This window comes from Rhopalosiphum maidis, chromosome 1, assembly GCF_003676215.2.
Source record: "Rhopalosiphum maidis isolate BTI-1 chromosome 1, ASM367621v3, whole genome shotgun sequence".
In the NCBI taxonomy this organism is placed as follows: domain Eukaryota; kingdom Metazoa; phylum Arthropoda; class Insecta; order Hemiptera; family Aphididae; genus Rhopalosiphum; species Rhopalosiphum maidis.
This window is the reverse complement of record NC_040877.1, coordinates 30,691,280-30,964,160: the sequence shown is the minus strand read 5'-3', so window position 1 is coordinate 30,964,160 and position 272,881 is coordinate 30,691,280. Positions and strand designations below refer to the sequence as shown.

Below are 272,881 nucleotides of genomic sequence, written 5' to 3'. Positions count from 1 at the left end.
AACGTATTTTAGCCTAAGCACTTTTTATTTGTTTACTATTTATTTTACCTTATTTGCAAATATACTTTTATGGAAACGCCTTGTTTGTCAATAAATCGGAATTCAACAGTGAACGTTTTTTACATACACATATCATGTATGATAAAATATACATATTACATTTAAATATATATATCCTATGTAAAACCGCGCGATGAGTGGCTATGGCGTTAGGTAGCGAATATATAATATAATATATAAGTTGGCCGCGTTCCCACAGAAGGCTGTCACGACATATCCAGTAAATCCTGCCGCCGGCATTTGCTACCGTGGGAGTCGGTCTGCATCGGTGGCCGGTGGGTATATGTATATATATAGTATATATCTACATTATACATTTATACCTATTTCAAATATATATATAATATGTATATGCACATGTATTACGTGTGTATGAAAATCGTGTATATCGTCTGAACATTGTATATATATATATTATTATATATACGCGCACGCTGCAGTAACACAGGGGTCGCTTTGCTATTATTATGTTGTTACACACGGAATCTACTTATATAATATACTAAGAACAATACTATAGAGATAGGTTAATATATGTATAATATAATTTTTATCATACACCACTCACTATTCGACTATTCGTATAAATCAACTATCAAGATTGACGTCGATTACAAGTAGTTATAAAAGAAAATTTAGTATAATAATATATATTAGGTATATACAGCAATTTTAAATTAAAATCATATACTTCCCTCTTATACCTTATATAACAGTAATATTAATATAGGTACCCACAAATTGTTAGTTGTTATACAATATATATTATACTATTAATACTAGATGCGTATTACCCGACTTTTCCAGGTTAAAATTAATCTATCTCTATATAATTTTCCGTTTTGCTTTATAAGGACGAATTTAAAATGTATAAGTCGTCCCCTCTCTTGTTTATCCCTAAAAAAAAGTTAGTCGTGCTTTATCGTGCTTAGAAATCGTGCAAGATAATTTGGCACGGTGATAAACTTTGAAATAATGAAACAGCTAAATTTCGCGGATGTTAGCCATATGATTTAAACTTTTGTGGATAATTGAGAACGGTTAAACTTATAAATTTCCCGTTTGTGTTTTCATAAACTTACAAATGACTTACAAGTTTTTGACAAAATTTGAATCAAAAATTTCGCTTTAACTTCATGAAGCTTAGTTTTAGAGTTATTATTAAATATTTTGTATATAAATATATGAGTATCTATTAATTATACTAAAGATATTATATTATATATTTTATATTATTTTTTATATAGACCAATAACAGACAGATAATTATCCTTATAGTATATATACATACTACAAAAAGTTCAATAACTCAGGAACTATCCATTAAAATTTCGATTTAAATTTTAAATGCAACAACATTTTAAATAAATATTCTGCTCAATAATTTAAGTTAAAAATGGTGGTTCTCGTTTGGAAAAAAATAAATTAATAGGTATCACCTCAGTGGCGAGTACATACACGTTAAATGACATAAAAATCGGAGTATCTTAAAATATTGTCTTTAAATGTATTATTTAATAAATGTAATACCTACTAAAGAAAAAAATCAACGATTGCGTCGATCTTAAAAAACGTTTAAATTATATTATAATGTACTTTAATATGCATATACAATATGTGGGAATATACATATAGTTATGATATTTTACGTAGTATAATATCGAAATGCAATAACAATAGTATTGTAGGTACCTATATATATGGCTATATCCTATATAATATAATATACGTGTATACGAATACGGTGCTATCTGTATTATTTTTATACGCGTGTGTTTTAAGAGGTGTATTGTTGTGTTTGTGTGTTCACTATAACTATGTGTTGCAGACAAAAAGTCTAAAATGCGGTCCAGGAATGCGCGTTTTGGAATTTCGTCGCGAGACTATTATACACGGCGGCACGTGATGTGCGGCGACGGCGGCGGCTCGGCAGTCGGCTGTTCGGTACGGTCATCAGGTGCAGCGGCGCGCGTTCGGTCACGAAGCAGAAACCTGTGTGGTGGTGCCGGGCCGGCGTCTGTTCATCCGTACGTGTCTAAGACAGTCGGCAGACCCGAATGTGCGCGCGCCCGCGGTACATACATATTATATTAGTATGTATAAATACACACGCACACACACACACATATATATATATATAATATCTGGAGGCGCACGCGTGGATGTGTAATATATACTAATACGTGTATGCGCGTGTGGTGTGTACGTGCAGTATATGTATAATATACTATGTATTATAAGGTATATTATGTGTCATTATGATGATATTGTATGGCGTTTATTATGCGGCCCCAAAGACAATGGGACGAGAGTTAGATAAACACAGAATACTGGCTGTAAATATAATAGACTAAATATTACAGAAAAGTGATAGGTATATTTTGTTGCGGTCGATTAGATTTTTATTTCAACCGCGTCCGTTTCGTGCGTTTTTTTCACCAGCCACATTTATACAAAATATATACTCGTGCCAAGTTTCGCGAAAGCTTTCGGACACGCGTTTTGGCAACCACGAAACTCCTAACTGTCGCCGACACATTACAGCCACGCGACGATACGAAAATAACAACTTTTACATATTATGTTTATTTATATGTTTATTGTATAAACATATATACAACTGTATAATATGGCGTGTATGCACCTATAATATACTGCAATTATTGGTGCATGCAATGATTTCTTTTTTAATGTGATACAAAAAACTCGTTCATACACTCCATTTTACGGTCATTTTCAGTGTTTTTTTTTATATAGGTAATATATATTTATACAATTTGAAATATGAATTATTAATAGAATAAGTCGAATAAAAATGTTCTAACTTTAAACTTATATATGTATATATACTAATATACTATTGAGTATTGATTTAAAATGCATAAGACCTGGAAACAAAACCTAATATATTAGCAATAAAACCTTTGAAAATCAGTACTGGCTACCAATAAAAACTAAAAATAAATTTGATTTTAAAAATGATGTATACCTATTGTAGTATGTTTTTCACCTTTGTATTATGATTAAAAATGTTAAGTTTAGTTTTCTCATAAATATTATTATTAACAAATAAAATTATATCAATCAATTTTGCTCATTAATATAATATACGATATACTCAATTATGGAGACATAGAATTACTCAATTACGTATATGCCAATTAATGATGTACGAATCCCATACACAGTAAAGTGAGTAAAGGCTATAAATAAATATAATATAATCAATTTATTATCCCAATCACCATCAAATTAGCTTGAATTTTAATAGAAAGTATGTTGGCATTATTGACTCGTAGTCATAGAGTCAAAGTGTCAAACGATTGAGTTTCAAAAAATCATTATTTTATATTTTATATACATATACATATTCAAAACTTTACCAAAAGGGTATAGGTGAAACTATTACGAATTTAATATGATCTGTTCACTATTGGTACAATTTTCTATTCATTTCGTTAATAGTATATTACAATTGATATTATTAGTCATTACTTATTACTAGAGATGTACATGAATTTTGTATTTTTCTCCTTCAAACATACTATCCTATATTCCTATAGGACCTATACAATTATTATCTTAGCTAAAGATATTTAAAATTACTGTACAGATATCTTTGGACTTGTGTTTTTAAAATAAATATTTAATTCATTTTTAGGTCTCCAGCACTTATCTCCAGTCATTAGGTAGGTACTCAGTTACTCATTTATTTGCGCCTGATTCTCGTCAATGTTTAATTTTCAAACCGTTTTTGCGTCACCGCCTGCAAGTGAATATTTAACTGTGCACTGTGCAGTAAGCAATTCGATGACATTTTGAAAAAATAAGGCTTAAAGCACAAGATTCATTACACATTTATTGATTTAAATGCATCGTTCATCGGCTTTAAAGATAAAGCAATTAAAGCATACGTATCAAGAATTTACGATGTACACAATATAGTCATATAGGTAGTACTACATAGTAGTCATTTGTATAGTTGTATCTTGTATAGTATTTTCTCATGGTCCTATTCTCCTATGATAGGAAAACATGGTTACTCAAATAGCTATATAGCTATATAATATCTATGGTTCCTGCTTAGAATTTTTTTGTATTTACATATTATAATATGCACTATACCTATATTATGCTTTATATTACAATAATATATTATGTATAAGCTTGTAAAATCTAAGTAAAACCTCGGTAAAATTATCTCTTGACGTAACGTATTTTTAATTTTATTAATTTTATCGTTATTTCGTGTTTTTTTTTTATATATATTCTATACATACACCATAATATTTATGTAAGTATGATAGAGTTATATAGTGATATTATACCTGTAATATTGTAACCTGAGTGTGGCGACGAATGTTTGGTTTTTTCTTTGGCATCAATCGTTGTGTATATTCGTGACTCGTGACATTAGTTTAGCGGTGTATTGGAGGTTATACGCGTATAATCTAAAAAAAAATCTTAATCTATTTTTCGTGATAGCCTCTATAATTAGACACAATTAGGGGTGACTTAGAGCTATTAGCACTCCCAATTTTAAAATTAGCACCCTTGTTTGTGTTTATGTATCAAAACCTTTACTTACAAAAATAAATAACCTAAAACAGCTTGTCATCAGAAATCAGACTAATAGAGTATAAATCTTGTTTAAAAGGTACCTATATAAATTGTAATTATATTGTATGAATCAGATTTATTATGAAACATTTCCTAAATTTTTCCACGATCCATTGACCCAAGCATGACCTATGATAATATAATATTGTAGTATTGTATAATTGACGTATCCGAAATACGTGTATACTATATACCTACCACACATATACAACACACATTATACTAATTATAATACATATTTTTTAATTTAAAATATAGGTCACCCATTTTCGGATCAATCAAAATATAAAATAAAATATAATATTATTATATTTAAAATTGTTAATAAATAATTATTTAACTTTTTTTTAAAGATAATATAATGAATTAGTCGAGTAATACCAATATTTATCTACTATTATTACACCTTAATCAAAACGTTGTCGTAAATGGTTTTTGGCAAGTATAATATTGTTCGTTATAAATATTATCTAAATAGTATATTTTATTATTTTTTCTTCCGTTTCACAGTTGTTATACGATATTCTTCGGTGTTCACAGCAAATCTTTGGTCTTGTTTTTATTATAAATATGTTTCCTAAATGTGGAATGGACTATAATAATATAATATAGCTTATCTGAGCTGTTCTAAGTACGAATAATGTTTAAGTACCGAGTACCAAACTAAATTTTTAACATAAATATTATAACTAATAATTGGTAACTAAGATAACCTTATATAATATATATTATATACCCAGCCTATGTAACCTGGACTTAGTAATGCATTACTATACTTAAAATATAAATAAAATTAATACATAACTTCTCAATAAAGAAGTACTGTACAGTAAAATCAAAAATCTTTTTATTTTTTACATATTATTATTAACCATGTCACATCATCTATGGAACACATAACAATTTTGTAATATTACGGTCTTCACGGATGCCACTTGTATTCGTAAACGATTTGTGTAATTAACCGGAAATGGGAAACTCTTGGAGAAAATATATGAATACGCGTACCGTGTAGAAGAAATATTGTAAATTTGATCACAAGAGTTTTTGAGGAGAACGTTGCCGCACCTAACTGGCAGTAGTCGTCGTATAAATAGAACATAAATAATATCAAATCGAAGAGGTCGTCGCGACACGACCTTGTCACACAAGAAAAAAATTGCGCATTCGACATCCCGGTTGGCTCCGTCCCTCTCTCTCTCTCTACGATTATATTATATTCGCGTATAGCTGTGATGGTGTTCGGATTTTACGACGACGCGACGGTAGGTACATTATATATTGTTTATCGTGCATCATATTTAAAAAACGAATTTTATTATTATTATTATGCGACAATAATCCGTGAGCGCGGGAGTGACTGGCGAGCGGGGTGGTGGCCAGGGAGGCGTCGCAGACTGCATTCCTCAGGTAGCTCGGGTGCGCGCACACACACACACACACACACACACGTCGTCAAAACGTAATGGAACGTATTTATTTATATATATATGTATGTATTTGTTGTATATATATATATATTACACATGTGGAACGCGATTCAGGTATAGAGCGTATTGTGCGCACGTATTCTTCTGTATGGGTCCGGCCGGCGCCAACACGAACCCTGTTCCATTAACGGCGCGCACAGGTGTATTAAAAATACATATATGTATATGTATATATATATATACATCACACGACGTACAATAATAATAATATTATTATCATTATTTTCGAACGCTTATGGGTTCGTACTCGGTTGTGTCGTTGTGCGTGTATGTGTGTGTGTGAACAAGGATAGTTTATATTGAACACATATATATGTGTCGTTGCCGCCGCGCCCGTCCTTTCACCACCGCCTCCGCCATTGCCGACCCGCAATACAATACATGCGTGACACCTGTACAGGTGAGCACCTGTGTGTGTGTGTGTGTGTGTGTGTGTGTGTGTGTGTGTGTACGAGAACGTACGAGAAGAGTCTAGACGTACTCATGGCGCCTACGTATACGTATATACGGCCCCCTTTCTCTCTCTTGCACACCTCGCGACGGCAGTGGCGGCGGCGGCAGGTTCCACTCACATAACTCTCCCGAAGACCACTGCCGCCGCTGCCGTCACGGCCAATAATATTCACGTGCGCCCGACGCATATAATACCATAATAGTTCCTATACAACATTATACAGGGCACCCCGAATAACCGGGAATATTACGCCGACCGCACAAAAGCTTAAAATACGTTTCGCTCCTTCGCGACAAATGGGACTAAAACATCACCGAACACGTGTTTCGTGGACTTTTGCGCTCACCACGAAAGCCCAACGGTCGTCACATTATACCAAAACCGCCCATTCGAGTATTTTTGAATGCCCTGTATACAACACGCACAGAGAAAAACCCCCGGTGAACCTGTTACCTACCAGGTGGCCGATTAAACTGAATACATTCTTCGTGTTAGGCGCATACCCGACCCATTATATTAGTATTATATTGTATACCTATACATACGCGCGAGTGTGTGTGTGTGTGTGTGTGTGTACGCATTCGGTATCTCTTGCATTTTGGACGAACGAATCATAAGAAAAGAAAAATCATTTATATTATACAAGTGTTTATGTGTGTGAGCTGTGTGACTGTGTGAGTCACACAAAAGAAGGTAGCCACCGCGTGACGCCTGGTTTACCTATCGAAATAGAACTGTTTATCGTGTTCAAGAGTATATGGCCCGACTGCCCGAGTGATGCAGTTGATAAATCATATACACAAGGGTCGACGAACTCGCGATAATCGATCGTAAATTGATTCCAGATGTCCCTTTTTTATTCGTTATCGTTAAAATAGTATAATAAATACAAGACTTCCCATTGTGAAAGGACAATATGCGTCTTCGCCCTTTCGGTGGTAAGTTCATTGTGAATACCTGCAGGTATAATGTTACACCTCAAAATTGAACAAGGATTACTGTATGATGATTTATGGTACGCACATCAATATAAACTAAATTTTCGGACTAAAATTCAACCACCAAAGAAAACACATAACTAAAAAATATTGTTATTTTACTATATTATAATACATATTATATAACTTTAATGCGTATAACAAATACGAGTAACAATAATTACTTTTTGTTTTAGTGAAACTTAGGCCAACATTTATTTATTTTTTAGAGTACAATGATTGCCGATTGGTATAAAACAAGAAAGCAATATTATAATTTATTATTAACTTTATGTAAAGTTGAGTAATTAGAGGTCAATGTGATGAGAGCGAAGCTGTACCTTAGTTTTCAAATACACATTCTGATACTTATAAAGTTATAAATATCGCTCTTTATTAAAAAAATAATAGTAATAATTTGAGTGTACATGGTGAACTTGATTGTTATACAAAGAAACAGAAATTAAATTATTTTTGTTTTTTAAGATAAACATAATATATCTGACATATGTATATCAAAATCTAATCAACATGAAAAAAATATATTGCTTTTTAAATAACTTATACAATTCATATAGTTACCATTTGTTTTAAATGTTTTATAAAAAATTATGAATTTATGGATTCTGCACAAATTATTCAGTTGGCACATTATTTTCTTAAAAAATAAATAAATAATATGGAAATGAAATGTTAGTATGTTACATCCCTTCCTCCAAAGGTATACATTATCTATTACATCTTATCTGTTTATTTAAGTAATTAAAATAATTTTATTAAAAATTAAACTTATTAGTTAGTTATTATAGTTCTATAAGTCTGACTTTTTTTTATTTTAGTAAAATTCAAAATAATATATATTTTTAAGAATAGTTAAAACAAAATAAATCATAATAATACAGAGTATAAAAGTATATGAATCGAAATCATATTTCCATATGAAATAATTTTATTTAAATATTTTACGTAAAATACATTTTTACAATAATATATAAACAATATTTTTATATATTATTCATATTAGGTATATTATTTTTATTATATATTTTATAGAATCCAAGGTTATAATAATTTAAATTTACTATAGTATGAAAATAAAGCTTAATAATAATACATAGGTAAATAAGACCAGTATTTAAATTACATTTTTTTACCTACATAAAATCAAATTCTATATTCTTTTTAATACATAAAATCCCCAGATTTTATGTTTGATTTATCATTATCATTTACGAATTCGTCTCATATTTACCCGTAAGAAATAGATAAATAATGCACTTGCTTATACAATTATTCAGGGTTGTAAATTTTATTAAGTGTATTATCAAACCTTTAATATTTTTTTCATCAGTTATTGTGTAATTATAATTATTTATATTTATTCATGGCATACTGAATATTTTTTTCTCAATATTAATCATTTCATGGCTATCATGTTTTTTCTTTCAAAGTATAAAAAGTAAACATTATTGTTAACCACACTTTAACAGTATAGGTATTAAATTAATTACATTTTAAAATAAAATAATATAATTCATATTTTGGTTCTATGTGTGTTATATAATATAATGATTTAAGTAAAATATTTGAACCTGTATTTAAAAAATATTAAAAAATCAATATTCAACTATTGCTAATATTATGTGTATTTATTTAATATATCTATTGCATATAATGTATTATAACATGTTTAATATCGCGGAAAGTATGTTAAGTATACAGCATGTTGCTATTATTTTAGGTTAAATATAATATATCGATACATTATAATAATAATTATCCGCGAAAATATCGTATAGCTATAAAATGCTTTTTATTGATTATAATATTATAATGATAGTTTTTGTTTTCACTGTTGGCTGCTGCACAGTATTTAATATTATACCCACCGTTTACTTCCAGTAAAATATAAAATAATCAATTGGAATTTTCACAAGAAAAATAATTTATGTATAGGCATTCAATTATGTAATTGTGGAGGTTATAGTTATCTTCTTGAATCGAGGTAGTTTATTTTGTCGAGTTGGAAGAGTAAACCTACCCACATGGTCGCCACATATGTATAGATGAAAGTCCTTGTGCATTAAAATTCTCCCAACAATTCATCCACAACGTTGCGTGTTTAAAGTCGCACAACGTGATCATTTTACAAATCTAAAATAATTCAATTTTATCTCACAAGATTTTCCAAACACACATAACCATTTTTTTGGTTTCATTTCATTATTTTTAATTATAAACTAGTTGTAAATATAATACTTAAATGATTATTATATATAATACATGATAGTCACGCATAAATGTATAAATTATACATTATTTTTATTATTGATAGTCAGTTATATTTTTTTAATTTATAAAATATCTTTAGTCATCTCGTAAAAGGATTATTAAAGTAAATATATAAATAAAATATCTATCTTTAATCAAATGAATAACGCTCATTTGATACATTTAAAATTTATAAGTAATACATTTTATTTTTACATTTTATAGTTTTTAGTAAATATTTCTGCCACCTGTCATTTGTGTGTGTTGTATATCGATCAATTTTACCTATATACAAAACTTAGATGATATATAGATCATAAGATACATAACTATGACATTACACTACTTAAACCTAAAACGGATATTGTATTTTTTTTTTATCAATATCAATTTTAATATAATTATTAATACAATATAATCGTTTGACTTAAAACTATACTAAAATGTATATATTATATAGATGTACTCACTATATGATAATATTTTAACAAGTGTATATGGTTTTCATTATTGCATTATTGTCATTTTGCCTTTTAGATGTAACAGTGTAAATATTAAATACGTCAAATATATTTTATGATAAAAAAAGTATGTGGTAATTAAATGAAAACAAAATTACTCAGGATCAACTTATACAGGGTGATTCATTATGATTTTTGAATTTTTTAAGTAGATATACTTAGACTGTATTTTAAAACACCTACTTAAAATTTGTATGTCAATTAAATATCTCTAATAGTTCTTACAATAATAAAATATATCTATAATACTTAGACTATAGTCTATACTATATATACTTGTTAATTACTATATAGATATTCAGACAACTTCGCAAACTATAATTGTTAATAGATGAATATAAATGATATCATTTTTAAATTTACACGACCCTTGTATTTTTTAAATCTAAACTATAGACAAATAAGATAAATCTTATTAGTATACATAAAATAACATATTATAGTTAAATAACTCAAAAACTTTATGCATTTGTAAAGTCGTTTACATTTTGATTTACATACTAAAAGATAAATAATAGATACATCAACATATTATTAAAAAATCGTCTGCTTTTTGGCAGACAACAATTCTACATATTTCCTGCTTAATAAAATAATAACATACTATAAATAAATCATGGTTGTTAATTAAAAAAAGATAAATAAGTAAAAATAAGGACACGCTTTAAATGTTAAAATTAGAAAATAATATATTGGTGCTTAACTGTTAAAAATTGAAGTCTGTATTATTATTTTATAATAAGTTAAAGAACAATTTAGGGTGATCATGCTCCCAGGTAAATTGCTTGTTTAAATTATAATTATCGTACAAAATATTAATATACCCATGTATGTAAGAATGAAAATGATGGAAAATGAAAAAAATATGTTTATAAAGTTCATCTTAAAAATATTTTATTATTAAAAAAGAAAAGGTTTATGATTCATTTTATTCAAATTATTTGATTTAGGTCTCAATATTATTCATAAATTCTTGGTAAATCATGTTTTGTATCATTGAATAAACTTAGAAACCATCAGGTAATATTATGTCCTGCTTAACTTTTTCACATAATACCAATACTAATATATATATTTTAATTGGTAAAAGGCTTCAACTTACTATATTATAGGTTTATAGCCTAGGTTAATTAATTAATATATTTTACCTTCATATAATGAACAGTAATACATTGATGAGCATCAATTATCCATTTATTAAAGCGATGATAAAACTATGATAACAATATGATATAATATCTCAATTTTGATTTCAAAATCATTAAAATTAGTGGGTATTATTGTATCCATCGGATGTCTGTCTGTCTGCTATATTTACTGTTAATTGCTACACTATCGTTTTAATACAATAGCATATAGTATTACGATAATACGTATAATAACTGCAGGAATTTTCACTATCTTAAATCAGAATGGGAAATTACCTACATATTACACTGAGATTATCACGTTTCTTGTATATCTACACAAGCTGTGAAATCAATAAATGGATCATTTATTTCTCGAAACAGAGTCCCTCCCACAAACCACCTCAGATAATTGTTATTACTACCAAGTAGTACCTCCGTCTATACCGACCGAACTCTGTGCGGTACCCGTAATATTATATTACATTGAATTTGTATTTTTTTATTTTTCATAAAACGACAATGGGACTATAATATTATACTATATTGCTAACCGTGCCACAATGGTAATAATAATAATAATAATAATGATAATGAAAATAATGGTTATAATAAAAACCGAATGATGCTGAATATAATATATTGTGTACGATATATTAGTACGTATTATGTTATCCCGACATCACACCCGTGATCTACGGGGTTCGTTTGCTGCAGCGACTTTAATATTATTACATGCTGTACAGTGTACAGTCGTCGTCGTCATCGTCGTCGTCACCCGCCGCCACCGACGCGTTTTCTGGGAATTCGTTTCCCTTGTAATGTGTTTTTACGACGGGACGGTGCGCCGCGCGACGACGGTCCTTTTGTCGGCCGAAACCGATTGGCGCCTGCGGTGGCGGCGGCGTCGACAGTGTCGGCCGCCCGCGGAGGTCCCTTATTCGCAGCAACTCCGCACCAGATGTGTATGTGTGTGTGTGTGTGTGTGTGTGTGTGTGTGTCGGACGTCGGTCATATGTATAATACGTCAGCGCTCGTGGGCGTGTGCAGTATTTGATTTTTATATAGGTATATACGCTACACCTATACCAATTTATAAATTATGTATATGGTGAGAACGAACACTATATATAATATGACGGCACCCTTTGCAGTCCTTGTGACTATCACAATATCGTTATGTTATTATATTGTTATAATAACGACGAGAGTTTAAAATACTTATATATAATACAATAAAGTGCGTTAATATTTCTGCCGTGAGAAATCGTGATGATTCTACTTACGCATTCCATTCGGTCTGTCGCCACCGTCGCGTCGAGACGTTTCTACCACCCATGCCGACTGACCGTGTAACACATCTTCTACATTTGCTTAAAAATTACTAAGAAAATTCCAAAGTCTGAGAGATAAAATTCTCATTTTTGTAACAAATATAGGGTTTTTTGCGCCCTACATAAAGAGTCGCTAAAGTATCAACATTGTCTTGGCCCGACTGTGTTATAAATTATAACAATAAATACTAAAAACTTATTACCTTTGATAAACAATTGAAAGCTTAGTGAAGTATATGTATAGAGGTCCGAGGTCCAAAGCCATCATTATGCTACGCAAAAATTGCATGCACTCTTTGTTGAACTGGCATGTAAAGTGTAAATTGCTGGTAGTATACCTACTACTGGCACTACTGCAAATTCACATATTGTGATACGCTTTTGGTTACGCGACTTACACATAACGCATTATTATGTAATTAATAAATATTGAATTGAAAATTCCTATCTCTAATATTGTCAAACTATTTATCACTGAAATAATATCGTTTTGTAGTTACAGCACGGGCCATATATATGTATAAAAAAAATGAGTGTTTTGAATTGGTAGCGAGAAAACTATGCGCGTGTATCTTACGGAATGCGTTATAATAATTTGTTGGCGAAAAATCGTTTAACGAAACCTCCTCACCGCTGACCACGATGCTCACGAAACCACTCACCGCATAATATTATAATATGCATATTATACTACCGGACGTACGCATCACGCGGGACGCGGTGCGGTACACCCGAGTCGTCGTGACCTCAGCGGCGGCGCTTACACCCGCGATAATTGTTGCAGCCGCCCACCCCCTCGAGCCGGTATACACGTCGCATACATTTATAATAACATGTATACGTTCGACCGGCAGGTCCGTGGGAATGTTAACGCAGCGCGATGCTTTCGTCGCCGACCGCGGGCGTCGTCAGACGGACTAGGTTGTTTTTATTTTTTTTCCACGATAAGTACTCATTTCGACCTCCACGGCCACCAAAGACGGTGCTTTGCTTGCGTGCGTCGCCTTTATCACGCAGTTATATAATACACTTGTACAGGCGTGTGTATGTGTGTGTATCTTATCACCACCACGAGTGAGACGAAAAAATGTCTTTCCTATTTTGACCGATACAAATAAAAATAAAAGATAGAGGAGGCGATCCGAGAAATACATTGTTTTTTAAATGATTTATGATAAATCTAAAAATGTGACAGAAAAAATATTGTCATTTCAGAAGTAAACGTAAATATACCGATGATTTAGTTATTTTAAACGAAAGAATTTTAAGAATTTCAACTATAAGGAAAATAAGTGTACGATTTAATTTGAACTATGTTCTTATCACGTCGATGTTTATCATGCATTTATACATTTAGTATTCTCGATATTATAATTCTATTTTTTGTATCGACATACATAAACATATATTTAAGTTTTTATAACAGCGTTAGTTGGTAAATACTTAAATATTTTTGTGAACGTTTTTGTTTCTCACAGAAATGTTGAAAATAATATCTACCTCACCACTATGTGTGCAGTGTGTGAACTGCTGCAGGTAACATACACATGTATGCGATAGGCGGCGTATACTCAACCTCTCGGTAGTTATTTTACTATTATAAATACGACGACGACGACTGCAGCAACGACTATTAATACCTTACTAATATTGTCTATCCCGAGGGATTGTATACACGGAAAAGACCTTAAAATAGTTCCACTATCCATCCTTGAAAGACGCAATACCTACTAGTAACAAGCGCGTTCTGAACCGCACTCGCCGCAGGACATCTCCTCCCGAATGACATAATTATTGGTCGTTCAAATGACGTTTAATTAATGACCGCTACCGAAAATATACGTTATTACCAAAACATTTTATAATAATAATTTTTGAATCACGTTCTCGCGATCAAAACATATTTTTTAAGCAAATAATTATTAGCTACCTATACTTCACTGCTTATTAAATGTAACGCATACGGTTTTTTTGAGCAAGATCTGATATGCATATACATATCTGTTATAATAGTTAGATACTGAATATTATATAAATACAATTAATATAAAATTACGATTTCAATCGGTGTTCGAAGGCTATATAAAATATAAAATGTTTCAAACAATAAACTTTTAAAATACTGGTACCGGTATTACATAGTATATACATAATATTATAACAAAGTATTAAGTAGACATATTGAAACAAATATAGACAGTAGCCACATAGTCAGTGGACCATCTTGAGAATTTCATAGTAGGTAATACAATTATCCATTTCAACTTTTAATATTATTCCAGTCAGAGTAAACTTTTGAAAAAAAGATTTCGGTAAAAGAAAAAGAAGAGTTATAGAATAATATGATTATTGTGTACCTTCATAAATGTATCTTTCACTCAGACGGAGTCAATGAAATCCCATTATCCCAATGATTGGTCGTATTCGTGTGCGTATTTAAAATGAATAAATATAAGTATTAATAAAAAAAAATATAAAGTACCTTATTTGCTAGAACATAACATTTAAGATATAATCATAATACAATATTATTTAAAATAACTCACTTGCATAAGTAAATCGAAGACATTTTAATTTAATATTATACAAAATATACCACTATACCTACAACAGTTATGTTAAAAAAAGTCTTGGATTTAAAATAATTTGTTTACAATAAAAAATGTGTATCTACTTTGTTATTATACTATGTTTGCTATGCATATCGGCATATGTGTATGTTGTATGTGACAACGTTATTATCGATCTATCATTATTACTCTATTGTTATCTATATAGAATACTTTAGTTTGTTATTTTAAACAATAGGTACACATGAGAACACAGTGAGTCAAATAAACAAGCAAATGGTTTATTTCTTACGCGTGTGTAAACGAGTACTGTGTAAAATTGAATAAGCTTGTATGTTTTTGTAAAACTGTTTGTGTTAGTAATTTAATTTCAATGATGTATATTTCTGGACAACACAAAGCGGATCTATATAAACAATGAAAACACACCTCTATTCATCCCTAAACCGATAGATTTATTATAATAGCATTGTTACTATGTTACTTTTTTCCCAGTGGTTAACAAAATTCAAATTGTGCCTTACACTAAAAAGTAAAAATTATAACTTTAGTATCGAGAATGTATGTATTCAATAACTATACTACAGTTATACAGTATAAGTATATAGAATATAGATACACTAAATAATAAATACATAAGAATATAACGTTAGATAGGTTTAGTTCTAGATGAAATGAAATTCTGAAAAATTCAAAATGTTGATACATATAATGACGTTTATTACAGCTTTTTTAATTTTTAACTTTGAAAGTAAGTCTCACATGATTCGTAAAGATTTACATAGATAACACTGTAGAATATAATTAAAATAAATGTAGGTACAATATTTGTTTCAAATAATATACATATATAAAGGATACAATTTACAAATTTCTTTGAATATATAATTATATAAGTAATATATTATAATTAATTAATTTGCAATAGATATATGTATGTATTTTTAGAGTTATTGGTTAGATTAATCTTGGTTTTGTTTTTAATTAAATACCTATTTTGTGTCTATCGTTTAAAATATAACGTCCATATACTAAAATTGAACCCACAAAACTAATTTTCTGTTGACATTCTTGTTTGATTTTATACTAAAGTTTAATACAGTATATTATAATACACTAGATTGTATGGATATTACAATTTATAGGTAACTTTTAATAAAAAAAAAACTAATAATTCAATATATTTTATTGATAAACTAATAGTGTATATGTTTGATATCAAATTGCTATAATTTAATATTTAAGTTTATCAAAATATATTTACAGTGAAACTAGTTGCATTTTAATTATCACCTGGTGTATAAAAAATAGAACTACCTATATTTATGTAATTATTTATTGAAAAATTAAAAATTAAAATTTTGAAATTAACCCATTATTATTTATTATTATGTTAATGTTAGCTTAAGCTTTTATGCACTAAAAGTTAAATTTGATAACTACTTATTGATGTTACTGGAATACTGGATATTCTCTTTATTTTTAATAATAATTAAATATAAAGTACTACGGCATTGTGTATCGTTGAGTCAGGTGGCATGAAAATTATTTTTCCCCGGAGCGTTGTTTTTTCTTTTCTTCCACTTAATGTAATAAAATTATAATAATTATTCGGTTGTAGACTTTTAATAATTTAATATACATAATTATATGTATATAATATAGAACACCCCATCGTATAGGGATAGTATATGCTATCTCTGGAACTCCGGAGACTCATCTGTGAGTTATAGACATAAAACTGGTCCATATTTCAAAACAAAAATTCCACGCATACCCATCAATTAACCAAATATATAATATCATGGAGCTGATCACAATTTATAATCTGTATAGTGTGCAAAAATACGTCGTCGAAATATTATGTTTATATTTTTTCAATCTCCCGTGCACTCTGAGACATCTAATTACGCATATCAAACCTATTATATTTTATACCTATTATATATACAATAGTTATAAAATATATGTATCTGTATCATAATAATAATATATGTATTACACCTGTAGGATGTTTTTTTAGCATCCACATCTGCCCGTGAGTGCCAAATGGTCAACACACCTGCACGTGGGATGATGTATATACAGTAATTATCCGGGAATAAAAGGTATAAACTTACAGAAAAACACACCCTGACGGCGTAAATAAACGATTTCCTGGGTTAATTAGACCGCGCGCACACATAAAGTGATGGAGAATCGTGATAAAAAAAAAAAACTGGTCCCTGCGACTTCGCAATTGGGATATTATTATTTCCTTCGAATCGGAGTCGACGTTTCATTTATATACCTACTACACACACATACGAGTACAGTATAGTCGTATACACCATGATGAAACATTTACACGTCTATATACCAAGCAAGACGCCTACAACTCTTAATTTTTTTGTTTTGTGGTGGGAGGAGGGTCATACGGGCTATGAGGGTTTGTATTATAAATTCAAGGATGTCACCGATTACTGATAGGATGTATTATAATATAGTGTATTCACATTACACAGTACACACAGAAGGTAACACCGCGCTTACACGCGTACAGCCAGGTGTATAAAAAGGGGGAAGTTGTACCGTCGCACGTGCCGTCCCGGCGATACGCACCTGGATAATATGTGTGTACTTGCGTTTAGTTACACGAATATATATATATATATATATATATATACACCTTATATTATAGTAAGTAATTGCAATCAGCTGCGACGAAACGATGATATTACATATACATAAAATAGTTGTAGGGAATCCTCAATTTTTAACGGTGTCCTGGGATCTATTATACTCATAAATTATAACATATTAACACGCCACTCTACAGTAATATATATTATAATACATAACTACATTTAGTATAATATGATAGTGCTTATGTCAACTTTTTGACAAAATTTAAAATATTACACGCGTTATGCGAGTTTTATAGGTATTTATCTAATACAGTGATATTTATTACAAATGTATAATGTATTGCAAACTTTCTATAGGCACACTGTATGAAGTCTGTTGTCTGTACCTATACATGTAAATTAATACATTTGGTGCCTAAATTTAAGGGGCGCTTGTTCTGTTCACATGACATCGTGGACTGCCGCTACTGTAGTATAATATTATATAGAAATACGAATATCCCCAATTATATTCGGTTAGGCACCGAATACATTTTTCCAAAGGACGAAATTTATACGAACGCGTGACACCCGGTTATCTGTCCTATACATAGCTGCATAAGTATTTATAACATATAGTGTAATGCGCCGACGACAGCAGTTGTTGTAAATTATAAAAATAACAATATTATAATTTAGTGTCGTTACGGTATTGTTTCTTCGGTTGAAAGCGAAATGTGGTAACCAATATTATATAATATATATATATATATAACTATTATACATAATAAGTATGTGTATCCCGCGCATGTGGACACCACACATCGAGCTGTCCGTTACCGATGAGATCCGGTCGTTTTCTTTCACGGTCAATTTGTTCATAGAGCTCGTTATAATGTATTTATGGGTTACGCGACTATCGTTTTTCGAACGCACTCGCGTGTATAACTTTCCCGCATCCGCCGCGAGGAACCGCCCCCGCGTGGCCACGCTTGTGCAATTATTAAGAGGGTTTGAATTATATGTATAAGTATAATGAGTACGTCAAATACGTTATATATATATAATGTACATAGTGTGAGACCAACGGTTGTAAAATACACTTAATACAGTTTCATTTCAAAAATAAAATACTTTTGAGTCCTAAATTAATTTTGAACTATTACATAAACGAGCCAAGAACTCATAGCTAACCGGCTTATTATATACACTAGTATTATATAAAGCGTTTAAATTTTAGTGGCAGAATGGAGCCTGTAAGAGGATAGCAATAAATTACATTTTATGATAGTTTAATCTATAGTTAATAATATTAATCTTCCTACATATTTTAGATGAAAAAACTATTATTAAATGCGTAAAAAGTTGCTTAAGTGTTCTTGTTTAGGTATAAGTACAGTCTTTATGGTAGTTAGAGGTGTTTTTGTCATTTAAAAAATTGATCCATTTCATTTGTGATATTAAAATTTATGAGGTAGATACGTTGAACAAAATTTATAATTTTTTGTATCTACAACAAAGATTCAACACGCATACAATTCTAAATTCAAATTAATTAATTATTTTTAAATTTAAATGGACACTGTCTAAATGCAGCGACGATATTAGACTCCTCTTAGATTCAGCGTAATTATATTATTAAATATCTACTTAAAAAATTGCTTAGGGACCGTATAAACTCCCCTCTATTCATCCCTGCTGATAAAAAAAAGGTTGTAAATAATAACACTATCCGGTCACACAGACGCTGTGTACACACGTACGACCGTCCAAACACATGCGTTTGTAAAATGCTGCAAAGGAAAAATTATAAGCGCCTCGTTATTGTATTCATAAATGGTGTATTGTGTATTTTTGTTTAACGTATACATATTATTTATATATGAGTTTGAATTATATTAGAATACATATATTATGAATGCGTGTTATTATTAATACTCAGGGCGACAGTGTTTGTGCAGTCCATTAAAATAAACGTGACCCCGAAACCATCTGGGCTACCCCAGACCCACGTGCTCTTCGTTTCGGTGTAGTTTCAGTGTAAAAAAAAAACCGCCAAGATAATAAATATCCACGTCCTTAATTAGAGTCCGTTTGTCAAATGTCCGGTGTGTGTATGTGTGTGTATATACTAACATATATTTATAAAGAGCGAACACGTTTAAACGTTTTTTGCAACGCCTTATTGGTCCCATGCCGCCTGCATAGGGAGATGACCCGCACTGTCGCAAAACAGGAAATGACCCTCTCACGGTACTTTTTCTTCTTCACTGAATACGTTTTAAGACACTTCACAATTGCATATATAATATATTATGTATACATTACACCACCAATAATTTTTTCCTCGACCATAATTTCGAGTTTTATATTCAGTGTCTATAGTTAGATAATTAATTCAAAATATCTAAGCGATATGTTAAATAATATATAAATCTTAATTAAATCATAATACAACGTCAATAATGTTGGCAATCCTAGTATTAATTTTTTATTTATATTATAACACGATGCAGTATAGATATAGCTTAAGAACTAATATAGTAGCATAAATTATGTACTATATAGTTACTATAAAATGATTAATATGTATTAGTGAAAAGACAACTTTAATAAGAGTTTTATGAATTTATACATTATAATATGTAAATATAATATATATATTTTTTTTTTTCTATATACATTATGTATTTTATTTTATACACAAATTTATTAAATTACTATTGTATAGTTTTAAATTTAACAAAGTAAAAGCTTCATTTCTTTTTATAATTTCACCACTTTAAAATATTTAAACTGCAGGTAAATTGGTACACCAAAAGTTTCATGTAGGTACTATATAAAAAATATAGGTATACTTCATTATGTTGAAAATGTTAAAATAATAGTTTACTATAAGAATATAAGTATCTAATTATACATTATACAAAGTAATATGTAGTTTGAATTTTTATATTGATAATTTAACACTGATAAATAATACTTTTAATTTTTTAGTATTATAATATACTTTGGTATTAAAAAATTGATTTATCAAGTAAAATAACCTGTATTCATATAAGACAATTTTTTTATTTACTTGGTTTGAAATTTTGAGAATAGAAACTACAATTGATTTTTAAGTTGACATTATGATTAAAACGGAGTTATAATATATTTCCAAAAATTAAAGTAATTTTAAAGCTATATAAGATTGTTTCTAAAACAAAATTCCGCAGTTATAACGTGTTTAAAAAAAAAATATGTTATTATTCTAAAAGGTAGAACTTGTCATTTTTATAAATGTGTCGACATTTTTTTATTTTTTACTTTTTACACAAATATAAAAATATTCAAATCTTTGTTGAAATATTTTCTGTCAACTCGTTGTCAAGCAGATTTTAAGCATAGATATAGGTAAATGTACTAAGTATATGTTTTTGGCAACAGTAGAACTACGTTGAGATTAAATCAATGGTACAGTTATATATTTACAACGGTACCTCTATATTTATAATAATGATATAGCATTGCGTTAAATATAATAAATTAATAACAAAATAGTAATTTTTTAAATAATGTACTAATTAATTAATGGAATATTATAACGTTGGAAAATATATCCTTAGGAATATAGTCTGACAGTTCATCTTCGCTTAGAAACCTTCTTCGTATGTAATATGATTTATCATTGAATTTAAATTTAACACATCAATTACAGTAATCAATGACGAGTTATTACACACTTGACATCTATAGGTACTTTATAGTTATGAGACTTTCCGGATTTTCACTTATTAAATTGTTGTAGAATGTCATTTTTTTTTTTTAATTTCATTTCTGGCATTGTTGGAATTTTAGATTTTACATATCACTTTTACTATTGAAACATAGTAGAATACCACCAAGAGATATAAATATTAACGGAGTATGATTTATAAGAATAAATAACAAATTATAAACAAAATAATACTGATGAATGATGATGATGTACGATGTACTTGTATTAATATACCTACACGTGAATTGACGACATAAGTAATAGGTACTAAATTCGGTGCATAAGATATTTAATATGGGTACTATAACGTCTATAGATATAGGTACACAAAATATATTTTAAAAGTTGACTTAGATATCAATGATATATACAATTTTAAATAGGTAATGTATTGTTATTCAATCTCTGAACTTAAACTAAAAGAGCTCACCATACAAAATCCAATTGACAGCCTTGTGATCATTGTCGATGTGACCTACCTAATACAATGTACCTATTTATTACAATATATAGTAGGTACATTATACTACAACATATACTCGTACTCTCCTTATTTATGTTTTATTGAAATTTGAAAGATTAAAAACATAATACCTACCTAAATTATTAAACTAAAAATATGAGAATACTATTTATACGAAAATGGGATACAATATAGATAGAATATGATTCAGCACCTATACAGCAGCTATTGTCGATTCTAATCAAAGGTTAGGTTAGAAACTTGCAAAAACTATCTTATGCTACAGAAGCCATAAGGTAAATAAATATTTCATGATAAATATAAGTATTTAAATGCTAAAATGATAGTTGTTTTAATTTTAATTAATACACTTTATCAACAATAATGAGATATTGATACGTTTTAAGATTCGTAATAATCATTGATAAATTGCATGTAATATTATATTATGCTTATAGAAACTTAATAATAAAATAAAATATTAGAATGCAAATGGAAATACGAAATAATTGTATGTATATAAAAATTCATATTTACATTACTTACCTAAACTATAAACAAGCTATTTATTATAACCAGTACCTATGCCTATTTTAACTATTATAAGACGAATATTTCTTATGATGGCTTTTCTCTATTATCCGATATACTGAAGTTACTGAAAAAATATAATTATTAGTTATTGCCAGTATATTATTCAATACTCAATATTAACATCACCTATGATAAATAATTATGTCAAATTGTCAACGGACAACAAAATATTAAATAAGTAAATAAGATGTATAGTCCTTTATTAATGTTTTTAATTTTTTATATGATATAAGTCGACTGTAATTTCTAGGGAAGGCCGAGGTACACTATCACCCCCACTCTATAGCCTATTTACGCCACTGGTATATACGATCGTATAGTGCCTATGTACATATTTTGTGTCAATTGATGTACAGACAATGAGACAACATTAGTGTTGATAAACGATATCAAAATATTGTATACACACATGTTTTTGTGTAACATACGTTTGTATGCACTATTTTGTTTATATCAATATATTATGTAGTTTGTGTATGTTTCAGTGTTTGTAATGTGTATGTGTGCATTTTATTATGTGTGCTCGCGCGGGACGGGACGGGGACCACATGTTCAAACCGAACAATGCGGCGGAGACCCGAAGACTACCGCAGTACCGCGCGCTGCTGACCAGTCACCAGTACTGGTCTAGAAGACAACGCGTTCGGTTGACGGTTTGTCCAATAAACATTTTTTCCTCGTATTGGGTATTATTAATATTGTTCTCTAAGTGCGAGTGTATACAAATATTTTATAAGTTATTCGATCAATAAATTTGTGCTTTGACTATATTTAGTTTTATTGTAATACGTGTATAATGGTGACTTCACGCATAGCATTAGAAGGGCTTTTGCAAAATCGACTGACTACAGACATTTGCAAAAACACGTTAAGGATGCAAGGAAACACAGCGGAATTGTTCCATTTATGTAAGTTATAAACGATTATGTCTGTATATATTGATGTTAATTGTTAATTATAGAGATACCGACCACAGGCCAATATCCGAATATACTATAATTGACTATTTAGTACTAATATGTTATTGATTATGTACATTTTATGTTACACAATACACTTGTTCACAATAATAATTAATAATGAATTGAATATTCTTATTTTTATTTTCATCATTTACTTGCAAATATAATATTATTTAACTATAGATAAATATTTCCATTACGACATTAAGAAACGCTATAACAGCAATTTTAATTTGACATAATTTATACTTCAATTTATCTCTACATATCGCATTAAACCACGTTTTGCTTTTATTTATAAGCTTTTTTTTTTAAAATGGAATTTTTGTTTAACTTAAAGTTTTATAAAACAACATATACATATTTATTTAAATAATAAAATAATATATAAATATAATAAACACCACCTAAATACTAAACTACAATCGTAAATTAAATACTGTATGTACGTGAAAAACCATATTATAAATTATAATATAGACATTGATTTTCAGTCAATAATTAGTACATGCACCATAAAACTCATTGGATGACTTATCACTAAAATGTTTCATTCACGTACCTACATCTAATAGAAAATTAGATTTAGAGCACACCTAGTTCTAAAAAAAATCCAAAACGCCCACACAGGGATTTATAGGGTAATATAATCTTACACCTACGGAGTAATTTTTATGAATGAATCTTCATTTAATACAAAAAATCCTATTGTTGTAAAAAAAAAAGTTAAATAATGCCAACATTGTTTATGTTACATTAAAAATACTATATTGTATTAAATTTGCATACATTGTCAAATACAGGGTGGTAAAGTGCGTAGGTCTAAACTAGAAAAACTTCAGTCTAGATGATAATACGGACTTACAGCTAGTGATATAACTATACGTATATTATTAAATATAAAATATTTTACACATTAAATTATTATGTCGTGGAAACATATTATGATGATATACGAACAGTGTACGTAATTTAATTTTATATTTACTACATAATATAGTGTGGGAATAGGTATAGTGGTGCACTTGAGTCTTGAAGTACTTAAATAATACTTAATTAATAACGAAGGATCAATATTTCTATTAACTTTTCGTGTTAAAATAATATAATAAAATTACAGCTGTATAAATTAATTATAATAAACAATTGACACTGGTTAAATGTCAATATATTATAAGTTTTAAAGGTAAAGTAAGTAATTGATGAACAAAAAACTGATGACATTTTTTTTTTTTTTGGTTTAAACGTTTGATAAATAATTTTACCATTTATTTTATTCATAAACTATAATACGACTTACCTATTTAAAATCTAATGTTTAAATTATTTTATATACAATACAATTTTTATTTCATGTTGTAAACGTATATAATAATAAACTATTAAAAATAAAGTATTTTAAATGTTTAAATAAATTCAAATTATCAAAAACCTACAACAATAAATTTACAGTAGCGTAATTTCCTAGGTTCATATTATTTATTTATGTTTTGAACCCACTTATAAAAATACACCACTAATGTTATGACATATGATACTACATGACTTATTTAATTATTACACATACAAAATTGTTATGAAATCGGTTAGTCTTAAATAGCATTTTATTTTCATAACGTTTATAAAAGAGCATCAAATTATTAGACTTTTTATTCTTCATAAAAATAGTTGTAACTTGTAAGATTATTACATTTGAAGTAGTATCAATCGATCACCTTCTATCGTGCTAACATTATTATTGCACATAATTAATCAATTGCTTATTGTATTATGTATACAGTTTGTACATTTTCTATATTATTTAAATAAAATGAAAGAAAAGATTATTTTAAATTGCGTGACTTCGATTTAGAACAACTATATTGCTTGTTAATAAAAATCTATATTAAGATAAATTAATTTTCATTCATTGTTCATTTTTAATACAAATATTTATTTTATTCGTATTTTTCATTAAACTTAATCTGTTTTTGCTTTCTTAGCAGCATATTATCATTTTTCATACCTATACATAGCAACAATAGATGTAGACAGACAAACAACTAAACAACTATAAATTTACGTATAAAATTGAAGGACACTGTTATCAGTCTTAACCAATTTCAATAGTGTTTGCCAAATGTATTCACCAATCCGAGACAAATTCGTAGAATCAATCATAAAATTACCTATTTGAATATAAAGGTTTATAGTTAATATTTGAATGTACCTTGTAAAAAACATAGACTGATGCAAACCGGCTGTAACTCTGCATTGCGTTTATTACGTGTTTTATCAACAATAATTGTTATGATTTAAAAATGTACACATAACGTATGACAATAATTTATTAAATCAAAATAAAACAAAACCATTATTTAATGTAATTGAATATTTATACGCACTATTATTCCAAATTTAACGCAGTCCGTGAATAAATATGTTTGGAGACATCTGCAGCAGCGCCAAATGAGCTAAAATTGAACCAAACCTATATCACGTTATAGGTACCTTATACTCGTCTGGATGTGGCTGCTGCAAAAGTGGAAAATAATATTATAATTTATAATATTTAAATGAGGTCCAAAATCTGGGACAATATCTCTACTCATATCCGCCAGTCCACCATAATTCCCCTTGGGTGACTGACAGTGATGTTATCTTATTGATATGTATACCCCTGTGTGCGCACTACGCATGCACAAATTAAACTTATATGTTTTTAAATCATATCACATTTTTAATACCAAACTAAAATAGCCCCAACTTTGATGAATAAGCTTATTTTCTATCTTAATGGTCGAATGACTTATAGAAATTTAAAGTCATTTATTGAAGGTTTGTAAAGTACCAAGAGAAATTCGACTTTAGTTTTAAATATGAATAAAAAACAATATTTCTAAAAATAATGAAAAATAATAAAATAAAACCGTCTGATGACAAAGGCACTTGAAAAAAATAATTAAATAATAATATCTGTCGACTGACAACTTATACGAGTATACCAGGTGTTCAATAAGTTTAGAAACTCTTAATTACCGTATGCATACTTTAATATCTGCATGGACCAATAAAAGTAGCACTTCTGTACATTTATAATGTAAAATATAATCACATTAATTATATTATAATATTATCGCTTATCGTTTCATTTAGTCTAATGACCATTTCCAAACTTATCGAACACCCTGTATAATACAAGCAAGGTGTGTTTCAAAAATGTTATCAGATATTTAATTTATATAATTTATATAATGTAGATTTTTAACGTTTTACAGACGCGGGAAAACATCACGCAGACGACACGTCGTCGTCGTCGTGCGGCGCAGAGACGATGACCACCGTGACAATCAAACGGGAAGCGCATACACCGACCACCGACCAGAGCGAAGATTCCGGCGTGGACGTGTCGGCGGCGGCTGATGGCCACGACAGTCACGCGCCGTTCAAACGAAAACTGTTGGACGATTCCGATGACGGAGATGGGTGTCCAACGGCAGCCAAGTTCAGCAGGACGGCCGACGCCACCGCGGCCAGCGTGCTGCGGTCGATCAACATAGACGCCTGTCCCCCGTTCCGGCCGTGGAGCTGCAACGAGGAGTCGTCGTCGGAAGTGGGCCTCCGGCTGTTCCACGACATACGCAACGTGGACAGGATACTGACGCTGACGCAACAACGCCGCGGCGAACAGTCCCCGCTGCCGCCCCCGCCGGAACCGCAACCCTTGGATCTGACCAAAGCGGGCCATCGCGCTGGGGCGAGGCCAGTGGACTCCGCGGACGCAACCGCGAACGCGACCCCCGTAGACGCCGATAATGCCGCCAGGTACGCGGCACCGTCGACGGCGGCGTCGTTCCCCTGTGCGGTCGCGGAGACCGCGGCGGCCACCGGCGCATCGACCACCGCGACCACGACCAGGTACAGCAAAAACATGTCCCGGGCTCGGCGGATCGAGGCCAACGCCCGAGAGAGGTCTCGGGTGCACACCATCAGCGCGGCATTCGACACGCTCAGAGCCACCATACCGTCGTACTCTCGAAATCAGAAGTTGTCCAAACTGTCGACGATCCGAATTGCCAGTGCTTACATACTGACGCTGTCCCGACTACTGGACATGGACTACAGCGCGGAGCACGACAGCCCGTCCGTGGCCGAGTGCGTGGACAATGTCACCGGAATCATACACATGGAGGGCAAGACGAGAAAGAGAAAAGATGATCAGTAATAACTATATTATAACAATAATAACGACGAGGCTAATATTACCGCGTAATCGTAAATCATATATTTTCATAAACATTATTATAAGTAATAAATATTATATGTTATATATTTTTTTACCGTGGTCGATTAAGATGATGTTATTTAAGATGACGGTCGCCGAGTTCATCGTACGTAAACCGTTTCCGTTTACTGACAAATCAAAAACAAACGAAGTTTTCGATTAGTACCTAATGTATACGATATTATATTTTAATATTATCGTTTTGGAAATGTTACTTTTACATGATAAAATCTCGTAACCATTTTCGACCGCCCAACTCTGCAAGTATTGTTGGCGTATACCATCGTTCGGTCACAGACCGTATAATACATTGTTTTGAGTTCGAAAGCGTTGACGAGAAGAGTTGTAATAATCACAACTTCTAGTCAAAGCACACAGCGTGAAGACTTCTTAACGAGAAAAAGAAAGAGAGAGAGGGGAAACGTATAATTTAAATCCCTATCGTTTAATATTGTTTTATCATGCATTATATATATTATATTTAATATTATAATCGCGTTGAAGCGAAATTTGGAAACAATTCTAAGGCAGCGATGACAGATCACTCCTAACCCCCTGGATACGGTGAACGTCGCTCCAGTACACACAGCGCACCTTTTTCACCCTCGAAGATCATACAAGCCAGACTCTCGTGATCCACATGTTAAAACACATGGCCAGCACTTGTCGCGTAAATACAAGACTGTAATATATTATATTGTTATTACGGCGACGAGTACGTAGCGCTTGTGTATTGTATATGCGTTGACCTATAAAAACAATACTTCTACTGTACACAATAATATACAATATATATACACATTAATATATTATTATATGTTGTGTATTCATATTATTATGTATTTATAAATAATCTTTTATTGCACGCACACCGAAACACGACATATTTTTGTAACAGTTAAAATAAGCGTGGTGTACGGATGCATATTACTATATATTATATTGACATATTATTAATCTTATTTATTATTGTATATTTCAATAATATACTATGTAAAGTTTATAATTGTATACACATTCCGTAAAAATTAACTCGCGTATCGTCGTATAAAACATCAACTGTTAAATTATTATAATATTAACGTCGACACGTTGTTGATAACGCATATTATACTAAAATAATTATATATTATGTACGCTAGCTAGGTATTATTTTAAGTATCAATCGTCCGCTTTACTACCCTATTGCCAGCGTTGATCACTGCAGTCGCGGCCACAAAGCGGTATAATCTATAACGTTACTACACCCTGCTAGTGTGCCCACTCACTATTATATTATTATATTATATCCTATTTTTATTTTTTCGTTTTGTTATTTATACATAATCACGTATACTAGTCAATTATTATTTATATCGATGTGTACCTAAATATAATATTTTATATTATATCATTAAAAAATATAAAATATTATTATTTTTTTTTTTAAAAAAAGTCTATGCCTACAATTATTGTATATATATTTTTTTTAATATACATATTAAAATTTTATTTTAATGCTACAATCATCTATACTTCTATTTATTGTGTACTTATGTACCTAATAATTTTTGCCATAACGCTAATCCCTGGATTTCTCTTTATATTAATGACATTATAGTACCTAATACTACCTATGTATAAAGAATACATAACTACTTATATATATATATATAGTTTATTTCATCAGCATTAATTGCAGCTTACATTTTTATTTTTATTAATGAAAATAAAAATTACAATTTACAACCTATAATAGATGTATAAATAAATATACTATAATTATAAATATATATAATATTCTTATATTATGCAGATATACGCAGTTAGTTGAAAGAAATATTAGCCTTGACACATATTATAATATGTAACATATGGTGCTGAATTTTTATAAAAACCCACTTTTCGGAGCATTTGCAAATGTTGATGCTAGACGCTAACATCGAACCTGCTAAAACAAAATCCGAAAACTGCTATTTTGTAGTGAAACGTTGTCCAATTTAAAAAAACAGTACCATTGAATAACACTAAATGTTGTTTCTATAGTAAATTTTAGTACTATCAGTGAGGCAGCTGTTGTAAAAAAATTGATAAGAACACTCATTTTTAAATTGGTACCGTCTAAATAGCACTATAATTGAGCAATAAGCACTAAATATTGGTTCTGACTGCTGATGAAAATCCACTACGCTGAAAATTGTATTCAGGATTTATCATAAGTTGATCTAATTGGAATTAAAATAAAAAAGTTTATTACGTAAAATTACACGAACATCATAATATACAATTAAGGGTGGCAATTGTCGTGATTCGCGTATATATATGTCAGTGTACTGTTATTAATTTATTATAATATGCGGTGGTGTAGGTACATAAAAACTCCGCAAGGGCACCTCGCATCACGATGATAGACATATTTGTGCTCATCAGACTGACCACAATATCCACATTCGTGGACGGTTAGGATATGAATCGGGAATGGAACGGTGAATATTATGATGGTTACCCGCTCACGGGTGAACTGTAGATAATATGCGATGTAACCGTAGTAAATGCATTTTCAAAAATTTACAATTTTGAAATACTTGTATCATAAGTTTATTCAATTAAACTTTTATACTGGACTGCGCAGGGCTCTAGATAATATGCTTAACTTAAAGTTTTGTACTAAATTCACTTTAAATTTATAAATAATAAAGAAAAATTAATTCTGCTAAACGTATAATTTACCATGCTATTTAGGAAGACAGAGAAAATACGGCGAACCCATAATACGGATACGGTGAAATATTCTATGACTATTGTATAGGAAATATTTCCTAAATTAATAATATTATAAATTATGATTTATAAGCATGATTTATTGTTAATTATATATAATTAAATTGTACTATAAATTAATACTATGTAAAATTTTAATCACGATAATTTCTACGTCCCATTGGTTGGTCAGTATTATGCGGAAAACGCAGTCGTCATCGGTCGGTCTATTTCTTCGCGACGTTCGATTCTCGATCAAACCATCTCCGCGTTGCACTTCACGAGTGCATATAAGATATTATACCTACTGCTATAATGTAATAAAAATTCGATAAAACTATAGTCCATAAAAATCCTACATTCATAACTATGGTAATCATATGTATCGATAATCGATTATTCGTAGATCATCATGTAATTATGACAATTCAAAAATCACTATAATCATGCTACCATCAATGCTAAAATGTTGACTTTATTTGGGAACCAAACTTTACAATGTTTAGGTCATGGCCTGCCAGTTTTTTTATTAAAAATATGGACGGAGTCCGTAACCGAATGAATAGATAATATTTATGGTTTGTAATTCATCCCAAAATATATGTATAATTATACTTAATGAAATAAAATAAATAATTATACTTATATTAGTTATATTTATACAGTTTTTAGAACTTAGATAATGTGTATAGTGTGTATACGTTGCATATGTTAGAAGTAGGTACTATAGTATGCCTAAAATATTCATATTACATTACCTACAATAAATATTTAATTCATTGCCTATTAATCTAATTATTTCAATTGCATTGCGTTATTTTCCTTTGGGAGTTAAAAAAAAATTAAACTTTCAGAAATGTTTTTTTCTAAACGCCATAAAAATTTAGACTTGATGAAATGTGGCCAAGTAAGAGGCTTGAAGCCGATGTATTTTCATTTGGCTGGAGTTAATTTCTAAAAGTTTAATGCCACTGATTATCATAATATATATAAGTAAAACAGCTATTTATGCGGGAGGCGAGAAGACAAACAAAATAACATTGGAATGCGATAAATGTTGGTAATTTAAATACGTTTAATTTATAAGAACATTTTTTGAATCACTATACTTAAAAAATCATTGTCCGATGATTAAAATGTTTAATGGCATTTTAATTAATATTGTTTGCATTACCTATTATTGATTACCGAAGGGTTATTGATATAATATATCTATATTTTATAATGTATATGCTACATAACTGTAGCGGTGACAGTACGCTGTGGATGTATAGAGAAGGCTTAACTATAGGATCCCCATAAGTTTGGTATGCCGATACTGTGGATACATTTATAACATTTTAGTTTTATATAGCAACCCCCATTCAAATTATTATAGCTTTCATAAGTGCATTTTTGGCCCATGCAAGATACGTTACTGCTGTACCTTTGTTTAGTTGTTTCACTGTTATTATATTATATCTTAACCAAGACGCGGTATCAGATGAGAAAGACAGTCCTGCAGTGAATTCGTATAAACATTAATTTTTATTTGACTGCTACATTTTTTATATTTTATTTTCAAACATATTAACCTATTAAAGATTAACCTATAACTCATACTTCATTATGCTTAATAATACAATGTTATAGAAATTGTTTAGACATTTTGTTTTAAATTATATATATTTTTAATTGTAGGTAATTATATTAGAACCCGAGGACTCGTAATAATAATATAGATACTTATACATTTAAGGCAATTGAGACACATTTTAGTCTTTACTAGCTGGAAAAAAGCGCAAATGGAAAATGCACAGCTCGGAGTATTTCTTTTTTATAGTATTTATATTTTATTTTATAAATTATGATACTAATTATTATTATTATTTAATTTCTGTTAGAAATCTACAATACTACTATAGAAATAAAATTTACCTATCTATCAATTTATTTTTCGTATGTAATAATATAAATTATGTATAATATATAAGCATAGCACGTATAATCTACGTGTATAATAAGGATAACTTTGGTGTATGTATATATGTAGTTATTATTCGTATGATAATGGTATAATATACGTTGAAATAGGTCGATTTTATGTTGACGATAGGTATAAACTTAGTCGTACATTTTTCGTTAAAAACTATGCTTATTCTACGTTGATCGTAATAATGGACAAATAAAACGTAACACTGTAATTATTCTAAAATATATAAAAAAAAAAATTTAAGTAATGACACAATACTACTAGAAATCGTGATAATTAAATTCGTTAAACAACTTAAACGATTAGTCATAAACAATGACTAAAAAAAAAAAAATAAAGCCATGTGACATTCAGGCCACAATAGCATTGAATATAATAGTAATTGTTTACCGATGAAATGATCTATGGGCTCCGAACATCTGTACGACTACATCGGCACTTGTTAAAAATATTTCTGATATAACAATTAACGAATAGTATAATATTCACACGAATCACTACACGACTATTTATAATTATTTTTCTTTCAAATCGTATTGTGTATAAATATTTACAATTTTTTTTTCTAACTTATGAATATTTAAAGAGTACAACCCCTATGAATAAATAAGTTCTAGAAAACTAGAAATCATCGTATATATATATATATATATGAAGTATAATTGATGTAAGATAATAATACTAATATATAAATAAGTTACTTACCTATATAAAAATATATTATGGGCTGGTTTTGAGTGTTTGGTCGTAATTTACGTTTTGTGTAAGCATGCTTGTTGGACCACTTTTCAAAGTTGTTGGACACCAAAACTTAATACCTTAAAAATACGATTTTTTTAAAAGTAATATCATTTTTAATACTAAAAAATGTAGTGCTAAGGGAAAACGGTGATTTAAAAATAAGTAAAAATTGTTGAAGTGATTTTTCTTCATGTATGATGTGTAAATATGTTTGTTGGGCCACTTTTCAAAATTGTTGGATATCAAGATTCATTATTATAAAAATACAATTTTTTTGATAGAAATATCATTTAAATATGAAAAAACTAAATTACTGAATATTGTATAAATTCAGAAAGTGTTTTTAGTATTTGTCCAACAAAAGTCCAACAACGTTTCAAAATGTTATGTGTATATTTTTAGATCAGTTTTTAGAATGCTGGTTGTGAAGTTGACACTACAAACTTTGAAATTGAATAACTTTTAATATAGCTTCCAACAAATTCCAACAACGTCCAACAAGTCCGAGAAGAGTTTTTTGAAATGGTTTTAAATTGTTATGTTACCTTTGTAGTGCCAGGTTCACGTACGTGGTTCGTTGGTTCGTTGATTGACGAATAACGATTGTTAAGAAATTAGAGTTATCTACGAACTCTTATTTTTATAAATGTAGCGTAGTTACTATTAAATTTATTTATGACAGTCATTGTGCTTCATTGAAGTAAATTATGTTGTTCGGATAAAACGGTCGTGCGTTGTTTCAATGAGACAATGAAAATCTTGAAACACAATTTTTGTGTAAGTGATGGATATATTTTAATGAATTTGAATATGCGTTTAAGTCGTTTAAGAAAAATCATTATGTATCAGAGTTCATGAATAATGATTGAGTGCACTTGAAAGCGACATTAAATGTACTATACCGCTTTAATTAGTTTTCCATACAATCGCATAATTTTGATTTGATATTATAATATTACAGAATGTAAGATGGGTTTTAATCGCTGTTATTCTTTATCACAATTTATCACAACTCTAAGATGTACAAAAGACTTTAAAAATTCAGCAAAAATGTTGCAGTGAAAAACAGGGCTGTATTTTTTTTATTTTTGAAGAAAACTCAATTTTATATAGTTATATTATAAAACATTTTTTTATTATACAATAAAAATGCAATCTGATGTTGTTGTACATTTTATGATAACACAAGTATTCAGTATTTAATATTAGTTATTACTAATATTTTTTACACCTTCTTGAATTAACCGCGGCAGAAAACCACAGAAATAGACAGTAATGTAGCTAAAATGCCTATGTAAAGCGCCGCGTGATCTTAATTGTATTAATTACCAAACCATCAGTGGTAAGGACCTGACGTCAGTATAAAACTATTTCGTACTTTAAAGTGTCTTTAGATCGTCTCGAAATGAGTACTATTGCAGCGACTAAGTTGATACTTTGACTTTGCATGAAATTTGTTCGTGCAGATTATTCGTTATCGTCAAAATTCTCGTGTCTTGCATATAATTATTTAGGTATTTAGTAGTACTCTGAAATTGTTTTCAATAACATTTATATATCATACTGATATTAACTATAGTTTTTCTTTTTCATTAAATACACTTATTGTTATTAAATTGTAATAATTACGTACGTGTTTACGTTTTAAATCTTTAAATGTATTTGCACGCAGACGAATTCAGAATCTTGGTTAAGCGTTATTACAAAATCTGTCCGAATGAAAGAGTGGGAAAAACAAAATAGATACCTGATACAAATTTAAATAATGATAAAAATTAAAATTAAAATTTCCAGGCGTTTAAATGAGTCTGTTATTTCTGTTTGTTTAAATAGTGCTATACAGTTAATTAGTATCAGGGTTTGGGTTTTTGTTTTGTTAATTTATCACTTTTCTCATGTGCAGTTTAACTATCGCGTAAAATATTCCCTATTGTATTTATTTTTGGAAATTTTCGTTGCGTGTACTGAATCTCATTTAATAAAAAATAATGCAATCAAATAGAATCGTTTGTACTATAAATAATCTATTTTATAAATAACAAATAATTTGCGATTAACATTAAAGTGTTATATACCAGAGGTGGCCAAACCGCGGCTCGCGTCATAGAGTTTTGCGGCTCGTATCTTATCGTAATATTTTTACAAAAACAATTTTTTTAATATGAATTTATGTATATTTATATTAATGTATGACTTTTTTTTTTGTTATTGACATTTTGCCTCTTCCATATATATTAATATATTTGGTGGTTGCGAGTCTCTTCTCGCTGGCCATCCCTATTATATACTATATTATAGTAGTGCCAAGACACTTACTTAAATGTTTTATTTTGTGTTAAATTTTAATTATTATATGTTTTGGATTGGATTTTTATCATTAAATTATTATACCGGTGTTTATAAACTCTTAAAAGTGATATAATTGACAAATAATTTAGCCGCAATTATATTCAGTTTATTGATGGAATATATGTTTTACTTTAGATTCTATTTATGAAATGGAGCAAATATAACATATAAACTAATTTATGAAAGTTTACATGAAATAGGTAATAAATTATTCAATAATGCATTTTATCAAAATATCAAATACAAATTCATATTTATTTTTTTTACTATTGTCCATCCTTGCGAGTAATAATTAATTTACATAAATTTCTATGCCTAATTATTTACAGCATATATTATTATAAATAAATGACAACAAAGATCTAAATAAATATTTAATTAAAAATAAAAAAAAATATGGGCAAGTGGATATCGCTCTGCTGTATAGTAGAGATGAAGAGTAAGTCACTATAATGGATGTATTAAATTTGAATGCAGTTACAGGTATCATCGTATATGAAAAGCGATTCTGGACGAAGATGATTTGTCAGTCAAGGATATATTATATTATTATCTATATGGCTATATTTAAATTGTAATATATCGCTATTTTACTCAATTTCGTAAAAAAATAATTTCATACGCTCATAATTTTTTTTCTTTATTGACGCTAGAATTTTTTTTACAGTTGCTTGAAGGAAAACTTATAGATAAACCTTGTATTGGGTTTTCTAACCTTAGGTATAAATCACAAAACTTTTACGAATTTTCAACTTCAAAATGTCTTGCAAATTTTCGCGATTTTGATTATATTACGTAAACATTTGAACTTTAAATGCTTATACACAAAAATTATGACTAACGATTTTTGATTTTTTTTACTACGATAAGTATAACTTAAAATAAACCTTGTATTAAGTTTTAAAGATTTTTTGGATAGCCAATTTTATTTTATAGTTATTTCAAAAAAAAAAAAATTTAGAAAATTTCATTTGTCTGTAAATAGCTTTAGAAAGGTCAAAATATTTTGAAAATTTAATCGTAATTAGATAACGCTAATATTAACATTTTGTGAAAATTTCAAGTATTTACAATGGTTCATTTTTGAGTTACAGCAAAATAAAAAAAACTGATTATGCATAAAAATTCCCGTTTTTTCGTTACTTTTTTTGAATTTTTTCTGACGCATTTGAAAACTATTGGATGACTATCAACTAGATGAATTTTGCTTTTCAAAGAGGGGCTGAAGTCAAAAATCAAAGCATCATTTCTACTCCAAAACGTGATGACAGAATGACACACAAAAATAAAAAATAAAACATACATCATTGTAAAATCAATACATTCAGTGGTGTAGTCGTAAATATTTTTTGGGTATACACCTAAATTGAGAAATATGTAATACGTGGGGGCTCTGCTCCCCACACACCCCATATACTAATTGACTTAAATTTATCTATTATTATAAATATATTTAAATACATAATAATATATAATTTCATTATAGAAAATGTATTTATTTATAATTTAAAAAATGTTCTACTTTGTTTTTCTAATGGCTCCACTTTTCTTGAACAGTTATCATGGGCCGATCTGTGCTGCAACAGCCAGCTTATAATTCCAACATATTTAGTTGGGTTTCATATACTAAAAGGTATCCCATTTATATTGATAAACATAAGATTTGTTATATTTTTTATTGTCAATTTAGATCTTAGATCTGAACATATTATGTTCATTAGACATTAAACTAAATCCTCGTTCACATTCTGCTGTATAGTAACTAGCAATGTTTTTATAAGTATATTTAATTCCTGTATTTCTTCATTCATTGTATTATTATGAATAAAGTTTCTCATTCCTTGTACTAGTACAGATGTATATTTAATAAAAATCTACGGCCCAATTGTTGTATTTCATTTTTCTCGTGTCTTATACCTATATACCATATTGCCGTCGTCATAACTCATAACATTGATTTAATTTTAAATATTTGTTTTGACGTTTGGACAATTTTAAATTTTCCTATTTCTTATCATTTTATAATTAATTATTCTAGTACACCAATTCTCTTGGAGTTGTGAGAATAAAAAAAAAAAAAATTACAAATGTTCAAATTATAAGTATATCAAGCTACGACCGTATACCCGAGTATTTGTTTTATTTTCTTTCCTATACGCATTTAAGAATTTTAGCGTTTTAGGTATACGCCGTATATCCGTGTATACCCTCCACTACACCACTGAATACATTCCTCACTTCGTTCAGAATCTAAAATGATAAAAAACTCTTAGAGAAATGGTACTTTTAATAATTATTATTATTGATATCCGTACATTTGTAATACATTTATGATTATGGTATACTACATTATATAGTTTTTAAGTAGTTCGTCAACATACCATGTAACTATGTATTTTTTATATTTTTTTCTTTTGTATATTTGGAATTGTAAAATTTTGAGAAGTCAGTGTTGTCTGCCTGTAAATTGTAATTATTGTAACCATTATTACACTTTTACTAGCAAAAACATTAATAAAAATTACTCATTTTAGTAATAATATTATTATGTATTTCAAATGATACTTTCAACTGATATTCATATTCTTAATATTAATATTAGACCCATTAAATTAAAAAAAATTAATTATTTTTATATAGTTATTCTTATTTCAATTTTATTTTTCTCTAGTTCTATCTAATCATTATGTTAATACCAACAATGCCAAAATATTCACCAGTTTTTAATTTTACCTAGGTATTTGCCATGCGAGAAACTAAACCATTAGTATCTGTTCTGATACATAATATAGTTTTATCAAAGACACGGTTGACGGTTCACTGCTGAGACCATCAATAGTAATAATGTAAAATCGGAACAGTTGTAACTTTATGAATTTTATGAATTAAAATAAACATCAAGTATTAATGACTTCCTGGGTAAAATTGTTTAATGTTCATCATATATTTTGAAATACAACAGTACTTGACAAGAAAAATAAAAACTTCTAAAAATACGATAATATAGTAATGTAATTGCGTTTTATTGTGCGACATATTAATTCTGTTATTTTTTGGCATTTAGGCCATACGCTTTTACTAATATTATTGTTGTAAACTTATAGTACCTAATAACTTTTCATACCTATTCAACTTATTTTTATTTCATTTTTCTCTACAAAAATATTTGGAGGACATTCTCCAGGAAGAATCAATTTTTAGATTTTGATATTTATAATCATTTAGTTCTAAAGAATATGATTGAAGAATTGCATACTCTAGTATTTATTATTGAATTGTTGTAAAATAAAAATTCAGAGATCAATCCGTAATTATCTCTTTGTCTTACGGATAGCTCACCACTATTTCCTAAAGACAATTCAATTCGAATAAAATGATTGAAAGAAGGGTGATGTTTTTCTGCATACAATCTATCAGCAGCTCGAGAATTACGCTTGCAATCTCCATAAACTAAAATCATGTCAGCTTTTTCATTGTTACTCGGCATTTTAAAATTGTTAAATTAATTAAAATTGTAATGACATGTATCACATACGAGTTATTAACTTGTTATGAATTTTAATAACCACATTTAATCGAATGTTATATTATATTATTCTTAAATTTTTCTGAAATAACTTATTAATGATATAATTATTAATAAAAAACACATAAATTTTATTTTTAACATAAGATAGTCGATAAGTAAAATTTTGTTTATTTAACAAAACTAAAATAAAATAACTTTTAGAGATTACAAGTAAATAGTAATTTAGTTATTATTTCATTCATTTAATTTTATTTTGAACGTTACTTAATTGATATTATTTACCAAATAATACAACGTTATAACTTGTGTTTAAAAATATATTATGAATGAAAAAAATACCCGGAATCGCGCGGAAATTTGCAAAAACATAGGAAAATCATCGAAAAATTCAATGATTTAAATTAAAACATTTACTCGTTGTCATTCAGTCAATTTTAATTTTATAGAGTCATGATTAAGAAATTAAAATTACTTAAAAAATTCGGTCTATCCGAATTTGGTGTTAAAAACACCTGTTGCTATTTAAAAATGCAAATTATATTTCGCATGCGCGCACTAAGACATAATAATTTGAAAATTATCAAAAAAATGTGTATTTAGGTATTCTCTATCTCCTCCCAAAAAACCCATATCATCTGAGATCATTGAAGTGAAATATTTTGTGTTACCTTTAAAAGGAAACACACTATTAGTAGTGATTACTATTTTTTAAGAAATAGCCTTAGAACCACACACAAATCAAAAGTGAAAATTCTGTATTTATAAATTTTTATCACACAAATATTTGCACTGCATATTTTTGTTTATAAAAATATCATATTATTATACTTCGGTTTGTGTGTAAAATCTAATTACTGAATAAACATTTTTCTATCAATAATTAGGTGTTTGCATTGATTGGGATTGAGATTGGCTATCATCAGGGCTAGGATTTATATGCAACAGCATGTTTTTTTTCAACTTCTGATTATTGATTTTGTCAGTAATGTCCATGAATCATCTTAAGATGAGATAAATTGTGGTGTTTTTATTTTGCATGTTTTTGCATAATTTGAATAAAATGCAAATTATTGCATATTTCGATTAAAAATAATACAAAAAATGCATGTTTTATAGTATATTTCGTGATTAATGTTTCTTATTTAATTATAGCCTTGCGCTGATTATTTTATTTCTTGATTATACTATATTAAGACAAACAGCCAATCACTGATGTATTTCAATAAATAAATAGTTTTTTTGTAATTATATTTTTGTTTTTATCTTATAAAAATTTAAATGCATATTTTTGTATATTTTGGTAAATAAAATGCACATTTTACAATTTTTTATTGCATACAAATCCTAGCCCTGGTTATCATTATAGGTAAGAATTTTGAATATGGCATACGGCTCATTGCTTTTCTAGTAAATTTCACACCACTCCTGTACTTATACTTGTGTACTGATTTTTATTTTTATAATAATCAGTTGTTAATGATTTTTGACAGATACACATAAGATATAAATAAAAGAATATAGACTTCACAAACCTAACAGCTAATTGAGCTAGTAATAATTTAATAATTTATTTATAATAAAATTTTCTTTTATAGAGTAAAAAAAATATGAATATAACTTGATAATTATACTATATACAAAAACAATTTAATTGAAAAAACAACATATCAATACAAATAAAAACACAATAATAACAATATATAGTAATAGGTTGAATATTTTTAAACAGGTAATGAATTTGACACTTTATTTCTCACCATAGATGAACATATACGTCCAAAAAATGATAAACCTTTTTGACCAAATGGTATGGAGTTTAATAAAAACCAAAAAATAAGTATTAGATGAACAGTTAATGATAGTAAAGTAAATGGAGTACTTTTCATCCACAGTGAAAAATATATTGTACTCAAAAGAGTCGTCATGTAGCCAAACATGAAAGGAAGCTTCTCTTTAGACGTCACATACTTGTAGTGATTCAATGGACCCGTTAAGAATGACACACTAAATTAAAAAAAAAATTAAATATTGATGAATTTATTAATTTATTTAATGTATGTTATCGGCATATGCCTTTAACTATACAAAAATACTATGTACACATTTAGATTTCATATTAAAAATTTAAAAATATTATAACTTTAAGTATAAATACAAATTGGTTTTAATAAAAATAACTAAATAACTTTTTAAGAAAATTTTTTATTCTATAAACAATTTTAAAATAATTTAGTTTAAAACATTATTTAAAATTTGTTAATTATTTATCATTTTATTTGTCTGTACCTTAGACTACTGTTCCTGGCTCATCAAACTTTTTGAACTAATCCCCACCAATCTGACTAATGTTTTGATTTTGAACTCAAAACTATATTTCAGTTTTATAAAATCTGAGATGTTATTGTGAGGAAATATCAGTCCGATATCAGGACAATAAAAAAAATTTGATTTTTTCCCTTTGTAAAAAGATGAAATAAAATAATAAAACGGTAATGTTGTAATAAAACAATATTTCTCTCTCTTTTCAATTTCATTTAATCTCAACACTATCCCAAATAATTTCGTGATCTCAAAATCTATTGATTTCAATTCGGATTACCATTAAAAAAAAAGTTAGAAACCCCTGCTCTAGACTAATTGCATTAATAAACTATAAACGTCATGTTTTAAAGAGACATAATTAACTAAAAATTAAATATTAATTGTAAATTCCTATGAAAAATTAATTGATATAAAGACAATAGACATTATTAAGGACATCTAAAGATAAAAAAAAAACTTGTAAATGAAAAACAATACAAGTGTCATACATTACCTGGCAAAAGCAAAAATGCTTCCAGAAGCATATAAAATTGCAAACTTTCTAGCTTTTATTAGAAGAACGGGTAAGTATAATGCTGATAGAGAAAACATCAAACAACTGATTGACACACAAACAACAAATCCCATTATTCTTTGAGTTTTACTCTGTAAAATCAAATTACAATAATTGTAAATATTCAATAAAGCAATAATTAAAATTAAAATGTAATTCAAAGCTAACAAAATTGTATATTATAATAAATCTTACTATTTGTGGAAAATTAAAATAAGTTGTCTGTGTTGAATCCAACAGGTTTTCTGTTTGTTCTCCCGATTCGCTGTTGAGGAGTTTCTTAAACACCTTGGGGATGTGTACATGGTGCCCATTATAGGCTTTATTTTTTTGACCTTTGTTAAGATACTCATCGAGTTCCAGTTTTAAATTGGACATTATGAAGTTATATTAACCAATGGCATTATTTTAACCAAGGTTTCGGAAAAAAAACTGTACATAAACTTACAAACGAACACAATATAATTTCGTAAACCGTTGACTACAAATTTCACTGTTGTAGTCAATGGTTTGACGTACACAGAATCAACATCGTTACCGTAAAATAAGAATATAATCGTAACTAATCTTGAACGGACAGCCCAAAACGTGACTTATCTTAATTTTAAAGCTGATAAGTATTATTATATTAATATTTATTTAATGGTATAACACGCTAATAAAATAAACACATTACTCATTAATCATCGCAGTTTTAGTCATTCAAGATTCAACGACTACATTACTATTTACTATTTACCATGACTATTTACTACAATATTCGATAACACAGAAGACCGAAGCACAGAAGTAGATAAGAATATTCTTCATCACGACGAATCTGTAGTCCTAAAAGACTCCGATAATAATATTGTTATCACTACTGATAAACACGAATTTAGATAGCATTTATTAAGATAGGTATAATAATTATAATATGAAAATCAAGGTGGATTGATCCATCTTGAATCTTGATGAAAATAGAACATAAAATAATACATTATATTATTATCTAATATAAGCTGTACAAGGTATATGGGTTATAGCTACAGCAATACCTACTGTCTGTAGTGGTATTTGTGTTCAGCAAAATCCATTTAATCTATTAGTTTTAATATTAGAATCAACTTTTTTTTTTAAACTTTATGACTTGATTTTGAATATATTACAATCCAGGACTTATTCTAAAGCGCACTTGATAATTCATTTTAATGTAATTGATTTTTTACAATTTATTGTTATATTATTAAGATTAACAATGTAAATCTGTTTCTACGTAGAAACGTAAATTGAATCTTTTTATTCATTTTAACATGCCTGCTCTTCAAAATTGGGATCCAAGACTAGCAATATAAATATGATTAAACCTAAATAAATTCCGCATCAAAGACTCATCTGCTAAAGTCAAGAATGGTTTAATGGGATTTTTATGTTGTTTTATTACCTATTTAAGTTTCAAAAAGAAAATACGAAGATGAATAAAATCAAACTGAAAAAAATATTTAAAAAGAACTTTCTAACATTCTATTGTGTTCTGTAAACTACGAAAAATGTAGTGAACATTAATTAAAATAAATTATTTTAAACGCAAATATGTTTATTATTTTATTTCTTATTAATAGGTTAAATTTTATATACTTGATATTATATGCCGATTGCCGAGATCATAATTATATTTTTTTAATAGGCTTATTTATATTAAATGCGTACTTAATTACAATTTTTAGAATAAATCCTGTTACAATCTATACATATGTGTACAATAATTTATTATAAAACTTAAAAGTAATAAATAATAATATTATCTAAAACATCACAATACAAAATGTAGACTTTTATTAATATTTTCATTTTAAAATCGTAATATTTTACACAGCTTAATAGCTATAAACCTATAACTGAATAACTCACTTTCAAATTAAAATATCAATAAAAGCTTATAATATGCCATAGATAATATTCGTACCTTCAAGTTATATAATAGATAAATTTTTAATTTAGCTTAAAAGTTAAAATAGATTTTGCAGAACGCAAATTTGTAGATGTAGGCGGAAACAATATGTATGTCGTCCTCTTAAGAGCTAAGATCGATGGTATTATCGAATTTATCGCTTGAACTTATCTAATAGTCTAATACTTGTCAAACAAAAGGTTAGATTAGGTGTCTAACAAGGTGGATTGATCAAACCACCTAGGTACCAATTATTTTAGTTTTTTTCTTCTATCTACACTCAACCAATCTCCCCCCCCCCAGACAAGTGGCATAATTAAAGGAGATGCGGCGGAAAGATCCTCCCCCCCAGAGCCTTATTTTTCAATGTTTATAATTTAATAGTGATCCAACTATAATATTATAAATAATTGTGTCCTTAATGGAGTTTAAGATAGGTTTTTTTTTTTTGGTGATATAACTATAACAGTTGTCTACTAAAAAAAATGTAATATCTAATTACACCACTGTCCTAGGCCAAAAAACAGTCCTTCCTATAGCCCCCATAGGTAGATTATATCCAGTCCTAGATGGTTTAGGGGCTGAGGCTCCCAACCGACACACAGTGGTAGGAAATGAAATCAAGCTTGCCTAAATTAATATCTTCAAAGAAAATCAATATTTTCAAGTTTGATTATTTTTACAATAATTTGTATATAGAGGTCAATTTGAAAATAAAATAAAAAATTTTTATGGAATTTAATTTTTGAAAATTTTTGAATAATTAGTGATTTTATTATTTTTTTCTTTAAGATTTTTATTTTTTTTTTTGTGGGGGGGGGAGTATTCAGCTACTAGGACCATCCTGGTCATGAGATGTCTCACAGCCAATTACCTAACCATCTCTATTCATTTCCATATCATTTTATTATCTTATTTTTTTATTAGTTAATTAAAAAAATATATATATTCAAATTACAAAAAATTTTATCAGTTTACAGCAAGTATAATATTTCAAAATAGTACTTCCCAATTACAATAATAAAGTATATTGCTTAGTATTATTTAATTAATTATCAGATTCAGATTCATAATAGTTTGTATCATTTAAATTTAAATCATTTATTTTTAATAACATTCTTGCTTCGTTTTAAAATTTTGAATTATTTTTCGTTTTAATTTTTCGGAGACTTGATATAACTGGGTCAGATGATATAAGAAGTAAATGCAACAGATCTTTATTTGTGTTTAATCGAGAATTTCCATCTACCTGTAATCTGACCTTTTTTTGTGTGTGTATTTTATCAGCGTGTAGATATGAATTGTTCCGTGACTATATTATCACAGCATAGATTAAATTATATTATTTATGAGTTGTATAGAAAACACTGACTAGCTCAATTGTACAAATTACGTATATTAATTTTACTTTACAGCGATTTCGGGGTATTATCCCAGAAAATTTGTGCACAGTTGTAACCACATTAATATCAAAAATTTATCCAGATATTGCTCACAGCCTATGAAATGGTTGTGTGAACGTGCTATACTCACTCCAAAAATGACCAAGCGGCGGCTATCAATGATACACTGCTGATGTCTTTTGAAGGGGAAGAAAAAGTATATACTTCGATAGATACGGTGGTCAACATAGACGATGCCGGTTGAATTTCTAAATTCATTGAAACCACCGGGTATGCTATATCATAAGCTTATTCTGCGTGTGGACACACCTATGTTATTGCGAAATTTGAAACCACCTAAACTGTGCAATGGGAGCGGGCTTAAAGTCAAAGCTTTACATCGCAATATAATAGAAGCCACAATTTTAACTGGATATGCGAAAGGGGAAACTGTGTTTGTACCACGAATCCCTTTAATTCCGAATGATCTTCCGTACGAATTTAAACGATTACAGTTTCCCCTCAAAGTCTGTTTTGCATTGACTTTAAACAAGTCCCAAGGCCAAACTCTCAAATTTGCAGGAATAGATTTGCGAGATAACTGCTCTTCACATGGGCGGTTCTACGTAGCTTGCTCACGCGTAAGCTCATCCAGTAGCTTGTTGATTTTGTCGCCTACTAATAGATCAGCGAAGAACATTGTCTACAAAGAAGTTTTGTAGATAATACTTTGAAAAACTATAAGTAAAACATTTATTTTGAACCTGCACTGCTAAAATTTATCGTGAACAAAGCTACGGCCACCAAAAGTTATAACTTATAGAATAGGTTATGATAATAATTATTAACTTAAAAACTAAAATAATATGTATAAAATATTATTTCAACAATCTTAATTAATTTAAATTTCAATAGATTAAACAAAATTAAATCTTGCCAGGTTACATATATTTATATACTTAAACCCGGAAACGACGGGTAATTCAGCTATTTCCCTATAAATGTGTGTTATCATTTCCCCTACACTGGCTACAGTCCACTACTAAATTTGTAAATTTGTAAATGGTTTGCAGTTTGTAATAAATAGACAATAAATATGTTGTCATAATTATTATCAAAGTGAAACTCATGTCAGTATTTACATGAAAGTTTAAGTTTTGCTAAAAAATGATAGGTAGTATGGAATTCATTATTAACAAATCTATTCAAATTCTGAGTATTGGAATTTTTAAATATATTAAAAACCGTATAATCTATTACTATAATCTATATAGTAATAATATAAGTAATATATTACTATATTACTTATAATCTACTAACTAATTTTATGACTTACTCAAAAATATACTTTTCATGACATAGTATCCAAAATATATAGAGGGTTTGGGTTTGGAGGAACAGATCCTTTCACCTAGTTGGACCTATATGGTTTGATTCCATATAATCACATTTTACACTCGAATACAATACATGACCAATTTATAAATATATATATATATTATCTATATATGACATTTCTGTCATTAAAAATTTGTAATACTCAGTATATTGGTGGCTTTCTGTAAAAAATTATAGGCTTGGCAAACCTGTCTCTTTGCCAACATAATATAAATGTTGCAAAAAACTAATATATAATCATATAAACAACATTAATTCATTAGTTTTTGATTTAGGTTCAAACTAAGTTTACAAATATGAATTGAATAAAATATTGAAAAAATAATTGAACTTAATTCATGCAAATTGTTTTACGTACCATTATAATGCACACTAATATTGATATAATACATTTGACAGTCTAGTATTTATAATACATTTTTATGTATGCAACGTAATGACTATTCTGAACCAATTTAAATCATTTTATAATTAATCATTAAGTTAAGCTATCTAATAATAACTAAATAGTAAATACTTATATGTATTTATAAAAACTGATAATAGAAATGATTATGAAGTGCTAAATTTATAGATTTTTTTTCACACATACATGTATATTGTAGATAAAATATAATACAAGACTAAAGAACACAATAATGTTCACAATTAAGTAAAATATTTACTGAATTGGGAGGCATTATTTAGTTGATGATGCAAAATAAAAATTAAGCAACTTTTTAATATAAATTGGTGGTATATGTGATACATAAATTAACTATAATTTTATTGTTCAAGTTATAAGTTTTTGTAAAACTAATTATTAACTTTTATGTAAATAAAAAAAAAACATTTAATTTAGACAAGAGTTATACTATTGTTTAAAGCTTTATTACAATATTTTATAATATAATTTTATCATTTGAAAAATAAAATAATCATGAGATCAACTATTTTATACAATGAATACAAGTCGGCTTTTGACAGCTGAAAATATTATTTAAATATTACAATAATTCGCTACTTAACACCAGGTTAGGTTTTTAATATTTTTCTAAGCTTAAAAAGAAAAATATATAATAAAGAATAATGTTTTTTTCATAAATAAAAAAAAAATTGAAACTGTAACTTAAATCTAAATAAATGTTATTAAAATACAATACATTTATAATCAAACTAAAAATTAAAAGCTATTACTTATTTAATGAAGTCAATGAAATGTTTATTAACATATAAATAAAATATATTTAAATATGTAAAACTATTGAACACATTTTAAATACAACATTCACATGTTGTTCACAAAAAAAAAAAAAAATGCACAGCTAAAATCAGTACTAGGTGACGAGGACAAGAAGTCTCGCCTTAGTTTATGGCAGTGATAAGTTGTTTTACTCAAATGTAGCTAAAAATTAAATTACTATCGAATTGAACTAAACACATTTTTTGACTAAATTTGAAAAAAATATACTAATTAACACAATAATAGTTTTAAATTAATTCAAAAAACAAAATTAATGTCCAAAAATATTTTTTTTCTAAAAAAAAAATTAAACAAGGAACCCAAAAATTGACCAGATGAAAATAATAAAATTAATATAATGAAAAAAATCATAAATATATTTATATATAAAGAGGAAATGGACCATACATTTTACTTAATATAATATATTATTTTTGAATTTTTATTTGGATTATTTAAATTTAGAAAAAAAGAATCAAGAAACAAAATATAATTATACATATTAATATTATTTAAAATATTTTAACCTAATACTTAAATAGGTTTATAAACCTATTGTAAATATGGTTGTTAAATAAAATGTACTTATAAACAGTAGTTTATTCAATATTTTAAAAAAAATACAATGGTATACATATAATGTTTTTTGGACCTCATAATATGTATGTAACTCCAGCTTTAAAATGTAAGGCTCATTGTTTTGTACTACTGGATAAGTAATAACTAATAATGATGAAGATAATAAATCAAAATTCAATATTCTTATGAGTGTATAGTATTTTGAATAAAAAAAAAAAAACATACAATTTTGTACTTTGTAAAAGTAATTTCAGAATAAAGGCACAGAAAATAATAATCAGATAAAAATAAAACAATAATTTGATTTTTCAGTATAAAAATATCATGTTAATAGAACATTTAGGTAAAAAAAAATGTTGAGATCTGAAAAATTCTAGAAAGGTGTGTAGCTATTACAACCGAATTTTAATTTACATAGTATATACAATATTTGTCTACTTGTTTCTTATAGTTATTATGCATTTACTATAAATGGCATTAACAGTCCTTTAAATTTTGTACAATTTACGTGAACACATGTGTGCAATGAGCTGCCATAAACTTAAATTCAAAATTTACCACAATAGACAATTGCATGGGAAAATTCTTTATGAAACCAATTTGATACTCAAGAACCGTTTACTATAAACATTTTATGATAAGCAATTTTTTTGGGATATTTAAGCTTTACAAATCTACAATTTAAAAAATTTATGTAGATTTAATTATGTATAAAAATGTAAAAAGTCAAAATATTTATCAAATTAAAAAATTGTATACACATTAGATTCATAAACCAATTATATGATATACACATTTGTAACACATACATATACATAGAAAGTCAGACAATTTACATTTCATTCATTACATATATGTAAGCTACTATGATGTTTAAGCTTCTTATCTTTATATAAAACTTTTAAATATAATAAACGGTTCAAAAATATAATCAATGTTGATATTTTTCACAGTTGAGAATCATTGGTGTTCATCAATAAAATTATAATAATAATCCATAAATATGTTTATGGTTTATTACAATAATTTTAGTATTACCTTTTTCAAAATTAAAGTTATGTAGAAAATATTTTTTAAGAAATTAGGTAAAATACTTAATATTCAAATATTTTAACTACTTGAATACATAAATATACATACACATATACAATAAATATATACATATATATATACAAAGATACATACATATATGTATATATCACATAATAATAATAATAAAATAAAACATTTTTTTATCGCAGTAACTTACGTTAATTGCGCTATAGTATTATTACTAGGTGGCAGTACAGGTGTAGTATGACAATGTAATACAAAACTGTTGTAGATTTCTATTAGTTCAGACATTTTATACTCTTCTAAACAGACAAATCCTTCCAAATTTGGAGATTGTTTTTTTGCACAAATAACACAATAAACACAATGTTTTTTCTCTTGTTCACGGATTAAAAGAATATTGAATACTTCCACCTAAACAAATAAAAGTATTAATTGTATGTCTTTACAGAATAGCATTTTCAATTTATTTTTAATAATTATTATAAGACAGTTTCATCTATCATTAAATGTATATATTAAATATAATTAACATTAACATGATAAATATGGAAAATAAAAGTAACTTACATCACAGTCATGACAATAATGTGAAGCTTCATTTTTGCCTCTTCCATGAAAACGAGTTTGAATTTTTTTAACTTTTATAAATTCCAAGGTTATACCACATTGACGTAAAGAACACATTAAGCACATTCTATTTAAACAAAAACATTTTTTTTCTTTTAATAACATGTTATAAGTTAAATTATGATATAATAACTTACTTAACAAGATCATATAATCTCGGGTCTGATACTTTTATATTCCTTGCCAAATTCCAACTTAAATGAATCATTGGTACAATGCTTTTATAACTTTGCAGTTTATTCCACTCGTAACGTTCTATAGCAAGATGATATTGTCTGGCTGTTAAAGGACCAACATTCCATGCAATGTTATTACACCAACCAACAGCCTGGACCCAATGAACACAACCTAATAACATGAATATTTTAGAAATGTAATTAAACGCAATAATTCTTTTAATAAATATTACCTGAATTTACCCAAACCATGTCACCAGGTCTTTGTAAAAATCTATACAAAGGGACATTTGCTGCAAGTAAATCTTCAACCAATGGCCACCAAGATCCATGTAAGTAATTTAAGCCATACCTTTAATAAAAAATAATAATTAATATTTATTAATTTAATAAAAATGTTGATTTTATTAAGTAACACATTATTTGTTAAACTTACTTTTCACAAAGATTATTAATGACACCCCAGTAAGCATCAGGCGCAGCAAACCATTCACAATCACCAGGACCAATGTTAATATTAATCGAGCAAAAATTGTTATTTTCCTGATGCCCAGGTGTTCGGCTACCAGGAACCTTTTTAAAAATGAAAAAATAAATAAAATACACTTCAAATGTCTCAGTAATTTTTGATATAACTTTAAATAATTCTTACTTTCATGTACAACTGAACAGTATTCATGCCTAATATTGAATGTCCAACATGTGAAAGCATATTAGCGGCAGAGACAACTCGTGCAAATGCTGGTAGCTTAGTAAGTTCTTGAAGCTGTGGACGCCATTTTTTCTCATCAGACAAATCCACATTGGTTCCAAACTTAAGCATTTTACTACCAGCAGGAGGTTTCACACCAGGTAAATTCTTTAAAATTAAAAATTATTATTAAACAGATATTATAAGTTTTGAAATAATAAACAACATACAATATTCTTTTTCCGTTTTTTCTCCATTGTAATCGAATCTTTAGAATCAGAGTCAGATAAATTTGAATTAGGAACTGTATGAGCGCTTGGTATACCATCTTTTTCATCCTAAATTTAAGTCAAGTATAAATTAGTTAAAATTGTATGCAAATAATAATTAACAGATAACATAACATTTTTTTTTTCATTATTGCCATCTACAGTTCATTACTGTTCTTTACTAAATTGTACTTTTTAAGTACACATAAAGCCTAACAATTTATTAATACACTAAAAGACTATCTTGCAGTGATACAAAATTATCTTAACTTAATAAATAATTTTAAATGAATCAATCTATTTGAATGTTTATGGGGGTTCATTCAATTTTAAGTCTTAGTATAATAACAATTATTACACATAATTAAAAAATTCATTAATTGACATAGAAATTCTTTTATTAAAGAATTCTTATTTAAGTCATTTCATCTATTAAGATTTTTAGATTATGTTTTCATTTAATTTGTAGCTACATCAAAAAATAATATCTATATTACTATATTTTAATTTATAAACATTATAATACTTAGAAAATGTTTTATTTTAAAGTTTAGAATAAATACTGTTGTTCAAAAAAGTAAAAATGAAAAAAAAAATTGGTGTGTAATTGGCTTTAAGTTATGTAAAAAAATTATTTCCACAAATATAAATTCCTTTTGAGATAATAAGTGTGTAATTTTAAAATTGATTACCAAGTATATAATAAAAAATATATGTCTTAATTACATTAAAATCATTAAAAAAATACTAACTCTTATTGATTCATGAAAACTGGAAGCTTGGTATTGAGCATATTTAGCAATGGTTGTATGTGATCGGTGGCTAATACAAGCCCATCCTCTTCGATTTTGTTTCACATCCCAGTTATCATCACTGCTCTGCATTACTTGTGTTCGAACTTCAACAGAGTGATCTGGATTAGTTTCTACTAATGTCCGAGTTGAAAACAATCCCAAATCTAAAAATAATAAATAAATGCATTTAAATAATAATACTACAATATTTAAATTAATAGAACAATGTCAATATTTTATTTACCTAATTTAAGGGCACCAGCTAAGCATCGTACAACAGCAATAGGATTTTTTAAACAAAATTCTTGTAATCTTGGACTAAATGCGTCTTTTTTATTTTCAAGCATAACTGATGGAGTAGATGGCAGTAATTGTTCACGTGTTAATTGTTGAGGAGGAGGTTCTGGAGGTGTGGGTGGTGGCCCATTTGGACTCAATACATTTCTATTCCACATACCTGGTCCTGTTTCTTTCCTAAGTATTTAAGCACAAATTAACAAATATACATACTCAAGTTAAGGTATAATTTGTATTGAAAATAATATATTTAATTTTAATTTTAAGTCTTCTGATTACATTATATTAATTTATCTATAAAAATTAGATACATTAAAACAGACTTTGATAGGACTTAATATCAGTTTATAACAGGCAGAGTATATCGTCACTATTTAATTTTCTAGCATAACATAAATAAAAAGTAAAACTAAAAAAAGTGTGTTCTCTATGAAACCCAAATCAAACAATTTTTTCATAAATTAATTAGCAAACCCCAATTTAAATAATATTGATTGAAACTTAAAACTAGTTTTATATAAACATTAGTATATAGATCAAATAATAATCATTGAAGAGTAAATAGCTTTATTAAGCTTATTAAACTTTTGGTGTGTAGTATTAATAACTGAAAAACAAATATTTGATCAAACTGTTTAACAACAGAAAACCAAAGTCTAACAATTAGTCTTTGAATACTACTTTAATAAGATTAAAAAAAAAACTAATACCAAATTTATATATTAAATAAGATAAAAAGTAATACATAGTCAGGTGTTTAAAAACAATGAAGTGCAGGTGTAAGTTAACACAAAGAGCATGAATCACCTGTTGGTTAAATTGAAAAGGATATATTTTCTCCTTAGAATAAGTTAAGTAAGGTTACTCTTTAAATTTATCTCAGATATTTAATACTATATATATTTATGGTAAAATTAAAACTTTAAGAGGCTACAACACCCACATATGTTGTTTCCATCTTGTAAGTACGTAACATAGCAAATGTATGCTCAGCAGATAATGATTAGCTCCGTCAGTTTAAAAATAAGAATGAATCGACTTACTATGAAACTTGATGGTAAGAACATTATCTGTGTTTGTATGTTGGATTTTTACGATTATTAAGTTAATAAGTGAGTTATGAACATTATTAATTTACGCTATGTTATATAAATTGAATTCATGAAGTTCCTTTAATATTATGCTATCATACTTTAAAAACTCATTCTATTAATTATTTATAGTTGAAATAATAAAAGGAAAACTATTTTATGCTGCACTTTCAATTAAATTTGTTTTGATTAAGTAATTACTTACTGGGCAGTTTCCAAAACCTCCTCAGCAGTTAAGTCCAAAGAATAATCAGTGTCCAATGAACTTGAATCTTGATACCTAACTACCTTTTCAGTTGCAGGCTGTTGTATGGTTTTAACTTCTTAAATATTCAAATAAAGTTTGATTTTAGATTCAATCTATTTTATTATAGTATATATAAACAAAATATAATTATTTTAATTTATAATTGTACCTTGAGGTGATGCAGTGGTATTAGTTTCGTTTTTAATATTTAATTCATCTGATGAACCAAACTGTTTGAGCAAATCTTCAGCTAATGAAGTAGTTAATTCCTTATGGGATAGGAGAGCTTGTAATTCTCTATCCAACTCTTGATTTTCACTCGAACCATCAATTAAATCATTGGATTTTGAGTCTCCGCGGCTTTGGTCAGAGAACTGTTTTATCACAGTAGGATTTTGATATTGTCCTTGTTGACTAGGGCTATTTTGTTGTTGTTTTAGCCGCAATTGCTGCTGATGTTGTTGCATCATACGATAGTTATTTTGCAACTGTTGCAGCAAAGCCTAGATAGATTTAAATCAAATAGATAAATTATTGTGTAAAATCAACAAAATGTAATTATATTATTGTAATATACTTGTTGTTGATGTGATAAATTATGAGAATTTTGTTGAAGAACATTCATTGTCTGAATTTGCTGACTATTTAAATAAAATGCAGGTTGAGGATTACTGTTACTGCTAGTTTGAGGCTCAACCTAAAAGTAAAATAATTTTATTTTTAAATTGAAATTAGAAATAATTTATTAAACAACAAACAATTACTTTGATTCGTTTGATGTTATTTTCTAACGGGTTATCTGGTTTAGATGAATTATAAGGAGGAGGTTGCCCATGGGGTGTAGCAATCATATCCTGAGATTTTTGATATGGAGTTTGTGCAGTCTTTTGTTGTTGTTGTTGTTGTTGTTGTTGTTGCTGTTGTTGTTGTTGCTGCTGCTGCTGCTGTTGTCTTGAAGACATTTCTGCTGAAATTGGTAAATTCCAAGCCTCTTCGATTGAAGGTAATTGTCGTCGCCTAAAACATTCATAAAAAATATTAAAGCAAATACACAAATGTAATTTCAATACAAGCATAAAAATAAAACTTACTTGCTAGTAATACTAGGCATTGGTGCATTGCATAAATGAGTTTGTAAAAATTTAATACGCTGACCAAGATTAGGATTCATGTTCGATATTGCAGATGCTGGAACATTTAAGGTCGTTTTTATCAATGTTTCACTTACTACTGCATTACCTTTTGTTGCGTTAACATAACAAGCTAGAGCGTCTTTTGGTTGATTACAACTTTCATATAATATACCTGAAACAAAAATGTTATTAAAATTCTTTTAAGCTTAGTTGGCCAATACAAATGAGACATACCAAGATTAGTCCAAGCTGCACTATGGCCTTTATCTAATTGCACTGCACATATATATGCTTGCAATGCATCCATAGGCTGGTTCTGTTGTTGATAGAGTACTCTATAATACAAATAACAAATAAATAAATAACTATTAATGAAAAATTAAATGATTACTTTTTTTTAAGCAATGCATAGGTTGTTTTAATAAGTCTATTCAAGAAAAAAATAAGCAACATATATTAGGAAATATCAACTATTTTTAAATAAATCATATATTACTCAAAACCTATTTAATTCATTTAATGATTATTTATTGTTTTAAAATGTAATTAAATTTATATTTAAGCTTGAAGTTCTTAATTAAAAAAATATAATATTCAATAAATAATAAAAGATTATAGCATGAAATAAAAATGTTAATTTACCCAATGGAACACCATGTGTCTGCATTTCCTTCAGATTTTTCAACAGAATTTCGATACGCTATAAATGCATCATGAACCTTTCCAACACTTGCATAACAACGTCCTAATAAATAAAGAGACTGACCAGATTTGTTATCAGCTTCAATAGATTTTTGTAAATATTGAATAGCAACTGTTTCACGGTGATTTTTATCCCCTAAACATTCACAACTGTGGTACATCCATCCTGTGGAGATATTTTTATTAAAATATTAAACTAATTTATTAACTTATAAACACCTGATAGTATTTAATATGTAATATTATACTAACCTAACTGTCGACAAATATCGGCACGTAAATGAACAGTAATTTTTGAATCATTTAAGAGTTGTTCATAATGATCTTTGGCTAACTTGTATTTCCCTTGTACTTCATATAAATGTGCTATATGGAAGCTTACTGAAAATAAAAAGAATTAAAGAAATAAAGAAATAAAACAGCTTTAAAAATAATAAAATCATACTTTCAAGTTTTGAAAATGTGCTTAAACTAACATCTGAATAAGCATGTTTTAAATGTTTTAACGCTGTTTCCCACTCATTAAACACTTTGTACATCAAACCCAATCTAAGGTGTACTTCATTGGCTCGTTGGTAATTTGGATCAATATAAAGAAGTTTTTGAAAAAATTGAATAGACCTGAAAATCAATTAATAAATTTATTTAACAATATAGTATACTAGATTTATTTAAAAAATTGAAATTTTAATAATAAGAGTTTAAAATAGCTTTATAATAGCCAATAGGATATATAGAGATGTTTGATGATTTTGACAAACTGCCAAATTGGCAGGATGTACAATGACTAAATGCAATGTTGGTTTATTATTTTTATTTTAACAGTTATTAAATGAAAATTTATACAATTTGTATCTAGGTAATTTAAATTTTACAAAAAGGTCTCAAATATGAGTTAGCTAACAATAAATGACTTAATTAATAACAATTATGCTTATTATACCTACATAGATTATTCATTTATATTCAAAATATTGTTATGATTAAATTAACTAAAACATTAAGATTTAATTATTGAAGTATATTCCTAAATATTTTTGACGAATTATTTAATTTGAATGTTTTAGTAAGTAATTTTAATTTACACAAAATGGTTATTATAAATAAAACAATGTCCGTGTTTTTTTACCATAATGGCATTGTAATAAGATAGGATTAGTATAGAATTCATCTAGGTAAGTGGCATATGACATTTTTCTAACAAAACAAAATTAGAATTAAACAATTAAACAATTAAAAACTATTTATTTTTTACTGTCGTTTGTTCATAAAATTAAAAATATTTGACTACATAAATTTGTACAAGAATTGATATTTATTTTTACATAATAATTCCACAAACAATTATAAATATTATTACATAATATAAATTTATTAATAAATATCTAAATTGATTTATTTTTTAAATTTTGCATTATGAACTATTAATAAAATAAAGTTGTAGAATATTGAATATTAATAATATTAACAATATAATTAATGAAGAACTCTTTTTAAACCAATATTTATGTTATAATAGGTAAATAAAATATATTTTCAATAGGTATTATTGGCTTAAATAGATAAAAGAAATTATTAATTTTATAAACATACTGCCTAAATATGAATACAAATGTTGCCTCCTCAAACATTAAAATAAAGTGTTGATAACACAAATACTTAAAATAGAGAAATATATCTGTTATTTAACATTTGTTTTGTAATAATTATTAACTGGAAGTACATAGTCAATAGCATTGTGACCAACTATTTAGAAAGAATAAAATATTGATAATTTTTTTAAGTAAATAGGTATAGGACCAACTATGCAATTGTTACGACTTGGCTTCCAACACATAATGCATATTAGGTATTCAAAGCTTGGTGTCCTCGAAATAGAAATTCATATCTTTTAGCTCATAAAACATTACAGTTGAACATGATAAAATATACTTAAATTATTATTAAAAAAATAATTGTAAATAAAAATGATTGTACTAAGACATGGCTTGGGTAAACAATTAATTGTTAGATAACATTTTTTTTTAACATTTCATACGTTAATGATTAAAAAGTTATTTTAAAAATTACTCATTAAATAGATATTAAATATCATAAAAAGTAGAGAAAAATTATAAAATATACGTTTTGACGATGAATACTGTTGACCGCACTGTGACCGAAACAGCAAAAATTATAAATGTCACTACTACAATAAAGTATGATACAAAGTATGACACTAAAGTACTTATTATTGTTAACAATAAACTCCAAAATATTCTGACATACTCAATAGCCAATATTATTATTTCATATACTAGACACGATAAGAAGTTAAAAAGTTATACTATACTAACGACAGACGACGAAGACACGCTCGAACAAAAGAAATCAACAGTGGACGAAAACAGTCCGTTGTGTAGATATGAATTGTAGTAGGTATAATACTAGTTGAGAACAGTCTTAAAAACGTGCAACGCTAAAAAACAAAATCGACGACGAAGCGAAGCCACGTTTGAAAAAAAAAATAATAATACAGTAACGAAAAAATCCGAACGAAAACCGACTATAACTACATATTACACGACGACCGCCGGCGACGGTGGCAGCGGGACGGCAAAAGGCCAATGCGCCTAGTGCCTACGTGAGACACGATGGTTCAGCGCGTTGGTGTTTTGTTTACGAACCGCGAGCGACATGGCCGATACTGTGCGCGGTGTGGCGGCGATGATAGCGTAATGTTTATTATCTCAGGGAAAATACTGCGTGAAAAAAAAAATAAAAAAACCACTTAGTGGCGGTATGATTGTAGATCGGTCATCGGTGCAACCGCGCCGATGAATTGAGCGCGCGGAGCGTCTTCGTCGTTGTCGGAAACAAGACAAGACAGGAAAAATTTATAATACCATACCTATAGTAATTATAATAATACTATACAATAATACACACGTATATATATTTATATATATACATACATGTGTCAAAGTTTACCTGAGATAACAGGAGACGGTACGTGCGTGTGCGCAAGCAGCGCGCGTGTGTTTGAGTACGCGCGTGTGGATGTGTGTATGAGTTACAGCGTACGAACACTACGAAACATCGAGTCGCCGAACACTGGAACGACAGCGGTGGCTTACGAACTAATGAACACTGAACGCTACGTGCGAAATTATCAATCGGTATAAGTAAACAACGACCGGAGGCATTTGAAACGGACAAACGGCGATGACTAAAACTAACAAGAAAGAAATAACTAAAACTATAGTCGACCCGCACGGCCGCACAGTGAAAAGAAAACGGAGAAGGAAAAGGATGAGATTTTTAAAAAAAAACGAAATAATATATAATATTATTGTTAAATGTACAGTTGCAGGTCGTGCGGTGTAGAGAACATTGTCGTTGACGGTCGTTGTGAAAAAAAAAAGAGGGTCTTTCGGATGGATGTGCGTGCGTCGGGCGTCTCCCCCCCGAATAGCAGCAGCGGCGGCGGTGGGAGGGAACACGGCGCGAGCGAGAAGGGATGCGCGGCGGGAGGAGACGGGCGCGCGAGAGAGACGGATTAAAAAACGACGAGTGGGAGAAGGGCTGCCCCGCCGCCGAAGCGAATTGCGGGCGGCCACGGTTGTGAGGAAACGTCGGTAGCGGGTCGGAGGGTGGGGCGGAAACCATAATGACGAAGAGGTTATAGGAGAAGAAGGATGCCAAAGAGGCGGCGGCGGCAGCGCATCCCTACTACGGCCTACGGGTGTACGTTCGAAGGCGACTACTAACACGTACACCGTACACGATATACACCGCTGCGCGTACATGCAAACGCTCTAAACGTTGACCTGTGGGACGCTAACCTCGGCGCGTGAGACACTTCAGTGGTTGCCAAACTCACGTCTGTCCGGTTCGTCGCCGAGCCGTATTGTTATTATCGCGCACGCGCGAGTAGTATACAATTGCACTCGGTTCAGTGTCAGGCAGTTACCAAGCTACCGCTGGGCGCTGACCAGCAGCGGAAAAACTGGTGAGTATGCAGCCGCCGGCCACAGTCCACCGTGGTGCGACGGCTGTGTTCTGTCTCTGAGGGACATAGAACAGCGACCGTACACACGTCTTCGTCAAGACTATAATTATTATTTTTATTACTTCACTCTACGTATTCTTTATTGATTATTAATTATTATTATCGTTATGTCATAGACGTTAGAGTCTTACAATCAGCTGCAGCTAAATGGATGGTTTTATGCCGCAGACATTTCACCCGACCGGTTTACTTTATTTCACCATCATTTTATAAATTAAAATAATACAAAATCATCAATATAATGTACGTAGTTATGGAGTAAACTTTATCAAGCTAAAAACGCTTATTTTCTCGATCTACCTTTGGCTTTTTGAAGAAATTACATTTTTATTTCATTTTCACCAACTTATTTTATTTTATATTTTTAATGGATTGATTTTTTTCAAGTTTATATTTGTATGTGTAGTTTGTATTGCTATGGAAATGATATATAAATCATTTTTGTTAATTAAAAAATAAATGTAAATAAATACGCTAATTTCATTTTTTTTTTACTTAAAATCCTGAGATTACTAATGCAAAAATATAAATGTTTATAAAATCAATGGCATTCATATATTGATGTATTTTATTATTTAATAGTATTTATAAATAATAATAATTATACTAAAGAAGGTTATACTTATACATTTTGGTTATTTATTTAAATGGATTTGCTTATTTAATTTAAATAGTTAATAATAAATTATTACAATATATAACAGATATAAATCATCAATATTTTTAAGTATCATACAGGTATTCAAACATATTTTATATTTTGTGTATTTCTGTATTACCTAACCTATACCTATTGGCTCACCCATTTAAATCATAATAAATAAATAATTCTTATTTTGATATATAATAATATAATATACCAATTATATATGTACAATTTATTCGATGAAATTTAAGAAGTATAATTTTATAGTAAAAAGTAATGTTAAATCAAAATACTTATTTAGTAAAAAAAAGGATTTAATACCAAATACTATAAATCTAACAAGTTATTATTTACATATTGTTATTAATGATTTAGATACTCTATTACAAACAAATGATTAAATATAACTTTTAATTGCAACATGTGTAAATTACAATAATTCTTACCATTGATATGAGTTAAAGTGAAAATATACAAGACCAAGACCATACAAAAAATTAGCATCTTTCCAATGATTAGTTTCTGCATCATTGTAATATTTATGGTATGCAGACATTGCTAAAACAAAATAAAATTATACATGTTTATATTTTAAAGTAATATTATTATTATTTAAAACAAAAGTATTAATGAAAACAACTACAATAGAAGTTTAAAAAGCCAATAATGCTAACAAATATTATAAATATTAACTAAAATGATTTTAGTTAATAATACACATACAAATATGAACTTCTCAACTTAAAATCAAAACAAATCTTTATAATTAAATAACAACAATAAAACTTATAATTAATATTATTCCCTGTAATATTAACATGAATTAAAGTGATGTAAGTATATACCATGTAGTAATGTCATATTTTTATGTTATCTAGCATTATTTATTATAATATTAAATATAGCTAATATAATCAATTTGAATAACACCAATATAGGTTTTTACCTTGGATAAATAGTTAGAAATTTTAATTATAAAGAATTACATGTTTTTGATTGGAAGCTACTCATAAAAATATAAATAAAATTTAGTAATATAATAAAAAATATATACTAATTAGTCCCATTCTTAAATAATAATTGAACATTTTGAACATTATAAAATACCTTTAGAATAGTTTTCCAACAATAAATGGAAGTGTCCAAGTTTACAATAAGTTTTAGAATCAATGCTGATTGCTTTTGAGGATTCATCTTCTGTTTTTTCTTTCTGCATTTGCATTAACATCCTTTCAAGGTACTTAATTGCCTAAAGATGACCAATAAATAATTTAGAATAAATTCAAATAATTATATTTTATAAAAAATACTTATAGTTAGTAGTAAATAGTAATTACTGATTAGGTTAAGTATGTGGGATCAAATGTAATTAAATTTATGCTACAACTCAAATTAATAACTCACTTTTAATTAATACTAGTCTGTAATTAAAATAAAATATATAATTCTAACAGTTGTCAATTTTAATTTGTTAATTCATTTTTTCAAAAACCTCTCCCAATAGCATTTGGTAAAAAATTACCCGATTTTATATATTCATATATTTGTATATCAATCTTATGAAGTTGGATTAAATGCTAAGTAAACTAGAAATTTCCTTCAAAGTAATAGAATTTAATATATCCAATTGGTTTGCAATTTTTAATTTCAGTATATACTTGGTTCGAAATAAAAATTGACCTTAGCGGTTGGCTTTTAAACAATGGGTGTGGCATAATACATAGTTGCAACAGATGATTTAGTATAAAAGAAGAAACGATAAACCGCTGCCGAATTAGGTTAGGTATAAATTGATTTTATGTCTGTTAAAAATCAAATTAATTTAAAAACATTATAAATAGGTATATAATTATATTTCTATAGAAAACATTAAGAATATTATAAATGTAAAAATATAATTAATACATAGCCATACACAATAATTAAAAACAATATGTATAATAACTTATGAGCCCTCTTAATTACCTAGCAGAAATGTTTATACTCGTGTCTATGTGATGATAATATGGTTTCCTATCATTATTTAAATTCAAATTGTAACTTCTACATTAGGCAACTTTTAAATAATTTCAGATAAAAGCTTTAAAAGAAAGAAGTATATAATCTGGTTAGTGTTTTATTTTAGAGTTTAAACTTTTAAATAATACAAATTAGTTATTATGTAAATAGTAAATGTGATGTGTATATATACTTTTTTAATCCACATGCTAAGTACCAGCTATTGAGAGATTTTATAGAAATATTATTTTTATTTTTAATTATCAGATTAGTATCAACAAATTTTGAACAATTAAAATTTTACTTTTAAACACTTTATTAAATGTTCTATAGTAGAACAAGACTTATTATGTAAACACATTTCATCTATCTGACATTTTTATTTTATTTTTTTCAGATAAACATATACACTCTGTGACAAAAATGTATGATAACAAATCCTGTGTATAAATTGTGCAATCGTGATAATTTATATAAATAAAAAAATGTTATACTAAATATTTTTTCTAGCAATGTGTCATTATTTAAAAACATTTTTAATGCAACTGTATCAATGTTAACTGTAGACGCATTGCTATATCTCTAGGTGTAAGTTGTAAACTTTACTCAACAGACTTAGAAAATGCTTCAAGTACCAGATACTTGGCTAAGTTAAATTAAATTAACTGTTTTGCTTTGGTCAGTGATAATACAATTTAATGTATATGAAGCAATATGTATTAAAGTTAAACTAAAAATAACCAGATAAATTTTGAGATAAATTATAAATAATTATTTTTAAAAAGTATGATTAATGTTAGAGTAATTTCTGATTGATATTGGAAGATGAAATATTAAAAAAAAATATATCATACCAATGATGATTGTTTTAATTATTTTATTTGTAAGATAATATTCATTATAGTATAAATTTATCATTAATGAAAGAAATATACATACTTTTAAAACTAATGTTTTTTTCTTTTCTTCTTTTGGATCATTTAACTTCAAAAATCCATACATTCGACTAGAATAAAAACATATATTATACAACAAACATAAATATATATATATATATATATATATATATGTGTGTGTGTGTGTGTGTGTGTGTTTAATATTTTTTTTTAATTTAATGATTAATGATTAAAATATAAGAATAATAATATATAAATGTACAATGTCACTATTTTATACAAAATAAAAGTTAATTTATTTACTATAGAATAAAAATAATAATAGTAAATATTATAAATTGTTACTATCATTAAAATCAAAATACGAGTACATTTTAGAATAGTTAATTCTCACTTCTCCAACATAAAGTTTTTTTTTTATTTAATTTGAAGTCACCTCAAAACAATATTATATGTAAAAACCTTAAAAGCTTTTTGAGAAAATTAGAATTTACCTTCAAAAGAATCACATTGTATATTGAAACAACTAGCAAACAGTTAATAAAATCTTATCTTTGCATATTATAAAATAGATTTAATATCAGTACACTTCTATTTGAAGGGACAATTATTAATAAAATATGTCATAACTATATTTCTTTATTGAACAAATATTAGGTTAGGAAATTAATTAAGTAATAAGTGGATACCATAATAATAAATAAATAAAAAAAAATATATAAATTTAATGTCGGTATAGTCAATAGCTATCTTAAAATAATATATTCAACATTTACATATTATATATTTTATTAGATAATTATATAAGTTGGTACTTTCAAAAAGGAATTGAAAAAAATCTGTTTAACCATAAGGAAATTCTTGAGAAAATTCTACTTAAAACTATTAGGTAATTTTTAAATTAGAATATAAAAAAAGTTTTAAGGAGTTAAGTTATCCTGCTGAGTAATATTTTCTAGTACTTCCTAGTTATCTCGACTACCCAAATATTTTCAAAACTACCTCATATAATCATTCTGATTATATTAACTACATCGTATAGGGAATCTGGTAAGAATATAATAGAATTGTCAATCTATTTATAATTTTACATTTTGTGTTTTGTATCATAAATTTAATTTTACAATTTACTATACATGTATCTTGCCATTAGGTCATTAACCATTTATGTCAGTATTTATTTGTCAGTCAGTTGACTGTCATTTATTAGGTACCTTTTATCTATAGTAGTCATCAACTATACCATTAAATAGCACCTATCTAACAAATATTTTTTTAAGAATATAAATTATTTTAATTTACCATCACCATCATCAGAAAAGTAAGCTATCTAACTTCTTCAAGAACACAAAGTGTTGCAAAGTTGAAAATATATTAATTATAAATTATTTTAACCTGATTTTACCTGACCTCTGTAATAGCTTAATTTTAATTAAATGTCAACAATATAATACAAATATCTATATACTATTTTATTTAAATATTATGGTAATGGTGATAACCTAGTTATACACCTAACATAGTCTTAGAAATATTTTGGTAGTCGAGATAACCCAGATGTGTGCTTAAGGTAGTCAAGATAACCTATAATAGTACTTATTTTCTCAAAATTTATTTTTAAATGAAGTGATTAATCATTACTTTTAAATAAAATAATTCACATATTTCATGAATAAATAAACCCACATTGCATGTTTTTAAAAATAATATAAGATTCATTGTTTTTAAATTACCAATCAGTTAAAAATTAATTATCATAAAAAAATCATATATTTTAAATAAATAGGTATACAAATGCATTTTGTTTATCTTAATAAAGCAAATCCCAGTTAAAACCTTAATTAATCGCCAATCTTATGATCAAAACCTACATGTTAAATCACATGTTGTTCTAGTGCAGTAATTTAGTGATCTAATAATCTAGTACAGCTTAGTCAATTTTAGCACACAACTGCGATCAATGCGGGCTACAAAGTATAATTATAGGTAATAGCATTGACTATAAATACTAGTATTTATAATAATCAATGGTAATAGTTAAAACAAACATAATACGGAAAATACAAAATGTAACCCTTTCATGCTCACTGTACATTTTAATAATAATTTTTTAGAACTCTGTTAAAACAATTTACCTATTACTACTCAAGAGAATTAATTTCTAAGAATTTTATAATTATAGAAAAATAGATATTTAGGTACAATAAAATAACATTTTAATAAAAATACATTTTTCTGAGAGTACCAACTAGAATAATCTCCATCTACGTTTTTTGCGTCTGTTTTTATACATTCATCTTTTTTATCAACCTATTTATAATTTAGTTATATGTTAAACATTTTATATTATATCAATCTAATAATGTATATGAGGCATATGTGTAATAATTTAAACTTTAAAGAAATACCTAAATATTATAATATATTTGAAAATTTAAAAAACTGAATCATTCAAAAAAATCAAATTATGTAATTATATAAGTATATCATTGTCGTTCTTTAGTACATTTTATTTACAACAACAACAGGTGTAAAATTACTCTCAAGAGTTTCAATTTACAATTATATATTTTATTACACTAAATTTAAAACAATGTGTAAGAAGTATAAAAATATGGTAAATTTATTAGTCTATGTCTAAGAAATATAAAATTAAGTAATACTAAATATGATATTTTTTTCATAAACTTTAAATGAAAATAAGTATAAAATAAACAAATTTCACATGGCTAATTCTTTATTGATCATATTATATTAATTTTTAAAAATTATTTAATCTCCATTACTAGCTCAAGTGTTTAAAATATATAAATTACAAATGTGTCATGTTTGTAAATAGGTATTTGACAATCAATACTATTTTAAAATTATTAAATTAAATAATCTTAATGAATAACTCAATAATGAATAATATTTATGGGTTATTGTACATAGAGTTAAGTTAATGTGTAAAATCTGACATTTTACCTGTCCAAATCTGACAACATTTGCAACTCTTGATTAGTTAAATTAATTTCCCCGTATTCTTCCATAATAGTAAACGATAAAATAAATATATCTATGCAATTGACCGAACAAGTATAATTACAATAACAGTTAATTAATATAAGTACAAATTATATTATGAATTATAAATAAATTTAATTTTAAAAAACAGACGAATAATAATTAACACAATAGAAAGAAAAATTGCACAAAACTATATTAATAAATGATAATGGTAATACATGTTGAATTAGAAAACAATATACATTTAATGGGTCACGGACCCATTAAAAAATATAGATACCTAGGGTATCGTTAAGTTACAGAACGAAGTACCTCGGCACACACGACGGATTCGAAAATAAAAAAAAGTAGAACATGATTCAATGATCGACTACTACTACATATTAATACAATACATTATATTATATCTAATAATATAATATAATATATTTTAAATAATAATATATAGTATAATCAGTCACACTGAAAATCCGTCGGATATTATCCGGTGGCAACTGGCAAGACGGAAGTTGATAACAGGACGCTAACCTAACCTAACCCGCTTTCGTATGTAGGTATTTGAGGTTACCACAATAACGTGGCTGGTCCAAATAAATATTGTACGGTTACCAAGGTCGACAGTAGATCTTTTGTCGTACTTGCCACCGCCCAATCGGCGGTCAACCGATGACACATACTTGGGGTCGTTCAACTTTTTTCCGGCTTAAAGGTTAATGCACCTATTATTTATAATATATTAAATTAATTATCAAATATGATAATTCTGGCATTCTGTTGATGTTAAAAATAATATGCTTCATAAAGGCTAATACAATTATAATAATAATTTCTTTTATTGGAATTGATCAATATATTTTAGAATTTTTATTTAATTTTATTGTACAATTTAGTAGGTATTTGGTGTTCTACATTTATACAATTATTAATCAAAACAATGGAGTTTAATGTTTAAAATAATAAGTTTAAGCCAATATACCAGACACTACCGCACCGATATAGCAGTATTGCCATTTGCCAGTATTATTATTGTTAATAGATGCATATTAATATATAGTATTGACAGTAATGTATACTTATAAAGGTATTAGGTTTTGTTAATAACTAGGTATACGTTTTTGTTTGCACTATTGAATTAATTTGTTTATTTTACATTTATAATTCCATATTATCAATATTTATATGATTAAAAATAGGTAACGCGTATGGCGTATATTTAAGTACCTACCTATGCAATCATTTGTGAATTTTTAGTGATTCAGACTAAATAAAAGACAGGAGTTGTGACTCGGGGATAGATCGCCAAAGGCGCATTATCTTTACTACAAAAATATTCTAAACAATCCAACTATTGCTATAGTAATATATAATAAATGTTAATATTTACATAAATGTAGATATACACTATAGTAACTATATAGTTAAATCTAATACATATAACTATATGAATGAACTGAGATTGCACCGGACGCCTGGACGTTGGACATAACATGTTAACATGTTATATATTATGTACCCTATGTACCTACGAAATACACAAGTACACATACAGTGTACGGTGTGCCTATATGAAATAAATATTTATTTTTTAAATAAAGGTATTTCAGACTTTTTGTTTAACTGCTTTTTCAAGATTAAATTAATTCTTCTTGAATTTCCAAGAAATTAGAATAGATACACGTGTCTACTAAATCATAAAAACAATTTTAATAAAGTAGAATATATATTTAATATTTTATGGACTGTTGATATTAAATTATTAACTATATAATAATAAAGTATATATTTAACAAACTTGGCCTCCCAAAAAATATTTTTAAAACGGGAATGAATTCCAAGTTACAGCAAGTATATAGGTATAGCAGTAGCGTAACCAGAATTTTTTCAAACGGGGTATCCGCCAGTAGCGTATGCAATAGTTCCCCAATACATTTCTAATTTGTTAGTATACTATAGACAAAAGTTACGGTGCAAGGGGGTGTCTAGACACCCAAAACACCCCCCTTGGTTGCGCCACTGAGCTATAGTATTTACCTACCAGAACCAGATCCTACCTAAGTTGCTATGGATATGAGTATTGACGTGGAAACCATAACAGTAGTAAACGTAGACAAGTTACAATAACTAAAAAATAGTTAATATTTTATAAGAACATATAGATAATGTACTTTAATGATTGCATTACCAAGTTTTAGAATGTAAATATACCCATTTTTCACACAAAATATTTACTAATTATTAATTATAGGAATAGTTTGTAAATACTAGCTATTACCAACACCCACCTCAAATATGGTAAGACCACAAAAAAACATATTTTTCTCTTATTATACTCGGCTATCATTTATTAGTATAATAATACGTACAAGATTTTAAATTGTTGATATTTAATAGATTTACATTATTTTATATTAGTTGACAGTTTATGATATATTTTTTATACAGATCCTATCACGAGTAAAACCAGCGGTAGAACAGCAATTAGAGAAAACTAAACCATTAAATCATAAAATAACCGCTAAGGATTTCATCGAGAAAAGAGACTACATTGGTGCTTTAACCATTTTAAAAGTTAGTATTGATTTTTAATAAATTAATCACTTGAATTATTATAATTTATAAATGCTTTATTAATTTAATATTACAAATATTATTATTATTAAATTTAATATTAAATTATTTTTAATATTTATTACAGTAAAAAAAAATTATCACACATAAAATATTTATAACGTTCACATGATGGCATTAAAACAATTTTAAATACCTATACTATATATTATATATATAGTATAGATAATAGATATATTCGCTGATTTCACTATCTTCCTAATAGTTGAATTATTTTATTAACTAGTAAAAATACAATTATCCAAGGATTTAGAACCATTTTAACGACACCATTTAAACGTAGTATGTAATTATTAATTAAAAATGTTTTTATTCTAGAACCTGAAAGTACAACAATATAAAATAAAATGAATAATTAATAAAAGTAATAACTGTTAACTAATAGGAAAGATTGGACATTAACAGGTTAAAAAGTTAAAGTTAAGTAACTTCTAACTTAACGAGAAAACCCAGAATGACTTTAACATATTATTAACTATATTAAGCAATAAATTCGTCATGTCATCAACAATTATTATTTTTTCATAACACTGTTTGTATTGCTTCCTGTGACCATTCAATTAATTTTACATAAAAAAAAAAGTAACTTATTTTTAACTAAGTTAAGTTACTTTTTTTTCAAATTAACTTTTAACGAGTTAAATAAATATAAAAAAGTAGCTTTTAATTAAACTTTATTTACATTTTACTGTATTAACTTAACGAGTTAAAATAATCAGTTAACTTGTCAGCCTTGCTAATAGACATATATGCAGACATGAAGTATGCAGACATGAAGTATGCAGACATACAGTATTATTATTTAGCATTGAACATAGAATAGACTAATATATTATAGACTATAACCAATGGTATTGGGCATTACCATTAGCTGTTATTATAATATGCATTATACCTAATGTATATATGAACTTACCACAGTATGCACTAGCTACATACATTTATGTGTATATAATATATTATCTTTTATCACTCATTATTTCAAAATCTAATAATGTTTTTAAGACTAAAATGTCATCTTTTATTAAACTTTCAAGAATTTTGTAATGTTTAATTTATTTTTAACTAATTTATTTACTTTTTTTAGTTTGATATAGAAAAATCCAAACAAGATGTGGAATTAGAACTATGGCTAGCATATTGTTATTTTCATTTAGGTGATTATAATAACGCAATGTTAATTTACAAAAGTCATATCAAAAATTCAGGAATAAAACATTTGTTTGTCAATTTGGCTTGTTGCTATTTTTATTTAGGCATGTACCCAGAGGCTGAGGAAGTAATATATTTTAGTACAAATCATACGAATTATTAAAATAATTATTATTGCTCGTCACTTTAAGGTATTAGATAAGTCCAACATCTCCGACGTAAAAATTCGATTGCAATTTCATCTGTCACATAAACAAGGTGACGAAAAAAAGCTTATGGAGTATCATGAACTTTTAGCGGATGTGGTTGAAGATCAATTATCATTAGCAGCTATACATTATCTTAGATCACATTACCAAGAAGCTATTGATATATATAAAAAGTTAATGATCAATAATCGGTAATTATAAATTAAATTAAATTCTATAGTTAATACATAGTAGTTGGTTCATTAGTTGTAGTATTATAATATAATAATATATAAATGTTACGGTTAATGATGTTAACGTGGTAAATGTCGTCATTACTCATTCCTCGGTAAATGACGTCATTTACCTAAAAATTGGTAAATGTTGTAAATGTAGACATTCCCCGGTTATTGACGTCAGTCCCCAGTTTAATTGGAGAATGATGTTTAATACATTTATGAAAAGAATTGTATCGAATTTAAAAAAAATAGTTTTGACTTAAAAAATGTTGAGATTGACTAACGAAAAATTTTTAAAGCTCAAAGTCGGTACAACTGTTCGTGTCCCAATACCAGCTATTGATAGGGCTCGAGGTTCTCCGCGTAATTTACTTGCTGTTATAATTTTGTGTGAAGATGACATGTATAAATTATGTAAGCCAATTTTAATTTGTTAATATTTATTTTATTTAAAATAAAATAAGTACCTGGATGTTTGAACCGGGTACAGAATATGGTATGTTGAAACATAAACATACAAGAGCTCAAATTTCCCCATGTAAAGAAAAATTTCTAGAACTAAATGAAACTATGAAAAAAATTAAAGATAGGGAAATAACATCATCAAAAGGCTTCAATCGATGCAATTGCAAAACTGGTTGTGTCACTAAAAAATGTGCTTACAAGTTACAATGCAGCAAAAATGTTGTGCAGTTCAAAATGTCATAGTAACCAAAACTGTACAAATAAATAATTTGTAATAATATGCACCTATTTTATTCATTTCAGTTAACCAATTAACCTAACCTTTTATTAACTTCATTGAAATAAAAAATGAATTCAAAAATGAATCACCCGCCAACAATAAATCTTTATTTAATAGTATCGATATTAAATCAATCAGTGTATTATTTGAGATTTATCTTCATTTACCACAAGTTTTGGTAAATGACGTCAATGACCGGTGAAAGATGTACATTTGAATTTAAAATATGTGTTTTTACAACGTTTACCTACTTAATTGAATCATTTTGGTTAATGACGTCATTGGCCAGGGAATGACAACATTTACTAATTTTCGTCTTTCACCGTAACATATACATACATCTAATAATACTAATATATTGTACGCGCAACATAATACATTTTCACAAGTCATAACCATAAATAATTTCTATTTATCAATAAATTTCACTCAATTTATTACTAAAAAGTTTATGCTGCTTATTACAAATTAAAATCAAGTATATATGACAATAACACGATGGTCTCTAAGTCTCATAATTATAATCTAAATCCTTTTTACCACCTCTTATATATTATCTATTATCTTATCCTCAAGTCGCAACTTGAAGACAAATATTTTTGTGTAAGACACAGTAGGTAATTTAATGCCAACTTATTTACCTCCACTGATGGTTAAATGATTTGGTCATGGGGGCTGATTTTTTTAAACATATGTACTATCTAATCGTTACAAGTATAACGATTTTTTTTATGAAATTATTAAATCTATTTTCGCATATTTTCGCTAGTTCGTTATTCGTTATTTACTACTTATATTTTTAAGTTATAAGTTCATAATCCAATAAGGTTAGACGGCCATAGCGACTAAGTCATTGAGACGGTTTTAAAATAATACGATATTACACTACAATATATTTACTTTTACCAGGGCAGATGAGTAGGGTATTATTATTGAACAATCATGATTTATGATCATCGAGCGGAGTCATTCTCGTATATTATTTTGAAGACTTAAATATTAATATTAATAATTATAATAGCCCATATCCTAGATATGAGTCTAATAGATAATAATAATACACTATACACAGTGGTCAGCGACACAGTGTTAAGATTAAGAATATATGTTTATAGTCATATACTCAGAGCCCAAAATTTCTTATTATCTAAATTCTAAATTATAAGTGCAGTCTTTTTGCTATATGGATTTTTTATATTCAATTTATTTTATAAAATTATAAATAAATTATACTATAAGTTTATAAGTAATTATTTAATAATGATTAATATAAATAAAACGATGAAATTAAAATTATAAATATAAGTAAAAAAGTGTAGATACAGTTTTTAATTTAAACAAATGTTTACTGATATACATCATGTACATTGTACACAAAGTCAAAGTGGTAATATATTTTTCAACATAGTAAATATAAATAATAAAAAAATGTACATGATTTAGAATTTAAGACAATGGTTTTTTTCTAGATTTTGTTCACTAAACTTTTGAATTAGATTTGAAAAATCATGGGTTACGAAATATAGCAATACAAATTAAGCCGCAACATAATAAAACAACTTTTTTCTCGTTACTCGAAATTATTTCGTAGGGGGGAGAGGGAGTGTATCCGGAGATTGGGCCATAAAAGTATAGCACACAAGTATACTGTTTATAAATAAATAAATAAATAAAATAAAATAAATTATTATTTTTTGTCTAACAAATATAAATACAATTCGTTAAAATGATAAATATTTTTTTTTCAAATACTTCCATTCAGATTTCTAATATATAAAAATATGACTGTAGTAACTAGTAGGTACTATAGATACTACAAATACAATTTTAATAACTTAGTGTTACGCTAATAAAACATCGATTTTACATTCTTATTGCAGTTTAAAGAATACATAATTTTGATTTGATTTCTGTGTGGATTAAGCAATACAAAATCAAACTAGGTAAATGAAACCAAATCAATTCAAGTAAATTTCAATTCAAACCGAAAAAAATGGCCTTTACAACTAAATAATAATTCTTTATTTCCTTATTAAAAAACAAAGAATAAAAATCAAAAAGGCTTACATTGAAAGGTTATACTAAAATAAAATAATGTATTTTAGGTTGTCACCTTCTCCCGATTTTCAAATGCAAATTTAGTCTCCAAAATATAAAATTTTCACGCTGTCAAAGTTACTATTTATCATTTGGTTGTAGTACATCCAAATACTTGATGGCAAATTTATATAGTGCTATACTATCTAATATTTAACCACGGTAGAATTCTAGAAGTATAGAGATGTATAGGTTCTGATATTATTATGTGGTGTATAGTTAGCAGTTGGGTAATAGTTAATAGTTATAGGTTATTAATTGAATATCTAATTAAGTTATACCTGTTATACATATAACTTATATAACTATAGAAGTTAGTTCAAGTAATTTATTATATTTACAGACATTTTTTGGCACTGAATGTTTATATGGCTCTTTGTTATTATAAATTAGACTTTTATGATGTCTCTCAAGAAATTCTAGATGTTTATATGAAAAAATATCCAGATTCTATGATATTAACTAATTTAAAAGCTTGCAATTTGTACAAATTATATGATGGTAAGGCTGCTGAATCAGAATTGAAAAATCTTATTGTGAGTTAAACTATATTGATGAAATCATTTTTTCTTGTTTCTAATTAAGTTATTTTTTACAAAAATAATAAAAGGCGAGAAGATCATCAACATTTAAGTTTTGTGAAGATTTGATTAAACATAACATGGTTGTTTTTCGCGAAGGAGAAGGTGCTTTACAAGTGTTGCCAACTCTTGTTGATATCCTTCCAGAAGCCCGTCTTAATTTGGTAATATATTATTTGAGACAAGGAGAAAATGAAGAAGCCTATGAGTTAATTAAAGATTTGGAGCCAGCTATTCCCCAAGAATATATCTTAAAAGCTATTGTTAATGTAGTTGTTGGTCAAGAAAAAGGAGATGTAAAAAAATAAAATTATCATTAATAAATTATTAAAAAAAATACCTAAGGTAAATTTTTTATTCATATTTTTAGACCAAGCAAATCAATAACGGACAGAGTTTATTCAATATGGTAGGAAGTAGTTCCAGTGAATGTGACACAATACCAGGTCGGCAATGCATGGCTTCCTCTTTATTTTTAGAAGGGCGTTATGATGAAGTTAGCTTATATCTAAGTTCAATAAAAAGCTATTTTTCAAATGACGATAGTTTTAATTTTAATTTTGCTCAGGTATTTGTTTTAGCTATTATCTATGAACTAAATATCTGAATAAGCAATAACAAAATGTAAAATTGTAAAACATTTATATATTATTATAATAATATTTATTATGTATAGGTGAAATTATCGCTAGGTGAGTACAAAGAAGCAGAAGAGATGTATTTACAAGTAAAAAGCAACAAAATACGAGAAAGTTTTATTTACATAAACCATTTAACACATTGTTGTAAGTTTTCAATAAAATATTTTATTACCTATAAGCTATTACAGTATAATATAATATATTATGCGACACATGGATATTTAGTACCTATACGCATATCAGATTATTTTGTAATTGCTCAGTTTATAAACCCGGACTGAAAAATATTTTGTATTCAGTAACCCATCTTGAGCTGATTTTGCATATAAATTACAATTCGAGGGATGTTTTAAATTTAAATCGTCTGTAGTGGATGCCAGATGGGTAACTTAGTTGAGTCCGTAGGGAATGATTAAAGTGGTTTTTACCCCATAATATCTAGTAGGTACGTAACTGAAACTTCATCTTAGGAGAGGCGATTAATGTTTTTAGGAATAGTCCAAATACTTCATAATACATTTGTGCCGGTGTACTCTTATATAAAAAGGATTGCTCATTATACATAATTAATAATAAATATTAATAATTAGGGATGAGAACTGAGAAATAAGACTTGCATATTTTTGTCTATGCTTTCTATTTATAGCTATATGTGATCTATAAATCCGTTTCATAAGCTAGCGAGTTCATTTTTGTTGTTTTTTTGCATATTTTTGCATATTTGGGTACATTTTTAAGAATAGCATATTAAACGTATTTTTGTGCATAAAAATGCAGTTTTAGTTATAATATTATCAAGATTATTATACTTAAATTAAATATTATACTTAAATAAAAATATAATTTACAAAAATATATAAGTTTTTTTAGATATACAGATGTTGAAACAAGAAGTTGTCGATTAGATGCTGACATTTTGACGTTGTTTATAAATTGTATTATACTATATTATTTTTATTTATAATTAAAAATGTTATGTATATTTTCAATTTTTTTTGGCATATTTTCGTTTTTTTGTGCATAATATTTTGACAATTTTTCTTTCTATAATTTCTCATCCCTACTTATAAGTTATAAGATACATACTAAAATTGACAATAATACGGGCTTTTTTTTTGGAGGGAGGACGATTGCCACCATCACCCCCTTCAAACATGTGCCTGATATCTATTCAAAGTGGTTAATTTTTTTTTTTATTTGGAAACGTCTAATGTCTTTATTTCGATGTTTATATTATGTATATATACTATTGAATATTATACTTAGGTATCATAGGACACTATTAGGTATTATAGTTATTTAGTTTTAAATATTATAGTTCGTTTGTAAAATTATAATGGCATATTAGCATTTTTTTTAATTATAGTCATTATGAATAAAAAGTCGCAATCAGCATGGGATTTATATTTGAAAATAGAAAATTCACAAGATTCATTGATAATATTGCAGTCAATCGCAAATGATTGTTATAAAACTAATCAGTTTTGGCAATCAGCAAAAGCATTTGATATGCTCGAAAGGTTAGATTTATTACCTGAATATTGGGAAGGAAAACGAGGTGCTTGTGCCGGCATATTTCAACAAATTGTTCTTGGCAATCAACCACAGTACGTTTAAATTGCTATATTTATTTTGTATTTTTTATAAACCTACTAAATGTACGTTAATACCAGTGGTGAAATTAGGTTAACTATATAATTCTCCTATTCTGGAACCTGGATCCCAGAATTGCACCATTAGTAAAATACTAAAATCGTTATAATATACCTATAATCTATATAAACATTTCAAAATAACTACAACAGTCAACAAGTTAATAATAACATTTTTATTTTAATATAGAGATCAGATAGCTGATGTTATACATTTATTAAGAAATTCAGCAAATTCTCAAGTTGAACAAATGATAAAAATGATGAAGAAATGGGCGAAAAATAACAAAGTAGTTGTTTAGATTTATCCATGATATAACCTAAATAAGTGGGTGCCTAAAAATTATTACACCTTATAACCTTATTGTGGCATATTCTTATTATATATTATGTCTAAAACTTGTAAGTTTTAAATATTAAAATATGTATAGCAACTAGCAAATTATGATTAATAATATACGAGTACCATACACGTCCATGTTATCTATACTATATTTATATGTCAATATAAATTATTAATAGGTATGGTACATAAATGCATTATAATATAATACAACTAATTTTACTAATTATATTATTTCAGATCATTATTGACTACCTATTTAGTATATCAAATCACATTTTCAACTAGGGGACCCAACGGCCATCACCCGGCACCCACCCTCCTGTTCAAAAAAAATATCAGAGGCAAATTCCTCTGAAATTGTCACTAACTATAGTAACTACTAACTAAAACTGTAGGTACTTACCTTTTTTTCAGTTTATAACCGACGACGTATCGGGATCAGCTATCGCATTACTTCCGCGGAAACTGTAGGTACCCAAGGTATCTAACACTTATAGTAAAAACCATTATTCACGGTGAACTAGGACAAGTAGGTCAGTAAGTGTACTAAGAAAATTGCGTCTCCGAAAAAAGCTCACAGTCATCATATAGGTAGGTCGTAGGTATTAGTGTAAGTACTACGTAAATTGTAATACTTATTTTTGAAACGTACGTAAATTGCGTCCCTGCTTATGAAAAAAAAAATGCAGTGATAAATACATATTAGTTTAAAAAAATCAAGGAAAAAAAATAAAAAAGTAGAATAATAATGAAAAAAGATACCTATCTAAATAAATTATGTACAAGAAAAAATTGAAAGAATTGCAAACAAAAATAATATATAATACATAATTATTATTAGTTTACACTTAGTGTGGGAATCATCATACACATCACTCATACACATTTTTATTTATTATCAAATTATTAATTTTTAATAATAAATTTTTTATCATAAACAATATAAACAGCAAAATTAATTTTACTAATACAATTATATTGCCAGTTAAAATTCTAAAAAAAATAAAGATAATTATTAATTTAATATAAAATATTAGAAACCTAGACGTAATTTATGACATTTATATCTGAATAAAATAAATTTAGCCACAAACGGGTAAACGTATGCAAGTATACACTATTAACAGTCGGGCTGCATTTTACATCGACCTATACTACAAAGGTTAGTGATGTGCTTGATAATATAAAGTTTAAGAACTTTATCATAGGTATTATTGATTGATGATGTAGAGAACTAATCCCTATATGAAACTATGAAATATAAATGGACTAAATAGTACCATAAACTCTGGTAGAAAATCTTTAGTACCTAACACATAGTGATCATGTCCCTACTACCTAGTCCCAGTGCCATAATTATAGAAGGACAAATGGAACAATTGAACTGGGCGCACCGACTTCAAACATATACAATTAATTGTATAAGTACCTGTTTATCATACTTTGGGAAAACCTTAAAGCTGAAATCAAATTTGACTTAAAATATTAAAAATTTAGTGTGATATATAAGTGTAAAAAATAATAATGAAATGCTAATTTTTATTTAAATAAAAACGTTGACTTTTTAATTTGTGTACTAACTTAAATAAATATTACATTAATTAGACACATTTGAAGTGTAGTATTCTTGTATATTAAATAATCATATTTTTTACAATAAAATATCATTCTATGATCCAACTGCTCATTTATAAATAGGCAAACAGCTAATTACAATAATTATATATAACATTAATTTAAAAATATATTTTGCATACATTTTATTTAGACATTCGAAAAATAGAAATGAACAATTTGAGGCCCAAAATTGTAAATTGTACTGGGCCCATGAATTGGTAAATCAGTCACTGCATGTAGTAGTCCACCTTGCTATAGTCCAACGAACAATGAACAAACCTACCAAGGTATAAATGTATTTATAATTGTAGACAGTAGTGTGTACTGTGTAGGCATTGATTTTATAATATATTCAATAATAGTGTAATCTATATAGTATTATTATCTATAAAACTTGATGTGTAGGTACTAGCACAAAATAAATGCAATTTTATTTATTTATTTGATTTAATTTATTTTGGGGTACCTACTAAACCCATACAGGCCATATCACAGAACACCGACAGAACAAATAACAAATAACAATACAAAATATAAATTTATTGTGTACTATTTTTATTTATTATTATTACTTTTTTTTTTTTTTGATAAAGAATAATAAAAGATAATAATAATATTATGTGATAGTAGTCATATAATTTTAAATTTACTATCATTTATTAATTATCATTTATCATTATTACAATAAATTATTTCCATAATTTTATTATTACTTATTAGTTAAATATTTGAATTAAAATTAAATCTTTTCCACTATTAGCACAGAATAAATTAAATAAGTAGTAATTTAATAGTAAGTTATTAGTTGATATTTTTATAACACAATATGGATTCTATCATTTCTGAGATGGAAAAATTATTACTATCTGGTAGAGAGGACTGTAATATCCAAGACATTATAGGTAACTAGATATCTTTAAAATTTTTCAATAATTTTACAAACTATCTTAATAATATGAATTACTAAAAAGCTTATTAGCCTGAAATTAAAACTCATATATATATGTGATTTATAATACACATTTTATTCTCCATATTCAACAGATTGCTTTATATCTTTTAAAATTTTTTTAAAGTAGACCTGGAAATTTAAGTTGACGCAGCTCCTCATTTTGTAAATTTTTCTCACTTATTAAAATTTATAAGTAAATCTTTTATTTCTTTTATTGGTAAATCTTTCTGTTTTACCTAAACTTAAAAAAAATGTTTGAACACAAATTAAAACTAACTGAATGACATATCTTGGATAAATTATTTAACGATGCAACAATATATTGATTAGTTCTAAAATAAAAGTGTTTAATGACTTAAATTAACTTGAAAAGCCATCCAATCAATAAAAACATAAATATAAGTGATTATCTGGTGCTTAGTGATTCTAATAAAAAGACAATTTAACTTTATAATACTTTATGTTTACTATAGTAACATACAATTTGGTTGGGTTTATTTTTTTAATTTCAATCAGTGGCATAGTGAACATGTATTAACTATGGTCTATGATGCACAACATATATTTGAGTACCTACAACCTACCCACCCACTCTTTTCTCAATGTCACATATATGAAATTTGTTTGAAAAAAAATTGAAGAAAACTAAATCCTAATGAAGATTTAGTGGGTACCTACCGACTTATATTTTACTAATTCCTATCTGAGAATACTAAATTCTAAGAGTCGTTTCCTTATTTTTTGTTATAACTGACTTAGTTTATTAAAAATAACAATTTACCACTTTTTTCATATTTCTTATCATGATGGCTAGGCATCATTAAACTCTTTTTATCACGCCAATGATTCCAATAAACGGTTTATTCTATAATCTAGTGATAACATTTAGCAGAACTCGCTGTATATAATATCTTATATATTTATATCCACAATCTATTTTAAATTAGATAAATTAGTTTATCGATATTACCAATGCTAAGTAATATCAGTAGTTAAATGTTTCTATCATAGATTCATAAAGGATATAGATTTAACAGTTGTTATTTTTGTATTTTTTCCCCTTAACTTAAATTCATTTTTTAAATTTCATATGACAAATAAAAAAATTATTAACACTCAACATATTTGTGTCAATATCAAAACAAAATATAAAATAGTTAAAATATTAATAACAACAATTAAATAATTATATAAAGATAGCATGCATGCACTTTAATTGTTTGTTATTTTGATACACATACGTCTAAGTGTCTAATGTCTGGATATTTATTGTTTATACTCATTAATAAATGCTAAAACTTATAATTTTATTTGAGCTTTTACTAAGCACGTTATGTATATTAGAATATACAAATTTGATTTTTTTGACTGCGATTGTTTTTTCTTCCTTTACTTTTTGTAATTACATATTATAAATTTTACATGTTAAATAAAATGTACATTTTATATAACTAAAATCCTTATTTTTCATTATTGAATTCAAAACCTCATAAGACCTTTTAATATCAGTCATATTTAAATCAAATTAATCAAAATAATATTAATAAATTAAAAAATTACATAAGTTAATCACAATTTAATACAAACATCATATAAGTGCACAACACATTGCACAAAGCTTAAATAAAATTATAATTTTAAGCGAGTACAAGCAGGAAATCCTAGCAATAATTAGTAAAATCTAGCTTTACTTAATAATTGGGCTTTTATGGTAACACATACACACACACACACACACACACACACACACACACACACACACACACACCCACACACCCACACACCCACACACACACACATATATAAGTAGTAATATTTGTGAGTTACTACCTATTTAATTTTTATTAGATTTCTAAGTTTAATAAATTTATTCAGATTTTAATAAAAAATTAATTATCAAGAATTAATAAAAAGCCTAAAAACTCTAATTTAATAAGGTATGTTTAGTAGATAATAATATAATTTAATAAAAAATAGGTTAATTTAGAGTTCTGAATTGTTCAGCAAATTAAACATTATATCACTTTATTTTTATTTATTTTATATTTTTAATGATTTCAGGAGAATCTGCAGGTAAAAATATTGATGATTTGTTGATTGAAGCTGATAAAATAATTGGTGAAACACTTCCATTCTTCCAAACATATTCAAATACAAAAGTTAAATCATCAAAAGACTCTAAAAGTATACAAAATAATACTAGGATTATATCAGCACAGCCTGAAATTGAAAGGAATAATGCTAAAAAAGTTAATTTTAATTTAAAAAATAATTCTCAAAGTATTTCAACTCCAGAGAAACATTCAAATACAACAGAAAATTATGGTTTGTATTAAGAATATTTTAAGAAATACGATATAAAAGATATAATTAACCATGTTGAGAAATATAATGGTGTTTGGCCTTATCATTATCTATTCTTTTTTTTAAATTTATTTTGATCCTAATTAATTTTTTTGAAACTCATAATTGTTTTAAAGATTCACTATCCATAACTATTTTAAATACATTTTTATTAAATTCAATGTAAAACATATTATATGTTTATTTTTAAATTATTTAGAATATTAACTAGCTAATTTATTTTAATCTATTTTAAATGTAGAATTATTAATTTTTATTAACACATTTTCTGTTGTTAGCTGATACCTAAATTTGAGCTATTTAATAGTTGTCAGGGACATACACAGGGGGGGGAGTGTTTTGGGTGTTCAAACACCCCCTGAAATACTTGGGTTTTTGCATGGTTATTTACTTATTCAATTGTAATGTTAATTTTGTTATATCAATGTTTGTATTTAAAAAAAGTATTTTAAGTATACCTAATTTTCAAAAAAAATTTTTGTATATTTATTAAAAAAATTTTTACTTTTCAATAACTGATTTTCAAAAACACTCCCCAAAACTTTTTTTTGTGTACATCCCTGATAGCTGTACATTCTTTACATATTATTGGTATTCTGTATAGGTTGATTTTGACATCCTTTTCCTATTTTTAAGTACATTTTTATTAAAATAATTTATTGCCAATTTAACATTTGTGAACTATCAATAAATGTAATATAGTCATTGTGTTAAGTTATCATATAAATGTATAAGTTATTAAAATTCAGGTAGAGGATTTGATTAATAGAGAAATAGAAATGTAATATGGACAAATATTACAAGACAACTATTAACTTATGTCTTATTTAGGCCTTAGAGTTTAGAATATTTGTATAATTTAATGAAATCAATCAAGTTTAACTAATAAATTTTAATTATGTTTATAGGAAAATTAACTATAAATAAGTATATTAAAGAAGAGGAAAGAAAAAATCATAATATTCGTTCTCCATCTTTAAAAAAATGTACAACTGAGTTAAAAGTAAGCTAATAATTTTACACATTATTATTATTTTCTGAACTTATTTCATTAGCTAGTGTTGAGACTGCTGCAAATGCTTCTTTTCCAGTAGATAAAATCTCAGATGGTGGTAAAATGAATCCATATTTTCCTGTATCTTTCAATTCTACAGTGTATGAGTATTTAATTTTTGCAACTCCTTTAGCCCAATCATCAGATGCTCCTAAAAAATTTAAAAGTACATGGTATTGTATTTATTAAGACAAATTCTAAATACATACTATGCCTGATATATATATCAGTTAATTAGAAATTTATGTTACTAAAATGGTAGAAATATTATTTGATTCTTATAAAATCTTTACCATTTTTGGGCAAATTTCTAACTAGTAAGGCTTAAATAGAATATTTTTCAATTTTTCATATGTTTGGTGAAAATGGGAATATATTTTTCTATGTTTTTACTATACCATACATAAAATTAAGTAGTTATATATATGGTATACTTGGTATTTACAGAAGTATAATTATTTCACTAGTATCAACATTTAATGGATGATTTAAGTATTAACAAGGTAAATACATTTCTAAAATAAAAATGGGTGTCATGAGTGCCCCTCTTGGCTGTAAATTATGGATGTAAAATAATATCTGTTTTGGATGTACTGGTAGCATCAGTGATATCTGCACTTTGTATATTACTGTTATATTACTAGTACCCTTTATCCAAAAAAAACTACGGCTTGGGTGACACTGGTGTTATAATAATATTTATTAAATTTCATATACCGGCTGCTGGGTATAAAAGTGTTGCACTATTTCCGACAGTGTACTCATTTGATGTAGCCTTTTTAATAGCTGCGGCCATAGCCAGGCCTACACGGTGTACTTCTTTGTGATCAGATGGTACCCGTTTGGCATAGCCCCATGGATATAAGATATATTGTCCATAACTATGGAACGTCAGAAATCCCTAAAAATATATATATATATATTTAGTCTATTAGTTATAAGTTATAATTTAGTTATAACTTATTATTTAAAAATCAAAAATATTTTACATACTTTAAATTTGTTTGGATTTTTCATTATATACTTAACCACTGCTTGGGTTTCACGTTCAGAACTAGCTTTTACTCCTTTATATATTTCTGCACATGAATATTTGCTAGAACCACTTTCGCCCCAGTGATAATCCCAGTTACGATTCAGATCTGCTCCTATACATGAATTTGCTGATTGCTTGTTTCGGTTTTTTCGCCATAGGCGTTCCTTTTCATGAGAATATTTGTAACTAAATAAAAATGGTATATTTATTTTTTGTCAAATTGTATATTTAAATTATTAATACTGACCCATCAGGATTTAAAATTGGTATTATGTGGAATTCAATATTATTCATATGAGATTCCAATGAGTCTCTGTTATATACCAATTCATTTATTAAATATAACACAGAGGAGACTGCAATCCATTCTCGAGCATGTATCCCTCCATCGATCCATATAGCTTTTATATCAGTTGCATTTTTGTCTGGCTTAATTCGTATCACTCTTAATGAGACATTTTCATATGATTTACCAATAGTTTCAATTTCTAATATATCTGGATATTCTTGAGATAAGTAATCAATATATTTATATATATCATGTATCTTATGATAACGTTCAAATGTTAAATTATGTCCTAAAATCATTAAAATAGTAATTAATAAAACTAAAATCAACATGAGTAATACTGTAACCATTTTTAATTTAACTTATTAAATATTTATTTAACTTATATAACACAAATTAATATTATAAATGTATGCAATTTAAGATTTATTCAGCATAATTATTATTTATAAATAAATTTCAACCTTGTCTTCCGGATAATTCTGATTCGTCTTCATTTATTGGAGGATTTTCTACATCAATTGCCCTTTGTATGTCATCAATAAAAACATCAAATAATAATGATCCATTATTCAGTGTGTTTTTTACAATTTCTGAGTTTTCTTTTTTTACCATTATATCTACTGATGTAGAATTGGTAAACCATTTTTCAATCACTAAAAAATGTATTTAAATTAATTTAATATTCATTAATGAAAAATTAAATTTACTTACATCCTTGATTTTCTAGTTCCTTGATTTTTTTCCTTTGCTTAGAGTTAACTGTTTCAACTCTAAATACTTGGTCTCCATTATAAGTTACTTTTTCATCGACATCTCGCTGTTGACCATTATTTTCTAAACATATTGTAAATGTTATTAAAGCTAAAAGTGTAAGCACACAATAAAGCACTCTGGGAGAACCATCCATTTCGAATAACCAAATGAGGATAAACTAAATTAATTCTTGACCACAGGGAACTCTTTAATGTGTACAGAAACCGGTACTGTACTATGATCCCAATCCAAGCCACACCTATTTGATATTTTATTAATACCACTGGTTATTGACCAAAATTTCTACCTTTTGACATAAACATGAATAGAATATTTTATGACTTTTTGTTATAAACTGTTCTTCGCCATTGTATATTTATAACTAAAATAATATAAAATTATGTTTATAATATCTACAATAGATCTTTTCATACTAACAACTATTAATGACAATTGCATATCCTATCTTAATTTAATCATCAAACAATCAATATAATAGCTTGTATTAATTTAAAGAAAAAAAGAATTGTAAATGAAATAATTTCTAATCTTTTATAATTGTAAAGAGAAAATTTTATAATGAACAAAAAAGTAATTAATATTTTTTGAAAAATGTAAACATTTTAGGGTGAATAGTAATGTGTTATTATATTTAAATAATTTTTGTATTTTACATGTTATTAGTATTTAAATTTATTTTATATTAAGAATTAATCGTTTTAAAATACAACATTAAAGTAGTAATTTTTTTTATATGATCAAATTATATGTAAAATAACATGTATTTTACAAATTATTTATATATTGGAATAACAAAAGGTTAAAAATATAATATGTTGACAGTTGACTGTGTCAATAACCCCTACAACCAGTTAATAAACCACATTCCAAGAAACCAGATGTCCACTGTACATACTAATGTTTGTAATTTATCGATTTGGAATATGTTGTATGTAAACTGATGTTTAATAATATATTCATTAATTTTATTATGTAGGTCATTATTAGCCAAGGTGAAGTATAATTTGTAATATTTCGAGGTGAATGTTAACTACTGTCTACTGAATGTATAACTAAGTGTACTACTAAGTGTATTTGAAATTTAAACATGTTTATAAATAGAATTTATATGGCTCATATACTTAAATAATTTTTATCATTGCGAATGTATTGATTTTACTATGATGTGTTATATGTGTAAAAATTCATTAATTTTTAACTTCAATAGAAAAGTAATCCTAGTTCTAGATCTAGTTGGTATTTTTAGGAAGTTAAAATTAAAAATTCCAAAACCTAAAATAAAAAAGGTAAAAAAATTTGAATTTTCATACAAAACTAGTTGTTAATAAAATTGATTTTCTTTTATGGTGTAATTCAAAAACAAATAACTGTAGATACTTGAAATTTTCATTAAATTTTTATATTTATATTTTCTATACATAGTATAATTTTTAAATATTTTAAGCAATTTATAAACTTGACATTTTTTTATTTTTTTTTTTTTATATATTGATAGAAAAATATTTAATCAGTCAATAAGCTTGAATATGTTGTACAAGGTTTCTCATAAGTTGTTATCATAGTTAATTAAAAATATATTAGAAAATGTAGATCTCTCTGCTGTACATTAGGTTGTTGACTAGAACTCATTATTGAGTATCACTATAATAGATTTTATTAAATTTGAATTTAATAATAACACATTGTATATAATGAGAAGCAATGCTGTGCGAAAATTACGGTAACCATAATTACAAAACAATTATTTTAATAATAATAATATTAGATTTGTGTAAAAATTTTCCTAATATTTTGTTTGTTTTTCCTGATTTTAAAAACAGTACTTTACAGAACTTTTAATTTTGACCTCTCTAAAGTTCAAACTAAATCCAATTTGCTATACAAAACCACCCTTAAAATTGAAAATGGAATTTTTTATTATTATTTATCATGTGCACGGGGAAAAAAAACAAACACACATCTTTATAAAATCATTATATTCATCACTCAGCTCAGAATCTAAAATCTACTTGTTCCATATAAATATAATAAAATATACTTATACATACCTAATTAAAGTTTTGATTTGAATAGAAATAACAATGACTGTGTCTTATTGTTAAGTTAGTTGAACAGTGAAACTAGTTACCTATTTTTAAGTATTATAGTTTCCGTAAAGTAAACCTAAAATTAAGAAATGGGAATAAAAACTTAAATTAGATACGTACAAGTATTGTTAGGCTGAAATAAATATTTTATTACTGAAAAGTAAAACAATTAATTTTTCTTAAATTATTATGAATTGACATACAAAATACCGGTTATCAAAAATTTAAAAAAAAAATTTATGTGTATATTGTTTTATATTTTTTTTAAAAATCCAAAAATATTGTCTTTAACTTGATAAATTTTTATTCAATTTTAGTATTATTTATTTTTGAAATGTTTTGTTAATGACTATCTTGAAAATTTAAAAAACTTAATTGCATTAAAAAAATTGAATCTTTTGCCATTCAATCAGAATTTTCATCTTTAATACTGTAAAAAAAAACTGCATTTAAATATATTGAGTTTTTACGGAGATATTAAGGGTAATATGGGACTTTTAAGAAACATTGTATATAAATAATTTTAATAATTATGTATTAATAATACAAATAATGCAATGTTTTTGGCAGGTATTATATGAACCTATAGTTATTCTAGTAGTACAACCTAATAAAGTAAAATCTAAGCATTTTCTAGATATTATATAATTTTTTAAAAGTTTTTTGACCTCTAAAATCGATAAAACTTAATTCATAAAATATATAAATGTATAATATTATAAAACATCATTATATCTGTTATATGTGTACTTTTATTAAACTCATTATTCATTATTTATATGTCTTAGATTCTTGATCCTGAAATAAACTTTATAAAACCTCAATTTAAAGTCAGTTCATCTTTGTTGGAAAATCACAATCGGCTACAAATTATGTGTAACAGACATGATAAATTTGCTAATAATAATAAAACACAGGACCAAATTAATAAATTAAAATTGGAAGAAGAATTAAAATATTATAAAGTAAATGAAACATACATTATAATAAAATATTTATTTATTTTTTATAAATCATCAATTTTTTCCAGTTGAAAAATAATGAGCTTGAAAAAAATCTATTATTCAAAGAACAAGAAATTCACAATTTGGAAAATCGATATCAGCAATTAAGTCAGCATTGTGAATCATTTTTGAAAAAAAATGTAAGTACATAGGTAAATCATTAATGATATTTTATAATTAATAATTAATTAAATGTTATGCTCAAAACTAAATTATCTGAAAAGTAATATTACACTAGACACAGTTTTTTCCAACATGTATCAGTCTTTAAATTTGTTTAGAATAGAACAAATAGGTGAATAGGTCAAATTTTAACGACTTTTTTTAAATATCTATTTGTTTTGCTATGTGTCATACATATTAATTAATAATTATATTTTTTCTTATGATTTTAAGAAATTTTAATTAGGTATAATGTTTTTATATTAAACTATTTTCACATTTTTTTATTTTAGATTTATATATGAAAATAAAATAATATCATATTCATACATAGTTTATTAAATTTGTATGTGCTGTTAATATATTTGTAACTTCTCCATCAACAAAAAAATAGATAATATAGCTATAAAATTGAACATTACTTAACACATAGTTTATATTTTATACTAAATTATAATTGAAACCTATGTTTAAGAAAAAAAACAGCCATTACTATTATTTTTATTTTTTTTCATTTTTTGCATTAGATCGAAGAGACATTAAAGAGTTACGATTTTCAATTGAATGAACTAATTGAACGTAATATGACTAGAGAATCACAGTTACATATTATAATTGGTAATCTTCTTGAAGAAATTGGACAATCGCATTATCAATACAGAATAAAACTATCAGAAAAAAATAAACAAATACGAAATTATCTTGATCAAATAGAAACAATACTTGATAATGTTTACAAATTTAAAAATAATAATACAAAAATATAGCATTTGTAAATTATCAATACCACATTGACATTACAATCATTTAAAAAGAAATTTTAAATTTTGTGTAAACAGATAAGTTGTGAACACATTCATAGATGGAGTATGATCAAGTAAGAAATTATACTTTTAAACTTAATGTCCTTTTATTGCATTTACTATTTAAATACCTAAGCCTGTATACTTATTGATTATAATTTATAATACATTTGATACCTATACATCAGTTGGTAAATATGTAAATATATTTAGTCAAATTTTCTTATTTTACTGGAGAAATTAGTATTTAGTTTTAGCTAAATAATAAATTAAGTTTTTTTTATACAATATAATACCAATAAAATATAGTTGATAATAGGTTCAAACAAAAAAATTAAAACACAAATATAGTTGTTCTGGAAGAAAAATGTAATCATATATTCATTATTTCATTAACATTTTGATAATTTTGTTATAATACTTATACTAAGTGTTCACTAACATGTTCTTGTAAGTAGTAATTCTAATTACTTAATGTTTTTACTATGCATCCCAAAATAGTAAAGTCCAAGAACACCAATTGCTGACTGGACAAAATTTGAGAATGGCCTAAAATATATTTAAGTTTAATTATGACATAATGTTATATGCTAATATTAATGGAAATTACCATGATGACGCCTCATCCTTGTCTTTAATAGCAACCATACCATTCTATAAACATATATATATATATATATATATTTTAATTTATTTATTACATGTGTATGAATATTGAATATTTATGACTTTATGAGTATCTACCTGTCTGGTGTGCGCTGTCCTGCTTCTTTTATCTATATTATCTCGAATTCTTTGCACATCGTATTGTCTATCTCTTACTTCGCGTCTAAAAATTCTTTCATCAGGACGATGTTCCAAAATTCTTCTACCATTCCGTTCTAAAGCTCGTGGGTGTAGATTACCTCTTATGTCAATATCCCTCTCTCTTGCGTTCCGAATTCGTTCGCGACGAATATTAGGCAATGATTCTGATCTTGTCAATCTGCCCTTTCTAATATCGTCAATTCTAACCCAAACTCGCTGCTCTTGTTCTTTCCCGTCCACACTTATTCTATGTCTCTCGGATCGTATGTTCAAATTTTTAGTCCTGTACGTGTCTCTAATGTAATAGTTGTCTATAGGATTAAATTTGCATTGATCTGTCTCATTTGAAGTCGTCACCAATTCTCTGTTTGATATTTTTCGATAAACATTACTGTAAATAAATAACACGGTTATTTATTAATACAAATTTTCTTAGTTGATTTTAATTATATTGTTTCAATTTAAAAATTCTGTTAGTGCGAAGTGCATACTATTTATTTCTCTCTCTAACCCCGTACAATATGGTATATTTAAATATTTGCGTTCATCAGAATATTCAGAACCATCTTATGCTGTTACTGCTGTTAGCTCAAATATTAGATTGAATTTCCCAATATCAAACTTAATATTAGGAATTTAGGAACATTATATTCAGTGTTTCTATGTTGGATAATTATTTTGTTTAAGATATTTACATTTTTTTGCAAATTATGAATATAATATTACAATTTGAATATCTTCATTTATTGCAAAAATATTGAAATATGGTAAAAAATCCATGATACAAATACTAGCCACAGATATTGTTCTTTACTTAATGTTTATTAATAGGTCAATCTACTTTAATATTAAAACTAACAACAGCAGATTGGTTCTGCTGAGAGAATTTACTATTTCGCGTGGTTAATAGAGAAAATAAATAGTTTGATCGTGGACTAAATCTGTATGAATAGGTATGAATCGTTGAGATTTGAAATTTTATCATTTCGCATATATTGTTATTTCTAATTACAGTATACTCTATGAGATTATCAAAGTATCTAGATTATTTTTAAGCTATTTGTACTACGAACCTATGTCCTATTTACATTGCTCACCATTTTACTGTACATCGGTATTAGCTTACAAGTTATATTATGTAAGTATTTATTTTTTTCAGTTTTTCGCAAAAACGCGCCGAGTAAAAAAATATTTAATATTATAAAAATTTTAATAATATAAACATAGTAGAAAATAAATTATCCGGCAGTTACTTACGTATCAACCACTTCATACAAAAATTAATTGGACAACCAGGTCATGCAGCATAAGTATGTATATGTAATGTGTATAAATTATATTTATCGAATTGTCTTGGCTACCAGTTTATTTATACTTGTATATTACTTGTAGACACCACCTGTCTTCTTCGCTAATTATTTATATCATTGAATTGAACTTTAACGCAACCACTCCTTCTGTGAACTACCCGATGACACGGTACATTGGAAACTTAATATATTTACATACGGAAATATCGGCTTACGGCAAAAATTATGGTTCCTAGCTAGTTCTTCTTAAAATATTTATTCAGAAATCTAATAGATTTATTTTTAGTTATAAGTTTTGATAAACAATAAATATTTGTAAAAGTTCAAACAACGTTATTTAGTTAAAATAAAATATGAATATTAACATACAATATGTATTGTATCGTTTTTACGTTGGCAGTAAGAAAAGTAAATAAGTACACCGTATACACCTATAAGTATATTAGTTATAATAGCATTCAATATTTTGTCCAAGGCTTCAAAAATTCTAAATCAGGCACTGTTGACATTATCAAAATATGTAGATTAATTTTAAGATATTCTATTTATAATTTTATATCATGTAAAGTGGTATTAACTTAGGTTTCATAAGTTAATAACAATAATAGTTACATATACATATTATTATGATAAATACTAATAATATAATGAAAATGAATGCAATGTTTTGGGAAAAAAATTATTAAACCTATACCGTAATACCAATAATAAAATAAATTACCTTATTAGCAATATTAATGAACATTTTATAAAACATACTTAGTAATATAAGCTAACAAAACCGTCTCCGTTAAGAATTTGTTTTTCGAATCAATAATTTATCATTAAATTGAATTAAAACAGAGCAATACCCACTTGCCCACTTTTTAATCTTATAATGTTTAGTTTTGTAAAATTCCTGTTCTGATTGTTACTTAATTTTATTCGCATCGTATTAATATTAATTTCGTATGGTAGGTAGGTCGTAGGTAATTTAAATTCTTAAGTTAATACTGCATGTAAATTTGAAATGATTTTATTTTTATAGGATAAACCGATGGATTTCGATTTCAGTGATTAGATAGTAAATATGATCAAGCTTAAATAATAATATAACTGATCAAAAGTTACTTACAAATTATTTTCCGAAATCGTGCAGACGTTTGCATTCGAGTGTGAGCCAAGAAGAGCCAAGAAGAAAACAACGCCAACTACGATTGATAGAATCCTAAAATTATACCAATTGACAGTGTTAATTTAAAGACATTTATTCAAATTATAATTGTGTAATCGTATATGTGTATACAAATAGTAATAATTTGTTCGTATTATTATGATAAGAGCTTAACGAGGTACGATTGTACAAGAAATGTGAAAAAAATACGAATGTGTAAAATATATTTTTTACTTCAAATTCTTGAACTTACGTATTATTCATTTTGTGTAACGACGACAATGTTCTAAGTCACAATATACTCTTGGGGACCTCTACAAGTGCTTTTTATACCAGAATAATAGGTGTACATTTTCCGGTTGCTTTCATATTATGATGATTGTTTTCCAACCCAATGGTTTGTATTTTATTCGTGATGTACTGATGTATAATGTTACCTATTTATTTTCAAATCCTTATCTGAAAGAAACACAAACCGCTTACACGCTCGAAATCATTTTAACCCTACACTTTATCGTAGGTAGTGTAAATTTTTCGAATCATTGCGTTCAGAGATAGCTACACGTGGCTATGTATTAGGGCTTGGTGTAATGTATAAATGCATTACAGTATATTACACTGCTGCTGCTGCACTGATTCATATTATTATACGGGTAGGGGTATTAAAAACGCTTGAATGAACATAGGTTCTGATGACATTTTTGAACATTTATGTCACGAAGTTTGATACACAGCATATTTTATAATCTTCTAGACTTATAGCTGTATTTTATGTATTATGTGTAACCAGTAGCCACTGCGAAATATTGCGTTATTCAACCAGTCAACCTATAAAATGACAAGAAGTTAAAGGTATATTTTGTAATATACCTAGTCAATATAGAATATAAATATATATTACATATATAGCCATATAGGTAACAACTTGTCCATCTTCATAATAACTTGATATTTATTATTTCCCACCTATTTCTAAGTAATTTTGGTTAAATATTGTTATTTTTTAAGGACACGTCATCGGATTTTTTTAAGGTTAATATTGAAATACTGTATTATTAGGTATGTAACATGACTTTAGTAGCAGTGCTGTGAAGTATTTGAGTAAAAGTGTTCAAATGATTTTTTAAGTATTGAATAACTTTTTAAATACTTTCAACATGAAGTATTTTCAATGGTATTTTAAATACCTTTTTTTCTGTATTAAATATACTTATTTGTATTGAATACTTTTGGTTTTTTTTCGTCCATTTTATTTTTATTTGAAATATTTGGTTGGAAAAATATTATTGCCTGTAAGTTGTTACAATAATTGAATAATAGTTTTATTTAGTATTCTATTTAGTAGTATTTCTATTTAATGTGTTAGCCGAAGATAACTATGACATTGCTTTAAACAAAAAAATAGATCAATATTTGGGAACATTACCGACCAAAGATATAAACACTTTAAATTTTTTATCGACAATTAAATTATTTGACATTAACATTTACATATTTAAAATAGGTTTTCATTAAATTTACCGAAAATGCTAGGCAGCGCTTTAGTGGATCGAGTATTTAGTGTGGGTGGAGCGACTATTACCATGAAAATTTTGAAAATACAAATATGTTTTTAAAGTACAATAAACATTTATTTAATAAATGAAAATGATGATAAAATCTAGATTTAATCTACTATATGTTTATATTACTTTAAAAAACCAAAAGTATTTGAGTAGTATTTTATATACTTGAAAATAAATGTATTTTTGTATTTATTCAAATACTTTTTAAAAGTATTCTTTAAAGCACTGCTTAGTAGCTAGTATATACCATAGACCTATTGACCAGTTAATAGGTCAATGGTATATAATATATATAGTACTATTATTATACTATTCTAAGTTAATAAATACCAGTATGCAATCAGTGGCGTAGACATGATTTCTGAAAGGGGGAGAGATCGAAAAAAAAAGCTAAATGGGAGGGGGAAATTGAAAAATCCCCCGTCCTCCCAAAACTTTTTACTTTGGTAGTAAAATATAAGAACAAATGATGAACAATGAAATTTGAATGAATATAATTTAAATTGACTCAAAATTCACATTAAACACTATATGGTAGATTATTCACTCCAATACTCCATAAAGTCAAAATTTCCGTATTATAAAATGCTTGGTACATCATTAAATGTATAAATAAAATAAATAATAATTAAATTAATAAATAGTTTTCTATTTTTTTTTTTTTTTTTGCTAGTTAGTCTATAACTTCTGCTGTAATTAAAACTGGCATAACGCATAAGTGTTTTGCCATTTAGCCGTTCCTGTAACAAATACATTTTTACACATTTTCAACAATCCCGTGAGTGTCTTTTTTTAGATTTCAAATAAATAAATGGTAGGTACGTAGTACGTACTATGTACTAGTGTACTACGTATACGCGGTGAACTAAACTCATAGCGATAATGATCTCATTAGTTATTTCTCATAATGTAATAACAATTAACAACGATAATATCTGATGTCATTTTTAACACAGGCTCATAGTGGAAGCATAGCCCTTTTAGTCGAGCATACTTACATATTATTATATATAAAGTATTTTCTTTATAAATAATAAGATATGCTATAATAAAGTATAAACATAGTCGTTATTGAACATTTCGACTAAATCAACATTACTTTGCTACAAATAAAATAAAATAAAATTATAATGGTATTTAGTATTGAGAAAATTTTCATAATTCAATAGCTCGATCGATCATATCACAAAATATTGCATAATGTAAGCAAAAACAAAAAAAATAATAAAAATCCAATGGGGGAATCTGTCCCCCACGTCACCCCTTTGTATACGCCCCTATATGCAATATGCATTGTGTTAATATATTTTTTTAACATTTTAAGTTTTAAAATATAATTTTAATTTTTATAAAAATTGAAGCATAATAATAATAATATTTATTAACTTTCGAACAAGACGTATATACAAGTATAATATTATAGACGTGTATTTTATAGCTCTTTAAATTTTGTTTTTTGGCAATGAACGATTAAAACTGCAATATTTATATGTACGTATATCTAAATAAAAAACCATTATTTATTTATGCGTGTATCTCAAGTCTTAACTGCATGCTGTATTGCAATACCTGGTAAATGTTAATACTAAATTTTCTACAATAACAAGATTTATATCCTATTTTTTTACAATATTTTTAATCATAGAGAGTATAGAGCGTACGCCAAAGAAATCCAACAACAAATAGTTATAACCATCATACGGGCACGTTTATCTTGGACAAAAGTTATCCAAATACATTTACAACTATAATCAATTCCAGTCCAAAAATATTCTATCTAAATCGTTTTTTATCCAAAAATAATTCGTTCAAACAGTATTATTTAATTAGAAGATATTTCTGATTTCATAAGAATTGTATTTTTCTCGAAAAATATTACATTTTATTTTTAAATATATAAGTATATATTTAGTGTTGCAAAAAGGTAAGACTTATGGTAGGGAATTTATTATTTTTATACTGGCACTTGGCAACACCAGTTTTAAATTTTCTATTGCAATTGCTGAATTGCCCCAAAAATTTTAAATGAAAAGGTAATTTTATGAGGGTGTAAACATTTTTTAATCCAGCGATTCTAAATCTTTTTAGGATCATGATCCAAATTTTCCCTTGAAAATCTATGGCGATTAATGATCATATGCACGAATAGTGTTAGACATTTAGAGGGGTTGAACGCTGAAGCTTAGGTCTATATACTGGATACTCTTTTGATATTTTACGTCATAACAAAACCTCTAAAAAAAATTGTTTGGGTGTGGGTCTATAGCAACAGATGAGACTAAGCTACCGGCCCCTCTTAATTGTGCCTATGATCATGATCCACGTGGTTTTACTTTTATAGGATCAATAAGAAGTTCTAAAAAATCAAAGTTTGTTTATTTACTTATTAGTTATTACTTAACTAATACTTACTATAGTTTATACTATAAATATAGATTTTTCTTATACATATTGATCTTCCTAAAAATACATATTTAAACCAACTTAATTTCTGTCAGAAATAAATGAAAAGATTTTTGTACTACACACAAAAAAAAAAAAATTATTAACAGTATGTAATGTAATTTTTGTAATGAAGATGTAGAATAAGAATAAATTTCAATTAGTTTCCTCATTAACAAAATACTTAACCACTACTGGACATATTAATATATTATAGGTCATCATAAAGCTATAAATTTATCAGCCCCTAAAAGACGACTCAAACTACTCAAATGAAAATGACAAAGACGTGTTCTTAAGTAAAAAAAAAATCAGTTTAAGATTCTAATAGTTATAAACGAACGATTTTCCTACACAAGTCTCTTGTTTCCTTAAAATCTAAATTCTTATTTAACTTTAATTACACATTTGTTAGTACATAATACCTACTTTATGATAGCAAATACTGAAATGCACAATAAATAGTATGCATTATACATAATCTATTTGGTATTTACTTTGGTAAGAAAATATTATAAAATTTTCTTTCAACGCTAATTTGAGAATATGATTAGTAATTAATATCAGTGTTGCCAGGGGGAGGACTGAGGGGGATGCAGCCCCCCCGAAATATCAAGATTTAAAAATATTTTAATTACTTATTAATGGTCTATGGAAATCACTACAAAAATTTTAAATTGTACTTTACAAAAATTGATCAACCAAAAAAAAATCCTGGCTACTCCACTGATTATTATGAATGTCAGATAAAAATGTTACTAGAATACTTTATTAGAATTTAGCAAAGGAATATAAATAGAATATGAAGAAATAACACATTAATATTAGGTAGGTAGGTATATAGTTCACAAAAATCTATAATATTTACATAGGTAGTAATCATGAAAATAAGTAGGTTTATAATAAATTAAAAATTATTATCATGCACCTATAGATAATTTATAAGTAAAAAAAATTGTAAATTTTTAACAGAACAAATCTAATGGCAAGAAAAAAAACAACACATCAAAATAATAAAAATTTTAACATAAAACATTTAAGTTATAAGATCTATTAGTAAATGGTATGGTATCTATTGATAATAATAATTAGGTCCTTATTAACATAAAATATTGAGTACACATCACTCATGCCTATAAATTAAGTATGAAAATATTGAAAATAAACTTAATTTTTGGAACAAATTAAATTAGAAATGCCATAAAAGTAAATTACATAGTTTTTTTTTTTTTAACACTAAGGAACTAGACATTATAGTTGTATAAATAAACAGTCTGTAAAGAAAATATGATAATTTTTTAGTTATTAATTGAAAAATGTACATATGATATTATTAAACATCATGCTTGTATTTTTCATTTATCTATAAACTACTAGCACAAAATTTCAAAATTTTAAATAAAAATCATTAAGTGAAACAAAAGACACCAATTAAATACATATGCTCATTTTTTACCAATCATGGTTTGATTAATTAAATCTGATTCACAAGATGTGTAAAATTATTTTTGACATCAAAAATTACACTAATATTAACATGGTATGTACTATCAATAAACAATTAATTTGTAGCTATACTCTTACTTGTGAATAAATTCAAAACACAACATGAAAATAAATTACATAGAAATTATTTATCCATTATTGTTTAGTTAACAATGATACTAAATAATCATATTATCATAAGAGAATATTACAGCTAATAGTTATATTCAGTAGATATTTTAGTTTATTTTAAGTTACATTCAAATAGAAAATGATCTATTCATTGGTAAGAAAAATAAAATACAATACCTCCAGTATGTAATAAATCTTATTGTAATCTCAATTTTGTTTTTCATTTTTTTTAATATTTGATTATAAATAAAAATAAAAAGCAATGTAATTTTAAAATTTGAACACAATTGTTTTTTTTTTTATAAAATAAATGAATAAATATTTTATATCATTATATCAAAAATTAAGATTTTCAAAATTTGGTAGTATATACAATATTATAATTTGTATATTTTAGTGATATACATACAATATATTATATAGAACACTTCAGAAAATACACAATAATTAGTATAATATAATTTCAATAGACATTTTGTCTTGGAATGATTATAAACATATTACAATATAAAAAAGAAATACAAGTTATTCTAAAATAGTAAAATCATTACATTATTTTTCTAGAAGTTTATATAATTACAAAAAAATTATTTGCCTAATATGATCCTTATCAATATTATTTATTTAAAATCTGATTATACTCAAGAACAAAAGTTTATTCTCTATATTAAAATACACAATTAAATACAATTTATAATACATGTTAAAATAAAATAAATAAATAATAAAACATTTAAATAAACTATGGTTTTGTACGGTTTAAGTTTTCACTATATACATAATATAAACGGACTTAAATTAATATATTGGAACATAGTTTCTCTAGTTACTTGGATACATACTGTATTTATACATTATTTATGAAATATACATTTGTTGAACAATATTTTTGTTTTTTTTGTATTAATAAAAGAGTATGTAAAATCAATAATAAATACTAAGAAAACAATTATAAATATTTTATGGTCACAATGGAAATCAAGAGTTTTAAACCTGGTAAATTACCATCTTCATTTAACAGAAAAAATTGTGTTTATTTATAACAAACAGATTCTTTATCATCCAATTTTATTTTATAAAAATTGTAGTAATGGAAAATAATGATATGATAATTTAATTTTTAGTAAAATTACTAAAACATTAGTTCAAGAAGCCATTATTAAATATATACTTTATTGAGTTTATGTATTTAAAAAATAATGCTCTTAGTTTTCAAAATAAAAATTCACAAACACTTTTAAATAATAATGGTTTTAGGACTTTTGGAGAATTGTGTTATAATAATAACTGTTAGTTAAAATAGTAAAAACTTACTAACTATTGATGTATTTTAACATGAGCATCATAGTTATATTTACGCATAAATATTTTTCCACATATGTCACAGCTATATGATGCTTTTTTAACATAATTATGAACCAACATGTGTAGGTCTAGGTTACTTTTGCTCAAAAATGACTTGTTACACATTGAACAGGTGAATGGTTTATCACCTGTATAAGATACACTCATCTCATGGGTTCTTTTGTGTACAACAAGATATGAATTTAATTTAAAAGTTCGCCCACAAACATCACATGAATGTAATGTCCCATTTTCATGTCCTGATACATGTTCCTTCAGTTTTGACTTATTTGAAAATTTTTTTGTGCAAATTTGACATGTATATGAAATACGACGTCCAGCGTTTTGTTTTTTGTGTGCTGCTATGTGGCTGACAATTTGAGTTCTAAGTTTATACACTTTGCCACAAAGTGAACATTCAAAACGATTATCTGTACCACAGTGTATGGCTATGTGTTTTTCTAGTCGAGTAGCTTGTTCAAATGTTTTATTACAGATGGCACAACGATGTATTTTATGTTCAGTGTGCATTCGCATATGTTGTTTTAATTGTAAAGGTGTTTTCACCTTATAAAGGCAAAGCTGACAAACTATCCATTCAGATTGACCATTCGACTGTGGAGTATCATTATCACAATTAGGAAAACTAGAATTTTTGCACTGGTTGATAGGTGTTTCAGAGCAAGAAGAAGAACTAGAACTGGTACACGAACTACTTGATTCGCCATCAGAATCGGATGATGACGAAGAAGAAGAACCAGAATTGTTTAAATCATCAGCAGGAGGACTTTCAGCAGTCACATCGCCCATCATAACACTGAAAACAATTTGAAATAAATACACCATATAAAAATTAAAAATTAAATATTTTTATCTAACTAATTTTATTTCAAAGATAATTTATATCACATATTCCTGTAAATGCAATTTATTTTAGTAATGTTAGAATTTAAAAGAAAAATAGATGGAATACCGTTGCTAGATGGTCTTTCCACTCGCGCCACACTACTGTCAATTTCAAATCAAATCCTTTTCTGATTATTGTATTAAGAATGTACGGGTTGTTAAATTTCAAAAATGAAATTAAAAATAAGAATAAAAATTAATTAAAAGTAATTCTCCAAAATCTAAGATATACCTACATTTTAAACTGCAGTAGACACTAATAAGATTCTCATGTTATAATTTTTACTTAACCCTTATGAAATAATTTCTTACTGATCTATTAAATAAAAAAAAATCTACTCTTCCAATTTAATTAAGTTCTAAACATATCTAAGCTTGTATTTTTTATACTAGACAATAGTTACTCCAAAAAGTGTTTAATAGTAACAGGTATATTATATATACATTTTTACTAGGCTGTTATTGTTGAATTATAAAATTATTTTTATGTAGGTATCTATTTATAAATATAATTTTCCAAGTATTATAAGAAATTATTTTAAACAAATATTTGGTATCAACTAATGTGATAACTCACAATATCAACTATTATTTACTATTGTTAAAGATGAACAATGAATAATATTCCACAAGTATAATAAAAATGGAGTAATATTTTAAGTTTATAAACATTAACAAAAATATTTTATACATAAAAATAAAGATATAAAGTACCCACTAGATATTTCAGAAAAAGTGCAGTAGAACGATAAAGACATTATTTTAGTTTCAAAGCTTAATAATAAATTATAATTTTGTAAACATTATAGATGGGCAGCTTTTAACTAGATAGATACAAGGTTACCTATTGTAAATTGTAAGAAACTATTAAAATACACATTTGATTAAATCGACTTACCTATATAAACTCAGTGTATTGGTAACTGATCTAATATAATACGTGTAAAACTTATTTAATCACTTAAAAATTAAAAATGTATATGTATTAAATTACAGTATTGGTTTAGTAAACAATGCATTAATTGCGTTTGGAATATATTAAATAAAATATACAATTATTATTATTATTTATTATAAGTATAAGTTGAATAAAATAAAAACTATATAATATTGTTGTTGATATGGGCGAGCCGTCAAAGTTGGGAACGTATATCCCTATCCATTTCAATTGTTTATCTCCATACGATTGGTCGCGTGATAAATGCTATGCGTCGGTACGTCAATACGTGATTCTTAAAGGCTTAAAAGTTAAAATGAGTAATAATTATAAGAAAAAGCCAGTAAGATTTTTAAACCCGTCATAGCGTCTTCCTTAAATTGTTTGAGTAGCAATAACATTTTAAATTTTAAATAAATAAATAATAATATTATCAGCTTTTTAATATGGCGCTTTTACCACTGTATATTCATGTACTACCAAAGTGGTAAGTACCAATGGTGGTAGTTTACCAAAACACCAAAACATCGCATGAAGCGATAAATATTATTATTATTCATTAATGTTGTCAGTGAAATAAACTAATACGTCATGATATTTATATTTTTATATTGTGATTAAAGCAGAATGATGTTATAGTATATTAATATGATATTATGATTTAAGGGTATATTATGTGTGCGCTGCGCTTCGAAGAAGTCCGTTACTACCATCATACAAGTGCCTGCCGCCCACGCAGCCGAGTAACGCAGGGCACAGATCAACATTGCACTGCTGCAACTGTCTGGTGAGACTTCCGCGTATCACTTATTATCAAATTCAAAATTGAAGACGAGTACGAAAGTGCGATTAGTGCGAACTGTTTTCACGTACGTTTACAACTGCAGATGATTGAAGTGATAATAGTCCGCATGACCATATCCTGTTTTAAGCAAGCACTTTCAGTAATTTAGTCATTTGGTCCATAAGTAATTTTCTACAATTCGTATATGGACAGCCGCGATCAGATCGCAGCCAGTTTTTTGAGAGAACGATTCCTCGGCATAATTTCAAAACTAGAAGGCAAGTATTTTTATAAATAAAGATTTAAAGATTATTTAAGATTTTTATATACTGAAATAATCTGAAAAATATTAAGCTTCAGAATATGAATTTAAATATGTATCATTCAAAAGCTTAAAAATGTAATAGATTTTGAAATAATAAGTGTTGTTTGATAAAATAATTGCTCTGTTTAATAAAAACAAATTATTAAACCATGTTTCTTAGGTGTGTTATAGAACTAAAAGTTATTAACTTAGATATAGACCATAAAAATATTCACATAAGATAATAGAATTTTCTGGTATGAATAATTGTATTCTCTACATATTGCATTTTATAGTATTCAATGCTGTTGATAATGATGTGTATTCAGGGGCAAACTGGGTAAACAACAGATCAGTCAGCAATTTTAAAACTTTGGACCATCTTTTGCCAAAAATTAATGAATTTAATAAAATATTTTTTTTAACAAAATACTATTATGTTTTTATATCACAGTATTCCCTTACATGTCTTTTAAAGATAGTATACACATTTTAGGGATCTTACTATACCATGACCTCATATATGACAATGTTAAACGACCACTTTCAGACTACGAATCAGGCAATTTGATTACCTGATATGTTGTTAGAAAAACAAGATTTATACTAAGAATTAAAACTTTATCATACAAAAAATACTTATTTTAAATCTATAAATATTAGTTTTGGTATAATGATTAATCTTAAATAAATAATTACAACAAATAAAAATAAAATATAAGTATATATTTCTTTTTTAGTTGATTTTTGTCTTGATCAATAGCCTTTAATTTTTTTTTGTACATTCCTTTTTTTTGTCCATCCAAAACTATGTTTAAATTTCACTAGATATTTATTACCATCAATATTACCACTACGCTTGTTTCTTTTAAATTTTTGATATGTTACTAATCTAAATACCTAATATTATTGAAATAGTATGTTTATATAATACTGATATTTTGTTTTAATTTATTACAGTTAAATTTAATAAAGGCGTTTCCTTGCTAGTTTTTTTAAGTTTATAATTTGCATTACATTCAATTAAGAACATCACAATTGTATACTATTTAATTTTTAATATATATTATTAATTACAATTTAAAAATGAAATATAAAGATGAATTCAGTTTTTGAAATGTTTGATATTATGTAACAAAATCTGATAATCACGATTAAAGTTTAAAGATAATATTAAGCAGTCCCAAAGAAAAAAATATTTATATTTATTTTATATTTTTCCATTTCTACAACAAATTCATTTTAGTCGTTGCGTAGTCTGACTGTTTAGATCTTGCCCCTTCATACATGATTAACACTGAAAATAATGAAAACCATATAAAAACTATATGTTTAGAAATTTTGAATTGAGTATATCTCTAATTATAAATTCAATCATTTAGAGAAATTAATTTTATATTTTTATCTATCTTTTCTATTAATCTATATTAAATTATGATGAGCAATAACTATATGTATGCCACTACTGAGCTTCTCTAAAATTACTTATGGGTCTTAACTATTAAGTAAAATAAATTAAAATTATAACTAATATAACATGTATACATGGTATGGATAGGTTAGGTAATATTGGTGTATTCTGATAAATGTCTGTTCTATTTTGATGAGTTTAATCCATATCAAATTAACTTAAAGATTTTCATAGCTTTAATAAATACATAATATTAATATACAAAATTTAATGTTTTAGATAAACATTGTACTGCCATCTTATATGATAATTCTAAAGTGAAAGCTACATTTGTTGTAACGACTGGAGCCTACAACCATATTGCTGTTAAAGATTTACATACTCCAATAGGGATTATTTCAAGTGCTCTAATTAGAACAAAAGATATTCAAAGTCTTGTAATAGATACAGGTAAAAATAATTAATATTATTTATTATTATTTTGTTTTAAAATAATATTTTTTTTCAGGTATTGAAAATGTCTGATTTGGATTTGTTTGTGTCTATTGGTCTTTCTGAGGCTAAGGCTAAAGAAACATTAAAAAATAAAAATTTGACTTCCAATTTAAAAAGTATTATCAATGAATTTCCGAAAACAGATCAACCATTAACTAATTATGGTACTTTATTGTACCACCTAGCTTCCAAGTTAAAAAATCAAGATTCTAAGTATGTAGGTCTGATTGATTTATATATATTTGAAAACAAATTGGATACTCCCCAAAGAATTGATTGCTGTTTGGATTACTTACGCTCATTAATATCTGAAAATATAGATTTATTAGAGTTGGATAAAGCATGTGGGGTTGGTATTGTTATTACACTAGACGAAATAAAACAGACAGTTAAAGACATTATATCTCAAAATAAGAATGAATTATTAGAAAAAAGATATAAGTTTAACACAGGTGGTCTAATGCAAGAAGTTAGAAAACAACTGGTGTGGGCTGACGGAAAAGCTATAAAAAATGAAGTTGACTATCAAATTTTAAATATTTTAGGTGCTAAAACTGAAGCTGATTTAGCACCTGTTCAAAAGCAGAAAAAAGTCAAAGAAATCAAATCTATAGAAAAGAAGACTCTTGTTTATAAACCACTGTCCATTGAAGAGATAATGAGTAAAGTGGACTTCCATAAGCCCGGAGAAAATTTTAAAACTGATGGTTATGTTATTACAAAAAATACAGAAACGTTATTAACACAACATTTAAAAGAAACTAGTGGCAAAGTTATCACTAGATTCCCTCCTGAACCTAATGGAATTTTACACATTGGTCATGCCAAGGCTATAAATATAAATTTCGGATTTGCTAAAGCTTCTAGCGGTGAATGTATTCTCAGGTAAAGACATAAAATTTCATATTACTGATAAATAGGGTCTGTATTTTAAAGTAAAATAAAGAATATAAAAAAGGGCAATAAAAAGCATTTTTAACACAATCTTATATCTACCCATCAAAAATACATTTTATTCTAGGTATTATAGTTATTTTGATAAACGCTAAATTAAGTTTACTGAATACTTTATCTGTGCAAATAATAAAAATAATAAAATATACTGATTAAAGATAATTTTAAGCATAACATCAAAAATGTATAGTCTTTGTAAACTTTTATTGATTTGTATTGTAAATATTTATTTAACTATTATGATCAATTTGTAATTAAACAAATAATATAAAAAAGAAAAAAGCAAAAATAATATTTACCCTTAATCTTAGAAATTATATGTAACATATTTTTATATAATAATTAATTTTCTATAATTATTGATAAAAAAAAAGGCATTTATCTTCCAATCTGAACCCTATTAGTAAAATTAACAAAATTAATTAATTTTGTGTACTTCTAGGTATGATGATACAAATCCAGAGAAAGAAGAAGAAAAATATTTTACAGGTATTAAAGAAATGGTAGAATGGTTAGGCTATAAACCTCATAGAATCACCCATTCTTCAGACTATTTTGATCAACTCTATAATTGGGCTATTGCTCTAACAAAAAAAGGATTGGCTTATGTCTGCCATCAAAAACAACAAGACATGCAAGGATTTAATCCACCACCGTCTCCATGGCGAAATCGTCCAGTTGAGGAAAATCTGTCTTTACTTAATGATATGAAAAATGGAATTTTTGACGAAGGAGAAGCTACATTAAGAATGAAAGTCACTCTTGAAGAAGGTAAACAAGATCCAGTTGCTTATCGTATTAAATTTTTGCCACATCATCGTACTAAAGATAAATGGTGTATATACCCTACATATGATTATACCCATTGTCTCTGTGATTCTATTGAAAATATTACACATTCTCTTTGCACTAAAGAATTTCAAAATCGAAGATCTACATATTACTGGCTGTGCAATTCTTTAGATCTTTATTGCCCTGTACAATGGGAATATGGTCGACTTAATATGAACTATACAGTTGTATCCAAAAGAAAAATTGGTAAATTAATTGAAAATAAAATTGTTAATGATTGGGACGACCCTAGATTGTTTACATTATCAGCATTGCGGCGTAGAGGTTTTCCTGCAAAATCTATAAATTCATTTTGTGCCCGTATGGGTGTAACTGGAGCTCAAGCTATTGTTGATCCACAAATGCTCGAATCTGAAGTTCAAGATTACCTGAATCTTACAGCATCTAGAACTATGGTTGCCCTAGAGCCTTTGAAAATAATAATAACCAACTTTGACAAATTAAATAAGGCATATTCATTAAGTGTTCCTGATTTTCCTAGTGATCCAGATAAAGGTTGGCACGATATCAAGTTCTCATCAGTGTTATATATAGAATCTAGTGATTTTAGTCAAAATCCGGATAAAGATTATCGTCGTTTAACCATTGATCAAACTGTTGGTTTAAGATATGCAGGAATTGTAATCAAAGTGATTAAAGTAATAACTGTTGGGACAACTATAGAAGAAATCCACGTTGAAGCAACAGATGTTAAAACTGCACCAAAACCAAAAGCATTTATACATTGGGTTTCAAATCCTATCGAAATTGAAGTCAGATTATATGATCGATTATTTATGCATAAAAATCCAGAAGATACTAATCAAGTGCCAAATGGTTATCTTAGTGATATTAATTCAGATTCATTGAAAATAGTCAATGCTTATGCTGACATACATATATTAAAATCAGCAGTGTTAATGAATTATCAATTTGAAAGATTGGGATATTTTTGTGTGGACTTGGATTCTAATGATACTAAATTAGTGTTTAATAGGACAATTACATTAAAAGATGGTTCTTCAAAATGAAGATTTTATAATAAAAAATGCATATTTATATTTGATTATTTATGTTATGTTTAAATATTCAATAAAATTATGACATATTGTTCTCTTAAAAAATATATATTTTATTTATAGGATGTTTCTACAGCAAAAGAAAATTATAAGAATATAACTGAACTGTGACCCAAGTTATAGTTCCTTTATTCAATACATGGTTTTCTTATGCCATTCTACAATATTTGACCGTATAAACATGCTTTCATAGTTCCCATTTTCCTCAGCCCTTGTTAGTTGTAACAACATGGTTTTTTAACAAGATAATCTTGAGAAGTTCTGCTAAACAACTACGTTCAAGATTTTCAAATCGATTATTATTTGCATTTGAAATTTTTAGAATACTTAAAATAGGTAAAGATATATACCAATTATTTGTGTTTCTATCTTATTTGCTGAATAAATAACAAAATAACAAGCATTTTGTTTTAAAATTTGTGTTTGTCCCTAAACTTATTCTCTTTTAGAAAAACGTAAATGTTATGTAATGTAAATAGTTAGTATAAATACAATTATATCAATGTATAACATTGATAGTATTATATACTTAGACTTAATACATATTTATGTAGTAGTACTGTAGTAGTCAAATAGACTAGTAGCAGTAGTTTAGACTTGTCACTTGTATAATATACCAGTTTATATATATTACCAGTTTTAGTAAAATAGCCAAAATAGGTTATTTATATAATAGGAATTGTTATCATTATATTATTTAAATATTAGGTACCTAAGTTAATTTTTTAGAATAATAATTAATGGCATATTATTCAATAAGACTTATTTCATTGACTATATTTGTATGCATTAACCGAAAAAACTTCACCCGAGTTGCATTATACAATAAACCGTATATAACTATATAAACATATAGCTCCAACTCGAGCATTATACGAATTTTTTTGAGAATACATTATTTGTTTACCTGCTAAATATTTATTAATTATATTAATGAAATGTTCACTCATTGTAGTAACATTCATATTATTAAACTATCAATATTAGTGTCTAAATAAGATATTATTCGGGTTTTGGTTGTTCCGGGATCGAACCCGTATTAAAATGTGTTCATTAATTTTACTTAAAGGAGTCTGGATTACTTCATTACTCTATGTAATTCAACAAAATACAAATCTAAAACTGAATTACATGTTGAAAAAATGTATTTCAAGACTCCAAGTGACCAAGTGAAACCCCATGCGGCTATGCATATAAAATAAAATATTACAAGCCTGTTAGTAGTGAGTACTATAACAATTGCTAATGTTTATCATCTATTGTGTGTTTACTAACCAGTAATTTAAGAAATATCCAAATATGAAAACTAAATATACGTCTTGAACGTTGTTGTTAAAATAAAGTGATAAAAATAATCACATACCTATTTAATTAGAAAGAAGACATGATGGTAATACCATTCATTAAATTAATAAAAATAATAATCTTTCGTCTTTAATAATAGTAAATAATAATTAATAAATAGAAACATTGAATTCGATAATAAGCCCTTGATAAATTTAATATTTATAAAATTAATTTAACGTTTGTATTATGAAAATGTATTACCTATCATACGCCTATACAATACAATAATATATTATATTATTATACCTAGTTTCGTAATTCGTAGTAAACGTAAATATTAATTATAAAAATGAACTTACAAAATCTAAAAAACCTAGTATTTTTAATAACATATTGGCCTAATATTGCCACCCTAAAGCAACTGTAGAACTGCCTACTGGCCTACTTTGCCTGGCTAATTCCACCACTGTAAGTAACAAATATGATAACATGAATAATGAATAAAGTTTAATTTAGAATTTAGTCCAGTAGAAGTTTGAATGTGGGTACTACCTATGTCTATTATAACATTTCTATATAGTATATACAAATGAGGTTAATGGTAATCAAATAATGTGTCGTATGGTGTGGACTCTGGTCTCGTGGTCGACAATCCAATCAGGCAGTTCTGGTAGCAAAATTCGACCGTAAAACCATGCGCTTTCGTACTTCTCATTTTCCTCAGGTCTCGTTAGTCTTAGAAACATGATTTATACACCAAAATAAATTTGAAAAGTTCCTCTAGTCGACCTCGTTTCAGATTTCCGAATGTTTTTTCAAGCAGGAGATATTTGCATTTAAAATTTTCAAAATTTTTAAAAAATTATTTAAATTAGAAAAAAAAATATATCAAAAAAGTGGAACGCAGTCACTAGAGAAACTTCTCAAGTTTATTTTGGTGTATAAATAACGTGACCATATTTTTTTTTTCTTCAAAGCGGGACACCTGTACATTTTAATAAAAAAATCATATTTTGCGAAAAATAACAATTTTTTTCGTCGTAAAGAACGTCAACTAACTCGAGGTACAGTACAGCGCGTGCCAAGGCAACGGAACTACTAAGATAATAATATTATGTGTAGGTATTCGGCCGTATTCCATTTATCGCCGATTCCCGCAGTTGACGCGGTGGCAGCGACAATAACAATAAGATAGTTATTTTTGTACCATTTTTATCTATGGACTATGGGTTTTAGTGTTTTACGTAATACATATATATATATATATATATATATATATATATATATATTACGTAGTTATACTATACGTCTATACGACTATAGAGTATAATAGTATAAATAATGTATGATTGTGATTTGTGATCAATAAATACTTACCACAAGTCGACTTTTCTTAAAGCGGGACATTTTTGGGTTCTTTGGCGACAGCGGGACATTTAGCTCGAAAGCGGGACGTATGGTCACGTTGTGTATAAATCATGTTTCTACGACTAACGAGAGCTGAGGAAAATAGGAAGTACAAACACATGTTTTTGGTTAGAAAAATCATAAATTTATAGTCATGTTCAGCTCTGCTAAAATAGCGGCAGCGTTCGAGGACAATGTTCATACCACCACCCTGCGCGCGACTGCAGATGTACCGCACCATTTTCTAAACTGGTTTTCATATCGCAGTTTATAAAAAAATATTGTGAATACGAAAACAATAATATTGGAGACTGAATAATATTTTTCCATAAAACCGATATCGAATTTTATATTTCATGTATTATTATTCTCACGTCATTATAAAATTATTTTAATTTGTTTAATAAAAGTACAATTTGAAAATTATCTTTTTAAACTTGAAGAGAATTTGATGATTTAGTTAATTTTATTAACGCTGAACCACTTATGAAAAAAAAATTATGAAATTTAAATCAATATAACAAAAAAACACTTTAGCTTTAGGTACCTACATGAAACCTATATGAATAAATAATAGCCTGTTGAATAAGTTACAAACGTAATCAATATACTTTGAATTATGATATAACTCGATAACTTATAGTAGTCCAAATAAGTGATTTAAATCCCTAATTATACTAATTATACTAATTATTTACATAAATGGTCAGACTACACATTTATAAATATAATTATAAATCACCAACAGGGGATAGGCTACTATTTTAAACATTAGTTAGATAACCCCATAATTTAGCTGTACCATGTAAGCTCGAATAAACTAGTCGCTACTGTCTATGCTATTTAACTGTTATATTAAGCTCCTAAACAATTATAAGACATCAGTACATCACTATTAAAAGACCTTTTTTATTAACCAAATTGTTGTGGGATTTATTTAGGTACTTAACATTTAATTTGTAAAAACCAAATTGTAAAATCCAAAATTTCAAAATCCAAATGCATTATAATTATAAATAGGTAACATACTAACATCGCAAACCCAAATACCCAGTATTGTACATATTATATAATATGTAAATTATATATACATATAAAGTACGTTCATCGTCCATTATCAATACAAAAATACAAACTTTTTAAACTTATTTTTATAAACGCAAAATTACACTTTTAACAATATTTTTAGCTCAAAATAAGCTGGGGGTGCTAAGCACCCTCTGGCGCCTCCGTGGACTGCATGTGCAACGATGGCGATGTTATTGTTTTAAAACATACTTTTGAATTTTATACATTTATAATTTATATAGTATATATGTAGGTAGATTATATCTCAATAATTTAAAGTAATGTATAGGTACGTATCGGAGTTGCCCGATTGCGGCCCGAATTTATGTAGTCGTATTTTATCCTAAATATAAGTATCCCGATTGCGTCCAAGCATAAAGTAAATATTTAAAATTTTTAAATACTGTATTGGAGCCATTTGGAGATATTTGTATTATTATTATCATTATCATTTATATAATCGAATATTAAAATAATAAATTGTTTACAATATAAAATACAATTAATTGAGTCCAAAAAATAGACTAAATTTTTATTTTAGCATCTGTTTAGCGTTCTTTCAAAATTTCCAAAAATCATATACTTGGAAAGTGAATTTAATTTCGAATGGAAACTTTCACACAAATCGTTGTCAAATACATACTGCCATACTGGAACTACAAGTAGCCCAAATTTCAGGAGGAAAATCAGAATCATCATTAATATAAGTGTCTATTAAATAATCACAAAATGTTAGTATTTTATCCGTTGTATAGAAGCTAAATATATGGCAGCACCTGGTGGCGAGTATTAGTGATCGTGTGAATCGTGTATAATCGAAAAATATATTAATACCAAAATACGTATCGAACGCGATCCGAATATGTATTTAGTTTTGATAACCACTTAAACTTAAATAGTATTTCCTATCTATAATGTACGGGCCGCAATTAGGATAGGTGAAAAGGTAAAAAGTTTACTTTGGGCCGCAATCGGGCGACGCCCTATTTGTTGTATATAATCGATGAATTGTAGCATTGAACATAGGTTAGATTAGAAGTTAAAATACAATAAGTGGAATGCTCACCACGTACTGTAATTATTGTAGCCTAAGCTAGCATGTTAAAATGAGATGACTTGATGACGAATACATTAGGAGTATTTATTTCTGTTTAACACGCGATGGAAATGAATTATGTATTATTATCGATAGGTATGTGCTAAACTGCCAAGTAATATCTAATTGTATTTATTATTTATGCGGCTTGATAGCTAACTCATAATTGAACTAAGATACATTTATTTATAATATATATTTATATATATATATATTAATTAATTAGTAATTAAATCTCATCTGAGTTCAGAAAATAAACTGCCAGATTCATTGAAAACTAGTTTATATATATTTAGCAATATAAGTAGGTATATTTGTTTCGATATAATATTTAAAATAATATGAATTTAATTAAAATTTTTTTTTTATTCAGCTCTAAGACAGGTATGCTAATAAATAATTATAATAAAAAGATATAAAGTGGTAATGCTCTGCTATACGCCTATACATTTGGTGACGAGTATATCACTTTTATAGGTGTATAGGTGTGTTGAATTTGAATTTAAGTATAATTTTAAGGTGTAATTCGTTTTAAATAGAAAAATATTCTAAGCGGAGCCGGTATATTATGTACGTTCAGTGGCGTATTTATGGAGGGGGGCCGCAAAGGGGGTTACTAAAATTCCTAGCTATGCCACTGTATACGTTTATAAAAATATTGGGAATATACATTTTTTATATTTTTAATGAATAACTTATTAACTTATTAAGAAATTATTAATTCAATTTTCAAGGATTTTAACCAATTAATTAATTTTTGCTATTAAAAAACACTAATAAAGCACACAAATATAATTGTCTATAAAAAGCTCAAAATGAATTACAATTATTTGAAAATTATACCATTTATAGAAAAAATGATAATATAAATACTTAGTAAACATTTTAAATTTTACAGCTATTCGTTTTTGAATTTTTAGAAAATAAAAAATCACTTTTATTGAAAACTAGTTAGTGTAAAAGATTAAGAACATAATGATTCTAGAGGAATTGTAGCCTATGGTTAATAAAATCCAAATGTGTACAATCACATATTCACATGAAAACATTTATATTTTATTATAAGACACAAATACCTACGTAATCAATGCGTCAGTAAATTAGTAAAATATGAAGTTTCAGATTTACATGAAATAAAAATAAAACCATTAATAAAATACACAATAATTAATAAATAAAAATATGTGAAAAATTCAATGTTTTAAGTAAAGTAATAGATACATACAATATTAGGTTATATTGGCAATATTAAACTTGTCGACCCGCTTTTGTTAGTGTCTTTGTAAAATAAGAACTAACTACTTGAAGTCTTTTTATAACAAGTCAAAGAATATTTTTTTTTCAAAACTATTTTATTGTAATACTTTACAAAACGTTAATATTTCTCGTTTCTTGATATAAATAATTATTTAATTGGTATTTAATTAAAAAATGTATGTAAGGTAACTATAAGATAAGAATAACAGTGTTAAGTAATTTTCACACCACCTTTATTATTAAGCGACGTACAATAACATTGTCCGTATTGTTTAATAACTTTATGAGATATTACACGAGGCGCATTTTTTTTATTGTGGTGTCCCCATGTGTGCCTAATCCACATCGTAAGCGAGAACGCATCATATGCAGAGGCGTATTTAGGTAGGGGCTTTGGGTACCGTCACAACAAATGTGTGCCATAGAGGAATAGAATACTATAATATTTATATAACATGGTGTTCTATGGTATTAACAGTTTCACCATTGCGCGGCGTAGAAGTTTTTTAGTTTTTTTTTTACTGGAGGGGGAGGCAGCAAAATATGTGTTACCCTTATTCTAAAATTCCTAAATATGCCACTGATTATATGAATGCATTCAAATAATAAAAAAAAAATATACAACTTAAACTATGTAGATATCAATAATACTATATAATTTATTTCAATAAGGAAACCTAGGAATAAAAATACGATTTTCGCTATTGTACAAGCTACAAAAACAGGTAATGTATATAATATGTGTTGCCGGCCGGCGATAGTCAATGTGTTGAATGAATGGATGAGAGATGAGCGCTAACGCGTAAGGGGATAACTAAATAAAAATTATTATAATATAATATAAAATAAAAAATATATATAAAAAAAAATATATTAAATATTAAATAAAAAGTAATAAAATACTTATATATTATATACTACATCATTAAAACTACATTACATACTAAAAATAATTTAATAAGTCTATGTACTAAGTCCTTATACTTATACTTAGGTATATTTATTATATATACACACAGTCGGCACATTTTCTATCAGCTCAATGACACATTGTTTGTCGGTGAATAGTCTATGATCCAGCCAAATGTTCGGTTCCTATAAAACTTCAACTAATGTGCAGATTAAATGTAATTTAAAGTTACAGAAAAAACAATTTTAATGTTTAAGAAATCTGTTTTGGTATTTTTTTATTTTTGAATTTAAATTAATTTTAAATTTTATATTTATAATTGGTCAGTTAAAAAATTTAAACAAGATTATAGTACAATGCCATTTAACTTTCTGTTCGGTGGCCAATTTAAACATACACAAAGACGTTAGCTATTTGATAAGAAAAAAAATTTATAAAAAGTTGAAATAAAAGAACACATAAAACCGTAGTACAGTATATTATATGAAAAAAACCATAAAAGTTAAATACAACTTAAGTAAATATTCATAATATACTGTACTACTGTTCAAAAAATTATACTATAAAACAAACACATCCTGACCACACTTGATATTAAGATGAGCTTCTTATTAATGCTGCAAATCTTCCTCCGGGTTGAGTTACAGCCAACACATTTCCCATCAGCTTTGTGACAACAAATTCTTCTTCACGAATAAATATTATATATTTATATATAGTATACTGTACTTACTTCGATTCTAAAAATTATAATATAATACAAACAAATCCTTTCGACAGTTGATATAAAGATGAGCTCTTATTGATGCTGCCAATCTTCCTTCGGGTTGAAACGAATATTATTAAAAAATATTATTGAACTGCTTATTATGGTATGGTTTCTCTGCAGCGTCCAGACACCGTGCTGCTGTTCCACTCTTGACACTGCAGTGCAAGGGAACGGTATCTTTATTAGAATTATAACTAGATAAAACTAAAAACTAATTATAATTAATTTAATTTCTTATATTTGTATAAATTGTACTTAGTACAATAAAACCTCTAATTGGCGGACACTTGGTCAATCAAATTTTTTGATATTCGTACACACATGTAGAAACTATATAGTAGTAGAAGCGCGTTTATCTATCGCCGTTTTCACTATTTTTAAATTAAGGTGAAAACAGGTGTTCGCTTTTCGGATATTTTCCTATTGAAAAGTAGTGAAAATGTCTCCTTTTCAAAAAAAAAAATGTCCGGTAGGGAGGTTTCATTGCATTAAAATTCAAAACTAAAATTTTGAAAATATATAGGTACATATAAATTTATACATGATGTTTAATATTCAATTGTATATTTAGTCCAAAATAAGACTGCAGATGTGTCAATCAAAATTCGGTTATGAATTTAAGACAACAATTAAATAACGTAAAATAATATTTGATATTACTAAATATTATACCTTTTATTTAAGGTTAATGACATTAATAAGTGTGTAATATAATTATTAAACGGATACAGACTGGCTTTATTCCTAACCTTATTCAAGATTCAACAAACATTAATATCACTATTCGTCAATTCTTATAAAAGAACATCATGATATTCATTAAAATATGTTTAAAATATTAATATTATTTACGAGTTCTTAACACTGTCTTACTTCATCACACTCGACAGCAATTATGATCAAGCGAATAAAATATTAAGTACTATAAACTTTCATAATACTGAAACTATGGTTTTGTTGAGCGTTAAAGTAACTTTAAATTAGTATTATTTATGTTAAATTATAAATACTTAGGTATTTATAATATTAATTTACAGACAAATATATTCAAAGAAAACTATAAAATATTATACTAATATATTAATATTTCATATAGAAAAAATTCTCACTACTCACCAGTTAAAAATTGATTCGAAGGCTACGCAGAAACGATTTAGAAAAAGTAAGTTATAACTTTAAAATCACTATTTCAGAAAAAAAATAAGCCCGCGAGTATTTAATAATTAGAGGACGACCTCACGAAGTCACTGATGTAAATGAATGACTATTGCCACTAAGTTAGTAAGTTACAAGAAGACAATTTAAGACTGATTATGGCATCAGTGCAGTTCATTACCGAATAAAAATTATTGATTTATTGGATTGTGTTTTCAAAAACTATCGAATAATAATTTTAAAATTTGAATTACACAAACAATTATTTGGACTATCAACATGTTTATATAATTTATTCATAAAAATAAGCTGAACAGAACGGCATATGCGTGTAAAATATTATATATATTAAAGTACGGTTTAACGATTTGTACGTTTAATTTTTTTCTCAGTTAAAATTATTACAACCGTCAATCATATCCGACGAATAGCGAAGAACGAAGTTTGATGATTGCCATAGACAATAGATTAATATGATAGTTCCATATCCATAGATTATACCATATACTGTATTATTATTACTTATTTCTGCAATCAAAACTAAAAACACGTTATAAAACTTGGGACACACATTTGTCATTTAAGGGACTCGCTTTGATTTTGAGGGGACACAGTATTTTAGGCCCTGGTAAACATCAGATTAAATAACATAATTTAAATTAGATTATTATTGTTATATTATTCTGTTATTATTATCTGAATGGAATTTCCCGATTATTATTCTGATACCATAAGTATGTAAAACTCATCCTACCCTACCCCAGAAGGGTATTTTTTTTAAATCTACACCTTAAGATAAAAGTACTATCTATTATGACAAATAGCCAATAGGTATAGGCAATAATAAAATGGCTAAATCAATAATTTAAACAACAGTCACAATAATAATTATTATTTTCAAATCAATGGACTGCAATTCTATTCATACTAACTATATTTTTCTAATGATTAGGTAAATAAAAAATAACATTATTAATATAAAAAAATATCAATAATTTTATATTACCATAAATGGTCATAATCTTAATTTACAAATCTAAAAATATTCAAAAAAATCGAAAAACATAAAATATTGTATTAATAAAAATTAAGTAATCTATAGTAAAAATGAAGACAAATAAATAATTTTATACATTAAAACCTTAAAATTAAATAATAACATTAATAGCACCAGAATATTTTATATAATTAAATAGTAGGTATATTATTTTTATAAACATTTCCAAATTAATTTTTTGTCAAATATTATATAAATAATATTTTCAATTACAACAAAATATGGTATAATTTAAAAACAATAAAAATTGATTCAATTTTAATATAAATTGTTTAATTGTTTAATTACACAATATCACAGTAAAACAAACACTTGTGGCTATAGTTACCTAAAATCATTTATTTTTAAGAAAATAAAAAATAACTGCTAATGGGAGTGTATAATATACGAGTATTCTTCTGGGGTATTTAAAAAAAAAACAATACAAACATTTTTCTTTATCGGTATGCACTTTAGTTCCTAAATTTCACTGTATTATATAAAAAATTATAAATTAATATTTGTTGTTTATTTTAACAATACTACAAAAATCAAATCGAATAATTCATAAAATCATGATAATAATTCGACTAGTATGAATTCCAAGAATGGCAAGATTAGTATTCTATTTATTTAAACAATAATTCAGACTTTCGGGATTACAAACATATTGTAAATTTAAATGAGATCATCGATTATCAACTAAATTCTGAATAATTGATTTATCAACTATTATTTAAATATTGTAATTAATTTGACCGTGTTATACAACAAATATTATAGAAAAATAATATTTGAAATAATAGTATATACAATTCAATTTTATAATTTGTTTACATTAATAATTATATGTTATTAACAAGTTTTTGAAAACATTGATCTAAGATTTTTTCAAATTAGCAATACAAAATATTGTAATGTTACATACATTAAACTGTAAGTACAACATTAATCATTAAGTTAAGAATATTATGATTATGTTCACCTAATAAAATACTTTGTTAAAATTATTTTAATAATCTAATAAATTAATGGTCACTGGGGGTGTAATCTGATTAACTTCATATTCAGCTAACAATAATGCTGCCATCCATCGTAAATGATCTTCTTTAGTAGTACCAGCAATTGACCAACCAAAATTATCTCTTAGTCTAAAAATTATTAGTTTAAAATGCATTATTTGATAAAATACATGATGAATTCCAATTATACTTTACTTACTCTTTAGGTAGGTCATTCTTTAAAATGAATGTTATACACCATCTAAACAAAAAAAGGAGATTAAGTATAAAAAATTATGAAATAATATTTGATAAATAATCATTACAATATTGAAGATAATATATTATTATAGTTCAAACAATTGATAAATTAAAATTAAAAAAAAAAACACTCAAAATATTTACTATATCCTGTTTCAAAAAAAGAGAACAATCAATCGGCCAATCAATTGTTGTCCATTTCTAAGCATCTCCCACCAACGACCCACACTATTGGGTGGTCCCCAAATTAAATATATTAATTTTACTTATTAGGAATATTAATTGTAAATGTTCATACAATGTCTTTGGGAAACATAGGTTAGCAAGGTGGGAGGAAATTTGGCCTTACCACTACAGGAATTGTCAATCGGTATACATGAAAAATAAAAATAGTGATTATTCCCTTTTAAAATAAGATATAAATGGTATAATTCCAAGTCACCAAGAAAAAATTAATGAATTAATCATGATCTCACATTCAAGGAACCATTAGCTAACTATCGATTGATTAATTTTAGTTGATAACTAACAAATTGCTCTCCCCCCCCGTTTAGGATCACTGTAGCCACCATTGATTCAACTGGGTAGGTATATAAATATTTTATTTAATATTAAGATATAGTAAATCTAGTTGAAAAAATGAACACTTGTCTTTGACACTAAGATAATTTATAATGGATAATGCATTTTCTACTGTCCTATAGAAAATTAAATAGACAAGTTTATATTTACCTAGCATGTGGGTTTCTTTTAGGTTCAAATCCAATATACCAAATTAAATCCTTAATAAACCATTCATACAATAATGTTGATCCCTGAAACAAAAATTATAAATAAATCAGAGTACACAAAACATAAAGTTTCATAAAATAAACAATAATTACAGATTTATCTTTGTAGCATATTAATTTTCTATCACTTATTTCAAATAAATAAGACTTAAACGATTTACTCTTTTGTTCTGCAAATTTTAATTCAGCGCAAATAGTTAAATGTTCTTTAGCCTGTAAAGAAAAAAATCATTAATAATCTATAATTGTAGTTTTAAATGTATTGCCTAAATGGTAGTTATATCATACTTATTACTTACAAATGGTACAATTTCAATAAGTAAAGAATTCGGTTGAAGACAAACAATATAATTTTCCTTTCTATACTTTACATCCCAATAAGCCCATAATAGTACTATGTCTAATAACAACTCTGTATGATGAATTGGACGAATCATTGTTCCATTACAAACTACTTCTTGCAAACCAAGTAAATATCCACCACGGGCTCCCATTTTATTTGCAAGTTCATCACATATCATCAATGCGGTTTTACTTGGACTCAACTAAATAAAAAAATAAAAAATATATAAATATAATTATTTAAAAATTATAAATTATATACTTACAGTGACATTGACACAATTTTCACTATCTTTTGAACCAAGATAAATCCAAATTTTTAAATCTCCAGAAGGTTTTGATGGCTGAGGGACATTGCCATTTGATAAATTATATTGTATTAATGCTTCCATTATTCTATCTTCTCGCTTTATTTCATCTTCTTCTACATAAAATAATTTAGGATACAAGAGTATAAGATCATTTACAGCTTCAGATTCTACTTTTGACCAGTTAAGTGAATCATTATCCTAAAATAAATATTAAAAATATGAAAAAAATTATAAATTGTATAATAGTATTATTTAAACATACTTCTATGTGCATTAAGGTTGGACCCCAAATTGATGCTAAATTTTGCACAGTCATCAAGTTTTTTTCATTTTGAAGTTGGATGTAATATAAGTGACTCAAAAGTTTACGAACAGTCACATAATTAATAGCTGGTAGTCGTTCTAATAAACTTCTGTAAAGTATTACTTTTTCATCTTCGGAACAATTACATTTTACCGCATTACAAAAATGCGTGTGGAGTTCAGTTGTAAGCACAGGTTCTGGCAAATCTCTAAAAAATCGCTTCAATACACTTGCCACATCATATACTGAATAATCTTGTTGGCTAAATTGTACAGCCCAAGCATCTTTTCTGAATGCAGATAAAAGTTTAGTAGTATTAGAACAAGAACCACTACGCCTATAGACACCTTCTGTCAAACATCCTGTGTTTTAAAAAAAATTATTTTATTTTAAAATTTTCTAACTGTTAAAATATATATTAATATTTTATACCATGAGCATAAATGAATTTTAAACATTTTTCAACGATAACTGGAACTTGATCTGTACTTAGTTGCTGATCTTTTAAATGTGGACTAGTATTCACAGTTTCAGCTTTTATTATATGTTGCCAATTCAAAATTTCCGAATCTTCATCAAACTTCAAATAAATTGATTTTGTGATATAATCTACAACCAGTATAGTTATTTTTAACTCCTCATCTTCTTGAGTCACTGAAATTGTATTAATTATTATTAATAATGTTAAACATTAACTCAATTTTATAAAATGTATACTGACCTACATTTCTGACTTTTCTTAAATCAACCAATTCTGGCCCACAGGTCTGTTTAGCAAATGTTAATACTCTATTATGTAACAATAACCAGGCTTGTTTCCATTCACCGTTTATGCCTTCCTATAAATATATGATATTGAAAATGAAACTATTACAAATTAATGATTAAAGTAATTAAATTATGCTAATGAACTTACTTTTAATGTTGCATAACCGGCTCTACTAAATTCAGAAGATATTTTAAGTGGAAATAAACCAGTCACTGATCCTAAGAATTTTTGCATCCATACAAGACGTTCTGTAGTACATAGAGCTCCAAACAAAATTGATTGAGGACGTAACAAAAACTTTATTTTAAAACAAAATATATCCTCTCCTTCACTGCAAAAGAAAAATATTTTAAAGTTCCTTATGAAATTAAAATAAATTAACAGATTAAAAATAAATTCACCTTTGTTTAGGTTCATTGATAGTTTGAATACTCAATAATGATGATAATGAGATTGAATTTCCTGTTTGGTTTTTATTAGTTGAGTACTTGAATTGGCCACCCACTATTTGACACCATTTCTTTTCAAAATCTTTATTTTTTTCATCAATGCTAACAAATAAAATACCGCTGTGAAAGATATTGGAAATTTCCACTTCTAAATTATCTTCTTTTTCAATTTTTTCTTCTGGTTTTAGTATTGATTTCATTTTTCTAACTGAACCTGTTGATCCATCAGCTACTTTTTTCAAAGTACGTTTCATACTTAGCCAACTTGTTAAAGAATTTTTTCTCGGTTTTTCTTCAAAAACAGGTTCAACTTGAATATCTTCTTTACAATTAATTTTATTTATATTATCATCTTGTAACACTAATGAATTATTAGGTTCTTCAATTGAATCCAAGCGATCTGGAGGTTCGGGAATAGTATACAAATTTTCATCTAAATCTTCAAGATTTAAGTTTACAACACTTCTAGATTCAACAGTACTGTAATGTGATGAATATAATATTTCATCGATTTCTTGTAGTAATGAGCAATCTTCTTCTTCTTTTTGTTTATCCAATAAATTTATAATTGAATTATGTAAAGGATCAAATTGTAATACAACAGATTTTGTATCATTAGGTATTTTTTTGTTGGTAAATAAAGAGGTTTGATGTAAATTTTCATCATTATCAGATTTATTATGTTTAGTTTCATTATTAATATTACTTGTATCACTTGAGCTATAACTTTTCTCACTTGTTGGATTCCAGTTTTCATAAGCTTGTGATTTTGTTTGTCCAATTAAAATAAGTTCATATATGTTTTCTGTAGAATATGATCCACATTGGCTACTAGAATTACTTGATCTTGGTACCTTATCATACAATACATCTTGAGGTAAAGGAGGTGGTGGAAAATTTGGAGGCTGTGAACTACAAAAATCTGATTCGGAATAATAATTACTGAATGATCGGTCAGAGTTACTGTCTGATGGAATTGGAGAGTCAAAACTTAATGTAGAAAATATGTCATTATCAACTGGAGATTCACTGATGTCTGGTTTAAAATCTTCAGATGTTTGACTTATTGTATGTCGTCGTGTAGGTCTAGGTAAGAGGCTACGAAAAGATTTTTCAATGCAAATACTCATACTTCTAGTATTTTCGATGATAGACTTTTTTCGCTCTAGACCATTTTCAGATTCCATTTTTATTTCTGGTTTGAAATTTTTTTTTGACAAAACATTTGTTTCTTTAAAATTTAAAGAAATTAAACTTGAACCATTTTTCAAATCACTATCATGAACATTTACATTCTTGCGTGGTAATGGTACTGGTGGCTTTTTTTTAGTGCATTTACTAGTAACTTTATTCCTAGGAGGTGGCAATGGACGGTAGTTAGTGTTCTCCATCACTCATCTAAAAATTAAAAACAATTATTAAAATCACGTGTAAAAAAAATTTAAATAATATTTATGATTACTAATATATTTAACTGCTATTATGATGGAATGTTAAGATAAAATTGCAAAAGAAAATTATATTAAAATAACAATAGTACATTCTTTAGCTAGATAAACATTAAAAATGTAATTATAAAATGAAGATTTAAACAAAAATAACTATGAACTATCATTTTTAATAATTATTTCTAATTAAATAGGTATGTTAATAATTGTTCTACGAATTAAAAATCATTGGAATAATATAATATTAAAAACAAAAACAAAATTAAAATATAATAATATAAGACAAAAACAATTAAACCATATAAAATTAAAGGGGAAAGACATCAAATTATGTAGATAGCAATAGAAAACATTTCAATAGATTTTTATCATAAAGAAAGTTAATCAGTTTCATGGTTTTAGTTTAGTTGAATAGTATAATAGACATATTACTAAGAAAAGAATAATTATTTAACAAAATGATTATATACAATATTAGCCATTAAGCACCTATATATAACCTATATACTTTAATAACATTAAAAATACTATTAAAAACCCTTATTATTATTATCCTTTCATTCTAATATTATTTTTTTCAAGGAAAGTATCAACATTTAATGTATTTTAATTATAGCTAAATCATAATTTATTTTGTTAAATAAAATTTAACTTGTTAGTAATATTCTCTTAACAAAATTATGTTTTTCTAAAAATAAAAAATTATGTTTTTCTAAAAATAATAATTTATTAATGAATTTAACTCATTGAGTATCCATGTAGGCAAATAGGTTTACTTGTTTAAGTAAAAACTATATATATATATTGATATATAATTATCATAGCATTATAATATTAGGTACCCTTAGTATAAGGGTTAGAGTAATCATTTAAAATTGAATAAATGAATACTTAACCATTAAACATGCAAAGAGTTTTAAGGCTTAACCTTTAAATATTTTTAAAAAATTGAATTAAGGCAAAACATTTTACAATACAAAATTCATGGAAAATAATCTTCATTTAAAAAAGGCAAACTTAATATGTATACAAAAAATTGTTATTAAATTGAAAATTATTTTAAAAACATATGTTATAAACGTCTACATTATTATAAATTTATCAAGTTATTAAAATATTTAAAAGAAACTCACTTTATTATTTGGAAAACTTATTTTTTATAATATAGGTAGATAGTATTAATGTCTTAATTTTTGTCTATAGTGAGTTTAAAAACAATTATAAGCAAGAAATTTAAAATTTGGTAAAAATGTAAACTAACATATTACTAAAATACAGGTATAACAAACTTACAAACTGTACCGAACCAACTACATTATATTAAACTAGAATGTAAAGTATGTAGGTATAGAAATTAATCTAAAAAATATGCATATGCACACACTGTAAAATGTATAAAATGTACTTGTGCAAAAGTAGTCAGAACTCAAGGCCATTTTAGTATATACACATTTAAATAGGTAAAATGTTCTATTTTAAATACCAATTTAAATTTTAAAACTTTAATAGAATGAAAATAATTTATTTTATCAAAAATTAAAACAATGTTTTTTTTTTCAAAATATTGTGTTTAACTTAATTTTAGGTTTTGGTTATTATAGTACTTACTTATATAATATTAAAGAATGATAAATCATTATTATCCATAAGAATTTGGTAGAATTGTGCAACAATAATTATATATTATAACTTTATTATCTACTTAAACAATGAGCATACTTATTACTTATCATTATTCTTCTATTAAAATAAAAATACAATAATAAATTAAAAGATTTATTAACATAAATACACGAGTAAATTTTTTACATTAAATATTGTTTTACACCCTGGTTAAATTGTCATTAGGATTTAGTCCTTTAATTTGATCTCAAAATTTCTCCATTTATAATAAAGAGTTGGAAATTGCCACCTATGACTAATAAATCCTTTAAGTATATTTAGGAGTTTGTCGGTTTGAAATACAAACTGTTATATTATTTTTTTTACATGTTCTATTGAATGATAACATTGATTTTCCATGATTACTTGTACTAATAGGTATTAAATTAGCTAAGATTTCCACCTCTCTAGATGTCTTTATGTCTACTTATCATTGTTTTTTACAGTTTTCCTCATATTAAAATTTTAGTTTAGTCTTAGAATATATTATTCATGTATCATAACATTTTTTTTTTCTTTTTGGATATGTGTAATAAAATAAAAATAATAAAGAACAGAAGAAATAAAAATATTTTGAAAATAGTAAGATTATAAGACTTATTAGTTATAATGAAAATATATTAAAATAAAAATAAATAAAAATACAAAAATACCTACATAAATAAAACAAAATAAATAATCTTGAACTTTATAGTCATTTGATGACAATACAATTTAAATTTAAGCAATAATTTACATTTAAAATGAAAATTTTGTTTATTCTTAATGTTATTGTTACGAATATTGGTTTTTCAAAACAAAAGTAAAAATAATATTACTAAGACGAGGTTAATTGTAATTAACTTAATTTAATCTTAATGCTTTAAATTATTTAAAAAATGACCTTATGAATTTGATAACTGTTAATACCTACTCTGTAAGACAGTGAATTTTATTTACCAATATTGTTTTATGTGAACCCAAAAAATGATACTTTAGTGTTGTCTGTTTTTGCATGTGGTCTGTTTTTAGGTCAAATGGCTAATTCAGCGTATTCTATTAGGCTATCTATGGTTACTCTTATTTGGTATTTTATAGCTTAATACATTTATATTATTCTATACTGAATACCATATACCTAATAGATATATTATGATAGGGGTCGGTAAGTAATTTCTATTAGACCGAAAGTTTAAAATGATAAATAAATGAGGTCTGGACAAAAAAATATTTATAATAAATTAATAACATAATCTACTTGAGATATTTTGATGGTACAATTTTCTACCCTCAAATCCAGACTGGGGTCCATCAGTTGCTGACCATTGTACCAAGCCCAGATAAGAAATAGTACCTTTAAACTATATCTAATGAGTTCTTAAGAATACATAGTAATTACATAACTATTTTAGTAAAATAGCTTATTCTAATGACTTAATTTATTACCAAATAGATTGACTGTGTAAAAATAATAATAAGACTCAAAACACTATAACGACATTGAAAGATAATTTTCACTAACACTGTACAGTGAACAATTGTAGTTAAACCTGATATCAATTTGTTCAAAAAGATTACATCATGTTTTGTTTTTAAAAATAATCATAACTAATACGCATTACAATAATAATATTATTATTGTTTATTATGCATTGATTAAATAATACTTAACTGTCTAAACTATAGGTACTTTATAACACCAGTAATTTAATCAATGGTTATTTACTTATATCTAATACTATTACATATTTAATACTGTTATAAAATAGTAAAACCTATTTTGTAGTACTATATCAAACTGATTTAATTTTCATAGTGCATCTTTAAATTAAATTGGTTTACCTAAATTATTAAATACAAATGTTGATAAAATATAAATAGCGTCGCTAAGATATGTGTGTATTTTTAAATTTAAATACGCATAGCAATAACTATTATTTACCTCGATTATCCTTTGTAATTTTCTACCGATAACAATGAAAAAATGATTGACGAATTAATGCGAAATTATAGAAAGACTGAAGAGTTAATGTGTAGTAAACACTGTAGCTACAATAGAAAAAAACATTTCTGAATATTGTGAAATGTAAGTTTTTGTTATCATTGCAACAGTAGAACAGATACAGTACCTACTACTACTACTTGTTGAATTCATTGAATAGTGATTAGTTAAGCATTATCGTGATTCACTGATTCCACCATATTATTTCAATTTTATGCTCATATCATGACTATAGATACTAGATAGTGACTCATTATTCTTTGGTATACTAACTGGTATCACATCATATTCTGTAAGGACACAACGTAATAAACTAATAACTTTAGAATATATAAAAATGTGCCATGTGGTAATGACGTGTCAAGCACTAACGTATAATAGTAACGTATGCATAGTCGTTTCAGGTACTATGTCTTACCACCATTATCGCACTTTTAACTACCTATAATTAATTTAAAAAATATATAGATACATATTTAATGTATTAAACAAGGACTTAGATAATATATAAGCTTATGGCATAGTGTATGGCTTATGGTATTAAATAGAAAGTAGCTAGTTATATTACTTATCAGTTACCATTTACCTTTTTTTTTATTATTTATTAATTATTTTACCTATTTATACATATACGTTTTAACAACGATCTATACTGGTTACAGCCTTACAGGCCACCATTTAAAGTTAGTAGTTACTATATCACTACCAGTCTACCAGCAGCTATCTTAGATCAATATTTCTTTTTTTTCTAATAATCTAATTCACTATCTTGACCTATTAGTATATTAGCAACATCTTTGTATTAACAAATAATGCCTTAAAATGTAAATAATATAAGTCAAACTACAAAGTTCCTTAAAAGTCGTTTCTTATTAAAGAAATTAAAAAAAAGGTAGGCTAGTGTCAGTAGTGGATACCGCTCTACTGAACTATAAGTGTCTACTTTGAGAGGGTAAATGGATGACTGTGATGGGTGTGTTAAATTTGAATTCAATATAATAATATATCAATATATCATTGTACCTTTGTACCAAAACGAAAAACGATTCTGAGTAAAAATAGTATATCAGTCTATACCTCTAATTAGAGGTATTCGTATTACCTACATTAATTCATTTTTTACATTATGTTTTTTGATATTACTGTTAAATTAATATAGAAGAAAGAATAATTTTTTGCGAAAACATTGTATTTTAAAATACCATTGTACATTTGTATTTATGTATAAAATATAATAATATAGATATACTTACAAAAAAGTTTCCAAATTTAAACTTAAAATATCCAATTAGTGAGGAATTTTCAAGCTCTATACGACTAAGTAAAAATTTTATAGACATTTGAAAAAATAAAACTAAAATAATAATGAAAATATCAATTAATAACTCAAAAAAACAGTTAAAGTATGTATTTTGAAAATGTATTATGCATAGAAAATTAGCCATATAAAAATTTAGTAAAAATTTCAAGTACTTATATATTTACAGTTAATAGTTTTTTGATTATAACAAAACATCAAAAAACCGTAAAAATTTGAAGTTTATAAACGTTCAAAAAAAAAATAATTTTGTTAGACTTTTTTTTTATAATACATGTTGATAAATTGATATAAAAACTTTTATTGAATTTTCAAATCTAAAAAAAAAATATTCTTATAAATTTTTTATTACAAATAATTTGTAAATTTTTAAGATTATACGCATAATAATAATACAAATTTTATTGGAAATTTAAATTTATACACTTTAAAAAAAAATTTTGTGATACTTTTCGATATTTTTTAATTGGTAATTAATTAATAAGCAACTTATAAGGAATTTTGTACTCATTAAATTTTTAAAAATGTTTACACTGAATAATATTTTCTCGAAACTTATTCAAGATGATTCTTTTATCATAAAACACTTATTATTTCAAAAAGTAGCTATGTTTTTAAAAACATGTTTTTACATAGTTCAAAACAACGTTTTATTAAAAAATTATATTTTTAAATATTTTTATCCTATAGTGGTCCTAAACGGGGGGGGGGGCAATTTATTAGTTATCAACTAAAAAAAGGTCATCATCTATTAAAAAAAAAAACTTCATTGACTTTCTAGATAACGAACAATAACTGTAATAGAGTAATAGACACCATTTTACTGTATATTCATTAATACGCTATATATTTATTTAAAAAAAATTAATTAACCTTAATAAAATGTTAAAATAATAAGTATTTATCTAAAATTTAAAAGATGCTATAGATACTATCTATAGCCGTGGAGCTGTATCAGGAATATCATTATTTTTCTTTATTCCAATATTCCTTCCACAAAATCATTTCCCCTTGCAACTGTCTAATAAAAGCTTTTCTATTTGCAAACGTGTCATTTACGCGAGGAGCGGTAAAACCATTGTACTACGGGATAGTTAATTTAAAAATAGATGAATTGGTGACTAATGTTATAATAAAAACTGCAGTACTATTAGATAATAGTAATACTATAGAAGAATATAAAAGCATACATTTGGACGGGAAAAAAAAATTACAAATGGAATATATGATACATTTTTTGAAACAGGTACCGGAGAATTGTACGTAACCGTCAAATGGGTACAACATTTGTTTGGTGTCGAGTGGGTCAAGTTCATGAACGTTAAATTTGTATCCAATGATGTATCACATCGTATACGAAAAATTATTTTGAACGGAAACAGTCGTCAATCAATAATATAGACTATACATATATTATTACCATATATATTACCAACTTGTAACTTCTAAACACGTTAAATCTTATGTTTTTTTTTTAATTTAATAACTAGTCATTCATTTTACTTTTAATATTGCGGTTAGTTATAAAAATTATCTTCATACATTTTTTTAGATTTTATGGGTTTTTTAATGGTATAAATTACTTATGAAGAATCTTGAATAAAGTTTTCAAAACTTAATACAAAAATAAAAGTTTTGATAATAGTTTGCATATTATGTGATTTTGACGAAATTTGTCAAAATTCTAACTTCAAATGCATATAAAAAAAAAATTGTGCTTATATATTTTTTATTTTTTTTTTTATAAATATAAAAGTAACTTTTGTGGAATTTTGTATTAAATTTTCAACAATTTTGACTCGGCAAATAATTTTTATCGACATTAATAGAAAAAAAAATAAAAAACCAATAAAAAACCAATAAATTTATACCTTAAAAATAGTTTAAAAAAATTGAAAATTTTATCATATGAAAATGATAATGAACAATTCAACTATATATTATTGTTAATTTTTTTTTTGAAATAAAGTCAAATATCAACAATTAATTAAAGAGATATAATGATTTTTTACGAGTAGATGAATATCGAACATCTTTAAAATCAATACTTTTTTCATTCATCACTCCACTCAGAATCTAAAATAATAAAATATTCGTCAAATTTACAAAAATTTCAAAATTTTTTTATAGTTAATTCAAATAACATTCTTATAGATGGTGCTTAGAAATTAAATTCTATGTTCTTTAAAAATTATTCTTTCAATATTTTATTTTAGACATTATTTTTTTTATAGAACAAATTGTTTATGTATGTAGTACGTATATATTTGAAGTTATAATTTTATTATAATTGGATGTTTAAACAAAAAACGACGATTTTAATTAGTTTGTTGCAATAAAATAAAATTATAGCAATGGGAAAACATGTGTTTGTATTGTTTGTCGTTTCGCTATTATCAACAAGTTTAGGGATGCAGTGTGTCTTTATATAAATTTCCAGCATCCCTAGTGTAACTATGGTAACCCTGGATATGCAATAAAAATCAATAATAATATACGTACGTACAATATATTTAACTTTCGTTGAGTACATACTATCTACTTAAGAGTTTTAATAAAATATATTTATATTTTTTTTATAAAATAAAATGTCAAAAACGACATCGTTGGACATCGATGGAATGAGTAAGTTAAAAAAATCATTTTAATTTATAAAATAGGTACAATATTACTTTTAAGTTTTAAGTACTTCAATTTTATTTTAATATATCTAAGTAAATACAATAGAGTTGTAATAATGTTAATAATTTTGAGTGTTTTTCACTTAACGTTTCCAAAAAATTAATATAACGATCCATTAATAGTATGCTTACCTTTTTTTTTAAACGCAGTTATTAAATTTAAATTTTGTATGTTTTTCTAAAACATATTCTAAAATCTTGTCGATAGCTTTTCGACTGTGTCTGTTTTTATCCATTGTCTCCCCCCTCTGTAAATATGTTTTGAATCTATGTCTGCTAAAGTGCTAAGCATAATAGGTTCGCGAATTCACGATAATGAGTTTGGAAGATATGAGGGCTAGACATAGATCTATAAACATTTAGAATTTTTAAAAATGATCGAACTATAATAGGTAGGTAGTACTAGGTATATACTAGATCCAATATATTTTTACAAATGTTTATTATAGAGTTTTACTTAAAATAGATTAGTTTGTTATTAACATACACTTATAACGGCAAAAATACACCTTATATATGTGTGATTCCAAAATTATATTTTTGTTTATTTAATCCTAATGGACCAAATAATGGTAAATATTGTCTATCTCTATAAGGTTGTCTATATCTGATACGGAGTATCAATAATAAATATCAAACAGGGGAATACGAAAAGATTTTAATGTTAAATTTAACAATTTAGTTATTCCGAGTACAATTTAACGTATTCCAAAATTATTTAATAATTTTTTTTCAGAATAATTAAATAATTTAAAACGGTATTCTATTCATATTACATACGAACATTTTAATTATTGGAAACAGTGACATATATATATAATCTACTAGCTATTACACAATACCAGTATGTATCATTATACGTACCTATATACCAAATTAGTAATTGCCACATTGATTTCTATATAAACCAATTGGCAATTTGGTGCATATTAAAATACATCGCGCGTGTAATGACTGTAATGTCAATGTGTATGATTAAGGGTTTATGGAATCTATTAATTGTCTTATTGCTTTTAAATTTAACACGATGTTATACTTGTGGTGATCTTTTTCTTTATTTTCTAAACTTTTCTACTACCCATCCTCACCTCGAAAAAATAAATCCTAGCACTCCTAGCCATATGGTCTTGATATTTTGATCTTCTTCTAGTTTCTACCCTATCGACTATCACTAATTACGCAACTGCAATATACAGTTGTAATGGTCAGCGTTGAAACACTTGAAACTATTAAGATACAAATAGGTACTTACATTATTTATAAATTATACTCTTCTAAGTTATAAGGCAATTATAACGTCCAAAACAATGGCACTAAAACTACATCACTATCATCATTCTCATGTGAATCAAATTTTTTAGATATTAAATATTTTCTTAGTTTACTTATTAATATTTATATTTATAGCACAAATATGGTCAATATTATTTTTGTTTTCAGGCGCTGAGGAGAAAATCGAACAAATTAAAATGATGCGAGATTTGATTCGTCTGAAAGAGAAGTCTGGAGATGGATGTAGTTCTGCGTTTCAAAAGATCGGGAAAAAAAAAAATCTTATCAGTGACACTGTTATGTCAGCTGTATTTGTTACTAGTTTCGTTTTAATTGTAGCAATGGCATTATATTCTTTCCGAACTTTATACCTCGCCATACAGAAAAAATTTCCTTCTCAACACACAGAATTGTAATAACAGATACAAAATAATTAAAAATGTATTATTTAATTTAGATATTTACTTTAACATAATATGAAGATAGTAATTTTAATATAGTTAAATCAATACAGATGATCATACAAAAAAAAAAAAAAATACAATAGGTAATTAAAAAAATATTTGATGATATTGTATATGTTCCGAGACTTTTTAGTTTTAAATTAAATTAACACTTATTTATTTCCAGATTCTATTAGTTTTTTTAAAATTGTCATATTTTCTGATGCCACAGCTTGTCGATAAGAAGTTATCATATCCGTTCTGTTATTATTTACTAAAATAACAAAACAAAATAAAATTGTATTTATAACTTTTAATTTGACTTATAATTATGTTTGACAATATTATAAACATTGTAGTAAAAAGTAATTACTAAATAAATAGACATATAACTTATATTATATAAATAAACATAGATGATAAGAACAACTTTAATATTGTAAAATTGATTCGATATTTTTATATCGATTGCATGAATTCTTGTCTCTTAATTTAATATTCAAAGTTGTACAAGTGCAATCATAACGAAATTCAAGAAACTGAGAATCAGAAAAATATTTAAATTACAAACAGGCTTGTAAGAACCGATGTACCTATTAAAGTATACAATATGTTAACCTAACTTTATTAATAGTATACTTGACATGCATTGTTAATAGTGTTTATACTCAGTACTCGACTTGGCAAAATTAAAGTAGGGGGACTCTGTTAACTTTTAAAAAAAGAGCGTCCCCGTTACTTGTTAAACATTATACCCCTCTTTAAATCATATGAAAAATATTTATAAATAATCAAACTAAAAAAAAATTACTGTAAATATTATATTGTATATTTTAGTTATAGGTAACTAATATTATAACAAACTCAAAACTAATTAAATAAAAAACAATTCATTTTAACTATTTATTTAAATAGTTCCATAATTTATCATAAAACGTATATTCTAAGATGCAATAGTAGTTAGAACAAATATAATATGGAACAAATATTTTGTGGCACAATTTGTAGTGATGATTTAAGATAATTAGTTAAATAATAATAATAAATATCTTAATAATTATTAAATCTATAAGAAAAATTATTATGATGTTGTCGCATGCATTTTGATAAAAATTAAGAATGATGCAGACGATGCAGTGTCCCCTGTGTTCCCTTTAAAAATAAAAGTAGGGGTAGGCTAAAATTTCTGAAAAATTAGTTAGGGTACTCCATCTCCCTGCGTCCCCTTCCAAATCGAACACTGTTTATACTAATAATCAATATAATCATCTATGTATTTTTTTTTAATCAATTATCACTAACCTCTAAGTCGAGAAGCATGTTGTATAATATTATTTATTTTCTTCAGTGTAATTAACAATTGTTCATGATTTTCACATGTAACTTGATGATTTTGAATCATTTGTTTATCGATATGAAATATATCGTTTAGACATTTTTCCATATTAGACCTTAATAAAAAAAACCTCAAACAATTTAAGAAATTAGTTGAATAAAAAACCATCTTTCTTACATGTCGTCTAAAAGCCGAAAGTCTTCTGCTTGAACAATGAGATTTTTCAACAAAGTTGAACTATCGGCTATTGAAGCATTTAATTTAACTGCATTCTGCTGGAGAGTCTTAACACTTTGTATACTTTCCCATAAATCATCGAGAACTTGGGGAAATTCTGCTACAGACTATACTTAGAAATAATTGATAAGCAATAGATATACATATCTATCGTAATATTAATACTAACTTACATCAATTTGATCAAGGTTAAGATATGATGCTAGAGTCTGTACAATATCAGCTGTAAGGCTTATATTTACTGAATATATAAATATCACTTCTTTTTCAAATGCCACACATGTAAGAGAAGAATCTCTTAATGAACTTATTGCTACTTTCCAAAAGTCTTGACTATTGGTTTTAACCGGAGTTTTTTGGGGTACAATAAAATTTTGACTTAGCCATAAATCTAGCTTGTAAAAATAAATTAAAATTATTAGCAATACAAACAAAATTATATATATATATTCTTACTCTTTGAACCCTTTCAACTAAACGAAATTTGACAAAACTTTTGGGTACATCTTCAATTTCTGGATAAGGAACTAATAGATACATAGAAAATTTTGGTAATTGTCGGGTAAGTTCAAAAACGTGAAATTGATCATTATCCACGCTTGATCCAACAAAAGCCTAAAAACAATTAAATTATAATAATAAAATAAAATTGATTAATTTTAATTAATTAAAACAATATTATTTTTTTAATTTACTTATATTGATCTTAAAAAAGTATTAAATACACGCACATAAAAAAAAATAATAATGATCAAATAAAAAACTCATCGTTCTAAAACTAATTCATAGGTACAACGTGCGTTAAGTTAGACCTCTCACTTTATCCTAACCATCTTAAATCTTCTCCAATATTTTGGAACTTATTTGGAACCATTTGGAACCGAGTTTTCTTAATTTGGAACGTTATACTTTTCATGGAAAATATACAAATGTTAAAGTTAAATAAAAATTATTGATTTAACATCATAATTATTAAGTTATGGTTAGTAAGTTTTAACATAATCTATGGATTTTTAATAGTTAAAAAACGGGTTTTATTTACCATAGTCGTTGCGTCGATTGTGCTTATAATAGAAATTGCTATTTTTGCAATTCTAAAAATGTGGATATTTAGCAAGAATTTGCACGACTATTGCCGAAATTCGTATAATAATTAGTAATATTTCAAAGTATTCTTTAACAATTTCTCAAAATGATGTTTCAAATTTCAATATTAATATTTCTAAAAGGAAATTCTCAACTAATATTACAAAAAACAAATGGATTAACGATTGATCAACAATGAACAATCTATGAGTATTTTGTGTAAAATATATTCAAATAGATATTATTAATTTAGGATGACGTGTCACGTGCGTACAGACGCGTAAAATATTTACAAAAGAAAAATAATTCATAAAATGTTGTATGCAAAAAGTTTTAATTTAGAGAATACAATTTAAAAAAAAAATCAACATGAAAATGTTAATATTGAATTAATAATAGTACCTAATTCAAACTATGTTAAAGAAGCTATGTTTTACTGTGTATACTATAAATAATGCGATTTTACATTAATATTTAATAATAATATATTAATATATAATTCCAGTATTTAACATATTTCATAGATTTTTTTAAAATTTTATGACCTGAATTTTGGAGCATTCTAGTTGAAAGTTTATTTTTAAAACTAAAGTAAGGTATTCTGAAGGATTTTTTTTTTTACTAAATACTTTTTAACTATATATAATTTATAAGACGAACTTACTCGAATATGAATGTCCAGAAGTATATCTTTCGGAGGTAATAATGCGATTTTCAATTCAGTTGAAGTACATTGTCTATCAGGATGTATAACATGGGTTTCATCTTCAAAAATACCTTCAGCAAATACTGTGACTGCTTTTAAAATCATTGAATTGTTAGTTGACAACGTAAGTAATACACACGGTTCCTATGCAAAAAAATATCTGATGAGCAATGAGATAATTATATTAAGTATGAAACTATAAGATTAAAAATCAAGATTAACATACGATGGTTTTTTCTGAAACCGATACTTCAGTGATGAGCCGCGTGTCTCCCTTAACAACAATGTCACAATAATAATAATATAAATTAATTTAAATTACTAAATACATAAAATATTATGATAATATATATTTTATACATATTTCATATAAAATTCTATATATCTACAGAATAATAACGTGACAAAAACTCAATCTTACTGGAATTCCCTGACCTTCATTAGATGCCTTAATGTAATTATTTAATTCTGACATGAGTATCTGTCTCTTTTGCATAAGATCATGAATAACATTTGTTTGAACTCCAGATTCTACCTTTAAACTAGTATTATCGTATCCTCGGACTAGAAAACCATGTTAATTAAATATTTAGACTAGGAAAATAAATATAAAATTATAATACATTAAATTATTAAGACTTTAAACATATACCTTCACCAGTGATCGAAACTACTATCAATTGGCATTTACCAGCTCTTATATAATCTCCAACAACTACACCAGCAATGCTATTAGATAACACGTCTCTGAAAATTACTTCTCCAGTTATAGAGTTGCGTGCATCTATTTTTCCATTTGACCATCCAGTTATTAATTCTTCTTTTCCATCTCCATCTAAATCATATTTTTCGAGGAAATTCACTGAACTTTTTGACTAAAAATTATTTTATTTACAATTATTACGATTTTTTTTTTTTAATCATTCCAAATTTACAACTAATTTTATTCATTTTTAGACAAAACTACAAGTCTTCATAGCATATTATTTTATTTATTAATATAAATTATTTGCAAACCGTCAACCATATAATATATAATAATGCCTGTTGTAGTATTGTCTATAAAAAAATATATACAATATGTTAGGTACCTAGACATTAATTATTTTTACCTTTACTCTCCATACACGTCGAAATTTATCGTATACACCAACAGTTCCATTATCTAATGCATATGCAAATCTTCCAATCGAAAAACTAATTAATGAACAAATGGACGAAGTTTCAGATATTTCATTTACAATTATATCATCTTTAAATTCCCTAATTTCATAATCGTCAGAACCTACAAGTAACTGAAACATAACAAATTTATTTATTTTTTAATGTACTGTACATACAAATAATAAATAATCAAGTTTAACTTTGTAAATTGCAATGTTACAAATATAATCAAACTAAATGTCACCCCTTTTTATGATAAAAAAATGTTATAATTTAAAAATTCTTTTACTTACATTTTTAAGTACATTACTTACAGACACGTACACAAAAAAAAAAATGTCGGTGGGGGGTTTACAAAATTTAGCAATACAAATTGTGCTACAACATAATAAAACAATTTTTTTCTTGTTAATATCGAAAATATTTTGGGGAGGAGAGGTTGAACCCCCCCTGTATACGTACCTGATTACTTAAAACCATATTTTAAAAATTCTATTTAGCTTGTTTACACCTGTAATGTTTTGTGGTGATCCAAATTCAATTTATAACAACTAGTCTTTTTTACTATAGTTAGACGCATGATTTTCTTTATGAAAATGTTGATGCGAATATGCGATTAATATTCAAGCGAATAATAGTTTCCGAGTTATTAATAAACGTCACGAACCAAAGATAATAAACCTTATATTTTATAAAAAAAAGATTTGCATCAAAGGCGTCTGCAGAAATATAATCCGGAGATGGGGAAAAGTCAAATGTATAAATACTTAAGCATCTTAAGCTATACGAGTAAGTAATAAAACAATTAATATCTAATATTTAATATTAATTAAAATATTTTGGGGGCATGGCGCGGGAAATAGCTGAAAAAGCTACATTCATAACACTCATAACTATAAGAAACAAATTTTTCACTACATAAAAAGGAGAACTTTGGCTGTGAAATATCGTTTTTATTTTTTCAATATCGGAACTACAAAAAAACAATTATTTAAGTCCAAAAATAATAGATATTGAGACAATAAGAACTTTTTTCGTATAAATGATCAAAAAAGTAAAAACGATATTTCACAAATAAATAAATAATACTTTCAACTACTCATCTATATACTTTGTTCAGCAAGAGAACGCGCCGCAGACCGCAGACCGACCAAAATCAGTTTTTCTGCGCATTTCCCAATGATACCCAGCCATAAGCGAACCAGTTTTGATGGCATGGTGATGCGAGGGTTGCGCAAAATCGGCGCGTACTTTCGCTGAACAGACTATAGATATATATTGTATATCGATTTGAAGTCTTAACTATCACTACAGCCTGACTAGTGTACTATGTGTGGGCTGCTCTATCCTGCGCAAAATAGCTTACAAATTCCGGCCAAATCTTACTTCAATCAAACATTCAAGCATTACCTTTGATAAAAACTATTCATTAGCGAGTGTTCACGTGTACACAAAAAAAGATAATCAGTAATTATAATTAAAAGAAAAAAAAGATGCAATCAATTCGTCGAAATCCGAGCTCTAATAATCACATAATCTCATAATAATATAAAAGTTTACTTCACGTCTATTATTAATTTAAATCTATTATCAAAGTTTACAACTTTACAAGACTCATTATACACAACAATCAATAAATATTTATTAACTTCCACTTCAATATTTTTTAGTTTTATAATTTTATAGTATGGTAGCTAAGTTTGGAATAATCCATAAAAAACAATCTATCATTAAAAGTTCAAACTTTTCAATTCAAAACATTTAGATTTTTACTAATGTACAATATTTAAATATATACATATATATTTCAGATTAAAAAAACCAGTCGCTATCATTTATCACTCAAAAATCACTCTAATCGTTTAAATTAAAACTAGAAGCAAGTATCATTTCCAGTCTTTTCCGCTATACGCTGCCTACCTATATCTATATTAAAATATCCTTGTACCATATTATCTTTAAAACGTTTTCTTCATATATATATAATTTATTATATCAATCCAACTTTTTTTCATGATGACATTAAGTCAACAGTCAAAATTATAATCCCATGTTTGTATCAGTATTATGACTGACTCACTTACGTTTATTGTACATTTTGAATTTTTATATACTATACATAAGTTATATAACTTTATTTACTTTTACTTTTTTGATTTACGAATGATAAGTATTAAAAAATCCCTTGTCTATAATGTACTATTTTCCTAACTTAATCTAATCAAAAAAATTAATTTTGTACCATATGACTATGATAAAATAAAAGAATATTTGGTTTCAAAATATGCAAATTAACTTTCAAATAAACCAATAGTTATAGGTGTCTTTCAGTAAAAAAGAAATATTTGTAAGATGCATCTCAACATTTGCAACAAATGTTTATACAATTCTATACTATATGCTTATTGGATATTAAAGATATATAATTATGGTTTAATAAATATAAGCATAGTAAATATTATAGTAGTATATAGTACATAGTATATATGTTACATTTGTTTTAATATTTAAGTATTTAATCAATATGATCCTAATACAAATTGAAAATATGTTATTATGTTATATTAACCTCGTTCGATCCATCCAAGTCTATATCCATAACAATAATAGATCTGACATTGTCACCAGTTACTGTCCATAATATTTCATTACCTTTGAAATCAAATGCTTGAATCGAACAATTGCCACCGATAACAATTGCTGGATCTTTCATAAAATTAAGCTTGCCAATAGCAATTGCTGTAACACCATCAGGTATCTGGAAATCCATTACATAGTAACATTAAAGTGGTCAATATTATGGTATACCTAATTAAATTATAATGCATAATTACTATATAATTAAGTTCATAAGCGTTAACTGAGGGGATAAGAGGTGCAACTGCCTCCCCCCCCAAAAAAAACTTAAAAATATAATATATAATATAACTTTGAGTTTATATTTTGTTTAAAGTTAATAAAGTTAGTTTTTAAATTAATCAACTCTTATTGTCACTACTTTTAAAAAAATATGTCAACTTGAAACTTCTCTACTATTTCAATATTAATATAGCAGCTACTAGCTCTTTTGGAACTACAATCTCTTCTCAGTAATGAGATAGTTTCGATCAAAATTGAACGGAAACAGTTCAACTAGCTTCCAAAGAATCTATTTCACCACCCATAATTCCAAGAATAAAATCAATACATCAATACCTTCAAGATTAGGCACTGGTGAAACATTAATTTCGAGAAACGTTGCATCATATTTCGAAATTAATATTTATTTTCCTGTGTTAGATATAATTATAAATCATGATTAAAAACAAAATTTCCAGAAAACAATTTAAAAATACTTAACTTTTTTCAAAATTGTTTAAGTACTAAAAACCACAGGGATGAAAATATTTTAGAAGTTAGTAACACCTACAAGACCGTAACTGAAAAAAATTTTAGGGGGTCCAACATTTTTTTTTAATATAGATATTGAAACCCTTTTGAACCCCCCACAGATACGGCCTTGAAATTAATACTATTTGGGAAAAGTGTTCTTCAACTAATATTGCTGAAAATGTTGAAGCCCATAATTTGGCTATTTAGCTTTGTACTTGGAAAAAGATTTGATTGGCTCATTTGACAATATTTACATTATTTATACAATTTTTCTTTCTATTCCAATGAGTTCTGCTTCAAGTGAACGTTTGTTTTCATCTCTTCGTCGCCTTAAAATATTTACAAGAAACACCATTGGCCAAGAAAGACTTTCACAAATTTCGCATTAAAACATATTATATTAAATAATATATTACCTATATAATATACGTAATTTGGTCACGGTAAAATGAGCGTCAAGCATCATATAAGATGTAAGTAATTTGATTACAAGAAATTTAATTACATAAACTAAAAGATACCTTTACACATTTAACAATAAACTTGTTTCATTTTATAAAATGCATTTTTGAGTAAAATCACAAATATTATGTTGGTGAAGGATTTACGATTAATTAACCTTTCAAATTTCAATCACTGTAGGGATTATACATTTTATAGTTTATATAATAATATTAGAATCATTATTCAACTAATAAAGACCTTAACTAACTCAACGGATACTAATTTTATAACCATTGTCATAATTTTCAAAATTATATAAATTAAAATATAGTAAATATTGTATTGTATAAAAACTACATAACAGTTAATTTGCATTATATTAAGTTTTATATTCAACACGCAAGATATAGAAACACTGCAGTGTCACCGACTTATTTATAATAATTATTATATAATAAATGAAAACACTAACCTGCAATTTTTTTGTGAGTATTAATACATAATATAATAGAAATTAATAAATATTTTTTTTTCGCATTTTACAAGTTATCTTTTGATCGTCAATTATTCAAAATTAAATACCAGTTACATTACATAATAATTTGTTTCATAAAATTCCCGATATTCTTATTAAATGTATTATACCCAGTCACTTTAACCAGTAATCGATTGATCAATAAATAAGTTTTAATTTTCAAGTATTTTAATTTTTAGTACTTATGTGTTATACAAACGCAATTGGTATAGGTATTTTTCCTAAACTATAAGGAGCGCAATTGGTACACTGACCTTAAAATATAAGGAGTGTAATTGCCAATTGGTGTACTGACTAAACAAAAATTGTGTTAGGTGCAATTGGTCCATGCCCACCTATGGCGTCAAAGGCTAATATTTTATTGAGAATACTAGGTTTTTTTTAGATTTTGTAATGTAGGCCGTAGGGTAAGATTACTCTGAACGATGGCGAATAAAAATGTTTAATATTTAAACATAACATATTCTTATTAATTTAATTAATATTTCTTTTTAATTTTATAATACACAACAATAAATGTCCAATTTTTTCGATTTAAAATGAAATAACACAAGAAACATAATTCAAACTTCTGCAGAAATATAAGTAAGGCGCAAACAAATGAAACAGCTTTTTTTGCTATAATAATATAATATGTATATATAATAATAATAAGTTCGAATTTTTAAATTTGATTATTTGCTATTGTTTTTTTTTTTAAATAATATGATTTAAATTTGATTGAATACATTAGTTTGTTTAAGGAACCTAATTTATAACTATACAATAATTATATTTAAATATTTAATTGGTATACTATTTTCTTGATTAGAACAGTTAATGAACATAATCGATTACTATTGATAATAATAAAATAAGTACTTAAAAATATGTTTTCTCATTGATAGATTTAATGGGGTTGCAAAATAAAACTTGTCTAGCAGCGGCAATTGTGTAAAATACTAAAATGTAAATCCGTCTGTAAATGATAATGAATGACGAAGCTTAAAGTAATAAATATTTAAAGAAATATTTAATTTATCTTAGATAGTTAGATTATAATTAATTATATAAGTTATTACTTATTGCCTATTTGCCATTTATTTTTTATTGGAAAAAGTTATTAAATTTTTTGCAAAAATGAAAATAATGAAATTATAGTGAAACAATGCCATCTATGAGATAAATTCCCATACACTTTGCAGTGCATTTGTGGATTTAGCCGTCAGCTATATTTTGGACGTTTCGGATTAATCGGAAAATTCTAAATTTTGTTGCGTCCAATGCGTCCCATTTTTACTTTAGCGCTCAGCAGCAAGGGACTCGAGGCTCAGTTTACTGTTTTCGGCTTTCATCAAAGATTTAATAATGTGTTTGCACTTTATTACTTTAAAACACAACGTATGTCTTGATAGATAATTATTTTCATTTTAAAATACGTTTAAAATAGTAAAATTATATCAAAAATATCTCTAAAAAATTATTTTAGTCCTTAGTAACTTAGATGCTTACATTCATTTAAAACAAAAATTATGTTAATTTAAGTATCCTAATATTAAAAATCATTATTAAATAATTGAAAATTTCGTAGCGCATCATCGTATATTATAAATTATAATTTAATCTATACTTTGTATCACTTATGCTTTATCTTTTGATAGTGTTATCTAAAGTCTTAAATGCCAAGGTCTTGTAAGGTATCGTGAAGTGTAACTACCTAATACCTATTGCTATTTGTTTTTAAATCATTGGACCGGTTTTTTTTTCTGCAATCATTATGTATTGATGTGTGTGATGCCTTGACGCTTTTGTGTTTAGGCCTATTGCCTATAGAGAATACACTGGCAGTGTACACTGCTCACTACTCCGTAGTCTATGCAACACGTGTTTGTTTTTCAAGTTGAAATTTTTTTTCAATTAAAAACTGATTTTTAAATTTTTAAGTTGAAACATGGATATCGATCGTCGTTCTATAATTATTAATCTCTATGATATAAACGCATTGAAATTTGGCACATTTAAATTAAAATCAGGTGAATTGTCGAAATATTATTTGGATTTAAGAATCATTGTGTCGTACCCAAAAATTCTAGTAAGTTTAACCAATTTTTGTTTAAGACAACGCTATACACGGATATTGTATTTCTGTCTTATAAACAATCAAGCAAATTTGCATTTAGAAGTAACCAATACCGTGGTTTAGCTATAATATTAAAATTAATAACCAATTGATTAATTAACAAACTTAAATGTACGAACATTATCTGTCTTTGTATTTTGGTACTTATTATATTTCTAATTTTACATGATTTATGAATACATAAAATATTCCAATTTATTAATGCTAATAACAAGCTTAAAAATTAAAATTTAGAAAAATCCGAATAAAAAATATCTGAACATAATCATACCTTTAGATTTAATAATTGGTCATTTCACACCGAAATTAAAATTATTCTTTGTCCACCGAGAGAACATAATGATTCTGCACGTCCTCATGTGCTGCCCTGCTATCATGACCAATTTCACTATGGTAGGGTATCGCTCGAGGATGCACAGAGAAACTAATTTTTGTTAGGTCACAAGATATTTTCTTTCTGAAGAGAATACAACATAAAATTGATTCTGCTATTCTGTTGAATGCAAATTTTGTATTTTACATGTTTGTATCGATGATAATACCATCAGGTAAACTAGTATCTCCTTAGTAATTTTCTACAACATTTTTCTAGAAACAAGTTTGTTCACTAGTATCAACTACTGTTCTCGAAAATAATGCAGACTCTAAAAATCAAGTGCGTCTATGTGGTGTGCCTTATACAGCTTTACCTATAGCTACTGTAGTATCTATAGATACCAATTTACCAATGTTAATTCGCAGAAAAGAACAGAAAACTTATGGTACAAAAAAATTAATTGATGGTGAATATTCTTGTGGTGACGATGTAATTGTCATTGAAGATGTAATTACAAGTGGTGCTAGTATATTAGAAACTGTAATTGTGAGTATTGTAGTCTCTAATTGAAATGTCTTAATTAACATTATATTTTATTTATAGTATTTGTTTGTTATTGCCCTACTACCAACCCATATAAAATTGATCATCCCACCTGCAGGAAACCTTATTTTTAGCAGTCTTTAATGTAAAATCTTAAATTTTGATATTGATGATCGATATTTCTTTATGATATTTTATGTGTAGGTTAGTCTAGTATATTATGATTTATTTATTAGTGAAAGTTAAATACTTATCATAATTTGAAATTGTATTTTATTAATTATGTAAGTTAGTTGTTAGTTTGTCACCAAATTATATTTAATTGTAATTAAAAGATATTACTATATTACATAAGTGAAATCTCGATTATCCGGGGTAATAGTGGGGAGGGAGTCACACAGTTAATTGAGACTTTTTATAATAATGTAATTTTTTTTAAATTATAATTAGAAATACATTGGTACAATTTTATAATAATGAAATTTTGAAATTTTTTATTTAATTATAATTAGAAATATATACAATAATGTTTTACATAATATATCTACAGTCCATACATATTTTTAAATTTTCGGAAAAGTGAGCATGGTTAATCGCGAACACGGATAATCGAGGTTCTACTGTACTTTCTAACATGTTTTATAATATTGATAACAATTTATTTTACTTAGTTATTTCCTGCAACATTTAATACTGGCTTTTATTTTTTTACATCTTATTATTAACTATGTAATTCTTATTATAAACAATTTATTACTATTATTTATTATTATTTGAAAGTTTTGCTACAATATATAAAAAATATAAAAGTACAATTGACAATCACACCCTGATACCCAGTGGCAGATTGAAAAATTTAATTTGGTACAATAGTGATGCAATAACAAAAAGTATCTTATTTATTTTAAGTAATGTACAATTTTAATATTAAATTACATTTATGATATAGTTCACTGTTATTTAATACTTGACACTTAATAAACTAAAATAGTTTTGTATTTTTTTTTTAGGATTTGGAGAAAAGCAATTTAAATGTATCAAATGTTATTGTTTTAGTAGATAGGCAACAAGGAGGAATGCAATGTTTAAGTAAAAGAGGACTAAAGATCAAAAGTTTGTTCAACATTACAGAAGTAAATTTTATATTCTTTTATATATAAAAGAAAAACAGGCACTTTTATGTTCCAATTTTGCAACAACACTATTTAACTTTTTTCGCAGAGGTGTTCGAAATACTCTTCTGAGTGTTACCACATTACCAGATTTTTATTTTTTTTTCTGTGAGAAGGAGAGGGGGTTTATATTTAAACGTTACGGTTTTTAGCATGTTATAACTTAATATATTTTTTTTTTCACAAGGATATACCCCAAATAAGTCTATGAGTAAATCACTCATATTATTTTTAATTTCATTTTATTTGTCATTTTAGTTATAAATATCATAAATTAAATTAAATTATAAAAAATATTATATATTATGTGGCTAGGCTTTAAAAAGTTTAACTATAGTAAAAAAAAAACAATTTATAGACGAATCAATTATTTAACACATGAGAGAAGACTGGTTCAGTTATTTATATATATATTAGTATTACTAATTCATGCTATGATATATTTTGATTAAAGATAAAAACAGATTACTTTAAAATGTTAATTAAAATATTTGAATATTTGAGGTTTGATAGCTTGAATTATATATAACAAAATTTACCTTTAAAATTGTGTAAATAAGTGCATATAAGTAGAAATAAGTTCTTTAAAAAAAATCAATATCTAATAAGTTATAATTTTTAACTTGTTTTTAGATTGTAACAGTACTTAAAGAAGGAGGAAAAATAAGCGATGAAGTATATCAAAGTGTTTTAGATTATGTTATAAATAATCAAATTCAACATGTAAAAGAATGTGGTAATAATTGAATTAATACTTGGAGTTGGACACTGGTTAATATGTTATCTACAAATATTTCTATTTTAAATTCCATGGTTTTTGTATGATAAATATTGAGATTTGGTGGACCTGAATTTTTTGTCTATTATTTGTAATGTATGAATAAAAGATAATAAATAATTATAGGTTTGAATAGTACTATCATACTACTATTTATTAAAACTTAGTATATGAAGAAAAAATAAGACCTTATGTATATATTATATTATATTGAACAATAGTTATTGAAAAAATAATTTATTTTATAAAGTTTGGTTGACTTAGAGGATTTTATATCCACATGTTTTGTCTTGCATCTTACATACATCATAGCAAATTTGTGTTCAATAAAATTGATTTTTGGTTGTTAGCTTCAATATTAAAGTGAATTGTGTAATTGGTCAATTCTCTCTAATATTAAAGCTAACAATGCATAGTTGGTTCTACTGAACTCAAATTTATTATATTGTATGTTTGTAAGACGGATATAATACATGTGAGTGTAGAGTCCTCTTAAACTCGACTACATAAATCTTATATGGTAGACAACTAAAAAAGTACTAAATAATATATTATATATATTGTTACATAGATAACATATTCAACTGATGTGCAATATTTGTTTTTTATTTTATGATAATTTTAACATTAAGCAATGAATTGTTTCATTAATTTATCAAGATAAATTCCAAAAAATTTAGAAACGTTGTTTAATTAAACTTTTTAAAAATCTCTCCTAACCTATTATATTGCTGGTATTTTTAACTTTTCTAATTTTATAGTAATTATTTAACACTTTATTATAATTATATTTTTTTAGAAAAACCATTGAGAATAAAACTAGAATTTAAAGAAAGAGCTAAATTATCAGAAACTTCTAAAATAGCTCAAAAAATCTTTAAGTTAAGCATTGAAAAGAAAAGTAACTTATGTGTAGCTGTTGATGTTGATACTGCTGACAAACTCTTAGACATTGCTGAAAAAATAGCACCGCACATTTGTATTTTAAAAACTCATATTGATGCAATTAGTGGTGTCACAGATGCTACTATCAATACTTTACAACTCTTAGCCAAACAGTACAACTTCCTTATTATGGAAGATAGGTGATTATAATGATAGTTTTAAGTACATAATACAGTAACGTATATAAGTAAAATATTACTATTGAATAATTTTTATGATATTTTACAGAAAAATGGCAGATATTGGTAATACTGTTAAATTGCAATACAAAAAATTAGTACATTGGGCAGATCTAGTAACAGTACATAGTGTTTCTGGTGGAATGATGTTAAAAGGCATTCGTGAAGTGATAAATGAAGATGCAGACTTATTAGATAGCCGAGGTTTGTTTATTGTTGCCGAATTAAGTTGCAATGGAAATTTAATATCAGAACAATACATTAAAGGTAAGTTAATAAGGGTAAATTAGGCACTGGCTTAATGAACTATCAAAAAAATTGTAGTAATATGTAGCTAAAAATATATTATATATATTGTATAAAACACAAATTTACCAGCAGTTAGGTAATTTGTTTCAACTGCTTTAAAGTAGAAATATGAGTGAACCATTCTAGCTGACTCTGGGTTAATAAAGATAATTTAATTTACCAATGAATTTTGATTTTTAAATTATTAACCAATAAACATTTGTAGAGACTGTGAAGATAGCTGAAGAGTATAAAGATATTGTGGCTGGTCTTGTGTGCCAATCATATGATGTTATTTCATCACCTAGTCTACTTCAACTTACACCCGGTGTAAATATTAAAAATTCCAATGATAATCTTGGCCAACAATATCAAAGTCCTAGTGATATAATTTTAACTAAAGGAGCAGATATTGCAGTAGTAGGAAGAGGTATTTATCAAGATGACAATCCTGCTGAAGCAGCCAAAGTATACAAAGAATTATTGTGGAATACTTATTTAGAACGTGTATCAAGTTCTTAATTATTCTATATAACAATTATATCAAGTTTTTAATTGATTAATATCATTAATTTGATTAATTTTTCATAAATGTATACAGCTATTTTTGCTACCCGTATTTTTACAATTCTATATTAGGTATTGATTTGTATTGCTTATAATTTCATTGTTAGCTACTAAAATATTAAATGTTAGTTATGGTATTACATATATGCATATTATTGTTTATTGAATAAATACCTAATCATATTTGCCAAATTGTATTTTTTTAATTATATTAATAACTAACATTTATTTTATGAAGTAATAAATATTATTTATTATTTAATCTAACTTTATTTTTTTATATACCATTTAGAAAATAAGAAATAATACAAACAAGAAAGTTATCAACTCATTGCTTTCAGATTTCATGTGGAACAATGAATGTATTAATTCTACAATGTATTTTTGTGTGTGTATGATGTATACGTAATGCCAAAAGTACAAAACAAATACCAGTAAAACCTAGAATTTTATATCACTGTAGTTAGTTAATGTCCAAAATCCGAACATTTACTGATTGATTTTGGTACAACCTAATAGGTACACAAAATAGCAGTGTAGGGAAAGTTTATATTCATTTAACTTTAAAAATCAGTATTTGACAAAATCAATTTTTTTATTTTGTTGTAAGTTGTAACTCAAAAATGAATATGTAAATACTTGAAAATTTTCATAAAATGTTTGTATTAATGTTGTATATTTACGATTATATTTTCAAAATATTTTGAATTTTTTAAGCAATTAAAATTTTTGATTTTTTGAAATACAAAAAAAAAAATGGCAATCCAAAAAATGTTTAAAATTTAATACAATGTTTATTATAAGTTACACTTATCGTAGTAAAAAAAAAATCAAAAATCGTTAATCACAATTTTTGTTAATAAGCATTTAAATTTCAAATGTTTATGGAATTGTCAAAATCGCGAAAATTTGCAAGGAATTTTGAAGTTGAAAATTCATAACATTTTTTGATTTATAACTAAGGTTAAAAAACCTAGCACAATGTTCTCCATAACTTTTTCTTCAAATAACTGTAATGTATTGCATTCAAATTTAACACATCCATTATATGGACTTACTTTCTACCTCTACTATATAGCAGAGCGATAGCCACTTGCCAATCCTTTTTTTTATACGATTGGAGTGCTTGTCGATGGTATTTTTTTTGTAAACAACTTTTTAACCAGAAATAATCGACTAATTTTTATTTTCAATACTTTTTCTGATAGTAGTTAATTGAACCTAGATTCATCATTGAAGGTATCGGCATTTGAAATTTTCTCACTAACAATAGTTAATAAATACGTAAGGAAAAGCTAACAGAAAGTGGCAGAAACAGGAGTTAAATAGATAAAATAAGTTATGGCCTATAACTTATCGTCAAATTATCATAATAATCAATATAATATTATACATGTATATATATATATATATATATATATATAAGTAAATAAGTTATAGACTATATTTCATAAGGGATAGGTCATAGCAATGATAAATCAATCAATTTTTATAAATTTTATTTATTTCCTATCCTAAAAATTGGAAATGAAGAATTTTGTAGCAATTTATTAATAACTGACGAAGTGATGCCAAATTATCAACACTAAATAATATTATATTTTAAAAAATATTTTTTTTTCATATTTTGAGTGGCGAACATTTTTGTTCGAATTCCTCAAAAATAGAAACTCTTTTCCATTTCTTGTTCCAATATTTGAAAAAAATGCGCTCCTTCCTAACACTGCTAAATAGTTAAATCAAACCTTTTTGTAGTTCGGACTTTTATAAGTACGATTTGATAAATCTTAGGATATAAACAACCAGTGTTGTTAAAAGTCCAAAAATGTTTACCAATTACCTATGTGATAATAAATATTATAATTTATAAGTTTATTAGGTACTTTATTAATTACTACCAAATGCTACTAGTATAATATACTAATATTATTAGAAAGGTACACTCATTTATATTATTATTAATTATTACAATTATTTATTTGTGCAGGCTTGGCTACTGTGGCATCTTGAGTTGCACAATACATTTGGATCGGCTCTTACATCTATTTGCAATACAGTTTTTTAAGCAGTCTTATTTTATCAAGCTGTATTCACCAGTCAATGATAGTTATGATACTGCTTTTTAAATACTAATTATATTGTCATAGTTTAAAAAAATGTTTGCGAGGACTTAAATTTTTTCGTAAATTATTATATATCATACACACAATGACGTTTTCAACAAACTTAATTGTTAATTCCAGTGTTCGAATTAGGGGACTGCACAGAAGGACGGAACTCCTCTTAACTATTTTTTTTTACGTACCCAATCTATATTTTTGCACTGGAACGGAGGGACGGCACAAACTTATGTTCAAAAAATTGTTATTAAAATATGGATTTCAATAAAACTAATTTTACGATTTTTAATATCAAAAACAATAATTATTAATTTTTTCATCTGTTTAATATTAAATTGAATACCTAAATTAATTGGTGCAAAACAATGCATATATTGATTATTATTTTTTTTACTTTCTGTTAACATGTAGGATATGATGGTTATTACTATCAAAATATATTGTACTTGGAATTTAAATATCGGTGTAGGTGAAAAGTGGTGTTTAAAATATAAGTATGGTTGGTAAAGAGCCCCACGGGTCTGTATTAAGTAATTGTGCACTTATTAGAACGTATAGTTTTAAAATTGTTGGATTGAGCATTATTGAGCTCCTCTACTTAATTTTTCCCAATTCGAGCACTGGTTAATTCAATGTTTTGTACAGTCTTGTAAAAGATACTTTTAAAATTGTATTTAAATACAGATACAAATACATCCATTCAGAAAGTATTTAAAATACATTTCAAATACTTTTAAGAAAAAGTATTTAAATACATGTACAATGTACCTCAAATACATCACAAGACTAGTTCTAGTGGTTCTGTATTACTAAAAGTAAAATAAACGACTGATAGCAATATCAAAAACACAACATGAAATATACTTAGTGATATAGGCTATCGCCTATAGAAAATATATTAGAAAATAATTTCTATACCGTTACCTTGGATAGAGGATAGACTATTTCCGCTCAGAATCGTTTTTGTATACCAACATACGATGCAATGTAGTGTTCAATTAAAATTTAATATATCCATCAGTATCATAGTGGCTCACTTGAAACCTACTGTACAGTGGAGCGATACCCCCATTCCTCACATTTTTATAATTGAGAATATAATTATATATAACATTTTTTCACGAGTTATTAATTTCAAGCAAGATTGTTCGCCCAAAAAAAGACCTTTCGCTTTTTGTTCACGTCTCTTTTCGTCCAAATATTTTTAAACTACTTTACTTTATTTTCCAAGAATATTATAGCACTTTATGACTAAATTTTTATAAAGTATGACAAATAAAAAATACAACAATTTAAAACACAAACGATTAGTCGGTTGTCGGTATAAATTTATTAAATCAATAGCATTTAATTATTATGAATATAATTTTTTTTTGAATTTATAATATTTTTAACACAAATCTACGATTTTATTTTTTTTTATTCTTAATACTATATTTATATACCTAAACTAACAAATGAAAAATACTTACAAATGTACAAATATACAATATATTTTGGAGAGTTATAAAAGCCGGTCAAAAATTGCTATAATATTCTTGGGCGAAAGAGTCCCGCTCATCAGTTTAATATTATTATTTATTATAATACTTTGCATCCTGTGCAAGAGCGTCCTCAGAAGAGGGGGGGTCAATGGGGCAATCGCCCCTCCTATAATATCTTCTTTTTCTTCAAATTTATATTACTACCTAGTACCTATGTGGCTATGTCCTATAGTAATTTATGTATATATGGTAAGAAATATATTTTACTAGTATGTTCATTACATATATACAAACAATATTTACTTATATTCTTATATAGTTATAACTTATAAGTTATAATATACCATTAATATTTGTGGCTTTTATGTATTTTAACAGTCCAAGTTAGTAATTGTAAATTAAGCATTTTGTCATTTTGATGCTAAGATTTTTACTCACCTCTTTAAAAAATAAATCACTGTTAAGATCTACATTATAGGCCAATATACTGCCAACTGTTCCTACTATAAGTATATCCTTTTCATCGTTAGGAATTGCTTTTCCTGCCAGTAAGGCTGTAATTTTTTGATTGATGTTTAAATAAGATATGTCCTTTTCTGGCCTGTGTGGACTATGTATTAAAATCTATAACATAATAATTTATTTGTTTGCTATTGCTACTTTTTACTATTTAAAAATATTTATGATATTATATTAACATAGTTAACCTAAGAATTGAATGTGTAAAATTGTATTTAATTACTGACTATTGGGTGTTTGAATTTTTTTTATAAAAATTAAACATATTATATGTTAATCAATAAGTTAAAATGTATAAAAATATAAAGTCCACCTCAAACTACTAGACGTAACGTAAAAATAAAATAGAACTGTAATTATGTGGATACTCATTAGTCTAGGATCAAGGGCGCCTTGCAGACATATTTACCCATTGACACCAAAAACCGCACACTTTTGATAAAATACAGGACTAAATCTCACACTTTTGGTAGGTTAAAACCGCACAGATTTAATAGGTTAAACTCACACAATTTAAATAATTGTTGTATCCAAAAACCATACAGTTATGATTTCGACCCCAAAAAGATCGATAAACAAAAAACGCATATGTATATGTATAATTAATTATTTATTTTCATTATTCTCATATTTGAATATTTCAACAAATTTTTTTCATCGAAAATTTAAAATATTAATTTAAAACAATGTGAAACTAAAAATTTATATAGTCAAAAATGTAAAATATTAATTTAAAAAAAAATAAAAACTTTCTAAGTTTTATTGACTGAAACTGACTGCCGATGTTTTTTAAAAACTTTATACGATGATCCGTCATGTAACATTTTTCCCGAAATTGAAACATATGCTTCTAAAACTAAATTGGCAACTTATTGGCAACTAAAGACTTGTCTATTGTATAGTACTTATCTTATAATCTTATCTTTTCACTATTTTCACTAAAAATAGTGTGCGGTTTTAACGCACTCTAAATGTGCGGTAATTTTTTATAAAATGACCGATAAGCTGGCAGTTTTTGTCTATTGACCTTTTTAGGGTCAAAATCAAAATTGTGCGGTTTATGGCAAACATTTTCATTTCACTATGGGTATATAATGTATATATCTAAATATTTATATATTTAGAAAACTTGCCTTATTTTCAGATGTTGCTGCTGTCAAACAATGATGTGATCCGTCATATTTTCCTATTGTAACCAAATGTGGTATTATACTATGTCTTAACTGTAATGAAAACAAAGGTATAGCCATTTTACATTACAATAAAATACTATAAACAAGTCTTAAATATATATTATAAATATTAATTAAAATAATTTGGAGTTATATTAGGTACGTCTTGTATTTTTGATTTGTATATAAAATTGGAAACCATAGTAACTATAATGACTAACTACTACGAAATAGAGTCATACATAGGTATTACATTACTACATACCACGGTTATTATTGTGTGTAGATAACCGTGCTACATACCTAAAATATGAAAGTACGAAAGTATATTTTTACGGTCGATTTTTCGCTACCATGCGGCCTCTTAATATAGGTAATGAATACAATTTAATTTAATTTAAACATGTTTCAATAAAATATCAGCATCTGATTTACATAATTATAAATTAACATTGTACTCGTATTTGCATTAAGAGCAATTTTTTTAATAAGTGCACTATTTTTTTTTTATCTAATTAACTGTCTTAGAACATGCGAATTTAAGTACTAAATATAGATTAATTTTTTTCGATCAAAATACCATGCAGCATTGTCCATGCTGTTTGATTTATTGACTTTAATTATTCCTTCTTTGTATATTGCCTATTGATATTTATTTACTTGTAAAAAAAAAATATTAGAAAATATTGTAGAATCAATTTTATGTTTAAATGATTCGGGTTAGAAGAAATTTATCAGCATTCAATTAAAAAATATAAGAGCATAAATGCAGTTTAGCAGTTAAGCTATCACGCGATTTTTTTAAATTTTTTTTATCGAAACATAAGTATAGGTATTTCAATGATGAGGGTGTAAAAACGAATTTGCCTAAATCATTATTTTGGAGTTATATCCTTCCAAAATTTGTGATTTTACGCATGCATATACGCGTGCAGTGTCTTTTATGATTTTTTAAATTTTCTTTACATATTTTAATGAATTATGAATGATGATGTGAAATCATAACACGATCGACTGCCTAGATTTATAACAACTGTGACTGGGGATAGTGGTCGTAGGGGGTGACTACTTTTCTTACTTCAAAATTATTTATTAAGCAGCGTAATATATATAACTTTTTATCGTTTTCGACTATTTGTCGTTAGAAAATATTAATGTATAGGCTATAGCTCAATCATTTTAATTTTATTACAAATTTACTATACAAAATTCATACATGAAGCTTAAATGTTCACATAATACATACCTATTGGATATCCTGATTAGGAATTATGTTTTACATTTTATAATTTATACTCTAATAAATAACCATAAATTTATTGAAAAAAATTGAAAAAATGTAGGGGGGCTAAGTCCCCCTCAATTTACGCCTATGGAAGTACAATTTTTGAATATTTTATTTTCTGAAAATATTAGAGAATAGATATCAGATTCTTAGACTTAAAGATGATGGCAATAGTTTGTTCTAACTTTTTAAGAAAAGCTATTGATCAATTAAATCAAAATGGTGATGTCATGTTATATCCCATCACCAATAATGGCAATGTTGATGTTGAATATCATTCAATATTGTAATGTGGGATTTATAAAAACTTTCCTTTAGGATCTCGTGATATTATAGAACATATCTATGATGGCACAGCCATATCTATGATGATATCTCGATCATAGACATATATATATATATGCTATATCTATTTTGCATGTACCTATTAAACTGGTAAAACTGGACATTTTTTGTCATATTTTGAGTAATTTGTAAGCTTTGATAAATGTATATATAATTTTATATTAAAATAGAAAAAAAATATATTTTTATTAATTTAAAACAAATATTTTAAAAAAAAATAGGTAATTTTTTAAGGACATTTTTATGTCACTTGCATTTTTTTAGGTAATTTAAAAAAAAAATTAAGGTCATCAACGTCCGAGCCCTAGACTGATGTACATTACATTTAAATGATCTAGTGTGTAAAGGTGTATAACGGATATCGTTATGCATTTTATGTACAATAAAATAAAAATATATTATTTGAGTTAATACTTGTGTAATGTGATATCGTTCTCATTGGATCTTTGAGATTTGCAAATGCAACATTTTTGTATCATTGTGTTTATTTGTACGAAATAAAAACAGAAAAACGTGGTCAAAAGTACTTGGTGTATAAGTCAAAAAAATTATAAAACGTGGACTACTGGTCGTATTATTATGAGAATTCAGCATAAAAAACAAACCATAATAATAAATAAACAATATGTATTATAATCTTATCTATCGACTATCTGTGTTATCAGCATTATAATGTCTTTGGTAAAACCGCAGTTTTATAAAGTCATGTTCGCCTCATAAATTTCATCATTCCTGGTCTATTCTATTATATGTTTATGATTTCAAGTAATAATGTGATGTGATAAATTGATAATAACATTTATAACTTTAATCATGGTCTTTAGAAGACCGTGATTTTTATCATATTTTTTAATCCTAGTCCATGATTATCAGATAACACAAAATAACAGGTTCTCTGAGTAAATCTATAATCTTTATTCTATTTTGTGCTCTCTGTAGTTAAATCCATAGTCTATAGTTTATGTAATGATCCTGTATTGATAATCAAATATTGTTTAAGACTTTTAAAATACTTAATTTAATACACAAATTGTATTTAACTCTTAGTCATAATTTTTTTTCTAATTCTTAAGTACAAATTTGTTAACTTGTGATAATTTTATTTATTCTTTCAATCATGATTCATAGTTTATTTATTATAAATTCTGCTTGGTAAGTGCTTTGCGTACCTAATGGTTTATATTGAAAAACAAAAATGTATACATAGTTGCTACTATAGTAATGGTTTATTTTCTAGCGATGTTTTTATAGAAAAACACTGGAAAAGTATTATTTCGCGATCAGTTTGTGATTACTTTTTTGACCAGCATCGAAAAGCTATCAATCCAGAAGACATTCCCCCAGTTATAGCTACACCACATCACTATTTGATTAGTATCTATCGATGTGGTCTGTATTTTGTAGCTGTTTGTATGACAGAAGGTTAGTTTCTCAGTTATACAATAATAATATTTTATTTTATATCAATTAATTAGTTGCATTACTTGAATTACAGTTCCACCATTATTTGTCATAGAATTCTTACATAGAGTAGTTGATACGTTTGAGGATTACTTTTCAGAATGTTCTGAAAATATTGTTAAAGACAATTATGTTGTTGTTTATGAAGTAAGTTTCTTATATCATACTATAACACTATTAATTAATCAAATATTAATTTATTATTCTTAGCTTTTAGATGAAATGTTAGACAATGGTTTTCCATTAGCTACCGAGTCAAATATTCTAAAAGAGCTTATTAAACCTCCTAACATTCTTCGAACAATTGCCAATTCTGTCACAGGAAAATCTAAGTAATGATTCCATCTCCAACTATGTTTTTTTATATTAATGTTATGTTAATATTTTAAAATTTAAGTGCCTTTATTTATTAATGTTTTCAGTGTAAGTGCAACATTACCCAGTGGTCAATTATCTAATGTTCCATGGAGAAGATCAGGTGTAAAATATACTAATAATGAAGCTTACTTTGATGTAATAGAAGAAGTAGATGCCATTATTGATAAAGGTGGTTCCACTGTATTTGCTGAAATTCAAGGATATGTAAGATATTTTCATTTTTAAATACATATGAAAATAATTGGTAAAACATTTTTTTTTTTACAATAAATATCTAGAATAATTATTTATATAATATGTTTATTTATAAAAAAAAAGAAAGGTTTAAAATAGATATACAACAAATTGTATTATCTACTTTCATTATAAAAATTCACTAATTTAATTAGAGTAATTGATATAAAACTGTATCACTTCATAAATTTATGAAATAAACTATATTTTTAAATCAATTTTATTGATACAATGTATACAATTTATTTTATATTTTTTTACTAAAACGTTAAATTGAATGACATTTATATTAAAAATATGAAGTTGTTTAAAGAATCTTAAAGGTACTTCTACAAGAAATTATTTTACTTATAATAAAAATACATGTAATATATAATTTAAACATTTAATATGTAAGCTCTTTGGTTTTTTTTTTAAAGATTGATTGCAGCATAAAACTTACCGGGATGCCTGATCTTTCATTATCATTCATGAACCCTCGTCTTTTTGATGATGTGAGCTTTCATCCTTGTGTCCGATTTAAAAGATGGGAGGTAAATCAAAGCTATTATTCATTATAATTTATAATACTTGTATTCATGTCAGTAAAAAAGAATATTTGATATATTTATGTATATTTTTTTTTTATAATAGTCTGAAAGAATTTTATCATTTATACCTCCGGATGGTAATTTCCGATTAATGTCATATCATATTGGTTCACAAGGAATAGTTGCTATTCCAATTTATATACGACATATGCTTGCGTTAAAGGAAACAACTACTGGTAGTGGTCGGCTTGATATAACTGTTGGGCCAAAACAAACACTTGGAAGAACAGTCAGTATAAGTATATTATAATTAAAATATACACATTTTCTTACATTTAATTAAAATTTCTAGATCGAAAATGTCATCATAGAGGTACCTCTGCCTAAAAGTGTGTTAAACTGTACACTTATTCCTAACCAGGGTAAACATTCATTTGATCCTGTTTCTAAAGTTTTGACTTGGGAGGTTGGGCGAATAGAAACTGCTAAACTTCCAAATATAAAAGGAACTGTAAGGATTATTACTAAAATTATTAAATATTATATTAATTTTAATTTTAATTTTAGATTAGTCTGCCTGTAAGCACAGTTGTTACAGATTCAAACCCTGTTATTAATGTACGTATAAATTATACTTCATTTATTATAATCAATTTTAATTTACAAATGTTAAACTCATAGGTGAAATTTACTATCAATCAATTAGCATTATCTGGACTAAAGGTTAACCGTCTCGATATGTATGGTGAAAAATATAAACCATTTAAAGGTGTAAAATATATTACAAAAGCTGGAAAATTTCAAGTGAGGATGTAATATTTACATTAATCTAACAAATTGTAATTTATATATAAAATAAAAATTATTATATAAACATTTTTTATATTTAAAAATTAAATATTTACAAATAATATTATTTTGTCATTCATAATCTGTATAACATAAATATTATTAAATCGTAGTTATATTATTGATATATTTTTATTTTAAACTGTTAAATATTATAAATATTGATTTTTTTTTTTTTGTTTATATCTAATTAGTAAATAGAAAACTATCAAAAATCCATATTAGTATTAAGAAAAAATGTAATCTGTATCATTAGTTTATTTTGTTTAATAAATTATTTTTAAAATATATAATTTTTCCTTATTTAAGCAAATTTAAATTTAAATAATATAATTTCATTTAATTAAGCCATAATGATTATGATATGATTAATTTTCATATGCATATTTAATACTTTAAAAGAGCCAACAATTCCTCATTGAATCATTTGAGGCCCTTGTACAATATTGTTTAAATAAATTACACAAAAAATAAAATAATAATAAAGAATTAACTTTTGTTTTCAACATTATTTATAATAATTATAATGTGTAAAATAGGAGCATATAATATAATATGACTTAGCAGTTGATATTAATAAAATTCTATTAAAAGAATTCATTAACTAGGAAAAAAATCCCCACTATAAAAATTAAACAAATAGTTGTTTAGCTTAAAGCATAACTGTGTAAAAATATTAACAAAAACATTTTTAAACCTGTAATAACTTAAAAATTTCTAACTTTAAATGCATAAAAAAAATTGTTCCTATGTATTTTTAATATACATATTTTTACAGATATAAGAATACATTTTGTGGGATCTTGCATTAAATGTTCAAGAATTTTAACCCATCAAATAATTTTTTATTGAAAAAATAAATAAAAAAAATTCATGCCTATAAATAACTCAAAAAGAGTTTAAAAATATTAAAAATGTGATCATATAATGAAAATGATAATATATTAATATATACATTGGTGAAATTTTCAAAAATTTTTTGACCAATAGTATATCAACAAATGGTGGAATAGAAGTAATTATGTGACGGGTGAATACTGAATGTCGTAAACATTTTAACTTTAAATACTGATAAAAAATTGTTTTGGCTTTTCGTTAAAAGTTTTTTTTTTTCATTTATAAGTTGAAGAACTAATAACGAACCTTGTACTAAAATTTAAAATCTTATGTATAAAAATAATACTTTTTATGAATTTCTAACTATAAAATAATTTACTAATTTTTATGCATTTTATGAAATTTGTCAAATTTCAAAATTTAAACACTTATAAAAAATATATTATGACTATAGAATTTTGATATTTTTTAATTAAGAAATTAACAACTTATAGCTACTATATCTATAGGTTTGTATTAAATTTTCAAACATTTCTACTTTATCTATTTCTCTTAATTTACATTTATATTAAAACAACTTCTTAAGTCTATGAATAGCTCAAAAATAGTAAAAATATTTTGATAATTTTATCGTAAATAAAAAACGGTTAATATTTGGTGAAAGTTTCAAGTACCTATGTAAGGTTATTCCTTTTTGAGTTAAATCAAAAAACAATAATTGATTTTATCGAAAATTGGTTTTATGTAAAACGAATGGTTTTCTTGATGATTTGTTTGTTATTATTTATTATATAAATAAGTGCTAGGAATTTTTAAACTTGACCTCTCAAAAGTACAAACTAGATCCAATTTGATATCCAAAATCACCCCCATTTTTGAAAATCATAGCTTTTATCGACAACTTTTATAAAATCAATACATTCATCACTCTACTCAGAATTTAAAAAACACCAATTATTGTCTATCCGCTTATTATCTAAAAACAAGTATTCAATATATGTATAACTATATAATCTTTTAATCATAATAAAAATAGAAAAAAAGCAAACATTTGTTAAATTCTTATAATAGTTGAAACTGTTCAAAAAATTATTTTATTTAGTGTTGATTTTCTATTCATAGTACAAAAATTATGATTCTTATCGATAGTATGAAAAGCTCATATTATATCTTTAACTTCAGCTACTTCTAAATCTTTTGATGAAAGGTTAAATATGTAATTTATTGTTTATTAACCTAATACTACTAGTACAAGTAGTGTAATCGGCAGATTTGTGTTTATTAGATTTTAAGTATACATACTATAACTTACACCTCTAATAATAATATAATTTACGTCAAAAGCCACATTCACATATAAATTCTTAAAATAATATTAATAACATACCTGAATGTTATTCGAGCGTAAAACGGTACCTATAACAGATGAATTGCAGGTCGATTGTATCGACTGCATGGTGTATCGGTGTTGACAAAGAATAGTAAGCAAAAAAGGGCGATTGAATCTTAATATTGAATTATTGATGTTTTTAAAATAATCAGGCACGGATCCAAAGCAAAGATTTGTGGAGAAGGGCAACAATTTTTTTACAACACAAATACAATTACAATATAATATACTTTATTCTTAATTTAAACATGCCATAACAGTATAGGTAATCAATGCAACAAAACATATTTTAATATATAAAGTAGGTGGTATGAGGGGCACATAATTATTATAATTATTTTCTTATGGCTTATAGTGATACTGCCACCTAGTAAAAAATTCTTAAAATATGCCTTGCTGCAATGTAATAAATAAATTATTGATTATTTTTTTAAATATATAAAGCGACAATGTGAAATTAGATTTTGTTTATTTGTTATTTAATAATATACAATATTTATATATTGAATAACAAAGTCTAAACATCGTTTTACATTGTCGTTTTTTACAAAACGGTTAGTTATTAGGTCAATATTTATTTCAACATCCTTGTGTTAATAATATATTAATTATAGACAATATAGTAATATCAGGATCTGTAGAATTATAAAAAAAAAATTGGAAAAATAATATGTATGTAGGTGGGCTTGTCGCCTAACCTCCCTCCTGAAAATAATAATAATATTATGTAATATAAAGTGTAAACTGAAAACATTTTTATCTACTTTACCTCTATCAAAGTCGGATTAATTGAATTATAATATTACCTAATTTTAATTGAAGTTTTATAGAGTTATTTATTAAAATATGAAAATTCAGACAATTTTAATTTAATAGCTGTATTAAATAATGCATATTTGCTCGAAACTTTTAGATTTTATTAATATATTATAAATATGTTACTAATCGCTATGATACCTTTATTGCAATAAATTATAATTGTATAAAATCTTCTCATATTGTGACTTTCGCTATCTTAATTCGTTAAAACTAAAAAAGAAATACTAGTATACGTTGTGTAAATTTATAACTAAATTCTTTTAGAATCGTCATAATTAGGGCCCCGAAGTTCTTTTTACTGAGTGCATCAAAAAGTTGCTGGACGAGCTAAAAATTTGAATCAAAATTGATTGTTTAAAAATGAAATTTTAGTGTGCATTTTTTCAGGTTTTTAAAAAATATATGCATTTTTTAAAATAAGATTGCATTTTACTGCATTTTATTGCATTTTAATTGTGTTATTTATAATTTTTTTATTATTGTGTATTAATATTTCATGAAAATTTCGGACCAAGTATATTTCAAAATGTTTTAGTTGAAAAATATGTTCTTATAAAAACGTTGCCAATATAAAATAAAAAATTAAAAACATTTAAAATAAAGGTCGTTATTGCTTGGTCGGGCTGATAATCGCCGTTAATTTGTAATTAAAACCTGTCAAAATCTCCAATTGTAATTTTTATTTCTTGAAGTAAATACAACATATCATATTATATTAAAATTGTGTATATTTTCCCCAATATTATAATTATTATTCTTATAGAAAACAAAAAAAACTTAACATAAAAAAAAAATTAAATGCATATTATTTAGCACATATTTTGATAGTTTTTAGTGCATGAATTTCCGGGCCCTAATCATACTCATACTTACTTGTATCATAATAATAATTGTTTTAATTAATTTTAATATCGATTCAAAAATGTTTTTTCTATTTAAACCATTATAATTCATAACATGTAGGGAAATAAAAGTTTTTTATAGGAGTAGGTGCCTACTTGAATTATTGCTGGAAAATGTATGCATAATTTGAGATACCTACCTACTGTCTGAAAAAAATAAAAAGGTCCGTAATATCACTAATATCTAATTAAATTCTACAAAATGATTGAACATAAATACGGTACCTACTAACTTATCAGTTATCTATAGGATTATAGCTATGTGCTTACATAAAATAAAGTAATAAGGACCCTGGATCCAGTAAAATAAAGCTGCATTTGAATTGCATACCATTTCTCATGTTGTCATGTACATAAATACACTGTATAATTTTACTTATCATATTATTTATACAAGTATATTTATATAAGTATGTTATATATTTTAATTTCATATTAAAATTTTAAATGTTTTCATTATAAAATTAGGTATTAAACAATTTTATTATATTTCATTATTTTGGTATTAATATATACTTAGTATAATACATAGAGTAATAATATCGTATTAACTATTTGATATTATTTATTTTTATTTATTTTATTATCGGCAATACCATGTAAGCTAATATTTTATAAATATTATTCTACTAAATTCTTTATTTTTGTAATAGAGTCATTGCCGTACTTATAAATTCCTCTTTGTTTAATATTTTCCGACGTCTATTATTTGAATTTAAACTACGCATTTTTACATATACATATATTATATATATTAGGACTTAAATAATAGTATTTATAATCAATGATTTAAGGTTTCAAAACGAAATCTATTTATCTTTATAATTTATATTCGTAGAAAAAAATCTTATGAATGTTTTAATAAAATATTATACATCATGTAATTCGGGTAGCCCCTCTAAGACATAGGCGAACATTCAGTTGAATTTCTAGGGGGGGGGCTATATAATAATCCAATGTAAAGTGACCCCGCACCCCTTTTCTATACACATCTACATAAGTATTGAAGTATAACATATTATATTCGATTTTTTTTTTAAATACTTGGGGGGCTGAGCCCCCCTATGTCCGTCTATGCTCTAAGAAAAGGCATCCCACTTATATTTATTTTTTAGCATACTGCAATTCGTATGCATGAGGGGCGAGGACCAGGACTCCTATAAGCAGTAAATTGAATGATTATGTACGTATATCCGTCGTACCCACTATGATCAACTATTTATTCAAAATATTATACCGTGATTTATAATCTCTAAGGTTTTATGAATGTTTTATTATAAGAATTAAAGTTCAATATTTTTGTATATATTAATAAATAATTTGTCTATTCAAAGGTGTATAATATGTACACATTGTAAACATTTTAACTGCGAGCTATTTTAAATAGGTAGGCATAGCCGCATAGGTACTTTAATATATTATTGATAAATGATAATGAATTAATGAACAATATTAATAACGAGATCTTTCGTGGATATGCGAAATTAGAAAAATAATTTTTTTTAGAATTTTGAAAACGTCAATGTGTGTGAAAATGGCTATATATTTTGATATATTGACATGGTCGACGAGTGTCACGGTTTTTTATAGTAGTTACTGGTTAGTCTTGTTAGTGTTAGAGCTGTTAGTAGTGAATGGTGAGTGGTGATGATTACTAAGTACTGACTAACAACTGCTGAATGTTGAATAATAAAATGATGTCTGAGGATTAAAGAGTTAAAAGCGTCTACGGCGGTGATTCGTTTGACGGTGTGGCCAGCAGCCGGAAAACGTGTTGGCGACACTGTAATGGAAAGTTTATTTTTAAGCCAATCATATGAGCGTTTCGTTTTGACAATAGCCCATTAGTTTGTTTCTTACTGCCGTCGACCGAAGGTCAGTGGATGTTCGTCCGCACTCCGTAGCAGTATAGATCTGTGTTCTGGTACGCGTTTCGCGATAATTGTTGCTCCCGTGGTGTCCGTCGTTACCGTGTATCCCCCGTTCTGCCGATGACGTCCATTGCAGCCGGTCTCCGACCATTTGCGTTTCACACGCGCCTAAACAGGACCGTCGTTAACGCGTCACGTTAGATCGATATACGGCGTTAAGAGAGCGACCGCCGCCTCAGTACACGGCCGTCGCAGTCGCCGCCACCTCCTTCACCTGTACATGATCATAGCAAAAACTTGTGACAAGGAGCGCACATTGTGTGTGCCGATTATCGGTGAGTAGTACAACGATGTTTTTTGAGGTGCCGTTGGTGTTCTTTTTCCAGATACTTTAAAAGGGGCACACGTATGACGACGGGGCGCCAGTTATTGTCACGTACGTCGTCAACGTCAACGGGTTACAAGTCATAACGAACCGGGCTCAGACGTTAATTCGATGACCCAGTTTATGTTAAAGTTAGGCCCTTTGCGCGAGACGTCAGGGAAATCCAATATTATAGTTCAGTCGTGAGATATTATCATGTCCTAAATACGCTGTATGCGTATTGTGTGTGTGTGTGTGTTTGTGTATGTGTGAGTGTATATAATTGTTATACTATATTACTGGCCCGTGATAACAGTCACGGACAGGAAAGTGAGTGATAACGTGGTATAGGTGGCCCGCCACGGTTGCCGTCGACCGTCGTAGTCGTATACTTACGGCGTATTATTACTAGTTAACGACCCCTTGGCTAGGGTATCCGTTGATTCATGACTACCGAGGTTTATGTTTCTATTCTCACATCTATTTCCGTCTTTCGAACTGTATTTTCATCGGATATCCTGTCTACTCGTACCGTCGTCTCATCGATATAATCGCGCGATTGATATCTTTGAGGAATTGGGTTTCTTCCCTCTCCTTTCCCATACATCCCCTCTGTAATCAATATTTAATATAATATTAGTATAAATAACATAGAAGTGTTGTCAAAAATGTGTGTGTGTGTGTAGGGAGGGGGCATTTAAATTTAACTAAGAACATCAAGTCATGCTACATATTTATAATATTATTATAATAACTTGCTTTTTAATTGCATTTATCATTTTTTTTACATTATCATTTGGTGTGCTTGCCGTTTCTACCAAGTTTATTTTGTCACCTACATGTTTTAAATTAAACTTCTTTAAAATACACCTCTCCTAATGTTTTTCTTCAGTTTTCACATTTTGTAAGATTTTCTTATCACATTAGTAAAAGACTGGCAGCTGTACTAAAATGATATATTTTATAACTGTATATTGTTTCTTTTTATGAACACAAACAGAAATACCCAAAGACCTGCACTCTGTCATTGTAATAGTAAATTGTGTTCGGCTTCAATTTTACTGCTAACAGTGATATGTGCAGACCTTAAACATTTAGATCATCATATTGATTTTGACAATTATGTTTAATATCACTGTGTAATATTTAAATCAGTTTCCATTATGGATATAGGTGCATTAACTCTCTATGCACCTATATTAGGTTTGGACAGTTAAACAAATGATTTTATTTTAAGTAGATTCTGGGGTTTGAGATTACTTTTAAATAAATACTTAATAATATAGGTAGATATTAAATGTTTATATTATAATATTTTGTCAAATTGTACCTATTATTAAAGAAGTTAATATTTCTTATTAGCAGGCGATTTTTAAAGTTTCTAAGGTGTCTGCTATAAGGATATTTTCACTATGTTATTTAACTTATTTTTAATATACTTAAACCTTGATTTAAACTAATAACAAATTCTTAAGTGTACCTAACATTTTATTAGGTATAATATTTATTCATTTATTGATTATTTATTTTTAGGGTTTTGATATTAATATGCTTATTATATTTTATTTTTCAGGAATTTAGCCTCAAATATAGCAGGCCTATTACATCATTTACCTGAATGATTCTCTGCTTGATGGATCAACGAGGTTTTGTGGATTTATTTCCCATAGTTTTGTATGTAAATGGATAATTTTAACATACCATTGCTGAAGGCGAGTGAAATGGATAATAGTAATAATTGTTTTATCAGTGATCCATCTCTATTTTCCCATTTGGAAATAGACCAAGATCATGAATGTCTTAAACAGTTTTTATTGGATCAAGATAAAACAACTCATCATCCACCACTACATGTTCAAAATTTTGATCCACTATCATACAATAACATGTTGCATCCTAATAATAACATGATTCAAGATGTATATCGGAACCGATTAGATTCAAATCAGTTACTGAGTCAGGGTTTTAACAAGGATAATTCAAATTTTATGAATGATTCTTATGGTGGTTATACTGTACTAACACCAAATCCTTCACCTATGGCTTTTAATTACAACCCTCAACCATTAACTTCAAACTTTAATTCAATGGACACAAGTTCTTCGGTCTTACCACTTCCTGGCTTTGATCCTAACACAATGTCAAATCATGTGGATACCTTTATACCTTCAGTTAATACAGGACCACCAACCTTGCCTGATTTTAATAATAGACAAATTAGAACTGATCAGTATTCTCCTGGTATATCTCCAACTATTGCTAGTTTTCCTACACCTGTTAGCGTGTCTGACAGTCCAGGTGCTGGAGCTCTTAGTGCATCACCTATGTGTAATGGAGAAAATTCTAGTTTAAGTGACAGTGTTATTAGTCCTGCTACCACTCAAAGAACTGGTAGTGAACGATCTGTAGAAACAAATCCACGATCAATTGAAAGTGTATCAAGTGATGTATGTTCACCTAGAGTTGATTTAGAATCTTTAATCATACAACCTCAACCTACTCCAATTATTACTAATGGAGAGGTTACTAAGACTTTAATTATTCCACCAACACTTGTACCGAAATCTACAACTATCAAAGGTGTTACATTAACTAAATCTGGAAAACCTCGCAAACGACGTTCAGCTCCCAAAGACAAACCAGTTAAGCCCAAAAAACCACCTGCAGGCTCAATGTATCATAGTGAAATTGCTGAAAATGGTGGTATTAAATTAAAAATATCATTAACTGCTATGCCTCAAAAAAAGAAACGAAAAAGTAGGAAGAAAGTAGATGAAAGTAAAACAATGCAATGTGATGAACCAGCTGAACAAAGTGTATGGGGTTATCAATTACCTGAACCTATACTATTTGAAATTTTTCGTTTAGCAACTAAAGATGAAGGATGCATTCCGTTTCTTGTCAGGTAAAAAAAAATAATTTATTTAAACTTTGGCCAAATTAATCTAAACTTATGATAAATTTCTATTTTTCAGAGTGTCTCAGGTTTGTAGGTTTTGGCGTATAGTTGCATCTGATCCACTACTTTGGACTAATATTGATCTAGCAGGGCGATGGGTTTCAAAAAATCCTATAAGAAATGATATCAATTTTAGATGGCTTTGTGAAAACAGACTTGCCAGAGTACAGGAACTCAATTTAGGTAAATACATTAAATTTAATTAATTATTCTGATTAGTTATAACATTTATTTTAAAATGTTTTAGGTGGTTGGCAATTTACTGGCATTCCTGTAATACTAGATAAAATTAGCACCTCGTGTTTAGATCTACGAGGATTGAGTTTAACAGGTTGGGAAGGTCTTAGTTTGGATAATGTTCGGTTTATCATCACCAATTGTCACAAACTGGAACGAATAGATTTATCAGGAATAAATGTAAGAAATTTAATCATATTTAATTAAAAAAATATGTATACATGTATACATATTTAATTAAAAAAATATGTATACATGTATACATATATAAATGTATGTGTTTTATCCAATAATTATGTTTGATATTTATTTATAAATATTATTTGAAATTAATATGTGTATTTTCTACTTAATGAATCTTTAAAAATTATAATGAAATTTATAATTTTTCTTTTAAGAAAATACACTTGCATGTATTGTTTCTGTAATACAAATGCACATTATAACAAATATTACTTTTACAGTAATCCATTTTTCTATGTTTATTTTAAAATTATGAGTGAAGTGGCCTTTTAAAAATAAAAGGTTTTTTTAGAGATCATTGTTAGATCATCTCAAATGATTTTATTAATGTTTTAATTTTGATGCTAAAAATTTTAAAGTTTACGAACAAATGAATATCTTACAATACTCATAATATGCTTCTTAATTAAAATTTTATGAAATAACTTGAATAATAATCTTACCTTCATATTTTATTATAAGTCAAAATTTACTCTAATTTTAAAACAATAATAAAATGAATCGTAAACACATAATTTTCAATGTAATAAGATAGAGCCAATATATTTGGGTGACCTCTTACATGAAATTAATTTTAGTTCATATTATATTTTAATATCATATTAATTATAATACAATACATATACTCAGTCTAAAAATAGGATAATCAATCGGTCAACCGATGTTTGTCCATTTCTGTGAATTTTCCACTAACAACCCCTACTGTTGGGAAGTCTGTTGTTCTTCATCGAACATTATGGTCACAATATGTTGTAACTGTATGAGTGTACGTTGTGCTTTACGTTAGTCGTAAACGTTTGTATGTTGTCTTTGAGAATCATTGACTAGCAAGGTGAGGGGAAATTTGGCTTTGCTATTGATGGGAACGGCCAGTCAATATGCTCAAAAAATGATTATTCTCTTGTGACACAGAGTATAGAATTAAGAATTTAATTAATGGTTTTTAAATATTTTATAATATTATTAATTAATTTTTTTATTTGTAGTAAAAGGCAAATAATATAATATTAAAAGCAAACATTTTTTTCTTTAAAGTTGAAAATTTTTGGGAGATACCTACAGGTTTTATACATAAACTTGTTAGTTTTATAGTGAGTGTGTGTTTAATTAAAAAATAATAATAATGATGATGTGTTTTTTTTTTATCATTATTCATTATCATTGATATTACAATATATATAATATACACAATTTATAACAGAACATGTATAATTAAATCTAAATTAAAAATATGCATGTGTATCAGTTCAGTATTTCACTCATTGCAAATACAGTAAGAGTATATTATATTAAGTTTTCATGTTTAAATTACCTTATCCGCCCCGCCTCAATAAAAAAAATTATCCATTTTATATATTATTTTTAAAGATTTTTATATTTATATGTATAATATCACTACGTAAACGGATACATTTTATAATCAAAAGATTAAATATATATCTAATTGAAATACAGGGGCGACGTAATGAACTTCCACATTTCAAACAATTATTAATGTGTTAACATATCAATTAATTTAGAGCAGTTTACCTTGTTAGATTAGAAAATTCATAAGGTGTTTAGTCATTACCATGCCGTGGTCCAGTGAGCAATGTGGTTTTGTTGAGACATTTTTCAAAAACATTTTTTATCAATATTTTTTTCTATATTATATTGTTGTTTTTAAATTCAGGGTCCATTCATAAACCCTGTATTTGTGTGTGTGTAAAATATATTTATATAATTAATTTTTAGTTATAGTTAATGGTTCTATAACTACCATAGATTTTTAATTAAACTATGATTTGAATTAATACAAATTAAATATTGTTTTATTTTTAATGTTCTAAGTAGTGTTGTTAGACATGAGTTTAATATATTTTTGAATCTTTTTTAATACATTTATTTAGGCTCAACATAGCAGTGGTAAAAGTGGAGTTTGTTTAAACTCTCTGATGTTCCTGACAAAACATATGGGCCAAAGATTGACACACTTAAATTTGGCCGATAATCGTCTTTCGGGGATAACTCAATTAGTCAATTCTTTAGCTGTAAGTATTTTAAATGTATTTGATTTATAGCTTTTCACAGTTATTTATTTATTTAAACTTACTAGTTTATTGGTCTTCTTAAAGATTAGGTTTGAAAAATTATTAGAAATATTTAATAATATAGTAGTATCTAAGATCTTGTCAAAGACTAATAAATTATATTATTTGAATATTATTCTATGCAATTCTCATAGTCATTATCGTTTTGAATTTGTAATATCATTGATTCCCAAATTTTTTTGATTCATGCATCCCCAAAAATAAATTAATTAATCTTGTTTACTTTGAATAAATGAAACATTTTTTTATTAGTGTACAGTTATACAATATCAATATTTATCTCGCACCTTCCCTGTTAAGTGCTTGCATCTCCCAAGGCTATTTCATAGTTTGAAAACCATTGTTTTTTACAATAAAATTAATTAATTTTTTTTGAATAGCTATAGTTCCAATTTAAAAGTACAAAGCTCTCTTATATTATAAACAATTAAACTCACTAATAAAATTTTTTGTTTACCAACTTTTATTGAATTTTCTTTTTCATATTAATATTGAAAGTTTATACATTTAGTACATGGTTTCTTATTTCAGACCCACTGCCCAAATCTTCAATCGTTGGATTTGACTAAAGTCCGTATGGTTGGTAATACAGGACATCTTCATATTGAACGTTTACAAGAAGGATGTCCTAAATTGCGTGTATTACGAATGTCCACTAGCCAACTATGTCTAAGTAATGTTCCATTAAATGAACAAGCCTTATCTCCGGGTTTTCCACTTCTGGAAGAATTAAGTGTTGCCACAATTTCTAATGATCTAAATGTCTCTGGACAACCATTTATTGATGATCAAGCTCTTGAGAGGATATTAAAAACATCACATAAATTGTATGTGCTTGATGTTAGAGGATGTTCTAAAGTAACAGATTCAAGTCTAGTAAGGATACCTGCATGGGATTTGACTCATCTATATTTATCAGGTAAATTTTTATTCATTTAATTATTTAGCTGTGTTTCTTTCTATTATGTAAATTTTTATTTGTTTTTACTAAGGATCTTATGTTACTCGAGTATCGGATTCTGGTCTTGATCTTATATGTAAAAAGTGGAGTCATAGTCTTGTAGAAATTGATCTCTCATGGTCAATCAACACTTTAATTCTGGACACAGCTGTTTTTGCAATTTCAGAACAAGGAGAAAAATCTATGCTTAGGTACCTTTTATCACTTGTTTTTAAATTGTAAAATATAAATTTATACATGAACATTTATTTATTTTTAGAAAAATGGATCTTACTGGTTCTTCTGTTAGTCTTGATCCAGTAAAAGCTATATTAAATAACTGTCACCGTCTTAGCGCCTTGAACTTAGCATCCTGCCGAGGCTTACCTAGAGGTATCAAACGGCTATACAAAGGTCACTCATTGACTGAATTACGAGCACAGCTTAATAAACCTGATTCATCTCAAGAATCTGAAGATGGAGGCGGCTAGATTTAAAATTAAGGTACCTTCCATTTCTTTTTTTACTGTTTTTATTTATTTATTATTTTTTTTTATTACTTTTTTACATGTTATGTTTAAACAATTGAAAGATTGTTGTTCAATGTGATAGTTATAAATTTACTTTAATATTATTATTATTATTTTTTTTTTTTTTATATTATTATTAATTATTCTGCCCGATATATTAAGTAATAGTACAAATTAAAAAGATAACATTTTTCATATTATTTTTCTCTAAGAAGAAATTTAAACAAAACGTAATATTATCGTATATTGATATCCTTTTTTGTTGATTTGTCCACTGTAATTTTATTTAATGTTATAGATTTTATTTCAAAACCATTAGATGTATTATAATTATAAAGTTGATTACATGTTTTTATATATATTTCTAAAAAAAATAAGTCAATTACAATGTATGGCTTTTGGATGCTATCTAACCTATTTTGTCAAAGAATAAATAAATTTGTTTGTAGATTTGTACTTTGTCTGGTTTTAGAAATCAAGTCCTTTTAAGTGATTATGTGAGTTATCTCAACCATATACAAACAGTATTATTTCTTCATTGTTAAATCAATAGCTAATACTTATTTATATTTGGGTTTACCATAAATATAATAATTGGGGTCGTTCACATAAATATATTACACATTATGTGCCATTCAAATATTGACTTTTTAATAATGATTTTATCATTTGATTTCTATTGTGAAGATAAACTGTTTTTAAACATAAAATTAACTGAATAAATATTTCTTAGAAAAAAATGTTAAACATACATAATTCTTTTAAACTTATTTAAATTAAAAGCTTTTTTTATATTTTTAGATACTACCTATTTTATTTTTATTTTGACAAATTTGCAGAGATGATCCACTGATTGTAAAAACAGTTTTTTAATAAAATTATAATTAAATAAATAAATAATTTTAGTAAATAAGAAATATATTCCAACATTTTATAAAAATTAAATTATTAATTTTGTTGAATATATACTTGGAAATAACTAATAATTTAAAACTAAACAAATTAACTAGAAAGCATGTATCAAGTTGACTTGTGTGTGGCCTACATGCTTGTAAGTTTTTTTTATCAGTGATATCAATGTATGATATATTTAAGGTTTAAGACGGCATTACCATTCCTACATTTTTTAAGACATTTTTTTCTTTTACTATTATTATTTAATGAAAGTTGAGTATAATTAATAATAAATCTTCTAAAATATAATTTTTATTTTTACTTATTAATTCTATATTTTTGTAACTAAACAAAAATGTGTTTTTATAAGCAAAAGCTTTTTTAAGTAATCACAAGTACTTTTAAATGTGCACACAAACCCAGAAACCATAACTATACATTATTTTCTAAGTTGAATAAGTTCTAGTTAATCTAATTCTTTTTGTAAATATTTTCTAATGTTTGTTATAACTGACTAGTTACCTTTACCTTCAATTTTAGTATTTATGTTTTTAAAAGAAATTATTATTTCTAAATTGCTCCCTAAAGCACATTTAAAAGATTTAAATTATTAGGTTATATAATTTGTAATTATATAGCATAAACACATATATTCTATTTGGGAATTAATGTTTTTGTAGAGTAATTTCTCACATTTATTTATCTCTGTTATTATTTTTTATCAAATAGTGGCAAATAAATAAAAAATATATTATCATAAATTCATAACCATGTAAATACCATAAATAGACAGATTTCTTACATTTTGCAGTTATATAATTTAAACATTTTCTTTTTCCCCTCCAAAATAAGTATATAGTTTATGCTTACTAACCTCAACTAATATTTTAACATTTATATATTGTTTAGCCATAGGTGCACATTTTAATTTACAAATATCTTATGATTACACAATTACATATACAATTTAATATTAAATATTATTTAACATAATAAACATAATGTTAAAAATTTAGTAAGTTCCATTTAAAAAACAAAATATTAATTTTGATAAATAAATTAATTAATTCATTAGCTATGAAAGTTTTAAATTTATTTTTTTTATACAATTAAGATTTAAAAAATGTTTATATTATTCAATGTAAAAATTAATTTCCCAGTATTGCAATCATAAATTTATACATGTCTAATTATTTTATATTTCATTCGATTAAATGGACTATATATATATGTACGGATAAACAGTGTTTTTTTTTTTTTTTATTATTCCACAAAAAACATTAACTCTAAATAGAATTCATTAATGATTACAAATTATTGTGTTATTGCTACCAATTACCGATATTTTCTTTAAAATTTTAAATAAGTATCAAACTTATTATAGTCATTATTGTTATTCTTTAACTAATAAATCTCTGTATGAATGGAAATCTTGTGTAATTATTATTCTTCAAAATTCTGTCTTTCGTAAAAAATTAAAAATTAAAATTAGCATCTAATTGAATGTTATTTAAAGGATTATTTGAGATTTTGAGTATTATTTTTCCTTTATTTAAAACATAACTGTAACTACATTTACGTCTGGGGCCAAATCATTTTCACGTCTTCTACTCTAAACTATTATCTGGTAAATAAAAAGCCATTCTTAATTATTTCATTTCTATCTATAATGCCACAAAATTTGTGTAAATTATAATGTTTTATTTGTTTGTTAAGATAGTTGAATTATGTTGTTTTTTATTATTATTATTTTTAATTTAATTTTTTTATAATATAAATATATACATATATCTTATTATTGCTGTACATAACAAAGAATGTTCTAATATAGATTATTATATTTTGTCCATAAAAATGTAAAATATATATTGTTGAGACTGTAAAGACGTATGTAAATGTATTGTTTATACATATAAATAAAAATTTAAAATATACACAAATACTTGGATTTTTAAAATCATTAATTGTGGTGGTTTTACACACATTATCTACAAAATTCCAATTTCTTGCCTACATTATTTGATTTTTATCTGTAGATATAATGTACAGCGGTGTTTTAAAACTTTTATTGGTTGCAGTAATTATTTTAATAAAAATTAATAAATATAATAAAATACTCACTTGAAAGCTTATAATTAAATAATATTTTGTCATAAACTTAACTTTAATTGATGAAATATTATACACCAATTTATATTGCACTGGATGTTATTAATAATTTTCTATGAATTACATTTACATGTACAATTTTTAAATACATTATGATCACACTTTGATCTAATTGTTAAAATAACTACAAATTGATACTATAATTTAAATTAATACAGTGGGCAATAGATTGAATTGGTGTCTTTGTTAGATATAAGTGAAAACCATTATGTTGTATAGATTTTCTAAACCCATGTATTGTATTATTTATTGTTAGGTTGAATATATCATTAGGATTTTTATGTTGTTATATTTTAAAAATCCAACCATTTTGATTTGGCTTATAAAAATTATTATGTTTTTCTTTATGTATAAATAAATAAATTAGCATCATAATAATTTTTCTGCTATGTTAGAATTATTATGAAATTGATTTTGTGAAAAAAAGTCGCTCTCTATTTGAAAAAAATTGTTATTTGGATATAATATAATTATAAAGTATAATTAATAAAGTATTTTGTCAGTTATTTATTTTTATAACCTTAATATACATGTATATATTCCTTGGTTTAATCAATATATATATTCATTAGTTGTTAAACTAAAAAATGAAATAAATATAAGAATAGAAGAAAAATATTCTAATTTAAGATGAATAATTGTATTAATCATCATTTAAATAGATAGTACAATAGTAATATAATTACTTTTCAATATTATTTATGCTAGTATAGTACATTCTGAGGTGTTAGTTTTTATATTATATTCGATCAACATACTATTATGAATATCAAAGTAGTAAACTTGAAATTTGAAAAAAAAGTGTTTGTTAGTTACTATTTTACTAACTAATAATTAATTTTTTACAAATATGAGTAGGATCATTTTTATAATACCCAAATACTAACGCAGATAAGTATTTTATTTATTATATAAGAAAGAATTGGACTGTTGATTGGATAAAAATTAATAATTAGTATTAAGTGTTTTTCAATAATAGATTAGTACATTTCTTATAATATTACTTCCAATCAATCCTTTACATTTTTTGAAATGCACAGTTTAAATTTCAAACCATAGTTTCTCAACCTTTTGATGTTCATGCAATCATGGCCTCTCACTGCTACAAAATTGAAGTATGATTAATATAGATTACATACTTATACATACAAACTATACTTATATGTTATTACTTATGTTGGTTATTTAATGAATTAATTTGTAGGAGAAATATATTTTAAATTTTTATTATCTAGCATTCTAGAAATAAAACTTATGTACAATGTATATACTATTTAGTATATTAGTATATAATTTATATTAATGTTTATAACTCAATAGCATTCTCTAAATTATTAAATATAACATAACTACTTAATGAAGCCAGATCAAATAAATATTATCAAAAATAACATTTTCATGTTTTGTGGCTTTTTTTTTTTAAATGTTCACGTCGAATTCTATTGATTTAAACCATGTGTATAAATTATATAATAATATATAAATATAATTAGTATCTAATTATACATTTTATATATTACTTTTCAATTGAACAAATAGATTTTTAAATTTATATTTTTAACTTCTGTGCAAATTTCTATGAAAAAAATTAATTTAAGACCGAATAATAGGACTACCGACTTGAAACCTTCACTGTTAGATTGCAAATGTTCCTGGCTGCCATCCCTGCTAGTTTCGTGTAAAAATACGAAAAACCCTGTAGGCACCGAGCTGACGGCTGTAAGTTGGCCGTGCACCGTGGAATCACCGGGAACTGTGCAAATTTCTATGAAAAAGATTAATTTAAGACCGAATAATAGGACTACCGACTTGAAACCTTCACTGTTTCATTTCAAATGTACCTGGCTACCATCCCTGCTAGTTTCGTGTAAAAATACTGAAAACCCTGTGTACACTGAACACAGCCAGGAACATTTGCAATGAAACAGTGAAGGTTTCAAGTCGGTAGTCCTATTATTCGGTCTTTAATTAATTTTTGAAATCAAAATTTGCACAACCTCCCGGGTGATTATAGGGCGATCGGCCACACTCCAGCCGTCAGCTCAGTGCATAAAGGGTATTTGATAACAAGGATTCTTAAAACATTTAAATCTACCGTGAAGAGTTTTTCTGTTATCAAACTACAACCATTTTTTAAAAACCCATTAAAAAGTTGTTAACTTACTTATTTTTAATAGTTGAAACTGGTATATGTCAATCAATAATGTAAGTTATACATATGTGCTGTATATTTACTTCTGAATTAATAAATACTTCACAGATTAATAATATTTACTTGTGATGATGGTTCATGAAATATACTATATATATTATTAGGTACGTGTATAACACTGTCACATTGATCATCACTTCATTTTTATTGATATTTATATCAATTATATATTTGTTATTTAGTGTAAGCTACATGTGTCTTGGATCCAGATTTTTAGGTTTTAGGTCATTACTAGTCGTATACATAATACATAGATGAAGCTATGTGAAGGTTTAGCCCCTCATAAATACAGAGTGTATCACAATGATCTGAGTGATCTGATACATTAAAATGTAATTTTAATGTAAAATTGTCATATCTCTATGATACACAGTGTGTATTAAATTAATCACAATAAATATTTTCTTCAATAAAATTGGATAATAGTAGCTGTACTATGAGACTCTTTTAGGTTTTGTTAATACTTAATTTGTTATACCATTTAAAGAATGTCTTGTAGCAATTAATACTCATTATTTTTTTAATGTGAACCAACTATTTTTACTATACATTATTAAGCTAATCGATATTGATAATAAAGTTCTTATGTACATTTCAAAATTACAATAATCAGAGTTTTAATAAATACATTATCAAAGAAATAATAGTGTAATTAAATATAAATATTGATGTAAATTTATATTTATTTTAAGTCATTTTCAAATATACCAATGCCCAACTTAATAGAGGGGTGAAATGGATATATATAATTTTTTTTAATATTAATTTATATTTTAAATACCTAGAAAATAAAAATATGTGGTTGACATAAAAAGGAAAAAATTTTTGTGATTCTTCATATTTTTATACATTTTACAATATAAAACTATGGTTTGTAGGCTCATCGAGTGTAAATTTAGCTATTTGCTTAGTTTTACTACCCCTGTCCTATCATTATCATTTGACTTCAATATAATATTATGGCAACTGATTAAATTAAAAAAAATAAAATCTTTATCCTTATTCTTGTGTAGCTATATAATAGAACAGATCTTTCTATATCTCACATTGCTAACAGCTATTAAAGTTTTTGATTATTTTTTTTAAGCAAAGTTGTTCTAAATACCCTTTTTTATAGTATATCTACTGAGTTTTTTTTTTCATTTATCGCCAGGGGTGTTCCTGAACATATTTAAAGGAAGGGGTGGCTAAAAACTGTTTAAATGTTTAAATTAAATCATTGTAAAATTGATTTTTGTTTTAAGAGGATATCATGTTTTTCTATCTGTACGAGAGTGTTTCAGATGTTGTTTCTATTACATTTTATTAAATTATAATAATATTATGTACAATAATTTATACCTTTAATTACAAGTTACTTTATGTTTGTCTCCAATGTGCCAACAAGCATCTTGATTGACAAGTTATAGGGAGAAGTCAGGATCATCATTTGTTAACAATTAACCAATATACATATAATACATAAAATATATTACTAAATAAATTGTGAAATTTAATATAGTTAGACCAGTATGGTCTCTATAATAACCTTATAATTATAATAATGTTTGTCAGTGAAGGTTGATACAAGAACAACATATTGCTAATAACAAATTCAACATTAATATTGAGCAAATTTAAATTAACGGACTTGGTGTAAATAAATCTGGGTCTTCATCTTTATTTCCTTCTTCAGCATAGATTTCTAAATTTAAATGTTCACAGTCTATACTACGCAATGGTACTACTGCAGGTGATGTTATAATTGTATCCTTATTTTCACTAGGTATTAATGGAAATTCCTAAAAATTAAAACATTATATATTAAGTCAATTGATTTAAAGGTATTTTTCATTGAGTAAAAAGTGAAATTTACAAAAAAGTTTTCCATCATATATCGAATTAATATGTTGGTGAACTTAGGGATTAAGCTTACATTGTTTTAAAATATGATATTTTTATTTTATAATCTTTATACAATTTTCAAAAAAAAAAAAAAAAATCATTCAAAACTGTAATATTAATTTATTTTATGTTGTATTAATAGTGTTGCGGATTTGGAACCCATACACATATTGACATTGATAGAAATCGTTATTATTGATATAGTGATTTGCTGTTATATAAAAGCTAATTTACTAATGGAAAAATACTATAGTTGGTGACTCCTCTATCCAAAGCTAGCTAATGAAAACTTTATTAAAATTAATACAACATTGCACCAACAATTATAGCCATACTATGTTCATTGGACCACAACTAACTATAGTTTTCTTATGAAAATATTTTTTTTTTTTAACAAAAACTTAAATTTATTTATATAAGTTTCAAGCAAGTAGCAGTATCTTATAAATATATATTGATTTCTAAGATTTGATATGTATCATCTATACATATCTTATCATTTTTAGTTTTTACATTAATAAAAAGACTATTTAATTTAAGAAGCACACTCACTTATTACTCTAAAAAAATTCTTAAAAAAACTTTTATCTATTTCTTTTATGTAATATATAAACATTAAAAACCAATTCAATTAATATGTACATACTTCTGTATCCTTTTGAATTTCAATAGAGTTTGTTTCAGTAGTATGAATGTGAATCTGAAATGTACAACTTGTAGGTAAAGGTTTCAAGAGAGAATCACAAACAGTTAATTTTAAACAGAAAGCTCTCAACATTTGTTCTAACTTTACTAAATATGGATCTCTTATATTCCTTATTTTCAAAAAAATAAAAATAAATACATAAATTTAACATTATTATAATAAATATAACATAATAATAAATACTTACGAAAAATCTGATAAATCCAATTCAAGTTCAACATTACGAATGTTAAATACAAATCGTTCAACTATAACTCCAATTTTGTTATAAAAACATACATCCAATTTGCACAATTTTTTTAATTTCAATAGACTTTTTACAGCATTGAGTGTACTATTTATATAGGAATTTAACTCAGGATAAATAGAAACCTTGAAAATGTAATCTTTGATTTTTAATTTAACTAAATAGGTAATAACTTTTATTTCAAAATATTAAATCATATTATGATAAAATATTGAAATAGTATAAATAAATAAAATTAAATATCTTACATGCACAGGCACATTGTATTTTTTCTTTAGTTCAAAAATACCTTCAGGATATATTTTTCTTGCATACAGTATGCAATGAATTGATACTTCTAGAAGTTCTAAAAGTACAGATACACTATCTACAACACAAAAGAAAGTTTTTAAATTTAATATTTGTAATTCAATACATACATATGATAGCTATGGACTTTTTTAAGTCAATAAAAGAACCTGTAATAAGCATGCCATATTAATAATAAAATTATTTATAATATTTTAATTAAGGTAAATCATACCTGAAAACTTTTCTTTACTCATTGCATTTTCTAATATTGTTATCGTATTAAAACATTAATAAAAACAATAAATTACAGAACAATGAAAATAAATGATTTTTCACAATTAATACTTAAAACATTGGCCATGTATAAGTATATATTTTATCAATTAATTAGTAATAATGTGAAAGCACAAAATTTTTAAATTAAATCTTCTTCGATCTTTAACATAATAACAATTAAAAAAATACAGTCTTAAAAAATTAAAGTTAAATACTATACAACAGCAGTTGTTAGTTGTTTGGTGAATCTTGATTTCACACCATAAACATGTTAACAACTATACATAAAGATGTCTTTAATCTTATCTAGAACTTAATCTCAATCTTTTTAAAATATATTAAATTTGTAAATAATATGACCACAACAATATAGATTATAGACTATAAATTAATAATATAGGTACCATGATATAATAAATAAAGTTTATTATATCACGTAATATACGTTTTTAAAGTATAATACTAACTAAATAGTATAAATAAAAAATAAATTAAACTAGTTTATTATCTATGATTGAGACAAATTTTTCATCTTGTGTTTTTTATGTATGATAATATTATCATTATTCTTGTATTATTTTATTTTATTTAAATTAAATGATTTCATTTATTCAATATTAGTATTCCACGAAATCTAAATATTATTCTAAATATTGTAGGGCTAAAATACTCGTCTGTATTTAAATTCTCATAGTATGCTGATTTATTATGGTAATCAACAATTTTGTGATAACACAAGTAGTTTCGAACATACCCATTTCATATTTATCTGGACAAATGGACAATGAACCTGATTATTGATAATATCGTATGTCAATTCCTAATCGAATAATAATTATTGTAAATTGTAATGTGCAAGTCTAACTTTTGACTTTTAAATCTTATTTCAGAAAGATAACACTTACATTTTTCCAGCCTTTATAATTTTAATCATCAAAAATTAAAAACAAAAGTTTAATGATATGAAATATTTTTAATAGTTTATTACTTTAAAGTATTTCTAAGTTATTATTTATTATTCAGTATTATATTTTTAAAATTAAATTTTTTCTATTAATTAATTATGGTATGTATATATATAATTTTTTTTAAGCACTTGGTAGTATTAGATATTTTTTTTAAATCAGCAGGTAGCTTAAATATATTTAATCGGTACTCTAAAATAACTAAAAAACTACTCAAATAATTACTTTTTGATTTTTCAAGTATGAAATTGCGCTCAGAATTCTATATTGATAAAATTCATAAACTTATTAGCCTCATATTTAATATATAAATTAATAAAATTTACAATATGTGCATACAGATTCAGTGGTATCATTGAATCCTATAAATAAAAAAAGCTTTAGTTATATTTTATAATTAACAAATGAATACTTAAGGGGCTGTACAATTTTATACTTATAAATCAATGGTATCTAATATTAGTATTATTAAAATACATTAAATACCTAAAGTGTATTATAAAATACTGTTGTTTTTTCATAACTATAGGAATAGTAAATTAATGTATAGCTAGTGCAACATTATTCTAAATATAGCACATTTATATAAAATAAAATAAATTACATTTTTATATTACATTATTAATTAATTCTGTTTCCTAATTAAATTATTTACTTAGTCATTTAATAGAGTTGAGGAAGAATCATTTAGCACTACTTTTGATATTGGCTCATTACCTAAACATTATGAATTTAATGAATTTATATCAGATGAAGATGCAGAATCAGATAGAGATGATTTACCACGACTTGTACTTATGGGCTTAAGAGGGTAAATTATTGTATACTTTGTTATAAATACTTTAATTAATATTTATCTAACTTTAAAGGAGTGGAAAAACTTCTATACAAAAAGTAGTATTTCAAAAAATGTCACCTAATGAGACTTTGTTTATTGGAAGTAATAATTCAATGCTAAAAGATGTTGTTAATAATTCAGCATTTGTGAATTTCCAAATTTGTGACTTTCCTGGTCACTTTGACTTTGCTGATTCTGAATATGATATACAATCTATACTTCAAGGATGCCAATCACTTGTATTTGTGATTGATGCTCAAGTAAGTATATTTTATAAAATTAATTAACGCAAATCAATATTTTTTATATATTTATTTATTTTAAGGATGCTATAGCTAGTGCACTTAATCGTTTACATTCAGTTGTAACAAAAGCCTACAAAATAAATAAGAATATAAAGTTTGAAGTTTTTATTCATAAAGTAGATGGACTTACAGAAGATACTAAAATGGAAACTCAACGAGAAATTCACCAAAGAGCTAATGATGACCTTGTAGATTCTGGTAGATTTTAGAAAATTAACCATAATTTTATTGTAAAAATTAACAGCAATATTTTTTAAAACATTCTAATTTTAGTGTAATGTTTTATAAATTCTTACCAAACACTGGTTTATTTTGTTTAGGAGATGAACAAAAAATATATATTAGTTTCCATTTGACATCAATATATGATCATAGCATATTTGAAGCATTTAGTAGAGTTGTGCAAAAAATGATTCCACATTATGCAACTCTTGAAAATTTTCTGAACATCATTATTCAGACATCCGGAATTGAAAAAGCCTTTTTATATGATGTAAAAACTAAAATATATGTTGCAACTGATTCATCACCAGTTGATATTCAAAGTTATGAACTTTGTTGTGACATGATTGACGTTGTCATAGACTTATCAAATATTTATGGGTAAATTGTTTAAGAATTATTAGTTATTACTAAAAAGTGTTTTTTTTATGTTAAGAATATTTATAGTTCGGGCGAAAACCCAGGATTAATGAACGATCCAGCTTTCGATGATCAAAGTTCAAGTCTAATTAAATTAAATAATGGTACCATTTTATATTTAAGAGAGGTATGCAGTTTTTTGGCACTTGTTTGCATATTAAGAGAAGATAACTTTGAAAAACAAAGTGAGTTACAAATCGTCAAACATTTTATCCTATTAAATATAAAAAGAAATTTTTTTATTTTTAAATTTCATTTTTTTTTCTAGGAATTATAGATTATAATTTTGTGATTTTACGTAAAGGTATACATAAACTTTTTGAATTAAAAGATAAAGAAAAAGAAAGCATTGAACCTAGAAATCCGCCATCATTTAATTGATCAATAATTTAACTAATTAATGTTTGAATATTATTTATTACTAAAGTTGTACTTTAATTCTAAGATATTATATAAATGTATTTTTAATTGTTTTTAAGTTATTTCAATGGAAAATTTAAAAAAATTAAAATAGTGACAAAGATATAAATTAATAAATCATTATTATACTTTTAAGTTACAGTATGTGTACATTATATTATTTACATCAATCATAATTTCATAAACAAATTTGTTATGTTAAAATAGAATATTTTTCCAGAAACACATTGATTATAAAATTAAATTATGCTTACTATATTGAAATAGTATAATATTATATGAAGGATATTCTTTTTTTTTTTTTTTGAAAAAATACAAATTAATTAAATAAACTTACTTGAACTCTTGCACATGTTTTTTTACTATTTTTATTCATAATCACTATTTGTTTTCAGTACTGGTTTGTTATGGCTCCTCCACTCAGGTTTGTTATCTCCCCACTATCCATAAACATTTTATTAATAATTCAACGTTATATTGATATAATAATTTTATGGAAAAAATGTACCTACCATTTTTATTATTAATCTAATAATTTAAAAGAAAAAACTGTCATAGGCGTGTATTACAAAATATGATCAAATATTCAAACCGATATACCACACAGTTCTAAATAAAAAACTAAATAATAATGACCCTTTTGAAATGATTTTAAAAAATATAGCAGAATTTTGGGAACCACAGAAAGCATAAATATTTTTATACATTTTTTAATTTATTATTAGATTATTAGATTCATAAATATCAATAAATAAACTCATTATTTTGTATTTATATGTCGTGTTTATTATTATTATGGATGGCAGAGAGATAACAAACCTGAGTGATGAGGCTATAACAAACCAGCACTTTGTTTTCATGTATTATTATTGATTGTTCATTTAATCTTGGCCATATTATTTTTGATCTTTCTATTATAGAATATGTGAGTTGATTGTCATTCTAAAATGCTTAAAATTTAAGAAAAATTAATTACTTGGTGACTTGGTATGTGCACTGGTCAGAATAGTTGAATAAAAATGTTACATTCAAATATCTTGAGTAGTATGATTATTGTTGTTAATGGACAGTTTTTTAATATTATGGCTATCAATATTTTTAAAATTAAATATAAGTTGCTTAGGTGCCTGTTTAATATACTTGTCATTAGTTCATCTGCACCTCACCACCAATCTGACCAGAGAAAAAAAATGAGAAATAAGTTATATTGAAAAATATAAATATAATTTAGATTCATAAAAATCACATTTTCACTATTTGGAAATGTCTTAAAATTAATAAAATTTATTGAGATATTATAATTTAATCATTGAAATTATAGTTTGATAATGCAGAATAAAATTATGTATATTCATATTTGTGAGTATATATATTATAAATAAATGACCTAATTTTATACATGGAATTTAATGGAATTTATTTTATTTATTAATTTAAGTAACAATATTTATAGTGAAAAAAATATAAATATACCAATATATTACAATTAATGAGCATTTTTTACAATAAATATTTAAATTAAAAACTCCCAAAACATATTCTAATGGCCTAAAATATTAAATTCATCATATTGTGGTACATTAAATTTATTAATACCATTGTAAAAAAAATTAAAATCATACATTTCACAAATAAATAAATTTGTTATCGTATAGAATTATTAAGTTTAACATCAAAATATAGATTTGTGAGTATTGAATATGAACATATAAAACAAAATATATATATACAAAATCTTTTCCCTGTTGTGCTTGCCAATTTGAAAAATCTAGATATATTTCTTGCCAAATTATGAGAAAACCCCATCATTAACAACACAATCATGTGTATACTATCATGTTGTTCCTTTGATGAATATAATTCAGGTATTGAACTAAGCAAAAATGGCACTACTATTGACTAGAAAAAAATCAAACGCAAAAGTATTAATAATATCATAGAAATATACAGTATCGGGTTTATAAATTGAATTAATTATGTAAACAGAGCCTGAGTCTAGCCGTAATCATATTAATACATCTATCTAATAGTTTGAACTATTACTATAATTTAAAAGCTATCATAATATTTACTTAAAAGACCTACTATGAAAGGAGCTAATTTAAAATTGGTTATTAGCTAGATTGCCTAGATTCAAATATTAAATTCTAATACTAATTTTTACAATAAAATAAGAAAATCTATTTAAATATTCAATTATGCATTACTTACATTGCCAAATAAAAATCCTAAGTCATAGTAGAATAACACTAAAACAATTTGAGATAATACAATATGTAAGATTGTAATAAATGAAAATTTAATTTCATATTTAACATTTTTGGAATGTAATTTTGGATTGAAATGATCAGGTTTATAGTTAAACACTTGTTGGTTTTCAATAACTGTTGGTATCACATTTTCTTTAAAACATTTCTGAACAGAAAAATCGGGCAATTCAGAATTCTGTGAACAATTTTCTGAAAGTAAAAACAACATTCATAATTTTTACAATTGATTAAGGTATATAAATTATAGAGACGACAATAGTAACTTTTGGTTTTCCAACATATGATGTATCCTTCTACTTAAAAAAGAAAAAAATACAGCTACCTTGTTATGTATAATATTCTTAATAATAAAAAAAAAACTAAAAAGAAATATAAAGAACATTTTTAAAATCTAATTATTTATAAATTACATAAAAAATAATATTAATATTAAATAAATAATTATTTATTACCAGGTTTGTCTTTTATAAATTCAGATTGTTCGTTTAATATGTTTTGATTAGAATTTAATGAAGTAATTTTTTTAAGTCTATGTTCTGAATTCTCTAATATTCTTTTGCGCCTCGCTTCACGTCTGTCTTCTATATTCATTTTATAAGTTTTATAAATTGAACATTTAATTGGTTAGTAAACAATCACTTGCAAAAAATAAAATTATTACTCATTTATATACCTAAAGATATAACATATTTTAACTTTATTTTTGTAATTTCAATGTCTTGACTCAAGAATTTGGTTTAGAATCGAAATTTGAAACAATTTAATAGTAAGATAATATTAGGTGTTTGATTTATTTTATTAAAGCTAGGGTTATTACTTATTATGCACAGTATACTCGGTCTTTAAACTACTATGAAGACTTATTGAATATTGGCTATTTGGCATTTATCCTTATTGCCGTACTGGCCGTATTATCATTTATCAGTATTTCAGTAACATTATTTTGCTTTCTTATCCATGATAAAGCTTTATATTATTAACTACTATTAAGTAATAAACGCGTTCTCGTCGAGAGCTAGGCGAGCTAACGATTTACTAAAAATTTGGTAACTGTATCATAAATGATCTAGTCAATCTACCAAAATTTTTGTAATATACCTATTCTGGCTATTTTAAACACGCAAATTAATAATAATATGATTAAATATTAGTAAATACCAAATGTCTAAATAGTAATATTAATATTACATAATGATGTAAAATTTTCGGATATATTGCAAAATTATATTCTTATTCCACTTATTTTACGCTGATTATATACTTGTCTATGCGCTGATTATTGGTGCGTAAACAAAATAAGAGATTATGGCATATTTACAAAACAAAACTGTTCAATTCGAGCATTGACTTATTACTGGGATATTGTGATATTGTATTAATTTGTTTTATTATTATGAAGGATTTATTCACGAAAATAAAACATTATTATTTATCAGTTTTATTGCCTTTTGAAAATCGTTAAATATAATAATCTAAGTATAATCTAATTTTTAAATCAAAACTACTTAGTTTAGATAATCTACACTATTATATAAAATTGTAAGGATTCTTCTACGACCGCGCTAACCCGCTAACCGAGAAAACTACAGAACCGATTTGGCTAAAATTTTTTACTGTTATACCCGACACTCAGCTGAAGGTTTTAGTACCACTTTTGTCAATAGTAAGTTAAAGTTTATAAAAAATTAAAAACAATTGTACCTTTATGTGCGGCGTGGCGGCCCACGGGATTACAACTACCTGCAACTTGACTTTTTTGTTCGTCAAATAGTATTGTGTTTGATATCCGCGTGTAGATATGAATAATATTGTTCAGAAAAGTTTATTGCACGTACACCGACAACATGTATACCCAATATTCGTATTTATCAGTAATCTATACTATTATGTATATATTATTATATTATTATTATGTACGTTGGCGTAGATCTTCGTACAGGGTGCTTTTCACATGGACATTTATGCGTGGGATTTTCTCGAACTAGGGATCCGAATCATCTTATGTTTTTAATTTCAACAGGAATAAAACAAAAAACGTCATATAGTCAGAAGTCTTATAAAATTCTTTATCAACCAAAAATTACTCAGCGTTTCTTTTTTATCTGTATTTATTTTTAATAAAAATATATTTATCATTTATTTCAATCCGTTTTCATTAACCGTTTTTTATATTTACTTGCCGATCACATTAAACAATAATATTTAAATAAAAAGTTCTATATATCATGGTCCGAAGCAGTGACGTGTCTAGAACTTTTTTTGTGAATGGGCCACAAAAGTTAAGTTCAGAATGGTTATACCCCCTCCTTTTATTACAATTTTATCTATTTAACTTTTAGTATTTTTATTCTAAATGATTAATTTTAATATTTTTATGATAAATGGTAGCTTACCTTTTATTAAAACATAAACTATTTAAATATTCAAATCTTACATTTTTATTGAAATACCTAACCTAATCAATACAATTTTTTCTAACTATAAATCATATTTTCTTTTTTCATTGAGCATCGGACTTATACTAGTCTAGTACTTATATAAAAATGTGGGTGGACACTTGCCTACCAGGACCACCCCCTAAACACGCTACTGGTCCGAAGGCAAAATAAACAACCAATCACGGTCGAAGTGCTTCCACTATGAGTCTGTTTTAAATGTTATCAGATATATTATCGTTGTTAGGAGAAATGACTAATGAGATCATTATTACTACGGGTTTAGTTCACCGCATATACATATAGTAACTACTATTCATTTATCTATTGATATATCTATTTATATATTGTTATCATTTATCCTATTTTATATTTGAAATATTTTTTATCTCACTATCTTATACTTTATTTAAAATTATAAAGCAGTGAATTTTACCTGGGATAACAATAATTTTCAATTTTTAGAAACTAATTATTTAAAATTAAAAAACGAATTGAATAGGTAACCTTTATTTTTTAAATACTGTCATACATTTATATAGATACACATTTCTATAAACTATATATTATAGGTAAAGAAATATTTTATGAAAACATGAAATTTTCATTCGAAAACATTTCTAACGAAAAAAATGTCCATTTAATGAATTAATCTTGTGTTACTTTTCTTCGACAAATTTATAAACTATTATTATTATAAAGTACACACTCAGTTCGTGTTTAGACGTCGTACAGTCCACACGTTAATTGTTTCGCGTTCCACTTTTACCAAATCTCGTTAGCCTGTTGTCTTGTACGTCATCGTGTTCAGAGCTTGTCGCGGTACCTGTACCGCCGGTAATGTATAAATTATCTAAATATTCTCCCAAGGCCAACCCAAAATATATTTTATCTACATCATTATGAGTAACCCTCATCATCCATTTACTCCTATCACCAGAAAACCTCAATTAATAATTAATAACAATAAATCTGCAAAGAATTCTATTCCACCGTTAATTATCAGTAATCAGCTATTAAATGACCAAACAGGTGGTAATTCCCCCTCTGACCTCTCTGACAACGAATCTGGCTAGCAAACAGTCTCACCTAGTGATGTATCACTAGGAATATACCCAAGGGGATTCCCAGAAACAGGGAATATTCCTGGAATATTCCCCAACCTCTGGGGAAGTTTCTTTAAAAAAAAAGGAATGTAAACAGAACGACAGTCTATACAACTTAATTAAGTTAAGTTTATTCTTTTGTAATGTTTTTAGATAAAAATATTAGTCATTTGGACCTTTTACCACCATAAGTTTAATTTAACACTGAAACACATGATTAATATTTAAAACTTGTTATACTCCCGGAAAATTCCTGGTGTTGGAAATGTTCCCAGGAATTTCCTCGGGGAAATACCCGAAACTAAATTCCCGGAAATTTGCACAACACTAATCCCACCATTATCTAAACACGTCTGATCTCCAAATAACATATCTTCTCTTGCTAAAAAAACACCTGACAAAAGCATTTTTATTTCCGCAAATCGTTTTTCTCCGATTGCTCCTGCTACTGTTGATGAACCAATAGACTCAACTGTCACAAATGAATTAAATAATGAAAACAAAAATTCAAAACCACCTATTTTTATTCAAGATAAAATAAATTACAACAATTTCTGTGCAAAAATCATCGAATTAACTGATGCTACCGGCTTTGATTGTAAAAAATCTACCACAGGAATCAAACTCCAAACATATAGCCCTGAATCTTACAGAACAATCATTAAATACCTCAACTCTCAAGACTAACAATGTCTCATTTCATTAATTTCAACTAAAAAAGGAAAAAGCATGTCGTGTCGCAATCAGAAACCTGCACTACACTATTGATATCTTTTTTATTAAACAGGAACTTTTTAACAAAGGATTTGACGTCAAAAATCTACCTCCGAAAGCGATCGTTCATCTTACTCATATCTATAATGCAGCTCTTCGGTTATTTTATTTCCCAACCACCTGGAAAGTATCTGTTATTGTTACAGTACTCAAACCGGGAAAGCCTCCAAAAATCCCCTCCTCGTACAGGCCCATCAGTTTACTACCAGTCCTGGGTAAAATCCTTGAAAAAATCATTCTCAAGTGAATCACCACCATAACACAATCAAAAAAAACCATTCCAAACTTCCATTTTGGCTTTCGTGCTCACCATGCCACAACTCATCAACTTTACAGGGTTGCGGACACTATCTCCGCAGCTCTCGAAACCAAAAAATATTGCGCCGGTATCTTTCTGGACGTCGCGAAAGCATTTGATACCGTCTGGCGTGATGGTCTCCTCTTCAAATTAAAAAATTTTTTTCCAGCCCCCTTATACCCAATACTTAAGTCATATCTTGCCAACCGCTCTTTTAATGTCCGCTATAACTTAAAACACTCAAAACAAAATCCTATATTTGCTGGTGTCCCTCAAGACAGCGATATTGCTCCTTTCTTATATACCATATATACGTCGGACCTGCCCACAACTGAAAATACTTTAGTTGGAATATATGATGATGATACTGCCTTATTATCAGTTTCTTCTGACAATATTACAGCATCTCATCAACTACAAACTCACTTAAATACTCTCTCACAGTGGTTTATCAACTGGAAAATAAAAATCAATGAATCCAAGTCCTTTTTTGTGACTTTCTCACTCAGACCTCTAAACTGTCCAGCCGTAACAATCAACAACATCACCATTCCTCACTCGACAGAGGTAAAATATCTTGGTCTTACATTCCACAGACGCCTTGCCTGATCTCCCCATCTTAAAGACAAGCGTAAGTTTCTTAACTCCAGACTTCACCTGCTAAGATCACTGCTTGGTTTGAACCTTACCCTACCCATCAAAATCATTCTCTATAAAACTCTTCTTCAACCAATATGGACATATGGTATACTAATCTGGGATTCTACTAAGAACTCGAACAAGAAAACTATACAAGCTTTCCAAAACATCACTCTTCGTTTAATCACTGATGCACCCTGGTTCGTTTCGAATGAGACCCTAAACTCCGACCTCAAATTACCTTCCATCGACGATACAGCTGCTATCTACTACAAACACTTCCACGCCAAATTTCAAGTTATTCTTAACCAATTAATCAATGAGTTAGCTTCGCTAACACTTCCAGGTAACCCAACCAGACGCCTTAAGAGAAAATGGTGCCATGATTTGATAACTTAAGTTAAAACTTATAAATGTAAGAGGTGTCACAAGTATGTGATTCCCTCCTCATGTGCTTATTCCTGCTTGTCTGTAAATTTATTATTATTACTTATTGTACTATGTATAGATTGTAATTCTTAAAATAAAGTCAAATATATTTAAAAAATAAAAAAAGTACACACTCATCAAGAGTACAGATCGTATGGCTATCATACCAAATGTAATATGCGTCAAAATGATGTGCGGCGAAATGTCGTACGCGTCAACTGTCGTGCGACTAAAAGACCACGGCGAATTGACGCTCGACTAAATTACCTTGACCAAATGACATATATCCCCTCTTGATATATATTATATATTAATTGTATTGAATATTTTTTAATTATATGTATAGGTAGCTGGTAGGTAATAAATAATAATAAATTATTAAAAAAAAATTCAAGTCAATTTTTAAAGTTTTTTTTCACATCATTTCTTTAATGACTTCCGCAAAAATAAATCAGCGTTGAAAAACGTCTTTAAAAAAAAAAATTTTAATTCGCGAGGAGCATGGTAAAACGTGTTTGTTCCAGTTGAATAAACTATTTTTGGTAGTGTTGGGTAAATCACTTAGTTTGCATGCAATGACAAATGTGGTATTATACATCTAGTCATGTAGACTAATATATCTCAATATTATTCTAGATCAGCGTTTCTCAAAGTGTGGATCGCGGCCCACTAGTGGGTCGTCAGTCAATTTTTAGTGGGTCGCGAACAATTTTTTGAATTATGTCAATGCTGTTATTAACCATAACAGAAAACAAGCACACATTTTGCATACACCTTATTATTAAAAATACATTTATAAAAATAAATTGATTATAAACCTATAAAATACTAAATATATATAACAAATTTATACATATTTATATAATACAAATTTTGTTTTTTATAACTTCTTTTTGAAAAGTGAAACCATGTGGGTCGTGAAAGATTTTTCGGTGTAAATTTGGGCCACGGTACTAAAAAGATTGAGAACCACTGTTCTAGATCGTTTACGATGCTAGAAGTGCTACTTCCAGTAAACTACATAAAAGTCAAAACTATTAACTATTAGTTTAGGATAATTAAAATTGTTGACCGTATAAATTATAAACTAATAGACACGGCCTACAGCAAATATACGCGGTGTACTTTCCTTCCTTCTCCAATATGAGGCTAGTCCAAAAAACGAGTGTTAGATATTTAATTCACCTAAATATTGTTATGTAGTACTATATACATTATTATACATATATTTATTTATACCTATGTGTGGTTCATTACAACTCATTCTAAAATTGACTAAAATGATAATTTTTTATCTTCAATTTATAAATGGATACATTGTTTCTCTAATTTTCTATTCTTAAATAATTAAATATAAACCCTTGCACTAAATCAAAGAATTAATATAAATAATACACATAAGGAAATAAGTTATTATTATAGATGGGTGTAAGTAATTGTATCTAACTAAAAACTCTAAGCTTCAAATATGAATAAAAAAAATTTGTACCTATGTATTTTTAATTAGTTATACAAATTTAAAAGAACACTATACCCTCACATATGTTGTGTACGTCTTACAAAAAATACAACATAGTAAATTTGCGTTTAGTTGTGTTTTATTATAGCTTTTATATATTAGAGTGAATTTATACTTATTAGTTATTATCAAAGTAATGAACATTATCTGCGCATAAGAATTGGATTTTTACGATATTTTAATTTTTAAGTAAAATATGAGTTTTGATGTATTATAAATATATTTTTATCAATAATAATTGAAAAAAAAATATCAAAATCTTGTATATATATATATATATAAATAGCTATAAAAAAAAACACAAAATATTTCGAAAATTGCCAACAATTTCTATTTTTTCTTACTGAAAAGTATAGAAAATTTATTATTTTTATCCCCTTCCCCTTAGTACGAATTTGATCCAAAATTTACTAATAGACACCACTCCCAAAGTTGAAATTCATCAAATTAATACATTTATAACGTCCAAAAGGTAATGATAGACTGATAAAAACAAGCATCATTGCATAATTAATATATTATATATCATTCCGTTTAAAATCTAAAATAATAATTTGGAAAAGTCGAGCTTAATTCTAAAGTAAACATAATTATAAAGAAAATGTTTATTCAGCTTATTGTTGGATTACAATAACTACGAGGCATATCCAGAAAGTAAGTGTACTAAGGCTCTCATGACCGCAGGAAATATTTTTTACTATGTTCGCTACACTGCTGTATAGCTTTACTCCTCTCGTTTATAACAAGACCATCACAAGTTCAGTACGTTGAAAACTGTGGTCACAAGAATTTTTCTCGTGAAACATGTCGATCGAGTTTGCCGCCAAGTGCGAAATCCGCGCCGTCATTCATTACCTCTATGGAACGCTATAAACTGGAGGGTGATAATTTTCTCAAGTCTATTGTTACTGGAGATGAAACTTGGGTTGCACACTATATGCCTGAAACCAAGAGACAGTCCGAACACTAGTGTTCACCCTCAACCAAAAAATTCAAAACCGATTTCAATCAAAAAAATCATGGCATCAGTGTTTTGGGATCACAAAGACGTCATATTGATTAAATATTTACCTCAGGGTGAGACCATCAAAGCAGCAAGGTGTTGTGAAACCCTATAAAAATTGAGGAGAGCTATTCAAAATAAAAGGAAAGGTCTGTTAACAAGAGGAGTCTGCCTGCTGCACGACAACTCCAGACCCCACACAGCCAATGTCGTGAAACAATTTTTGGGCTCATTTGGATGAGATGTTTTGAACCGCCCTCCGTATTCCCCGACCTGGCGCCTTCAGATTACCATTTGTTCACTTCTCTGAAGAAGCACACGGGTGGAAAAAAATTGTTTACTGACGAGGAGGAGAAGGGGCGGTCGAGAAGTGGACAAAGGAGGTGGCGGCAGACTCGATCGACATTATTCACAAGAAAAATTTTTGTGACCACAGTTTTCAATGTACTGAACTTGTTATGGCCTTGTTTTAAAGAAGAAGAGTAAAGCTATACAGAAGTGTAGCGAACACAGTCCAAAAATATTTCCTGTGGTCGTGAGAGCCTTAGTACACTTACTTTCTGGATATGCCTCGTACATGTTTTAATGCGGCTTAGACAGTGTTGCAACTAGAATTCTTGGGACTCGGACGACGGACATAGTCAATGTATGGGGTTTACATAAGGTATATGTAAATTATATTTTTTCTAGATTATTTATACAAAAATAAATAATGATGGTGATTTTTTTTTTTTAAAAAAGCCTAAAAAGATAATGTGAAGGTTCACCACGACAGTGACCAGTGTATTGTTATTAAAATATAACTTCTACTTCACTTTAACAAGTGTTCTTTTTTTATTATAAAATAAATATTAATTAACGCTTTTGTAAACATATATGGTTCTAAAAAATATTGCATAAGGCATAACATAAAGATTGCATGTACCTATATTATATTATATTTAAACATATAATTATATAAAATAATCTTTACCATATTTAAAATGATAAAATATGTATCACAAACACAAACATATACAAATAATAATAACTAATAAGATATCAATTGATCAAACTTGTTACTTGATATATTATCTGCAATAGACAAAAAAATCAACAAATTATATAACTGTGCTTTGAATTAGTAAGAACTAATGACACGGGTCATGGGCGGCAATTAGTGATTAGTCTAGCCGTCTAGGGTTAGAATGTTTATGATTTTGCAATTTTCGCATATTTTTTTATGTTGTCCAATAGCTTTTATTATTATATAGAAATGTGTTTCATGATATCTATATTCAAAATTTTATTTTGCATACAATTGCATATTTTACCATTTTTTATTTACAAGTGCATTATTTGTGTTTTTGCTGTTTTTAAGCGCACATTTAACGGTTTTGATGCAAAATTCTGAAAAATATATATTTTATTAACCGAATCTGAAATAAGTTTAATTATCTGTATTTTTAAAAATTATCACTTATTTTATTTTTTATTTTATATTGTTATACTGAGTAAAGGCACCTATTTAAATATATAATACATATTAGCACCAAATAGACGAAGATTTACAACGGAACATTTAAAACAAACAATAATTATTCAATGTAACTCTTTTTAAAATATGTGTTTTTTATATTTAATTTAATTTTATATGGTAAATAAGAAAATTCGAAAATGTAATAGACATAGACAATAGTTAATACAACGAGCATATAAAAATAGTACCGACCTAATTTGTTTATATTCTATTAATAATTAAATTTGTCTCTACATTTGTATTTATTGTATTTTTTTTTTTGTCCACAATTTTTTATTTTTAATGCATATTTTTCAAATTTTTTACGTATTTAGTTATTTTTTAGTGCATAAGTGCTTATATTTTCATAAATTTTAGTGCATAAATATCCTAACCTCGTCTTGGAGCAGATTAACTTGTATTTTAGTATGAGGTTTAATTAACTAGTAGTCAGTAGAGTTGTACATGTACATTAAGATATAGACATTTTTTCAAAAGTTTTTGGTCAAAAGTAATTACTAATTCAGTTTTCTTTATATGATTTGTTGTAGCCGTTGTAGGTACCTAATTGTTGACTGTATAGACTATAGAGTTGAATTATTCATTAAATATTTATATAAGCATTTACCATGTTCTAGACATGATATAATTTTTTTAAATATTTTACTTCTCTTTGTGCTATTTATAAATATTTGAAATTGTCGATTTTATAGTTTCGTTATTTTACATATCATAAAAGGCGGTAATATGAAAATTTAAAAATGAAAAAAAAAACATTGTAATTAATAATTATACTAATTAGTAATTACATAGTCAGTAAAACTACCAAAATTCAAAAAAAAAATATAAATTATTGAAAATTTACCAGAATTTATGAACACAGCAGATATGACATGAGTTTAGAGTTGGAATCGTGTTTCAAATTGTATTTGTTTTTGCTTATGAAAAAAAAAAATATATTCATTGGTTCCTGCCAAAACTATGCAACGTTTTCATTTTTGTGCCAAAGTTATCTTAAAGAATCTTTTCAGCTCCTACATCGTCCAACACCATATCTGTTTAAAAACATTTTAGTCTATTTTAAAAATCGTACGTAGGTATTTTATTTTATGTAGGTAGGTTCCGCAATATAATTAAAGTTTCTATTATTAAAAATATTTTGACATACCTACCTATTATAGAGACATCAATTTATATAAGTACGAGTAAAATATTTTTTTGTCTTTTAATTTTTGTTTAGAATGATGAATGATGAAAAAATTAGTTTAATAGTTATACACATATTATATTGATAAGTTTAGTGACGTTAAATGTTGATGTTGATTACTTAATAAGTCTATTTTTTTTTCTTTTTGCAAAAACCAATTACTGAATATGGGTATATTGGGTATTGTCGGTGCTGATTTAATTTAAAATTAACTTAAACCCTAAGTTTAAGATAAGGTACATTTTTAGCTAGTGACTAGTGAGGTGGAAATGGTGGCATGATTATGGTGACCAAATACCAATTCATGTAAAAGTGGGAGTTGGTATCTTAGAGATTTCAGAATCATTTATAATTTATGAATAATATAACTATGTAATATTATGTATTCTATAAATTTACTATTTAGGTTGTATGGAGAATTAGTCTCCACAACATTAACACGGATAAAATAACAATAATCTAACCTGAGTGAATACTTATTTTTAATAGTTGCTTTATAGAAAAAAAAAAGGTCACGTCGTCATTGCTTTTAACTACACCGAATAATAAATTATAATTACCTGACCAAAATTAAATGATAACTACTTATAAATTGGATTGTTGTAACTTGTAGATAACGCATATTTTAGTGCCTATTTAGAACCAACAACCGCATTTAAACTTGAATGTATATAGTTTATCGTTTCTTTGAAAAATGATCTTTGAACTTAAATGTCGATAATTTAAAAATATGTAAATAATGAATTGAATAATAGGTATATTTATCACTCAAGTAAATTATTACAAAACCATTTGAAATATTACTATGCCGCGTACCTAATATACTTTACCATAGAAAAATAATCGATAGATACTATTACGATCTTAGTAATAGTAAAGTATTATTATTTATATAATATTTTGGATTAAGATTTTTAAGTATAATTAGTTTACTAATTTTTCTTACAATTACATAATATACATAACGATTTACATGTATAGTAGTAATATTATAATCCAATGATTCCAATGATATAATGGTATACAGTGTATGGTAATGGTACCACCATTAATTAAGCGAGAGTAGGTATAGAAAAAAAATGAAGGTAAATGATAAACAAACAACCTATAGGTAGGTATACTGGTATTGCCATGACTGAGCAACCAAATCAAACGGACTAATATAATAAAATATAAATATATTAGTCGGTCAGTCAGTTTAGAGCAGTGGTAGAAGTCGCATCTTTTATTCTTGTATTTTTACTCGCGTAATAGACAAGTGTTTATTATTAATGTTGGCGATTTATACCGTGATTTAACTGGTAAGATTTTGTTGGTAATATTTAATTTTAACTTGATATAGTGTGTGCTTAAATTTAATGCTTAATATTAATTGTAAATTATAAGTGTACATAATATAATATATACATAATGTACAATATATTATATACTCATGTACGATGTATGCTATGCTTGTTATAATATGTTGTTAAACTTAAATCGTCTTCATTATTTAATCGTTTTAATGAATGTTTACTGGTACCTATTATAAATGTTTAAATAGGTATTAGGTAGACACCTACAAACAACTTGTATTTTAAATGCGTTTTATGAAATATTTAGTTTTAATTTTAATACAATTATCATAATTTATAATAATTATACAATATCTAATTAGCTTAAATTAAAAGCATTTGATCACTTGAATAACTCTATAGACTACAATAATCGTAAATTTACTAATAAAGAAATAATTTTTTTAATGGTTTTTTGATTAATTACGTTGTTATTATGTACCTACCCATTGTCAGTAAATAAAAATAAAGGTATAATTTATTATTAATTTGTAAAATATACAAATAAAATGTAGTGGAAGTTTGGTATACATCACACCGTTTGTCATAAATCATCATCATTATTATTATATAATATTTATAACAATTATAGTTAGAAGTTTTTATAGGTAAGTTCAAGTATTAATTATTAACTAATAATATAGATTAAAATGTATTATGTATTTAATATTTATGCTATATATCAATTAGCTACACTAAATTATCAATTTGAAGATATGCACTTAATGAATTAATATTACCAACATTTATAGTAAACTGTTATAAAATTCTTAAAAAATAATATTAATTTAATATTTAATATATAGGTATTAAAATGTTTAATTATAACTTATAAATTATAAGTACTAAGTAGTAATTAAGTAGTACATTTTATTACCTATGTATATTTTATTTAACACTAATAATGAATAGACAGTACATTTGTAGGTACTTGCACTTAATTGTGCTATTTTTAAATACCTATCTAGTATAGACATAGATTAAATATATTCATATTAGTAGTATATTTAATCTATGGTATAGGGTAGTATTTTACTATTTTACTACCATTGAAATATTTAAGAAGTAGCTAATAGTAATGCAATAGTATTGCTAACAATTATACTATATTAAAAAAAAAATGTATATTTTCATAATGATGACAATTTGAAATATTTGATTATTAATATCATAGTTTGACTTTATTTTTTTTTATGGCTGCAAATTGCCAAATGTTACCTAAAACTGTATGTTAACTCTATAGTAGTACCTTTCTATCTATTAGATACTAGCCACTACCCATAAGTACAGATTAAATATAAAACATATAGTTGTATAGGTATTTAAAAAATATAAATATATATTTTGCATTCCAGAATATTATTATAATTTAAATTAAAATAACTATTGTTACAATAGTTTATTTTTATACTATTGTATTTTGACTAAATAAAATCTATAATTCTAGATATATAATTAATAGTTATAAATAAATAAATATACTTAGAGTTTAGGACAGTTATTAATTCATTATTATTTAAAAACATTATAATTTATATATCTACATGTTAATAATTTATTTTATAATTTATGATTACTTATTTGACATTAATAATTTATCAATTATCAAGCCATACTAAAATCCACGTATGATTGTATAAAAGTGTGCCTATATATTTGAAGACCAAAATAGTTAAGTTAAAATGATTAACATGATAAGTTAAACCTTTTAGTAAAGAAATACTTACAGACTTCAGTGATACTGATAACTGATAAACCACTATACAGTTACAAACTTTATAAATAGTAGAAACAGTATAGTATGATATTTATTAAATAAATATGTATGAATATTATTACTAATAAGTAATAAGTAATTAATAATCTTTAGTCTGATTAGCACTTGATTTTTATTTTTTATTGTTTCCATTTTATTACATTAAATGTATAGAGCTTAATATTATTAATAAAATAATATCTATGTGCTACGTTATACATAATATATTATTTTTTACATTAAATACAATAATTAGTTTATTTTGTTGTTTTTAGAGTTCACTAAAAGTGATTACCTACTTAAAAAATAATATCTTGAAGAAGTATGGATTTGTTTTATATTAATTTATGATAAATATAAATGCACATTTTTATATGTTTAGAGTTATTGAATATTATTTAAAACTCAGAATGTTATGAACAATTATTAGAACAATAAACAAAACGTATTATTATATTATGACTGGTAATTAATTTTTTTCAAATGTGAACACAAAAAACAATTTTTGGAAAGTTCTCCAAAATTTTGAAAATAATATTTTGCATTTTATTGATTGTATTAATCTAAAAAAAAAAAAATACAAAATATAGTTTGAAATTACTACTACATTTTAATTTTTTTTTATGTTTCTTATTTTTCTTGATATATAACAATTAATAGTAAATTATTAATGTATATTAATTAAACATACATTTTAATTAATATTCAATGTATGTTGTCATTTATAAAAGTAAAACTCATGAAAGCATACAGTGATAAGAAAGGGGTAAGTTATAACTATTCTATAGAAGGTTTTGAGTATACCTCATCATTGAGGAGTAATTCACTGTAATGTATGTATCAAGTTTGAGTTCAATGATAAATCATTACATATAAAATTTTGACCAGACGATCTGTCAACTTATATTTTTTGATATATTTATTTTGCTAGTAAAGTAATTTATTTTACTAATACTAATATGGTAAGTTGAATTATTTTTTGATGACAAAACATTGTAATTTAAAATGTAATTTTGTATTTAAAATATAGTACTATCAGTGGCGCCGAGGTTCATTTCAAATCATGTTATGAAATTATACATTTTTATATAGACATCCACCATCTAAATTTGTTTTATAGACCCACATTGTATAACATCTTTATATAATTACTAATTATAGCTAGATGGACATAAAACCATCTAAAATTGTTGACCTGTATTGTATGATATTGCTTTAGATTTTGGAGAATTAAGCCATTTATATAATTGTAATGTATTTATGATAGCTTGAATTCAACAAATACTTTATTTGGACAATAGATATTATCTTTAAGTCCGACATTAAAAATAAACCTATGAGGTATGGGAAGCACCATCTACCCAAAACATGTCTTGCGGTCGCAATACTTGGACATAGTGATTGGCGCTATTAAGTATAATAATATACGTTAAAATTTTCAAGTACTTTTAAATAATATTTTTAAATCATAACAAAACAACTTTAATAGTTATTCTTTGTAAAATGTCAAATTTTGTCTAAATTTGAACTTAAAATATCTTTAAAACATGTTGTTTATATATTTTTAATTTTTAATTTTTGGTTACAGTGTAAATTACTTATAAGAACCCTTGTATTAAAATTTTAATCCTTATCTATAACAATTAAACATTTTATAAATTTTTAACTAAAAAATTATTTAAAAATTTTCATGATTTTGATAGATTTCAAATAAACTTTTTAATGCTCATAAATAAAAAATCGTTCCTATAAATCTTTAATATTTTCAATTTTTAAATAGCTACGATAACAATTTATAAGAAATCTTAAATTACATTTTCAAGCTTTTTAGCCCAGAAAAAAATATTTTTGACATTTATAGAAAAAAATTAAAAGTTTATATTGTCTATGAATGGCTAATAAAAATCAGTCAAGTATTTATTTTTAATTTATTCCTTATATTAATACTAATTTTGTGTAAAAATTGTTGTTTTTGCTTAATTTTTTTTTCTTAATTATTTTGAAAATATTAATTTTTATAGAATGAGTTTTTTCACTGTTAAAAGAATTATCATGCACTTAGATTGTAATATTGTATGGATAATTTTTTAAAATACAATTTCTAATATTCATTTTCCAGTTTATGTTTTATAATTACTTTTATGTTTAAAATATTTTTTATTTATAGAAAACTAGCACATTATTTGAAATTTACTCCCTTGGAACGCAAAGAGATCTAGAAGCGATGTTTTTCTGTGTTAGTTTATTACTTATTCGCTCATTTAACCTATTTATTATATTATTCTTATACAATATACACATATTTTTTTTAATCTGTTTATCTGCTAGTTATAACTAAAATCGTTGTTGGAAATGATTATTTTTTTTGAATAATTGCCATTTAATAAAAAAATAAAATAAAAACATGTTATTTAGTTAATAAACAAAAACAATTTTAACTGGTAAATATTTATGTTATAGATTTGTAAACAAATTTGTAGTTTGTCCCATTGTCCCTTCTATTTTTAATATACGTCATAATAATTAGTTTGGAAAATAATTTATACAATAATATTTCTATTATATATTATAATCTGTTTATCTGTTTACTAAAACTAAAATCGTTTTTGGAAATAACCTTGATGTCGCGAAAACATATTTTTGTTATGCGATTGTTATGAACAGCTTACCGAATATCATATAGTAATAAGCCTACAGCTTGTTTTTTGCTTTTATTATACATATATATTATATACATTGACACTATTCGAGGTCAATACTGAACTGTTGTCTCTCTTACCTGTACTACGTCATTTGCGCACATATCAATAAATACGTAAAGGTAAAATAAAATAAATTAATATTATTTATAGGTATACTAGCTGTTTGTCTGTTTATGTCGAAATTTAAAATGTTTATTTAATACTTGAAAAATTAATTAGAAGATACATTATTAAATTGTATATTTGGTCTATTTTTTAAATCATATTTAAATGATGAGTCAAACTGCCTTTCAGTTATTTACTGTGGTTGTTATTGTGTTTAAAGGTCAAAGAATCACTTAAAGTACTTCTGAACTACCTAGTGAAGTGTATATTAAAACAAGATCAATATTTTTTTAAACTTTTACAAATATTTATAATTCTTTAATATTAAGAAATTAAGAACAAATGTAATATGTAAATATGTATTTATTTTATATTACCTAACAGCTGGTCATATAGTAATAATAATGCATGTATAAATAAGTAAATAACTAGTCTGTAATTATATAGATACCATAACATTTTTCTTAAATTATTAATGAACATTTTGCGGATTATTTATGAAATATTTTTTTTTGATTCTGAGCAGTGATTAATGTACTGATTTACAATGATGTATTTTCTTTTTTGTGTATGTATACACGAAAGTAGTTAAAACACGCTTCAATGATCTAGTTTGTACTTTAAACAGGTTAAAAATTAACAGTATTTTTCAAAATAATTGGGAAAAAGAAAAAAAAATTAAGGAAAATTGGAAATTTATACGCTAAACTAGTTTTTAACCACATTGATTTCTTTATTTTGTTATATTTTAAAAACGAATAACTAGAAATTTTAAATTTTTATCAAGTGTAAAAGTGTGAAAATGTAGTAGTGCTTATAATATAAACTTTATTGTAAGAGTTGTGTATGACATAATTTTTAATATCTTTTTTTGAGCTATTTATAGACAATAGAAATTTTTTATTTTTTAAAATTGTTTTGATAAATGCTAAAAATAATTGATTTATAGAAATAACAAACTATTTTCTAGTTCGAAATTGGTAAAAAAAGGTTTAGTTTATACTTAAGATTTGGAAATTTTATACTAAGTCCTTTACAAGTTATTTAACTTAAATAAAAAAAGATCTTCTAGAAAGTCAATATTTTATATTTTTATGACTGTTTGAAATTCAAATTTTTACGACATTAAATGTTCATCAGTATAAAAACTATTCTCTTCAAATGATTTTTGTTTTTTGTTGTAACTTAAAATTATTCGGTGGGTCAAAATTCTCGAACAATTAATATAAGATCACACATAAGTTGTTGTTGTATATTTTTGATAAAATTAAAAATATATTGGCACACTTATTTTATATTCAATTCAAGTTATAAAGTTCAATTTTTATAAAGTTTTAAAATTTTTTGCTAGCATTAAAAAATCTTTAGAATATTCAAACACAATTATTTTTTTACAGATTATGTATATTAACGATGATAATTAGGCACGTACACACTACGTTTTGAATATTTAAACACTACCCGAAATATTTGGGTTTTTGTATGGTTATTTACTTATTCAATTTTAATGTTGATTTTGTTATATCAATGTTTGTATTTATATAAGTATTGCAAGTATACCTAATTTTCATAAAAAAAAATTTTATATTTATTAAAAAAGTTCTACTTTTCAATAACTGATTTTTAAAATCACCCCCTCCCCCCCCAAAAAAAAAAACTATTTTGTTATAATACAATTCTAAAATATTATTCTTGGGAACCTAACGTTTATGAATTCATAAATTTTACTATATTCAATGACATTTTTTAATTGGTTTTAAGATATTATCTAATTATAATATCACACTGTACAATAAGGAGTTGGAATAAATTCGTTATTAAATGGGAAAAAGTTAATATTTTCTTTGCTATACGAATAACATTAGATATTTTAATCATACATATATACGTACGACTATATCCGAGTATTTGTTTTTTCTGTTTTTGATGGTCTCAATTGTAATGTACCTAATAAATATTCTAAAAACAGGTACGATTTATCACGTATTGCAATATCAGTTTTTATAAAATTTTATTTATTTACTTAGTTGCCAATTGCCATTTCAACCTACCTATTAACGATTAATCGTTGTAATTGTAGGTATAGTTTAGCTGTTATGGCAACTGTAACGGTTAGAAAAAATGTATCTAGCCACAAAACAAATATTAAATGTTCTAATATATTAAGATGAGTATGCTTTGTGAAGCATCACCCTGTAAATGTAATATGATTTGTTAATAAATGAGTAATCAGCGTTATTTGCTAGCTTAGTACAACAGTAAAATAGATATAATAGAGCATGTTAAACTACCTATAAATTAATTACTTATGGTTATAACTTTATAAGTTTACTTGTGCGTAATACTTATAATATCAAAGCATACACCCACTATATGTCTATACGACTATACTCAGATAGCAAGATAACATTATATGTTATTAGTTATTAGTATTATAATTTATGATATAAATATAGAAAATAAAAGGTGTTTTAATGTTTTATACAGACTAATTTTATTTAACCTTTTAAGACCCCAGGGTCACTATAGTGTACCTTATTTTAAGACTATAATATCGTCATTAACGGATTTACTTACAGTGGTAAAGACTTAAGAGATATGGATCCCCTTCCCTTATGAACATTAAAAAATATATTGAACAAGCTATTATACTAGTTATATTATTATATTACTATGTCTGTTTAAGGTTTATTTGCTTTGTATAGGAAAATATTATTTTTTATAAGTCATATATTATTTTGATTCTCTTAATATCCAACTTCGCATAGTTCTACGTTCTACTTATTCTTATCCACTTTGACTATTATTAATTATATTTCAAAAATTATAAGTTATATTAAAAATATGGTAAATGGTACATTATATACCTAAATGTCTTACTGCAATAAATCACTCAATCTAACTAGTTGTACATGATCACACAGATATTACGAATTTTTTTAATTATGGAATATTTTAACTATGAAGGTATCAAAAAATCTATGATATATTTAAAGATATAGCCAAGTAAATCTAGTTCAATAGTACTTATTACTTAGGTATGTACATTTTGTACAACATTAAAGATTAATTTTTTAATCAACACAATGTATTATATTCATATATTCTAATTTGTAATACCTTATACTTAATAAGTTTTTTTTGTTCTTTAAAATGACATTGAACGAGACTAGAATTGAAAATAAAAACTATATTATATGATATAATAGATATATACTATTGTGTTCTTCCGGTACGCTTCACAATGTGGTTACTGGTTAGGTAACTAATTCTCAGTATTAAAATATTTTAACTATCAAAACCTATCGTATTATTAAAGCATTTTTATTAGGATTGTAAAATAATCATACTTAGCCTGTCAATATTGTAATGCGTTGTTTTATGTTTTTAACTAAACTAGTAAAAACACTAATATAAATTAATATTATATAAATATTCAAAACAAAATTATACATTCATTAATATGTAGAAAAATTGTTACTTATTTTAATCATTTTTTTTTATTGTATTATATTTTATTAATTAAAATATGATACAAATTTGTACCTAATAACCACATAATAAATTATGCTTTAAGTTTCAGCCATTGGTCTGACGTATAAGGAATTAGTATTATTGTTTTCAGTCAAATATTCTTTTTAAGGGTCAGAGGGTTATAAATTATAATTATAATTTATTACATGCACGGACGCACATAAATTGTGTACCTAGACCGGTAACGTAACTTTTTAAGTTACCTTTTCATTTACAATTAATTTTAAGTGATTCCTATAAAGTTTAATTTTTGTAATTTACATTTTACAATATAACATATTTTTAAAATTAAATATATAATAATAATAGTACATAATATCATATAATAAGTCACATATACACATACATATGCATATGTAAATAAAATATCTAATATGTGTAAAATATAATATCATATTTCATTTCATTTTTTCCATATTTATATTTACATAATCCTTAATTATTATTTCATTAGTATTTAATTATTTTAATTGACTTAAATTTTACTTTCTATAGATAATATTCTTTTTCTTATTGGTTTCCTAGGTGCGTGGACTTTTTAGATTACTTTTTAATATTATAGTATGTGTTTGCACATTTTTTAAAACTTAAAAATGTGTACAGTATGTTTCCTTTTCAAGGTAATACGACATATTTCAATTAATGAACTCAGATTGATATGGAGTTTTCGGGAAGAGATAGAGAATACCTATAAATACACATTTTTTGATGATTTTAAAATTTTGTATCCTTCAATGTACCCTTGCGCAATAAAACTTTAATTTTTTCTAAATAGCAGCAGGTGTTTTCATACCGAATTTTTTTAAAAATAATGTTGACATTGAATTTTTCGACAATTATCCTATGATTTTACAAATTCCCGTGCGATTCTTCGTATTTTTTTTTTTTTTGTTCATAATATGTTTTTAGTCATTTAATAAATTATTTTTAAAAATTTATTTGACTTGAAGTATACATTTACCCCAAGTTTTGTTTTTTGTACTGGGAATAGTGTAAAAAAATTGACACATAATTTATAATTTCTATTATTTATTTAAAAATTGAATTAATACCAATATTTATTTTACAAATTATTCAAAATTTAGCCCATCATTCTCCATGCACGACTACAGATGACGCATTACTTCCATTTGGGTAGTTGCTAAAATGTTTTTGTCTTTAAATTGCACATAAACTTACAATTTTATAATTATTAGTTATAATATTTTAATTATGTGGAATCGCACGAAAATATATGAAATCATAGGAAATCGTCGAAAATTCAATGATTTAAATTAAAACATTTGTTTGTTGTTATTCAGTCAATATTGGTTTTAGAACTATGGTTAAGATATCAAAATGATTTAAAATAATTTGGTCTATCCTTTTATTTGGTATTAAAGACGCGTGTTTCTATTAAAAAAAAAATGCAAGCTCTATTATACGCACATTGAAATTGAATGATCTAAAACATCGAAATTCACACTCAAAAAATATGTATTTGCGTATTCTCTATCTCTTCCCGAAAAGCTCATATCAATCTGAGGTCATTGGACTGAAATATTTTATGTTACCTTCAAAAAGAAATATACTGTATCATATGTTTGGGTGGGGATAATCTGATAATTTCGAATGAAAAGATTGGCAAGCATTGGTGATTCTTTGTAAGCTTGAACATTTTTGTGCCCATAAACTCGGAGGAACTATTGAATCTTTATTGATATATTTATGTCCGATAAATAATCATACTATAAACATAATTTTATCTTTCATAAATTTACTAAATTTACTTATCGATAAGAAATTAAGTATAAAGTCTGCAGTATAGTTTGTAATATTTTTATCAAACATACATAACCACTAAAAATTATATATAAATTATATTTAAAGTATTAAATTTAATATTGTTGACTTAATGTTTTAATATTAATACTAAATAGTTTTATAAAAAGTAATAATATTTTAAATCAGTTTGGAAACCACCGAAAACCACAAAAATAAATATACTTAATTTAATTAGAAGTGTAATTTGTGTTATCTTATTTTAAAATAAGAGTGGAACGAATTTGTGCATACCGATAGGTACAATGTGTTAATAAGGTACATACACTACGACTCATTATAACAATTTTAATTGAATACATATTATTTTACTATTTTACTTCTTTGTATTGGTCTAGGTGCTCTTCTCCTATTACCTCCCTGTATATACGAGTATAACTATCTGTTATAAATTTATAATGGTCTAATAAAACGTTTTTTTATCAAAAATAAGCATATTCCATGTTTACATTGTGTGTAGACAATACCTTCCAATCGGTCAAGGGTTAAACTATTTTATCACCCCCCAACTTTATTGTATTTATACCTAATAATATGTGCTTGATATCTATACGATGAGTTACAATGGTTTATATTTTTTTTACCACTTATTATTTACATAGGTATATTTATTATATACCTATTTTATACCTATTTATGATATATACCTAATACCTATATACATATATACATTGCAGTGTACACTCAATTTCTAATTCAAAACTATTAATTTTATTAATTTTATATTATATTATGATCTATTGCTACTTACTAGTCTATAACGGGGCTCGTAATGCATTGTTTAATTTTAATTTTTAATTGTTTTTTAAAAGTCTACTAATGACATAAACAATTACCGTTCCTATTATAGGAAATATTAAATATTTTGTATACTTATATAGTATATACTAAATAATAAAATTATTCAGTACTCGACAGAATTAATAAAATAAATAGACTTAAGAGGATGCCAGCGTAGTATTTGTTATCTCTATCTAACCCACGCGCAACATAGCAAATTTTACGTTCATAAAAATGACTATAACCATATTAATTTCTCAAATTAGAGTGAAATTACCTATTATAGAATTTAAAGTTAAAAACATTATCTAGGGCATCTCATAAGCGTTTTATTATATTTTTATTTCAAAGCGAGTTTTTAAGATGCATAAACAATTTACAATTTTAAAATACTCATAACTCGCTTTGAAATAAAATATAATAAAACGCTTATGAGATGCCCTAGATAATGTTCTTAACTTTAAATTCTTTAATAGGTCATTTCACTCTAATTAAAAAAATTAATAAGGTTATAGTAATTTTTGTGAACGTAAAATTTGCTATGTTTCGCGTGGGTTAGAAAGAGATAACAAATACTACGCTGGTATCCTCTTTAGTATAAAGAAAATATATATTTCAATATATGATGCGATGAATATTATTATTTATAGTTGCTATAGGTAATATTGTATACATAGCTAAAATGTCCATGTCAGTTCTGTTGATACTTATTTTAAATTTTTAAGAATATTCATTAAATTTATTTACAATCAAAAATGTTGTTAAATATTGCAAATTTTATTTTTTAGAATGCTGTAGTCAATTCTAAGTCCTCTAGCAGACTGCATTAAAACGGTAAGTACTTAATAACAAATATAATATTTGATTACATAAAATATATTTGTATCTTTTTTTCATAGGTAGGTTAAGGTGGTAGGGTAGGGTAGGGTGTATTCTATAAATTTCATATTTGTTAAATCTTAGATTTTAATTTAAAAACAATTGTCATTTGTATATAATATCGTATTTTAATCTTATTACTTATCAGTTATTGGTTTCACTTATCTTCTTCAATGGTGAACACATATATTATACCTACAACGTATAAGGTAACGTATAGACTTATAATACACTATTTGTCTATAGAAAGTCGTATGCCAGAAGAACCTCAGACCACCATTGATAATTAATAGGTCTTTATCAATTGTTACAATATCCTGCATATTTTCTTGCTTATATATTATCTATGAATGAATACTTACCTAATTTACATTTATGTGAATATTTAAAATAAAAATCGAGTAATAATTATAATTAAAAAATATTAATGTTATTACTAATAAATTTTGTTCTTAATGAAAATAGGTCAATTCAAACTATAACTTTTTATGGTGGTGTCTCGTATTTCCATGACAACATTGTATCAAATTCAAATATCGTGTGTAAAGAAGTATAAACTTAAACAGCATAGTGCATCATATGTTATTAGTATTATTATTAATAACTTGTTATACACTTAATAATGTTTATTGTTTATTTATTATCTATGTGTAACCAATTGAAAATCGAAAAGTCGTTTAGTTATATTTTTTTATAATCTTGATAAATAATAATAATCTAATAAATGTTATCCGCCGTTTTTCCGAATCGAAATTTCCGAAAGAACTTTTTCCCGATTGGTATTTTTGTTCGAAAATCCAAAACCTTTTTTCCCGACGGTAATTATTCCCAAAATAAAATTTTTTAAAAATTTAAATTTTGTTATAACTATGAGCTATAGTGGCTAGCTATTATGCATTATAAATATAATTTATCGATTTTAAAATATTTAACGATAACACTGCAGCATTTATTTTGCTATTAATTTGATTAACTAATTTTTATTTTTCATATGAATTATAATTTATCGTTTTTAATATCGATTTGGATAAAAGGTGTTCGGAAAAAGTTCATTCGGTAATTTCTATTCGAGAAAAAAGGTTTCGGATTTTCGGATAAAATACCGTTCGGGAAAAAGTTCATTCGAGAAAAATAGCAGTGACCTTAATAAATATCTAATAAATAATAATTTACACATAATTATAACATATAAGTGTGTTTTACATTTGCTTATTAAATTTTTATTTTTATAATTTACTTTAAAAATTAAATTAGATATGCATGTACCTATATTGGTCATAATATGTTGAATAACTTGAATATATTATTTAGTTATCGATCTATTATTTTTGATTCAATTAAGTTTAAAACAATCATTTTTCATCTATTATATCTATATTTTTAAATTGTGAATTTATTATAATGAAGAAATATAGTGTACCTATAAACTGTATATTAAATTTGAGTACTAAGTACTCAACTGTCGACGTTGTAAAAGTGTTACGAATATCAGCTATATTCAACATATTTTCACAACTTAAATTGTAAACCTGTTATACCAATATGTACTAATTTAAAAACGTACTATGGATTGTTAGTAATATAATTTACAGGATATAGCGCTTATAATTTATACTGGACAATTTTTCTTAACAAACACTTATTATTTCAAAATCTATTGACGTTTTTAAAAAAAATATACCTTATTTTGATTTTTGATATATACAAATCGAAATTTGGACAAGTAGTTTTTTCGGGATATTTATGTACCTCTCCATTCCGCTCAAATAAACTTAAAATATTTATAACTCATGAATTTATTGTCCAAATTTAGATTTTTATGTATCGAAATACTCCGAAAAATATTCTGATTTAAAATATGAATTTTTTTATGTTGTCATTCAAAAAAAAGTTAGGAAATTAAAATTATTAACAATAAAAATATTAAAAAATATAACTAAAAATATATTTAAAAAAATGTCTTAAACATTTATAGTTTTTGAAATAATGATTGTGGTTGCGGATAAAATAGTCACTCTGTATATATTATGCATAGCTACGCAATTTAATTGGATTGCCATATATATCTATATAATCTAAGAGTACCTAAGCAATTTTTATTCTGATTGAAAATATTATGTATACGGTGAAACGATGATGTTATGAATTTACTTAACATACCTACTTTTTATAGGTCTAGGTTAGATATGTTAATATGTATAGTATTACACACGTAGGTACCATGTTCAAGTATATTAATTATAGTCACGGAAGATGTGAAAGTAGGAAATTGTTCGTCAGCAAATCGTCTACATAATTCTACAGATAGTATCCACCGTGTTTATCAATATATCAGTCATCACTCGCCACTCGCCAATAACTTTTTTCCAAACAATATTATTAAAGTTTAATTTGGACAATATTATTACCTATATATATTATATTACATAATCACTGTAATAATGTAATTATTAAAATGCACGATGCTTTTTGTATGTTTGTATGCAACGAAAATTTATCAGTTGATTTTTCATTACTTTAGTTAATTACTCAAATAGTTATAAGTTAATGTACGATGTTTATTAACTTAAGGTCTTAAAAATGCATGCAAACATGGTTAAAAAATTATCAAAATGATTATGCGCTTAGCTTTCAAAACAATCATAAATATAATTTTAAAATGAGTTAAAAATATTAATAGATTTACAATTGTATTAGATTATTAATTATGTTTCATATTTGCGCGTTCACGTGTTGTGACATCAATAATAGTACCTATACCTATAACTTATTGGTACAGCCTACAGGTGTAGGTTTATTTAAAACTATGTAAGCATAATGTATAACATGTATGCTTCAGTTGCGTAAATGAGCACTTGTACGTAAAGTAAATTTAATAATAATAAAAAAAATACTTTGAAAAATGACCTATAGAAAGAATATAGAAAAAAAAATAAACAAAAATAAAATCTAATATAATTTGCTACTTCTGTGTCATATCAAATAGATTTATATTTTGGTCTACAATATGTACTACTAAAGAAAAATATGTTTAAACCATTAATATTATAACCATAAATGTATAACTTATAACGTAGCTTTCATTCAAATGATGCTCGTTATAATTTATGTATTATGATTTTGACTGTTTTCTAGCCGCTTTTGACTATAATATTTTAATTACAGAATTTAGATTTAGATTTACATCTCATTAATAAATATATTTTTATTTAATATCTAAATTAAACTGATCAATATTAACAACATTAAATTCATAGTTTTGTAATTTATATAACAGATTTTTATTTTTATAAAACAATTTTTAGCTTTAAATACAGATGTTTAATGTGATATTTTTTTCTAATTGCCTTATATATATTGAATTGGACATTGGTTGTATAATATAATATCTATATTTTTCCAAAACAATTTTCAAATATTTAATTTAGGTTATAATATATACTTATATATTAAGATATAATATCAAATACTTATACATTGTATATTTTGTTGTTTTATTATCCGTTGCTGTATACCTACCTATATTTCAAGACTACTATATTTTATAATCATATGTAACTATGTTATTACTTCGTACTTTTCGATTTTCTTAGTGAGTAGATAATATATTTGATAATATTATTGTATTATATGTATTATAGTATACATTATACTCGAGTATTATAATAGTGTACGTAGGTAGTAAAGGAGAGATCTATATTCCCTATTATTATAATATTATCGTCACAACTTCACTCATCAAAACTTCATAAGTGCCTAGATATAAAATTCGATTAAGTTTGGTTTATTGTAACCAGTAGCGCAACTAGGATTTTTTCAAGGGGGTATCCGCGATTAGCGTACATTAGTAGTACAGTAATTCCCCAATAAATTTCCAAATTTGTTAGTATGCTATGGACAAAATTTACGAGCCGAGGAGGTGTCCAGATACCCAAAACACCCCCTTGGTTATGCCACCGATTGCAGCCCACGGGTATCATTGTATATAAAAATATAACTTACATATTATTACTTATTTATTATAGGTATTAACATTACTAAATCAAAATCTAAAGTGCAAAAATTAATTAAAACGTAAAGCTTATTTCAATAAGCGTGCTTTCGAATTTCTATATTTATTTAAAAGGAATTTTATTTATGACGACAATTATTTTAATAACTTTTAACCAAAATTACCGTTTTTCACCTTGTCGTTTTTTATCGATTACCGAATATTGAATTGCTACGTTATTATTGTAGTAGATAGTCCATTCTCACTATTGTGGTATAATTTCATCTAGTATAACTCAGTTATCCTGTCTAAGTTTTTATTAAGTATTAATAGTATTTATAATAAATTCAATTAAATACATTTTTTTAATAATCTATCGAGCGTATTGTGTTGATTTGTAATCAATCCATTTAATTCTCATATATTTAATTTGTAATTTATTAATTTATTTTTAATCTGCAACTACGAGACCAATTATTTACCGGCATTTAACAGATATTTATTAGAAGTTATGTTTGAAGAAAAGGTTATTTTTAAATCCAATTAAAAAATTCTGTAATAGGTACCTATATTGATATTTGTTAAAATTATTTATTTTCATTTTTGTTATTATTTAATATTTTATATTTACTACTATAATTATCGACTGTCGTAATTACCTATTACGAAATTATTATAATTTATAATATATTTCGCTCTATAGTTTTATATATGCTTTGCTTATAATATTTTTGCATTTATTCAGAATATAATACAATTTATAGTTAGGTGATTTAAAATTTAAAACTAATTTCCTAATGTTTTCAATATTTACGTGTTTATAGTTAAAAATTATAATAAAATGTTTAATCTAATAAAATAACCGATAATTATTCGAGTACAATATCATTTAAATAGTAAATACAATTTTATTCAATTAATGGCCTACTCAGTTCTTTATATACAATATATACACTATACAACCATACAGGTATATTATATATTTCAATATTTGTTTACTATAATATGTAAGTTAAGAACTATAGATTAATGAGCATTAAGTATGGTAATAAGTATAGTCAGTATAGGTAAGTTGTATAAGTATGTTTAACGTAGTTTATAGATTGTGCAGTCCACAAGTCTTATATAAAGATTACCTAACTATCTATGGTATCAATATGATAATTTTTAAACATGTAAGTGTAGACTAGCATGTTTCGGATCAATAGTTTATTAAATTCAGACATTGAAATATTAATTTAAGAAAATCAATATTAAATACATTTTGTCCTTGAAAAACGTTGATATACTAATATTATCGTAACTCATTTTGACCGCTTAGCCTGCAGTCTGTATTGCCTCTGCTTGCCCAATGACCAACACAGAACATTTGTAAGTTGCGTTTCGACGTTTGATTTCGTATACATATAATTTTCAATGAGTAATCAGTATTGACTATTGACACTAACACAACGCGCGTTGCGTTCGCTCCTCCTTTATGCGCGTCAAGTGCAGAATCAGCTGTTCGGTGAAATCGAAATCATCGGCATTCAGCGCCTTCAAATCATAACACAATAACAACTAAACAACTTACTGTAATCAGCGTAACGCGTGAGCACTAATCGTAATAATTAAAGGCATAGTTCGATTGACGATCGTTGCTTTGTTATTTTTAACTCTCATCCCTATATAGGAATATTTTTAATGTTTAATAAGTATTTAAGTATTTAGTACTAGTTACTATAGATAGTTTATGCACTAATACACCAATAAACCCGTCGCGACCTACGGATACGTGGATTATAATATCGATAAATAAATTTTTAAGTGTGTGCTCAGTATATAGAAACTATGAATTTAATTCTGGATAAATCATTCTATGTTTAATATAATTTTATGTTTTTGTTATGATTTAGTGACTGCCGTTTACATAGCTTGCTCAGAAAAAAGATGAATTATTTAGGGAAATTTATCAGTAATTTTCGGCATGTATATAATGAGATCAATCCAGCCACCTTAACTGGAGCCATTGATATTGTCGTTGTGGAACAGCCGGATGGTACATTTACGTGTTCGCCTTTTCATGTACGCTTTGGAAAAATTGGTGTGCTACGAAGCAGAGAGAAAATAGTAAGTAAAACTTCTTTCATCAGTTTAAATATTGAATGAAATAGTTTCCAACTATAGGGGAGTAGTATAAAAGAAAGGTGAAGTTTAAAATTATGAAATTTTGATAAAATATTAACTATGAAAAAATTAAACTAGATTTTTTCTGTATACATTGGTATAGATTAAATTATATTTATGAAATAATGTTTCTTATTTTTCTTGACTTTATTATAGCTTACGAAATTTAAGTTCAGATTACATTTGTATTTTCTCTTAAAGGTTTTTTAATCATTGTATTGTTACTAATTGATTGAGTGAATAGTTTTTAGAATTTTAAGTTAGTTTTCAATTTAATACTCCTTAGATACTGGTTTAATCTAAATATTATTAATTTTTTTTATTTAAAGTCTAATTATTAAATTAGAACTATGGAAAATGTTTAATGAAAATTAATATGGAAATAAATAAAATAAATTATCACCAAGATATTATAAATTTAAAAATAGTTTGGTTACGACGTGTAATCTATTTTTTGTGTTTTTATCTCATTAATTTATATTTTATACCTAGAGTATCAATTACAATTTTTGTTTATATTTTTTATTTTTTGTGTTATGTATTTTTGAAAGTAATATTTTCAAAACTAATTGATTTTATAAATAAAGAGGTTATTTTAAATAAATTTAATGAGTACCACAGTTGCATAAGTCATACATTTATATGATCTATTTTACTCGCTTACACACTAATCATTTTCTATTGGTAATTCATTATTTAATGTGTTTAATTCTTATTTGCTAAATATGATTGTATTGAGTATTGTGAGACTCACTCTTGTGATTCACTCCCTGCTTAAAGTTATTTAGTATTTTATTGCATACTTTTTTTTTTAATTTTCCAAGTCTAACAATTGGCTGGTAATCATATTATATAACTTGATAATTACTTGGAACTATAACACAGTTATTTATTAGTAATTCCTCTGTTCTGTAATCTATTGAAAACTGAAAGCAAAAATAAATCATTTGTACCTTATTAATTATTATGAATATTTATTATTTATTAAAAATGTTTTTTATGTATTCTTTACGCAATCGTACCATAAGTAGCATAGTAATGCATTTACCATGTTAGATGTTTGTATTTTTAATATTAAATAGGTTTTATAAACTGCCCAACATGTTGATAACTGTTGTTTAGTATAACATGTATTGCCTCTGTTATCTCAAGCTATTTAATAATTATTCAACAAAAATATTTCTGTTATAACTTATGTTAGGCTTTTTTCAATTACAATTTATATGTATATTTTTTATCTTTTTTAACCTTATTAAAAAGTTAGTTTTATATTTTTCATTATTTAAAAAGAATAACCATATTAATAATTAATAGTTATAAGGATGATTATGATTTATTTGTGTATTTATAGCTTTTCAATAACTGACCTTTAAAAAAATCATTGACCCTCTGATTAGTTTTGTTTATTACTGATAATATTATAGTACCTATTACCTAAAGTTTCAATTATATTAGTAGCTAATATGTTATTCAAGTTGTTACCACAATAATATCTATTTATTCAACTCTTAATTATTTTAATTAAATCATAAATATTGGTGCCAATAATTATTAAAAATGTGTAGTGTAGTAATATATAATTAGTACAGAATTGTATTGATTTTAAATATTTTAAAATAAATAATAATTACTTTTAAATAATTTTTTAACTTACATTAATATTGATAAATGTAATAATATGTAAAATATATTCAAATTCGATAACTGAATAACTCAATTATTTATATAGCTTTATAGACTATAAGAATTTTATATCTATTACAAATTATAGTTTATTCTCTGTACATTAAAACAAAGCAGCATATGACTTCAAAGTAGTATAATATATAAAATATAAAATTTAATTTAGTTGAAGTTTAGGAAATCTTCTCCAAGTGCCACAGCTTTATTTTCATAATTATTATGTAATATTGAAAATATAAAAAGCCTTTTGATGTCTAAGCATTGCATATCTTTAGATACCAAAGTTACTCAAAACACAAAATTGCTTAATGTATAATTTAATTAATAATTTATATATTTATATGCAGAATATTGTTTTTAAGTATCAAGAAAGTATCCTCTTACAATCAATATTTATATAATAAGCTATTTAATTAAAAATAATATTGAAGATAATTACTTTCTAAGTACCAGTTTTAAGTAGGTACTAGAACAATACACTTCATGACAAAATAACAATTCTAGTTTAATTTTAATAGTAATAACTATATATTAAAATAATATAGTTAAACTATTATTTGAAGGTATATAAATAAATGTATGACATGAGAAATTTGAACATAATATGTTATGTAACGAGTTGAAAAGGTCATCAAGTGATCTTGGGGTACCAGGTTATTTTATATTTCTTTATAACTTATTAAATTAAAGGTTTATGTTACTGGTTTTATAATTCTGACTAATACATTATACTTATAACAAAATATATTAATTTTTAATTATGTGCTGTTTTTTTGAGCTCATAGAGTTGCAAATTAATTTTAGATTCTGAGTGGAGCAATAAATGTAATGATTTTTCTATCAAAAGATAAGTTTTTTTTTCTGTTATCACCTTTTGAAGTAGTATAAATACTTTATTTTCAACTTTAAAAGTTGTTTCTGGTATTAGATTCTTTTAGTTTTCATAAAATATTTATGTTAAAATTTCCTAAATATAATATCATTTTCTAAATATTTAGAATTTTCAAGCTATTTATAGACACTTAAAATTTTCAATTTTTCTTTTTTTTTAAATGCCTATAAAAGTTTTTTCCTGGATAAAAAAGTTAAAAAATGTAATACAAGGTTTCTCTTAAGTTGTTATTAAAACTATATAAAAATTTAAAAAGGTACTACTTTTTTTTATAAGCATTTAAAGTTCAAATTTGGTTAAAATTACGATAATTTGCAAATACTTAATCAAGTAGTTAAAAATGTATAGAATAATCAATTTTTATAACTTCAGATTAAAAATGTTATACAATAATTCTCAATTAGTTCATATTGTAGCTAAAAAATTGAATTGCATAATAACATTTTTCAAATACAATTTATATATTTTATATCTATATATATATAATATTAAATAGTAATTAAAATATACTTAGTACTTAGGCTGACAAACCGTATTTGCTTAGAATTTTTTTACAATAATTATATAATAATTTATCATTGGACTCAAATTTAACATATTTATTTCAGTGATGTACTCTTCTATAATAAGATTTACTAGACACTACCAATAAGGTAGTTGCATATCTACTCACTTTTTTTTTAATAAAATTTTTATTTCAATATTAATTTTTTTACTACTTATAGGTTGAAATTGAAATTAATGGAGAACCTGTTCAGCTTCATATGAAACTAGGAGAATCTGGAGAAGCATTTTTTGTTGAAGAAATATCAGAAGAAGATGATATTGAAACAATACCACCACATTTAGCATGCTCACCAATACCCGATGATGAAGAGTAAGAATTACCAATAAATAAAAATATTAACATATATTTAAATATTAAAAACATTAATTTATATATTTTATTTTGCAGACGAAAAACTATTGAGTATGCTATTAACTTAGAACAAGTTGTTCCTAAAACATTTTGTGCGGAAACTGTTGATAGTGCAACACAAGATTTTCAACCATTAAAATTTAGACCAATTGAAGACTCTCCACCTCGACCACAAATGCGGAAACGTCGGCGCAAAAAATCTGTGATCAAAAGAAAAGTTAAGGATGAAACAAAGAAACTTGGGAATACATTTGGATCTTGTGATCTTCCAGCTCCTACTTATTTAATAGATAATGAAGACCGTTCCCAAGAACTATATTTGGATAATGATTTACATTTCTTTAGTGATACAGATGCTTCTCCAAGTTCAAAGTAAGATTGTTATTTTAGAAATATTCTAAGTTATTTTTACCTAATTATAAAAATATTATTTTTAGTTGTGGTGAGGTAAAATATAATTGTGCTGCTGTTCAGTCAGATACTGAATATGAACTTCAACAAAGAGCCAGAAATTCAGCTGTTGAAAGTCTTATTGGTATATCTGCAATTAATAAAACAGATTTGAATAATGGCACAAGTGATCATCAATTTTGGCGTTGGGGAGAATTACCTACACCACCTGCACGCCGCAATAGTTTGGATTCTAATGATTCAAAATTAAATTTGCAAGAAGCTTCCAAAAAACAAGAAGCTGCTAATCAGAGGTCTATGTTAGCAAATATGTTGGGTTTTATGAAAAAAACTAAACATATTCGTCATAACTCTTCAGAGAATGGAGGAATATATTTAGCTGATTTGTGTGCAGATCAATTAGATCCTAAGATATTAGAATTGTATTTATATAATCAAACTCCACCAAGACAAGAAGAAGTTAAAGTCAGTGAAGAAGTAGATGATGATGATATAGAATCTGGAAGAGGTGCTTCAATATCTCATTCACCTACAAGTATGGATAGAGAAGGACCAAAATCAATTGATAGTGATTTTGATGAAAAATTCCACCAAAAGTAAGTCAATTATTTAAATTAAAAAGAAAGTATTACAACAAAACATAATTTTACAGTTTACCATGTGAAGTATCAGTTTCTTTATGTGGAGAGTTAGATTCACTGAATGGTAATGATGTTATTGAAGAGAAATTTTCCAAACATCAAATTACTTATGAAGAATTCACTTCTGATTTCAATAATCTTGTGAAGAATCCTAATTTAGTGGTGCGCATAAATAAAAAGTTTTATAATTGTCAGACTGCTTTGCCTCATTTGATCTCAATAGCTGCATATCAAAAATTGTTACCTCAGGTGCCTAAATAATAGCTTTATAATTGTACAATCATTATTTTAATGTAAATTATAAATAATAATAATAAATTACCATTTATAGAATGAATATTCTGAAGCTAAAGTGCAAGCAGAAAATACTAAAGGTCTTAATCGAGGTTATACATCTTGGTTCAATTGGAGTCGTGCCAGTAAAGATACTAAATCCAATACTCCAATAGGTAAATAAATACTTATTCTTATTTTTATAAAACATATAAAATTAAATTTAGAATATATCTGTTGAACAGATTAATAATATCTTTTATGTTTCATTATAAAATATAAAATTATACATATATATATATATATATACATACTTATAAGGACTTAAAACAGGTTTTTGGAAATCGGTTTATAACCAGTCTAGTTTCATTTTCAACATTTTTATACTGTAACTGGAACTTAAATTCCCTACTATACAGTGGTGGTGTTAAAATGTAGCTGGACACAAATTACCCCTGGAATGAAAGAGAATGCATTGTATTGCTACCACTATGTATGTGAATCAAAATCAAAAAACTTTGATAAAAATTGTTTTAAAAAAAACCTATTCATTACAAAACCAAAAGTGTAACTAAAATTAAAAAAAAAAAAACTATTATCCTAACTGCAAAATCATTATACGAGTAGTTAATATCGATTCTAATCAGTTATACTGAATTTAGATAATTGGAGTCTAAAACTGATTTTAATGAATTAAAATTTAAAAATAAACATTATGTATTCTGTTTTTAAAAAAGATTTATAGTTTTTTATACGCATTTTACAGAAGGAAATGTTTTAAAAAGTGATTCCAATAATTTGTCAGAGCAACTTATCAATAGTAATGATATAAATGAATGCCTAAAAACTGAAATTGATGGAAAAATAGACAATGAATTGGTACCATCTAACAATAACTATATGTAAGTAATATTTTTTAATGTTAGGTTTTTAATTTTAATTCTTATAAATGTTTGTATGTAGTCAAAGACAACGGTGCTATAGTTCAACTGATTCTGAGCTTGAGTTGGAAACAACTAAACTGTCATTGAAGTCAAAAGATAAAAGTGATATATGTAGAAAAACTTTGAGATTAACTTCAGAACAAATCGTGAGTATTTATAAAAACTTAATTTTATCATCTTATTTCAATTGAATACAAATATAACAATTAAGTTATAATTAGCAGCTTACTAGAAGCCTATTTTAATGATATTTTAGTTTATGAATCACACTGGAGGGAGGGGAGTGTGTTCATGAATTATTTAAAAGTAGAATATTTTCATTGTAAGCAACTTACAACTAACTACACTAGTCCACTACTATAAGATTTTTATAAGAAATATTACTATTCTTGTTTTTTAAATAAATTTATTTACTTATATTATTCAAATTAAAAACCAAAAAAAAAACATTAAATACTATTACTTTCTAATTAATAGTTTTTATGTTTTAGGCAAAATTAAATTTAAGAGAAGGTTCTAATGAAATTGTATTTAGTGTAACAACAGCTTATCAAGGTACTAGTCATTGCAAATGTTTCTTATTTAAATGGCGGTATGATGATAAAATTGTTATATCTGACATTGATGGAACCATTACTAAGTAAGTGTAAATGTATTTTGATTTTGAATTTATTAAGAAATAACATAATTATTTAATTACAATAGATCTGATGTGTTGGGCCATATACTTCCAATTGTTGGTAAAGATTGGGCTCAAAGTGGTGTCGCAAAATTATTTACTAAAATAAAAGATAATGGCTATAAATTATTATATTTGTCAGCTAGAGCTATTGGCCAATCCAGAGTTACTAGGGATTATTTAAAAAGTATCAAACAGGAAGATTTATCTTTACCAGAAGGACCTGTGCTATTAAATCCAACTAGCTTACTAAATGCATTTCACCGTGAAGTCATAGAAAAAAAACCAGAAGAATTCAAAATCTCTTGTCTCAAAGACATTCAAGCTTTATTTCCATCTGAAAATAAACCATTTTATGCTGGTTATGGAAATAAAATAAATGTTTGTCTTATCTAATTTCTTTTTATAAAAACAAATATTAATTTTCATCTGTATTTAGGATGTATGGTCATATCAAGCTATTGGTATACCAATATCAAGAATATTCACTATAAATCATAGAGGAGAATTGAAACACGAATTAACTCAGACGTTTCAATCTTCGTAAGTACAATGTTACATTTTATTTTTAGCTTTAAATACTTGTTTCCTTTTTTCTATTTATGTGTCTACAATTCTTGTTCAGTTATATTGGGCAGAGTTGTATTGTTAATGATCTTTTTCCGGTTTTGGCGTGCGGCGATGACGTTACAAGCCGTATTGAAGACGATTGTAACGTCATCAGTAGCAGTAGGGATACCATTAGTACCACTTCTTTTGAGTGTGAAACATTTGGTAAGGGTCTGTCATTTTATTTGGGGTATGCATGAGATGCTAAATTTTATGCTATCAGTTGTCATTTTACTAAAATTATTTTTACTGCCAAATGAGTATCTTAATAATATAGTCCCAACAATATAGTAATACATTTAATTAAATAGTTCTGTCATTTTTAAAAGCTATTTGTATCATCATAAGGATATTTTGGGACTTTTAAAAATGCATTATCATAATAATTAACTCATAATTTAAATATTAATACATCAACACCATTAGTACTGATAGAGAGAATATTAATTATTTTTATGTCCAATTGTTTTATTACAATAACTAAATCAACTAAACAGTAAATTAAATATCAAATATACAAACACATTATTTTATAGTTAACGAGATCAAATATTTGTTGATGGTTTCTTGACAAAGCATACTAAATGAATTAATGAAATAAATTGTCTTAGTATATTTTATTGTTTTCCTAATTGTAATATCTTCAAAAATCTTTATTTGTTGAATATTATTATTTTTTAACTATTTGTTAATTGATTAGAAGATAACAGACGTTAAAAAGTAAACCAAACAGATTTGGAAATCCAAAATAAATTTAAAAAATATCTCAAAAGGTTTTATTGAATATAATGTGATTGTGTATCTGTTAAACAAACAAAACAATTATGTTTTAAACTTGAAATTGTAACTAAATTTAATAAACGCTAACAACATACCTAACATTTTTTTTTTAAAGTCAAATAATGTTATATTTTTAGAGAAAAAAATCACAGTCTTCAAAATTAATAACAGATCTAATTATATTATTAATTTATTTTTTAACTTTGTAGTCTTATAGATATATTTAGTATAACACATATTTTATTTTTCAGATATACTTATATGAGTACAATGGTGGATGAAATGTTCCCTGTTTTACCCATGCAAGAGTTGGATTACAATCAGTTTATATATTGGCGTGATCCAGTTCCAGATTTTAATTAGAGGAAATTTACCATTCCTTGAAATTATAAATTTTAAACCATATATATTTAATATTTTACAAATAAGATTGCCATAGTGACTTATTTTTTATTTTATTTTTGTCTAACATAAATTGAATTAATTTAATTTATGGATATATATGTTATAATACTCATTATCATATATACTTTTATAATAAGTAAAAGAAACATGGAAAAAATAATATTTATTCATTGTTTGTGATATATTAAGACATATAATGTAAGAGTCGAATAGCGATAATCATATTTTTTAATGTTATTTTTTTGTGATAATTATTAAATTTGCCATTTTTATTGGACTAGAATATATTTTTAATTTTTTGTAGAATAACCTGGCATATTTCCACTACTATTTTGCATTTTGAAGTATTCTTCATTCAATTCTTGTAAATTTCTTTCAAGACTTGCAACTTCATCAAATCGATAAGCCTCTTTAGCTTGCTTAATGTAGTTCTTTATGATGTTCATCTGTTCCACCACAGGATTGTCAGAATTAATATTGGCATTTGTTACAGGACTCCAACCGTCTTCAAGTCTTAATTTAATTTCCTGTATACATACAACAATATATATAATTTAAAAATTTAAATCTCATGAAAAAAAAAATGTTTTGACCATATTTTTAAATTACATTTTTTTGTTTATTATGTTGTTTAGAAGAAACTGATGGGCTTATTTTAGGCTTATCTATGTTTAAGTCTTGACCATTACGTATACGTGCCTCTGCTGCTTCACTAAAGATTATAATTTTAATATTAATTATTTATAAATAACATCTAAACATAATTATTGTTAATACATTTAATAGTAGTTATGTAAAATATTAAGTAATAGTAAATCATCAACATAAAAAATAGATATAATTGAATTATAAATTTGCTTTGATTGATAAAATTTTTTACCGTTTTATCCGAGCAATTTCTTCAATTTCCTTCATTGAAGGAAGAGCAGGTATTGCAAGTATAGTTGATTGAACACATTGTATCATAGCCAATCTAATATTTTTTGTAGTAACCTTTGATGAATTTGTAGAATTTTCCAGTTTCATTATACGATTACTGTTCAAATGAAGATAATTAAGAAAATTAAATAAAAGTTTCGAATACAATTGTGTTTTAAAAAGTTACCTAAGGGCATCTATTGTCTCGGCAAGTTTAACTATATCATTTCTAATTTTGTTGGCTTCTGTTAAATATGAGGATTCTCCTTCTCTGTTACAATAACAAAAATAAAGATTATGATTTTCATTTAATATATAAAGTGAATAGTAAATATTTTACTTTAATAGATTATATGTTTGATGGAATTTAATTAATAGATCATTTTCTATTTTATTACGACATTCTATGATTTTGTCATAATAATCACACATGAGAGGTTTTTGGTCACGGTATTTGATTTGCTCACGGTTTTCTAACACCTGGCCGCAATGAACACATAAACGAAAACTTGGTAAACTTGGTGATATAGACGTAAATTGGTTTTTACCAGTTTCATTTATTGTTTCATCTATTCAAACAAAAGATATTTTAAAACTGATAGATACGTGGACTGAATTAATTTGTTTCATTAGTTATCCATTATTAATTAATCATTTTTAAAAAATACCAACATGCTTTTGACAGAGGTAAAAAACAGCTACATTCATGACACACAATAGAACCACATAATCTGCAATGATGTTGTCGTCTTGTAATGTTAAATGACTTAGTACAATCTGGACATCGTGTTACATCTGTACCATCTAACCAATGTACTATAGTTTGTTCATGAGCTACATTATAAAATTATAATAGATAAATAATATTTATTATTTCATTTTGAATTTAAAAATTACAATTGGAAAATATACTTTTTCGTTTATTAGGATCTTGAGGTAAGTTGCAAAGTAACTTTTCAAGTCGTACGACTGTTTTATTTGTTTCCATTACAAAGTGTTCAACCCACTTATTACGACAGTGTTTAAAATACTGAATGTGAGATTTGACTTCTCCTGTTTATGAAATATAGTATGAATAATTATAACAAAAATGGGATGATGAATAAATAAAACCAACCTATTTCTTGTGGTTCCCACACATAATGGCGTTCTTCTTTTTTCCCGATGTCATTCTTTAAAATCTTTTCTTTAGCTTTACCAAATAAATCTGTAAAAAAAAATAAATTACCTAATAATAAAAATGCACATTATTACATAGTAGTATTTAGGAAAGATCATACCTTTAAAAGATTTAACTAGATCTTGGTCTTCGCTATGAGCTTCTTGAAAATGTAAAAATAACTTAAGGTCTAAACCAAAGTCAACTTTGCATATAGGACATAAGAATCCTTCTAAAACTATATTTTCTTCAGCGGCTTCAGTCATAATGAGTGTTTCATAAATATCAAAGTATAATATCGAACAAATAACATTTATATTTAATATATATTATTTATCACATTTAATATTTTAATAATTTGTATCAATATTCAGTAAATGTAATGAATGTATTATTGTGGTATTATTTTGTGTTGATAAAATATATTGATAACATAATGGGAGTAATAATTTCCATAGATTAGATCACATTACTACATTAGATATAATCACGGTTAGGTATAGTCCGTACTTTAGACACAGAACGACAGTACACTTTATATATATCGATATAACTTTTAAAAATATTTTTTCCATTTTATTTTTTATTATTTAATATTCATCAATAGTTTTTGCCAAATTTCATAAATTGTATTATTGTGATTCTACCTTAATTTGTGGGCTTATTTTTCTTATCATGGACGTCAGAATATCAAATTCGTCAATTCGTAATTAATTTGTCACCTACAATAGGACTTAATATATCACAGATATAAAACACGTTTTGTTTTTTTTTTGTAAATATTAAACAATACATTTGAAATAAGGTTTAAATTGTATTGAAAGCAAATTATGGTCATTGGACAGCATTTTCAATGATCATTCATCGTGTTGTCGTTTGGCGTACATGAGTATTTCAAATTAGCTCATTACTGATTCCTAAAACTATGCATTTCACACTATTTCTAAATCGTCAAAAAAAATATTTCTTTCACTATTTTAATAACATATAGAATATGACTGTCTGGTTTTTTTTGCGTCACACAATTTTTTAGTGTATAAACATAAGTGTTGTAACATTAAGCGTGTTAAATATTAAAGTCCATGGTGTTAAAGCACTTAAACCCTCTACTAATAATATTAATATTTTTTTTTTATATAATCATTTCATATTTTCAATTGGGTTTGAAAATCTTATTATAAGTATTGAACAAATAAGTCAATTTTATTAAAATTATAGGTTTCTAAAAACTTGTGTGATAATTCAAAAATGATCTGAATATTATGAAATAGTCAGGCAATTGGATTCAAACTGGATACTAGTGAAAAACATTAGGAATACAGGAAGTTATTTGGCTATTCTCATCATATATCATCATTCAAACATAGCTATTATATTGTATGAATTGATTGTTATTAAAAAATAAATATTTAGAAATAGCAGAACCTAGCTCAGTCAATTTAGTTTTAATTTTTTGTTAAATACATTTATATAATATATTTAACAAAAAATTTATGTTATATATATAACTACATAAGATAAATTAACATTTTATGTATGTATATTTATTATTTTATCAATTCTAACTCATAAAGGCTAGAACTTTCAAAGTCCAAACCTTTATATTAATTAATAATATAATTATAAAATTAATTTACATAAATTAAACTTATAATTTACAAGTGTTTTAAAATAAACATACAAAAAATTGCTAAGCTAATATAATTTTACAATAGATAAAAGCATGAATAGTTTTTTCTAATATCTTAATGGTTTGTGAAGACCTAAAAGAGCTGCATCTGCTTCAAGTAGAGTCAAATCTTTTTCAGAACCCAAAAACCGGGTAGCTAATTCTAAGGATTTGATTCTTAATTTTACTTGTGATCCTCGTACAAAAGAACTAAACATACAATAATTAAAATTATTAGTTTTTTCTAGATTTTTCATAGAACACAAAATGTTTAATTTTTAAAATCAAGATGGCTGGTGGTGTAATAAAATATTTTCCTTTATGACTAATTAGGTAGTTGTACTTTTTGGCATTCAACAATTCAACCATCAAAGATAATATATGACAATTGCTTTACAAATAAATCACAATTAATGAGTTGTGTCTCAATGATAAAAGTGGGGTACATGAATTGTGTCACAACTATTTTATAACGTTTTGTACAAATTGTGTGCAGATAAATTCAAATTAATATTTCACACAAGTATAAAATATGTATAAAATGTAAAAAATCGGCATCATTTAAATTTTTGCTTAATATGTAAATATTATTAAAATCATTTATGTAGTTATTTTTACTTTTTATCTATATTAATTAGAAAAAACAACATTGATTATTGTAAGGTTAGGTTAATAGTTTTACCATAATAATATGACTATTTTTTATACAAATTCTAATTTTTCTTAAAGAATTTAATAAATAACATACCTTTAATATTGTAATAAACAAATTTCTTAATGTGAATTAATAAAAATTGTTTTATTTACATTTTTTACCTGTTATGTAATATTATTAAAATTATAGGTGTAATTATTTTTAATTTTAATTTATATTAGTTAGACCAAACTTGTGTGTAACCTGAAAAAAACTGAGTGACACAATTCAGCTAAATAAATTATGATAAAATATTAGTTAACTTAATAGTTAATATTATTATTATATTAATTTATTTTATTTTAACTTTTAATTATTAATTTTTAAAAAATTATAACATATTTAAGCAAATTAGCAAGTATAATATTATAAAGAAAATACAAATTTCTATTATTATAGATTATAAGTTTAAGCAGATAATTATAGGTATATATTCATTATTGTGTAAAAATATTTAGTATTCCAGTGATTAAATTTCTACAACCAAAGAAAAGTTTTTTTAGTATGGAAAATCAAAATTAATTTTGGAGTCCTAAGGGATTGGAAAAATTTAAGTGGTAACTGGTGGTCAATGTGAATCATCAATCATTATCTCTCATGACAATAAATTTTCATGCCATCACTACACTCAATAATATTAACAATACTTACTCTGCATTTTTAATAGGTCTTGTACAAACACAATGGAATTTCCATCCAAAATCAATATATAAATCATTATCAACAATATGAAATATTGTTCCGATCACTTGTTTACCTTCAGGGTCACCAAGCTATAAAAGAAATTCTCATGAGAAATAATGAAAATTATTAAAAGTTGAAATTTACATTTATAAAATTTGAATCTCTCAATAGCACTTCAAAGTCTTGGTCTTCTTTAACAACTTGTTTGTTTTCTTTGGTTTTTTCATAAAACTCAGCAAAAGCACCATGTTTAAGAGTATTGTTATCTTGTTGATCACTTTGACTATAAAGTCGAATAAATTCCTTTGAAGACATTCGTAATTTTGTTGTAATTATCTTTGATAACGACACATTTTTAATGTTCTGACAAAATATTCGGCATACACTTGCCATAGCAGATAAAAAAATAATTCAATAAATTAACTAGAAAAGGTTAATGTATTCTCTTAAAAGTAGAATTGTAAAGAAATATATTATTATTAATTATGACAAAACTGAAAAAAATAATATCTTGAATTATTATTGAAAAAAAATATTAGGTATACTAATAAAAGATATCAAGAATTTCGGGTTATTCAACTTATATTCAATCCGTACCGGTGTAAAATTTTAATGTGCAAACGCTAATACCCAGTAGACACAAGATAGTAATGCAATTCACAATTCATAAATCATAGTATCGAATCTTCAGAAGCAAAATTCAGTGATAACCACGTTGTGTTCAAAAAAAGATAAGGAACAGATAGTTGATAAAATATGCATCGACAAAGAAAGCAACTAGCCCGATTTCTTAGTTCTACGATTATAGCGCTATCTTCCGAATTATTGTGAGAAATCGGCAGAGCCTGGTAACACTATAATATATTTCTGAATTTCTGATAAACCTGTATAGCATACAATACTATAATAATTAATAGACATTAGTATTATAATTTAAAATAAATTATTGTGTATAGACTTTTACTATACTACTATAGTCTATAGTATTGTAGAAGTTTTAGTACATATTTATTTATTAAATAATTAACTACTCAATGTGTTGATTAATACAATATATTTCACATTTAAATTTAAACAGCAAAATTATGTTAGATACATAATGAAAAAAAAAATTAATACAAGCGTTAACTAATACAATATCTGACAAAGATAATAATATGATACTGTATTATAATTTAAAATAAAATGTCAACGCGTCTTTACGTCATCCGGTTAACCGATTAACCTTGACAATAAATATTTCTTTAGTTTTAAACATTCATTTAATTCCCCAAAATAATAATAATAAAAACGTACTCATACATCTATTATTTTTTTCCGGTTAAACAGTTAGGAACCTAGGTGTAGTATAAGTGGAGTGCAAATGACCACCGTCAAATGAAATATTTTCTTTCCAAATTTTACGCAACCTAAGTAGTAGTGGTAAGTAGTAATGGGTGCACATTTGCTGAATTGGGTGCGCAAAATGATTATAAATATATCGATTATACAATTATTATTTTTCTTAAATTGTTTAAATTTTTTAAACATTCTGACAAGAAAAATGAAAATAACCACTCTCCCATCTGTTTCAGAAGTGGGATTAAACTGAATTTTAGATATGAATGTGATTGCTACTGTGTAATTTTTTTTTATTTTACCTATTTGAAAGTGAATTAACAGTCATTAGCTAGTATGTCGAAAAAAAAGAATGTAAATGTCGAAGCTGTGGACCCAAGAATATTGGGCCACATTCACGAATTAAAAAATTCGCGGGCCGGATAAAAATAAAAACTTTTTATTTAATTTTTTGTCTTAAGAGTCCAAGATAATGAGTTTTTATAAGATTGGGGACTATGCTGACTTAAAAATACTTAGTTATTATAGTATTCTATAAACATTAATGAATTGTGAAAATGTTCTAAGTATAATACATATATAATAGGTAGATTGGTAAGTACCTACTATTTCAAAAATAAGGTCCATTTTATATTTTGTAAAACTATTTTTAAGGACTATTATCTTTAATACAAACATTTTAATAACAAAACGTTAACACAGGTAGATTGTAAAATTGTAAAATATAAATTATGGAGTTTTAAATAATATTAGTTGTACTTCAACTATAATGATATATACTTTTATTTTTGAATTAAAATGGTCATTGGTTATGAAAATATGAATTATAAAATTGTACTTAGTAAAATTATATAGGGGTATTAACGTATCGTGGTAATACCGAATACTGTAATAGTTCCTAAATTTAATTATTTTATAAATTTGAAGTAATATTAAATCGTGAAATGTGTTTATTCGTAGCAACCGATTTTCATAGTAACTACATGACAATATAAATTACCGGTGTAATTGAACGTCGTAACTTTCAATGTTAGAAGTAAACACTGCAGCCCATTTTTACAGCCACATTCGGAGTAATTGATATTCGTAGTAATTTATTCGGAGTAGTACTATATTCGGTGAAATGGTAGGTCATGGTGTTATCCCCATTCAGTTTGGGTAGTATCATATTTGTATTATTGCTACCGATATTATGGTAGTTGATAGTTCGATACAATTTTAAAGTCTGTACCGCGTTATTAAAATATAAACACTATTTAATATTTTAATAGCATTATAAGTTATTTCAGAACAATTTAAGTTGAAATACATTGAAACTATTACAGTTCTACTTACTACTCTTCTACTCTTTAGTGTTTCACAATTGTCAACTTTAAACTGTATTACTGTAATGTACTTAATGTCACAATTTCTATAGGTAGTTGGTACTTTATTGTATCATCAATACAATTTTAAGTATAGTGTTCACTGCTCATAAGATAATTCCATTTTTCAAATCATAAACTATTTTTAATGAATTACTAAATGGGTAACGGGCATTACAAATTTACAACAAAATAAAATTAATACAACAATAAGAAAATTATGAAAGTTGACTAATTGAAGATTTTTTTGATTATTCAACATTCATTATGAAAGTGGTAAGTTAAAAAAACAATAATATTTTATAAAAACTAAACAAAGTTTTACAATTTTGATGTATTTATAATGGTATATTTTTGTGCTTTATAAAATACATAGTATTGTTTGAGTGAAGATCCAAACAAACCATGTTTTGTGATAAAGTTAAAGTCAGTCACAATCATGTTGGATTGTGGTCTATCAGCACACAGTGTTTTGAATTTTTTACCTTTATATCCAATACCAGACTGGAAACCAAATAAAGCTGCAGCTTGGATACCTAAAAACTTCTCTGACCCACAAATTGAAGGGGTATGCTATATTTTAATTATAGATTAGATTATCTGTAAATTAAATATTTTATTGTATTAAATAGGAACTTAATGAATGTATGACTAATCAAGTACTTGTAAATTCTGCACCTGAATTCATGACACCACTAACTAAGTTAGTTGACTTTGCTGATATTGATGTTATATTGGTATCCAACTATATGACCATGTTGGCTTTACCTTTTATTACGGAAAATACAGGTTTTAAAGGAGTTGTGTACATGACTGAACCGACTTTGCACATAGGAAAGTAAGACATTAAACATTTTTTAAATAATTATAAATGTATATATTATGTAACATTTTAATTTATTTTTAGATTATTTCTTGAAGAGCTTGTAGATTTTGTTGAACAGTCACCAAAACCTAATGTTGCTAAATACTGGAAGGAAATCTTGCATTTATTGCCACCGCCATTATGTAACAGTTTCAAACCTCATACATGGAAACAATTATATAGCCTTGCACAGGTTAATTCGAGTTTAACACGTGTGCAGATGATCAGTTATGATCAAAAAATTGTATGTATTATAATTTTATTTTACATTGGTTACTCAATTATACATTTTGCCTTAGGAAATTACAGGTGCTTTGACTGTAACAGCTGTTAGTTCTGGTTATTGCTTGGGTAGCAGTAATTGGGTGATATATTTGGAAAGTAAGAAATTGGTTTATGTCAGCAATACTTCAACATTAACAACACATCCAAGGTATTATTATTTTTTATAAATCACAATCAAGTAAAAAGATAATATTTATAATATAGTGATTAATTCAATGTTTGTTTTTTTTTTTTACCAAGACCCATGGATCAAGTTAACTTAAAAAATGCTGATTTAATGCTGTTAAGTAGCCTAACACAAGCACCGGCCGCTAATCCAGATTCAATGCTAGGAGAACTATGTTTATCGGTTGCTGTTACATTGCGAAATAATGGTTCAGTACTTATTCCATGTTATCCTTCAGGTGTTGTGTATGATTTATTTGAATGCTTATCATCTCACTTGGACAGTACAGCTTTAGGTCAAATTCCAATGTATTTTATTTCTCCAGTGGCTCATAGTTCTTTAGAATATTCAAATATTCTTGCAGAATGGTCAGTAAAAATATCATGTTTGTTCTAATAGTAAATCAATTTATCAATTTTTTTTAATAATTAGGCTGTCTCAATCAAAACAAAATAAAGTATACTTTCCAGAAGAGCCATTTCCTCATGCACAATTAGTGAAGTCTGGACGTTTAAAGCATTTTAAACACGTCTATACAGATGATTTATGGAACGATTTAAGACAAGTAAATATAAATGAACCATTTCATGTTAGGTTACCAAATTATAATTATTTTTTAATACTTTTTAAGCCTTGTGTGGTATTTTGCGGTCATCCTAGTTTACGATTTGGCGATGTAGTACACTTTGTGGAATATTGGGGTACAAATCCTCAGAACACAATTATATTCACAGGTAAGTTTATTTTTTGTTAAATAATTTAGTAATAATTACATTTTATATTCTGGTCTAAGTATTAATTGGATACTCTTAAAAAATTGTTTATTTTTTACTAGTTGGAAATTACATCCTTGACTGGAATTTCGAATACATTTTTTTTTTTGTTTATGATTTTAATAACATAATAATTTGATTTGATTTGAACTTAAAATGTCAACAAATACAAATATAAAATATAATAAAAGTATTTAATTATTTATATAATAAATATGCAAATGTTATCCATCTTTTAATTTTAATATATATATACTAAAAATTATATTAAGTTTATATAATATATATTTTAATAATTATGTATTTAAAGAAGGCTGGGCAAGTTAACGATTTTTTTTAACTCGTTAATTTTAACTTTTAATTCGTTAATGCCCAGTCTTGTATTTAAGAATAGAAAATATCAATTTCAAGTTCTTATCAATTAAAAAAATAAATTTAGCTTTTCCATTTTTACATCCAATCAATTGTAAATTTTATCAATATTTGTATTTGTATTATCTCTTATTGGTTTAATTAGAATTAAATGATGATCAATTATTTTTGTGAAGCATTGTCAGAAATAATAACTTCTGCCTAATTATTAATTTTATAGAACCAGAGTTTCCATATTTAGAAGCCTTAGCTCCGTTCCAACCACTATCTATGAAAGCTATGCACTGTCCTATTGATACAAGTATGAATTTCACCCAGGCCAATAAAATGATTAAAGATCTTAAACCAGCCGTGTTAATTCTTCCTGAGCGTTATGCCATTCCACCAGCTGGATTTGGTCATAAAAATGAATTTGTTATTGATCAAGTATATTATAAATTAAATTATTAACAAAACGTTTTAAATAAAATTGACTTACTCATATTATTATTATTGTTTTAGATCGATAGGAAAGTATTAACTATAAAAAGAGGTGAAGTTATATCAGAGAAACTTGATATAAAAACAGTAAATGTACCATTTACAACAGAGATGGTGGTGAGTGTAACATTAAATGAATTACAATCTGGATTAAAAGCATCAAAATTTACAGCTGTTTTAGACACTAAAGATAATAAGTATAAATTAGATGTAAGTTTTATTATTGAAATATTTACTTTTTTAATTATTCTATTTTATCCTAATTGTTTTAAACATTTTTAGATTTTAAGAGATGACTTATTAGCAAATAAAACAACTGAACCTTATTTATTAGAAACATTATTTAAAAAAACTTATGAATGGGGACAACTGGATATTGATAGATTTTTACGTGCATTAACAAATGAAGGTATAAGTGATCCTAAAATTGAACACAATGCACATGGATATACTATACATCTTGTAAGTTAACTATTATTCAAATTTTAGATTCTAAATGGAGCGGCTATTTTTTACATTAATTATTTACTTGCTCTTAGAAATCAGAAGACACATTGATCCAAGTGGACGATAAGTCTACTCATATATTCTGTGAAAAGATGGATAAGAACTGGAGACTCAAACTTAGAAGTATTGTAATGGAGTGCCTTAATTCTTTTTAAATACATTTATTGTTTAAAAGTAATGTACACATCTCAAAGACTGTATTTACATTAACCCTTATAATTGTTGTTAAACAACAATGTACAATGTTCATAATATAACAAATAATAGCTAAAATTAATTGGATACCAATTCAATTTGTTTATATTTTTTTCGAAAATTTGATACTGGGTCTTTGAATAAAATTGGATCAAATCTTACACTTGATTGAAGCAATGGCATATAACCAAATAGCACTACAAAAGTGTTTAAACAAGTTTGTCTTTGCATAAAGTGATCTGGATCATTCCAAGGTGATCTATGAAATTATATAAACATACATTAATAATATAAATTGTACAATAAAGTATTGAACTAAGTAAAATAAGTTAGTATGATATTTACTTTGGCATGCCATTGTTAGCTTGCTCTTTGTAATGTTTTCTCTGTGACACTTTAATCGGTGGACGACGTGTTACATGACTGACTAAAAAGTTCATGAGTATGTCTTCACAATTATGAGATTGGTCAACTGTTTTGATTAATAAAGGACTTAACCATTTAGTATATAGAGTATTGTAGTATTGATGATAAAAAGCAGCCCCAGTGAGTATTATTGAATATTCATTTGTCCATTTTGATGTATATAACCAAGAATCCTGTTAATTTTGAGGTGATTATTACCTATGCTGAATGTGAATTATGCAATCACATATGTTTTTTAGTTTCTGAGAAAAGCAATGAATGTATTGATTTTATAATGATGTTTATTTTTTTATCTGTATACACAATAAATAGTCAAAAAAGTGCTTTGATTTTCAACCTTGAAGATGGTTTCTGATAATGAATGACTGTATTAGCTAATAAGCTATATAAAAATACATAGTGTGAAATAGGCTAACATAACATCTACGCTCAGAATCATTTGTCATATACAATTGATATATCATTAAATTTAAATTTAACCCACTAGGTCACTTTTTTATTTTTGACAGCCATTTTTTTTTTTAATTTTAAAATTTAAACTTGGTTAACTGTTGAAATTTATAAAATAATGTTTAGTGATATTTCATTGGAGTTTAAAGTTTTAAATAAACTGTACATAATATTATTTAATAATATACATTATTAATTAGGGTTTTTTTTGTCATATATGGTCTACCACACAATATGGATTCAATTCAATTAACTTTAATAACTTTATGTGTACTCCTATTCAATTATTGATTATTTTATTAACAATTGAAAAGTGACTGATGAGTAACAAATCATGTACCTATCACAATTATTAATTTATATTACTATTATTTTTATAAATTATAATTATTATCTATTTATCTGTTATTTATATTATTATGAATGAGTTATCATTATTATACTATAGTATAGGGGTGGCCAAACCGCGGCTTGCGTCATAGACTTTTGCGGCTCGTATTTTATCGTAACATTTTTACAAAAAAAATTTATGAATTTATGTATGACTTTTTTTTTTACATTTTGGCTCTTCCATATTTATTAATATATTTAGTGGCTCACGAGTCTCTTCTCACTGGCCACCCCTGCTTTTAATGAACCACCTTTACCTTTATTAAATAGAAAAATTATATGGCCCTTGTATGGACTTTTATTTTGTAAGTTTTTTCCGGGCAAATTTATTTTTTGGGGTTTTTTTTTCGCCTACTGCATAAATTAGTAAAATAAAATTTCTAATACAATATCAAGAAAGTGTGAAACAGATTTGTATCTTTTGACGTTCTATGACTATACCAAAAACATATGTATTTGCCAGAACTACAAGCTCTGATTATTACATATCAGTAAGTAAAAATTAATACAAAACCTTGCTATTGTCCCAGTAATGTGATCTAGCTGGAAATCCAACTATTCTATCAGGAAATGATTGCCAGACATGAAATGCAAAATCAATTTCATCAGTTGTCAATACTACATCATCATCTAATGATAATACAGCTTCAGTCTTAATAAATGGTAATGGTTCAAATCTTCTACAGCCATTTCCAGATGATACTAATATTTGTATACCAGCAATATTTTGGTACCCACTTTTACCATTGTTTTCAGCACATGAATTTATTATTATCTAAAATAAAAATGATATAATTTAGTTCTATAAGTATTATGTATTTCTATATAATTACTTGAGTTAAGTATTTGCTTGCAGCTATGTTACGAACTAATCGATACAATGGTGAGTTTAAACTGTTATGTTGTGAAAATATTACTACAGTAAAATTAGGACTGGGTTGTTTACCGAGTAGATGATAATTGAATGGCAAATTAAAATTAAGATATTCAGTATATGAATGTTGTGAGACAAGAGCTCCTGGAGATGTGTTCCAAACTATACCATCTCGAGATTGGAATTTAGGTAAACGTTCTTTAATTATCTGAAAAAGATTCAAACTACAAATAATTCAAATAAAAATATCACGATTTAAAAATAACTACTTCAAACGTAGTAAACACAATTTTTTCAATTGTGTTAAAGTACTGTTCCCATAAAATTTGTGTTTGTTGTCTCAATGCAAAAAGTTTAGTTTCTGAAATTGAATGAATCACTTCTGGTACTTGAAACAGCAATCTCTCGTCAGCCCATATCACAGCTTTATTCCAGTCTATCACTTCATCAAAAGGTAGAGCCCAATTATTGGACAGCAGAACAGGTATACATCCGGCCTGTAAAGCTTCCAAGAATCTGTAAGATCCTAATCGACGGCCTCTAGGAACTAGACAAAATGTTGAATTTTTAAGTAAGGATCCGTAATCATATCTAAAAAGAAAAAAATAATTAATTTTTAAATTGTTATGCAGTTTTAAATTGCATTTACTTTTCGTATAAAGAGTTATCAACATCACATCTTTCATCCTGAGCATCTTTCCAGTTTTTGCCGTGTTTACATGTCGTTACTACAATTGTGTCCTTTCCATTGTGTAGATGAAAAATAGAATTTCTAGTCTCAGACCCAATGCCAAGAACATATCGCTTACCTTTGAACGCCAGTTTATAGTTTTTAGCAATAGGATATGTATTGGAACGAACGAAACCAGGTTCACCGCCTCTTTCTGGGTGTTTCTATAAACAATCAAAAAAAAAAAAATGCTAAATTTATTACATTACAATTTAAAATAATGTTCATAGTAATCACTTTGTGGAATAATGGGAATGAAATATCAAAACCAGGTCTCATATTAGTGACTGACATACTAGCTTTGGCTAGAATAGCATCTCCGGTATGAAATCCAAGGTCATCTTCATTATAATCTGGCCAAGAACCAGAATACAGATTAAAAATGACATGATTTCGACCACCATTCCAATGTCTGAGTCTCTGCATTTTCACAGGAATATTGCGCAGATAGTCTGGAGATAAGGGATCTCGATCTAAAGTATCAATAGCTATCACAAATACACAAGCTTTGGTGTATTCATCTGTGTAATACCTAGATTCCACAATAATATCCAACATTTTCTGATACAAAATACTACGGGTTGAAGTCATTAATCCACTAGACTCTAGTTCAGACAATGGGTATACAAACACTCGAAAATCATTTTCACAACGTGAAGAATCAAAACATGTCTCCATTCTGAAAAAATAATTGTTGTCATACATTAAGTCTTAACTTATAAGTTGATTAAACAAATAAAAAAAAATTAACCATTTCTGTGCTAACAACATAAAGGATTATATGATTCTTTAAAAATAAACTTATTTTCAGTCAATAAAACTTAAAAATTGAAATATATTTTCTGTTAAGATTTTTCAGTAGGTATATTAATAAATGTACTTAAGTATTGCAAAACAAAATTCTTAAAATATTTTTTTTTTTATTCAACATGCAATTATTCTAAAAATTAATAATGTAGCTCAGAAAAAATTAATTTTTACTAATAATGGTACTCATAAATAAACCTGCAGAGCTTGTTTGTTTTTCTATGTGATGTGTGATATGGTATTTGTTGTCTAGCTTCATAAGTTTTTGCAGCAGGAGGACGACCAACTTCTACACTTTGTTGCCAGTCGTCCATGAAAGATGGTAGATTTTCCACATTGTTAACATTGTAGGTTAGACGAAGCAAAGTATCTGGTTTTCTAGTTGTTTTTAGTAAACACATAACTAAAATGAATAAGATAATGAACCAAAGTAATATGAATCTCTTTTTTGCTTGCATAATTTTTGTTTTTCAAAGTAATTATAAAAAGGTCATGTTAACAATTAAATTTTTCTGTTTTTGACCACATCAAGCAAACATAAGAATATTGTGTAGTTGAAAGTATACACAAATTGAGAAACGATGTAGGTGACAGAAAACTCATGATTTTAATATAAATTTTAAAGTTAAATTCAATATTTCAATGTTTACAACACAGCTACAGATGTCAAATAATAATATAAAATGATTGTGGATTACACTAAGTAAACATTAAATAGTACTATTTGTTACTACCAGTAGTTAGTATTCAGTAATAAGCAATCGAATCGGAAAACGGAAAATAAATATTACAGAAAACATTTTGTTTATAGTTAATAATACTTGTTCTGTGATACTATGATACATTGATACCATATCACAACAACCCGGTTTAAGATATAAATTTAGGCGGGATGGGTACAGATTTCCAGATTTAAAAAAAGCAATATCTGAGATGCCAACTTCCAAAACTTAGATAAAATCAACATTCCCGCGAAGTTTTTGAAAAAAAAAATGTATTTTTATTTTATATTTTTAAATTAATTATATTATAATATACTTTTAACAATACATATATTAGCCATATATATTTATTTTATCATATTAAACTTATATGTTATGTCGTTATACCATTGGTCATATAAACAATGGTTATACATAATATTACATACAGACATACAGTACATCAGTTTTATTTTTAATTACATAAGAAATTTAAATTTTAAATTCATGTTCGTGTTGTATATTTTTAATCATTTTTTGATTATCCGTACCCCCTCGGTCTAAATTATTGCGAATAATCGACGCTCCACTGTAATATTATAAATTAAAATACATGCGGATGACACTGCTTAATGATTTTTACAGATAATTCAAGGATTTTAGTCTAACAAAAAAACGATAAATAAACTTAAAAAGTATAGTTAAATTAATAAACTCTTTAAATCACTGAAATTATCTTTAAATATAAAAGAAACTTTTTTTTATAATCATAAGTCTATGTAATTAGGTTATTACCTTCGATGGGTTTATTGTATATTTTTGTAAAACTGTCAATGAATGTAATATGTTATTGTAATGAATGATAATTTGTGAAAATATTTACAATTTACTATTACCCAAACAACTATATCTTACCCAGACATTTATGGTGCTCCGAAAGTTGTGAAAATGTTTAATAATGCGTATGTAACTTCTTCAGCAGTTCAGCGCGTTTGTATTTTAACGGCGGAAGTAGTACGTATTTTGTGAGGCGGTCTTGGTAAATCAATATAAACTTATACTTACCATTTTATTGTGTTTGCATATTTAAGGAAATCCGTTTTTCAGCTTTGTACAGTAGAAACCAATTTTTAATTTGCAAAGAAAGATTTCTTAAAGTCCATAATGTGTCACAAATCAAAATTTCATTCTGAGAGACAGCAGAGATCATGAAAATTTTCAAATTTGGAAACCCAGAATTATGACCGATGTACGTATGTATAAAGATGTAAAGCACGGAAGTGCAAGTGCAAAACAGCGGAGCGACTATATGCACATCAAAATGCCTGCACGCAGAGTCCCACAGGGGGGCTGATGGACCACGAGTACAGGGGCCCGGCTATTTTAAGGGCCCGTGGACTCGTTGAAATTTATTTGTAATTTTTTTTGAAATGGGTATGGACAAACATTTAGTACAGGAGCCCAAAATTGTATGTGGGGGCCCTGTCTGCACGGAAGCAGTATATGCAACAATAAGTGATATAAAAAAAAAAAAAAAAATGATTATATTTTTTAATAATATAAATATTATAGTATAAATATATATTATTCATTATATTTTGATTATACTTTACGATTAAATATTATATTATCTATTTATTATCAATATACGAAGGCCATTTTCAGGGCCGTACCTATAAAAAATGTTCAGGAATCTTAGCAAGTATAGTGTATAAAATAATGATAATAATCAAGATTATTCATATATTTAATTTTTGTATTTTAGCTAATACACTTATTGTACCTATGAGTTACAGATGGTATATATAACAATTAACAATAAATACATTTAAAAAACAGGTTTTCCATTCAAGCTTTTAATAATTTTTTATATTTATAACTTTTTATTATTTTTAATTTTAATTATTATATTACACTCCTAAAATTTAAGCCTACATATTCACTTTACTTAGGTACTTTTAAATTTCTAATTGTTAACAACGACAAAAATCAATATTTTTATCCTATCAATAGTCATAATTTGCTATTGAAAGTTCTAAGTCTATATAAAATGGAAGGAAAATAATGTTTTTACCTTGGGACGCAATTCATGTAGTCGTTAAATATTACTCGGACGCAATACGTGTGCCGCAAAAAAAGATCTTGAGACGAAACTCAGATGCAGCCCCATAACCTAAGGTGTTCACAAAATTTGCATTAATTAATATTAAAAACTTTAGGTGAATAGACAATTCTATTTTTTATAATACAAATTATGTTACATCAATCACTTTTTGTTCCATTACAAAATGCAAATTATATAAGCACCAAAGTCCAAGAGCGCCCATTAGGGGGTGTTAGGGGGTGACATGTCACTTCCCCTAGAAAAATTATTGTAATTTTTTCAGTTATGAATAATAAATTAATTTTTCTAATGATAATTCTACATGATGTACCTACATACTCATACTCGTACTTTGTTTATCGATTATGGTTGTATTTTGTAATACTATGTCTATCAATCATCTTATATATTATATATATATGTATGTATATTCATATAAATATATTTATGTGTTATAAAAAAAGATTTTTTATTTTATGATTGTCACCCCCTAAGTTTTGACAGATGGATGCCTTTATTAAGAACCGATACAAACAGTTAGACAAAAGTCGTGGGTATATATTCTACTTGTGATACAAAATGTCAAACACGTTTTAATTAAAATTTGAAACAATTTTGACAAGAATTAATTTTAATTTGATCTTAATAGTTTTATTATAAATAATTGTCAAACTGTTATCGCTTCAAGTATATCAGTGTTATTATTTTTCATGAATTTCTATATTGTTTTTTATTAAATAAATAGCATGTACACATTACTTATACAATTTTACAATTTAACAAAGCCACAGATTTGTTATTCTAAATCAGTCGATTATTCCATAGCGTATACATTGTACACTGTATATTAAACATGGATACATATTATTATTTTTATGCGTCAACTAAATTAAATAATTATCTCTTATCTATAAAATAATTATTTTGTCTTTCATTATGATTTATAAACGTACATATATGCATCAGTTCATTGTACAAAACATAACAAGTAACGTTTGATTTTTGTTCTTCCGATTGTGTAAGTAAAATAACGTTTATTTAAGAGTTGATGTAATATAAATATTAATAATTGTTTATACATTAACATATATATTATTGTGTAGTACTTATGTATTAATAAAAAATCAAATTTGGTTTTTGTTATATTAAAATTACTTATGAAAATGTAATATTTCAACTACATAATATGGTATATTGTATTGTTACTTAATATAATCCCGTATAGATACTTTGCAGTAGGTAAACCAATATTAAACAGCTATTCTGGTATCAATATTAAATCGACTAGAAACATCAACCTCTATTTTCTCCTAACTTCTAACTGTCTTTCATTCTAAAGTATTTTATAAATATAAACTTATATATATATATATATATATGTAAATGATATATGTATATAATCTAATTTCTCAATACAAGTACTACTCTAAATTAAAAATAATTTATTCTAGATGATTGCTAACAATATGTTTCTAATTTTGTGCCGACAACTGTTCAGTTCTCATTCGAATGTGGTGTATAGCATAATAATATAATCCAGAAAGTCCATATTTTACCTATTTATCTATATTTTGATCACATATATTATTTTTACCAATACTCAATTGTTACCTTAAAAGATAAAATATCAACTAACAAACAACTATCATATTTTCAAAAAAGTGGAATTTGGCGCTTGTTAATATAAATGTCTTAGTTGTCAGCTTGTTACATATCAGTCGAATAATTATAATAAAATAATATAAAAACACTTAAGTAATAATAATGACTCATTCGTAATTCTGTGATAATTCATATAAGTTCTTATCGTATTATACATGCAATTATCTACTTAAATGTATAGAATATCTTGTTATTTAAATAGTCAGAAAAAATGTATTGTTAATTTGTTTTTAGTTTGTACAATTGTTCGATTGTGCGGTAATACAGGATCATCTAAAACAAGTTAGTAATTTGAAAAGTCTTTATAAATAATTATTAAACTATAAATTCGAGGAATAGAAATTTAACACATATTATAATTATTGAAATTAAACTGCATTGATAATACGTTATTTCTTAAATATTACATAATATGGGTCATGTGATAAATATTAATGATCTTAATTTTTAAAAAATCTGATTTCTCACTGTAAACGTTACATATATTTGTTGTTTGCAAGTATAATTTTATTAAAACATGTTTTAATGCAATTATTCTTAATTATTTTAAGCATTTTTATTCATTTAACGTAGTTTAACATTCTAAATCATTTTTTAGACACTATATTTTTTGGAGTTTTTTTTAGTATAAAATATTAATTTACAGATGTAATCAATATTTGAAAATATCAAATCCATATTTTGAAGATCTTCATATTATTAAGTTGCATTGCTACAATTATGGTAATAGTTCTTTTCTGGCGTTGTTTATGAGGATTTTTATAATTGTAAAATTCTCCTTATAACTTAAAAAAGAAATTTCATTTATTATTAGAGTGCATGTATATTTTACAAACGTAAGTTGTTTAAGCACAGCTATGTTACGATGATTCAAATATATACACCTCTCTTCGTTTTAGATCAGTTTACTACTAACGTTTACTTGGTTAACGGTTTGCATATTATTATGAAAATTAAATTAAATTTGTATACACGTAATAATAATCAAAACATTCATTTTTAAAATAAATTCATTAAATAAAATGTTTTTACATCATGATATTTCCATATTCACATCTGTTATTCCAGCCGTATCCATGCATTGAAATACATCATACCTACATATATTTAATAGCTTAGCTAATATTGTAAAATTGGATGAAATTGTTCATAAAAAATGCAATTCTGATAATTACCTATTTAATTATCTAGTCAAAAATATTTACAAAATAAAAATATAAGTGTTACTCAAAAATTGAAAAATGTATAAATAAGTATATACATTTTATATTTTTATTATGCAGTTGTACATCATATAACGAATATCATGGACCATCGATTAAAACATCATGGTTATTCGATAGTTTAGCTAAACAATATTGTTGCAGTCACTGGTACACTAAAAAATGCTAATGACCTTTTACACAACAATCGATGTTTACAAAAAATCTGTACGTTTTCCGTCATTTTATTAATTTGTCATATTGACCCTTGACTTAAGCCTTGTGTTATAACAAATTGTAATATTGAATTTTCTGTGTTGGTTTTTGACAGATATCGATTATTAGTATTTTCGAAGAATAGTACAGAAAATAAATACATATATAAATAATATACATGTATTATAATACAACAATACTATTTGCCGATAAGTCAGCACCGTCTGCAGAGCCGCGCCGCATCAAACATGTCAGCGTTTTTCCTGTACTCTTTAATCTTAATGACCGTGACCACAACTATGGTGGCACACGCCGCATTCATCGGGAGCACTAATTCTAATGACAGGCCGGGCATTGATATTGTTCATCTGGTCAAGAGGGACGCCAACTACGACGATAATAGTGTCGAAAGCGACGAAGGTTTTTTTTTTAGTTTTACAAATTTTTTTGGACATACAAAACAAGATGATGATGACGATAAACCGGAATTCATTACCACTTTTGACATACTTAAACTTTTGGACGAGAAATACGCTATGAAACAATTCTATTGCGTCATAAACGAAGATCCGTGCGATGCAGTCGGATTGAGGCTCAAAGGTATGACGTTGTAAAATATACTAAGGTTACTTAATGTGCAGGTATTTTCTTAACTATAGTGAAAGTGAACTATTGATTACCCACGGAATAGGTAGGGTGGCGTGGAAACCACGGTTAAGCAAATTTTCCACGTTAAAACAGAACATTGTCTTATAATACCACTTTCTAGGGTAGGACTTGAAACTTGAGATATTATCTAAAGTGACTATTCTATTGTAATTATTTTCTATTTTCTATTTCTTATATCATATACATATGTACACAATTCTTGTAGTTCTATGAAAAACCAGAGATAATCTACCAAGTAGATAATCTATACCGACTATACCTGCAGATAATCGATAATTTATCGTAAAGTGATATATTATAAGTCTTAGAGTTCGAGAGACAATTATTATTAGTCTAATATTTTGAAAATTCAACTGTTTACAGAAAAAAAATTAAGTAGGTAGTACTATTTAAGTAACAGCTAAAAATAACAATAAACATTCAATCAAAATTTGAAATTATTTTATTGGTTTTCTTTTTTCAAGATAAATTGTTATTAAAAGATTAAATATCGTGAAATTTAACCTTCAATCACTCACAAAAATAGTTATGTGGCTTTATACTAAATTTTTTTTTATTTCCAACATTAAAACTTATGAGGAATTTTGAATTACATTTTCAGTGTTAAAAATGAATATTTTATATAAATATTGTAAAAAAATTTAACTTCAAATAATTAGAATTGAATTTAATACAAAAGTATTAACATTTTATTAGAAACCTTATAAATTATAATATTTTTAATGCTTGAGAAGTGATAACAAACAAATAAAATAAAATAATATTACACAATCATTGTATGTAAATCTAATACACTCGTTTCTTTATGGCTTTATACATAATTTAAAATTTAATAAAATTCTTCGACATTAAAGGATTAAATAATATACTAAAAACAAACAAAAACCAATAATATTTGCCTATATTTAACCCCTTAAAAATCATTTTTATTATTGTCTTCAGTCTTAATAGACAAGTAAGTTACTTGAACGATTTGGTCATTTCCAACTCGTGATAGATAATTAATTTGTTTATGTGTTAAAACCCTTTTTCGTAAGCCATGATTTTACGTGTACCTTAATTGCGCTCCGTATTGACACCATTTCATGCCTTCGTGGTGTATACATATATATGATAATGATATTACATTTAGATTTTGGTCCGTTATGAAATGACCGGAGTTAAATATTAGTGTCCGTAATACAAAGAGTCGTTATAACCAAGTCGAAATACATCGGAATACGTATCTTTTTGCCGGGACTTGGTCATTTGGTTCGTTAAGAGAGGTGTTCGTTAAGTCAGGTTTTATTGTATTAGAAAATTAATAAATTATATGAAGTTTGAAATTAAAAGTTCTTAAATATTTAACAAAATGAATAACATAAAATAAATTGATTATTACTAATTTTTAAAAATTTATATTTTTATTATCATAATCTTAAGAACTTAATAAGACAGTAATAAATATACTTAACATTTTAAATCATGATTATAATCTTACAACTGAAAAATTATGTCAACTACAATAAAGATTAAATAATATATTATTTAAAAATATTTTTCAATAATTATTATTGTAGTATATTTATTACATTTTAGCTGTACCGATGCAGCATGAAATTTAAGTAGACTTGTATGGTACAGGAAAAAATAAGACCACCAATACCCAGTGAAATCCTAAAAAGTGCCTCTGTTAGAATTACAGAAATAAACTAATGAGTACATTTAATATTAAGTAAGAAAAAAAACAATAATAAAATATTTTAATAATGTTGTATAAAATTTAAATTATAAAAATATTGGAAAAATTGATATCTAATAAATTTAAAAAAAAAAGACGAATATTACTTATAAGTAAGTTAAAATATATTATTATTAATATTTAAATTTTTATTTTATTAGCCTTTAAATTAAATGAAATTAGTGTGTATTAATTAAATTAGCTAATTCTACATATAAAGTTGGTGAATAAAAATAAAGTTGTACAAAGAATAAAATGAATTTAAATGTGTATTGTATAAAAATCAGGGTTTTATAGAATCTGTTAATCAATCAGGCGAATTTTCAAAAATATATAAATTATATTTATAATATAGTATATTAGGTATTCAATAAATAATTTGCTTTATAATTTATTAGTTTTTTGGGTAATTTATTAGACAAAATTGATCATGGTTTTTTGTGTAATTTAAAACTCATAACCACATATACTGGAAATTTTCACTAAATATTTATATCATCACCTTCTATAAATAGTATAATTTACAAAACATTCTGACTATTTTATGCTATATTTTAGTCATTTGAACTTTAATTTTTTTTTTTAGTTTTATTTCAATATATGTTGATAACAATTTCAATCAGTTAATAAACTTGACGTTTTATTACAATATTTCGTATAAGTTCATCTTTTATATATGTAAAAATATTTAAAGCAAATATTCACAATTTATTTTTATAAACATTTAAAGTTCAAGTTTTGACAAAATGCATCAAAATGACAAAAAACTTGTAAATTGTTTTCTATGACTATGAATTATAATAATAATAACTAAATAATAATTATAATGCGTAGACAATTAATTTAAAGTAATTCATACTGAAACCAAAAAAATATAAACAAAATATATAAGTACGCTTTTTTATAGACATTAAAATTAAAATTTGAATAAAACAATGTATTTAAACGATGAATAATGATTTACATTATTTTTTTATAATTAAAAAACATTATATGCTTTCATAATAGTCATGATTATTTATTATTTTATTATAGTTCAAAAACATTATTCGTTGTCGACAAAAAACGTTTACTTATATTATTATATTTTAAATGCACAATAATATTTTCAAATGTAATGTTTTCGATAAAAAATAATTCAAGCTTACTGTATTACTACTCGCAATAGTAAGTTAAATTACTTTACCTAATAGCGTAATCAAACGACATAACATGTAATGTACCTAGTAATATAAACTGACCGTTTCCGTTCAGAATTTTTTTTTATTTACAATGATATAATATCACAAAATTTAAATTTAATACATCTGCCAGAGTAACCCACTCGACACCAACTGTTCAGCAAACCGGTATCCATTTTCCCATCTTTTTTTATCTTTTTTTATTAAATCAACCCTGTTTTCTTTTTAAATACTATTATAAGTATTTGATCAATAATATTTTATACCTACTTAAAATATTACTTTATTTTCTAGCTAGTATACCCGAAGAAATTAACAGGGGCTGTGAACGCTGTACCTCAACAGAGACTAGCAATATTCGACGAATTGTGAATTACGTGAAAAAACACTATCCAGAATTTTGGAATCGTGTTGAACCAATTTATAAAAATAAAATGACTGCCAAAACTACTTATACCGTTAAAACAATTCGCAACAATACAAATAACGTCACGTTGTTCATAAATAATTAATATTTATTTTAACAGAAATATATAATTATATCTATATTTTTAGTAGTAAGTATATAATGCAATTATATTAAAATAGCTTAAGTAGACAGAAAAACATTGTTTGTTTTGTACTGGTTCTACTACAATAGAAAGTACATAGGAAAAGTTTAAGAAATAAATATTTAGATGGATTAAAGTTTAGCAGTTGTAGGCTTTTCTTTTTCGAATTTTTCGAGATTCTTCTTGTATTCACCGGTTGGGTCGTACTTTGAAGTCAAACGATCAAAATCGGTAGAACGGTTCTTAATCAAAAACTTAATCACTTTTTCTGATCTGTCTTTTTGTACATCTGTACATTTGCTGCAGTCAGTTTTTAATGCATCTGGTAAAACTCCTGTAAATTAGAAAGCAAAAAATTATAACACATATACATTATTATATACATTATTATAAACACAAAGTTAAATAAATAATTTAATATTGCTAGGTAGAAATAAGGATAAACTACATTTTACATATATACATATATACCTTCCTTTATGTACTTCTAAATACTATACTGTAATTCGGCCCAGATAAATAAGAATTACAACACCCGGTGAAAGTGTTATCTAACTGAGTCAACAAGGTCTTATTGATATAATATACTCGATGTGAAAGTAAAAATGTTAGTATCTATTGTAAATAAAAATAAAAGTATTATTGTTTGTGTTTTCTTATTGATTTTTAAAGGTATTTTCGTTAGGTATAGAGTAATACATTATTATATATCAATATACTCAAGATAAATGGTTATTCGGGTATGATTTTAAGATAAATAAAAATATGTAATAGACTGAAGTATTTAAAGTATTTTATATAGTACATGTTCTGGTTTTTTTTTAACGATTGATAATTATTTGATATTTATTTAATGCATATAGTACATATATTATTCCAGACGTTTATAGATATTAACAATTTTAAAATATAATTAAATATGGTTAAATTAGTTTCACTGATTGTAATTTTATAATCTAATTAAAATAAATAAACATATAACATATGCTTGTTCTTATAACTTACTCTTCAATTCTCGGCCTTCGTTGGTACAATTTCCCTCGTCAAGCAAACATTTAATGTAGCTGGTTAAAATTCTGTTGTTGTTCAACACTTTGTCCACGTCAAAATTGTCGAATTTGGTTGTGTATTTTTCTTCAGCTGTTGTGAAGTAAATCAGCGACGCAACCAAGACGACAAATAAGTTAAAATGAGCCATTTTTATCCGTATTAACGAATAAATACTCTTCAAAAATTAGTTTTGGTTGAATCGGAAATATTTGAGAATACTAAACAAACTACAATACCTACATAGCCTTATATACCATTACCATGCCGATCAGATTAAAGAGAGGAAGTACAGATAGTTTGATTTAAGTGGGAGAGATATACCGGTTTTGAATAACATGCCTATTATTATATTCAAGCAAATTTGAAAAATACACTTAGGTATTATAATAGAAATCACATAGATAGTAAGCAATTTTAAAATAAGTCTGAACTCGATTAATTAAAATTTATAAAATACATCTATATATCACATTTATTAGGTATGCCGTATTATTAAATGAAAACAACTAGACACACACAAACATAAAACTAATACACATTTGGTCTTACATAACTATTTAATAATTTGTTTTGTACAATTAATAATTGGTATAATAATTAGTAATTATACACTTCAAACATCAAATATACTTTTAATTGTTTTTCATTAGTGTAATTATTTTCGACAAAAATTTATAAATTTAGGTATTTACACATATTATAAAAATATTTTATTTTTATTTGATACAATTTACGTAATTTTATAATCATTGTTATGACAGTGATATGAAAATAATAATGTCACATAAAAAAAAAAATTCATGATTTAATTTTATCGAAAACGATAAATGAATGTAGTATACATTGTATAGTTTATCAAGGAATGTCAATTTAGATTTAATGGCGAATAAAATGAAACATAATAATTATTTTTGACAATTTTATTATTTTTCATTTTTCATTAGTAAATAATTTTACATTAAAAATATGTACTTTAATAATAACTAATAATACTCAAGTTAACATGAGTTACTTGTTAAAAGAAGTAATCTAGAGACTACACTTAAAAACGACTAAACTTTATTATGTGTAATTTTTTATTTAAAATTAAGCGTTTAAGTTATGACACCATCTTCTCTTTACCATTTTATTATTTAAATTGATTTTTTTATTAAAGCAAGTTTTGGAACATTGACTAATTAAGTGTTGTAATTAGAAACAATAATTTGTACAACCATAGCAATTACTCAAAAGTCATTTACCTGATTCCTGTTTATCGATGAATTATTTTAAAATTTCCCAAAATGTGAAACAACCAAGTAATTTCATTGTAATATTACGTATTTTTTTTAAAAATGTTATTTCATTATATATTATATTATATTACTATATGTTAATATCTATAAATATTGTTTGTACGATATTTTTTGTTATTTTGTTATACATTTCGATTTGTATGGGTATATGTCATGGAAAAGAAATCACTCTTCAATGACACTTTCGTCTGTGATTATATCATTTTACATCATGGAAGTTACTATTTTTTTCATAAAATTTAAAAAATTATAATTCATCATATTTAGTTAATTTTAATTTATATTCAACCAATTAATTATAATTTATTAAATTTTTAGCAAAATTAACAAAATTTTATTTTATTTTACAAAGTTTACATTCCCTGTTTACCTTTTAACTTTTTTTAGTCATAAGTTACTTATGCTTTTTAGCTTCTCTCATACAAAATAATATTTATATTTGTGATATGAATCTAAATTGAGTTAATATCCCAACTAAATAACGTTTAATTGATTTTGTATAATTATTATATAATAGTCTATTGTATAATACTGTTATTTGTCCTTATTCAACTAAACATAAATTCATATTTATTATATACTTGTGACTCATTAGTAAGTACCTAATAAGTAATAGCTGTGTTTTTTAATGGTATTATTGATGATAACTAATTTACGATTATTCCTACACGTTTGATAAAAAAGTTTTTTTTAATAGCTTTACCAGAAAGTTATTGTTTTATAATTATACTTGTACATAATATAAAATCACACTGAAGTAGTATAATAATTATATTAATTGAAAATGTTAAAGAACTGATATGTAATAGTTCTATATGGATGGTATAAGTACCTATGTACCAACACCAAATAATAATATGATATGTTATAAAATATTAACTTTTACGGTAAATAAAATTGTAATACTTCGGTTTTGGGTATAGTATATACTATATTCAGATGTCAGATTTAAGACATTTGACGCCCTGCCGACCGGAGATAATAAAAACACAGCGCGCTTTATTAAAAAATAATGTTTCGAACACAAATCAAAAACTAAATAATTGTGTATAAATATTTTAAATTTTATATGTTGAATCTTCTGTCTTTATATAGTATATTACATATGTATACAAAATATCATACCTATTTTTTTTATCTTTTAAAAATATAAAAACGAACATAATTTAAAGTCCTCTAGTTTTTTTAGTTTAATGAAAAAATATTTTAATTTTTCGAAAACTTGAGTATATTTTAAAAATGAACTATTCTAGATTTTTTTGCATTGATTGTATCTTCATCGTGGATTTATAAGATTGTCTTGAAATTTTATTTTCCATAGATATTATAGATAAGTTGCTAAGTCTTACTTACTGTGTAGTAAGTTTTAGCCTTGTAAGTCATAACCTCATAGGTGTTTTTTTTATTAATTTTAATTTACTAAAGCTTCATTTACACGTAAAACTGAAATAATTAAAATGTTAAGGTATACTTGGTAAGTTACTGATAATATATTTGGTAGACATCTTGGAGTTTATGTTTATAAAGAAAATTCAAAATTTTGAAAAATCTTGATTTCTTAAATTTTTTTCCTAGTTGTAAATGTGCTATTTTATGAGCTCTCTTAATTCTGAAATTAATTCAAATTTGTCAAGTTAATTTATTCTACAATTTAATTGCACCTTAATTTGATAATTGTTTACAACCGACACTAACATTAAAATCTAGTTGGGTATGGCATTGTCCAAAGCTCAACTTAGGAAATATGGGCCAGGGAAATATAATGTTAAGGGACTTCAATATTTGTTAAATGTAATTTAAAAAAGACAGTGAACATTAAAATAACATAATTAAATTAATGAACAAAATTTTTATAGGGCTGCAGCCCTCTAGCACCCCCTTAGTCGGGTACTGGTATTGTCCATGAATTAAAAGTGTATAGTAATAAATGAATGACAATAATAATTATATAACATGTCAACACAGGTTAAAAATAGCTTTAAAGTTTTTTAAACAATGAATAATGTTTGATATTATAATAATATTATCTTTTTTCTTGTCAGAAGTTCGAAAATTTGTTATACGGACAGACATGTCCCAAAGGTTTTATATCATTCAAAGTATATTTCCGTTGTAAATAGTTATTTTCAAATTTGTTTTTTTCTGCGGAAACTATATGAGTAAGAAATTTCCGATTTAAAAGTACCTATAATTTATTTTAAAAATGTTAATTTTATTTGTGAAAAACATACATTTAAATATTTTATTATAAGACAAAGAATTATTATTTAGGATTTTAAATATTTAGTTTTTATTTAGGATAGCTTGAATGGAATAATATAATATTATAATACTATTTAGTGTTTCTGTCGAATAATCCTGGCGACGTTTGCGACCACCCATATTATCCCGATGACCAATGTACCTAAAATTTAGCATTGCTCCGAATTAACTTCGTAAACTTGATAAGGTATTTAATATGCATAATATTATTATGATCACCACGCCAAGATATCTGGTTTTCTCTTTAGGTCTTAAAGTCATCTGTTATAAATATAAAAAATACACACACACAAATAATAGCATCTTGTCAGCTTTACATAACGAGTTTTAAAATTTAACATGGAGTGTCTTTAGCTGTTATATACAATTTAAATTGTTAATGCAAACTGCACCGATGTTTTTCACATTTATAATATATTTCCATAATACCTATATTATAAAGTGTCACCACCCTAGTTCAACTCTTTTTAACCACATATGAATCATGATTGTCAAAAAAGCCTATTGAGTACTTACAGAATCAGTATTTTTCTAGAAATTGTATGAAAATTATAGTAGCCCCGTCATTAGTATTAAATTTAACAAAGATATACAATTTGTACTCGAAAGTGTAAAAAGTTGTATTCCAGTCGAATGCGTTAGAAATTAAGTTTTTATTTTCCTAAAATATGATATGTACAGAAATAACGAATATGTAGAGCACACATTTTCTATAAAACAATAATTTTTCAACTTAAAGACAAGGGAACTGTGGAAATTTATATACTTGTTAGTTATTAAAATATTTTCTTACAACATAATATGTTGAAGGTAAAGAATTTACGATTCAATAAAGCTCAAAATAAATTTCCTATGTCTACTTCCAATTCATATTGTGGTAACTGATAAGTTGCAGCTTAATTCTAGAGCGGTTTCAGATCTACATCATACTATCGTACGACAACTATTAAATATTAACGACTGACGAGTAAAAGCAAAGTAAACTATATTTTTGTAACAAGTGTCACTTTATGTTAAACATAAATTATGTGCATAGTTATATATTTATTTTAATGTAAATAGGTATATTATGTTACTCAAATATTTTGCACATAATAATTTCTATACATCCGGGCGTATTAAACAAATTAACTCAATTAATAAAACATGGTAAATTATTTAATCTGTTAAATTAAGTTGATGTAACATTCAAAGAAGGATTATTTAAAATCAAAAAAAGAAATCAAATAACCAACTAATAAGTGGTATTAAAGAAATACTTTGTATATTCGAAAATTAAAATATTAAAAAATAATTATTAAACAAAATCATATATAATACCTAATTACTCACGTATTACAATAATACTCAATATCTATTATTATGCTTTATTTTGAAATATGTTGTAAGTTAAAAAATTATAATTTAATATTGTTTTTGAACGCACTAACGTATAAGTTTCTTGTTTCTATAATTTTCTAACTCAACATGCTTTCGGCTATATTAACTTTCTAACATGTGTATTTCATTTTAAGCGTATTATATTATTATAATAATTATGTTATGTTGCCCTCTAATTTCAAATCCAAGTAAAAAATAATGAACATAATATAATATATTTTTGTGTTTTTAGAGTATTTTCCTTCTACACAAAAACAAATTCTTCAGAATAATGTTATAAGTGACTTATAACTATAAATCAACCACACATTTTCCATATAAAAATCTAAAAATCTTAATAACTCCATATTTTGCAAAATCTATAACATAATATTCATTTAAATGACTTTATATTATCGAATTTCCTAGTATAATATTTTAACAATTATACCAGAGCATATTACATTATATATCAATGTTGAGCTCACCTACCCTCATATGTTTTTGGAATTAACTATTAATCCATCATTCTCAAAAAAAAAAAAATTAAAAATTGTAAAATAAAAATTTTGAAATTAAATTTTTGTTGTTTATAATTCATACTGTCTGTTAAGAAAGTTACGTTTTACAATGAGATATATGCTAGAATATTACACTTAGCCACAGATGCACAGCCTTATATCCAAATCATTATTCTCGACATTATGTTATTATAAATATCTATTTAATATTTACATGCTTATTGCATGCACAATACAAGACAATTATTGTATAATTACTAATTGTTTTGTTTTCGTATCGCTGGAAGTGGTGTTGGAAATACATATAATTAATAAAACTTCATTTATTACAGATCATAATATGTGGACACACATTAAACTAGTTGCAACTTATACAGTTATACTCATAATATATATGTAATACCCCGTCAAGTGAATACACGTGATTCGTTTTTTCTCACGGCTTTCGACCAGTTTTTTTTATACGAGTGATGGTAACACACAAACGGTTTTAAAAATATTCATGATTCAGTCGAAGAGACTTAGAGATCATTTCACCGACTGGGTTTATAATCTACGTCATTCGTATTTTATTATGCACATTAAATAAGTACCAATATTATGTTCAGTAATAATATGCGTAAGCGATTTGTTTCGGAACACGTAAAACATACTCCGAGTGTATGTATCTATATGTATTATAAATAATATTATAGTATGCGTTTTATCTGTATAATATCGCTTATGTGTATTATAATGTATAATATTGCTTATGTTTATTATAATGTATTGCTCGTGTTTAATACCTTTGTACATTTTTCTTACAGTTATTTAAGTGAAAAAAAAAATTGAAACCAACCATTGTCGGCTGCAGCGTAGAATAATGCATTTCAACCTCGGAATCACGAAGGCCAACAACACTACCGTAGTACCGTGCTGTTTAAAAATCAATTATTATCATTGAATCTTGATTTGTACGAATAAAATATTATCATTTGTTAAGATTTATCTGTATGTAAGTCTTTTTTTTTTTTTTTACTATCATTATTTGAATAATGGATAAATTATAATTTATATTTATTATACTTATTAACGTTCGGCAGTATTGATTTTACTCTCAAACAATGTGTGAATGTGACCTTTATTCTAAGACTATAGTATCGCCAGAATATTATGTTACATTGAAAACATTAATTGCCTTTTTATTTGTTTAATATTTGTTAATTTGTCATTTTTGATAGCCACGAATGATGCAACTATGATGGCATAATACCTAAACAATAACAATAAAGTATTAGTAGTTATAGGTACATCATACGGTTTTTAGAAAATTATTGGTAATGTCTATTTTATTGTTTAGTAATAACTAATAAGTGATATATATATATAAGTATCCCACAAACATTTTCAACTCCTTGTTTATTGCACGAAAGAAAAATATTTAAAACTCGTAAGTTTTTCACAAAATTATTTGAAAACTCGTCAAGCAATAAATAATGTGCTATAAAGATTAAAGATAGAAGATAATACATAGGTATATTATTTTAAATTTAAAACCATAGTTCACAATCACATATTTTGTTTTTATTGTTAATTACTATTTTTATCAACTAGTAAAGTAAAATATTACTATTATATACAACTTAAATCTGCCATATATGATATATCCGGTAAGAATAAACTTAATATCTTTATAAGCTTATACTACGTTTTATATTTAGGACATATAAATACTTAAAAAAACATTTATAAAAAATATTAAAATATATGTAAGTAAATTAATATATCTATTTACTATATTAATTTAATAATATCGATTAATCTTTGATTGAGTTAATTTTCAACATAACTTATATATTGTTTTTTAGTATTAAATTACATTTTTGATCAATATTTTTCCATATGATATCATGATGAGTAAATGACAAGAAAATTTCTAATTCACGTTATTGTTATACACTAATAAACACTTATAATCATTGTATTATAAATACCTAATTTGACTTAATTCGCATTTTTTTATATTTTGTAATGAGTTGCAGTTATGTCAAACATTGATAAGTATCAAAATATATAAATAGATGATAAAAGTGCCGCATAAACTTGTGTTTTTAAATATAAGCAAACTCTGGATACTTTATATATACTTTATAATTTATTTACTCTATATATCTATAGATCCATATGCACGGCCTATAAATCATTCAATATAATTTTTTCCGAATGACGTAGTAAAAATTTTTTAATTTAAACCACTATAGGTAAAACCACAAATAATTCTTATTTTGGTTGCGACAATTATTATTATACAATATACATTTATTGTATAATATATTATATTATGACATAATTGGAAATATTATTAAAAACAAATATAAATAAGGTAGGTATTATTTTTTATTTGTGAAATTGTGTGTATTAAAAATACCCGAAAATACACGCAGAAAAAAGTTTCTGAAAATGTTTTACTTTTTAAAAACCGAATGTTGAACATAAATATAACAATTTTTCGTTTTTTAATAAACTTAATATTTATATATTGTTTCTAAAAAAAAAAAATTAACTATATATATGCTAGGGGGCAAGGGGATAACATGTCACCCTTCTATTCTTATTTTTTTAATTATCAATAATAAATTAATTCTGATAATGATAATATTACATGATGTACACATAGTCATACCTACTCGTACTTTGTTAATTGATTACGGTCGTCATAATAATATGTCGATCAATCAGCTACATACATACCTATATATATATATATATGTATATGTGTGTGTATAATATTAATGTATATATATTAATGGGCTATGAAAAAAGCTTTTTTTATTTTATGATTGTCACCCCCTAGTTTTTGATAGACATCCTTGCCTATAGGTAAAATAAAAAATAAAACCATAGAATTAAATTTATACTGATTAATGACTATAGTATATACCTATATAAGTTTTTAAGCTTTAAGATTTAAGTAATATACTATTCGGTATAGTTTCTTTATAACCCTTATTTCATTTATTTAAATTGAGTATTTAAATATTTAAATTTCTTGTATACGTTTTCTAAAATAAAAAGTACTTATATTGTTAATATTATTGTGGCTAATAGTTAATAAAGCATTTTTATAAACTTTTTTAAGTATAAATATTATAGGCATAATACTGTATAATACTATATAGCACTTATAAAGTTTTGTTACTTTTGTCATGCTTAAAAATTAGTAATATAATAAAACAAATCATTTTTAAATAACAATATGTTTAGTCATACTAGTTTCAAATCATTTCTCAAAATACAATTTACAGAATTAGAAATATATGATAATACAAAAAATTCTCCATGTATTCTCTCCGGTAAGAACTACGCATTAGCTGTCATGAGAATATTTGCTACTTACACATCACTATTCACTGTCATCACTATACACACATTAATAACGCCAAACTATACAATTACGATAATATTGCGCATTTTCGCCAATGTAAACAAGTGATTATTACTTATTACTTATTGGTTTCGTGACGTTCGTATGAATCATTATAAAAAGTAGGATCGATTTGTCGACGAACGGTTATTGACAAACACGTATAAACCTAAAACGCAGCTTGGTTAAACCTATATTACAATAATTAATAATGTTTTGTACTGGGTATAGTAAATATATAGTATGAATATTGGATATACCTGGATGCTTTCTCCTAAGAAGTATTTAAATGCATTTATCCTTCGAACGAGTGTTTAGTTTTTTTTTTAGAGTTCTTAGAAATATCACTCGGAGATTTTGATTTAAATAAACGTTTAAAAAAGTCCTGTTTACGAGTATGAATAAATTAATATAAAATAGATATTATAATCAGGTAGTTGATACGTATATAATGTATAGTGAAAAAAAAAACGATTATGTAAAAACTATCTCTTCCATATCAATAATAGGTGCTTACTTCGCCTATTGGTTATTCCGCTATACATATTCCTTCTTATAACTAATTCATTCCTTCTGTGAATCCAAAGTATAAATTATAGCAGTTTTATTTTTTTTATTTGTCGGTAAGTTATTAATTTTAGATAATTTTCTTACACAATTAATTTATATGTTATGTTATTATAATAATAATTTACTATAATGACTTTTATGAAGGTTAATAATATAAATACATGCAGATTAATAATAATTTATCAAAATAAATTTTATACATATAATAATAATCATAGGCTTAACTAGTCCTTTAAGTTAGAGGGAAGGGCCTAAAAATGTTTCATGCAAATTTTTTTAATTAGATTCTTATTTATTGTTTCTATTGATGTTTGCAACTGACTTGAATGATTATTCGTTTATATAAAATATTATATATTTTATATTGTAGGCAAAAATAAAGTTAATACTACTATGTTTATAAGCACATATAATTGTCCAAAAAATTTTGTGAAGCTAAAACTCACCCAATCTCCCCTAATTACACCTATGATAATAATAGTTAAAATAATACCTTATACCTAAAACTTTTATTGATAATTTTTAAAATAACTATGCAGCCTTTATGGTTGTATTATAATTTATAATATTGTTAGAAATTTTAAATGTAATATATTTTGTAATAAATGTAATTTATAAAATTCCTCTTGAGTGAAAAATATATGATTATCTTATAGATATTTATAAAGATTTTAAATAGTCTTTCGAAGTAACTGTATGACTATGACGTTTTTAAAGTATAATACTGATATAGCTTTGAAGTCTATTTTATTTATTTTTAATTATATATTATTAGTACGTGTTTTCGAAACATTTCCATAAATTTGTGTAGATAAACTTTTGATAAAAACAAAAATCGAAATGTATCTCAAAATTTAAATATTATACATTTATCTATATTGTAAATATAGACAGCTAATATGCGGCTTTGCGGCTCAGTAAAAACTACAACTAATTAAATTGTATATTAGTGCTGAGTGGGTTATACTTTTGTTATCTGATTAACCAAGGTTACTCAAAAATGTTAGGCTATAGTTTAAAGTAATAAATATATACCACCTATAGGATACAATTTACAAACAGTACTATATACACACACACATATATATATATATGTGTGTCTATATTATATTATATTATATATGTTATATAATTTAGTTAATAATCACTATTGGTAACAAAAATCAACAATAATCTACACAATTCTTTTAGTAAATCCGTAATTAAGTGTAGTCAAAACGCAATGACTGATGATGCAATCGTCTGAATTATCTCACCTTCACGAGATACAATATTCTATATTGTATTATTATTATTACTACTCTTATTTATTACTGTCCAAATATTTATATTTGATAGGAATTGTATGTGAAAAACGAATCACATGTATCTCCATCTATCCACAAATAATCGAGTTTTGTTGAAAAAACTACGGTTTTATTTAGTTCTTATCCTTTTTCTTTTTTTGTTAATTTCTGAAACACATGCGTTATTGTAAAACTAGAATCGGTTCAGCCGTTAAGGATCCAAAATATTTTACAGTTCGTCCTAAAAAAACAAATTCTAATTCCAATAAATATGAATTATTAATGATAAGTATTATAATGTATAGGTTTTATGTATTTTTTATAGTATTGGTACGATTCGTTGGTAGGAATCATGTTTTTTTAATTAAAATGTTTTTAACATTGCGAAACCAATATTTGATTCTCTGATAGATGTTACGAATAATTTGGTATTTATATGGAATATTTGAATCATATATTCTATGAATTATGGTTTGAAATTTAGGGCAGAGAATCTATATGGAAAATACAGTACTACAATCCACATTGTATAATGTACAAACTATGTAGCTATTTAAGTACTGGCTTCGAATTTGAGATATAAACATATTAATATCGTTATCAAACAAAGTTTATTATACCTAAAAATATTACTTCGTATTTTGTTGATACTCAATTAAAAATTCACTTAATCTTTAAATATTTTTAAAATATTAAGAAATAGGATATAATAATAATATATAATATTATTATATAGAGTTAAAAATTACTTTTGTTCTAGTCCTAGACGAACAAACTATTTAAAATGCAATATTTCTGACTTTAAAAAGAAATAAATTAGTGTATAATTATATTTTTTATGATTAATATAAATTAAATACAATTTATTTTACTGAAAAATACAAATTCATCTAATAAAAACAAAAATAACGATATTACCTATTTATTTATATGATTTCTTGTACTTTTTTGTAGATTTTTTCTTAAAGATATGAAGTTAATTTTTTGTGTATTTCTTCTATTTTAGATTGTTCTAATTAGGTCCCTATAATTAAAATTACAATAAATATGAAATAATTGAATAACAACATTAAAAAAGTAATAATTTCTCGTTAATTAAAACATTTAGAGTTTAAAGATTAAATCAACTGTGAAGGACATTGAGTTAATTTATTACCACGCAATCAATTAAATACAATATGTATGTATATAATATTATTAAAAGAGAGTAAAATAAAATAATTCATCAACTCAAATTGAGGTTGATAATATTTTGTTAACAAAATAACAACCTGTTAGGTTTATTTATTTTGAAATAGGATTAGCTGAATAACTTTTAAGATTATTGTCTATTGACATTGATCTTGCATCATCCTTGTTAAATTGAAACATACTATAGGATAAGTTTTAAGTTAAATCTGTAAAACATTATGTTTCTGTATCAGATCTGCTGCTATAGAAAAATGTTTCTTTAAATCTAATATGACCTTTAATTTCAATCTTATAAATTAGATTTTCTCTTTTATATAAAATAATGTAATTTAGCTAAACCATAAAAGTAAAACTTGTTTACAAAATATTAATTGGTTTTTTTTTTAACAAAGATTCTTTATAAAATATACGTAAAATGTATTAAATTCGATTACTTAATACAAATTATATATTGTCATGGGAGTTCTTAATATATCTTACAATAGTACTTTTTAGGTACGCGGATAATATGGATAAAACGCAACTCAAATAAATCTGTGTTAAAAAAATATTCATCAATCCAATTCGAATTTTGTTAATGACATAAATAAATTGCTAACAAAAAAATTAGTTGAAAGTTGAACGCGTATTTTATAGGAAAAAATATTATTTAATGACTTATAGTGTTACTCAGGTGATATCTTAAAATTGGATGGGTATTAATTGGAGTCCAATAATAAAGTATTAAGTTAGTATTATAAATAGAATTATGATATTTTAATAGAAACTTAGAGGGTTTAACAGTAAGGTTTTTCAGCTGATGCGTTCTACTGGGGGAAAAACTTTATCTACAGAATTGTGTAATGTGCAATCAATATTAAATAGGTACAATTATTACATTTATAGGTATAACAAAAATAGTATAGGTAATAACTATAGATTCTACCAAAGCAACGCCATTTTATATTTGTACACATTTAGTAGTGGTCAATGATTAATGACTATACTGCAAGTCTATAAGTAACTATTCCTAGATATACCTATTATAATATTATAATAAATATTATTATTGAACATTGATTGATATTGAAATTTTCCTTTGATGGATTTTTCCAATAGGTCTATAACTATTTTTTAAAACGACGATCATTAAAACGTACATTTTTAAACATGTAAAATTTAAAAATACTTTGTTATGACGTCTTTGTGTACTTATTGTTATTTGGATTTTAAAACGATAAACAATAATTATGTATATTAGTTCTTATTTTTACTCAAATTAAACGTGTTTTATAATAGCAATAATACTAATAATAATAATAATACGAAAAATAAATTGATTTTTCGTAAGAGGCAAATTTATTTATACCTATTTTATTATTAAAAATATAATTTAGTCTAGTTTCGAATTGTTTTCATCGTATGTTCTCTGTTTTTCTCATTTACTTTATTTTAAAGATAAAAGATTTGGATAGACGAACAAATGTTTTATAATTATAATTAATAAAAATACAACAATACATTTGTTTGTCATTATGATACATGGTATTTATTATATTATATTATTAATACTATTATACAATAGTTATAAATCATAAAATACACATAACACTTTGATACTTACTAATTAATTGAATAATACTATTAAAAATTATCGTTTTAACCAAAACCAATATCATATACTTTAATTTTCCCATAAAAAATATAAATTTTAAAATTTATACATTTATAATTTATATTTATCGATTATTGTTCTGTAGTAGGTATAAAATAATATAAATTACATTATTACAATGAAACCAGAAAACAAACCGGTTTGTTCAACACGAAAATATAAATTTTGTTTTGTGTGTAAAATATGTACAGGTACTCTTTTTTTAAAAAAACTAAGGTGCCAAGAATATAATAACGTATACATTTACGGCCATTTACCTACAGGGCCGGGCCTAGGACCTGGCAAGGTGGGTGTCTGCTAGCGGCGCAAAATATCGAGTAGGAATGGGGGCGCAAATTTGATATCATAAAATTTGAATTTGAAAATCTAAGCCAAAATATTTTAATATATTAATATCTATTATTAGATGCGAGTTAATTAATACTGTGTTAATTCATTAATTATGTTATATATTTAACACTTAATTTTTATAATTAAGCAACAAATTTACTACAGAAATTAATTTTCTTACACGACGATCGACGATGGCTGTTATTGAATGGTATCGTAAAAGGAATATTATATTTTATTTATAATAATGTAAAAAATATTAATGCGTTTCCCATGGCCGACAATTATAAAAATAGAACAACTATGATATATGTATATAAAATGGTTATCAGTTTTAAATCGACCAAAATAATATTTTCAAAGATTATATTTAAGTATTAAAACAAGCTATACAATATACACACACACAATCGTATTATTATATTACAATAACAATTATTTGGTTATTTTACAATCGACATTCGATTGAATGAAAACGCGCATTACGGAGTTATACCTACCTAATCTACGCTCTGAAATAGTGAAGCCTGAAATAGAACAAGGTAATTAGGTAAATATTCTAATAGAATTTATTTAAAATTTAACGATTATGAAAAATTGTTAGCATTAATATTGTTTCATTTTTCCCGTTGTATTTTATTATTTTATTTTAATTTATGCATAAATTTGCGTACTTTTGGATTATTAAAGGATATCAAAACACTAATTTTTTTTTTAATTTTAAGTTTATTGGTGTATTATTGTAATTAACACAATGAAAAAAGTTTTGGTTCAAATCCGAAGTTAAAAGAATGATTATTTAACAAAATAATAAGAGTAGAATGAGTAGATGGATAGTCGCGTGACGTCATAGAGCCGACGACCGAGCAGCCGCCTATGTTTTACGCGTAAAAGTAGTTTGATTTACACAAAGATATTAATAACTTAAAATTGTATTTCAGAATTTTTTTTTCATAATCCCAAGTATATTTATGTGCTTAAAACGATGGTGTGATTTAAAATTGAATATATTTGTTGTTGCATACATATTATAAATTATAATTTAGTAAAATTATTGAGTTCACAACTCGCATTGTATTGTTGCGCAAACCAAATTTTATGAAATTGACTATAATAGTTTTATCTTTTATAAAAAAAACTAGAAAGTATATCAAAATTATAATCACATCAGTATCATTAACACAAAAAAACACTTAAGGTTACATAAAAAAAATTTAAAATATTATATTTAACGATTGATAATTGTTGTGTTAATCTAAACACTTTTGCACGTAAAACATACGCCACTGTTCCGACATCGGCTCTATGACGTCACATGCATATTTTCAAATGTCTGTATCTCATTGAATAATTAGTGTTTAAGTGTGAGACCCACCACCCACACCATATTATTTCTTAGATAATCACATACTTTAAATCTAATCAAACCTGTTTTTAGTGTTGTGATGTCCTTTAAGAATACATATAATTTTATATTTTATTAATTTAACTAGAAAAGCAAGTACCTATACAAAATTACAAACTAATAGTCGAGTTCTTATGATTAAATAAAAATATTAAACGACCAAAGTATTTTTTTATCTAATTATACTAAATGTACTGTATTATTTTTATTATTTTATTTACATTTTTATATAATTCTTGTTTATGTTGTAGACGTTGTAGTGTATTTTAGAAATTTCCATTTAAGTTACGAGTATACCAAAGTAGGTAATATAAATCTATTAATTTTGTTATTATTATCTTTATTTGAATTTGAAATATTTTTAAAGTTTTGTTATTTTAACTATTAAAATAAAAATTTAAGCTTTACAGTAAGTATTGATTATGCTTATAGATAAATAAGTTAACATTTATTTTTTTATTTTGTGAGGGCGCGAATTTTTATTTCGCCAGAAGCACCACTAATGATCGGTCCGGCCCTGTTTACCTATACTACCTATCCATATTACTAGTTCAATAATTGAGTTATAGGAAAATATAAATCAATATTCACGATAATCCAGTTTTTATTAAGAAGTGCAATTTTTACTGATTTAAATTTTAAAATTTGAATTTTTTATTAAAAATTCGATTACTAATTTTATTGAAAATTATTATACAAAAAATATTCTACTTCAATTAAAAAAAAAATATATATTTTATCATACGTTTTTCAACATAACGATGATGGTTTTATACTGTAGCACAAATACGAATAACGAATATAAAAATCAAATAATAGTTAGTATTCATACCAAATTACCTGCAATCATACCCTGCAGTATTATTATTTCCATATCGACAATTATTTGGATATTTATAAGCCATGTGTGGTCACGATAAGAAAATGTGTTTTGGTCTTTGCTCTATACTGTAGAGTCTATAGTCTACGCAAGGTGGATATTTATCCACCTTGGGTCTACGGTACTGACCGCTGGGTAGAGGAGTGAAGATGGAAACGATGGAATATCGATGGCTCCCGTTGACGATGAGTGCAGCACACATCCGAGTGTAATTAAACTTTGTTTTACCGTAGAACATGTTTTTGTACTTCCAAAAATACGGCTTACAATAGGATATACTTATAATGAAAATTGTAGAGGAGAGTTTTATCAAGAATTATATAGAGCCCAATTTTTGATATAATTTTCAATCGTCCAATATTTCATAATAAATTTTATGTTTTTTTAAATTTTATTGTTTCAATTGTCTGCATAATTAATAATAAATATTTAAAATCGGACTCTATACGATCCTACGTATAATTCCTCACTACAATTATTATAATAGGCGTTTTTCACGTAAAATCTAGTAAGCCATATTATTGGAAGTACAAAAACGTGTTATTTCCCAGCATATTTTTCTGGGATGACACGTCCTCTTAACATTTCACTGATTATATCATAATTACTAATTAGTATAATTATTATAAATGTATTAATTGGAATTCTTTGTATTTCTTTTGTGAAGGTTATGAATTTATGATTTATTAATGTTATAATAATTTGAAAATTGTTCCTTAATTAAGTCTAACAACTAATGAAATAATTATCGCACCATATTGTTATATTAAATCAACAATTAAAAAAATGTTATTTAGTATATCTGTATATTATATCTATATCTTATAATACATTTTGTGTTTATTATTGTATATTATGTTATATAGTCGTATATTCATTGCAAAATTCAAATAGATTTGTACCTACCCGTTATGGACGAGATTTTTAAAATTTTATTGTTCAATTTTTCTATACCATTATAACATATAACAAGGCCATAACTGGGGGAGTTTCCAGGCCTCCAAGGGTCCGGACGCCCCCCGTACCCCGACATTTTTAAAAGTAAAAACATTTTAGTGGTGTGTACCTATAGTATAGTTTATTGACTATAAATGATGAGTATTTTTTATATTAAAAAAAATGTTGGACTCCCCAATTTTTTTTTCCATTATGGCCTTGACATATAATATGTACCATAACTTATTCATATGTAATTATATAAACTGTAAAATTTTATATGGACCATAAAATAATTATCTACTCAGTATTTATATAAGAAATTGTAATTTTGATTTATAGAATTAGATTGGCTGAATTATATTTTACAATACTTAGGTATCATACTAAAAAGATTCTTACTTTGATAGAATGTATAGGTACTAGGAAATCCTATTATTTGAATTTGTAATTGTAAATATAGTTATATTGGTATCTGTAATAGAATAGTGTAATCTGTTACAACTTACAACCTATATCTAATCTGTAAGAATACCTGAATACCATATTATGTATTAGATAATATCTAAACTGGTACATCTGTCTACACATCTATTTAACAATTTAATTTGAAAAGTTTAACATATTAATTTTGGTTTCTTATTTTATTTAGGTAATGATAATTATAATATTATGTTATTAAGATTTAAGTTATTTTTTAAATGTTTAACTGATGTAGTGACGTATGAGCAAAACCATAACATTATAGACTGCATAATGCATTTTGCAATGATCAACTTTGCTCTCAATTCTCAATTCAATATTCTCAGCAGCCCTAATTTCAAAGTAACAAATCTAATCCAAATAACTGTTCTGATTGATAAATGTATATATTTAAATATTGATAAGGGCTTTTCAGGTTTTTCCATTGGATAATTTCCCTAAAAACCTTTATTGTTTATTGTATTACCATGCAGCCAGAATTTGAATCTTGTTTGATTTAAAATAAACTAAAATTAACTGCAGAATTATTACAGAAACAGTATCCGAATATGTTTAAAATTAATTCTTGGCTCTTTCTATAAAATATTATACTTAATATTTCATTTTACGTAGAAAAATAAATCACTTACCTTAATATAAGTAATAATAGTAATATTTTTACATGATAATAATTATCTAATGACACTAAAATTATATGGATAAATTATAAAAAAAAAGAGTAAGAACCATTAAGAAATTATAAATAAATAAGCTAAAACAAAAATATCATTAATATATTAGGACATTAAGTTGATGTATTATAGGTAAGTAATGTGTTTATCAATTAACATGGGGATAATACTTACGTCACACAATAAGTATTTTATATAATATAATTACAAAGTAGCACTAACGCACTAATATATAATTACAGTTATAGGTACACTTGTAGTTGTTTTTATAGTAATTTAATTGTTTAATGTTTAAATTAACTAAAAAAATATGGTTGAAGTAGTTAATTATAATACCATCGATTATAAATACTAGTGCCGTTTTATATTTAAATCGTTTAGTGGATTATTATATACTTGATATGTGTATAATCCTCGGAATATATTGGTAAATTCTTAAATATTGTATACAATTTCGAACAAACTAAGCAATTAACTAATTAGAATTATTAACTTTATTAAAGTATTAGATACATACTTACAGCAGTTTTCTTTGAAAATAGACGATTTTGATAATATTTTTATGACTAAGTTTTATATTATTATAGTATTATTAAGCGTATAAAATATAATATTAAATGTGATATATATACGAATATTGCATATAATATTATAATATTTAGGATATTAAATACTGAAAAAATATCGAACATTTTAGATATATCATAAATTTACATTCCGTGTAGGTAGAAACCCAGACCAGACAACCATCACAGTTGTCGAAAAGGAGTGAGGACCACAAAGTTAATTAACAAAAATTAATTAAACTAAATTCAGCGAACGTCGTGCTTATTCTTCATTGCAAACGAACTTTAGGTGCTAAAGCAACGGTCGGCAATAGGCAATGAACGGACCACAGAAGGCAGAAAGCTGGACCATCAAAATATCTCAATACAGTTGTGTAATTAATTTGTTTTTAAAGTTTAAAAAAAAAAACTTGTCTAGGCCTCGTTTATTTATTATTATAATTTTCTGGACTCCAATAGAAATTACTTGCTGACCCCTGTGCTACAACTAGCTGTAGAGGCTAAAATGCTCATTGCGCGATCACGGATCGACTACGCTACTACGGTCATATTAATATTGTTTAATCTTCCAACGGTTTTACGCGAACGCGCAGTAAATTTTAATTATTTATATTTATTAATTTAAATAAAAACAACTAATGACGATGTACACTATACAGTCGTTACTCATTTATATATCCTCGGAGAACTTCCTATACACAATATAGCATTCAGATGACAGGCTAGAGTACAGACATCAAACGGTACATTTATATATTTATTATTTATATTATAAAATAAAATTATTTTTGTACAGTTAAATTTTTTACACATACTTTTTACAAAATTAATCAATTAAATATGTAATATAAAAATATTCCTACATTTATAGGGATGGCAATGCATATTATAGGTATATGATTAAAATATTTTTAATAAAAAGTAAATAGTAATATTAATTATCATCATTAATCATCAAACAAATTATAGAAATAGGAGGCACTTACAGTAAGTAGACTCAATTGACGGAATTATTCAGGATTTAGCTGAGAGCGCTGGAGAAACCAATACCTATATAGCTATCTCAGAAAAATATATTGGAAGAAAAATTAGTAAGATATTTATTAAATTGTAGAATATATTATAGATACTGTTATTCCAATTTCGATTTGTGTCTTAAAATTATTTTAATGTAAAATTGAACATGAATCGCCGCGGTAAGAGAGAGATTATCTCTCCCATCCCCTTAAGTATGTCGAGAATCAGCGCATCTTTTTTGTTCTATCTATTACTCATAAAAAAGTAAATGAAAGCCCCCCAAAAAATAGGAAAACTAATTTACATAAGAGTAATTACATATAACTCTTGCTGCGATACCATGCCATACACCGCTGACGAATAATACTATAACTCTTAAGTGGAATTAGTGGTTATACCTTATATTTTATAGTTTATACTGTATAATATATTTAATTTGCCTATAAAATAATAGTGAAAATATAAATGCTTCGTCTGCTTCTTATTGTTCTAACGGGTTGATTAAAAATTTGTAACACTGTTACCTGGCGTATAGTATAGGCAAAATAGGTACATTACTGCAGTGTTATTATGTTGCCGATATTTTTTATAACAATATCATTCCATTTTATAATTCACCAATTGGCAATTACATCAGGCTTATGCAAAAATATTAACTATTATGTCAGTTATTTATATTACTTATTTCCCAATTTTATTATGACAATAATACCACTCTATTTTTAGTACACAGAAGCGATGAAAAACGAGCCTCACGATGATCATTGCGCAGGTGTAATTTTACTTAATTAACAGTCGTGTGTATTCGTGTACAATACGTATATAATTTTAATAATATTTTAATTTGTAAATAATTAAAGATTAAATTTGCTTGTTGTATAATAGATTAAAAAAACTCCTAAAAAAATAAAAATATATAATAAGTGATTATAATTGATTCTAAAAATAAAACGAAACCACGTAAATGACTTAAATACTAGATATACCAATATGACTATAAAAACGAATTATTTTATATTAAAACTCCATTAATTTTAAAAATACCTATATTACACATTTAATTTACTAAAAGTATTAAAGGAATAAGGATTTCTATACTATTATATTTTGTACCAAATATCAATATCTACATCATAAATAGGCAAGTGAAATAAAATATGTGTAGAATTGAAAAATATTTTTGTGAGTTTTGACTTATTCCCCGGTGTGTGATGTAGTCAGTTCACGTATAAAGGCATACTAGAATAGAAAGTAATTCGTCAAAAAGCTTGAAAATATTCAACACCAAAAAAATCTCGTAATTCCGTTTACAATTTAAAAAGAATTCGTTGATAACCTTTTTATTTTGATACCTGTTTTTTTTAATATTGATTAGTATGTGAATGTATATAATAAATACTCAAATTTTAATATTATAAGGTGTCTAAACTTATGTTTTAGAAATCTAAAACGACGATCTACGCTAATTTTGTGACGTAAAAATGAAAATAATGAAATTGGTTGAAATTGCATTATACTTAAACAACATCACAATACATAATTCTAATAATATATTCATTTGTAAATAAAAATTAATTTTGTTGGTTGTATAATAGATTTAAATATTATAAACTATAATAAATAATTAATAAGCGACTCTAAAAATAAAACATAAAAATGAGACAAACTTCACATAAATGTTTTAAAAAAATTATGTCTATGTATAATACCTATATTGTAATACCGCTTTATAAAGTTCAGCAAATATTACAACTTATATTTCTTAATAGAGTACCTCTTCTCTCTATTATTTAATATTTTCATGCTATTATTTATTACTATTTTATCAATATTTAACTTATTATTCAGCTCTAAAACAGGTGCCCTAATAAACCATAAAAACCATAAAAGTTAAATACAACTTAAGTAAATATTCATAATATACTGTCCTACTGTTCAAAAAATTATACTATAAAACAAACACATCCTGGCCACACTTGATATTAAGATGAGCTTCTTATTAATGCTGCAAATCTTCCTCCGGGTTGAAATGAAGCCGAGTGCCGACACATTTTCCATCAACTCGATGACAAATTCATCGTCGGTGAGTAGTCCAGATCCAACTAAATGTTTGGTTCCTATAAAACTTCAACTAATGGGCAGATTAAATGCAATTAAAACTCATAGAAAAAACAATTTTAATATTTCAGAAATCTGTGTTAGTATTCTTTTTTTTTTGAATTTAAATTAATTTTAAATTTTATATTCATAATTCATCAGTTAAAAATGTAAACAAGAACTAAGAAGATTAAGTTTAACTTTCTGTCGGTGGCCACCTTTTAAATTCCTCACTCTCTTTTATCAGAAAGTTAAACAGCACAATAACTATAAAAAATATAAATTTAAACATACATAAAGACGAACTAGCTATGTGATAAGAAAATAAATTGAAAAAATTGGTAATTTATCAACGTATTATTAAAATAAAAAGAACACCTAAAACCGTAGTACAGTATATTATATGAAAAAAACCATCAAAGTTAAATATAATTTAAGTAAATATTCATAATATACTGTACAACTGTTCAAAACATTATAGTAGGTATTAAACAAACACAGCCTTGCGACACTTGTTATTCAGATGAGCTTCTTATTGATGCTGCCAATCGTCCTCCGGGTTGAAATTATACTAGAATATAGCGTAATTATTTCATTTTTTTTGTTTTTCCGATATTATGGCAAGATCTGAAATTTTTGTTTTATTTTACTATTTACCACCCAAAGTACCAAATAGATCATATTTGATACAAGAATTCACGACAAGCAGAAAATAAACTACATAATTGTAAAATCATTTTACATTTTTCGCTAAGTCCAGGATTTAAGGTGTACTTAACGGCTTTATTTTATTCTTGACAATTTCATCATTAATGTATGGTTGGTAACCTTTTTGAACTCTCAGGTCACGTTCACAAATTAAAAACAGTTTGCGGACCAGATAAAAATAAGAATTTTATATTCTTAAATTATTTACTATGGAAAAAAATATTGTCTAGAACTTTAAAACAATAAAATATAAATAAAAAAAAAATTTCAGTGTTTGAGAATTTAAAACGAGTCGTAAATACAATAACCCGCCAGTTGCCGACCACTTCATTGGACTGGACGATTGGAAATAAAATATTGGTCTAAGTCATCGGGGTTACATTTTATAGAAGTCAATAAACATTTATTATGTATAAAAAGTAAATTTATTACTACCCCACAATTATAGGACAATTAACCTACGTAAGTGTCCTTCGACGCTTTTCAAATCAAGCTGTGTCATATTAATTCAAATGTGCACCGTTA

The 272,881-nt window shown here is 25.8% G+C and overlaps 27 protein-coding genes across 47 annotated transcripts; 14 read left to right on the top strand and 13 right to left on the bottom strand.

Moving 5' to 3' along the window:
- Positions 1 to 23,434: 23,434 nt before the first annotated feature.
- LOC113561100 lies at positions 23,435 to 29,432 on the top strand. The gene is made up of 2 exons (XM_026967321.1): positions 23,435 to 23,755; positions 27,067 to 29,432. Exons 1-2 carry the CDS (start codon positions 23,644 to 23,646, stop codon positions 28,011 to 28,013), a joined length of 1,059 nt encoding a protein of 352 aa, XP_026823122.1. The 5' UTR covers positions 23,435 to 23,643; the 3' UTR covers positions 28,014 to 29,432.
- Positions 29,433 to 41,060: 11,628 nt separating this feature from the next.
- Positions 41,061 to 43,046, bottom strand: LOC113548985 (protein transport protein sft2). Its single transcript, XM_026950110.1, has 3 exons — positions 42,474 to 43,046; positions 42,219 to 42,370; positions 41,061 to 41,407 (listed from the first exon to the last, which is right to left on the bottom strand). The coding sequence occupies exons 1-3, from the start codon at positions 42,654 to 42,656 to the stop codon at positions 41,125 to 41,127; spliced, it is 618 nt and encodes a 205-aa protein (XP_026805911.1). The 5' UTR covers positions 42,657 to 43,046; the 3' UTR covers positions 41,061 to 41,124.
- Positions 43,047 to 45,844: 2,798 nt separating this feature from the next.
- Positions 45,845 to 46,312, top strand: LOC113560665. The gene has a single exon (XM_026966680.1). The coding sequence runs from the start codon at positions 45,845 to 45,847 to the stop codon at positions 46,310 to 46,312; it is 468 nt and encodes a 155-aa protein (XP_026822481.1).
- A 3,625-nt stretch (positions 46,313 to 49,937) lies between these two features.
- On the bottom strand, positions 49,938 to 66,908 carry LOC113550707 (lysine-specific demethylase 6A). 3 transcript variants are annotated; one of them, XM_026952712.1, is made up of 22 exons: positions 66,431 to 66,908; positions 63,507 to 63,573; positions 61,677 to 61,818; positions 61,016 to 61,127; positions 56,318 to 56,493; positions 56,125 to 56,253; positions 55,813 to 56,038; positions 55,405 to 55,505; positions 55,129 to 55,342; positions 54,802 to 55,054; positions 54,615 to 54,734; positions 54,207 to 54,540; positions 53,996 to 54,113; positions 52,647 to 52,876; positions 52,361 to 52,566; positions 51,570 to 51,677; positions 51,301 to 51,507; positions 51,085 to 51,221; positions 50,882 to 51,000; positions 50,610 to 50,820; positions 50,413 to 50,539; positions 49,938 to 50,256 (listed from the first exon to the last, which is right to left on the bottom strand). In XM_026952712.1, exons 1-22 carry the CDS (start codon positions 66,493 to 66,495, stop codon positions 50,035 to 50,037), a joined length of 3,624 nt encoding a protein of 1,207 aa, XP_026808513.1. In that variant the 5' UTR covers positions 66,496 to 66,908; the 3' UTR covers positions 49,938 to 50,034. The 3 variants fall into 3 exon arrangements, with proteins under 3 accessions (XP_026808513.1, XP_026808515.1, XP_026808516.1); XM_026952714.1 differs by lacking the exons at positions 61,016 to 61,127; positions 61,677 to 61,818; positions 63,507 to 63,573; positions 66,431 to 66,908 and adding an exon at positions 58,843 to 59,220 and having other exon boundaries at positions 49,941 to 50,256; XM_026952715.1 differs by lacking the exons at positions 61,016 to 61,127; positions 61,677 to 61,818; positions 63,507 to 63,573; positions 66,431 to 66,908 and adding an exon at positions 58,209 to 58,674 and having other exon boundaries at positions 49,941 to 50,256.
- LOC113550708 (intraflagellar transport protein 56) lies at positions 59,253 to 76,852 on the top strand. Of its 2 annotated transcripts, none has more exons than XM_026952717.1 (10): positions 59,253 to 59,863; positions 68,915 to 69,040; positions 70,188 to 70,379; positions 70,444 to 70,652; positions 73,865 to 74,057; positions 74,132 to 74,398; positions 74,473 to 74,670; positions 74,779 to 74,887; positions 76,110 to 76,350; positions 76,586 to 76,852. In XM_026952717.1, the coding sequence occupies exons 3-10, from the start codon at positions 70,275 to 70,277 to the stop codon at positions 76,695 to 76,697; spliced, it is 1,434 nt and encodes a 477-aa protein (XP_026808518.1). In that variant the 5' UTR covers positions 59,253 to 59,863; positions 68,915 to 69,040; positions 70,188 to 70,274; the 3' UTR covers positions 76,698 to 76,852. The 2 variants fall into 2 exon arrangements, with proteins under 2 accessions (XP_026808518.1, XP_026808517.1); XM_026952716.1 differs by lacking the exon at positions 59,253 to 59,863 and adding an exon at positions 68,604 to 68,764.
- Positions 70,946 to 71,387, top strand: LOC113550709. The gene is made up of 2 exons (XM_026952718.1): positions 70,946 to 71,093; positions 71,164 to 71,387. Exons 1-2 carry the CDS (start codon positions 70,946 to 70,948, stop codon positions 71,385 to 71,387), a joined length of 372 nt encoding a protein of 123 aa, XP_026808519.1.
- Positions 76,853 to 79,072: 2,220 nt separating the features above from the next.
- Positions 79,073 to 92,368, top strand: LOC113550713 (interaptin-like). Of its 6 annotated transcripts, XM_026952729.1 has the most exons (9): positions 79,073 to 79,260; positions 81,372 to 81,635; positions 82,583 to 82,677; positions 87,706 to 87,882; positions 87,948 to 88,061; positions 88,611 to 88,960; positions 90,853 to 91,003; positions 91,086 to 91,172; positions 92,031 to 92,368. In XM_026952729.1, the coding sequence occupies exons 1-6, from the start codon at positions 79,185 to 79,187 to the stop codon at positions 88,848 to 88,850; spliced, it is 966 nt and encodes a 321-aa protein (XP_026808530.1). In that variant the 5' UTR covers positions 79,073 to 79,184; the 3' UTR covers positions 88,851 to 88,960; positions 90,853 to 91,003; positions 91,086 to 91,172; positions 92,031 to 92,368. The 6 variants fall into 6 exon arrangements, with proteins under 6 accessions (XP_026808530.1, XP_026808528.1, XP_026808526.1 ...); XM_026952727.1 differs by lacking the exon at positions 91,086 to 91,172; XM_026952725.1 differs by having other exon boundaries at positions 91,086 to 92,368.
- Positions 82,637 to 85,024, bottom strand: LOC113550712 (carboxypeptidase B-like). The gene is made up of 6 exons (XM_026952723.1): positions 84,768 to 85,024; positions 84,518 to 84,709; positions 84,012 to 84,342; positions 83,722 to 83,950; positions 83,446 to 83,629; positions 82,637 to 82,879 (listed from the first exon to the last, which is right to left on the bottom strand). Exons 1-6 carry the CDS (start codon positions 84,961 to 84,963, stop codon positions 82,692 to 82,694), a joined length of 1,320 nt encoding a protein of 439 aa, XP_026808524.1. The 5' UTR covers positions 84,964 to 85,024; the 3' UTR covers positions 82,637 to 82,691.
- LOC113550715 lies at positions 89,235 to 92,470 on the bottom strand. The gene is made up of 5 exons (XM_026952731.1): positions 92,410 to 92,470; positions 92,118 to 92,210; positions 89,631 to 90,084; positions 89,497 to 89,540; positions 89,235 to 89,435 (listed from the first exon to the last, which is right to left on the bottom strand). The coding sequence occupies exons 1-5, from the start codon at positions 92,418 to 92,420 to the stop codon at positions 89,354 to 89,356; spliced, it is 684 nt and encodes a 227-aa protein (XP_026808532.1). The 5' UTR covers positions 92,421 to 92,470; the 3' UTR covers positions 89,235 to 89,353.
- Positions 92,471 to 98,973: 6,503 nt separating this feature from the next.
- Positions 98,974 to 101,177, bottom strand: LOC113561037 (zinc finger protein 616-like). The gene is made up of 2 exons (XM_026967220.1): positions 100,929 to 101,177; positions 98,974 to 99,941 (listed from the first exon to the last, which is right to left on the bottom strand). Exon 2 carries the CDS (start codon positions 99,935 to 99,937, stop codon positions 99,098 to 99,100), a length of 840 nt encoding a protein of 279 aa, XP_026823021.1. The 5' UTR covers positions 99,938 to 99,941; positions 100,929 to 101,177; the 3' UTR covers positions 98,974 to 99,097.
- A 2,597-nt stretch (positions 101,178 to 103,774) lies between these two features.
- Positions 103,775 to 107,180, top strand: LOC113561036 (probable glutamine--tRNA ligase). Its single transcript, XM_026967218.1, has 3 exons — positions 103,775 to 103,916; positions 103,975 to 104,846; positions 105,358 to 107,180. The coding sequence occupies exons 2-3, from the start codon at positions 103,984 to 103,986 to the stop codon at positions 106,775 to 106,777; spliced, it is 2,283 nt and encodes a 760-aa protein (XP_026823019.1). The 5' UTR covers positions 103,775 to 103,916; positions 103,975 to 103,983; the 3' UTR covers positions 106,778 to 107,180.
- Positions 107,181 to 117,124: 9,944 nt separating this feature from the next.
- LOC113549370 (arf-GAP with Rho-GAP domain, ANK repeat and PH domain-containing protein 2) lies at positions 117,125 to 126,306 on the bottom strand. 4 transcript variants are annotated; one of them, XM_026950640.1, is made up of 12 exons: positions 126,070 to 126,306; positions 120,991 to 122,436; positions 120,737 to 120,920; positions 120,542 to 120,659; positions 120,253 to 120,474; positions 119,779 to 120,182; positions 119,472 to 119,714; positions 119,163 to 119,408; positions 118,957 to 119,076; positions 118,805 to 118,887; positions 118,032 to 118,073; positions 117,125 to 117,961 (listed from the first exon to the last, which is right to left on the bottom strand). In XM_026950640.1, exons 2-12 carry the CDS (start codon positions 122,427 to 122,429, stop codon positions 117,823 to 117,825), a joined length of 3,240 nt encoding a protein of 1,079 aa, XP_026806441.1. In that variant the 5' UTR covers positions 122,430 to 122,436; positions 126,070 to 126,306; the 3' UTR covers positions 117,125 to 117,822. The 4 variants fall into 4 exon arrangements, with proteins under 4 accessions (XP_026806441.1, XP_026806443.1, XP_026806442.1 ...); XM_026950642.1 differs by lacking the exon at positions 126,070 to 126,306 and adding an exon at positions 125,574 to 125,662; XM_026950641.1 differs by lacking the exon at positions 126,070 to 126,306 and adding an exon at positions 125,386 to 125,564.
- A 3,648-nt stretch (positions 126,307 to 129,954) lies between these two features.
- On the top strand, positions 129,955 to 131,950 carry LOC113551416. Its single transcript, XM_026953655.1, has 2 exons — positions 129,955 to 130,072; positions 131,569 to 131,950. Exons 1-2 carry the CDS (start codon positions 130,036 to 130,038, stop codon positions 131,814 to 131,816), a joined length of 285 nt encoding a protein of 94 aa, XP_026809456.1. The 5' UTR covers positions 129,955 to 130,035; the 3' UTR covers positions 131,817 to 131,950.
- Positions 131,932 to 153,003, bottom strand: LOC113551388 (Bardet-Biedl syndrome 2 protein homolog). The gene is made up of 13 exons (XM_026953615.1): positions 152,887 to 153,003; positions 151,673 to 151,858; positions 138,942 to 139,130; positions 136,321 to 136,503; positions 135,861 to 136,083; positions 135,630 to 135,772; positions 135,435 to 135,482; positions 135,167 to 135,352; positions 133,873 to 134,031; positions 133,590 to 133,811; positions 133,357 to 133,523; positions 133,146 to 133,294; positions 131,932 to 132,117 (listed from the first exon to the last, which is right to left on the bottom strand). The coding sequence occupies exons 1-13, from the start codon at positions 153,001 to 153,003 to the stop codon at positions 132,017 to 132,019; spliced, it is 2,073 nt and encodes a 690-aa protein (XP_026809416.1). The 3' UTR covers positions 131,932 to 132,016.
- LOC113551396 (uridine 5'-monophosphate synthase) lies at positions 142,393 to 147,816 on the top strand. 3 transcript variants are annotated; one of them, XM_026953626.1, is made up of 7 exons: positions 142,393 to 142,794; positions 143,435 to 143,704; positions 144,712 to 144,834; positions 145,507 to 145,609; positions 146,451 to 146,736; positions 146,825 to 147,042; positions 147,290 to 147,816. In XM_026953626.1, exons 1-7 carry the CDS (start codon positions 142,654 to 142,656, stop codon positions 147,583 to 147,585), a joined length of 1,437 nt encoding a protein of 478 aa, XP_026809427.1. In that variant the 5' UTR covers positions 142,393 to 142,653; the 3' UTR covers positions 147,586 to 147,816. The 3 variants fall into 3 exon arrangements, with proteins under 3 accessions (XP_026809427.1, XP_026809444.1, XP_026809436.1); XM_026953643.1 differs by having other exon boundaries at positions 142,395 to 142,735; XM_026953635.1 differs by lacking the exon at positions 142,393 to 142,794 and adding an exon at positions 143,275 to 143,364.
- A 2,409-nt stretch (positions 153,004 to 155,412) lies between the features above and the next one.
- LOC113553590 (AP-3 complex subunit mu-1) lies at positions 155,413 to 158,013 on the top strand. Its single transcript, XM_026956986.1, has 10 exons — positions 155,413 to 155,707; positions 155,793 to 155,977; positions 156,051 to 156,163; positions 156,227 to 156,348; positions 156,439 to 156,598; positions 157,048 to 157,161; positions 157,262 to 157,447; positions 157,511 to 157,669; positions 157,726 to 157,776; positions 157,840 to 158,013. Exons 1-10 carry the CDS (start codon positions 155,673 to 155,675, stop codon positions 157,972 to 157,974), a joined length of 1,260 nt encoding a protein of 419 aa, XP_026812787.1. The 5' UTR covers positions 155,413 to 155,672; the 3' UTR covers positions 157,975 to 158,013.
- A 5,807-nt stretch (positions 158,014 to 163,820) lies between these two features.
- Positions 163,821 to 171,919, top strand: LOC113549174 (F-box/LRR-repeat protein 6). The gene is made up of 8 exons (XM_026950355.1): positions 163,821 to 164,161; positions 165,764 to 167,095; positions 167,166 to 167,332; positions 167,397 to 167,566; positions 169,519 to 169,659; positions 170,251 to 170,638; positions 170,712 to 170,871; positions 170,940 to 171,919. Exons 2-8 carry the CDS (start codon positions 165,873 to 165,875, stop codon positions 171,148 to 171,150), a joined length of 2,460 nt encoding a protein of 819 aa, XP_026806156.1. The 5' UTR covers positions 163,821 to 164,161; positions 165,764 to 165,872; the 3' UTR covers positions 171,151 to 171,919.
- Positions 171,920 to 177,917: 5,998 nt separating this feature from the next.
- Positions 177,918 to 180,284, bottom strand: LOC113548943 (mitotic spindle assembly checkpoint protein MAD2B). The gene is made up of 5 exons (XM_026950053.1): positions 179,825 to 180,284; positions 179,550 to 179,668; positions 179,242 to 179,426; positions 178,995 to 179,163; positions 177,918 to 178,245 (listed from the first exon to the last, which is right to left on the bottom strand). The coding sequence occupies exons 1-5, from the start codon at positions 179,844 to 179,846 to the stop codon at positions 178,081 to 178,083; spliced, it is 660 nt and encodes a 219-aa protein (XP_026805854.1). The 5' UTR covers positions 179,847 to 180,284; the 3' UTR covers positions 177,918 to 178,080.
- A 191-nt stretch (positions 180,285 to 180,475) lies between these two features.
- On the top strand, positions 180,476 to 183,111 carry LOC113548189 (ras-related GTP-binding protein C). 3 transcript variants are annotated; one of them, XM_026948929.1, is made up of 7 exons: positions 180,476 to 180,676; positions 181,493 to 181,644; positions 181,703 to 181,931; positions 181,997 to 182,174; positions 182,297 to 182,579; positions 182,646 to 182,803; positions 182,887 to 183,111. In XM_026948929.1, exons 1-7 carry the CDS (start codon positions 180,653 to 180,655, stop codon positions 182,997 to 182,999), a joined length of 1,137 nt encoding a protein of 378 aa, XP_026804730.1. In that variant the 5' UTR covers positions 180,476 to 180,652; the 3' UTR covers positions 183,000 to 183,111. The 3 variants fall into 3 exon arrangements, with proteins under 3 accessions (XP_026804730.1, XP_026804733.1, XP_026804731.1); XM_026948932.1 differs by having other exon boundaries at positions 180,561 to 180,579; XM_026948930.1 differs by lacking the exon at positions 180,476 to 180,676 and adding an exon at positions 180,730 to 180,934.
- Positions 183,112 to 184,545: 1,434 nt separating this feature from the next.
- Positions 184,546 to 186,191, bottom strand: LOC113549354. The gene is made up of 3 exons (XM_026950612.1): positions 185,761 to 186,191; positions 185,250 to 185,497; positions 184,546 to 184,937 (listed from the first exon to the last, which is right to left on the bottom strand). Exons 1-3 carry the CDS (start codon positions 185,897 to 185,899, stop codon positions 184,683 to 184,685), a joined length of 642 nt encoding a protein of 213 aa, XP_026806413.1. The 5' UTR covers positions 185,900 to 186,191; the 3' UTR covers positions 184,546 to 184,682.
- An 11,191-nt stretch (positions 186,192 to 197,382) lies between these two features.
- On the top strand, positions 197,383 to 223,795 carry LOC113558718 (phosphatidate phosphatase LPIN2). Of its 4 annotated transcripts, none has more exons than XM_026964259.1 (15): positions 197,383 to 197,517; positions 209,037 to 209,082; positions 215,014 to 215,227; positions 218,585 to 218,736; positions 218,815 to 219,150; positions 219,216 to 219,785; positions 219,842 to 219,992; positions 220,162 to 220,279; positions 220,870 to 221,005; positions 221,067 to 221,193; positions 221,539 to 221,687; positions 221,753 to 222,107; positions 222,166 to 222,269; positions 222,352 to 222,500; positions 223,367 to 223,519. In XM_026964259.1, exons 3-15 carry the CDS (start codon positions 215,048 to 215,050, stop codon positions 223,378 to 223,380), a joined length of 2,541 nt encoding a protein of 846 aa, XP_026820060.1. In that variant the 5' UTR covers positions 197,383 to 197,517; positions 209,037 to 209,082; positions 215,014 to 215,047; the 3' UTR covers positions 223,381 to 223,519. The 4 variants fall into 4 exon arrangements, with proteins under 4 accessions (XP_026820060.1, XP_026820037.1, XP_026820052.1 ...); XM_026964236.1 differs by having other exon boundaries at positions 219,842 to 220,079; XM_026964251.1 differs by lacking the exon at positions 222,352 to 222,500 and having other exon boundaries at positions 219,842 to 220,079; positions 223,367 to 223,795.
- LOC113558740 (rabenosyn-5) lies at positions 223,667 to 225,952 on the bottom strand. Its single transcript, XM_026964269.1, has 9 exons — positions 225,719 to 225,952; positions 225,556 to 225,645; positions 225,351 to 225,491; positions 225,111 to 225,272; positions 224,779 to 225,007; positions 224,626 to 224,709; positions 224,401 to 224,556; positions 224,130 to 224,232; positions 223,667 to 224,047 (listed from the first exon to the last, which is right to left on the bottom strand). The coding sequence occupies exons 1-9, from the start codon at positions 225,861 to 225,863 to the stop codon at positions 223,811 to 223,813; spliced, it is 1,347 nt and encodes a 448-aa protein (XP_026820070.1). The 5' UTR covers positions 225,864 to 225,952; the 3' UTR covers positions 223,667 to 223,810.
- Positions 225,953 to 227,225: 1,273 nt separating this feature from the next.
- LOC113548840 (28S ribosomal protein S28, mitochondrial) lies at positions 227,226 to 229,367 on the bottom strand. The gene is made up of 3 exons (XM_026949924.1): positions 228,789 to 229,367; positions 228,612 to 228,733; positions 227,226 to 227,476 (listed from the first exon to the last, which is right to left on the bottom strand). Exons 1-3 carry the CDS (start codon positions 229,035 to 229,037, stop codon positions 227,335 to 227,337), a joined length of 513 nt encoding a protein of 170 aa, XP_026805725.1. The 5' UTR covers positions 229,038 to 229,367; the 3' UTR covers positions 227,226 to 227,334.
- A 1,820-nt stretch (positions 229,368 to 231,187) lies between these two features.
- Positions 231,188 to 235,082, top strand: LOC113560807 (integrator complex subunit 9). The gene is made up of 12 exons (XM_026966893.1): positions 231,188 to 231,622; positions 231,723 to 231,914; positions 231,979 to 232,184; positions 232,254 to 232,455; positions 232,511 to 232,644; positions 232,737 to 233,030; positions 233,095 to 233,227; positions 233,294 to 233,396; positions 234,028 to 234,233; positions 234,309 to 234,497; positions 234,570 to 234,749; positions 234,827 to 235,082. Exons 1-12 carry the CDS (start codon positions 231,614 to 231,616, stop codon positions 234,947 to 234,949), a joined length of 1,971 nt encoding a protein of 656 aa, XP_026822694.1. The 5' UTR covers positions 231,188 to 231,613; the 3' UTR covers positions 234,950 to 235,082.
- On the bottom strand, positions 234,983 to 239,445 carry LOC113560806 (exostosin-1). Its single transcript, XM_026966892.1, has 8 exons — positions 238,865 to 239,445; positions 238,097 to 238,538; positions 237,779 to 238,023; positions 237,399 to 237,720; positions 237,089 to 237,337; positions 236,770 to 237,030; positions 235,335 to 235,588; positions 234,983 to 235,248 (listed from the first exon to the last, which is right to left on the bottom strand). The coding sequence occupies exons 1-8, from the start codon at positions 239,122 to 239,124 to the stop codon at positions 235,068 to 235,070; spliced, it is 2,214 nt and encodes a 737-aa protein (XP_026822693.1). The 5' UTR covers positions 239,125 to 239,445; the 3' UTR covers positions 234,983 to 235,067.
- Positions 239,446 to 242,411: 2,966 nt separating this feature from the next.
- LOC113553183 lies at positions 242,412 to 248,667 on the top strand. 3 transcript variants are annotated; one of them, XM_026956388.1, is made up of 5 exons: positions 242,412 to 242,489; positions 243,368 to 243,415; positions 244,417 to 244,563; positions 244,667 to 245,151; positions 248,416 to 248,667. In XM_026956388.1, the coding sequence occupies exons 4-5, from the start codon at positions 244,800 to 244,802 to the stop codon at positions 248,631 to 248,633; spliced, it is 570 nt and encodes a 189-aa protein (XP_026812189.1). In that variant the 5' UTR covers positions 242,412 to 242,489; positions 243,368 to 243,415; positions 244,417 to 244,563; positions 244,667 to 244,799; the 3' UTR covers positions 248,634 to 248,667. The 3 variants fall into 3 exon arrangements, with proteins under 3 accessions (XP_026812189.1, XP_026812170.1, XP_026812180.1); XM_026956369.1 differs by lacking the exons at positions 243,368 to 243,415; positions 244,417 to 244,563 and having other exon boundaries at positions 242,436 to 242,489; XM_026956379.1 differs by lacking the exons at positions 242,412 to 242,489; positions 244,417 to 244,563.
- Positions 248,616 to 249,957, bottom strand: LOC113553199 (ejaculatory bulb-specific protein 3-like). Its single transcript, XM_026956401.1, has 2 exons — positions 249,678 to 249,957; positions 248,616 to 249,006 (listed from the first exon to the last, which is right to left on the bottom strand). The coding sequence occupies exons 1-2, from the start codon at positions 249,868 to 249,870 to the stop codon at positions 248,804 to 248,806; spliced, it is 396 nt and encodes a 131-aa protein (XP_026812202.1). The 5' UTR covers positions 249,871 to 249,957; the 3' UTR covers positions 248,616 to 248,803.
- Positions 249,958 to 272,881: the final 22,924 nt, after the last annotated feature.

Excerpts from the sequence above, each read along its gene's own strand:
- LOC113561100 (XM_026967321.1), top strand. The coding sequence starts at position 23,644 with ATGGTGACTTCACGCATAGCATTAGAAGGGCTTTTGCAAAATCGACTG. Across the intron at positions 23,756-27,066 it reads AGCGGAATTGTTCCATTTAT|ACGCGGGAAAACATCACGCA; the intron begins GTAAGTTATAAA and ends AACGTTTTACAG.
- LOC113548985 (XM_026950110.1), bottom strand. The coding sequence starts at position 42,656 with ATGTCCAATTTAAAACTGGAACTCGATGAGTATCTTAACAAAGGTCAA. Across the intron at positions 42,371-42,473 it reads ATTTTAATTTTCCACAAATA|AGTAAAACTCAAAGAATAAT; the intron begins GTAAGATTTATT and ends TTGATTTTACAG. Across the intron at positions 41,408-42,218 it reads AGCATTTTTGCTTTTGCCAG|TGTGTCATTCTTAACGGGTC; the intron begins GTAATGTATGAC and ends TTTTTAATTTAG.
- LOC113560665 (XM_026966680.1), top strand. The coding sequence starts at position 45,845 with ATGCCGGTTGAATTTCTAAATTCATTGAAACCACCGGGTATGCTATAT.
- LOC113550707 (XM_026952712.1), bottom strand. The coding sequence starts at position 66,495 with ATGGAAGAATACGGGGAAATTAATTTAACTAATCAAGAGTTGCAAATG. Across the intron at positions 63,574-66,430 it reads ATGTTGTCAGATTTGGACAG|TCGAATGTATGGATTTTTGA; the intron begins GTAAAATGTCAG and ends TTTTTATTCTAG. Across the intron at positions 50,540-50,609 it reads AGATTATATGATCTTGTTAA|AATGTGCTTAATGTGTTCTT; the intron begins GTAAGTTATTAT and ends TTGTTTAAATAG.
- LOC113550708 (XM_026952716.1), top strand. Across the intron at positions 69,041-70,187 it reads GTGCTTTAACCATTTTAAAA|TTTGATATAGAAAAATCCAA; the intron begins GTTAGTATTGAT and ends TACTTTTTTTAG. Across the intron at positions 74,888-76,109 it reads AAACCATTTAACACATTGTT|TCATTATGAATAAAAAGTCG; the intron begins GTAAGTTTTCAA and ends TTTTAATTATAG.
- LOC113550709 (XM_026952718.1), top strand. The coding sequence starts at position 70,946 with ATGTTGAGATTGACTAACGAAAAATTTTTAAAGCTCAAAGTCGGTACA. Across the intron at positions 71,094-71,163 it reads AGATGACATGTATAAATTAT|GTACAGAATATGGTATGTTG; the intron begins GTAAGCCAATTT and ends TGTTTGAACCGG.
- LOC113550713 (XM_026952730.1), top strand. The coding sequence starts at position 79,185 with ATGGATTCTATCATTTCTGAGATGGAAAAATTATTACTATCTGGTAGA. Across the intron at positions 81,636-82,582 it reads AAATACAACAGAAAATTATG|GAAAATTAACTATAAATAAG; the intron begins GTTTGTATTAAG and ends TTATGTTTATAG. Across the intron at positions 82,678-87,705 it reads AATGTACAACTGAGTTAAAA|ATTCTTGATCCTGAAATAAA; the intron begins GTAAGCTAATAA and ends TATATGTCTTAG.
- LOC113550712 (XM_026952723.1), bottom strand. The coding sequence starts at position 84,963 with ATGGATGGTTCTCCCAGAGTGCTTTATTGTGTGCTTACACTTTTAGCT. Across the intron at positions 84,710-84,767 it reads GGAACTAGAAAATCAAGGAT|TGATTGAAAAATGGTTTACC; the intron begins GTAAGTAAATTT and ends TACATTTTTTAG. Across the intron at positions 84,343-84,517 it reads AGAATTATCCGGAAGACAAG|GACATAATTTAACATTTGAA; the intron begins GTTGAAATTTAT and ends TAATGATTTTAG.
- LOC113550715 (XM_026952731.1), bottom strand. Across the intron at positions 90,085-92,117 it reads ACGATTTCGGAAAATAATTT|TAATGTTTATCGAAAAATAT; the intron begins GTAAGTAACTTT and ends ATTTATTTACAG. Across the intron at positions 89,436-89,496 it reads AAGGATGAGGCGTCATCATG|GCCATTCTCAAATTTTGTCC; the intron begins GTAATTTCCATT and ends AATATATTTTAG.
- LOC113561037 (XM_026967220.1), bottom strand. The coding sequence starts at position 99,937 with ATGATGGGCGATGTGACTGCTGAAAGTCCTCCTGCTGATGATTTAAAC.
- LOC113561036 (XM_026967218.1), top strand. The coding sequence starts at position 103,984 with ATGTCTGATTTGGATTTGTTTGTGTCTATTGGTCTTTCTGAGGCTAAG. Across the intron at positions 104,847-105,357 it reads AGCGGTGAATGTATTCTCAG|GTATGATGATACAAATCCAG; the intron begins GTAAAGACATAA and ends GTGTACTTCTAG.
- LOC113549370 (XM_026950640.1), bottom strand. The coding sequence starts at position 122,429 with ATGGAGAACACTAACTACCGTCCATTGCCACCTCCTAGGAATAAAGTT. Across the intron at positions 120,921-120,990 it reads ATCAATGAACCTAAACAAAG|TGAAGGAGAGGATATATTTT; the intron begins GTGAATTTATTT and ends TTTCTTTTGCAG. Across the intron at positions 120,660-120,736 it reads CCGGTTATGCAACATTAAAA|GAAGGCATAAACGGTGAATG; the intron begins GTAAGTTCATTA and ends ATATATTTATAG.
- LOC113551416 (XM_026953655.1), top strand. The coding sequence starts at position 130,036 with ATGTCAAAAACGACATCGTTGGACATCGATGGAATGA. Across the intron at positions 130,073-131,568 it reads GTTGGACATCGATGGAATGA|GCGCTGAGGAGAAAATCGAA; the intron begins GTAAGTTAAAAA and ends TTTTGTTTTCAG.
- LOC113551396 (XM_026953626.1), top strand. The coding sequence starts at position 142,654 with ATGGATATCGATCGTCGTTCTATAATTATTAATCTCTATGATATAAAC. Across the intron at positions 146,737-146,824 it reads TTCCTTATTATGGAAGATAG|AAAAATGGCAGATATTGGTA; the intron begins GTGATTATAATG and ends GATATTTTACAG. Across the intron at positions 147,043-147,289 it reads ATCAGAACAATACATTAAAG|AGACTGTGAAGATAGCTGAA; the intron begins GTAAGTTAATAA and ends AAACATTTGTAG.
- LOC113551388 (XM_026953615.1), bottom strand. The coding sequence starts at position 153,003 with ATGGCTATACCTTTGTTTTCATTACAGTTAAGACATAGTATAATACCA. Across the intron at positions 136,084-136,320 it reads GACGTGTATGGAGAGTAAAG|TCAAAAAGTTCAGTGAATTT; the intron begins GTAAAAATAATT and ends AATAATTTTTAG. Across the intron at positions 134,032-135,166 it reads TTCTGGACATTCATATTCGA|GCTTTTGTTGGATCAAGCGT; the intron begins GTAAGTTCGTCT and ends AATTGTTTTTAG.
- LOC113553590 (XM_026956986.1), top strand. The coding sequence starts at position 155,673 with ATGATTCATAGTTTATTTATTATAAATTCTGCTTG. Across the intron at positions 157,162-157,261 it reads TCCGATTTAAAAGATGGGAG|TCTGAAAGAATTTTATCATT; the intron begins GTAAATCAAAGC and ends TTTTTATAATAG. Across the intron at positions 157,777-157,839 it reads ATTCAAACCCTGTTATTAAT|GTGAAATTTACTATCAATCA; the intron begins GTACGTATAAAT and ends TTAAACTCATAG.
- LOC113549174 (XM_026950355.1), top strand. The coding sequence starts at position 165,873 with ATGGATAATTTTAACATACCATTGCTGAAGGCGAGTGAAATGGATAAT. Across the intron at positions 167,333-167,396 it reads AGTACAGGAACTCAATTTAG|GTGGTTGGCAATTTACTGGC; the intron begins GTAAATACATTA and ends AAAATGTTTTAG. Across the intron at positions 169,660-170,250 it reads AATTAGTCAATTCTTTAGCT|ACCCACTGCCCAAATCTTCA; the intron begins GTAAGTATTTTA and ends TTCTTATTTCAG.
- LOC113548943 (XM_026950053.1), bottom strand. The coding sequence starts at position 179,846 with ATGAGTAAAGAAAAGTTTTCAG. Across the intron at positions 179,669-179,824 it reads GAGTAAAGAAAAGTTTTCAG|ATAGTGTATCTGTACTTTTA; the intron begins GTATGATTTACC and ends TTTGTGTTGTAG. Across the intron at positions 179,164-179,241 it reads TTGGATTTATCAGATTTTTC|GAATATAAGAGATCCATATT; the intron begins GTAAGTATTTAT and ends TTTGAAAATAAG.
- LOC113548189 (XM_026948929.1), top strand. The coding sequence starts at position 180,653 with ATGAACCTGATTATTGATAATATC. Across the intron at positions 181,645-181,702 it reads GTACTTATGGGCTTAAGAGG|GAGTGGAAAAACTTCTATAC; the intron begins GTAAATTATTGT and ends CTAACTTTAAAG. Across the intron at positions 182,804-182,886 it reads AGATAACTTTGAAAAACAAA|GAATTATAGATTATAATTTT; the intron begins GTGAGTTACAAA and ends TTTTTTTTCTAG.
- LOC113549354 (XM_026950612.1), bottom strand. The coding sequence starts at position 185,899 with ATGAATATAGAAGACAGACGTGAAGCGAGGCGCAAAAGAATATTAGAG. Across the intron at positions 185,498-185,760 it reads ATTTATAAAAGACAAACCTG|AAAATTGTTCACAGAATTCT; the intron begins GTAATAAATAAT and ends TTTTACTTTCAG. Across the intron at positions 184,938-185,249 it reads TAGGATTTTTATTTGGCAAT|TCAATAGTAGTGCCATTTTT; the intron begins GTAAGTAATGCA and ends ATTTTTTTCTAG.
- LOC113558718 (XM_026964236.1), top strand. The coding sequence starts at position 215,048 with ATGAATTATTTAGGGAAATTTATCAGTAATTTTCGGCATGTATATAAT. Across the intron at positions 218,737-218,814 it reads CCAATACCCGATGATGAAGA|ACGAAAAACTATTGAGTATG; the intron begins GTAAGAATTACC and ends TTTATTTTGCAG. Across the intron at positions 221,006-221,066 it reads CCATCTAACAATAACTATAT|TCAAAGACAACGGTGCTATA; the intron begins GTAAGTAATATT and ends GTTTGTATGTAG.
- LOC113558740 (XM_026964269.1), bottom strand. The coding sequence starts at position 225,863 with ATGACTGAAGCCGCTGAAGAAAATATAGTTTTAGAAGGATTCTTATGT. Across the intron at positions 225,008-225,110 it reads TTTACCTCTGTCAAAAGCAT|ATGAAACAATAAATGAAACT; the intron begins GTTGGTATTTTT and ends TTGTTTGAATAG. Across the intron at positions 224,710-224,778 it reads CAAACATATAATCTATTAAA|AGAAGGAGAATCCTCATATT; the intron begins GTAAAATATTTA and ends TTATTGTAACAG.
- LOC113548840 (XM_026949924.1), bottom strand. The coding sequence starts at position 229,037 with ATGGCAAGTGTATGCCGAATATTTTGTCAGAACATTAAAAATGTGTCG. Across the intron at positions 228,734-228,788 it reads GAGATTCAAATTTTATAAAT|CTTGGTGACCCTGAAGGTAA; the intron begins GTAAATTTCAAC and ends TTTCTTTTATAG. Across the intron at positions 227,477-228,611 it reads AGACCTATTAAAAATGCAGA|TTCTTTTGTACGAGGATCAC; the intron begins GTAAGTATTGTT and ends TTGTATGTTTAG.
- LOC113560807 (XM_026966893.1), top strand. Across the intron at positions 233,031-233,094 it reads TCAAATATTCTTGCAGAATG|GCTGTCTCAATCAAAACAAA; the intron begins GTCAGTAAAAAT and ends TTTAATAATTAG. Across the intron at positions 234,234-234,308 it reads ATGAATTTGTTATTGATCAA|ATCGATAGGAAAGTATTAAC; the intron begins GTATATTATAAA and ends TTATTGTTTTAG.
- LOC113560806 (XM_026966892.1), bottom strand. The coding sequence starts at position 239,124 with ATGCAAGCAAAAAAGAGATTCATATTACTTTGGTTCATTATCTTATTC. Across the intron at positions 237,338-237,398 it reads TTGTGTTTACTACGTTTGAA|ATAATTAAAGAACGTTTACC; the intron begins GTAGTTATTTTT and ends AATCTTTTTCAG. Across the intron at positions 235,249-235,334 it reads GCTAACAATGGCATGCCAAA|ATCACCTTGGAATGATCCAG; the intron begins GTAAATATCATA and ends ATAATTTCATAG.
- LOC113553183 (XM_026956388.1), top strand. The coding sequence starts at position 244,800 with ATGTCAGCGTTTTTCCTGTACTCTTTAATCTTAATGACCGTGACCACA. Across the intron at positions 245,152-248,415 it reads AGTCGGATTGAGGCTCAAAG|CTAGTATACCCGAAGAAATT; the intron begins GTATGACGTTGT and ends TTTATTTTCTAG.
- LOC113553199 (XM_026956401.1), bottom strand. The coding sequence starts at position 249,870 with ATGGCTCATTTTAACTTATTTGTCGTCTTGGTTGCGTCGCTGATTTAC. Across the intron at positions 249,007-249,677 it reads CGAAGGCCGAGAATTGAAGA|GAGTTTTACCAGATGCATTA; the intron begins GTAAGTTATAAG and ends TCTAATTTACAG.